The sequence below is a fragment of the Heteronotia binoei genome, chromosome 1 (genome assembly GCF_032191835.1).
Source record: "Heteronotia binoei isolate CCM8104 ecotype False Entrance Well chromosome 1, APGP_CSIRO_Hbin_v1, whole genome shotgun sequence".
NCBI classification, from domain to species: Eukaryota; Metazoa; Chordata; class Lepidosauria; order Squamata; family Gekkonidae; genus Heteronotia; species Heteronotia binoei.
Genome location: NC_083223.1, coordinates 197,095,084 through 197,360,472, shown reverse-complemented (window position 1 = coordinate 197,360,472; position 265,389 = coordinate 197,095,084). Strand labels below are relative to the sequence as shown.

The window sequence follows — 265,389 nt, the reverse complement described above, 5'->3', positions numbered from 1 at the left end:
CTGTCCATAGTAAACTCATTCTGGAGAAGGTGTCCTGTAGTGGAGGACAACAATGGGAAATTAAGGCTGCAATCTGACGCACAATTAGTTGAGAATTAGCCCTTTTGAAAGCGGTAGTCCTGCTACTCACAGGAAAAGTCGGGACAAAAATCCGAGGTTGGAGGCATGGGGTTTCACCTCGGTCACTTTATTGTAAGTTGTGTGCAGGCTGTTTGGATTTCTGGTCTGGGGTCGCATTCTGCTGATGCCTAACGACAGGTTTTCTAGTGAACACAACAGAGAGTTTTGCTTAATAGTTTAGAGTATAATTTTAAGAGAGTTTAAGGGTTTTTAATTATTTTTATCATTGCGAACAAGTTTGGAAAAGCTGTAACTTTCTTTTCCGTATTTCCAGCCTTCTCACACAAAAGACATCTTTCCAAGAGTTCTGGAAATTTCTGTCAAAGACGAGGGAGTGTTTGATGGGTGAAGGTCACTTTTTTGGTTCATCTGCCCCCTTTTTAATGTTAGGGGTATTTTAAATATCAATTTGTCTGTGATTGGTTAAAGTGGAACAGTCAATGCCACTTAAAATCATATAGTTCTCCAGGGGTGTCAAAACTCATTTCTTACAAGGGCAGGATCTGACATAAATGGGACTTTGTGGGGCTAGGCCATGGGTGTCATAAAATGTAATGCCAGATAGCAAAGATAGAAACTTAATAAAGGATATAGACAAGCACAAAGTTGTTTTTTTACTTAAAATACTAACATGCAGGGGTTTTTTTGAGCAGGAACGCAGTTCCGGCTGCCTTGGCATCAGGGGTGTGGCCTAATACGCAAATTAATCCCTACTAGGCTTTTTATACAAAAAAAGCCCTGCAAACATGCTTAAAATTCTTACAATGTTTTCTTTAAAATGGAAAGGTGGGGGAATAGTGGGATTTGGCAATGCAATTTTTAAAATAAAGCATCAAGAAAAAGCACAAGGATCACAGCAAAAACTAAAATATAAAATGCTCTGTGTCTAACAAAATATGAAATGGCTGGGTATTGCAAGCTTCTCCCCCCCCCCCCCCCCTTAGATTGGAAATTGCTCTCCAGTGTAAAATCCCCCTTTGGTCATGGCTTCCCAGGTTAGACTACTTACTGGGCACTAGTTCTCAGGTCCATTCAGCAGAAACAATCTGGCTCATAGCATGAATCTTTATTTGCAAGATCACTCAAGCAAGCAACCCTACAGCATCCCATTGCTCTCCTCTGCACCACTTCATTCTGTTTGCATCCTTTTTTGAAGTGAAGCCTCCAGAACTGCGTACAATACTCCGGGTGCAGCCTGGCCAATGCAATGTACAGCAGGACTATCTTGCGATTTGGGTGTTATGCCTCTGTCAGGGCCGGTGCTAGGCTTTCTGGAGTTCTAGGTGAGGCTACCAACTTGTGCCCCCCTCTCCAGTCTGGCTGTCAAGTGCTTCTCAGTGCACCTGTCCTCCACCCCTCCCCCGCTGTCCCCTGGTTCAAGCCCTGCAGAGTCCGGCCTTGAGAGGCTGTTGGGGCAGAAAGTAGGGTTGCCAGTCTCCAGGTGGAGGCAAGGGATCCCCCAGTTTGGAGGCCCTCCCACTGCTTCAGGGTCATCAGAAAACGGGATGGGGAGGGAAATGTCTACTGGGTACTCCCATTATTCCCTATGGAGACTGATTCCCATAGGGTATAATGGAAAATTGATCTGTGGTTATTGGGGAGAGGGCTATTTTTTGAGGTAGAATCACCAAACTTTCAGCATAGCATTGAATGCCTCTTCTCAAAACACCGACCAAGTTTGAAAAGGACAGGACCAGGGGGTCAAATTCTATGAGCCCAAAAAGAAAGTGCCCCTATCCTTCATTATTTCCAATGGAGGGAAGGCATTTAAAAGGTTGTGGTCCCTTTAAAAGTGATGGCCAGAACTCCCTTTGGAGTTCAATTATGCTTGTCACAGCCTTGCTGCTGGCTCCACCCCAAAGTCTTCTGGCTCCACCCCCAAAGTTCCCAGAATTTTCTTAAATTGGACTTGGCAACCCTAGCAGAAAGTGTTTCCAGGCCAATTTTCTGACAGAAACACGTCTAAGAAAAAGATGTTATTTTAACCCTTGATTGAGAGGAGACCAGTGGAGCATTACAACAGACACTAAATTTATTACTCTTCACACTTAAGAAACCTAATGATATAGACATCAGTCTCCAAGTCTGACATGTTTATTGTCTTTGCTGTTTTCCCCCAGTTCAACCCAGGCTTTCGTCTGTTAAAAACATTTTCACTATTTTGCATACTAATCCATTCCCACTCTCTATATGTAGGACTGCTAATTCCTTTCCATACTATTGTCTGACAAAGTGTGCCAGGCACACAAAAGCTTCCACTTTGAATAAAACTCTGTTGTTCTTAAAGGTGCCACTAATACACAGTTGTGCAGGAAAAGGAAACAAACTGGTCATCTGAAGTGGCACAAGAGCCCTAGTTTTAGCGATGAACACAGAGCTTCCTAAATCTCCTGCAAGGTACTCCAGTCAGCTCACCTTAAAAAAGCCTCTGCTCCTCTCTCTGTCCCTTTCAGCAACTCAACAGTGTATTGGTAAATAAAGCAAATGCTGCAAAATTGTCATAAGTGTTTAGTGCTCTCTTTTCTAGCATGAAACAAAGATGACAAAATATGAAGGGAAGAGGGGTAGTATTGCAAAAGCACTACTGCATGCACAAAGCAGTTGCAATGGAATCCTAGACGGAAAGGAAAAAAGGGAGTGAACAAAAAACTTAACCCAAATAATTGAATTAAGAACCTGGAAAGTTAAACAGATGCAAGGGACATGCTAGAGAAAACCCAATCCTTACTATTTCACCGTACAAGTATATGTCATGACTGAGACAGCTTTAGAAAGGGGAAAGTTTGCATCCTCTGAGAGTCCTTCTATTCCAGCAATTTTGCAATTTTTATATGGCAAGAAAAGTTTCAGCTTGTAGCACTGGCTCTGCATAAGTGGGGAGGGGAGATGTCTTCTGCCCAACATGACTGATTCTGCCCACCTTCCCTTTTAACAGCCACAGGCTTCAGGCTTTGCACTTGCAATATATTTCAGTGATCTCAGCCTTGGGATGATACTGAATTTCTCAGCTGTGTTATTTTGACCTATACGACATGCATACATAGCACAAACAAAGCTACAAAAACCAACCATGCAAGAGGAGAACTGAGCACCCTCGCTAGAAACCTCTGCCAGTGCCAGATCTGAAAGCCATTGGTGCAGGGTTGAAAGGGGGGGGGGGAGGGAGAGGAATAAGACAAGCCAGTTTTTCCTGCCCTATGCCTTTAAGAGCCTGGAAAATCCAACTGGTGAATATTCCTGCCCCCCTCCCTCAATCCTTTGGGAAACTGGGCTTTGCTCCTTTGAATACCTACCTACTCTTTCCCCCTCCCCCATGCTAACTGCGGCTCTGAATAAAACTTGGTTGGTCTTAAAGGTGCAACTTGACTCTTGCTTTATTCTATTGCTTCTGACAACACGGCTGCCCACCTCGATCTATCTGGCTCCCACTGAGAAGAGTGGGAGCAGCAGCTTCAAGCACCATACATGAGGGGAGGAGGAGGGGGGAAGAAAGAGAGAGAGAAGGAAGACAGGGGGCAACACTGACTGACAGAAAGAGAGGGAGGAAGGAAGGAAAACATGAAATGGAAGCCTGGGAAAACATGAAATGCCAGAGCATTTCAAGCTTCTCAAAGATCTGGGGCGAAAGCGCAGTGCTGTGATTCGTGGACCTCTATGCTTCACTATTTGTCTTGGGGGAGAGGAAGCAAAGCAGGGCATGGAAAATGGCGGGGAGGGATTGTCTGCTGGGAGAAGAAGCCTCCCTCGACCATCCTGCTAGGACTGGAGGGCAGGTGAGACTCCACTCGCTGCTGCATTGAGATGGGGAGCCCCGCTCAGCCCCTTCTCTGATGCTTCTGCCAGCTGCTCCAGAGGCTCCCAGGCAACATTGAAGGTTCAGAGGGAGCTAGCTGAGCTGCGGGTAGCAGCCAGTCTTTTTTCCTTTGCCCCAAATTGGGGCGAATGAAGAAGGATGCAGGCGGCTGCTGCCCAACCAGCTCCCTCTGAAGTGGGGGAAAAGGCTGGGCAAGGGACAAGACAGGAAGGGTCGGCGCAAGTGAGGAGGGGGTGGCCGCCCTTCACCCCCATGGTGAGGGAGCACGCTCAGCAGCTGCCTACCTCGCCGACTCCCATGCGCCGGCTCTGGCCTCTGTAGATATGCCCCAAGACTGCATTAGCCTTTTTTGTAATCGCATCGCACTGTTCATATTTAACCCATACCTCAAGATCTTGTTCACACATACTGCTGCCCAGAAGTGTATCCCCCATCCAATATGCATGTTGCTCATTTTTGTTACCCAGATGTAGAACTTGGCACTTATCCTTGTTAAATTGCATCTTGTTCACATCCATCCACTTTTCCAGCATGTTCAGATCTTGTTGAATTCTTCCCCTGTCTTCAGGTGTATTCACTTCTGCTCCTTCAAATTTGGTGTCATCTCCATTCTTCCAGGAAATAGTGGGCAAAATTGATCATTTCTCAAAAAGAAAGATCAGTAGATACCATGGTGGGTTTTTTAAAAAAAGTAAACTAAGCTATTGAAAGTGCTGTTAACCTGTTTCTGAAAAGGCATGTTTTAGCATTAATAGAAAAAAATATAAAGAACAAAATGAGATTCCAGTGGCACCTTTAAAACCAACAAACTTTTATTTAAAGTGTGAGCTTTCAAGCACACTTCTTCAGATAAAGAATATATATACCTTCTTCAAGTGGCCAAATTAAACTGCATGCATCAAAATGTTGCCTGCAGCTTTAAAATTTAGTTATATTCACAAAAGCCACAATGAATTGGTAATTCAAGCTACAGTGACCATTCAGAGAGCAGTTAATAATGGGTCTTTTGATAGAAATCCTGAATAGCAAACGTAGTTGATGCAGCCACGAATGAGAGTCATGCACTTGTGACCTTTCAATAGAGGTTATTATTAATTAACCCAAGAACATGGGGTCATTTTGCTCATTCTAAAGCAAACATAATAAAAACAGTTTAGGAGACAACTTTTTTTTTTTAATCCTTATAGCCTTGCAAATATACAAGAATGAAGAGGTGCAGAGGAGAGTAATGGAATGCTGTAGGCTGATCCTGCATTGAGCAGTGGGTTTGACTAGATCAGGGATGTTGAACTCATTTGTTAGGAGGGCTGGATCTGACACAAATGGGACTTTGTGGGGCTGGGCCATGTGTGTCATAAAATGTAATGTGAGGTAGCTTAGATATAGACTTTATAAAGTTTGTATCTAACTTAAAATACAAACATGCTTAAAACTGAAAGCACTGGTTTCTATATTATAAATATTAATTTTTCTTAGTTTTTTAAATAAATGAATAGAGTTGTTGGTATTTTTAGACTCTTTGAAGAAAGTGGTTAAAAGTATAAGATGGTTTATTTAGAACAGTCAGTATTTCTTTTAGTAGTGTTTGTTTGCATACGTGAAATATATAGAAAAAACTAGTGAGCATGAATCTTTCCTCAGTTGCCTCCTTTATTCTGGCCACCTTCAGCTGAAGATTGGTGACCTTGAAACAAAACTATTGTATTTATTAAAATGTTGTGAACCACCCTGAGCCCTGTTTGGGGGAGGGCAGTCTAGAAATCAAATAAATAAAACATATGGGGAGAGGGAAGGGTAGCAGATTGGTTTAATCCACCAGCAGAAGAGGGATAAAGAGACGTGTCCCCCCACCCCCCGCCCCTGCAGTTCCCTTCACTGCAATCTTTTGTGCTGGCATGTATGTTTATTAGGGTTCCACAACCATCAGCAGAGGGTTGCAAGGAAAGCATGTTTGAGAAAGGCAAAGAAGATGTGCTTCCACAAGAATTTTCTGTTTGCACTAATTAATACATTAATTTTTCTTTTCCTCAGTTTAGGGTTGCTAAAGCTCTAATCCTGAAGGAAGTACTCAAGAAAAATGACTCACTGGTTTCATCGAAACCCTTTGAAGGCTACAGCTCCTGTGTCTTTCAATTACTATGGAGTAGCCACTACTCCTGCTGCAACAAAGATATGCAAGTAAGTGGTGCTGGATGTTCACATTTCAAAATCCACAGTGATTCTTTACACAAAACATGCTTTTTTTTTTTACCTGTATAAAAGACACCAGTGCTGTTGATAGGGTTGCCAGGTCCAACTTAGGAAGTACCTGGGGACTTTGGGGATGGAGCCTGGAGACGTTCCCATCCCCCCCCCAAAAAAAAACAAAAAACAGCAGAGCAGTTCCCCTGAATACAGTTTTCATTTCCTCATCCTCTTTTTCCTTCAAAGGGTTCTCCAGCAGCTACACTTCCACAAAATGAAAGTAAAATCAATCATATCCCTATAAGTCCTTTGTCAGGCTTTGGTAGCATTTCCAAGAATGGCTTTATTAAGGGAAACACGCACTCACAAAGCGATGAAAATACACCTAAACAGTTTGCAAGCCCACACTTTTGTGATCTCACTGGGGCAATGGTATAAATCACTTTACCCATGGGAGTTGCTGAATGTAACAGTCTGCTATATTTCAATCAACTTCTTCAGACTAGCACAAGAAAACAAAAGAAAGGAAGGAGTAGTCTAGCAGGTGGAGTTTTCCTCCATCCCAAAATCAGATTCTAGTTAATTCTTTACATTCCATTTTACTTCTGAAACCAATGCAAAACAGAGAAACTGTGCTTTCTTCCTTTCTTACATGCTTCACATATTCACTGGGAAGAACCACATGGCTCTGCCTGCTTGCCCCCCCCCCACCACAATGTATCTTTCAACCTGCTGAGATTTAAAGGTGCAAGCTTCTTCTAAACCTGAGATTTAAAGGTGCAAGCTCCTTCTAAACCTGCTGAGATTTAAAGGGACATCATAGTTGTTGGGGCAGAGGCCCCCCCCCCAGCCAGTTGGCTGGTGGTAGGGAGGAGCCTGCAAAACCAAGGGATCCCCCATCCATACCTGGGGGCTGGCAAGTGTCAAGTCCTCAGCAGTTCAGCTGTCAACATCAGACCATTTTAGGAAATAGACTTTATTGAAATACTGACTTCCATAGGCAAGATGGTTATTGCAAAAAGTGATTATGGTGGGCTCTTGCCCTATACTTAGACTTTATCTTGACCGTTATGCATTTGAATACAACGGCACCAAGCAAGCAAGCTTTCCCTTGCAACGGAGAGCATTTCCCATACCCCCTTCTGCAGGTGTACACATAATCATCAGAAGACAGGCCCATGACCTTGACTGTCTGAGATCAGAGAAATCTGCTTCCATTGGTTACTACAGAGATAGCATTGCGTTGGCAGTAAGGCAGCTACAGGTCACAGCATAGAACTACATTCATGGCAAGAGGCACTCTTGACAGCAAGCCTAGCTGTTGAAATTCTAAAGTGTCTCTCTGAAAAATTAATGTGATTATTTTTGTTTTATACAGTGATTTAAGGTTATCAAGAACACGGCTCCTGGAGCTTTTTACAGATTTGAGTAGTACTCCAGAAATGATGAAAAATTCAACTGATACTTATTTTTCACTCTTGAAAGGTAAGTAAGCTGGCCAGTTTCTGTCATTGGTCAGTAGGTTCCCAAGAAACCTCTTAATCTCTGACCCTGGGACTTTAAAGCAAAGGTCGGAGTTTTTTTGCTCTACTTATAAAGAACACACAGTAAGTAAAATACAATGGAAATGTGCTTGACATAGGAACAGTATATAAGTCAGGTGTGGCCAAGCTGTGGCTTGGGAGCCACTTGCAGCTCTTTCATACATATTGTGTGACTCCCAGAGGTCAAGGAGGAACTTAATGCAGGCTTACTCTCAAGTAAGCGTGTTTAGTATTGGAACCTCAGCCTCTGATCGCTGACCCATAGCTAGACAACTATTTCCACCTTGTGTGAAGTGGGGAAGGAGGGGAAAATAGGCCACACCCCTCTTATGTAGCCAATGCTGCAAGAGCTTTCAGGGATCTTACAGGGCCTACTGTAAGCTCTTGGGGGACTGGCTACATTGAAGCTGTGTGGCCTAATATGCAAAGGAGTTCCTGGTGACATGTAGTTTCATACTGAATATGTCCCAGTTTGTCATAGCAATATGTGGTGGACAGCCTTGTTCCTTGAAGTGCTCTAGGCTGTATATTCTGTTAATCAAAAATAGTTAAGTGCAGCCTTGTAATGATCAAAAACTTATAATTATAACATAAATTCAATATTTTATGTGCCTTCCCTCCCCAGTTCTCTATGTCAGCACCTTGATAAGCCTGCTCTGCTGGCATTTTTCATTTGTCCTATATTTGTATGTCTGGCAGCTGTAACTTCTGAGCAAATACTTAGCTTGTGCTGCTGCCCTTAACCAGTGGAATTTTGTACATCATAATAAAAGAACTGCTTTTTTTTTTTCCAGAGTGATGTTGTTCTTTGGCTTTCCATTGCTTCAAGTACCACAGAATGCATTTAACTTAGTTTTTATATAGTTTTATTACTTCATTGATAACTCTATCTGCATTTTTCTCATTTTATTTTTAAAAACCATATTCTGAAGGGAGTAGTGGAGTTCTGAGACTATTTTGGTTATAGGGAAGATGTTATATTTAATATCAGGTAAACATAAATACTAGCAGTAATTCTTTTTCTTGTGCAAAATTGTATATCAAGGCTTAGTTTAGTGGCTCATGGAGGGCCACATTTGTATTACTATCAACCAAAAGAGCCACATTTACTTCCACCCCTTGTGTGAGGTCTACACCTCAGGGAGGCTTGCAGCTTCCTTGTTCTTTTGGTGGCAGCTGTTTCAAGGTAAAAACCACTTGCTGATCACGAGTCCGCTTTTCTGAAACATGGGGCATGATCCACATTGGGAACCTTTGCTCAAAAGAGCCACAGGTGGCATGTCAAAGAGCCAAATGTGGCTCTCAAACCATTGAGTGAATATCACAGGCTTTTAGAAACTTTTATAGCAAGAGAGGAACAAATGTTAAGAATTTTTTCATAATTATTATATAACTATAATAGCAAGATAGGAACAGATATTAACTTTAAGGATGATTTTGAAATTCTCTGTTTCACAGAGAAATTATTACAATATTTTTATTAACAGGGTTTATAGTTTCACTGGATGACTCTTCACAAGACAGCAAGCTGAGATACATTCAGAATTTTAAGTGGACAGATACCTTACAAGGACAAGTACCATGGTATGTGTGCAACATGTGCTCCAGTGCTTATAACAAGCCTTTTCAGACAGCAGTAGAGATACTAACCATGCAGTCTTATGCAGAGTTACTCCAGTCTAAGGCCATTTACTTCAGTGGGTTTAGAATGAAGCAACTCTTTGTAGAATTACAGCAGAAGCAAATTAAGAGATATCAAGGCAATTGGTATGGTGTTAGGCTGGCTATTTAATGTTCAACAGCCTTGATCTTCTTTCTCATTTTTTTTGTGTGAGCATAAATTAGCCTTTTGGTTTTGCTTCAGCAAACTAACCCACTGAAATTTGCTTTTCATAACATCAGATCTTACTGAGTTTAAATATTGCTCAGGAGCAAAAAAAATTATGCAGGTAGATTTTGTGCATGTTGACTCAAAGAGTGAGTTCAAGTGCAAATAGAACTGCAGCTGCTGTTACAGCTTTTCAGAACAGTCAGCCACAGCTCAGAGCTGTGAGAAAATATGGACTGGTCACATTAAGAGTCTACATAAACACTCCACTTGTTTTCATATTCTAATATTCTGGGTATCACTACGTTATCTTCCATATTTCTAGTCCTTATCTGCCTCTGAATGCTATTAATTCAAGGTTTCCTAAAGAGTTTCTTTATGATTTATGTAAAGTGACAGAGCAGTTCCTCCGTGGAACAGGCTTCACTGGGAGGTGATGGGCTCTCCTTTGGAAGTTTCAAGCAGTGGCTAGCAGGGTTGCCAATCCCCAGGTGGGGGCAGGGGATCCCCTGGTTTGTAGACCCTCCCCCCACTTCAGGGTCGTCAGAAAGCGGGGTGAGGGGAGGGAAATGTCTGCTGGGAATGCTATTATTCCCTATGGAGATTTATTCCCATAGAAAATCATGGAGAATTGATCCACAGGTATCTGGGCTCTGGGGGGGCTGTTTTTTGGGGTAGAGGCACCAAATTTTCAGCGTAGCATCCAGTGCCTCTCCCCAAAGTACCCCTCAAGTTTCAAAATGATTGGGCCAGGGGGTCCGATTCTATGAGCCCCAAAAGAAGGTGCCCCATCCTTCATTATTTCCTATGGAAGGAAGGAATTGAAAAGGTGTGCCGTCCCTTTAAATGTGATGGACAGAACTCCCTTTGGAGTTCAATTATGCTTGTCACAGCCTTGATCTTGGCTCCACCCCTAATGTCTCCTGGCTCCACCCCCAAAGTCCCCAGATATTTCTTGAATTGGACTTGGCAACCCTAGTGGCTAGATGGCCATCTGACAGCAATACTAATTCTGTGAACTTAAGCAGATCATGAGAGGGAGGGCAGGAAGGGCTGCACCAATGCGTAGTTCTTTTTTTTATACACCCAGGGAAATGCTAATTGTCTCTTTGGGGTTAGGAAGCAGTTTTTCTCCAGAGATTCTGGAGGGGTTTTGCCATCTTTTGGGCATGAAGCAGAGGTTACTGGGGGATGTGGGGGAAAGTTTTTGTGAATTTCCTGCATTGTGCAGGGGGTTGGACTAGATGAATCTGGAGGTCCCTTCCAACTCTATGATTCTGTGACTTGTAATCATGTAATAGATTTATCCAGAACATAAGATGTTTGTAAAAAATAAAGGGAAGCTCTCATATGTGAAGTATAAACTTGGATGAGCATGTACATTTGTTCTTGAGTTTGAACATTTTTTTGCATAAGAGAATTTCTTTTTTTGCGAAAATGTTGCAGCTGTTATATTCTCAGTGGTGTTAGCTTGGAGACTTTATAAAATCTGTAGTAACATGACTGACTTCTATACCTTCATTATCTGGGATGGTTGAGAAGGAGTTAATGGAGACTGGAGTGTTATGCTTCAGCCTTTTTTAGTTCTGACTAAAAACAAAGCAAGAATTGTTTCTGATGAGACAATTGTTGTTTTCAAGCTCTTGAACATCTATGTGAAGAGCGTGGATTTGAACACTTTTGGGTTTGCTCATGTGATACGGAATAGGGCTGTGAAGGGGAGTACAACAAACACAAGCGGTTTTGTTTTGTAATGCTCTAAAAGATAATACTGAATATTTGCAGTATGTTGTACTTTATAAAAAGAAATGTTATTTGTGGTGGAGAAAACCATATGAATAGCTTGTTCTCCCTCCCCTTTTTAGTGCCCAACAAGATGCTGTATTTGAGCTTGTTTCCATGGGATTTAATGTGGCTTTGTGGTACACTAAATATGCATCCAGGCTGGCTGGGAAAGAGGAGTAAGTATCATCAATTCAGTAAGCACTATTTTATTACTAAGAGCTGAATCCTACCATTTTGCTCAGCTAAGGGCAGAATTTTCCTTCCACTGAAGAGGCTCTTCCTCTGGCAGACAGCTTGGCATCCTGTTGCCATGCAACAAAACCAGCATCTCAGAACTCTTACTAAAAGCTTAAGAATTTCAGCATACTTGGGTCCTCAGGGAAATACAACTCTGAGGGACTTCCAGAAAAGGCCCAAGGACTGAGCATGTTCTAGGATGCAAAAACAGGTGAACAGAGAAGAAGGGACGGGAGGGGGTGCTACTTCACTCAAGCCCTTAAAGCTTATACTATTAGAGGAGATCAAGGATGGGGAGACATTTCCCCATGACTTGTTTCCCCCCATAGTTCCTTGTGGGCCCCAAATTGCAATCTTCTAAATAGTGCTAACAACCAACCTATGCCGATGAGAGTGCCAAAACCTATTTAAAATTTGTCATGCTTTAGTCTACATATGATTGTAGTCTAAGTCTCCAAAAGCCTTGATGGCTGTTAAGCTCATGTCCCACCAGCATATCTGCTGAGAGCAAAGTCATGGAATGCAGATTTCTTAGCCTTGGAGGGGGGGTTGTGCCATCCTGTGACCTTAAAACAGGGTAAGATAGCAGTGGCTTTTAAAAAAATCTTTAAATGAGAATCCTGGCTAATTTGGTGATATTAAATTTGAGTAAATCTGTGAGGTGCTTACTTTCTGTCAGGCAGTTGTATTAATAAGCTACCAATCCTTTAGCATAACAGAAGATGAAGCGAAAGATGTCCACCGAAGTTTGAAAATGGCAGCTGGGATTTTTAAACACTTAAAGGTAGGATGCTTTTCATTTTTAAATGCTGCTGCTTAATGGCATTGGCCTCTGTGAAGACTTTGTGTTTCCTTTTTCCTCTGTGTTCTGTGCAGCTCTCTTCATGCTCTTAGTGTGCTTTAAGCATGGGCAGGTGGTTTTGTTGTGAAGGGTTTGTTTTTCCTTCTTAGCAGATTCATATCAATAAATTTTAAAAGGGTACAAGTCAATAGAGGATACTGAGAGTGTTTCAAATTTTTCTGTACCTGCACAGCCTTCATGGAATGGCATCACTGTTCTGCATGTGGTGGAAATTGGTTGTTTGAAATACATTTATTGTCAAATGAGGCAGGAGGCATACATAACTTTGATCCACAAGGAGTGGAATGATCCAATGCTACCACAATCATATAGACATATATTGTTGTTAAATGTGGATTGCAAGCTTCTTGCTTTAGTAATGGCAGAGCAATTTAAGAAATGTGTAACAAAAATAATTCATCAAGACCAAACAGGCTTTGTCCCAAAGAGATATATGAAAGATGATTTTCATTTTATAATCAATGCAATGGAATTTGTGAAAAATAAAAAAGAGAAAGTGGCTTCTATGTTTTTGGACTCTGAAAAAGCCTTTGATAATGTGTCTTGGACTTTTATGCTAAAAGTACTACAGCATCTAAACTGTGGACCCAGGTTCTTGAGTTGGATTCAAGGCATTTACCTGAAACAAAATGCAAAAATCCTAATAAATGGCATGTTAACCGATGGATTTCAGAAAGAAAAGGGGGCAGGATGCCATTGTTATTCATTCTTGCAATGGAAACATTTGCTTCTAGAATCAGACAAGAGCAAAACATCATGGGACAGAGTTGATAGAGAAGAACTTAGCCGCCCTGAGCCACTTGTTGGGAAGGGCGGGATATAAGTCATAAAATAAATAAATAAATAAATAAATAGATTAAAGAGTTATGCATATGATGTAGTACTGACAATTTTAAATCCGCAAGAGATTACGCAATCTGTTTTTGGATGTATAGAGAAATTTGGTTCTTTTTCAGGATTTAAAGTAATAGGAAAAAGACTAAAATAATTCGAAAGTTTTTATTAAAAAAAGAAGATAATATTAAATTAGTCACAGGTTGGGATCTTGTTTCCAATTCAGTCAAATATTTGGGCATAAACATGTCCAGAGAAAAATAAACACTTTTTCAAGATTATTATGAAATAATCTGGAAGAAAATTCAAATGGATTTGAAGAGATGGTCAAATTTAAACTTGTCGTGGGAAAATGTCTGCAATAATAATGAACATGCTCCCAAGGATTAATTTTTTATTTCAGATGCTTCCAGTTGAGATACATGACAGGTTTCTAAAAGACTGGCAAAGACAAACCCATTTATATGGAATGGCTAGAAACCAAGGCTAGAAACCAAAGTTTTATGAGATGGGGGGAGGGGGAGAGGAGGATTAGCAGTCCCTAATATCAGATGTACTAACAAGCAGCCTGCCTAGTCTAGACCTCTGACTGGATTAAAAATCTGAATTCAAGACTGATGAAATTGGAAGCTTCAGATTTGTCCAAAGGGTTGCATAGACACCTCTGGATTAAAACAACTGGGAAAACAAGTGGAAAAATCAAGAGGTGTAATGGTCATGTTAGAGACAATTTACTAAAAAAAATGGTGGTCACAAGAATAAGCTCCTCAATATCACCTTTAATGTTACCACTAGATGCTTATCATGAGAAGTTTGAGAGGAAAAGTAATGACTTTATGACATATCAAGATATGATTAACGAACATGGGAAAATTAAATCCTGGCATGATATTAATGAAGAAGGAAAAAAGTTACAATGTTTAACACATCTACATCAAAGAAGATGATGAAGATGATGGTCAAGAAGGAGATAGACCAGGAAATAGGACTAAATTTGAAAATATGATATTGAGGGGAAAAGTTAATCTTTTAGGACACATTTATAAAGCTTTACTATAATACAACAGAAACTGGACAAGTTAAGACATGCATGGTGAAATGGTCGCAAAATGTCAGGAAGCAGATTTCATTTCAGCAGTGGGAAAAACAATATGCTGTTATGGCAAAACTAACAAATTTCATTAATCAAAGACAGACGAAGTTGAAAATAATTAGCGAGTTTTGTATGATTACTATAACCTATCCTTGTAGTCATGCAGTTGAATGGTTTATTATTATATAACAGTCTCAGTATGAAATATTAACAATGATATCTTTTGTACAGTCTTTATCATAAACTGTTATGTTAAAAGTTACATACAAATTTCTATAAGGGGATTCATGTTTTATCATATAATTGATAAGATAGGATAAATGATAATATATTATGAGAAAATGGTAGAATAAGTTGAGTAGGTTGATATAGGTTTTTAAGCTATTGTGTCACATATTTCTCCTAAACAATACACATACTTGAATGAAGGCTTCTTCTTTGTATTTTCAAAAACTGCCCTTTATATTGTGTTTTGGTACCTTTTACTCATTTCCCTCACCCCCCCTTCTTTGTTTTGTATCACCTTAAATAGTTAAAAAAAATTGCAAAAAGAGAGAGAGAGCGCGCCAGCCAGCCAGCATGGTGTAATGGTTAAGAATGTTAAACTAGGATCTAGGAGACCCAGGTGCGAATCCGCATTCTGCCATGGAAGCTTGCTGGGTGATCTTGGACCTTACGCTAACCTATCTCACAGGGCTGTTGTGAGGATAAAATGGAGGAGAGAATGTTGTAGGCTACTTGGGGGAGGGATGTGGAGTACATATGACATAAGTAAATAAATTGTATATAAGATTGAGTAAGCTTCTTTCTCTCTGACATGCTAGATTTCCCTGCACAGGAGATCTTGATGGAGAAGTTTATTCAAATTGAATGCCCATTGGACTGGACTGGAAGCCTCAAAGGCGCCTGGTCTGGTGTACCCAGTGGTAGCAGTCAGGAAATGCTCACCTAAACAAATTGAGTATGCAACAATGGCAAAAACCAACTTCTTTTTATCTATATTCTATCTTTTCTTCAGTATCATAAATGTATTGCCTGATTCTATCTCGTAATCATTTTCCACTTTAACAATTCAGTCCTAGTCTTCAGCTATATAGTAAAAAAATACATTCAATTTCCCTTGAAATTCTAAATTTGATCTATTAGGCAAATAAGATGTTAGTTTTTGCCATTGTCATATACTCAATTTGTCTAGACTATATATAAATAAATATAGACTAGACTATATATAGTCTAGACCAGCGGTCATTTTGTAGAAAAATAGGTGGTGGAGCTCATCCAGGGATTATTATGCAGCTGCACATACTATTCAGTGGACAAGGAGGTGGAACTCTCAGAAGGAGGAGGTGGAACTCTTAGAAAGGTTCAGGAGCTGAGCTCCTGTGAGCTCCCACTGAATCTGAGGCCTGGTCTAGACTATATATAAATAAATCCTATGCAATAAAGTATGTTCTGTTTCACAGCTGTTAGACAATAATTCATGGTCATCGACTTTATCTATTATATCTAACTACATTTTTTTATGTGTCTAGGTCTGTGCTTATGTTTGTGTACATGAAAGATTATTTTTAATGTATAACTGTAGTAACGTATTGTGTGTGTGTCTTTATTGTTTGTGAACTGGTCCGTTTCTGTTTTCATCTGTGCCCATCCCTAGTTAAATATATTAGTATTTGCAGTATCCAGCCGTGAGCTTTTGCTTCAGGAACAAGTGAGCATTTTTATATATATATATTTTAAAAGCTCCTCATAGGGCTTCGAGGCTCCAAAATGGCAGGTTGTCTCCAGATCACTCTCCTCAATGTACCCACCTAGTTTAGTCCACATTGGACTTCGGGGGGCTGAGTTACAGACCCCCTAAAAAGGTCATTCAGTGCAATGCTTTTCAACGGGATGTCACCTCCACTGGTTCAGGAGTGACAAAAACTGACCTGGGTGAGCTAGAGGCCTTCAACTCACATAGTTCCTTACTGGGGTGACCCTCCACATGCCCCACAGGTTACATACATATCAGATTTGGGGAGATCCAAGTAACATACCACCAAGCAAGGTGCCTCCAGGAAACTGTTTTGTCGGGAGTTGTCCTGTGCCATTTTGAGACACTACACTGTGGACCTGGTTAAGCTACAGGCATCAGACTTCCAGAGTATCTCCCCAGGGACCACCCACATGGCTGCAGGTGGCTGTGTCTTCCTGGGACCAGCCACCCAGCTCTGGCAAAATGATGACTGATTGGAGCTAAGGCCTCCATCCTACCTGGGAAGATGACAGGGACAACCAAGCCTGGCAACTGGGACTCACTGCATAGCTGTGGGAGGGGGCACTGGTGGACTAGCTAAGGGAATGTGTGGGAATATGTGGCAGAGGAGAAAGGATGCTTTTTTGGAGGAACAGAAAGGGTACCCCACAGCCGGGGAGAGGGCAGTTAGCCAAGCCCCCCAGAAATCTGTAGATAGTTTGGGTACCTGAGTGGGAGAGGAGAGAGGAAACCCCCCAGGCAGAGACTCAGGCAATGTAGGAGGAAATGGGGTGCTTTTTGGAGGAGCAGAAAGGGGACCCCACAGCCAGGGAAGAGGGCAGTTAGCCAAGCCCCCCAGAAATCTGTAGGTAGTTTGGGTGCCTGAGTGGGAGATGAGAGAGGATACCCCCCAGGCAGAGACTCAAGCAATGCAGGAACAACAACAACAACAAATTTTATTTGTATCCCGCCCTCCCCGCCGGAGCAGGCTCAGGGCGGCTAACAACATAGTTCAGGAAAGAAATGGGGTGCTTTTTGGAGGAGCAGAAAGGGGACCCCACAGCCAGCATGCAGAGAAAGGGCAGTTTTCAGAACCCACAAAAGTGAATAGTCCACCCCCAAATCAAATCAAAAACACGTTTTGAAAGGAAAAAAATCTATCCATGTTTCCCACTCTCATAGCAAAGAAAAAGGCGGTGGGGGTGGGGGGGGGGAATGTAGCTCTGAATGCAAGGAAAAGAGAAGGGTGATGCTTTTACTCTGGCAGTTTGTATAGAGGCCAGGAGACTAGATTCAACAGGTTTCTCCACCCAACCCAGTAATCTCCCCCCCCCAGTCCATCAAAAGATATTCTTTCACGTGCAAGGAGAACAAGACTTCCAAAAACCAGACACAGAGGACAGGAATGCGCCTCCAGTGATTATATACATTCCCCCCTCCCCATCCTGAGGAAGTCAGATCAATGCCTATCACTGGAAATCAGACTTGCCTGTCAGCTTCAGACTGTCACTATTGGTCCCTCAATGGCTGGAAATATCTCACCCATACCCACTTTTTGGTGCGAACTCCATGGGTGGATTTTCTTTGCCGAGAGTGCACAAGAGGTTCCGAACCAGACAGAAAGTTCAGAGACTTCCTGGTCCAAACATGTGACTTTCAAACCAAACTGTGAACCTCGAACAAGGTGAAGTCTGGGCCAGATTTTATTTGGTGTTCGGATCTGTGCCCGTCCCTATTTTTAACTACACATGAAAAATCACTTATCAAAAATACTATATCCAAAATACAATTTCAGTGCACACACAGTCGCAAAAACAAATCCTAACCCGAATAAAACAGTCATTGCATAATGCTGCTCCACTTGAAAGGTGTGCGTCTCTCCATATTTAAAGAGCAAGCGCTCTATTTTGGCTCCTGCACTCAAGTGGAATTCAGTGCAGTAAGATGAAATTTTCTTGTAGATGACTGGTATATTCCAGATGTCCAAAACTGGAAGTCCAAGTGCAATGGTAGACTGGTAAACGAACCATTTCTCAGAATGCCTCGTCCAAAAGCGTCAGCAGTGTTTGACTCGAAAAGTAACTGTGTTTGTATCACTTGTTAGTCCCAATATTACATTTATGGCTGATGAAACATCCTGGGAAACGGAGCCAAAATAGAGCGCTTGCTCTTTAAATACAGAGACACGCACCTTTCAAGTGGAACAGCGTTATGCAATGACTGTTTTATTCAGGTCAGGATTTTTTTTTTGCGACTGTGTGTGCACTGAAATTGTATTTTGGAAATGGTATTTTTGATAAGTGATTTTTCATATGTGGTTAAATATATTACTATTTGCAGTATCCAGCCGTGAGCTTTTGTGTTTGCATTCCCGGTTCGTTTACATGGCTTCCTCTTTTGCTCACCTGTTCCTGAAGGCATAGAAGCACTGTATGGTGCTATAACTTTTTTTGTTATTTTATTTAAAGGTTATAGTCACAAAACTGAAAGAAGCTATTAAATCAGTTTTATCTTTCAAAAGACCATTTAAAATTTGACTGCTCTTTGTTCAGGAGAGTCACATCCCTAAATTGATCACTCCAGTAGAGAAGGGACGAGATTTAGAGGCTCGGCTTATAGACGCCTACATCATCCAGTGCCAAGCTGAAGCACAAGAAGGTATTCACATTCTTTATCAGCTTCTCTGTAGCTAATTATGTTTTAGGGTAGAATGTGATTTGCAGCAAATGTTTTTCCTTCAGCTTTATACTTCCCAGTACAACAGAAACATCCATCTATTGTTTCACGGAATTTGAAGAACTGAGAAATGATGAGATTTCTCTAATTAAAAGTCTCTCTCTAGCCTCAGGGTCTTCCTCTCTAGTCAAGAAACATTTCAATTCAATGCAGCTATATTCAGATTTAAAAAAAAATAAAATCAGTTATGTTCAGAGTATGACTAAATTAGAATGGCTGATTTATATTTAAGCTGTTCAGTGTGTAGTTGGAGTTGGTGTTTAAAATGACATTTGTTTTTGTCTTAGTGACAATTGCCCGAGCTATTGAGCTGAAACACAATCCTGGTCTAATAGCTGCTCTGGCATTTGAAACAGCCAATTTCTACCAAAAAGCAGGTATGTTACTAGCACTGATGACTTTGGAGTTTGGTAGTTACTTCCTAGAATCTTAAACATAGAAGAAACACCATGGACAGTAGGCAGGTTCCACAGCTGAGAGAAAGCTGGGTTTGTGTTGACACTGGTGCTTTCTCATCATGTTGGAAGCCTATTTCAAAGGTGAAACATAATTAACTTTGCTTAGAACCAAATGTAAATTGAGGACATTGCTCTTTTGTGGGTAGTATCCTAGTATAGTTGTGGTTAAGCATCTCACAGCAATCCATATTCAAGGCAAAGAACACAGTAAGGTTAAATTGGGGACTCATATCCAATTACTCTGTTGTTACCATGAAAATAAGACAAATAAAATGGTTATTGGAATTCTAATCACAAGATTAATGAAGAAACTACTTGTAATAATAATGCTGTCTTCTCATTCCAGATCAAACACTGTCAAGTCTGGATCCAGCATACACAATTAAGTGGCGAAAATACCTTCATTTGAAGTGCTGTTTCTATATGGCCTATGTAAGTCTTGGAAAGTATTTTCAAAGAACTATTGAATACCCATCAGCCCTCTGGGTCTTATTTTTAACTATTCTTTCCTGGAAGCTTATTTTTTAGATGGGTTTTATGTTGCAAAATTCTTCTTTTGGGAGGGGAGGGGACTTACCCTTTATCTGTAACAGTACCAAAGCGATGGGTGATGTTGCCACCTCTGTTCCCCTCACCTTTCTTACACTTGCCTGCTTTTTTACCCATTGAAACAAGCAGAATTTTAATTTCCCCCCACAACTTGCCAGAAGTATTTAACACATACTTTTCTACTCCAGGCTTACTGCTACCATGGCCAAACCCTGCTGGCTAGTGATAAATGTGGAGACGCAATACGATCTCTGCAAGAAGCAGAAAAATGTAAGTACTTTGTTTATCAGCTCCCACCTCAAAGAAAAGATCAAAATTTTGCTGGATTTCCACACATTCCATGTGGGCATTTGAAGATTTAAACGCAAATGGTCAGGAAAATCCTATAGTGTAGTCCTATGCAGAGTTACTCCAGTCTAAGCCTGTTGGTTTCAGTGGGCTTGTATTGAATTAATTTTTCACTGGATTACACCACAATAATCTAAAATCAGATTTAAAAGATCCTTGGTAACTCCATGGATTGATGGGGCAAGTTTTCCTATGGCAGGGAGACCACCACTGTTTGCCATGTTGAAAATAGTGAAAGTACCCTCATTCTGCTAATGAACAATGTGGAAATATTTTCCCAGGTATATGTTGATGTTAAACTAGCAACACTGCTTGACAGGTGTGTGCACAGATAATAGGATACAGAAGTTGTATAACACATAAATATTTTCATAATGTGTGTCTCTAATATTCAATAGGCACTTAAACCTTAGTGCTAGATTTAGTGAAAGGTGTATGCAAGAGGATAGCTAAAAATTCCTTCTACTGTCTTATCTGCTGTTTTCTTCTTCAGTTTTTTCCAAGGCGGAAGCATTGTGCAAAGAATATGGTGAAACCAAAGGACCTGGAACTACAGCTAAGCCTTCTGGCCATCTCTTTTTTAGGAAACTTGGAACTCTGGTGAAAAACACCTTGGACAAATGCCAGCGAGAAAATGGATTCATGTGAGTGTACTTTTATATGTGTCATTAAATTACTGTATTTAGCCAAATCTCAAGTGTTCTTAATGAAGTATGTGGTCTTGCTGAGTTCATTTGGGATTAGTTACCCCTGCGGAAGTAAATGCATGTGTAGAGTCCATTTTGCTGACAGTCATTTTATATATCTGGGGTACAGCAATATTGACACAAGCTAGGAGCAGACTGTATTCTTTCCCAGCTTCTCTGTTTTGGCAGGAGTGCCCAGGGCAGAGTTAGTGCTTTGTCCATTGCCTAAATAGGACAGCATCAGTGATGAAACAAGCAGCACAGGGATCCTTGGGAGGCTTCGATCCTAAATGCTTCTCAAGAGAGAAACTGTGGGGGTTGGTATAACTGTCAGCATCCCCTCTGATTCCATTCCAACTAGCATCCACTTGTTTTTTGTATGGACATTGTATTTGATATTCTTCACTGGGTTTTTTTCTTCCTGTCTTGTAAAAGGCTCTTTTACACAGTCTTGAATCTGTGCATTGCTGCGCTGATTTCTTTAGAAAAACAAGAGCCAGGGGTTGCATTGCTCACCATGCCTGATCCAGCGTCAGCACCAGATCGCTAATCCTGACCATTTTCTTCTTTGACTTGCTTATGAAGCTGGATGGGGAAATTTCTGAATGTGTTGTGAATGAAATGTGCATAAACTTTATTTTCTGTCTTTATGCAGTAACAGAGTATCGAGAGAGAGCACCATCTGGTTTATGCAGTCAGTGCTAAATCAAAAGTAAAATAGAGGGGGCTGTGCCTCACAAAAGCTCAGTCTTTTAAACCAGACTGTTCTCCTCTGTTATGTAGACTAGGAACCTTTAGCCAACATTGCCTTTGTCTTATGAATGTTCTGTACAACTGTATGCATAGACGAATGAACCTGGCTATATTTATGAAAATAATATGAAAATTGAGAGGGGTATGCAGTTAAATTATGCAAATAGTCTGTGGCATCAGTTATTCCCAGGAACAGCTGAGAGACTGCTAACCTGCCAGTTTCTTTTTCTTTTAGTTATTTCCAGAAGATCCCTCCAGAGGCTCCTCAGTTGGAGCTAAAGGCAAACTATGGTCTTGTTGAGCCTATTCCTTATGAGTTCCCTGCTGTGCATGCACACTGGACACTAGAATCCCTTGCTGCATTTGATCTCACCAAGAGGCCAAAGGAGGATAGTGTAAGACCAGTAACTTTTACTGTTGTCTCGTGATGTTTTGTTTCTACATGATCTCTCTTCCCTGCTCAGTAGAAGAATGGTGCTGCTAGAAAGAGGATCAAATAATCTTTTAAAGACTTTGGAAGATTTGTATATTGGGTATCTTTGTCTACTGTTCAAAGAGGTCTGAATGCCAAGCTTTGAAAACATGGCTTAGTTAAGACTGTTAGATACTTTGTGCAGTGTGTAGCTGCATCTTCATAGCAAATGATATAAACATTTGGTCTCTTTTGCACCATTTCTTGCAAAGGAAAATGTGACATAGCTAACTGTTTTCTTGGTTCTGAATGCTGTGTTTTAAACCCTTTCTGATAATCCAGTGACATGGTAACTTTAAATTCATTTCCTGCTTTTCTCTCATTATTTCCAGGCTAAACCGAAGCCAGAGGAAGAAGTAAAACCTGTGAAAGAGCCAGATATAAAACCTCAAAAAGACACTGGGTGCCAGATTTCTTAAGCCCCACAAGTGCATTGAATACCTCTTGTGAGCTGCATTTAGTGAACTCTGGGGTTTCATTGTTCACCCCCTTTGCTGATTCTTTTGGACGCCTTCATCCTCAAAAAGAGCACACTGCTTTTCATGTTTCACAACTATCATTCTGGATTGAGTGTATGTGGTTTCTTTTCATAAATGTTGGAAATGGTGAGATTAAAACTGAGTGGAAAATATTTGCTTCAGTTCCTTGAGGGTGAGTTAGATGTCTAAACAAGAGGGAAGTCTGAGAAAGCCTTGGATGATGCAGTGTAAAAAACCTGACTAAAATACATAAAGCACAGACACCAGAGATGTACTTCAAGAGTATGGAGACTTATGCTATCAGGCTAATAAACAATGTAAAGAAATCATAGCAAAAGAGAGTATAAGGACTTTCAGGTAGTGTTTTATCTTTAGGATCTTTGACAGAAGCATTTTGGTTTGTATCCAACAACTGTTTTCTCCAATTGGAAGGATGTTTCTGCCAGCAGAAGGGGTGGAGACAATTTCTACTAATTCCCCACCACCACCATCGCACACACATACATCGTGCCTAGGCCACTTCCTAGGGTCCCTGTGGACTACAGCAGGAAGTGGAGAGGGAAATCTGGTTCTCATTGGATTGCAAGCTCTTATTCTAGGAATGTTTGAGAGAAAGAGAACATGATTATATAGAAGGATCTGTTGAGAGTCATTCATCCAGTTGATCACAAGAGTATAGCAGAAGTAAAACTTGTCTGGAAGGACCATTATTTAAATCTATACCATCTTGGATAAGCAGTAAGTTGTTCTGTTGTCTAAAGAAATGTTCCTTCAGAGTCTAAAAAAATGCCCTGTTGAGAGGATTTACAGGTGCTATCGTACATGTAATAAATATAAAGAGAAGTAAAAAGGGGACAGATTACACTAAAGAGCAATGTAAAGAAGTCAGTATGATATATGGAGAGGATGAAGGGAAAGTACGTAATATCAGCTGCAGGATATAAACACCCTGTGAGATGACTGTTGGTATAATGTGTTTGTGACATGGCAGTAGATACTATAAATAATAGAGACTAAAGGTAATGTAATAGATTTATGTAAATCCAGGAAAAGAAACACCAAAAGTTTTGACTTTAAAAATGAAAGGTCTGTAAGAGATGGTTACATGGAAAAGCAGGAGCAGAGCATTCTTCTTAAGGGGGTATGAAGGATGGTGTAACTCTTGAGAAAGCAAACGCAGATTCACTGATGTATAAAAATGTGTTGGATTGTGGAACACGCCACCCTTAGCTGAGTGGGGTGGAAGGACACAACATTGGCATAAGGCTGACAGAGGAGCCTCTTGTATTGGCAAGACACACCTTGTACAAACAAACTTGATGCTTGTAGCTGAGCAGAATGGCAGGACACAGCCCACTGAAACCTAATCATAGAAAGCTCTGAAATGAAATATAAACAACTGTTTCGGAACAGAATATCCTGTAGTGCAAATGAAATTTAGTGCATAATTGGGTTAGTTAATGCTCTAGTCTGTCTTTGATAAACTGGATTTGTATATGTGTTCGATGACTTACTCTCTACTTCTGGCCTGTTGTCTGGAATTGCATTTGGTGAGAGTGTGAGCAGCCATGGTATTAAATTGGCTGGCGGTCAGGAGCCTTAAAGGGCATTTATCAGAATGTCATATTGTTAAAATTTGCTGTAACTGGCATGCAAGTCCAGCTCTTCGCTAGAATTAAAATTATCCAGATGTTTTGGGCACTCTCACTTTGTCTCATTTTCTCTTACCAAAATTCAGTAAAGGAATAACGTGGAGCTGCTTTGGTGCATAGAAAATCTTTACGAAAAAAAATCATGTAGATATCTGTACAGTGCTCAGCTGGATACTGGCAGAGTTGATCACAGAACGTTTCAGTGGTTTAAGAAACCTTGGAATATGTGTTACTAAAGAATTTATGTACTACTTGTATATAGTTTAGTAACAAAGGATCTATTTTGCCTAGTATGCCCTTAACCAGTCACTACATTGCAGTGATCATGTAAATAACTCTTGTGCAGATTTAGCAGAGAAACTAATTCTGTAGTCCAACCAGCCAGTTCTCCTGCATCAACATATTTTCAGAACTCAGTCCCACTTATTCCAGTGTGACTTGTAAGTAACTGAACATAGGACTGTGACCTTAATAATGTATTTTGCCTCATATTTCAAGGCTCATTTTTTCTTTCCTTCCCCCCTCCCCTCACTGCACTGTTTTCCACATTCATTTGATGTCTTCCAAGTTCAGTCACCCAGCATCCCCAGTCAATACTTGAGAGGTTTGTCTGGAGTTGCTTCCTGTTCTGTTCAGACCCCTTGCTCTTTGGTATGAGTCTTGTCAGCTACTGTGCCAAGCGCTACACATGGTCATAGCTGTGTTCCATGCTGAGCTGGTGGTGGTGGAAAGTGCCATTAAGTTGCAACCAGCTTACAGCAACCCCTCATGGGGTTTTGAACCAAGATACATTTAGAGGCCATTTTCCATTGTCTGCCTCTGCATAGCAACCCTGGACTTTCTGGACTCCCTTCCAAGTACTAACTGGGACTGCTGACCCTGCTTAGCTTCTGAGATCTGATGAAACTGGGCAAGCCTGGGCCATCCAGGTCACACTGTGCTATTCTAGGATGTACTGAGTAGCCTTTAGATCTTGTCAGGTCTTCTGTAACTGTCCCAACTAGCATCTCTGGTTTTATGCCTTGCTGTTGTGAAGCTTTCCACTCTCTTCCCATCTCTTCTTAATAGACATCTTTGTGCTTAGAGTACTGTGTTGCTTCTGGTGACACATTCCAACGCGGTAAGGACTTTATGGCCATTGGAGGAATAGATGTGATGTGATATTATGGGTTTAACATCTGTGTCTCACTGGCTACAACTTTAAATTATTCAGCATAATTTTTCTGGATTTCTGCTCCCTGCTGTCAGATGAAAATACAGTTGGGCAAAATGTAGGTTTTCTATATATGTGCTTTCACTATTCAGCTCATTAGCTCAGAATTAATTTTTTTTTCAAAATTCCTGTAGTAACAGTGGCAATATATAGAGAAAAATTCTTTATTTGTTGTTGCTATTTCCTAATGTAGCGGCCCCGTGGCGCAGAGTGGTAAAGCTACAGTACTGCAGTCCTAAGCTCTGCTCACGACTGGAGTTTGATCCTAGTGGAAGCTGGGTTCAGGTAGCCGGCTCATGGTTAACTCAGCCTTCCATCCTTCAGAGGTCGGTAAAATGAGTACCCAGCTTGCTGGGGGGAAAGTGTAGATGACTGGGGAAGGCAATGGCAAACCACCCTGTAAAAAAGTCTACCGTGAAAATGCGTGATGTGACGTCACCCCAGAGTTGAAAACAACTGGTGCTTGCACAGGGGACACCTTTACCTTTTTATTTCCTAATACAGACCCCTTGAAAGGCCTAGGAGCACCAGATTTTATAGAACTGCTGAACTGAAGTAGGTGTTGCAGACCTGATCAGTAACTTGGATAGGAGACCACTGAGAGCCTATTATGAGAGCAAGGTAGACTTATAACTTGTTTTCTAAAAAAAGGAGAGTCTGGCTCAGAGAACTAGCACTTTTGTGTTTTCTGCATCTTGAGTATTTTTCAAACACATGAGTGATGAATACAACTACTCTGAAATCGTTCCTGCCTTGTACAATAGCATGATGCTTACTTGCCCTGAACTACAGGAGGAGACATCCCTTTGTATTAAATCTGCCCTGTGGAAGTAAGCACAACTTCCTGATAACTTTTTTAAACACTTGGGTGGCCATTGAGCTAAACAGCAATATAGAATAAGTTTACATGAAGTGAAATTGTATTTAAATGCTTTGGTTTCTCAAGTCTTCACCAGTAATTTGAATTTTGAGTGATACGTGGTTTCTTTCTCTCAAACAGGGCATGATCTTTTTTCTTTATTTTTTTGTCCAAGGAATACACATTCTCTTTCATCATTGTGATTTCCCTGCCTGCCACCTCAAGAGATTTTATCATGCTACTCACTATCAGTATGCCTTCCTTAAGTTAAATACTTGTCCTTCAGTGTACATCTTCAGTATACTTGCATCGTGCATTCATAGAAGAGCTTGCTTGGGACTTCAGTGATTCAGCACAAGGATAAAATGCTGTTGTACTGTGATGGAAGCTAGACATGTTTCTATCTTACTTGAATAGTGAGACACTTTTTCTCATGATTTCATAATTTAAAATGTAATAAGGATTAACATATGGCATTGTAAACCATTTACACTGACAATGCTGTGTACACAATACTAGCACATTTTCAGCACATAGGCTATAAGGAGTTTTCTTCCTCAGCAAATAGTGAATCTGCTTTGGTTTCACAGTGGGCCTGGATAAGGTATATTGCCTCTTCTGGGTACCTTTGGGGAACTTCGTGGCTCTGATATCAGAGATGGGCTGGGAATGCAGTTGAGTGCACAGAAGATTTAAATCTTTTGCAAACCATTTATGGTAATCTATTTTTTAAAATACTGTCTACATGTCATGGCCTTTGAATTGTGGGGATGAAGCTTACTGACCATGCACACAGCACACTTTCTATTTGTGGTGTGTAGGTTGTAGACATTTTGGCATACATAAAGGTTTTTCTTACAATTTCCTTTACTTTGCCTCAGACAGTATAATTAGCCAGCAGTTGTCATTGACAAGCATGCAGTTCCCTATATCTGCCTCCCACAAATCTGTGGTTTATTTTTCAATAAAAATCCCTGACATACTAGCTATATACCAAGGCTCCATTTAGCATGCACCAACCCAAAAGAAGAATGCTGCTCTGGCTTCACACTGGCTTCAGTGTGAAGTTTTCATATGCATCCAAATATATAATTCATGTATGTATTCAGTGAAAATACCTGCTTGTGTGTTTCTATGACAGTTTTTGATGTCCACAAGGCAAGCAGCTGAATTTCAGTATATTACTGTAAAGGCAACTTTGCACTTTAGAATCTTCGTTTTGCTTTTCAAGTACTGTATAATCCTGCAAATATTGCCCATTACTGGGTTATTCTGATAAAGGCAATGTCTATTAAAATGATAAAATGGTATAAGTGTTGTCCTGTCTTCTGTGAACTGCTGTGATAATTTGCCCTGGCTCAAGCAAAACTGGATTATTTTTGTCTAAAAATGAGCCAAAATTATTTGCTGGGCCATCTTTTGATGATCAGCCAATAAAGGAACACTTTTAATTTCCCAAGGATTTTGTACAGTAGAAAGTTTGTAAGCATCTCACTACCATCTAGGAGTAGAGAGAACACCCTTCAAAACTTTGATTCTGTTCAGAGCAGCCTGAGGCTATAACTATGACCAGTTCAGTAGGTATTGATGCCTATTACAGGATAATGTGCTGGGCTTTGAGACACATCTGTATTTTTTCAGTGGCACATATGATATGCTCACATTGAGTTGGTTTTTCTGATTACATACACTTGTGTGTTTTATGTTGTCCTTCTAGCCATTCCAATGTTATGTGCTTGAGTGATAGATTTTAATTATAAACCACTTTGGCTGCTTCTGTTGGTTATAAAGTAAAGTGTCATATTTTGTTATTATTCTTGTCATTTTTTCCTATTTAAAATGTCACACCTTAATGTGAGCCAAAAAAGAACTACATTACAATATTAAAAGAGATGACCTATGTTTTATATATGGTGAACTTAATCTAATTCAGTGTGTCATGACATAATGCTATAGAGATGGTGAAGGAGGTGAAAGGCTATAGAAGGGAGGCACTTGGAAATCTAGAAAGCTGAAGCTGGGTGTCCACTGAATCTGAATTATTATTCAGCAGCATTTTCTGTCGTAAAATAATTATCTGCCATCATTAGAGGACAGTCAAAACAAAGGACTGCAGTGTGGGGAATATAAATAAAAAATACACCGTTCCAGGCGCAACAAGAGACAATTTAGTAACAGCCAATCATTTGTTTACAAATATACAACATACAAATCCCAAATATAAAGTATGGACTACAGTGGGTAGATTCAGTGTAGTTTCAAATCATCTTCCGGTCCGACATTGAATCCAAAAAATTTATAATCCTGTTTGTTGCTAGCTCTTTGAAGTGGGACCAAACAACTCCAAAGAGCTTACACTCTTAATAATTGTTATCACTTTTGGAATGGGGCCAAACCAGACTCCAAGGAACTTACGGTCTTATTGGCAATAACTTGTGTTTATATGGAATCAGCACAAACATTTACCAGTAGCCAAAGCCTAAATAATTATTCAGGGGAAAATTCTCCATTAGACGACAGGCTTGCTGTGTTCCATGAGTAAATGCAAAAATGAAATCTTCCTATGAATAATCTAAACAAAAGACATGGAGACCCAGACCTGCCCCAGCGTCATATCATAATATGGCCATAGAATGACACCTAAGAACATCCATGATAGCCTAACTACTCTGGTTTTTGAGAACTTAAATGTCCCCATTGTAGGTGACATCCTTGCTCAACATCAGTATTCCTTCTAAGCTAAATTAGCGTGAGCCAGCTCACAGATTTTAAACTTCCAACTCACACATTTTTGGCTTAGCTCAGGAAGGATGACCCCAGAAGACAATAATTCATGCAGTAGCTCATAACTTTAATGTCAGTAGCTTCCAAAGTAGAATTTTTGTTCACAAGGCTCTGCATTTTAGAGGGAACATCGCTCAACATTTCTGAAAATACAGATTGGAGTTTTCGGAGTTCACACTATCCCTACCTGAAGGAGCCAATCTTGCTTGCTTAAATTGTTGATGCCATGTCATTCTGTGAAGCTTTGTGGAATGTTTTCATAAACTTTTAACTTAAAAGAGGAAGTAGAATCAACTAGGAAGACAAAGAGCTTGAAATGATGCCAAAGAGTCTACTGTATTTTTTTTATATCAATGCTTGTTCCTTAAAACTTGCCACTGATTTTTGTAGATATATATGCTTTTCCAATGAAAGAAACAGGATACAATACTTCAGATTTTTCTTTTTGTTCTGTAGGAGAATGATGCTATAAATGGATTCTCCCCCTTTTTGGTGGACTAAAGACTGATGATGGAGGTAACTAGATAGCCTCCTAGGTCTTGGCCTGATCAGGGCTGATGCTAAGCTTTCTGGAGCCCAAGGCGAGTCACCCACTAGTGCCCCCCATTATTAAAAAAATATATAGGGAAAATGAAGAGCACCAAACTTTAAACTTTTCACATTTTTAATTTACTGATTTTTAATTTTAATTTTTTTAAAAAATGTGGTAAATTATAAAAAATTGTGAGAATAAGTGCTTGCCGGCCACGCGAGGAAGGAGGGTAGCAGGAACAGGACAAGGTGGGACGCCAAGTCACACATTGGGGAGAGGGGGTGTGGCTTGGCTTTGTTGAGGTAGATGAAGCTTTGGTGGTGGAAGAGGATGAAGCAACAGTGGTCAGGAGCCAGAGTCATGCATTGGGGAGGGGGTGCCCAGCAGCACCCCCTGTCATGAGCCCTGACGAGGAGGAGCTGGAAGGGTTAACAGACCTGGAAGAGTTGCCAGCCAGTTCCTCAGCTGAACAAACAGCAGCTGGCCCATCAATCACTCTCCAGGCACCAGTGTCAGCTGTTGACGATCAATCTCCTCCAAGCTCTTCTTCTCCCATTCAAGAGTTCGAAGCAGGCTCCAGAAAGAACTTTCAGAGTGAAGACGAGGCACGCCAATGCTTCAGATCTCTCAGCTCTGAGTTCTAGCAGAGTCACTGCCACCCAGGGAGCAGGCTGATTGAGACTCTCATATAGCTCCCACCCAGGACCTGGTAACTTTGTAGAAGCAACAAGTCTATTCTCTGGCTTGCATCCACGCTCCTTCCTGATTCCTGATCCTGACCTGCTTGATTTCCTTGGCAAACTGACCTTTTGGCTTTTGGACATTGACTTCTGATTCCGGTCTGTGATTCTGCATTGGTGACTTGGCTCCTGCTTGACTTCCTGGACTTTGACCTTGGACTGGCTTTGGACTCCTGCCTGCCTGCACCCTGAGAACATGACACCCCAAGGCCAGGTGGTACCCTAGATGAGTGCCTACTTTGCCTACTCCCACGCATCCCCCAAAGGGATGTCTGTGACAATTGCAACCAGACTCTAGATGAAGGACAGCAGCCGATCCACCTGGAAGTAGTCAGCTTGTCTGATGGGGGTGGGGGTCTGAGAGAGTTATGACTTACCCAAGGTCACTCCAGCAGTTGCATGCAAAGGAGTAGGGAATCAAACCCATTTCTCCCAAATAGGAGTCTGTGCACTTAATCACTACACCAAACTGGCAGCACCTTTCTGAAGACTTAACACATAACAAATTTTTATTTTATTTACAATGTGCCTTTCTCACTGGGATTCAAGGTGGATTACACAGAGTAAGTCAATACAATCAACAGGATGGGATATCTAATAAATAATGCAATAGGATAGCAAAGCATAAGAATGTGACAAATTATACAAAAACTACACAATAGGATCCTATTGACAGCAAAAGGTCGCACAAGCTATACCTAGTAGTATAGAACACAGTCCCTAACCCTCTACTCAAATAACCTTCAGGTCTATTCTGTTACAGTACAGTCCTATTATCTGTGTAATAGTTTGTAGAAAGCAGGGAGAGTGGAAGTCTTCCTGATCTCATCAGGATTTTCTATGGCAGCTTGTCCTTGTACTATGACTCTTACCTGGGAGAACCGGGTTTGATTCCCCACTCCTCCACTTGCACCTGCCGGAATGGCCTTGGGTTAGACATAGCTCTGGCAGAGGTTGTCCTTGAAAGGGCAGCTGCTGTGAGAGCCCTCTCAGCCCCACCCACCTCACAGGGTGTCTGTTGTGGGGGGAGAAGATATAGGAGACTGTAAGCCTCTTTGATTCAGAGAGAACGGTGGGGTATAAATCTGCAATTCTTCTTCTTCTTCTTATGATGGAGTTATGTGAGGATATTTCTGGAAGATACAACTCTTAGTGCCTGCTTTTTTCCTAACCTACCCTCCGCATTAAATTCTTGCACTGTGTCTGTGGATGTGCTTGGCAGCTTGCAATACAGATGGGGCCTAAGAGTAGCACTTGTGTAGAAAAGCGGTTGAGCAGCTAGTAGATAGGACTGGGAAACAGTTGGAAATTTTAGGGGTGGAGCCGAAGAAGGGTGGATTTGGGGAGGGGAGGGTCTTCAATGAGGTATAATGGCATAGAGTACATCTCCCAAAGTGGCACTTTTCCCCAGATGAATTTATGTTTGTTGCCTGGATATTAATTGTAATCCCATGAGAAAATCTAAGAACGGCCTTGCTGGATCAGACCAATGGTCCATCTAGTGAAGCATCCTGTCTCACACAGTAGCCAACCAGTTCCTCTGGAAGGCCTAGAGGCCAAGACCTTCCCCTGATGTTGCCTCCTGGCTCTGGAATTCAGAGGTTTAATGCCTCTGAATGTGGAGGCTCCCCTCAGTCACCATGGCTAGTAATCATTGATAGACTTATCCTCAGGGGTTTTTTGGTAGAAAAAGCCCAACAGGAACTCATTGCATATTAGGCCACACTAGGGTGACCATAATGTCTGAAGGCCAGCCAGGGACACATTGGGGGGGGGAGGTAGGGGTGTGCGCGCGCGAAGCGCGTGTGCGCCACCGGAAACAGGAAGTGACGTCACTTCCGGTGACGGCATGCCACCACAGGAAACAGGAAGTGACATCACTTCCTGTGACATCATTTCCCCGCGTCACCTGCCGGAAATGGGAAGTGACATCACTTCCTGTGACATCATTTTCCCCCAAATGACATCATTTCCCCCAAATGCCACTGCCGGAAACAGGAAGTGACTTCACAGCACTTCCTGTGACATCCCCAAAAATCCCCCAAATATCACCGCCGGAAACAATTTTGTTCTGAAATCCTGTATATACTTCATCAGTATATGGGATAAGGCACTTTCTCAACTGTGCTGCATAATGCAGCCTATTTATTTTGTCCTGTTTGCTCTGTTGGCTCTATCTGCGCCACCTTCATCACTTTCGGGGTGTGGATCCCCCAGTGGGGTGCTCTCCCGACTCCCTCCGCCGGCTGTTTCTGATAGCCCTGCGCCCCCTCTTTCATTTGATATGTGTCCCGTGCGGGTGCCACCCTCCCGCCGGGAGATGCCGCAAAATGAGCCCCCTTGAGGCTTATGGCGGCAGGGCTCGGGGGAAGCGAGCTAGACTGCTGTTCTTTTGAGGGGTTATAGAGTGTTTCGAGCCCGTCCCTGTGGCATCAGTCCCATCGTTGTGGGGCCCAGGGGGCCGGCGCAGCGGCACGCCGAAGCAGCCTGTCACTAATAACACAGGTCGAGATGCAGGACAGGAACCCGGAAGTGACCGACAGGCTGCTTCAGCGTGCCGCTGCGCCGGCCCCCTGGGCCCCACAACGATGGGACCGATGCCACAGGGACGGGCTCGAAACACTCTATAACCCCTCAAAAGAACAGCAGTCTAGCTCGCTTCCCCCGAGCCCTGCCGCCATAAGCCTCAAGGGGGCTCATTTTGCGGCATCTCCCGGGGGGAGGGTGGCACTCGCACGGGACACATATCAAATGAAAGAGGGGGCGCAGGGCTATCAGAAACAGCCGGCGGAGGGAGTCACGAGACCACCCCACTGGGGGATCCACACCCCGAAAGTGATGAAGGTGGCGCAGACAGAGCCAACAGAGCCAACAGGACAAAATAAATAGGCTGCATTATGCAGCACAGTTGAGAAAGTGCCTTATCCCATATACTGATGAAGTAAATACAGGATCTGAGAACAAAATTGCACCAGAAGACACAAACACAAAAGCTCCCTTACACTGAATCAGTGCTTGGGTCCACCAAAGTCAGTATTATCTACTCCAGTCACAAACACAAAGCTCCCTTACACTGAATCAGTGCTTGGGTCCACCAAAGTCAGTATTGTCACATAAGAACATAAGAGAAGCCCTGTTGGATCAGGCCAGTGGCCCATCCAGTCCAACACTCTGCGTCACATAAGAACATAAGAGAAGCCCTGTTGCATCAGGCCAGTGGCCCCTCCAGTCCAACACTCTGTGTAACATAAGAATGTAAGAGAAGCCCTGTTGCATCAGGCCAGTGGCCCCTCCAGTCCAACACTCTGTGCCACATAAAAATATAAGAGAAGCCCTGTTGCATCAGACCAATGGCCCCTCCAGTCCAACACTCTGTGCCACATAAAAATATAAGAGAAGCCCTGTTGCATCAGACCAATGGCTCATCCACTCCACCACTCTGGTCACATAAGAACATAAGAGAAGCCCTGTTAGATCAGGCCAGTGGCCCCTCCAGTCCAACACTCTGTGTCACATAAGAACATAAGAGAAGCCCTGTTGGATCAGGCCAGTGGCCCCTCCAGTCCAACACTCTGTGCCACATAAAAATATAAGAGAAGCCCTGTTGCATCAGACCAATGGCTCATCCACTCCACCACTCTGGTCACATAAGAACATAAGAGAAGCCCTGTTAGATCAGGCCAGTGGGCCCCTCCAGTCCAACACTCTGTGTCACATAAGAACATAAGAGAAGCCCTGTTGGATCAGGCCAGTGGCCCCTCCAGTCCAACACTCTGTGTCACATAAAAATATAAGAGAAGCCCTGTTGCATCAGGCCAGTGGCCCCTCAGTCCAACACTCTGTGTCACATAAGAACATAAGGAGGGAAGGGAAGGGAAGGGAAGGGAAGGGAAGGGAAGGGAAGGGAAGGGAAGGGAAGGGAAGGGAAGGGAAGGGGAGGGAGGGAGGGAGGGAGGGAGGGAGGAAGAAGGAAGGAAGGAAGGAAGGAAGGAAGGAAGGAGGAAGGAAGGAAGGAAGGAAGGAAGGAAGGAAGGAAGGAAGGAAGGAAGGAAGGAAGGAAGGAAGGAAGGAAGGAAGGAAGGAAGGAAGGGGGAGGGAGGGAGGGAGGGAAGGAAGGAAGGAAGGGGGGAGGGAGGGAGGGAAGGAAGGAAGGAAGAAAGGAAGGAAGGAGGAGGGAGGGAAGGAAGGAAGGAAGGGAAGGGAGTGAGGGAAGGAAGGGAGGGAAGGAAGAAAGGAAGGAAGGGAGGAGGGAGGGAGGGAGGGAAGAGGGAGGGAAGGAAGGAAGGAAGGAAGGAAGGAAGGAAGGAAGGAAGGAAGGAAGGAAGAAGAAGGAAGGGAGGGAGGGAGGGAGGGAGGGAGGGAGGAGGGAGGGAAGAAAGGAAGGCCGCCCCCCGCCCCCCGCTTTCGGCCCCCTTACCTGATTCCAGGGCGGCATCCATCGGCGGCGGCGGCGGCCTCGCGGCGAGGCAGGGAGGGAGCTGCCGGCGCTGGCCTCTGGAGGCCTCCAGGGACCAGCGCCGGCTGCTCCGCGGCTTCCCCGCGGCCTCCGCTGGTCCCTGGAGGCCCTCCAGGGACCAGCGGAGGCCGCGGGGGAGGCCTTCGCTGGCCGGCGCTGGTCCCGGAAAGCCTTCCAGAGGCTCTGGAAGGCCTTCCGGGACCAGCGCCGGGTGCCCCGCGGCCTCCCCGCGGCCTCCGCTCCTGGTCCCCTGGAGGGCCCTCCAGAGACTCTGGAGGGCCTCCAGGGACCAGCGGAGGCCGGGGCCGGGAAGCCTTCGCTGGCCGGCGCTGGTCCCGGAAGGCCTTCCAGAGGCTCTGGAAGGCCTTCCGGGACCAGCGCCAGGTGCCCCGCGGCCTCCCCGCGGCCTCCGCTGGTCCCTGGAGGCCCTCCAGAGTCTCTGGAGGGCCTCCAGGGACCAGCGGAGGGCCGCGGGGAAGCCTTCGCTGGCCGGCGCTGGTCCCGGAAGGCCTTCCAGAGGCTCTGGAAGGCCTTCCGGGACCAGCGCCGGGTGCCCCCGCGGCCTCCCCGCGGCCTCCGCTGGTCACTGGAGGCCCTCCAGAGACTCTGGAGGGCCTCCAGGGACCAGCGGAGGCCGCGGGGAAGCCTTCGCTGGCCGGCGCTGGTCCCGGAAGGCCTTCCAGAGGCTCTGGAAGGCCTTCCGGGACCAGCGCCGCGTGCCCCGCGGCCTCCGCTGGTCCCTGGAGGCCCTCCAGAGTCTCTGGAGGGCCTCCAGGGACCAGCGGAGGCCGCGGGGAAGCCTTCGCTGGCCGGCGCTGGTCCCGGAAGGCCTTCCAGAGGCTCTGGAAGGCCTTCCGGGACCAGCGTCGGGTGCCCCGCGGCCTCCCCGCGGCCTCCGCTGGTCCCTGGAGGCCCTCCAGAGTCTCTGGAGGGCCTCCAGGGACCAGCGGAGGCCGCGGGGAAGCCTTCGCTGGCCGGCGCTGGTCCCGGAAGGCCTTCCAGAGGCTCTGGAAGGCCTTCCGGGACCAGCGCCGGGTGCCCCGCGGCCTCCCCGCGGCCTCCGCTGGTCCCTGGAGGCCCTCCAGAGACTCTGGAGGGCCTCCAGGGACCAGCGGAGGCCGCGGGGAAGCCTTCGCTGGCCAGCGCTGGTCCCGGAAGGCCTTCCAGAGGCTCTGGAAGGCCTTCGCTGGCCAGCGCCGGGTGCCCCGCGGCCTCCCCGCGGCCTCCGCTGGTCCCTGGAGGCCCTCCAGAGTCTCTGGAGGGCCTCCAGGGACCAGCGGAGGCCGCGGGGAAGCCTTCGCTGGCCGGCGCTGGTCCCGGAAGGCCTTCCAGAGGCTCTGGAAGGCCTTCCGGGACCAGCGCCGGGTGCCCCGCGGCCTCCCCGCGGCCTCCGCTGGTCACTGGAGGCCCTCCAGAGACTCTGGAGGGCCTCCAGGGACCAGCGGAGGCCGCGGGGAAGCCTTCGCTGGCCGGCGCTGGTCCCGAAAGGCCTTCCAGAGGCTCTGGAAGGCCTTCCGGGACCAGCGCCGGGTGCCCCGCGGCCTCCCCGCGGCCTCCGCTGGTCCCTGGAGGCCCTCCAGAGACTCTGGAGGGCCTCCAGGGACCAGCAGAGGCCGCGGGGAAGCCTTCGCTGGCCGGCGCTGGTCCCGGAAGGCCTTCCAGAGGCTCTGGAGGGCTTCCAGCGACCAGCGGAGGCCACGGAGAGGCCTCCACCACGCTCCCTCCCTCACTCGCCGCCTTCCCCGCCGGCGCCCGCGGCCCACCGGCTCCGGGGCTGCCTAAACCGGGACCTTTAATGGTCCCGGTATAGGCAGCCCGGGAGCCGGGATTGAGTGGCCAGAACCGGGAATGTCCCGGGAGACCGGGACGGTCTGGCCACCCTAGGCCACACCCCCTGTGATCACCATTGTTTCATGTAATTTTGTAGAAAAAACTAGTGGGGACTCTATTCTTATATTTTGGGAGAGGGAGAAAAAAATCTTTTTGTCAATTGTCTCCATCCCATGCATAAATTTATAAACCACTATAATGTCTCCTCTTGTCTCTTTTCTAAACTGAACAGTCCCAGATTCTTCAGCCTTTCCTCACAGGGAAGATGCTCTAACCCGCTAATCATTTTAAGAACATAAGAAGATAAGAGAAGCCATGTTAGATCAGGCCAATGGCCCATCCAGTCCAACATTCTGTGTCACACAGCGGCCAAATATATATATATATATACACACACACACACACACACACACACACACACACACTGTGGCTAATAGCCACTGATGGACCTCTGCTCCATATTTTTATCTAACCCCTTCTTGAAGGTGGCTATGCTTGTGGACGCCCTCTGTACTTTTCCCATTTTGGTTGCCCTCTGTACTTTTCCCATCTCTGCTGTCTTTTTTTGAGCCTATGGTGACCAGATCGGTACACAGTATTCCAAATGAGGCTGCACCATAGAACTATACAAGGACATTATAATATCTGCCATTTTATTCTAAATCCCTTTCTCAATAATCCTTAACATAGAGTTTGCTTTTTTCACTGCTGCAACACACTGGGTTGACACTTTCTTTGAGCTATTGACTATGATCGCAAGATCTTTTTCCCTCAGTCTCAGCAAGTTCAGATCCCATAGGACTATTTTTGAAGCTGGAATCTTTTGTCCCATTTTGTATCACCTTGCACTTACTAACACTGAATTTTATTTGCCATATTGTCACCCACTCACCCAGTTTGTAGAGATCCTTCTGGAGTTATTCACTGTCAGCTTTGATTTTCACCATCCTCAGTGCTCCTGAGAGATCTCTAGCCACCATTTGCAGGTTGGCAACTCTATTGGCAAGGAAGACCCTGGTTCAAATCTTGCTTGACATGAGCTCAATAGGTGACCTTAGGTAAGCTGTTATCTCTCAGTCATAGCAAGAAGCTAAGGAATCTTGTAAAGGTGGGAATTTCTGTAAGTGTAGCTTGCTTTTCCCTGTGAGGCCTGTCTCCTACAAATCTTTCTCTGTTAACTAACTGTAGTTTTGCATCTGCTTACCCCATCTACAGTCTGAAAAATGACAGCCCATTTTACAGAGCTGCTATAGGTACTGTGAGGAACATATATGTTGTGCAGTCTATAATAATGCCAAGTATTCATTTTGCTGGATTGACTCGGTGAGAATGACAAGTGCAAACTTTTGATGTAATTATGTGGTCCTTATGCTGGAGGATTCACTATGAGAACTTTTCAGAAAAATAAATTCTAATTTTTAAAATTCAGCCCTGTTAAGTTCCACGTAGCGATTACTTACAGTTCCTGGTGTCATTGCACGCAACTACCACTAGATGGTATAGTGTCTTGAGTCACAGAGCTTTTGTGTGCCAAGGTGTGGCTGTTTCTAGCTCTCTGGTTCGACGGGAAACGAGTAAATATACACCTACGACTTTTAACCTTGTTAAACAGAAAAGCCTTTTTAAAAGCCATTATTTTTTGGCGAAGGGCGGTGGCAAAATAATGAAAGTATTCCCTCTCAAACTGGAACTTATTGATTTCAAATAGAAATTGTCGATATTATAACTGATCCTTGCCCTCACCCTTTCCGTAACCTTTGCAACAATTTAGAAACCCTGCCCCCAATTTAAACACAGCCAGTCCTTCTCAGACAGCAGTATCCTGAAGTATTATTGTGCTCCTTTTTTCCACTGACCAGCCTCTTGGTTTCAGCAGCTAATGCTCCCAAAAGGTCTCTGCGCTGCTCTCAAGTTACTTTTGTTGTTTTCCTCCTGAGCAACTTTTTAATCAGATTTTTCTTTCTGTGATGGAAGATAGCCAAGAGATTTTAAAGGTGAGTTAATGGATTTTTTTTTGCATAGAATGTTAATACTTTTGCTAGAATTAATGCCCTGTTTAGAGTGGAGGAGAAAAATCTTAGAACCTTTACCATTTTGGAGTTATCTACCCAAATGAATGGGTTTTCTGATTTTTTTATTTAAAAAATGCTGTACTTTAGTTGTGTTCTGGCACATATAAAAATACAATGCATTTATGCATACCATTTTGAACTACTGCACTGCTTTTAAAAATCATACATTTACTTCCTCCTATACTGTACAATTTAGCTACATGTTTTAGTCTTCCAAAATGGCTTGAGGACATCTTGGGGGGGGGGGAGGTGAAGGCTAAACCTGGGTGTAGTCACTCCTGTGACTACTGAGAAGCAAACTTGCTGCTGTCTTTGTAGCCCCACTTGTAGTTTTGTTTTTAAGTGTGAAGGAATATTGGCATCTGGCAGGTGTACACACACACACAGATCTAATGAGTGTGGCACCAACTCATATAAAGTGAAGCAGAAGACTGGCATGGTTTCTTCTTGCTGTTTTGGTTGTTGTGGACTCCATTCTGTCTTGTATGCATAATGCAGGACATTCTCACTAATGTGAGAAGTGCTTTCAGGCCAAAATAAGCAGCTGAGGAGGTGTGAAATATCTATGCCATTGCTTTTCTTGTGTTCCCCAGTGGCACATGAGGTCCCATCCTGGGGGAACCACTTTGCTGAGTGTATACTGTGGACATTGGAATTGCTAGGGAAACCCAAGATAAGGTGGTGTAGTAATTCCTTTGGGCACCCAGGTACATCATGTAAATTCACAACTAAATATTATTTCATAAGGATGCCAGCCTCCAGGTGGGACCTGGGGACCCCCTGGGATAACAGCTAATCTCCAGACTACAGAGATCAGCTCCCCTGGAGAAAATGGATGCTTTGAAGGGTGGACTGTATGGCATTGTACCCCCTGAGGTCCCTGTTCTGCCCAGGCCTCATCCACAAATCTCTAGTTTTCCAACCTGAGTCTGGCAACCCTATTCCCCCGCCATTAGCTGGGGGAGACCTGGCAACCCTGTTTCTAGAATAGAGTTTATCTGTGTCTATGTAAGAATGATAGAACATGACCAATGCATTCAGAATAACCAAGATTTTTCCACTCTTCAAATGTCATAGTATGGTGATTGTAGGGATTTCCCCCTTATCCTTCAAATAATCATAATTTAACAGAAAAGCAATTGTGCAGAATCATGCCAATCTGTGTATGGAAGGTATAATTCTCCTGCATTCTTGTACTTTGGTGCAGCCCTTTCTGATCCTTGGCATGATCTGTCCTGGGACTGCAGTCCTTAGGAGAGCCAGTTTGGTGTAGTGGTTAAGTGTGTGGACTCTTATCTGGGAGAACCGGGTTTGATTCCCCACTCCTCCACTTGCACCTGCTAGCATGGCCTTGGGTCAGCCATAGCTCTGGCAGAGGTTGTCCTTGAAAGGGCAGCTGCTGTGAGAGCCCTCTCCAGCCCCACCCACCTCACAGGGTGTCTGTTGTGGGGGAGGAAGGTAAAGGAGATTGTGAGCCGCTCTGAGACTCTTCGGAGTGGAGGGCGGGATATAAATCCAATATCTTCTTCTTCTTCTTCTCTCATGGAAGAAGTGTGCAGGTGGGGAGGGGGGCGCTGGAGTGAGGAGGGACCTCATTCCTCCATCCTGTTCTGCACGCACTGCTCTGCTGAGAGGAGGTGGCAGCTTCATCCCATCATGCTTCCTCACTCCAGTTTGCTGAGCATCTCAGCTGTTCATTTGCATGGACTGTGCAACCTCAGGAGTAATTTTTCCAGAGAGAAAGCAGCAGTAATGGAGAGGAACATGGGAAAAATGTGTTTGTTCTGTACACTGATGCTATTGTACTGCCTAATATTTCTTGTCTTTGCTGGAGATAGATAAAGATGGGTAGCTGTGTTAATCTGTCTATAGCAGTAGAAAAGAGTAAGAGTAGCATCTTAAAGACTAATAACATTTGTGGCAAGGTATGAGATTTTTTGAGTCACTGAGTGAATCACAAGCTCATGCGCTAACACAAATTTTGTTAATTTTTAAGGTGCTACTGGACTCTTACTCTTTTCTACTGCTCATTTTTGCTGTAAGGACTTTGTAGTTATTTATACAAGTCCTGTAACCACCTCTGAATATCTCCTGCCTGGAAAACCCTATGGCATTGCCATAAATCAGCTGTAACTTGACTGCACTTTCCACCACCAACTTTGCAAAAAACCCTTTAAACCGTATCCTTCTCTTGCAGAAATACAAATTGGGGGCATGATCCTCATTCTGTACGGAAGACAGACATGGAAGATGGTGCTGCTAAGCATTCCTTTCTTCTCTCTGTTGGCAAATGAGAGACCAGGGACACCTTGTTTACAGACTTAAGAGGCGATAAGAGTCAAATGGGGAAACAACTTTCACTGATACCCAGGGCTTTTTTTGAGCAGGAACGCAGCTCTGGCTGGCATAGTGTCAGGAGCTGTGGCCTAATATGCAAATGAGTTTCTACTGGTTTTTCCTACAACCCCCCCCGCGCAAAACAATGATGATGTCAGCGGGAGTGGCCTAATATGCAAATGAGTTCCTGCTGGGTTTTCCCGCCAAAAACCCTGCAAAAAAAACAATGACGATGTCAGAGGGAGTGGCCTAATATGCAAATGAGTTCCTGCTGGGTTTTTTTCTACCAAAAAAGCTCTGCTGATACCCATCAGCCAGTATACCCCAATGCTGACATAGAGATGGTAATTTCTTCCACAGTGATTTTTTTTATCACATACAAGCAGAGTGATCATTTTAATTTCCAGGCACTAATCCATAATAGCCATTAGAAGTATTGCTATCATCTACAAATTTGTTCATAAAACCTGGGACATGAAACTATCTGTCTGGGAGGCATCAGCATATATCAAAGAATTGTGAGCTAGCCTGCTCCCCGCTACTGTAAGTCACTGTGTCCCTTGAAATGCTGCTCCTGAGGTTCATGGGGACACCCCCCCAATGGAACAACACTTGGTACAGTATATGGATCTACCGTAGGAGGGGGGAAATCAGTAGAAATCACATTTGTAGACCCGTCCTATGTCTCACTTGATGGTTTTCTCCATTTGATGTTTTTCTCCAGAAATCTCCATTTGTAGACCTGTCCTTCTATTTGATGTTTTTCTCCAGAAATATCCATTTGTAGACCCGTCCTTCTGTGTCTCACTTGATGTTTTTTATTTAATGAACAGGCAGAAAAAGGTGGCAGCCAACAGGATGGAAATAGAAGTTCAAAAGAAAAGACTCCAAAAAGGATCATATATTTTGCAAGTGGTGAAACTCTGGAAGAATTCAGCTCAGAAGAGGAAGACCAAGAGGAGGTCATCCATGAACCCTTTGACACTGTGAGAAATAGCAGAAGGGCTACTTCACCAGTGAGAGGGAATGAACATGTATTATGTGCCCCCTTCATGAGAAGTGTGGGAAAAGGATAACCACTATTTAATTCTGCGTGTTTGGGAACTTGTGGTGTGATTGGAGAGTGAGTGACACTTCTGATGAGCACCTAAAATGACTGTTGTTATAGCTTTAACAACCATCCCCCCATCCCTGCTAGTCCAGTTCTGTGACAGAAGGGAGAATGCAAGAGGGCAGGAGATCCTAGTGTAAGAACTACCAGCCAACTATTGGGAAGCAGGTCCAGGAAGCTGGCTGCAAAAAAGAGCCAGCTGACCCATACAAGGTCCCTTCAGAGTTCTGCCAGCTCTTCCTCTCCTCCTTCCAAAAGCAGTGCCCAGAAGGTCAGGCCAGAAGCAGTGGGTTGAAATTAAATCGAAAGTGTTCTCGGCTAAACAGTAGGAAGAATGTCCTGACAGAGCAGTTCCTCAGTGGAACATGCTTCCTCAGGAGGTGTTGGGCTCTCCTTCCTTGGAGGTTTTTAAACAGAGGCTAGATGGCTATCTGACAGCAATGCTGATACTGTGAATTTGGAAGATCATGAGAAAGAGGACAGGAAGGGTTGCATCAGTGCTTAGTTCTTGTGGCCCTTTCTTACACGCCCAGGGAAATGCTGATTGCTGCAATTTTTCTCCAGGCCAGTTTGGCAAGGGATCCTGGAGTTTTCGCCATCTTCTGGTCATGGAGCATGGATCACTGGGTGTCAGGGTGGTAGGGGGAGGTATTTTTGAATTTCCTGCATTATGCAGGGGGTTGGACTAGATGACCCTGGACGTTTCTTCCAACTCTATGATTTTATGCTCTTCGTGTGTGTGTGTGCATGTGCAGCCAGTGTAGCTGCCTCTGCTGCTAATCAAAGGCTAGGTATCTTTAAGAGATTGGGTTTTATGGTGCCTGGTCAGTTATTAAAGGTCAGTTTGTCTGGCAACAGATGGCTGACTCAGGGCGGCATCAAGCTGGCCTGGAAGTAAGCCTGGGAACCTCCAGATGGCACATGACCCACCCCTGGAACAGGGACGGGCTGCATGCACTCTGGAGGAGCTTCCAGAGAGCTTGTGTGCCTCTTGGCCACTCCCCAGGTGTTTCCTGGCCATGCAGATGGCCGGGGAAGTGCCTCAGAGTCACCTCAGAATTTAGTGGCTTTCTGAGGCAGCTTCAGTCCGACCCCAGACAAGCTGTGTGTGGAATGGGGACAGCAGGCAGATGTGCATGTGTGTACGCGCTTTTTTGATCGGCATGCTTCCTGTCCACAGGGCAGCTCAAACCGCCCATCTGTTATCACCCTTTATGTAGCAAAATACACTATCATCCTGTGGATAATTGCTTGGAGTAGTAACTAGCCTCTGAAGATAGCTCTTGTTGGTCTAGAGGTCAACAGTGGCATGAGAATGTCCAGACAGTGGCACTGTAGTGTTGCAATGTTTTATTAAATCAGGTCATGTAGAAAAATGTTCATTTTGCACCTGTTGTAAGGCTCAAGGTGCCCTATAGCCATTGTTCATAGATAAAGTAGGCCTCTACCCCAACAAAGCAGGAAAAAGGAGATATTAATTTTAATGGGAAAATTTGTTTCTTATCTTTCTATAATTTTTCTGTATATTTGAAAAATTAGATTTCACCAGAAATCACCATTTGATTACAGGTCATATATACCTGTGATCTGCCTTGTTCTCTTTGCAAGACAGAAATCTGGTTTCCCTGTTGTTGATATGCTGTTATTATGGCTGCGTTTCTCTGAGTTGTGAACTCTGTCTCATTTTTTTATAGGCCAGTCTCTCTTGGGGTGCTTACCTGCAATTTTGGGCACTTCAAGTTGCAGCAGTTTCTTTTTTTAGTAAGTATGTGTATGGTTTTGGCTCTTTTGCAGCAGTGGCTAGTTTGGTAGGATAAGAACAATTAGCATGTAATTGGCAAGGAGTGAAGACATACTCCGAGTTCTTTGGTAGTGGAAACTGGCTTAGTCTTCTTTCCTGGTGAGAAATTGTTTTCTTCCTCCTCCACCAGCCAAAAATTGAAAGGTTGATTTCCCTCTTCAGAAATCAGCCAAGCACAGGAAGGTACATAACAGCATCCCTTGGCATATATGGACAAGGTAGCCCACTCCAGCTCTGTTTTTTCTCCATATGACTGTTAATGAGCTGGAAATTCACTTGAGCTCTGCTCAGATAGTATCATAGAATCATAGAGTTGGAAGGGGCCATACTGGCCATCTAGTCCAACTTTAATGCAGGATCAACCTAGAGTATCCCTGACCAGCGTTCATCCAGCTGCTCCTTAAGGATTGCCAGTGAGGGGGAGCTCACCACTTTCCTAAGTAGCTGATTCCACTGTCAGACGACTCTTACCGTAAAAAGGTTTTTCCTTCCCACCTTTAATTTAAAACCATTATTATGTGTCCTCTCCTTTGCCGTCAACAGGAACAGCTCCCTGTCCTCCTCTAAGTGACAGTCCTTAAAATACTTAATAGAGAGCAATCATGTCCCCCTCAGTATCCTAAGAACATAAGAGAAGCCATGTTGGATCAGGCCAAAGGCCCATCCAATCCAACACTCTGTGTCACACTGTGGCCAAAAAATCCAGGTGCCATCAGGAGATCCATCAGTGGGGCCAGGACACTAGAAGCCCTTACACTGTTGCCCCTCCCAAGCACCAATACAGAGCATCACTTGCCCCAGACAGAGAGTTACAATGATATGCTGTGGCTAATAGCCACTGATGGACCTCTGCTCCATATGCTTATCCAATCCCCTCTTGAAGCTGGCTATGCTTGCAGCCGCTGCCACCTCCTGTGGCAGTGAATTCCATTTGTTAATCACCCTTTGGGTGAAAAAGTACTTCCTTTTATCTGTTCTAACCCGACTGCTCAGCAATTTCATTGAGTGCCCACAAGTTCTTGTATTGTGAGAAAGGGAGAAAAGTACTTCTTTCTCTATCTTCTCTGTCCCATGCATAATCTTGTAAACCTCTATCATGTCACCCCTCAGTTGACATTTCTCCAAGCTGAAGAGCCCCAAGTATTTTAACCTTTCTTCATAGGGAAAGTGTTCCAACCCTTTAATCATTCTAGTTGCCGTTTTCTGGACTTCTCCCAATGCTATAATATCATTTTAGAGCTGCAGTGACCAGAATTGTACACAGTACTCCAAATGAAGCTGCACCATTGTTTTATACAGGACATTATGGTACTGGCTGATTTGTTTTCAGTTCCCTTCCTAATAATTCCCAGCATAGCATTGGCCTTTTTTATGCATAGCATGCCCTCTACATGGGGCTGCCTCTGTACCGAATCCGGAAGCTGCAGCTAGTGCAGAACGCGGTGGCTAGATTGCTGTTGGGGCTCCCAATGTGGGGGCACATACAGCCTGGGCTGCGCGAACTGCACTGGCTGCCAGTTGTATACCGGATTCGTTACAAAGTGCTGGTTATTACCTTTAAAGCCCTATATGGCCGAGGACCTGCCTACCTTAGGGACCGTCTCTCCCCATATGAACCCCAGAGAGCACTGAGGTCAGCCGGGAAAAACCTGTTGAACATTCCCGGGCCGAAAGAGGTGAAGAGGTGAAGCACCCACAACCGAGCTTTCTCTACTATGGCTCCACGCCTATGGAACCAACTTCCAGAGGAAACGCGGGCCCTATGGGACCTTGAACAGTTCCGCAGGGCCTGCAAGACTATCCTCTTCCGATTGGCCTTCACTGATTAAGAGGGAAACTGCTAAAGAACTCGCCATCGTAAACGTAAATGTAATCATAGCACTAGTATATTTTATTAATTTTATCAATTTTAGAATTTTAATCAGAATTTTAATTAAACTGTCAATGTAGTTTTATTCAATATTTGTATGACCAATGTATGAAATTATGTTGTTAGCCGCCCTGAGCCTGCTCCAGCGGGGAGGGCGGGATATAAATAAAAGTTGTTGTTCTTGTTGTTTATTGCAGTTAGACACTGTCTCGACATTTTCAGCGAGTTATCTGCCACAACCCCAAGATCTCTCTCCTGGCCAGTCTTCTTCCAGACTGAACATTCCCAAGTCCCTCAGACTTTTTTCATAGGGCTTGGTTTCCAGGCCCCTGATCATCGTCGTCACTCTCCTCTGTACCTGCTCCATTCTGTTCACATCCTTCTTGAAGTGAGGCCTCCAGAACTGCACACAGTACTCCAGGTGTGGCCAGACCAAATGTAGTGAACAGCGGAACTATGACATCTTGCGATCTGGAAGTTATGCCTCTGTTGATACACCCCATGATGACATTTGCCTTTTTTGTCACTGCATCGCACTGGCTGCTCATATTTAACTTATGGTCCACCCGTACCCCAAGATCTCATTCACACACACTGCTACCCAGAAGTGTATCCCCCATCCAGCAGTATGTGTGTTTCTCATTTTTGTTTCTGAGATGTAGAGGCACTTATCCTTGTTAAATTGCATCTTGTTCACTTCCATCCACTTTCCCAGCATGTTCAGATTTCTGAGATGTAGAGGCACTTATCCTTGTTAAATTGCATCTTGTTCACTTCCATCCACTTTCCCAGCATGTTCAGATTTCGTTGAATTTTAACTCTGTCTTCCAGTGTATTCACTTCTGCTCCCAATTTGGTGTCATCTGCAAATTTAATTAGTAGCCTTTCCACACCCTCATCCAGATAATTGATAAAAATATTGAAAAGAACAGGGCCCAAAACTGAGCCCTGTGGCACCCTGCTGGACACCTCCCTTCATTCAGATGTAATGCCATTGACAACTACTCTTTGAGTGTGGTTCTCCAACCAGTTCCCTGTCCACCTAACTATCCTGGAGTCCAGTCCACAGCTCTCTAATTTACCCATCAGAACATCATAGGGAACCCTGTCAAAAGCTTTACTGAAATCTAGGTAAACAACATCAACACTATTCCCTTGATCCAGTAAGCTCATCACTCTATCAAAGGAAATTAGGTTGGTCTGGCAGGACCTGTTAGGGACAAATCTGTGTTAACTTTCCCAGATCACCAAGTTGTCCTTTAGGTGCTCACAGATTGATCCCTTTAAAATCTGCTCCAGTATCTTCCCTGGGACAGAGGTCAGACTGACTGGCCTCTAGTTTCCTGGGTCATTCCTCCTCCCTTTTTTGAAAATTGGGATAATATCTGCCCACTGCCAGTCTTGTGACAGATCTCCTGTCCTCCAAGAGGTCTGGAAGATGACTGACAAATGCTGTGCAAGCTCTTTGGGAAGTTCTTTGAGCACTCTTGGGTGCATAACATCTGACCCAGGGGATTTGTACACATTCAATGCAGCCAGGTGCTTCTCAACTACCGCTCTGTCCATGTTAACCAGCAGCCTGGATACCGTGCCTGTTATACTTGCTGTAGCAATGAAAAGGCCCAGATGATTCCCTGCTGTTAGGTGCTTCTTTATACTTAAAATTTGGGGCTCTAATTGCTTTCTTTCTCCTTCCAGCCTGTGAATTTCTTGGTGGGAAATTAGCTACATTATTTGGACTTGATCAACCCAAATATCAATATGCAATAGACGAACACTACAGAGCTCAGAGAATGGTAAGCACCATATAGTCTGGTGTGGAGTAAAAGCCTAAGGCATTTCATTTGTAATCAAGATGTTTTGGGTTGATTTGATTTTCAAGAGTTAATTATGAGCTCAGTTTCACACACAATGTAGATAACTAAGCCTCCAAGGAAGGGGGTGAACAGTGGCTAAACAAACAATAAAAATTATTTTCTTTTTCACCTTTGACTGTCTTGAGAGCTTGTTCTCTGTGGTTCAAGGAAGAAAATAGGCGATTTGCCACCCTCTGATAGTGTGCAGAATCTGCCTTCAGAGGGAGCTGCTGTTCTTTGCTTCATAACATTAACAGGTTACTAGAAAATGTTCTCATATCCTTGTTTCATGTTGTGTCTATAAGGCCTGTCGGATAAGTTGGCAAAGGAATTTCTCTACCTGCTGGCAGGTCTGGCTCAACTCTTTTTGTTGCCCCAAGCACGGCGCAGAAGGAGATGCACTCCCACCAATCATGCCAGTTTCCCAGCCCTGTCTGAAGTTGGACTTCATTGTGACGTTCATTTGTATGCATTGTAGTTGTCTACTCCAAGTCTAGGCATTCTATCCCTTCTCTGTGAAAGCAATCTTGCTTTCCCCCTCCTATGTTGTGATTTTGGGATCTGGTTACTGTGAATGGGACAATCTTGTACACTTGGTCAGCAGCATGAGGGCGGCAGGAGTCAGAGCCGTTGACAAAAGAATGGTAATGTAGACAATAATATCCTTGGTGGACTTGCTTGTTAGGAAATTACCCTGCCCAAGCACCCATCAGGTGCCAGAAGGAGGAGGTCGATGTATGCTTGTAAAGCTTTTTTTAAAATACAAGTTTTGATTCTGTGTATGTGTGTGCATGTGCACTATTCCATTACACTGGCTCCATATTGCTTTTGGAACTGAATCTCCTGGACCAAAATAGGAGGGTACACAACTGGGATACCATTTCGGATATATGTACCTGATTTGGACACAAGGCAATGTCATATGAGGCCTATATAGAACCTCTTTGCCTTGAGTTACTGATATTTATCAGAACATAATTTTCACTTGGTTCTGTATTGATAAACATTAGTATTGCAATAACTGAGCCTATGTAGAACATTTATGCTTGACCACTGAAGAAGGCCGGCAGGCTGAAACATGTGTTGTACAATTTGAAATTCTTATTGAGGCTATATTTGGACCTATAACTTTAAAACTAATTTGTAATAAATACATGTTGTATATTTATTGATTTTAACATTGGGCCTCCTAATTTGTATCCATTTAACCTTTCTAACCCAATACACTGGACCAGTTGACACTTATTCAGCTGTTATTATGAATACTTCTGTGTCTAGAGTTGGGCTATGTAGTCCAAACCTGTTCAGTGCAGAAAATCCAAAGCTAGAGTATTGCATACCTGATTACTGCTTATTTTGTGAGTTGACTCCAGCACAAGGACCCTGTAAAGTCCATACAAGGATCTCTCATCTTCCTGGCTCTCTAAGAACATAAGAGAAGCCATGTTGGATCAGGCCAACGGCCCATCCAGTCCAACACTCTGTGTCACACAGTGGCAAAAATTTTTTATATATACACACACACTGTGGCTAATAGCCACCGATGGACCTGTGCTCCATATTTTTATCTAAACCCCTCTTGAAGGTGGCTATACTTGTGGCCGCCACCACCTCCTGTGGCAGTGAATTCCACATGTTAATCACCCTTTGGGTGAAGAAGTACTTCCTTTTATCCGTTTTAACCTGTCTGCTCAGCAATTTCATGGAATGCCCACGAGTTCTTGTATTGTGAGAAAGGGAGAAAAGGACTTCTTTCTCTACTTTCTCCATCCCATGCATTATCTTGTAAACCTCTATCATGTCACCCTGCAGTCGACATTTCTCCAAGCTAAAGAGTCCCAAGCGTTTCAACCTTTCTTCATAGGGATAGTGCTCCAGCCCTTTAATCATTCTAGTTGCCCTTCTCTGGACTTTCTCCAATGCTATAATATCCTTTTTGAGGTGCGGCGACCAGAACTGCACACAGTACTCCAAATGAGACCGCACCATCGATTTATACAGGGGCATTATGATACTGGCTGATTTGTTTTCAATTCCCTTCCTAATAATTCCCAGCATGGCGTTGGCCTTTTTTATTGCAAACGCACACTGTCTTGACATTTTCAGTGAGTTATCTACCACGACCCCAAGATCTCTCTCGGTCAGTCTCTGCCAGTTCACACCCCATCAACTTATATTTGTAGCTGGGATTCTTGGCCCCAATGTGCATTACTTTGCACTTGGCCACATTGAACCGCATCTGCCACGTTGATGCCCACTCACCCAGCCTCAACAGATCCCTTTGGAGTTCCTCACAATCCTCTCTGGTTCTCACCACCCTGAACAATTTAGTGTCATCCGCAAACTTGGCCACTTCACTGCTCACTCCCAACTCTAAATCATTTATGAACAAGTTATGGAAAGAGCGGACAAATCATTTTTCACCCTCCCTCATAACACTCAAACTTTAGGTCAGCAAATCCAGCTGTCTGGCAGTAGTTTATTACAGGGAGAAGGATTTATTCACACACACACAATGCATAATTAACTGGCAGTATTATGTGTTATGAGGGAGGGTGAAAAATGATTTGTCCGCTCTTTCCATTTCAGATTCAAAAATCCTTTGTAATGTACCATTTGTAGGATATAAAAGCGGCAAAAAGGAAAAAGGTCTGCTTCAAGCCTTGGAATGACCATTGAAAAACTCAACCCCAAATATTTACTGCAGTCCTATCAGGAAGTTATTGCGGGCCAGTTATTCCACTTAACTGTTTAATAGTGATGGCTCACAGCCCAGAGTGCTCATCCTATTGAATTACCTCCATTAAACCTCTGTGTAGTCTTTCCCTGGCAAACCTTCACTGAATTAAGAACAAAATTACCTCGGCCACATTGCTGCATTAAGCAACCTGTTATTGATGGCCATAATAAGTGGTTATTTTGTTGGAGGTTAAGGTGATCAAAGGCAGTCCTGGTATTTTCTTGTGAGGCAGCTGAGCAACAAGAAGCATGTGGCTGGAATGCAGTCAGTTTGGAATAGGGGAATTTGTGAAGAGTAAAGATAAACCTTTGTGGCTGTGAAGTTCTAAGGAATTAATGAAGGAGGCTCCTTTGAAATCTGACTACATAGAAACCTTGAAGAAATTGTAGCACTCACTCACTAAGACAAATGTCTCATAATTATGCTGCTGCACTGAAGGGCTTCCAACAATTGGCTTATGACCCTTGATCATTTCTCACAAACAGTAGATACGGTTGTATACCAGTCTCTGGAATCTACAACTTCAGATCTGCAATGAGAATGAGAGTCATCTGATGGAAGAAGTCCCTGCACATAGAATACTGGCAGTCAAAAGGGAAAGGTTCTTGTTTAATCTTCCCCAAAATGCTAGTGTTTGATGTGTAGGATTTTCTTTCTTATAGGGGAACATTTCATCATGTAATCTTTCACATGGTGTCAACCATGGTCCAGTTTTACTACTTTACCTCATGTTTATGAGAATTATACCCTTACTGCAGAAACCTAGAACAGCCTTTCAGTTACACTGTTAACCATTCAAAGAACTTTTGTCACTTCTGTATCATTTGTAAACATTTGGCACATATGACAATAATCTAAATTCTCACTTTCACTCTAGGAAGACAAAATATGCCATAGCTATAGCTGTCAGGACAAAATCATAAGAAAATCCAAGCTTATAGAATTTTTAAGTTCTTCATCAACCTGTATAGTGTGCATTCACCTTCAATTAATATAAATTTGGAAGATGACTTTGGAGTTTTTATAACTATGAAACATGTCCCTAATCACATTGGTTTTAATAGTTTTTAATTGAAATTTGTACTGAGGCTCAATAATTTGTATTGAGGCTTAAGCAGGAGTTCAGCAAATTGAATTGGGAATGTAAATAAATACCAGTAGTTCAGAATAAGTGCAGAATAAGAATTCATCTGAAGAGTTTTGTATTTGCCTTGTCAGTCTCTGTACTGCGTATTAACCAAGCAATGTATAAAATGACCTATTTATGCTGTCAGTTTGTATATTTGCTCCATGTTCATGTGGTTTTCATGCAACATCATCATCACCATCATCAAGTTGCAACCAACTTATGGTGACCCCTCTCGTGGGGTTTCTAAAGCAAGAGATGAGCGGAGGTGGTTTGCTGCTGCCTTACCTCTGCATAGCAACTCTGTTTTTTCTTGAGGGTCTGCCATTCAAATACTGACCATGGCTGACCCTGTTTAGCTCCCAAACAAACTTTGGCTGGTCGGCTTGTTCAGTCTTTATGGTATTTATACACAGTCATGCTATTTATGCATTCTCATTAATCTCAACATATACAAACAACTGCAGTTATCTGCTCTGTCTAATGTAATTTAAGGAATCTTATGAATGAATGAGAAATTCTTGCATGTCAGGATCACAAGCCACTCTCAAGTCATTATCTGAGTAGCTTTGGGTTTTGTTTTATTTTTAAATAGTAGTATTCACCATTTGCCATCTGGAATATGTTTCAGGAAAGTGAAAGTGATGAAGATGGTGAAGATGTGCTAGAGATGGAGAGAGCTGTTCCACTGGATGAAAAACAGCACCTGGAAATGCAGAATATAGAATATGGGTCCCTTTGTAGCAAAAATATATCCACATTTTGTCAGAGAAACACATTTGCAAATGTCATTGAATGTGAAGAAGGTAGACTGGCAGATCAAAAATTTAACCCAGTCCCAGGAAAATAATAGCAGCGTTGTGAGTCACTGCATTTCCCCTGCCAGCAATGTCTGCTCAATGGAGGAGGGGGGAATTGTTAGGTACGTAGGAAGTGACGTCAGGATGACTTTAAAACAGTGGTTCTCAAACTTTGTTTGAAGCTTAGTGAGGATTGCTCATTGAGAAGATAAGCAATAGCAGATGATCTTTCCTAAAAGACCATATCTCCTTACTACTGTCTGCAAAATGTTGTGTAGCTGTTAAGACATGTAAATTTCTGGCAGGTGTCTATTGTGTAGAGCAAGACAATGAAAGCGAATTTTAACAGCGTCAAAGCTTGAGTCTTATGGGTGATACATCACTTCTTCACTTCATTTCCATTCTATAAGGAGGAATCAGAGTAAAGCAACAACCTGGCATCCATGGGAATAACGTTTTACCTAGTGAGTGGTATGAACTGTATGTTAGGAATGCCCTCTCACATTCCAAGAGGGGAAGAAATTCCCACAAGGCTCTTAAATACAGTCAAGGCTAAACTACCATAATGCAGCGTATGTTAACAGCATCTGGTGTGATAATTTTCTGCCTTTTTATACTTCAGTTCCACAGTATTCATATTCTCTGTAGAGTTGGTCAAAGATGTGTGTGGTACAGTGTTGCAGTGTGTGGTACAATCACCTCTAGTCCTGGATTTTATTTATTTAAAACATTTATATCCTGCTTTATCACCTCAGTCAGACTCAGGGCAACTAACAACAGAACACCATGTTGCAAGGATATAAAACAACTGTCCAGTTTCCAATATTTTAAAATGCACAGATTAAAAACACAGAGCATTTTTCAAAATGCAGATTACAGATTAGAAACAGCACAGAATTAAAAAGAATTTAGGTACCTGCCGTATTTTATTCTTCAGCATACTATACCTCTCAAACATTTAAGCAATTGCGGAGGGGATATTCTGTCTTGGGTAGAGATAGAAGATTCCAGTGATTTTACATGAGGAGGTCAAGATTCCTGGATTTGTCCTAATTCACACAGATTTTGTATTGTAAAATTAATTTTAGATTGTAAACCTGAAATAGAGTTCTTTGTATATTTGCAAATATACTTTCTGCAGTACCTAAAAAGTGTAGAGTCTTCTTAAACTATATAGACTATAGTTTAATTAACATGACATAAAGCATAACATAACATAGGGCAGAAGGTTCACAGGAGTAGTTTAGGGACATGTTTGCTCAGCCAGACAGAGCTTAGAAGTTGTTCATGAACAATAATTTATAATCTCTAAACATCTTTCAGAAAGGAAACTGTTTTTAATCCCATCTTTTTAAAAACTATTTTTTTTTCTTATTGATTTGTCTTTTGCTGTTTGTAGGTCTTTGATTCTCTGCACTTTGTTTTTTCTCCTGATTTTTGTCTCCATATTTTCTGCCTTTACTGATAAATGTATATAGGAAGGCTTTTTAAAATACACACACAACTATGCAATTCTGGGTGACTGTGAAGAGCTCACTGGAGTAAATGTGATATTTAACATATAGACTGGAACACCCCAGCTGACAAATCCCCAGAACATTGCCTCTAAGATTATCTAGACTTTCAGCTCAAATAGATACATGACATTATTTTGGATGTCATGCAGAGATTGTGCTGCTGTGAAACAAATTAAACAAGGCAAGCCCCTTCCAACTGCAACCTGCACATACTTACTTGGATGCATGTCCCATCAGACATGGTGGGACTTACTTTTGAGTATATATACACAAGATCAAGATGTAACCCCTATCTTATGCATACTGACTTGGAAGTCTCATTATAATCAGTAGGTTTTACTTCAATATGATTGTACATCTGATAAGGGTGTAGGGTTTTGTTTTCAAGAGCACACATCTCTGTTTCATCAATATGGAATAGCTAGAATATGGTTAGGTTCAGGAAATAATGGCTTGCTCTCAATAACACAAATTTAGTTCTGTTTAATCTGAATTAGCTGAAAACAGCATTTGGTTCAGTGTCCATTTTCAACATTTTAAAAAACTTAATCTTCACTAATTAGCACATCCTGGTTTTGTACCCTTGCAGTGCAATCCTATGCAGAGCCACTCCAGTCTAAACCTATTGAAATCAGTGGGTTTAGAGTACAGTAATTCTGCATAAGATTGCACTGTCAGTTATTAAAATGAACTGCAAGCACTATCCAGTTTGGTGTAGTGGTTAAGTATGCAGACTTCTGGAAGAACCAGGTTTGATTCCCCACTCCTCCACTCACAGCTGCTGGAATGGCCTTGAGTCAGTCATAGCTCTCAGAGAGCTGTCCTTGAAAGGGCAGCTGCTGTGAGAGCCCTCTCAGTCCCACCTACCTCACAAGGTGTCTGTTGTGGGGGAAGAAGGTAAAGGAGATTGTAAACCACTCTTTGAGATTCAGAGTGAAGGGTGGGATATAAATCCAATATCTTCTTCAAATGGGGAAGCCTGAATAGTCTTCAACTACACATTGTGAGCAAATGCTGTTTAAAGAATGTTGAGGGATAACTGTACTCACAAACCTGTGGGAGTTGAGGCTTTCCATCATGATCTCCAAGCAACTGTTTTTCCCTTCCTCTCTGACTTTTTTTTGCAGTGAATGCATGGCCTGAAGAAGTCTTCTGGGCAACTTGAAAGTATGCTCACTAGGGACACTAACCACCAAGCAGGACCTGGAGATCTGGTATTTACAATCAATCTCCAAACTAAATACATCAGTTTCACAGGAGAAAATGGCAGCTTGGGAGTGCAGAATCTATGGCTTTATACCCTACTGAGGTCCCTCCCCTCCCTAAGCCCTCCCTCCCCAGATTCTACCCCAAATCTCCCAGAATTACCCAAGCAAGCCAGATTTGGGAACCCTGTTTCATGACATTTCAGCGGGTCTGGGTAAAAGTCGGATCTAAACAGATTCTCATGAATTTATATGATTTTTACATTGAAACAAAATCAAATCACCATCATGCAGTAGAACAAGTCGTAGACTATAGGTTGCATCCCAAAAATCACGCCTTCACGGATTTGTGGCGACACACCAGCACAAAGACATGCTTTCAAATCACGGATCCTCATGAATTCATATGATTTTTTTTTATTAAAATGATAAAAAAAACCACCATCATGCTATAGACCTTGTCTTAGTCTATAAACAGCAACGCAGATATCAGGCCTCCAAAAATTTGTGGCATCATATTAGTGGAAAAACATGATTCCAAAGCATGCATACTGATGGATCCTAATGATTTTTGTTTTGGATGCCCCCAGGCTTAACATTAAATCATATATCATGTCCATGGGCAGAGTCTGCACCACAGAAATCGTGGATCCACAGCTTTGTGGCAGCACCATGGACCAAAAACTTGGTTTTAAACCACAGATCCTCATGATTTTTGCTTTGGATCCCCCCAAGCTCACCATCCAATCACATATCATGTCCATGGGCAGAGTTTGCACCACAGAAATCATAAATCCACAGCTTCAGGGCGGCACCATGGAGCCAAAACATGGCTTTGAAGCATGGATCCTCATGATTTTGACTTCAGGCCACCCCAGTCTCACCATCCTATCACATATTCTGTCCATGGGCTGAGCTTCCACCCCAGAAATCACAGATCCACAGCTTCGTGGCAGCACCATATAGCCAAAACATGGTTTTGAAGCATGGATCCTCAAGGATCCTCATGATTTTTGCTCACCATCCAATCACATATCATGTCCATGGGCAGAGCTTGCACCACTGAAATCATGGTTTCACGGTTTCGTGGAAGTACCGTGGACCAAAAACTTGGTTTTGGACCACGGATCCTCATGATTTTTGCTTTGGGGCACCCAAGCTCACCATCCAAACACAGAGCTTGCACCACGGAAATCATGGATCCCCAGCTTCGTGGCAGCACCATGGACCAAAAACTTGGTTTTGAACCACGGATCCTCATGGATTCTCATAATTTTTTGCTTTAGATCCCCCCAAGCTCACCATCCAATCATATATCATGTCCATGGGCAAAGTTTGCACCGCAGAAATCGTGGATCCACGGCTTCGTGGCACCACCATGGATCCAAAACATGGTTTTGATGCACGGATCCTCATGGATTCTCTTATGAGAAGACAGGAGTCTTGGAAAACATGACCAGTTTCACAATAGATCTTTATTCCTGGTTTAGCCCTGTCCCCAAGCTAATATTCTACACTAAAATAATAGAATCATAAGAGTTGGTTTATCTGATTCTATGATTCTAGTGTAGAATGTCAGTTTGGGGACAGGGCTAAGCCAGGGTTAAAGGTCTACTGCAAAACTGGTCTATGACATTGCTAGGAAATGGTGGAGGCAGTAGAAGAGACCCAACATGAGTTGTACTGATTCAGTTGAGGACAAGGCCGGCAGTTTGCAAGACCCAAATATGTCTGTTAAAGATAGTACAATTCGAGGGACATCAATTCGTAGGGTTGTCAGCTGTTAGAAACAACTTGATGGCCTTTCACACACACACTCACACACACAGTCCCATTGAGAGACCCATAAGACATGTGTCTGCTGAAGTTTATAGTAAAATATAAATTTCTTAATCTTCTGAAGCACATTACTGCAGCTCAATTTTGCAGCAGCATACTAACTTAGAATCACAGAGTTGGAAGGGGTCATAGACTCCATCTGGTTCAGCCCCCCCCCCCCCCCCAACACACACTTAATGCAGGATCAGTCTAGAGCATCCACAACAAGTGTTTTTCTGGCTGCTGCTTAAAGACTGTCAATGACGGGGGAGCTCACCACCTCCCTCAGTTGCTAACTCCACTATTGGACAACTGTTATCGATAAAAAATTTGTCCTAATGTCCAGGCCTTGGATTCAGCAGGAACTCACAGGAATGCAGCTCCTGAAGCTTTCTGACAGTTCCACCTTCTCCTTCCCATTTTGTCCATTGAATAGTAGGTGCAGTTGCATAACAATCCCTGGATGAGCTCCACCACCTTTTTTTCTACAAAATGACCCCTGCTAATGTCCATCCAGTACCTTGAAAACCTTATATACCCCGCAGATGTGCAAGACGACCTGAGCTGTGGGCTGAGTGCCGGGAAACGCCAGCAGCGGCTGGGCGGAGTGTCAGAGCAGCTTGGAGATTGTTTGGTGGAGTGGCGGCTTCCAGGGTGGGGCGACCGGGAGGCCCACGATTGAGAGGCTCCACTGTGGGGCCGGGCGGCATGTGGAGGCCTGGTGTGCTTGATTGTGGGGGCTGTTGGACTACGAACATGACCCCAAGACGGCTGCGGAATTCACAGGCAGCTGCGAGGCGCCTGTTACCAGCTGGGTGCCTGAAGGGCTTAACTGCATGGCTGGGGGAACGCTTCCACTCCTCTGGGTCTCCTAAGCTGTGCAGGGGGCCGTCTGGGGTTCGGACAGCACTACCACACTTTAAGAACAACTGCACTTTGAGAACACTTTGCACTTTCAGAACACCTTGCACCTTAAGCATTGCAGTGTTTTATCCAGCACCATTTTAACTCTAACCTATTCATACGAGAGGCTTACTCCTATTCATACGAGAGGCATACGAGAGGCTTACTCCTTCCGGGCTCTCCCGGCCCCAGAGATTAATGGCATTGAATGTGCCGGTCTGGTGTGGGGTTGGCGTACCGTCCGCCTAATGCACCAGCTGATGTCTTACTGTCCCTGATGGAGGCCGTAACAGGCTGGGCATTGGAGTACCCAAGGCTTTTGATCCTGGGTGACTTCAATGTCCATGCCGATGATGCGACCTCCAGTCAGGCAATGGACCTAGTGTCATCCATGGTGACATTAGGACCCTCCAACTTGTTACAACGCCCACTCACCACGCGGGGCACATGCTAGATTTGATCTTTGCTGTGGGAGTTTTAGTGGACAGTATTACTGCCGAAGCAGTGCCATGGTCGGATCACTATGCCCTCAAGGCTCATGTGGATGTCCCACCCCAAGCCTGTTTAGGCAGTGAGCATATTGTAGCTCGCTTATTAAAGCTTGCCAGAGGGAGCTCAGATATCCTATACGGGATATCATAAATATATCCCTTGTGGAAGCCTCTTAAAGAGGCTGTGGTCCACCCTCTCCTGAAAAAAATCGACATTAGACCTGGCTGAATTGGCACATTACCAGCTGGTCTCGAATTTACCCTTTTTGGGTAAAACTATTGAGAGGGCAGTAGCACTACAGTTACAGAGCTTTCTGGATGACACTTCTGTCCTAGACCCCCACCAGTCCGACTTCCGCCCAGGTCATGGGACGGAGACAGTGCTGGTTGCCCTTGTGGATGACCTCCAGCGGCATCTGGATCGAGGCGGCTCGGCGGCACTGATGTTGTTGGACCTATCAGCAGCGTTTGATATGGTCGACCATCAGTTGCTGACCCGCCGTCTTGCCGACGCAGGGATTCAGGGGTTGGCCTTGCAATGGCTTTCCTCTTTCCTTGATGGTCGGGGATAGAGGGTGGCGATTAGGGGTGAGTTGTCCCGGAGACACGCACTTGACTGCGGGGTGCCTCAGGGGGTAGTGGTCTCCCCGATGTTGTTCAACATCTACATGCACCCCCTTGCCCTGATCGCCCAGAGGTATGGGTTGAGTTGCCACCAGTATGCTGATGACACCCAGCTCTATCTACTGATTGATGGACGGCCTGACTGTGTCCCAGAAAATTTGGGCCTGGCGCTACAAGCTGTGGCTGGATGGCTTAGGCTGAGTAGAGTGAGGCTTAACCCAGCAAAGACAGAGGTCTTTTGCTTGAGTCATGGTGGTCCAGGAAGGGAAATTCCCCTACCGGCCTTTGATGGTGTGCCACTGGCAATGGCGCACAAGGTCAAGAGCTTGGGGTGCTGCTGGAGCCTGCCTTGATAATGGAGGCCCAGATAGCAGCCACTGCTAAATCTGCATTTTTCCATCTTAGGCGGGCAAGGCAGTTGGTCCCCTTCCTGAAGCATGGCGACCTGGCAACAGTGATCCATGCAACAGTCACCTCGAGGCTGGACTACTGTAATGCCCTCTACATGGGGCTGCCCTTGTGTCGAACCCGGAAGTTGTAGCTAGTGCAGAATGCGGCCACCCGGCTGCTATTGGGGCTTCCCAGGTGGGAGCACATTCAGCCGGGACTACGGGAACTGCACTGGCTGCCAATAGTATACCGGGTTTGTTACAAGGTGCTGGCTATTACCTTTAAAGCCCTATGGCTTTAAAGCCTATATGGCCTAGGACCTGCCTACCTTAGAGACCGTCTCTCCCCACATGTTCCCCAGAGAGTACTTAGATCGGGATCACAAAACCTATTAGTAATCCCCGGACTGAAGGAGGCCCAATTAAAATCAACTAGAGACAGGGCCTTCTCAATTGTAGTCCCCTGCTGGTGGAACCAACTGTCAGATGAAGTGAGGGCCTTGCGGAACCTTGTACAGTTCCACAAGGCCTGCAAGACTGTCCTCTTCTGGCTGGCATTCAATTGGCACCGGCTGGCACCGGTACTTAAGAGAAGTGGAAGAAGGCTGTAGCCATTAGAATAGCACCAACTCAATAGTTTGTTTTTTCTGTTTTAATCATTGTATATCTATTTTATTACCAAATATGTAATTTTAATACCTATTAATTTAATTGTTTCTGGGATTTTATGCTGTAAGCTGCCCTGAGCCTGCTTCGGCGGGGAGGGTGGGATATAAATAAAATAAAATTTAAAAAAGTATATTAAACCCTTAGGGTTTGTAGAGTCTTTCGGGATCAAGTGCCGTGTTCTACTGGAGAAAGTTTTCCTTCCAGACGTTTCGTTCTCAGCTGCAGAGAACATCCTCAGTGGCGTTGCAGCCGGAGCAGGCGCTCAGACCTTCTTGGCTGCTGTGCATTGAGTGGGGCCAGGGCTGCTGGAGAGCTGCTATTTCTAGGCTGGAGGGGGTGTGGTGAAAGGGCAATTGGTTTGTGGATGTGCCCATCTTTGATATATTAAACCCTGATTGTGAGTCTGTTCCTCTTCTGCCAACAGGAACAGCTCCACGCCCTCCTCTAAGTAACAGCCTTTGAAATAAAGAGAGAGCAATCATGTCCCCACCCCCCTACCCCGGCCTTCTCTTCTCCAGACTGAACATTCCCAAATGTTCAGACTTTCCTCAGAAGGAATTGTCTCTGTAGCATAGATCCCAGTGGGGAGCCATATGAACATATATGAAGCTGCCTTATACTGAATCAGACCTTTGGTCCATCAAAGTCAGTTATTGTCTTCTCAGACTGGCAACGGCTCTCCAGGGTCTCAAACTGAGGTTTTTCGCACCTATTTGCCTGGACCCTTTTTTGGAGATGCCGGGGATTGAACCTGGGACCTTCTGCTTCCCAAGCAGATGCTCTACCATTGAGCCACCGTCCTTCCCCTTCCTTCAGCCATGTTTTCTGAAGCAGCGGAACAAAGTTTATGTCCAGTATCATTTCTGAGTCTGTCACGGTTTTATTCCTGGTATAAGCTTTCATGTGCATACACACTCAAAGATGTCATGGGAGTCAAACTGTGACATACCATGTGCATTCCATAGCTTCACCGCAAAAGGAAGTCCTGTCCAGCAATACTTTGGAGTTCCTTGAGAATGTCAACAGGCATGTGCATGAAGGTGAGCTGGTAGACATTATGTGCCTGGACTTCCAGAGGGGTTTTTGGTGAAGAACCTCACCAGGCAACTGAATAGCCCTACTAAGTCATGGGATGAAAGACTGGGCCCTCAGATGGATCACAGATTGGTCAAGCAACAGCAAGCAGGGAGCTAGAACAAATTGGCATTTATCTCACTGGTGGGGCCCATACAAGGCTTAGAACCACTATTATTTCACTTAGTCAGATGTAAGCAGGAGTTAGTGGTGAGCTGTGTAGTTGCCACATTTGCAAATTATGCCAGGATGGTAAAAACTGAGGCTGGTTGTGCAGTAGTACCTTGACAAGGTATCAGCTTAGTGTGAAGCTTCTGTGAACAAAGCTGAATTCATGCTGGAGATCTTGGGACAGAAGATTAAAACAAAATTGTCACAGTTGTCATGCCCCTGTAAAGTTGTATAGCGTGGTTCTATTCGGAACAGTGTGTGCAGTTTTGGGTGTGTTATCTCTAAAATGACATGATGTAGCTGGAGAAATTGCAGAAGAGGCAATTTTCTTTCTGTCTGGGAAGGTCGTTACCTTCCATGGAATGTGCAGCTTAGGGAGGGATGCACAATAATGGAGAAAGCAGACACATTCCTTGCAAGCCATACTAGCCAAATCAAACCTGTTGACCGTACAGAGCCAGCGTGTGGGAGCAGGTGGGGTAGGTGGCTGCCTAGGGCACCATCCTGCCTGGGGCACTGCTGGACGCCCCCTCTCTCCCCTGATGAGCCAGCCCGGGGCTTGCACACTGCATTCCTCAAGAGGAGCGTAGCACGCAAGCGTCAGCTCTCCCTGCCCCTGATCAGGCTTCCTGCAATGCAAGAAGCCTGAGAGGGGACAGGGCTTGTACCTCATCCCCTGGCCTGCTTGATGACATCACTTTTTTCATAGCCCAAAGGAGCTGTGGGGGGCGCTGCACAGGGGTCTGTCTTGAGCGGCAGAACTGCTAGTGCCGGCCCTGACCGTACATCTGGAAGTTGGCAAACAGAGTGATTAAGGGGTTGGAGCACTTTTCCTCTGAGAAGAAGATAAAGATCATAGATGTGTACCCCAACCTTCTCTGTGAATCTGAGTCTCAGAGCGGCTCACAATCTCCTTGACCTTCCTCCCCCACAAAAGATGCCCTGTGAGGTGGGTGGGGCTGAGAGCTTTCACAGCAGCTGCCCTTTCAAGGACAACCTATGCGAGAGCTATGGCTGACCCAATGCAAAAACCTTTAAGTTCAAAAAAGATCCGTGCTTCAAAACCATGTTTTGGCTCCTTGGTGCCACCACAAAGCTGTGGATCCGTGATTTCTGTGGTGCAAGCTCTGCCCATGGAAATGATATGTGACTGGATGGTAAGCTTGGGGTGGCCAAAACAAAAATCATGAGGATCCATGAGAATCCGTGCTTCAAAACCATGTTTTGGCACCGTGGTTCTGCCATGAAGCTGTGGATCTGTGATTTCTAGGCTGCAAGCTCAGCCCATGGACATGACATGATTTGATGGTGAGCATAGGGAGATCAATGCAGAACTAATGAGGATCCATGAGGAACCGTGCTTCAAAACCATGTTTTGGCTCTACAGTGTTGCCACGAAGCTGTGGATCCGTGATTTTTGTGGTTCCAGCTCTGCCCATGGACATGATATGTAATTAGATGGTGAGCTTGGGGTGGCCCAAAGCCAAAATCATGAGGATCTGTGCATCAAAACCAAGTTTTTGGTCCATGGTGCTGCCACGAAGCTGTGGATCCACAATTTCTGTGGTGCAAACTCTGCCCATGGACATGGTGAGCTTGGGGGGATCCAAAGCAAAAATCATGAGGATCCTTGAGGATCTGTGGTTCAAAACCAAGTTTTTGGTCCATGACGCTGCCACGAAGCCGTGGATCCATGATTTCTGTGGTGCAAGCTCTGCCCATGGACATGATATGTGTTTGGATGGTAAGCTTGGGGGGATCCAAAGCAAGAATCATGAAGATGCATGCTTTGGAAACATGTTTTCCCACTGTTGTGGCTCCATGAATTTGTAGAGGCATTTTTCTGGTGCTGCGTATAGTCTAAGACAGGATCTACAACATGATGGTGGTTTGATTTCATTTCAGCATAAAAATCATATGAATTCATGAGGATCCGTGCTTTGGTACCGTTTTTGCACTGGTGAGGCGCCATGAATCTGTGGAGACGTGATTTTTGTGGTCCTGCCTATAGTCTGACAGGATCTCTAGAACAACAGCAGTTTTATTTCATTTCAATGTAAAAATCATATGAATTCATGAAGATCCGTGTAGATCCGACTTTTACCTTTTCCCCAATTCAGCAGGTCTTAATAATAAAAAAATGTTCACTGCAGCTACTCATAGAAAGGTAATCTAAAGATATACAACTAATTCAGTCTATTCAGCTGTCTTTAATCTTAATATTCAAACACACAGCTGAAGCAAAATAAAACCTATCAACTTAATGGGAAGATTTCAAATATAACCAACCCTTGAAGCTATAATTTACAAATAAATAAAAGTTCCCAACACATTTAGTTTTGAAATCAACGCAATCCAAAAAGGTGATCAACTGCCAAATGGGTTTTGACTCCCATCTTCACCAGCAGCTATTTATACAGCACACAGACTTCAATTAATCTTCAAATTACATTCATGAAAAATCATATTTCACCCACAGATTTTTTTTAAAGGATCAAATTATGCTTTAAAGTATTGGGACCTCCAGGCTAAATAAGAAATCTTGTGAACCTGTTACGAAAATATTTTTAAATTATCCTATACATTTCTTCTCAGGTTCAAAAGGAAAACAAAATGCACTTTCAATGGGCTCTTCATGCATTTGATGAAACAAGCCCTGGTTCATCAAAGCTTATGCCATTCTAAATATGTGAGTCTTTAAGGAGTTCTTTAAGTAGTTAGGAGACATTCCTTATTTTGACTGCAGCACATATAAATATATATTTTAAAGTAGGTATTGGAATGAGAGCAACTTTTAAAATGAAATAATTTTTTAATGATCCATCTCCACTCCCAAAAAAAAGTAAAAGGAAGTTCACCCACAATACATGAAGGCTAAAAAATCTGGCTTCACTGCTGAAGATATGTACACAGTACACACACTTGTACACACCAAAAACACAAGCATCTAGCCAGATTCGACCATGTGTCCAACTATTTCCAGCACTCCGTTTGCAATAATGGCCTGATGTATTTAGAACGCGACAGGCGTAAAATAAACGAAACAAATTCCCTCCTCAAAGGGGATGCTGTTTTGGAGCGTGGGAGCTCCATGCAGTCAATCTAGCCAATCACGCGTTGCTAGACTTTTCCTCTAGATGTGCCTATTCAAATACGCACCTTTTTAAAGGGTGGCTTTTTTTTTTTAAAGGGACAAGAGACCGACTTTCTAACGCTCCTCGGAGTGTAGAGCACTCTCTTACCGATCCCCGCCTATCAGTAGCGGCAATAGAAAGCCGGACTGCACCACGCTCAAGATGGCGGAGCAGTTTAGCCACGCTCAAGATGGGGGGGGGGGGGTGTCTCATAACCGCCCCTCCCTCTTTCCCTTCGATTCTCCCTCTTCTCCACGTCTAGCCACTTTCCCGGCAGTGACTTCCGGAGCCCGTCCCATAGTAACTGCGCTACGTTTGGGGACGCTAGCAGGGCCACTCACTTCCTGCCCCACAGCCATAACGGGCCGACACAGAGCACGGCGAGGCAGAAAAGTGAGGAGAAGCAGCAAGGAAGAGAAAGCTGAGTTCCACACGCCCCCCACAGGAGGGTCAGGCAGGTACCGACTTCTCCCCGCTTTCGTTGGGGCCCCAGGCACGAATTGGTGCCCCGCTTCCTTCAGGGGGCCAAGAGCGAGCGGAGTTGAGAGACGCCGGATGCCCCCGCCCCCAGGTGTTGGGACAGGTCGGGAACCGCTCTTTCCCTGCCGGACCTGGAGGAGGCCCAGCCTTCCTTGTGCGTAAAGCCCAGACGCTCCCAGTACAGTTGCTGGACTGGAACTGGATCTCCATTATGCTTTTTCTGGGGCTCATTTAAATGCAAAGTAGGACTGTTTGAGAAGCGTAAGGATGGCGGGAGTCCCCAGTGGGTATTATTTTTAATAATATTAAAGTAAAGGTTGATTAATTTAGTAGCGACACCAGTAGGTCTCTCTCTTCTTTTCTTGTCCGGTAGCTCAAACATCTTCTTTTTTAACTAAGTGTGGCAAGTACAATTTAGAAGAATTTCTTAACTTACAGCAGCTGTTTTTCAAAGCGTATAGGATTTTCCAGCCTTTACTCCCTTTGCAAGGCATGCAGTGTTAGTTGGACAGCCTGCTTGCAACAGGTCTTTTAATCTCTTACTCTTTTTCGGGATCGCAGGGACTATGCTAACCAATCTGATGCTTTACTGATCAATTTAGTTGCAACTTTAGGTCCTAAAAGTCTTCCTAACATTTTATGTGCGCTAGCAAAGAAAGCTACTCTAGTGGAGTGTGTTTTTGAAAAGGGAATTGTACTTTGGCATCCTCAAGGCAGCTCAAATTGGGTGCTGTAGTGCACATTTTGGAGTGCAGGAAATTATTCAGGTTAAGTCTGGTACTTTTTGACCCAGGGCAGACTTGAGCTGACCTAGTGGAAGTTCCACTACATATTCTGTGGAGCCGGTGCTGTGTGGATTGTCTAGACTTGAAACAAGGGTTGTGGAGGCAGGGTATTGGAAGTAATGAAATGCTGGTTCACAGTCACAGTCTTTTAGGACAGGGCTAGACATCTCTGATTTCCAAGATTCATCTGGAAAGGTCTGGCACTTTGTTACAGAGAAATGGGAAATGTGCCATTGATGGCTCACTCTGTGCCTCAAGGGAGATGCTCTTACTTAGTTATTAACTTCTGAGTCCGTGATGAAAGATTAGGTATTAAAACCCTTCCAGGTTGTTATATCTTTTATATGTATAAATACATAATCTTCTTAAAAGTGCTGTTATACCTAAAGAGCACAGGTCAGTTGAAATGGTTTAGACAACTGAAGGGTTAGAGGAACACCATGGTTTTGTCTAGCCTAGTGGTCTTCAACCTTTCCAGGACATCATTAACAGATGTTTGCCCAACAGTCTCTAAGGAGGGGACTTTCTGAGATAGCTACGGTTGTTTCAAAATAAACATTAGTATAAGAAGGTGTTTTATACTGCTTTGGGGGGTTTTCCTGTCAAACTTCAGCCAATTTGTGGTGACCGCTCAGGGTTTTCATGGCAAGAGATATTCAGAGGTGGTTTGCCACTGCCAACCTCTGCATAACAACCCTGGACATCCTTGGTGGTCTCCCATTCAAGCATTAATCCGGGCTGACCTTGCTTAACTTCCAAGAACTGATGAGATTTGGATGACTCAGGCTAGCCCAGTCATGTTGTCTATCATACTTAAAAAATTATTTAAGTGTTTAGGAAATGATAGCCTAACTCAGACATCCCTTGGTCTTAGGACTAACCAATCAGGAAAATTCACCATTTTCGCTTTCTACTTAGCCTGTCCCTATCCCTTGCTATTTATTCCTTGTTCCCTCTCACTACATCTGTCATTCTTCTCATGAGCCACTGCGCAACCCCTGGACGTGTGCATTTGTGCCTTAAGGCTTTTTCTTATGTTGCAGTTTCATTGGAATTAATTGCTTTCTAAAAATAATTTTTCTGCTTACCTAGCTAGTGGGTGTCTTGGCTAACATTGCCCTCCTCTGCATAGCAACCCTGGACTTCTTTGTGGTCTCCCATCTAAATACTGACTAGAGCCAACCCTATTTAGCTTCCAGGGTCTATTGAGACTGAGCTAGCCAGCCCTGACTTGGATAGCTCAGGCATGCCCAGTCTTGTCAGATCTTGGAAGTTGAGTAGGGCCAACCTTGACAAGTATTTGGATGGGAGACCTCGGAATACTAAGGTGGGAAGGCAGAGGCAGGCTATCAAGCCACTTCTCTGAATGTCCTCCATGCCCCAGTAGGAGTCACCAAAGGTCACCATGGTTTCCAGGCATGGACACACACACACACATACAAAATGCAAAAGAGAGGGAGGTTGGGTTAGCCTTGGCTATGAAGGTCAGAGCACTGCTTCGTCTGACTCACTATTATTTCCTTAGACTGGCAGTACCTGTCCAGGGCTTTATTTGCAGATACTGCTACCAGAGATCTCTGAACTAGAAGAAACATGGAACCTTCTGTGTACAAAGTGGTTGCTTTAGGTTCCTACCCTGTAGAGTCCTAATAGCATTTTTGATTGATATTCTGATGTGCTTAACAAAGATCTGCTGTATCAGAATATTTACATTCTTGTGCTAAGTATGTATTCAAAGCAGGGAGAGCTTTCTTAACTTTAGCCATAACATTTATGCAACGATACTACTGCTTGTCCTCAGCTGTTCAGATTTAATATGGGCATCTTCTAAAGTTCTTAATCTTCAATGGAAACAAAGGCTGTGAATGTTTTTCTGTTTTTTGGTTAGTTTGTTTCAGGTGCAAAAACATTCTTTTTTTTTAGGGAGGGTGGTCTACAACAAGGATTACATTTCTGACATATTAAATGTCAGTGTTGTCTCCCAAATCACCAAGGCTTAAGGTTTATGTCTATTGGTAGGGTTAGAACATGGACATCTGTCCCTTTGAAACAATGCATCTGGATCCTTTAACACAATAATGCTATCATAAAGAATTATTAAATTGAGTCTTCTTGCCCATTTCTGTTTCCCAGTAGGCATTCCACAAGACTATGCTGTGTGTTTCCCAAGCTGAACATCTTTACAGTTTAAAAGTATTTTAATTTATGGACATAATAACTATTATCTATTACTTGGAACGTCTCCCAGTTGGTTACCCATTTGTTCCTGGCAGTCACTTAAGGGATGTACGTTTGTGGAGTCTTGCCAGCTCATCTGGAGAAGGAAAACCCATACACTTAACTTCTTCTTTGAAAAAGAAGACTTTGTAGCTAGTGAGATACAGGTAATCTTCTTATATTCAAGTGATCTGAAATAGCATTAGACTGTCAGTTAAAGAAGACTGAAGGTGATAGTCTTAGAATAAATAACATGAAAGCTTTTTTATATACATCCTCTATTTGAGATGTACAGACTGCCAGGCATGCACAGCATAGACTGCATTTTAAAAGGGTTGCTGGAAAAAAAAACAAATTCCAATTGACTACCGACTTCCAAAGATTTATATTTTACAGCATTAGGTATTATTTTTCTCTGTAATATAAGCCATCTTTTTAATATTATGCACAGTATTCTTTGAAAAGATGAGCCTCAGAAATCTGGCTAGTTGAAAGAAAAATCTTTGGGCTGACAAATCTGAAATGTTCTAATTTTTTGTGATGTTTTGATTCAGGTAGTTACCAGTGAATTTAAGTCTGATAAAGCCAGGTAGTTTGGAAGGGTTAATTTGTTGAATAATGTAGACATGCATAACTTGTCCACTGGGATATAGCTGTGGATTCAGTACTCCTTGGATTCCTTCAGACAAGTTAGAACATAAGAACATAAGAGAAGCCATGTTGGATCAGGCCAATGGTCCATCCAGTCCAACACTCTGTGTCACACAGTGGCCAATATATGTGTGTGTGTATACACACACACACACATATACATACATACACACAGACACATATATATGTATACACACACACATACTGTGGCTAAGTTAGTTTTGGTAACAACAAATGTCAGACAACAAATGAGGAAAAATGCAAATAGACCAAATTCTGTAATGATGGGTAGGGTGTTGCTGAGCCCCATGACTAAGTGATCTTTTCCATTTGTAAAATTGAAGAGCGATATTGAAATTAAATTTCAGCTCGAAGAAAGCCATATCCTCTTTCCTTTGCTTCTCTAACTCCAGTAAGATACAAAGGTTATTTGTAAAACCAATGGAAATACATCAGCATAGTGTAGTGATTTGAGTGTCCAGTTAGGATCTGAGAGAGCCAGGTTCAAATCCTCATTCTGCCATTGGAACTTTGCTGGGTTATCTTGGGCCAGTCACATACTCTCAGCCTAACCTGTCTCACCGGTGTGTTGTGTCGATAAAATGGAGGAGAGGATGATGACACAAGCCTCTTAGGATCCCCATCAGGGAGAAAGGTGGGGTATAAATGAAATAAATGTGTTCTAAATATTCCAAACTGCCTGTTCATATTGCCCATTATTCTGTCTGGGATCTTTTGCACATGTTTAGAGCTTGTGGCCAATCTTATTCCGAAGAACTGCGGCAATTTAGCATTGCTTGCTTATTCAGAAAACCTCTAACCATATAAAATGAAAACCAATATTAAAATCCCACAATTATTCTTGAATACTAAAAGCCAACTCAGATTTTTTAAAAAAAATCTTAATAGTATTTCTGGATGATGCTCACATATTGGGTTTGATGAGCCTCATCGAGGAAACTGAAAAACAGCATTCATGAACTGTGGCAGAGAGTGCCTTTGTGGTTGTGAAAAACCCTTTCTGGTTAAAAGGTTAGTTACTTTTATAATGTAAAATTCACTTGAGAGTTTGTTCATTATATATTTAGTATTGTAGACATCTTGAAAGGTTAAAAATATTTTTGGATAAATATGAGAGAGCATAAACCCCAAACTTGAGAGGCTATAGAGGCTTGAGAGCTATAAGTTGTCATTTTTGTGCTAGGGTCCCCCCCCCCCCCCCCTTTGTTAGTAGTGTTACAAGTATCGTGATCAACTTCTAATGTTGGTTTCTCACCCAGGCTTTTCACTGTACTGATGGCATGCTGTAGTTCCCTGTTAAAAACTATGCAATATAAGTTTTGTAATTTGTCTTTCAGGCTCAATTGCTTTGATATCTGTTAAATATCAGAAAAAGCAAGCTACACAAGTTCTAAATGTATCCCTGTTTAGCTTTTTAATTGAATAGCTGGTATCTACCCTGTCAGGTCTTCCCACATAGACATGGTTGCTTTTTTAAAAGTTATACTCTTCGTTGAGGACTTACTTAATACTATAAACATGTTTATGGACTGTTTTAAATTATCATAATTTCTTTTAATATAATAGATTTATTCAGAATAACCCTGAAAATCTGCAGCAAAGTTTCAGTAGTATTTTTGTGTGGACAGCAGTTGAAGTGTTATTATTAGTCTGTATTTTCAAAAACTTTGACAAATAATTCTTCTCAATTAAGGTTGTTGTTTTTTGTTTTACTGTGAATTTATTTGGATGTAGAAAGTTCAGCTTGGGAGGGCTAAGAGAGTAAAACAGATTAACTATGACTAAAGTCACACGCCTCTGTTTCAACTGGAATGTTATAGAGAATGGTATTTCTCAAATAACAGTTGTGCTTCGGGGTAGTGGCAGATTTGAAGGTGTGAATGAAAAAACTTAATTGGAAGCCATTTATTTCACAACCATAAATTACTGTTTGCTGCATGAGTGTGCATCTAAGTGCATGGGTATGCTTACTAGTCTGCTCAAAGCAATCTACAGCACAAAATTCCAAGATTTTGTTGTGTATTTAAACCATGCTGCAGGAGAAGCTGGCCTCAGGATCTACATGCTGCAGGGAGGTCTCTCCCTGCTGCAAACAGACCTAGCTGGGATGGCTTCACCTTCAGCATGGTTTAAACTGCTGCAGGAGAAGATAGCCCCAGGAGAACCTGTGTGCTATGAGGAGATCTTTCCCTACTGCATGCAGATCCTGGTTGGGATGGCTTTTCCTGCAGCATGGTTTAAATCATGTTTCAGGAGAAGGTGACCCCAGAATCTACTGTGTTGTGAGTAGCAGATTGCTCCCTGCAACACAGCAGTTTCTAGGGCTGGTTTTTTCTGCGGCCCCGTTTAAACTGGGCTGCTTGAGAAGCTAGCTGCAAACCAAGTTGGTGGGAACAGTCTGCTCCCGCCTGGAACAGCTGATCCTTGGGCTGTCTTTTGCAGTCCCTTTAAACTTTAAAGAGATTGCAGTAGAAGCCTGACAAACAGCTGAGAGGCAAAAGCAATCTGCTTCTGCCTCTTGGCTGTTTTCAGATCTACCAGCAACCCCCAAATATATCTGAGATTTTCTCAGGATGGTTCTTCCCCCCCCACCCCAGAAACCCTGGATGCATTTGGGAAGCCAAAATATAATGGCGTTTTTTGGGTATATATTTGGCTTGGGTAGATCTGAATGTACACCCCTAATAGTAAACCTGGTATTCTTTGGTGGTCTCCTATTCAAAGACTAACCTTTGAGGAGGTGAGCAAACATATGGACAAGGGTGATCCAGTAGATGTGGTTTACCTAGACTTCCAGAAAGCTTTTGATAGTTCCGCATCAAAGGCTCCTAAATAAACTCAGCAATCATGAGATCAGAGGACAAGTCCTCTTGTGGATTAAAAACTGGCTAATTAACAGGAAACAGAATGAGTATAAATGGGCAGTTTTCACAGTGGATAGGGGTAAGCAGTGGGATATCGCAGGGCTCAGTACTAGGTCCGGTGCTTTTTAACTTGTTCAATAATGATTTGGAGATGGAAGTAAGCAGTGAAGTGGCTAAGTTTGCGTATGACACTTAAGTTGTTCAGGGTGGTGAGAATCAGGGAGGACTGTGAGGCACTTCAGAGGGATCTGTTGAGGCTGGGTGAGTGGGTATCAATGTGGCAAATGAGGTTCAACATGGTCAAATGCAAAGTAATGCACATTGGAGCCAAAAATCCTAACTATAAATACACGTCGATGGGGCCCAAACTGGTAGTAACTGATCAGGAGAGAGATCTTGGAGTCGTGGGAGATAACTCACTGAAGATGTCAAGTCAGTGTGTGATAGCAATAGAAAAGGCAAATGCTATGCTGGGGATTATTAGGAATGAGTTTGAAAACAAATCAGCTAGTATCATAATGCCCCTGTATAAATCCATGGGGTGGCCTTATTTGAAATACTGTGTACAGTTCTGAGCACCTCAAAAAAAGTTGTTATAACTCTGGAAAAGGTGCAAAAAGGGGCAACTAAAATGATTAAGAGAATGGAGCACCTTCCCTATGATGAAGTTTAAAGAGGTTAGAGATCTTTATATTGTAGAAATGATGATTGAGATGATAGAGATTTACAAAATTATGCATAAGATAGAGAAGGTAGAAAAAAAAAGTACTTTTCTCCCTTTCTCACAATACAAGAACTCATGAGCACTCAATGAAACTAATGAACAGTAGACTCAGAATAGATAAAAGTGCTTCTTCACCCAAAGAATAATTAATTAACATGTGGAATTCACTGATGCAGGAAGTGGTGGCATATACAACCATCAACAGCTTCAAGAAGGGACTGGATAAATGTATGGAGTTGAGGTCAAGGTATAAATTGAGCACTCTGTCTGGGGCAGTGATACTCTATTCCAGGTGCTTGTGAGCAACAGTTGGAGGGCTTCTGGTGTTCTGGCTGTACTGATGGACCTCCTGATGGCACCTGGTTTTTGGCCGCTGTGTGACACAGAGTGCTGGATGGGATGGACCATTGGCCTCATCCAAAAATGTCTTTTCTTATGTTCTTAACCAGGGCAGATACTACTTAGCTCTTGAGATCTGACAAGGTAAGGCTAGGCTAGGCTATCCAGGGCAAGGCAGGCTTCTGTTTTAGTCCTTTTTAAAGTGTACCTTTGTTCTAAAATAGCTTTTTTGAGTATTAAAAGTGCTGATGAATATATTATCGTCTGTATTTTAGGTATTGAGAAACCATCTGCAGAGCCAGTTTGGTGTAGGGGTTAAGTGTGCAGCCTCTAATCTGGGAGAACCAGGTTTGATTTCCCACTCCCCCGCATGCTCCTGCTGGTGTGATGTTGGGTCAGCCACTGTTCTTGCAGAGCTGTTATCTCAAGAGCAGTTCTCTGAAAGCTCTTTCAGCCCCACCTATCTCACAAGGGTGTCTGTTGTGGGGATAGGAAGGGAAAGGAGGTTGTAAGATGCTCTGAGACTCCACTTGAAGGGTGGTGTATAAATCCATTCTTCTCTCTCCTCTCCTCTTCTCCTTAAATGATTTAGTGGAACCATTTTATGACTGAAGTCCTGCGTATTTCAATCAAGACAAGAATTGTAATATTGCAAAAAAAGGTAATAATATACTTTTCTGAACATAAGAAGATAAGAGAAGCCATGTTGGATCAGGCCAATGGCCCATCCAGTCCAACACTGTATCACACGGTGGCCAATATATATATACACACACACACAGAGTGGCTAATAGCCACTGATGGACCTTTGCTCCATATTTTTATCCAATCCCCTCTTGAAGCTGGCTATGCTTGTAGCTGCCACCACTTCCTGTGGCAGTGAATTCCACATGTTAATCACCCTTTGCGTGAAGAAGTACTTCCTTTTATCCGTTCTAACCAGACTGCTCAGCAATTTCATCAAATGCCCATGAGTTCTTGTATTGTGAGAAAGGGAGAAAAGGACTTCTTTCTCTACTTTCTCCATCCCATGCATAATCTTGTAAACCTCTGTCATGTCACCCCGCAGTTGATGTTTCTTCAAGCTAAAGAGCCCCAAGCGTTTTAACCTTTCTTCATAGGGAAAGTGTTCCAAACCTTTAATTATTCTAGTTGCCCTTTTCTGCACTTTTTCCAATGCTATAATATCCTTTTTGAGGTGCGATGACCAGAATTGCACACAGTACTCCAAATGAGACCGCACCATCGATTTATACAGGGGCATTATGATACTGGCTGATTTGTTTTCAATTCCCAGCATGGTGTTGGCCTTTTTAATTGCAATTGCACACTGTCTTGACATTGGCTGTTTAAATCCGGGATGTCTAACTCATTTGTTATGAGGGCCGGATCTGACATAAATGAGACTTTGTTGGGCTGGGCCATATGTATACCTATTTAATATTAGGTAGCAGAGATGTAAACTTTATAAAGGACACAGACAAACACAATTAACCTCTAAATAAAAATTAAAATAAAACATGCTTAAAACATTAGCACTCATTAGTCTTAAGGTGTTTTCTTTGCATTTCTCCCATGGGATCCAGCGAACTGGGCAAAGGAAGCTCTGGCTCTTTCTTCCTTCCCCAGGGGATCAGGAGGGGTGGTGCCTCAGCCAATAGGCTTGGCTCAGTAGCTCTGCTGTGCGATTGAGAGAGCCTGGCAAAGCAAGCCCTGCCTCCCCCAGGGAAGAGCCTCAGCCAATGGAGAAAATAGAGGTTTTGCTCTGTAGCTCCTGTGCAGTTGAAGAAGACAAGAAGACGACATTGGATTTATATTCCGCCCTCCACAGAGTCTCAAAGCGGCTCACAATCTCCTTTACCTTCTCACAGCAGCTGCCCTTTCAAGGACAACCTCTGCAAGAGCTATGGCTAACCCAAGGCCATTCCAGCAGGTGCAAGTGGAGGAGTGGGGAATCAAACCCGGTTCTCCCAGATAAGAGTCCACGCACTTAACCACTACACCAAACTGGCTCTCCAGTTTGTAAGCTGTTATGCAGAAGGAAGCAAGAGAGAGGGAGAAGGAAGAGAGGGGCAGCCAGTTGCTTGGGAGCCTGATTCGGTCCCTGAGCCACATGTCTGACACCCCTGGTTTAAATGGTATCATTATACTAGTGAATTCCTTTTTGTGATGAGAATGTGTATAAAAACACAGATGTAGCTGACTCTTTGAATAATGAACAGAGTTTCTCTTTTTAATTGTTCTGTTGCTTATAGACTATGTTGATCAAAGTAATGAATCGCTATCTTCCTATATGTATCCATTCTTATCTCCTACATCTACTATACTTTCTACCTCAGCTCTTGTTCTATGTACCTACCAAAGCCTCTCCAGTTTAATTATATATCTACCATGGTCCTTCCATGTAGTTGTACATGTGCATATGTGCTCTCTTGCTTCTGGATGCAACACATTACTTGCTGCTCTCTTTGTTTGAATTCAGATGTTATATTTAATCATGATTAAGAAAAAAATGTTATTGTGACATGTGAATGCAGACACGTGAGTTAAGCAGAGCTAGTAAGACCCAGGTGGGGAGCCTTACCACTTTAATCAACACACCTGCATTGACTCTAACTTTTGTTCTATGGGTAATTAGAGTTGTTCAGTTGAGATACTTGTTGTGAGAAGGGAATGAGGAGGACAAGCATGTCAGTAGCTATGCAAAATAATAAATGGACACCAGTGGCATTAAAAATAGCAGTATTCAGAAACCAGCAGGTGAATGTTTTAATCTTCCATAGTGTTCTGTTACTGATTTAAAAGTCACTGTTTTGCTGCAAAAGAATTTAAAAGGAAAATACAATGGAAAATGCTGAATTAGCATTCATCTCCATGCAGGTCTCAACAAGGACCTGGCGCTATAGGTGCTAATAGTTGAGCACGTCTTACCCCTTATAGATGCTAATTAGTTCAGCTGTATGTCTGCACTATTAAATTAGGTTTGTTTATTATGTTTTATCCTGCACTAGACTTTCGTATGATAATCCTACTTTGCATTTCTGTCAACAGTTGGGAGTGGTCCTCTATTGCACCGTTTTTCATTTAAAACTGGCCTGATTTTGTACCATAACTGTCTGATACTTCTTTCTGTTTTCTCCCATGTTAAAATGGCTGACCACTTCCTAGAATTAATGAAGTAAGCACTGACTCGTGAAAGTGTGTGATGGGATAAATATTTGTCTTTAAGGTGCCACTGGACTTTTGCTTTGTTCGCCTTCTTTTACTTTTTCTGATGGTACTAAGACTTGATGTCTTTGTGTTTTGTTGTAAAAGGGTAGCTGAGTGCTCATATCTGTGGGGGAGAAGGGGGATAGCCTGTTATGGTATAATGCAGTGATAAAATAGTAAGCTGGGAATTCTTAGTTCAAATATTCCTTCAGTGACCCTAAGTAAGCAACAGCTGTTTTCAGGCTCCCCTTCCCCATTAACAATATGGGACCAATGCAAATGTACTGTAAACATTGTGGGAAGCATCACTGTGATGACTGTGAAGTCCTTTAACTACTGTTATTATTAATAATATTGTGCTGTCAGTGTACATGGTGCTTTGCAAAGTCTTCTTGTATTCTATCCGGAGGAGCTCTTACAATGTAACATCTATTTTATATTGATATCTGTGTTCAGATTTTGTGGGTCAACAGCCATTATATTAGAGTTACACTAGACACTATTTGCTTGGGAAAATGCATCCATTTGCTGATAGATTTAGATAGAAATAACAGTGCATTTCTTGTCTTTTCTTTAATGATAGTAATGAGTGAGTATCAAGTTATCATAATGCACTATTTTCTTTTGAGTAGGAAAGAAAAGCAGCAGAGCTTGAGTAAAGAAATGAGGAATTACTATGTGTGCAGATCAGCATTGTAAAATATTGAGAGAGTTTTGCTTGAGACTTCCAAGAATTGTAAATGAGGTATAGTTAAATTGCAAAGACAAGATTTTGTCAGATCAGCAGTACTGTCATTAAATAAAAATAAATATATGCTCAGAGTCTTATTATTTTAAACAATGGAGTTCTCAAATTCTGCTGTAGTTACTCAGACGATGTCTGTAGAACAGTGTGTGTACTAGTTTTGTGCCACAGAGTCTTATTCCATTGAAAGGTTAATGTAGATGTTTAGCAACTTACTGTCTGGTCCTAAAAGTCTGTACTTGGAAGTAATTCTTTCTTCCTAGTAAATATTCATAAGAATATGGCTGTGTGGTTTGTGGAACCAGTCTTCTGTGAGAGGCTGCTGTATCTGCAAAACTTGTTCCTGCTTGCTTTCTAATGTGTTACATTGACTGCAGACAAGCCTTCACATCATGTGTGCTTCTTTGTCCCAAACAGCTCTTAAAATATAGGTTTTCCCTTTGGCATATGTTCGCACCTGAACATTGTTTTGCCTGCACTGGTTTTATAGATTGAAAGCTTCCCCCCACCAAATTTTTTTTTCTAACTTAAAGCAGTATTTTTACAATGTCTATTATTTATGACCCTTAGTTTTTGCATTCTCGAAGTGACTACAGCAAAATATATAAAGAACAGTATTTTTCAAACCAATGTATCCCAGGCAATATTCATCCTTTACTGTTTTTATCGTTTGGTTTCATGGTTTTGATTTTGGATTTTTAATTTCAAGGTAGAAACCACATGCATTCTCAAGTGGCACCAAATTGAAGCTATGTTAATGTTGGTTTGCTGGGTTTTAGAAATGTAAGACTTTGCTGGCATTTTTGGTTGGGTAGAAGCCACCTTAAAATATCTGAAGAGTAAGAACATTGACCTTGATGAACTGCTCTGACATACATGGATATTCATTCTCCCATTTGTTTTCTACTGTCTTTCATCTGTATAGGGAATGTAATGAGATATGACATTAATACTAGGTTTTTTTTCAGAAGCAGAAGTACAATACGAATTATATTAAAAAAGAATATTCATAACATAAAGAGCATCTGGACTATGCTCACTTGATATTGTAGAAAAACTATACTATTCATGCTTTGAATGGATTAATGGATTTTTCGTCTAGGAGAACAATTGGGGACTGCTCTAGTTGCACTCTTTTGCATAATAGTAACTTTATAAATTTTGTTAAGACCTTTAATAATTTGTTGTAACGTTTTTTGGAGGGGGGGTGGAATGATCAACCAATTGAACTAAACATAGTCATTTTATATAACATTTATATTTTTAAGATTGCCTTTTGGTTCAGAAGAAATAATTTGTAATTAGGTATGTCATGACTTCCCTCTTAATTTATGTGTAATGCTGCCACCAGGAACTTAATTCCAAACACTTTATTTAATGTTCTCAACTGAATTAAGTGCCACGCTGTAAGGCTTCTTTGTTGGACTATGTGGTCCTGAGGATGAGACTCTTATATTTTAAAATCACAGGACTCCATAATAATATAAAACAAAATAAATCTTTATTTGTGCAATAAGTGTATTGGTATCAAGATGTTTACAGCTTAATTCTTCAATGAATAATGATAACTTCTGACTGAGGTGCCACTCTTTCACTGCACATACCCCTCCCCTCTCAAATCTTCCTTTCTCTTATTATTTTCTGACCACTTCTGTCTCTCACACTCCTATAATACTCTGACAATATTAGGTTTTGGCTCTCTCTCTCTAGTCCTAATATACCCTTTAAGTATTTCTACTTTTTTCCTATAGAATCTTAATGCTTTTCACAGCACTATATGGGATTCTAATCAGAAGACTGCTTCTCTGACTCTGTAGACTGCTGACTGACCAGAACTGACAGTTAATTGCTGCCACTCTGCTGAGAGTTCATTGCTGATCTCTCCCCCCCTCCCCCCCATACTTCTTAGGTCTGCCCACACTCTCTCTGTCAACAACCAATAGGCTTGCCAATCCCCAGGTCCAAGCGGGAATCCTCCAGTTTTGTAGACTCCTTCCCACCCCTAGTCAGTTGGCTGATAGGATTCTAATCAGAAGACTGCTTCTCAGACTCTGTAGACTGCTGACCCACCCCCGCAACCACCATGTGCCTTTCTACTTCAGAATGCTAGAAGTTTGGAAAGGCTTGCTTTTTGGATGGTGTGTCTGTGCCTTTAAATGTGTAAGGGCCAGGCTGAATGGGGGCGGAGTGAGCTGTCAGAACAACATGGCTGCTCTCAGTTAGCTGTGAAGCTTCCAGACCCTCCGTTTGTTTTATAATCTTTTAATAAGTCCTTTTCATAGTAAAAGGTAAGCTAGAACTTTTGGTTTCCCTGTGTTAGTCTGAAGAACTTGGAACTTCAGCAGCTTGTGAGTAAATTGCCCCAGTGAGACCACACAAGTGTGGGATTATAAACTGTTTATTTTGGCTGTGTGTGTGTGTGAGAGAGAGTGTGTACATGGATGTGCAGCTGCTTGGGATGAGGGCATGAAGACTGTATTCAGGGGAACTGCTCTGCAGTATTTACTTAATTAGGGAATGTGAAAGTCTCCTAGTTCCACCCCCAAAGTCCCCAGATATTTTCTGAATTAGATTTGGCACCCCACCAACCAATCACCTCATTCACTCATTCCCCCTCTTTCACCTTCCTTTCTCTACTGCAACTTACCAACAATTAAAGGGACACACATACGTATATAAGTTCAAATCATTACAAGGTATATTAGATCAAGATGGGTAGCCATGTTTGTCTGTAGCAGTAGAAAGGAGTAACCGTCTAGTAGCATATTAAAGACTAACAGAAGTGAGTAGTGACTCATGAAAACTCATACCCTACCACAAATTTTGTTAGTTTTTAAGGTGCTACTGGTCTCTTATTCTTTTCTACTGGGAATGTGAGGCCTCCGGTACATGGAGTTCATTAATCTAACAATGCTGTTACTAGATTCCTAGAGACCTCTGATTATGGTGATTCGGCAAGCTTTGTATGAGTCCTGTTTTCTTTCAGGTCCCCCTTCTATTTGATTTATAACCTCCACTAGCTATTTAGGTCTTGGTGGGTTTCAGCCTTATAAAACTGCACGCTAAAATCTAAACAGTAGCTATGAAGTCTTCCTTTTAAAAATACACAATTTAAACCTGTTACTTATCTTGTAGCCTTTAAATGCTAGCTTAAACAAAGATTACCTTCAGAAGTTATTTGGGCTCTTGGGAACTCCAGAAAGAAGAAAATTGAATTCCCTATCATGGTGGCAACTGAGGCCTACATCTTACAAGCATTAAGATAACATGGTATGCCTTGTACTGAAACTCCTGCCTGCACTTGAGGATTCATGGGATGGTAAACTTGCCCACAAGAGTGTAAAAAGATCCCTGGTATGGAAAACTAAGTTAGAATCCTCCTTTCTGACATACTAGTTTTCTATCTACAGGAAATATTTTTATATGGAGGAGAGCTGAGGTCTGTATTTTAAAGTTGTATATTCCAGGTAGGCTTGCCAACCCCCAGGTCCCAGTGGAGGTTCTCCCGCTTTCCCAGGCTCCTTCCCACTCCCAGTCAGCCGGCCGGCGGGGGGAAGCCCTGCCCCCACAGCCCCCATGTGCCTTTCCAGCTCCGGAGGCTTCAGACTCTACTTTCAGACTCCACTCGGAAAGGCTTCCTCTTGGGATGGTGCGTGTGCATCTTTAAGGCTGAAGGGGGGTGGGGGAGCAGGCAGAATAATATGGCTGTGAAAGCAGCCCAGATCCTCCATTGGTTGCACAATTTTTGCAGAGGTCATTTGCAGCCCAGACCCTTCGTCGGTCGCACAGTCTTTTCAGAGGTCAGTTGCTCTGTGTTACTTTGAAGAAGTTGGAAGTTCAGCAACTCATGAGTAGAGATGCCAATCCCCAGGTGGGAGCAGGCCCTCCCCCGCTTCAGAGTCATCAGAAAGGGGGGGATGTCTGCTTCACTTCATTATTCCCTATGGAGATCGATTCCCATAGGGAATAATGGAGAATTGATCTGGGCATATCCGGGGCTCTGAAGGGGCTGTTTTTTGAGGTAGAGGCACCAAATTTTCAGCATAGCATTTAATGATTCTCCTCAAAATGCGCTCCAGGTTTCAAAAAGGCTGGACCAGGGAGTCCAATTCTATGAGCCCCAAAAGAAGGTGCCCCTATTCTTCATTATTTCTAATGTAGGGAAGGCATTTAAAAGGTGTGTGGGTTCCTTTAAATGTGATGGCCAGAACTCCCTTTGGAGTTCAATTGTGCTTGTCACAACTTTGCTTATGTCTCCACCCCCAATGTTTCCTGGCTTCACCCCCAAAGTCCCCAGATATTTCTTGAATTGGACTTGGCAACCCTAATTCCAGGCGTCTTACTACCTTATCTGATATTTGTAAAAACTAAGCCAGAAACTCTCTGTGCCCGTTTTTAGACATGCTGTGATGATGGTATTGTTTAGAATGGACTGTTATGTTCTTAAGAGCATCAGTCGAGATGCAGATGCACAGAAGAAGAGGTGCAGAGTTCAAATTCTTCAGAACTTTGTAATAGGAAAAAAAAAAAATACCCTCATGACACACAATACTATAGAAGCATTTTTTAATAAATGCATAGAATTCCAAGGGCTGTTTCTAAAGTATTGTGAATAAACCTCTGCCCATGAAATGGAAATCTCTTACCCTCTTGCACTCATTGTACCCAAGGAATAGCACTAGGTGCAGTGTGGATTCCTGCAATGATGGTGTTTGGAAATCAGCAAAAATAACTCTTCTCTCTCCTGCACCAGTTGGCAGAAATTCCTATTTGCTAGTGCAAACAGATGTTGTCATCTCAGATTTTTTAACTGGAACCATTTTTACAGAAAGCTGAAATTCAAAGGACGATTAGTAGAGGAAGAATGAGGTTGGATGAAAAGTGGTGATAAACTATTGGAAACAAACTTTTAAGCATATATAGGGTGCTATTTTTAATGCTACACTTAAACACTAATCTAGAAATCATGTTTTTGTTTTAATTAATTTCAAATAGTTTGGTAAAAATTCTAAATCTCTGTAAACAAATTTTAAAATTATAAGTCTTCCTTCACAAACAGTATTAGACATAGCTCTAAAAGACATTTTGGATGGAAATGTACGAGAACAAAATAAAACCCATAATGGATGTCTTCGTTGTCTTAGATCATATGCCAAAAGTGCACTGCTTTGTATCTTCACCAGCTGCTTAGAATAATGTGCCATTCCTAAAATGTTATGGAAGGCAGAAATTGATTGCAGTAACTAAACCTGGCAAACCTCTGTATGACTCAGAAATTGATTGCAGGATTTTGTTTGGTGTGCGTTTTTTCTGTGACATCTCTGGTTGATCTACTTCAACCCTAAAAACAGACATCTAGGTGAGTACTAGCACTTTGGCATGGGCCTAATGCATTTTTATTCTGGCCTTCCAGATAGTTCAAGATGACATTCATGGTTCCCTGTCCTCAATTTTATCCTTCCAACAGTCATGTGAATTAAGTCAGCCTGAGGGAGTATGACTGGCTCAAGCTTATCCTGCTAGTGCCATCGTAAGCATATATTTGAACGCAGGTCTTTCCTCTCTCAATCCCACATTCTAACCACTGTACCACTCTGATGAATCAACAATCCCATTGGGTATATCTAAAATCTTGGTTGATCCTAAGGAAGCTCTTTGATCCTAGCATTCGTTGTTGGAAGCAGTGTTTGTTGTTCAGTCACACAGTCAAGTCTGACTCTGCGACTCCATGAACCACATTACCCCAGGCCCTTCTAACTTCCACACCCTCCTAAGTTCACACAAATTCATGTTCACTGAATCGGTAACACTGTCTAACCATCTCATCCTTCGCCATCCCCTTCTTCTTTTACCTTCAGTCTTGAAATACAAGAAAGCGAAGTGGCTGTCTGATGAGGCTTTACAAATAACTGAGGAAGGAAGGAAAACAAAAAGCAAAGGCGAAACCCGCCTCACGAAATCTGGACCGGGCACTACAGGCTGTGGCTGGGTGGCTCAAGCAGAGCGGGCTGAGGCTAAATCCGGCGAAGACAGAGGTCCTTTGCTTGGGTCGTCGGGGTCTGGGAAGAGAAATACCCCTTCCGGTTTTTGACGATGTGCCGCTGATTGCGACGCATAGAGTCAGGAGCCTGGGGGTACTTCTGGAGCCTTCCTTAACAATGGAGGCCCAGATAGCAGCCACTGCCAAGTCCGCATTTTTCTATCTTAGGCGGGCAAGGCAGTTGGCTCCCTTCCTGGAGTGCGACGATCTAGCAACGGTGATCCATGCTACGGTCACCCCGAGGTTGGACTACTGCAATGCCCTCTACATGGGGCTGCCTCTGTGCCGAACCCGGAAATTGCAGCTGGTGAAGAACGCCGCCGCCCGGTTGTTATTAGGGCTCCCAAGGTGGGAGCACATTCAGCCGGGACTTCGGGCTCTGCACTGGCTGCCAATATGTTACCGAGTCCGGTACAAGGTGCTGGTTATTACCTTTAAAGCCCTATATGGCCTTGGACCTGCCTACTTGAGGGACCGTCTCTTCCCACACGTTCCCCAGCGAGCACTAAGATCAGGAACCCAAAACCTCCTGGTTGTTCCCGGGCCAAAGGAAGCCCGTTTGAAAGTTACAAGGGATAGGGCCTTCTCCGTAATGGCTCCATCTTGGTGGAACCAGCTGCCGGAAGAGGTAAGGGCCCTGCGGGACCTTACCCAATTCCGCAGGGCCTGTAAGACATCCCTCTTCCGGCTGGCCCACAACTAATCGGCACTGAGCATTGAACACCGAATACTGAACATGGAACACTGAACTTGAAACTGATGAGTGTAGCTTTAGGACCGCTGTATGATTTAATGTTCATGTATATTACAAATGTTTAGATTTTTAACTATACATTATGAAATGTCAATTTTAATGTTTAATTTTATATTTTATGTTAGTTTTATATGTTGTAAGCCGCCCTGAGCCACCTAGTGGGAAGGACGGGATATAAATCTTAAAATAAATAAATAAATAAAAGGAAAGATTTACCCAACTGAATGCAGATTTCCAGAGAACAGCAAGGAGAGATAAAGAGGCCTTCCTAAATGAGCATTGCCAAGTAATAGAGGAAAACAATAGAATAGGAAGGACTAGAGATCTATTCAAGAAAACTGGAGAACCCAAGGGAATGTTTTACGAAAAGCTGGCAATGATAAAGGACAGTAGGGACCTAACAGAAGCAGAAGAGATTAGGAAGAGGTGGCTATGACTGCCCTGCACCCCTTAAGGCGACTTATGGTGACCCCAGCCCCTCCTGACGACTTTGTTTCTTTCTTCTGGTTTTGCCTCATGACTACTGAGTAAAGGGGGTGGGTATAATAAGGATTTCTAGTCTCTTCAGGGTTCTCTTTTATTTTCAGATAGACGGATAACTATGTATGTAGTGGACCACTGCTGATTTACTGCTGATTCCCAAATACTCAGGCACCAGAGAACTTAACAGTTAACCACAGATTTTTATTTACACACAGTCTTCAGCTGGCGGCGGGGGGGGGGGGGAGGGATGTATTTACATAGGCTATTTTGTATCTTGGATGAATAACAGTTGCTAAACAGTTCAGGCTTTACAATATAGAGTTTCACTGAGGTATCTCAGGGTCCACAGTTCTTATATTCTTCAAACTCTAATTAGGTTAGCCTCTTGGGCTTTATGTGTCTGGTCTCTTGAGTTGACTAGTGTGTCTGCTCCCAGCCCTCCTGACTCCCTCAGACCCACATCCCTCCCTCAACAACCTTGTTAGTTCTTAAGAGTAGTGTAAATATTTCTGTGACCACTCAGGTCTTTCACTGTGACACTCGATTGTCACTCTCAGCCACCTGGCTGTCTCCACAGAGCTAACAGCGAGCTTCACTTCACCAGAAGTCTCTTCACAGCTCTCTGTATCAGCTGTCTCTTCAGCTCTCCTGCTGACCATATACTGCCCATCTGATGGTTGCTGACAGTTGACTCTCCAGCCATTATCTGTCACTCACTCATCCTAAGAGTTCCAAGCACTCCGACCCCCACCCTCAGATCACATGACTCAGACTCCCTGAATCCTTAGCTTTTCTATTAACCCTTCCAATTCCGTCACAGTGGCAAGAATACACAAGAGAACTATACAAGAAGGATCTCAATGTCCTTGACAATCATGATGGTGTAATTGCTGAACTTGAGTCAGACATCCTGGAGTGCGAAGTCTAATGGGCCTTAGAAAACATTACTAACAACAAAGCGGAATGACATCCCAGCTGAGCTATTCAATGTCCTAAAATATGATGCTGTTAAAGTGCTGCACTCGATATGCCAGCAAACTGGAAAACAAAACAGTGGCCACAGGATTGGAAAAGGTCAGTTTGTATTCCAATCCCAAAGAAGGGCAATGCAAAAGAATGTTCAAACTGTTGCACAATTGCATTCATTTCACATGCTCAAGATTTTACAAGCTAGGCTTCAGCAGTATGTGGGTAGAGAACTATCAGAAGTACAAGCTGGGTTTCAAAGAGGTAGAGGAACTAGAGATCAAATTGCCAATATTTTCTGGATTATGGAGAAAGCACGGGAGTATCAGAAAAACATCTACTTCTGCTTCATTGACAATGCTAAAGCCTTTGATTGTGTGGATCACAATAAACTGTGGCAAGTTCTTAAAGAGATGGTGTGGTGCCCAGGGGTCCCTCCAGCCTCCTCCCCGCTCCTTGTGAGGAGGCCAGCCTAAGGACTTACTGCCAGGGTACATATATCTAATAACAGGGGAGGCCAAGCTCTTCCACCTTCCCCCAGGTTGCTGCCATCAGACTGGTTTGTTTTACAGCGCCCAATCCACCCTGAAGTCCCCTAAGGGATGGACAGTCTCCAACTAACCAAAAGATGTTTAAGGCAATCACCTTCTCTTAAGTAGGGCTAATAGGCACTGGTACCTTGCAAGCCACTGACACAAAAAAAGGTTTAAACAAAGTTTATTTTAACAGTGCAGGTAATCCCCCAACACAATGTAATAAAAATAACGAAACTTAAAGCTAACTAGTACCTCAACCCTTAAGTTGATAGTAGGAAGCTAAAACATTCCAGAGTCCCTCAGGCACTCCCTCCTGGGATGGTCTGGCCATGTCCACCTTGGTTCCAAAATATTCTGGCCTACCCTCAGGCCACTGCCACTGCTTGCCTCAGCAAGTCGTCAGAAGGCACAGACTAAGAGAAAAACTCTCCTTTTCTAACCCACCAGCCTCTAATTGGCCCTCAGGGATTGATACCCTGCAGCTGGTGGCTCCACCCTGTGGCTTACAGCAGAAGGGAAGGGATCCTGTGAAACGTAAGTCATGTTAAAACTTACCCCTGGCACCACAGATAGGAGTACCAGAGCACCTCACATGTATTGGAATTCTGAGTATTTATATTGCATGTCTAATCATTGTCTAAGTTCAGTCATTATAGGGTTAAATATGTTTACCAGTTCGTATTGTTTAGCTGACTCAGGAAGGGATATCTGGTTCACTGCCAATGAGATGAGAGCTGATGGAATGTTAAGGGGAGGGTTGGAAACGACGGTTAAAAAAGTGGTTGGCAGCTTCGGATCTGTGGGGAGCTGATGGAGTACCAAGCTTGTTAGCTATAGAGTAAGGATGTAGTCTAAAGCATTATTATTTTCATCCCAATGTCCGTATCCCTTTAGAAATAAAAAAAATATGTATTTTCAATACTAAAGATCTCTCAATTTCTTTTGCGATCCAGTGGTCCATTGAACTGTCTGGGAAATTTTAAACAAGTTCTCTCACAAAACTTCTCGACATGTCTCCTGAGAAACCTTTATAAGGGTTAAGAAGTGACAGTTAGAACTGGATATGGAACAACTGATTGGTGTAGAATAGGAAAAGGAGTATGACAAGGATGCATAATCACCCTGCTTATTTAATTTATATGTAGAATACATTATGCGAAAAGCTGGCCTGGATGAAGTGTTTGTGCTGAACACTAAAAGGCTTTCTTCAATTATTCATTTTTGCTTTTAAAAAAAACCCTCTTGAACTATCATATGGCTCCCTGGAATATTTTTGTATCTGTTGAATATGTTAATTTGTTCTGTCAGATCAGTATTTTCCAGAAAAATCCAGCATACTTAATGCTGGTGGAATGCTGGTATTACAAGAGAGCAGTAGTTTCTGATATTACAAGATGGCCGTCTTATTGGTTTCCTAGAAGAATGAGTTCAGAATGTTCAAATGATGTCATTTTTGTTAACCATTGTAACTAGGGTTTTTTTTGAGCAGGAACACACAGGAATCTAGTTTCAGCTGGCTTGGCATCAGGGGGTATGGCCCAATATGCAAATGAGTTCCTACTGGACTTTTTCTACAAAAAAAGCCTTGCTCTTATCTGAAGACGGACAGGGCACTGTTCAGCACAGCCTTGACAAGAATGTGGATTTTGCCTTATAGAAGGCACATGAAGCCATGGCAGTGGCAATCAAAGCTTCTACAGCGGCATCCGTCATATCAAGAGCTGTGATTATTTGAGCCAGGAAAATATCGCAGTTACTGCCAGAGTCCAACAAACATCATAAAAAGGCTTCTTTCAGCATTCTCAAAACAGTCTCCCTCATCACAGATGCCATATTAGACTCTTATTATTTTTTCTTCTAGAGCGATGTCATCAGTTACTGCAGCAAGAAGGATCCTCTGGCTCCAGGCATGGCCAGTGGATTTTCATTTCAAAGCCATCATCAAAGCATATCCTTTTCAGGGAGACAGGCTATTTGAAGATTGTTTGGACAAGGTCCTTGTGGAAACAAGGGATAAGAAGAAAGTTTTGCCTAAGACATTGAGGTGTTTGGATAGAAGGCAGTATAGTGGGGCCTTTTTCACACTCAACACATTTAATCAAAATTTAGGCAAGACCAAAGAAGGCCTCCTAGAGACAGGCAAGACCCTTCTACAGGAGGGTCTGTCCAGATTCTCTAGACAACTTGCTCCTTGATCTGAAAAGCCAAATCTGGACAAGAAAACAGCTCAATATACAATGCCAAAAGCATCCTGGTTGAAGGATGTGTTCTTCTGTTCCAGGAAACCTGGGTCCAATTGCAAGCAGATCTCTGGTCCATCGAAGCACTCACCAAGGGTTTATGTGATAAAATTTTCCAGCCTCCACCAGAATGCTTCATACAGTCACCAGTTTCCAAAAGACCAGAAAATGACAAGAGGATTAGTCAGGCAATTCAACTCTCCCCCCCCCCCCATGAATGCCATCTAGACAGTCCTATTTCCACACAAGGGGTCAGGAGTTTACTCCATATACTTTACAGTGTCAAAGAGAAATGGAGATTGGAGGGCCATCCTGGACCTAAAATTCAAAAATAAATTTGTCAAGACGAGGCACTTTCGGATGGAATCACTACACTCCATAATGGAATCCCTGCATCCAGGAGAGTTTCTCATCTCCATCGACCTCACAGAGGTGAATCTATGTTACTATTCTCCCAGTTCACAGGAAATGCCTCTACCTCTGCTTCAGGGAACTCTACTTCCAATTCAGAGTGCTTCCATTTGGCATCTCTATGACCCCAAGGGTATTTTCCAAGATACTAATTGCTCCATTTGTCAGGTTGAGACAGCAAGGTATTCATATCCATCCATATCTAGATGACCTGATCAAATCCAGCACCAGAAACAATGCCCAACTAGATATAGCGTTGACTATATAGCTCCTTCAAGATCATGGATTCATAGTCAACCTACAAAAGAGATCCCTTTCTCCCTCTCAAGAACTGGAACATCTGGGGGTTGTCAGACACCTCCATCAACCAGTTCCTACCTCAAAACAAAGCACAAAGAATAGTGGAACTTCATAATCAAGGCTAGGTCTATGCCCCTCATGACGTTGGCCAAGCTACAAGGCCTCATGATATTGTATATAGACACAATTCAAGAATGCATGCACGCAAGAAAGTTGTGACAGCTGTTATGACCAATATCAAGATCATACAGAGAACAAATCTGCTCCTTCAAACAGGTATCCAGGTGAGCCAAGGCTGTTGTGGGTCAAACCATCCAATCTGCTACAAAGCAAACATACTAGAAGCGAAAGGTACTGCAGTTTTTCACTGATTCCAGCTTCTCAAGATGAGGAGTAACATTAGATGACAATCCAATCCAAGGAATTTGGTCAAGAGCAGAATCCAAAATGAACATCACCCTCCTGGAGCTGAGAGACATATGGCTAGTGTTAAGACATTTTCACCAACAAATTCAACACAGACATGTTCTCATGAGAATGGACAGTATTTTGGCAAAGACCTACATCGTCAAGCAGGAGGGGTTGAGGTCTTCCAGTATCCACAAAGAAGCCCTGAAAATCCTAATTTGGGCTGAAAGGAATTTATTGATTACAGCAGAACACATAAAAGAGTCTTCCAACAACAAAGCAGATTGGCTCAAATAGACCCTTGGATACTTACTACAATCGTGGTCTTGGAGCTTGCAGCGTAGCTGCTAGGCTGCTTGGAGCTGTTTGCCCTCCAGGGCGGGAGAGTTGGTCTGCACCCTGTTTGGGCGCGCTTTGCAGGGGGCGGGGTTTAGCCGCGTCAACGGCTAGCTCCCCGTCCCTTTCCTCAATCCCTCGGCGATCGGGTATGGGGCGTGGTGTGTGCCTCGCCTTTTGAGGCATGTTTATTTCATGCCGCGTCCTTGTTAGCCTTTTTTGGGGCGCTTAGAGTGAGTGAGCTGGTAGCTCAGTCTAGAAACGATGTTTCTGGTAGGGCTTTGCAGTTGAGGGACCTGTTGTTGTTGGGGCCTAAGGCGGTCATTACTGTCCGTCGCTCGAAGACGGATCAGCTGCAGCGGGGTACTGTGCTCGAGCTGGGTAGTTGTTCAGAGCTTGAGTTGTGTCCAGTTAATGCGTTGGCTGCTTATTTGGCAGTGCGCGGGCCCAAGGACGGATTTTTGTTTATACACATGGATGGTAAGCCATTAACGAAACACCAGTTCTGGGCGGTTACGTCCAGGGTGTTGGGTGAGTTAGGGTTATCAGGGGTGCGGTTTGGTACCCACTCCTTTAGAATTGGGGCGGCCTCGACAGCGGCTGCCATGGGGTTTCCTTCCACCTCTATTCAGAGGTTGGGGCATTGGCATTCTTCAGCCTATAAGGCATACATACGCCCCTTTTTCGGGCAGTGAGCACTTTGGATAATGAGTTGGTTCTGTTTGTGTTTAATGGTTTTTTCTCTTTTTAGATGCTGCTGTTCCTGGCCAGAGGAGCCGGTGCCGAGTTCTCATCTGCGGCCATAGCTACATGTTTTGGGCTGCTCTTTAAGCACGGAGAACTGCGGTCGGCTCTCAGCTGGGACTCAGCCAGCATGCGGTTATCGAATGGCAGGGGCGCCGGGGCCTCCAGTGGCCAGGCTTGCTGCCGTTGTTATTCAAGGGTAGAGCGGGTCCTCCTCCACAGGTCTTAATTGTTCACCTGGGAGGTAATGATCTGGGGTTATTGAAGGGTAAGGCCTTGGTGTGGCAAGCCCGGGATGACTTCCAGCGCATCAGGGAGCGATGGCTGGAGACCACGATAGTCTGGTCAGCCATGCTGCCCCGCCAAGTGTGGCGTCATGCTGTGGACCCTGCAGCCTTAGAAAGAGCTAGGTATAAAGCCAATAAAGAAATTAAAAAATTACTCGAGAAGGGTTTGGACCACTATTTACCCCATCCGGATATTTCGGTGAGATGTCCTGACCTCTACAGAGGGGATGGGGTACATCTCTCGGAAAAGGGTAATGTGCTTTTTCTGAGAGATTTGCAGCAAGGGTTGCGGGTGGCTTTGGGCCTCCCGGTGGGTGCTAAGCCCTAAGTAGAGACTTGGCCTTATTAGTGGCAGGTTTTAGGGGTTTAGGACACTATGCGGCTAGGGGAGGACTGTGAAGCATCCCCCCCTTTGGGGGAAATTTGGGGTCTGGCATGATCGGCCTTGGGGTTTGGAGACCCGGGTTGGAGAATGCAGACTGTCCAGGAGGCTCGGCTAGAGGGTGCCTTTCTGCCGAGACGTGCGTTTGGGTTTGGGCCCTCTGGTGCGGGCCTCCCTGCTGGGCCTGCCTGGAGGGAGCTGAGCAGCTCAGCTCCGGAAGGGGGGCTGGGTCCTCGCCCGTTAATGGCAGGGGAGCGGTCGCGGTGACCCCTAGCCCTGGCCAGGCCGCTGGTGGGGTACCCTTGCTGTTCATGTTGTAAGTTAACAAAGTGGCCCAATTTCAATCCAATGCATTGTGTCTGACTCGTTATTCTGACCTTGGTGGGCAGTCGTGGTCTTGCAGCCTGCAGCGTAGCTGCTAGGCTGCTTGGAGCTGTTTGCCCTCCAGGGCGGGAGAGTTGGTCTGCGCCCTGTTTGGGCGTGCTTTGCAGGGGGCGGGGTTTAGCCGCGTCAACGGCTAGCTCCCCGTCCCTTTCCTCAGTCCCTCGGCGATCGGCCCTCCCACCCGCCCTGTCTGCTATGTGGGCATTGCTGGTTGCCTCATTCGGGGAGCCGGGTAGGAATTTTTTATGCCCCAGCTGATTGGCTGGTGCTGGGGTGTGTTTTTCGCCTACCCTGCATAGCAGTGCAGTGGATTGTGGAATTGGCTTTGGGAAGGTGCCTTTAAATAGGCGGTCACTTTAGTTGGCAGGTTTTAGGGGTTTAGGACACTATGCGGCTAGGGGAGGACTGTGAAGCATCCCCCCCTTTGGGGGAAATTTGGGGTCTGGCATGATCGGCCTTGGGGTTTGGAGACCCGAGTTGGAGAATGCAGACTGTCCAGGAGGCTCGGCTAGATGGTGCCTTTCTGTCGAGACGTGCGTCTGGGTTTGGGCCCTCTGGTGCGGGCCTCCCTTCTGGGCCTGCCTGGAGGGAGCTGAGCAGCTCAGCTCCGGAAGGGGGGCTGGGTCCTCGCCCGTTAATGGCAGGGAAGCAGTTGCGGTGACCCCTAGCCCTGGCCAGGCCGCTGGTGGGGTACCCTTGCTGTTCATGTTGTAAGTTAATAAAGTGGCCCAATTTCAATCCAATGCATTGTGTCCGACTCGTTATTCCGACCTTGGTGGGCAAAGAGTCCTTCTCCTTTGAGGCAAAGAGGATATCTTATACCTCCTAAAGTCATAATCAAGAAAGACATTACAACAGGTTTTTTGTTTTTGTCTCAGCCTTTGTTCACTCATATTGCTCATGTATCTGCTATTTTTCTCCTACTGTAGAGGTAATAGCTTAGTCAAAACTGCTAGTGGAGTTCCCAAACTGGAGAGGGTGACTCCCATGAGACTGAGGACAGGAAGCTGAAAATTAGTTCCAGCTTCCCTTGATTGGACAGTGGGAATCACCCTATCAATATATCCTCCTTTCCTTGTTTTAAATTTTTATTAAATTTCAGTATAAAGGGGAAGGAATGGTGTAGGGATACAGAAGCAAAAAAGGGGAGGGTAATGGGGGGAAAAACAAAACAAAGAGAAAAAGAGAAGCAGTAAAAAAAAACTGTTACATTTCTACCTTCCAAACTTGATCCTAAATTCTTTCTACGTGCAAGTCTTAAATGTTAACCCAACCCAACCATTACATTCTACAGTCTTATTATTTTATTATATATTTTACTAATTATTACTTATAATGTAAATCTATACTATTCATATTTAATATCCACACACGAGAAAAGCAAAGAAACCAATCACAAAATAAAACCCAATAGATTATTTTAACCATGTTAGGGATAAGTACTAACTTTAACCATACTAACAATAATCATAAGGAGAGAAGATGAATATAATCTCTTTATCCTTAACACTACCTTAATTGTTCCAACAGAGAAAACATAAAAATAAAAATAACAAAGGACCAAAATAAAACCTAACAGATATTACTTTATCTGTTTCAATATCAACAGAATCTATTACTAAAAAGAAAGAAAAATAAAAAATAACCAAGAGCAGATCTTTAAAGTTTTTAAATACCTGTGTCATCTACCTGATTGTAAATCGACCCAAATTAATTATTTGTCTAGATTAAGTATTTAAATATTTAACTTCATTAAACTTTTAGGAGACTCATATTGCTCTAAAAAACACACAGATTTAATAACCAGTGACAATCTCATTTCCCATGCTTATTATTTTTGCCTAGATAAAAAATCATACAATCTCTATAACCTTCTCTCTATTAACTTGCTCCATTTAACTTTATAAGAAAAAAGAAGAATCCCTAAATAAAAACGGCTTTCTTTCTCTCATTTATCTTATCCGTGGAAAATATTATATATCTCTATAACCCACTCTCTATTAAATTGATTAGTTTTAAGAGTCTGAAATCCATAAGAAAAAGTAACAAACAGGAAAAAAGCATTCAGATTCAAAATCATGCGTCTCTAAAAATCGCGCTTGTCAATTCAAAATTGTGAGTTTGGGGGTGCTACTCTGTTGGGCACCCTGGAGTGACACAGAGCTAGGCAGTGATTTTTTTAGCCTAGAGAAGGTATCCTGAGCGACAGGATTATGTGTCTGAACCAAGAGGTTTCCCAAACTCTGATCGAAAGGTGTTATGGAATCCTCGTGGGTATATCCTGGTTGATGGTTGATACTATTTAATACTTCAAAGTGTGTGTGTGTGTATCCCAGAGAATAGGCCATGACCATAAATCTGTTTTCCAGAGAAATGTTTACACTTTAAGGAAGTTTGGCCCAGGAAAGAGGCTATAAAGGACAGACGTAGGTGTTTTGCAGAGAACTGCTGGAATGCCGAGAATGCTGAGATACTTACCAGGGGTGGAGGGGAGGAGCAGATTGCACATTCTGTTTCTGCAACCTCCAGAAACCTTGTTTTGGCAAGTTTTGGCAAGTTCCCATGATCATATGTGTGTCCCCTTCAGGACTTACCCATAGACCCAGGAGTAATGCTTTGGGAGACCCTGATGTAGTTCAAAGGCGGGGGTGCCTGTAAATGTGGGTGTAACAGTCTGCCCTCCGATGCAGGGCATAACAGTCGGGTTACAATTCCATCATCTACAACTTGAATTATTAATTCTGGACTATTCTGAAATTCTTATTAAGAGGGTTTTTTTGTGTCAGCTATTAGTCATTCAAAAATGGCATGGGATAGGCTTCTTGAAGTGATTTAAGAATTGTGTTGTGGAACCAGGATGACTTGCTTGCCTTTCAGTTGCAATTCAGAGCAGTCATTTGTCATCCATTTTTGCGCTCGTGCCTTCCTCCTCAGCACAGGCTCAGTCATTTATAATGTCAGTTATGCAAATGGAAAAATGATATCCTGGTGCAGCTTTGTTGTTTTCTGAACCTTTTGGTGTGTGTTTCACTTCGGTATATAATGCAAGCATCTAGTAACTGACATTTTTGTAGCTTTTTTAAAAATTACTTTTTAATACAAATAAATTCTAAATCATATCACTTTGTGGGGTCTCATTTTGTCTTTCACCAGTCTAGCTAGTTGATTTTACAAGTATTACCCTGGGTCAGAAAAGACACAGGGTTTGCGTGATAACTGTTTCCCTGTGTCCAGTTCTAGGAATAGCGAGGTGATAGACTATTTCTAGCTTTTTTTTTTAAAGGCTTGTACCATCAACATGTTGAAGACTGAGTTGCTAAGTTGCAATTTTGTTAAATAGTTGGTGTAATTGCATCTGAAGCATTGTGACAGAGAGCTAACTAGTATTTAGACTTGAAGGCAGCCTTTTTAGACCAGAGTTTTATGGCAATAATGTTATCTGTCATAGCTTCACACTTTCAGTTGTTTTGTTTTAATTACTGGCTATACTTTGATGTGTTTTCAGCAGCTGTCACTGATTGTACAACTCAAACGCTCCTAGTGTTGGTTAGAAACAGGTGGAACACATTGTAAACATTTTGAAATATGAAATTAATTAAGTTGTCATAACAGGTAATGGCATTTCCCTCAACTGTAAACCTAGAACAATTCGTATTTAATTTTAAGTCTTTCACCAGGATTTAGGTAGACTGAATCTCTTTTTAGTGATCATAATGCTCTTTTAAACTTCATGTAGAGCAGCGGTGGCCAACGGTAGCTCTCCAGATGTTTTTTGCCTACAACTCCCATCAGCCCCAGCCATTGGCCATGCTGACTGGGGCTGATGGAAGTTGTAGGCAAAAAACATCTGGAGAGCTACTGTTGGCCACCCCTGATGTAGAGTGTAGATATTTGTGTTGAAGAATATGTGCCTAATTAATTGGATATTACATTTATAATCTGTGGCTTGACACAGTTCTATTTTAGGACGTAAACATTTCTACCTGTATTAAACTTCTCTCTTAACTACCCACATCTCTGCATAATGTAGTGTTGGCTTTGTATTTATTTGAGTAAATGGAAGTTTGTTGAGACATTTCTGTTTTAAGTGAAATCCTGAATGCATTACATGAGCTAAAACAAATTCAGACATTTGGTTTTCATTAGCTTTGTAACTGAAACAAAAACATATTTAATCCCAAAGTATTTGAAGTTAATGTGCAACTTTGCTTGGAAGGTACTTAAACTGTGGTATCAGTTGCAAGTAGGCTACATGCCAGAGTTTAAGAACTGTCACTACGCAAGATGTTAAATTGCTTTTAATGTGCACGAGATTCTGTGGTGTGGTATGAAGAGATTTGGGTGAAGTGTAAGGAAAGCTTGGGAACCAAAGTAAACACTAACCCCACCCCTAGCCCGTGCTGATAATAGATTGTTCTCCATTTCACTTAAGCCACCATTTCGTAGTTGCTTATGCAAGGTTCCTTATGACTGCAGGATAAACCAACTAGCCTACTTGGACAGACTGAAGCATCTAAGAACAAGGGCTGTTAGCCAGCTGCAATATGTTTGTTGATAAATCATAAGAGTTTTAATTCAGTTTGCATATCAGTAAGGGCCTGGATCCAAAGATACTTCAATAAAGGGGAGTCTGTGATTTCAGTGCATGACTGTCATACAGCATTCTGTGCTGTTTGCAAGAGATCTCCAGCTTGCAGGAGCAGGTGCAGGTGCACGTGACACAGGGAGCTGCTGCAGCAGAAAGCAGATGGTGGGAAAGATGTATTGTGCTTGCAGCTCATTACTGCTAAGCTAATAGTTTGAAGAGAAAAGCATATTTTCCTGGGGGGTTTTGGATAATGGATGTGTCAGAGTAGGTGCCATTTTGAGAGAAGCATATTTCTTGCTTGCACTGTCAGAAGAAGATGGAATCTGCAGTTTTATAAACAACTGAATTAAAATCAGTTGTTTTTTTTAAAAAAATCTCTTCTACCTGGAGCAGTGATTTAATTGATTAAAAGGTTTCATTCAGATGTGTCAAACATAATGGCCGTGCAGGTCTGGTGTCCATCCCGCAAGCAACTGACTCTCTCCAGCTTTGTCCCTTTGGGCTGCTGCTGTGTTGTCAAGCCTCTCTTCCTTCCAGTGGCTGAGATCTTCTCTTTCTCCTTTGGGAAGGAAGGGAGAGGGGAAGGAAAGAGAGAGAGTATGTGCATGCACCACAGAAAACATTCCTCACTTGTTCTCTCCTGCTTCATCCTCTGGGGTGGCTGCTGTGTCACCAGGCCTCTCTTCCCTCCATTGGTTGAGACCTCCTTTTCCTTTGGGAAGGGAGGGAGAAAGGGGAAAGGAAAGAGAGAGAGTGCTTGAGAAAGCGATGGAGTCCCATGGCACCTTTAAGACCAACAAAGTTTCATTCCAGTATAAGCTTCGTGTGCATGCACACTTCTTCAGAGAAAGGGAGATTCTTCTGACAAGCACAATTTACCTTAAGATTGCCCACTCTGCTGTTTACTTTGAGATCTGATCACACACACGTTAAAAAAGGAAGGGAGCAGGAGAGAGATGCATCTGGGATAAGTTCCCCCTTTCCGGTTCTAACAGATGAAAAGTAAAAGAAACCTAACAGTACAGCTTGCAATCTTTATTAGTGGAAGGGAGCAAGAGTCCAGTAGCACCTTAATGACTAACATCATAACACAAGTAATGTCAAAATTCCTTTGTAAAAGAACTGCTACTCTTAGGTCAGCAACTGAATGTCTTGGAAGGTTAAAATGTTCCCCCCACTGATTTTTGGGTGTTGTGCTTTCTCAACTCCAAAGGGATCTGTTGAGGCTGGGTGAGTGGGTGTCAACGTGGCAGATGCGGTTCAATGTGGCCAAGTGCAAAGTAATGCACATTGGGGCCAAGAATCCCAGCTACAAATACAAGTTGATGGGGTGTGAACTGGCAGAGACAGACCAAGAGAGAGATCTTGGGGTCATGGTAGATAATTCACTGAAAATGTCAAGACAGTGTGCGTTTGCAATAAAAAAGGCCAACGCCATGCTGGGAATTATTAGGAAGGGAATTGAAAACAAATCAGCCAGTATCATAATGCCTCTGTATAAATCGATGGTGCGGTCTCATTTGGAGTACTGTGTGCAGTTCTGGTCTGTGTGCAGGATATTATAGCATTGGAGAAAGTTCAGAAAAGGGCAACTAAAATGATTAAAGGGCTGGAACACCTTCCCTATGAAGAAAGGTTGAAACGCTTAGGGCTCTTTAGCTTGGAGAAACGTCGACTGAGGGGTGACATGATAGAAGTTTACAAGATAATGCATGGGATGGAGAAAGTAGAGAAAGAAGTACTTTTCTCCCTTTCTCACAATACAAGAACTCGTGGGCATACGATGAAATTGCTGAGCAGACAGGTTAAAACGGATAAAAGGAAGTACTTCTTCACCCAAAGGGTGATTAACATGTGGAATTCACTGCCACAGGAGGTGGTGGCGTCCACAAGCATAGCCACCTTCAAGAAGGGGTTAGATAAAAATATGGAGCAGAGGTCCATCAGTGGCTATTAGCCACAGTGTGTGTGTGTGTGTGTGTATATATATATATATATATATATATATTTGGCCGCTGTGTGACACAGAATGTTGGACTGGATGGGCCATTGGCCTGATCTAACATGGCTTCTCTTATGTTCTTATGTTCTGATAGGAGTAGAAAGAGTAAGAGTCCATTAGCACCCTAGAGACTAACAACATTTGTGGTAGGATATGAACTCTCATAAGTCACTGCTCACATCTTCAGACTTATGTTCATTTATTCTTTGCATCCTCCTGGGCTGAATCCTCCTGTACCAAATAGAGACCTAGGTTTCCTGCCTTTTACCAATGCAGATATCTCCATGCCTACTACCCCTCTGCATATCACACCTAATCCAATCAAGCCTGCTATTGCCATTCAGCATCTGAAATCACGTTTATAAAGCTTGCTATCTCCGGTATTTTGTGTTACATTTTATGGCACACATGGCCTGGCCAGACATAGTGACATTTATGTCAGATCTGGCCCTCATAACAAATGAGTTTGACACCTCTGGTTTAGTTGATCATTAATCAACTAAATGCTGAGAAAGCTGTGCCTGGAATGCTTAGGGTAAGTGTGGTTGGCTGAAGAATAATGGGGCGAAAGTGTATAATGAGGAAAATGGTAATAGGGGAAGCCAAGCAAGATATGGGATGGTCCAGTGATAGGGAAATGGAGTAGAAAGACTAGATGATTAGGAAGCATAGGACTGGAGGATTGTTGTCAGGGAGATTAATTGTTGTTCATTCATCCAGTTGATTGTACTGATTTACATTATGTAATCTCCTTCAAGTCTCTGTGAGAAAGGCCTACTATAACATAAAATAAATAGGAGTAACTGTGTTGACCAGATGCTTTATGATTCAGTAGACTTTTATGCCGTGTAGAGAAAAATTGTAGCCTGAGCTGCTTGAAACTGACCACAGTAACTTTTTATTGCATGGAACCATGCATATGAAGAACAATATTACAAGATAATTACTGGCTAATTTAGCTAAACTGGTTCTCCAGTGGTCTGTTATGCAGGAAAGGAGCAGGGTTTTTCAAATATCAGTGTCTGGTGGGCTTTGGAAAACCATGACAAACATAATTTTTATGTCTACTACACCTTATGATTTTAAATATATGTGTGTTAATTACAAAGCTTTGATTATAATTGGTGGGCAAAAATAGTTCTTCTCTCCTGCATGACCTTTCATTATTTTCATGCATGCTTGAGCCGTTCTTTAGTTTTCATTTGCTTGCTTCTTTCCTTTGAACTGTAATGTGCTTAGTAATTTTCAGGAATGTGAAAGACTTAAGAATACACGTATAGTTGTGTCTATTTAAAACAGCAAATCAGACATGACAGCCTTTAAATGTTTATAATATTAATGTTTTTCTTTTTCTTTAAGAAATCAAATTAAGAATCTCCAAGTCCAGCTTCTCTTCTAACTTGAGTGTGCCAGTTAAAATAGGGAAGTTTCATATGTGCATCTAAACTTTAAGACTGAAGTGGCAGAGTATGGAGGTCTTTATTCAGCTGAATGTTCTTCATCTGATCCACTCTTTCTTAACAGATTTTTCCACCCCCAATCTCTTAACCTTCCTCATAGTCAAGAGAAGAATAAAATAGGGAGGGGAAGAATAAAATAATATGGTTGAGCTCTTCTAGTGGGATGTATACAGAATAGTGATTCTCTCGTCAGACAGATCTGGAAAGTCACTCCAGCCCCCTTCCAGAAGGGCAAGCTTGTTTATATTCTCAGGTCTTTGCCAGTATTACGTATTATTCCAGGGGACATGACGTCTGATGGTAAAGCACTCTCAGTTGCCTTTTGTCATTTTATAGTTTAATGCTATACAGATCTTGATCTTATTTGGAAACTTCCTGACAACTTTCTGTTGTACTGTGTATAGATGATTATTTTGCTAGATTGACTTTCCTGTAAGAGTTGTGCTGTCACTAGTAGCAGTTTAACTGTGTGTGTTGTGTTAAGTGCTGTCAAGTTGCTTCTGACTTAGATGACCCTATGAATCAATGTCCTCCAAAACATCCAGTCATTAACCCGGGTCTTGCAAGCTCATGTTGGATCTTGCTCTTTTCCTGCTGCCTTCAACTTTTCCCAACATTATTGTCTTTTCCAATGACTCTTGTCTTAATGAGATCAGATAGCCTCAGTTTAGTCATTTTAGCTTCTATGGATAGTTCAGACTTGGTTTTATGTAGAACCCAGATATTTTATCTGTATGCCTTTAATATAAAACCAATGAAATACACTCTCATTTTGGAGAAAGATTCAACAGTGAAGTTGTTTGTTTTTAAGGCAATGTTCAAATATTACCTGGGGAAAGTAGCTCTGATTTTTTAAAGACTGCATGAGAATAAATATACTGTAGCAGACAAATGCTCTATCATTTACAGGAGCAAAATAACAAAGCAATATAATATTGTGTAAGCATGGGGACAGGGGATTGGTTATCAGCAGTACCATCTAGTATACAGTCTTCACTAAACAAAGCAACGTGTCTGGTGTGCTAGTACTGGGGGTCAGATGATAGGGGGTTTTTTAGTTACCAGGGCTTTTGGTTTTCATTCTGGCAGAGTAACTTAACCAGCAGTATAGGCAATGTTCCCTCTAAGCCAGGGGTGTGAAACATGCAGCCCAGGGGCTGAATCATGCCCCTGGAAGGCTCCTATCAGGCCCATGAGCAAGTCTGCTTCTTTCTCCCTCTCTTTTGCTTCCTTCAGTTATCAGAGGCTGTTTAAAAAATACTACAAAAGTGCTAATCGTTTTAGCATGTTTTAGTTAATTTTTGTAAAAAAAAAACTTTAATAGTGTTTGTCTATGTCCTTTATAAAGTTTATTTCTCCACTACCTGGCATTACATTTTATGACAAACATGGCCCAGCCCAACATTTATGTCAGTTCCAACCCTCATAACAAATGAGTTTGACACCCCTTCTCTAAGCTGTGGTATCTTGTGAGCAAAAATTCTACTTTGTGAGCTACTGGGGTTAAAGTTATGAGCAACTGCATAAATTAGTTTGTGAGACAGAGACTAAAAAACTATTAGTTAGCTCACTCTAACTCAGTTTAGAGGGAACACTGAGTATAGGTATGATTGGAAGAACTTGCCTGTAATTGGTACACTCTGACCCTGCAAAAGTTAGTTTCTGAATGAAGCCTAATGGTCTTTCCCCCCTCAATCTCTGAATACTTCTACTTTGCAGGGAATTAATTAATGTTTGTGTGCTGGACTCCTTAGTATATAGAGCTCCTAGAAGGGGGGCCCTGACTTACCCATGGAACCCATTTGCAGTCCTGTGTGGATGGGGAGAGTCAGCAGGGTGGCATCTTGCAGGCCACATCCTGCAGGGTGGGATGGGTGGCTTGGGGGCCAGGTGGCAGCAACAGTGGGAGAATCTGGCCTTCACCTTCCCAGGTGAGCCTGTGGTGGGAGATGAGCCGGAGGAGGGGCCACCAGAGGGAAAGCATGCTGCGTTGCCCAGCCAGCTCACGTGGCTGTTTAGGATCGCTTGCCCACCCATCACTCCCTATGAGTTAATGCTTGAGAGGGAAAATGTATGTGGGGGAGTGTAACCTCAAGAGGATACATGGGTAATATTCTGTTCAAGGTGTTTTTTGGCTTTATTTATTTATTTATTTTATGATTTGTATCCCGCCCTTCCCACAAAGATGGCTCAGGGCGGCTCACAACAGATAATAAAACAAAATTTAAATTAACATTTACATATATAAACAGTTAAAATAGTCAAAACATTTAAAACCTTAAAACATCAAGTCTTAAACAGTATAAATAGCAAGAGTCTAGTAAGCTACATTTGTTTCCCATCTCAGTTAGGTGTAAGCTACCCGGAAGAGGGTTGTCTTACAGGCCCTGCGGAACTGAATAAGGTCCCGCAGGGCCCTCACCTCCTCCGGCAGCTGGTTCCACCATGTAGGAGCCATAACAGAAAAGGCCCTGTCTCTAGTTGATTTAAGGCGGACTTCTTTTGGCCCAGGGATAGCGAGAAGGTTTTGAGTTCCCGACCTCAGTACTCTCTGGGGAACATGTGGGGAGAGACGGTCCTTCAGGTAGGCAGGTCCCAGGCCATATAGGGCTTTAAAGGTAATAACCAGCACCTTGTACCGGACTCGGTATGTTATTGGGAGCCAGTGCAAAGCCCGAAGACCCGGCCGAATGTGCCCCCATCTTGGGAGGCCCAATAACAGCTGGGCCGCGGCGTTCTGCACCAGCTGCAATTTCCGAGTTCGGCACAGGGGCAGCCCCATGTAGAGGGCATTGCAGTAGTCCAACCTCAAGGTGACCGTAGCATGGATCACTGTTGCTAGGTCGTCGTGATCCAGGAAGGGAGCCAACTGCCTTGCCCGCCTAAGATGAAAAAACGCGGACTTGGCAGTGGCTGCTATCTGAGCCTCCATCTTTAGGGAAGGCTCCAATAGTACCCCCAGGCTCTTGACCCTATCCGCCGCCATCAGCAGCGCGCCGTCAAAAGCTGGCAAGGGGATTCCCCGCCCCCCGGTCCCCGACGACCCAAGCAAAGGACCTCTGTCTTCGCAGGGGTCTGTCACAATCTTTGGGCAGTATCAGCATGGGGGCAGATCCAATTTTAGGAAAACTGGCCTGCATGCCCATTTTTGCGGCATAAGGGGATCCCATTAAGGGATCTTGGGGTGAGAACTTTCAAGGGGCATGCCTAGCTCAGGAGCTGCCAATGGGTTATCCTCATGCTGAAGTGGCAGGGGAGACCACTTAGTGGTGATTATCCTTGTGGAATCTGACAGCCTGCCGTCCCATGGTTCTCCCCACCCCTGCAGGTGGGATGGGGAGGGGGTGCATCAACTGGCAGGCAGGTCAGTAGATGCCAGGATCTGATGGACCCATGGTGTGCCAAAGGCTTCTTACAGCTGTAACCACCAAGCTGTGGCCATTTTTGTTCCAAAACATTGTGTTTTGTGTTATTAGCAAGTTGTTGTAAAGGTGTTGCCCTCTCCCCTGCAAATTCCCTGCCAAACAAATGAAACTAACATGTTCAGACTAAGCTTCAATTATGCATTACTAGTTAGGGCACAGTTTATTTTGCTAAAATTCAAGAGATGGAAAAGCCCTCTTCTGTGACACAAAGAATACTAGCACTAAGCATATGGCAAACTGAAAACTGGTGGTCTTTCTGAAGAGCAAATTAGCCTGCTTCTTAAAATGTACTATGGAAAAAAAATGTGTTCTTGTCTAAAGAGAATAACATTTTCCACACTTTGATGTCATTAGCATTAGGTAGTGTTCTAAACTTAAGAGCCTGTTTCAGTTCACAAATTAGGACTCTTCCACCAAAGCCTGAACAAACTGGAAAAACTGTTCATTTCTCTCCTTTTGAATAAAAACCTAATTCAGACATCTCACTGGGTAGTGTGCATTTGTTGCTCTTTTATTCCAAGCATATTGTGCAAAAATTCAGGATATGATTCCTTCAATTTATAATTCCTGTAACATTTATGGCTTGCTGTTTTCCCACCTGGTAATGGTAATCTTTTTATTTTATGTTGGGCATTGTTTATTTTTTAAGTAGGATGTGTTAGCACAGTGTTCTATAGTTTTTTGGTATGTTTCTTCACTGCTGGAGTGTTCATCCAATGCTAACTACAGCAGAAAAGTTGTGCCTTCCTCTCTGCACTTTTGAATAGATCATTGTTGCTAGGAAAGCTGTTTTTTAAAAAGCAAAGCCTATAGTTCCTTACTGATAAGTCTTCCTTTAGTACTTATTGTGTTCATCCATTCAGTTAAAAAACCCTCCACATTTTTACACCATTGTGTAAGAAGAGATATATTACAGTTTCTAGTCAGGGACTAATATGAGTGAAGTGCTAAGGATAAACTTCTTCATTGTCTGGAAAGACCCTAGCAAATGGTCTGCACAGTAGAGTGATACTGTAGCTGTCACTAAAAGAAGAAAGAGGGTGAAACTGTCTATCAGTATTCTCATTTATTTCAGATGATTACAGTTAAGAACTTGCATCCAATAAACAAAAATAGAGTTTGCCACTCAAGATAATGTGAAAGTTTTAGATCTTTAGTTCTCTGTAGTGTCATATTCCAGTTCAACATGAAAAGTCTAGTCTATGGAATACTTTGAATGCAAAATTAACAAACTTTTAGGGATTTAATTTCTCTCTTAATGTACTTTTTTTTAGAGTAGATTACCCAATTCCACTTTCACCTTCACTTTTCATAGACAAAATAATTTAATTAAACTCGTGCAGTTATTGGCATTTGAGTTGAAATTTCTGATAACTTACTGCAAGTGATCTTTTTAATAGTATGAATAATCTGGAAGGGAGACAGTAAGGTTTTTTTTGCCCTCATTTGTTGAATTTTCAATGACCTGGATCTATCACTTAGTAGTAATGGACAATGAAGTGTAATTTTTTAAAAAAAGATAAAGAGGAATGCACCCCGCCCCTGCGTTGAAAGTTGGCGTCTCTCTCATGTACCCTAATTCAGTGTGTCCCCATTTGTGGAAATTTTCTTGGTATGCAGCAATTAATTTTTCATTTGTCTCATTCAAGTAGTTATACTATGCAAGGTAACTGCCATTCAAGAATTAATTATGCAAGCAGTCAACAGTTTCTCATGAGCTAGAAAGGGAAACCAAACAGCTACCTTGTCAACAAAGTCTCAACCACAAAGTCAACAAAATTACACACACTATTATACAAATTATTCAGAATTATTCAAAAACTATATCCACAGTATGCATTACAGATACAAAAATTGTGCAAACAGGGAAACAAATCACAATTGCATAGAATAGAACAAATGATCCAAAAGTATCCACATAGGTAAGTCTTTCACAGTTGCACCAAATCAACTTTATTTAGGATAGATATCTTTTGTTCCAGAAAATTTAATGTGGAGGAATCCAAAGCAGAAAAAGTCCACCACACTCGGCTTAAGTTTAACTTGGTTTCAACCTTAAGTTTAACTTGGTTTCAACCTAAATGGACAAACCAGTATTCCACAACTTGTTTCACCAGAGCTTTTTCCAAGCTATTTCCAAGTTGAAACTTTTTGTGAACAAGAATTATTCCTTATGAATTTGAGCAGACTTCGGAGGATGGTGGAAGACAGGAGAGTCTGCCGTGACTTGGTCCATGGGGCTGCAAACAGTTGGACTCGACTGTGTGACTGAACAACAAAGAACACGCAAGACACTATATGCTTCCCAGTGGCTACAAACTTCATGACTGGTAGCTGCAGTTAAATAACAAGCCTTTGTGGTGACAGCAGGAAATAAAGGAGGAGGGATAGAATGTGTCTCATGCAAAATGACTTCAAAATTTCTTTCCTACCCCTGCCCATTGTTACTTTTACAGAGTAAATGCCATGCATATATACATATTAGGGGAGGGACGGTGGCTCAGTGGTAGAGCATCTGCTTGGTAAGCAGAAGGTCCCAGGTTCAATCCCTGGCATCTCCAAAAAAGGGTCCAGGCAAATAGGTGTGAAAATCCTCAGCTTGAGACCCTGGAGAGCCGCTGCCAGTCTGAGAAGGCAATACTGACTTTGATGGACCAAGGGTCTGATTCAGTATAAGGCAACTTCATATGTTCATATTTTGTGGTATTTCTTTACTGCTTTGTAAAAAGCAATTTAAGTATTGTACTTCTAAAAAGATGCATCCATACTGCCTTTTATCAGTAACTGCTTAAAATTAAGCTATGTATAAAATGTGAGGTATTCAGCTCTTTCTTGCTTATGAAGGTAAACTCAGAGAACTTCCCTGGGTTATGTATGTATTCATAGTGAAGAAGCTAGGGCCCTAGTCTCCTTGTGTTCCCAATAAGGTAAGTAGACCTTTTGCAAGGAGAGCCACATATGCACGAAGGGTATTAAAAGAGGGATTGTATATATATATATTTTTAAAGAATAAAAATAAAAAGCAGTTATGAAGGCAGAATGCCAGCAGTGGGTTGGAGGCTGTCCAGTGTTTTGCACTGAGTGTCACATATATGACTGTCTGTTTACTGCACAGATGTCTTGGGGGTGTGATCGGTTCATGGAGCTCCTGCTTCTCAGGGAACGAGTGCGCACCTTTGAGGCCAAGGCTGACCTGGAGAAGCAGAGACAGCCAGTTAAGCACTTGGAGAAGACTCTCAGGGACTTGTTAGATGTGTCCCACTCTGAAAACGGCAGACCTGCCACTATCAGGGGTCATGGGGGTCAAAAGGCAACAGGGTACCGTGCTGAGGGACCTCTTCTTCAGTTTTTATTTATTTATTTTATTTGATTTATATCCCGCCCTACCCCACCGAGGTGGGCTCAGGGTGGCTTACAACATAAAAACCAACAAAATCAATTTAAATACATTAATAATACATTAATAATTATAATTATACAATAAAATACATATAAAACACATAAAAACACATAAAACTAAAAACACATAAAACATAAAGTTGATGAATAGGTATCCTTTTGCACCAAGGAACTACCCCTGGACAGGGAGGGAGGAGCTGTCTTGGTAGTTGGTGATTTGATCCTTAGGCAGATAGACAGATGGGTGGCAAACCCATGTACTGACTGTATGGTGACTTGCCTGCCTGGTGTGAAGGTAGCGGACATTACACGTGTTCTATATAGGCTGGTTGGCAGTGCTGGGGAGGAGCCAGTGGTCATGGTATGTTGGCACCATTGATGTGGGGAAATAGAGTTGTGAGGTCCTGGAGGAAAAATTTTGACTGCTAGGCAGGAGACTCAAGGCCAGGACCTCCAAGGTAGCCTTCTCAGAAGTGTTATCTGTTCCATGTGCAGGGCCAGAGAGACAGGCACAAATTAGGAATCTCAATGTGTGGATGAGATGATCGTGTGGGAAGGAAGGGTTCAAGCTTGTTAGACACTGGAATGCTTTTTGGAACAAATGGGGGGCTGTACAAAAGAAATGTCTCCACTTGTCCCACAAAGGAACCAGACTGCTGGCACTTAAAATAAAAAAGGTGGCAGAGCAGTTTTTAAATTGAATCTTGGGGGAAAGCCAACAGGAGATGAAATGCCTCTGGTTTGGGATGACTCATCTCAAAGAGATGAAGGGTTAGCTGTTAATTTTCTACGGGGCAATGGATTCAAGTTGTCCATATGGACTGGCTGGCAAAGTCTCGAGGCAGCAGGAGAAAGCTTGTGGGCTTAACGTGCCTGGGAAATTATAGATGTTTATATACAAATGCTAGAAGTGTCTGAGGTAAAATTGGGAAGTGTAGTGATTTTGTTCCACTAAATCACTAGTCAAAGGTTCTTGGCCTATATGCTTAAAGTAGGGTCAAGAGACCTGTCATTTCATAAGAACATAAGAGAAGACATGTTGGATCAGGCCAATGGCCCATCCAGTCCAACACTCTGTGTCACACAGTGGCCCAAAAAATTGTGTGTGTGTGTACACACACACTGTGGCTAATAGCCATTGATGGACCTCTGCTCCATATTTTTATCTAACCCCCTCTTGAAGCTGGCTATGCTTGTAGCCGTCACCACCTTCTGTGGCAGTGAATTCCACATGTTAATCACCTTTTGGGTGAAGAAGTACTTCCTTTTATCCATTTTAACCCGACTGCTCAGCAATTCCATAGAATGCCCACAAGTTCTTGTATTGGGAGAAAAGTACTTCTTTCTCTACTTTCTCCATCCCATGCATAATCTTGTAAACCTCTATCATGTCACCTCGCAGTCGACTTTTCTCCAAGCTAAAGAGCCCCAAGCGTTTTAACCTTTCTTCATAGGGAAAGTGTTACAACCCTTTAATCATTCTAGTTGCCCTTTTCTGGACTTTTTCCAATGCTATAATACCCTTTCTGATAAGTAAAACAATTTTTATTATTCAGCAACATTAATCAGTTATCATCCAAAAATAAACATCAAAAAATATTGCATCACATTTCCCATCTCCCTCCCCCCTTTCTGTGACTTCCCCGGTGCATTCGACTTAAAATATATAACAAAAATAAAAGGTAAGATTAACCTTTTAAGAACATATTAAAAAAAGAATTAAAAAGACAAAAACTTATGACTATAATAAAATACAAATAAGAACAACATTACTTATTACTATTATTATCTATCTTGGTTAATAGTCCATTTATAATATTGCTATACTTAATTCTTAGTGTTATCTATCCTAATTATATTCCATTAAACCCAATCCATATATGCAAAAACACTGTATATTTCCATAATTCTACTTTACCTATAGTTAACACTGCATTAAAAAAAATTAACCATTATTAAAAATCACCAAATGTCCTTTCACCTTCCACTGTTTTTCAACATACTTTTGAAATTTCTCCCATTCCTTGTTATATTTATCTATATCAAGTTCTTTTAATGTTCTAGTCAGCTTGTCCATTTCGCTTCAATGCATAACTTTCATAATTCAGTCCCATTTTTCTGGTAATTTATTTTGCTTCCACAACTGCGCATATAATGTCTGTGCAGCTGAAAGCATGTACCAAAGTAATGTTCTGTCTTGTTTCGGAAAATTTTCCATTTGTAATCCCAACAAAAAAGATTTCAGGTGCTCTCTTTACATTGTAACTCAAAATCTTTGAAATTTCTTGCTGAATCATTTGTCAAAATTGTATAGCCTTTTCGCAAGTCCACCGCATGTGATAGAAAGATCCTTCATGTTTTTTACATTTCCAACATCGATCAGACATCTGGTTATTTATTTTTGAAAGTTTCTTAGGAGTCATACCATCTGTATAACATTTTAAAACAATTTTCTTTAATATTATTACATGTCGATATTTTCATAGAGTTCTTCCATAAATATTCCCATTGTTCCATCTGCATGTCTTTATTTATGTTAATTGCCCACTTTATCATTTGAGATTTAATCACTTCTTCCTCTGTAGATCAATAATAATTTATATACTTTCAAAATCATTTTTTCATTATCGCCAAACATCATTCTTTCCAGTTCAGTTTGATCCTGTCTTATTCTTTCATTTCTAATATCCTGTTCAAGCAGACTTTTATTTCGTTACAATTGAAACCAATTATACTTATAGTCCAATTCTTCCACTGATTTTAATTCCACCTTGCCACCTTGTATTTTTAGCGATTGTTTGTATGTTATCCATTTTTCTTCCTTAATATCAGAATATAACTTATTACTTCTGTCAGTACAGTCCAAAGCGGTTTCCTCTCATCACCATATTTCCTGTATTTCAGCCAAGTTTTTAACAAATTACTTCTTATATAATGATGTGAGAAGAAACCATCCATCTTACTTTTCCCATAACACAGATACGCATGCCAACCAAAAATATTTCCATGACCTTCTAATGTTAATAATTTTTTATTTAATAACATTATCCATTCCTTTTTCCACACCAAACAAACTTCATCATGGTATAATTTTAAATCCAGCACTTGAAAACCTCTCCTTTCTTTTGCATCAGTCAAGATCTTCATTTTAATTCTTGGTTTCTTGCCGGCCCATATAAATTCTGAAAGTTTCCTCTGCCATTTATTAAATTGTGTATCTTTTTTCACTATTGGAATTGTTTGGAATAAGAACATGATTCTTGGTAATACATTCATCTTAATTGCCAGTATTCTACCCAGTATAGACAGGTTCAGCCTATTCCATTTTAATAAATCTCCATCAATTTTCCGCAAAAGCTTTTCATAATTATTTTTATATAAATCAATATTTTTTATTGTGATATCTACTCCTAAATACTTTACTTTGGAAACCACTTCACATTTTGTTAGGCTTTGTAATTTTGCCTGTTTACTCTTTGACATATTTTTACACAAAATTTTTGACTTTTCTTTGTTCACATAAAAACCTGCCAGTTCACCATATTCTTTAATTTTTTGAAGCAGCAACGGTGTAACTTGAGTTGGGTTTTCATTTATAAACATTGCATCATCTGCAAACACTCTGTATTAATAAGAAAAACCTTTCAATTTTAGACGCTTCGGCAGCATATATACTAAAATTGGAACGATACAGAGAAGATTAGCATGGCTCCTGTGCTATAATATACTTTTTGAGGTGCGCTGACCAGAATTGTACACAGTATTCCAAATGACACCGCACCATCGATTTATACAGGGGCATTATAATACTGGCTGATTTGTTTTCAATTGCCTTCCTAATAATTCCCAGCATGGCGTTGGCCTTTTTTATTGCATTCGCACACTGTCTTGACATTTTCAGTGACTTATCCACCATGACCCTAAGATCTCTCTCTTGGTCAGTCTCTGCCAGTTCACACCCCATCGACTTGTATTTGTAGCTGAGATTTTTGGCCCCAATGTGCATTACTTGGAACCTCATTACATTGAACCTCATCTGCCACGTTGACGTCTACTCACCCAGCCTCAACAGATCCCTTTGGAGTGCCTCACAATCCTCTCTGGTTCTCACCACCCTGAACAATTTAGTGTAATCTGCAAACTTGGCCACTTCACTGCTCACTCCCAACTCCAAATCATTTACGAACAAGTTAAAGAGCATGGGACCCAGTACTGAGTCCTGCGGCACCCCACTGCTTACCGTCCTCCACTGTGAAGACTGCCCATTTATACTTACTCTCTGCTTCCTATTCGTTAGCCAGTTTTTGATCCACAAGAGGACCTGTCCTTTTACTCCATGACTCTCGAGTTTACTGAGGAGCCTTTGATTAGAAACTTTTATCAAAAGCTTTCTGGAAGTCAAGGTAAACAACTTCTATTGTGTCTCCTTTGTCCACATGTTTGTTCACTCCCTCAAAGAAATGTAACAGGTTAGTGAGGCAAGATCTTCCTTTACAGAACACATGCTGAGTCTTCCTCAATAACTCGTGTTCATCAATGTGCCTACTCATTCTGTCCTTGATAATGATTTCTACCAACTTTCCCGGTATTGAAGTCAGACTGACTGGACTGTAATTTCCTGGAACTCCTCTGGAACCCTTTTTAAAGATGGGGGTGACATTTGGTACCTTCCAGTCCTCAGGAACGGAGGCAGATTTCAATGAAAGATTACATATTTTTGTCAGGAGATCCACAAGTTCAACTTTGAGTTCTTTCAGAACTCTTGGATATATGCAACCTGGACCTGGTGACTTATTAGTTTTTAATTTTTCTATCAGTTGTAAGACCTCCTCTCTTGTCACCTCAATCTGACTCAGGTCTTTCAACACCCCTTCCAAAATAAGTTGTTCTGGAGCAGGCAAACACTTCTCATCTTCCACAGTGAAGACGGAGGCAAAAAATGCATTCAGCTTCTCAGCCATTTTCCTATCCTCCTTCAGTAATCCTTTGACCCCTTGGTCATCCAAGGGCCCCACTGCCTCCCTGGCTGGTTTCCTGCTTCTAATATATTTGAAGAAATGTTCATTGTTGGTCTTTATGTTTTTTGCAATATGCTCATAGTCCCTTTTTGCCTGCCTGATCACAGTCTTGCATTTGATTTTCCATTGTCTGTGTTCCCTTTTATTAATCTCACTTGGACTAGCTTTCCACTGCTTAAAGGAGTCCTTCTTACCTTTTACAGCTTCCATTATTTTGTTTGTTAACCATGCAGGCCTTTTCTTATGCCTGTTTGTGCCTTTCCTAACTTGTGGTATATATTTTATCTGAGCTTCTAGGATTGTAGTTTTAAATAGCCTCCAAACTTCCCCAAGGGTTTTGACTGTATTTACCTTTCCTTTCAGTTTCCTCTTCACATGCCTCCTCATCTTAGAGAATTCACCCCTTTTAAAGTTAAACATGGTTGTGCCGGTCTTTTGGGGCAACTCTGTATTTATACAAATGGTGAAATCAATAACGTTATGGTCACTGCTCCCAAGCGGTGCGATCACTTTTACATCTCTCACCAAGTCTTGGGCATTACTTAGGATCAAGTCCAGGATCGCCCACCCCGTTAGGTTCAGAGACCATCTGCTCCATAGCACAGTCATTGAGAGCATCTAGAAACTCAATCTCTTTCTCTCAACCTGAACACATATTGACCCAATCAATCTGCGGGTAATTAAAATCACCTATTACGACACAGTTTTTATGCTTAGCCGCTATTTTTAATCTTTCCATCATATTATAATCATCCTCTATCTTTTGATTTGGTGGGCGATAACAAACTCCCATAGTTAAATTTCTTTTTGGGCCCTCTATTTCAACCCAAAGCATTTCTAGAAGGGAATCTAATTCTTTGACCTCAGTCTTACTGGACTGTATACCCTCTGTGACATACAGAGCCACCCCACCTCCAACCCTTCCCTCCCTATCCTTCCGATATAACTTATATTCAGGTATCACCGTGTCCCACTGATTCTCCTCATTCCACCAAGTTTCTGAAATTCCCACAATGTCTATGTTTTCCCCCAACACTAAACATTCCAACTCAACAATTTTACTTTGAACACTTCTAGCATTTGTATACAAACATCTATAATTTCCCAGGCAAATTAGGCCCTCAGCCTTCCTCCTGCCGACTCGAGACTGGCAGACACTCCATACTTTCAAACTTGTAAAATTAGGCCTCTTGCCTCAAGTCTTAAGTGTTTGCAGAGATAAGGGCTTGGTATTTGGCCTGCCACAAACAGATTCAGGTGGGAGTTAGCACTAGCTAAGAGCTATCTCCCAGTTAAGAACATTCCACCCAGCTGTGGGGTAAGAATCAAGGCCATCTAAGATCAAACCCTTTTCTAGCTATTAACTCTGGGGTGACATCATCATGCTTGTTCCCGGTTGGTTGTCTTGGATCCACCAAGCGTAAAGTTTTGGCTACCTAAAGAGATGTTGAGTCTGATCCCACTCAGGCTTCCTTGTGGGTTGCTGTGCTGCAAGTCTGACTCCACTGAGGCTTCCTTGCGGGTTGTTATGCTGGGAGTCTGAACTTGTGGACTGCTTGCTTTGTCTTCATGTTATCCTGCTGTGCGTAGCTGAAAGCTAAGAAACTTTTGTGCAACGTCCTTATGCCTTCTGACTACGTTTGAGCAAATATGACAACTGTTTAGTTATGCTGGATAAGCTTAGGTTCTTTTATTTTCTTTCCTTGCCACAAGCATGTTTCTATGTTGAATGCACACAATAAAATAAATGTTTATGGTTATACTTCATGTAGTCTGTTGCTTTAAAGTTGGTTCAAAGCCTAATCTAGTGCCTAGGCTGCTCACTTCCTTTAAAAGTGATAATCTGTATTTTACTGCAAGCCAACCTTGCAGGCTCTTATAGTTTCCTGGTAAGGGCTGGAGATTTCACCTGACCTCCTGCCTAGGGTTTTGTTCTCGGGTGTGGTGGCAGTCTACTACTAGGGACTGGGATTCTGGGGCCTAGAATGAGTTTTGGAGTCCTTAAGCCTTGTCCAAAAGTATAAAGACTTGGAAGCATGGTTTGTGCTCCAAGACAGGGAGTTGGAAGCCTTAGCATTGGGCAGGAAATATAGAGATTGTGGGTGTTTCAGAAACTTGGTGTGATGAGAAGAATCAGTGGGACACGGTGATTCTTGGATATAAATAATATAGGAAGGATAGGGAGGGAAGGGTTGAAGGTGGGGTAGCTTTGTATGTTAGAGAGGATATACAGTCCAGTAAGACTGAGAAGGTAAGAGAATTAGATTTGCTTCTGGAAATGCTGTGGATTGAAATAGTGGACCCAAAAGGAAGCTTAACTCTGGGAGTTTGTTATCGCCCACAAGATCAAAAGGTAGAGGATGATTATAAAATGAAAAAATTAAAGATAGCAGCTAAATGAGAGGGGATTGGATAAGCATATGGGCTGTCAGAGGTCCATCAGTGGCTATTAGCCACAGCGTATTGTTGGAACTCTCTGTCTGGGGCAGTGATGCTCTGTATTCTTGGTGCTTGGGAGGGCACAGTGGGAGGGCTTCTAGTGTTCTGCCCCCACTGATGGCACTTCGGTTTTTTGGCCACTGTGTGACACAGAGTGTTGGACTGGATGGGCCATTGGTCTGATCCAACATGGCTTCTCTTATGTTCTTTTGTAAAAACTGTGTCACAATAGGTGATTTTAATTACCCCACACAGTGATTGGGTCAATATGGTTCAAGTCAGGAAAAAGAGATTGAGTTTCTAGGCACTCTCAATGACTGTGCTATGGAGCAGATGGTCACAGAACCTACTGGGGGGAGGTGTTCTTGGACTTGGTCCTAAATAATGCCCAAGACCTGGTGAGAGATGTAAAAGTGACTGTTTGGGAACAGTGACCATAAAGTTGTTTGATTTCACTATTTGTATAAATAGGGAGTTGTCCCAAATGACCAACACAAGCACTTTGAACTTTAAAAGGAGTAACTTCTCTGAGATGAGGAGGCATGTGAAGAGGAAACTGAAAGGAAAGATAAGAAGGGTCAAAACAGTTCTAGAGGGTCAGATATATACTGCAAGTCAGGAAAGGCACAAATAGGTATAGAAAAAGGCCTGCATGGTTAAGAAACAAAGTAATGGAAGCTGTAAAAGGTAAGAAGGATTCCTTTAAGCAGTGGAAAGCTAGTCCAAGGAAGGTTAATAAAAGGGAACACAGGCTGTGGCAAATCAAATGCAAGTCTGTGATCAGGCAGGCAAAAAAGGACTCTGAGGAGCATATTGCAAAAAACATAAAGACCAACAATAATTTTTTTTCAAATATATCAGAAGCAGGAAGCCAGCCAGGGAGGCAGCAAGGCCCTTGGATGACCAAGGGATAAAAGGATTACTGAAGGAGGATAGGGAAATGGCTTAGAAGCTGAATTCCTTTTTTGCCTCCATCTTCACTGTGGAAGATGAGCAGTGCTTGCCCACTCCAGAACTGCTAATTTTAGGAGGGATGTTGCAAGACTTGAGTTATATTGCTGTAACGAGAAAGGAGGTCCTATGAATGATAGACAATTTAAAAACTGATAAATCACCAGGTCTGGATGGCATACATTCAAGAGCTCTGAAAGAACTCAAATGTGAACGTGTGGATCTCCTGACAAAAATATGTAATCTTTCATTAAAGTCTGCCTGTATTCCCTAGGACTGGAAGGTTGCTAATGTCACCCCCATCTTTAAAAAGGATTCCAGAGGAGATCCAGGAATTACAGGCCAGTGAGTCTGATGTTGGTGGAAACCATTATTAAAGAGAGAATTGGTAGACACATTGATGAACAAAAGCTGTTGAGGAAGACTCAGCATGGATTCTGTAAGGGAAGCTCTTGTCTCACCAACCTGTTCTTTAAGATGGTGAACAAACAGGTGGACAAGGGGGACCCGATAGATGTTGTTTACCTTGACATCCAGAAAGCTTTTGATAAAGTTCCTCATCAAAGGCTCCTAAGTAAGCTCAATAGTCATGGGGTAAAAGGACAAATGCTCTTGTGGAAATGGCTAATAAATAGGAAACAGAGAGTGAGTAAAAATGGGCAATTTTCGCAGTGGAGGGTGGTAAACCGTGGCTCAGAACTGGATCCGATGCTTTTTAACTTGTTCATTAATGATTTGGAATTGGGAGTAAGCAGCAAAGTGACTAAGTTTGCAGATGACACTAAATTGTTCAGGGTGGTGAGAACCAAGGAGGATTATGAGGCACTCCAAAGGGATTTAAATTAAATTAAATCTGTCGAGGATGGGCGAGTGGGCATCAACGTGGCAAATGAGGTTCAATGTGACCAAGTGCAAAGTAATGTGCATTGGGGCCAAAAATCCTAACTATAAATGCACGTTGATGGGGTCTGATCTGGCAGAGACTGACCAAGAGAGAGATCTTGGAGTCATGGTAGATAACTCTCTGAAAATGTTGAGACAGTGCATGACTGCAATTAAAAAAGCCAACGCTATGCTGGGAATTATTAGGAAGGGAATTGAAGACAATTCAGCCAGTATCATAATGCCCCTGTATAAATCAATGGTGAGACCTCATTTGAAGTACTGTGTACAATTCTGGTCACCACACATAAAAAAAGAGAATATACCATTGGAAGAAGTCCAGAAAAGGGCAACTAGAATGATTAAAAGGTTGGAACACTTCCTCTATGAAGAAAGGTAAAAACACTTGGGTCTCTTTAGCTTGGAGAAACGTCGACTGAGGGGTGACATGATAGAGGTTTACAAGATTATGCATGGGATAGAGAAGGTAGAGAAAGAAGTACTTTCCCCCCTTTCTAACAATACAAGAACTCGTGGACATTCAATGAAATTGCTGAGCAGTTGGGTTAGAACAGATAAAAGGAAGTACTTCTTCACCCAAAGGGTGATTAATACATGGAATTACCTGCCACAGGAGGTGGTGGCAGCTACAGGCATAGATGGCTTCAAGAGGGGATTGGATAAACATATAGAGCAGAGGTCCATCAGTGGCTATTAGCCACAGTGTATTGATAGGAATCCTCTGTCTAGTGCAGTGATGCTTTGTAATGTTGGTGCTTGGGGGGCAACACTGGGAGGGCTTCCAGTTTCCCGGCCTCACTTGTGGACCTCCTGATGGCACCTGGTTTTTTTGGCCCCTGTGTGACAGCCATTGTGTGACACAGAGTGTTCAACTGATCCAACATGGCTTCCCTTATGTTCTGATACAACATGGCTTCCCTTCCCATCTTCTTCAGTCCCACATATGGGTAATCCGCCAGGATCGGGCCCGACCTCGGAGAATTCAAAGCAATCTTGAGCGTTAATTTTAGCGCGCCTTCCCGTCGTCCCGGGGAGGAGGCATCGCCTGCGCATGCCTGGATGAGGGGGAGGCGCCTAACCCACTCAGTTTCTTCTTTACCGCCGTCCGGAACACACCTACCTCTATGAGTCTCCTGTTTTCTTCACTGCAATCTGATCCTTCTTGAATCATCTCTGCGCCCGGCTATGTCGCACGCGGCGCCTCAGACCTTGCCACCATCCCTAACTTCGAAGGGAATGGCGCAGCTGGCAGCTTCCGTGGCCCTGGTTCCCAGTAAGCCTAAGTCTGGAAAACACTCCAAAAAGTCAGACGACACCAAAAAACGTCACCGTTCAGATTCGACTTCTAAGGACTCGACTAACCGGAAAGCTCCTAAGAAAACTAAGACGAGCCATAAGCCATCCAACCCAACCTCCTTGGTAAGGCTCTCTACCTTGGAGGAGGTCGGAGGAGGTCGACAGAATTCTTGGCACTGCACGATCCACGACTTGTGACCTGGACCCATGCCCCTCCTGGCTAGTTAAGGCCTGCCAGGAGGAATTAAGATATCCTATACGGGATATTATAAATCGATCCCTTTCAGAGGGTGCTTTTCCAACACCCCTGAAAGAGGCATTGGTCCGCCCTCTCCTGAAAAAACCGTCATCAGACCCGGCCGAATTGGCACACTACTGGCCGGTCTCAAATTTGCCCTTTTTGGGCAAAATTATCGAGAGGGCTGTGGCGGTGCAGTTACAGGAATTTCTGGAGGACGCTTCCGTCTTAGACCCATGCCAGTCCGGCTTCCGCCCGGGCCATGGGACGGAAACAGTCCTGGTCGCCCTCATGGATGACCTCCGACGACAACTGGATCGAGGCGGCTCGGCGGTACTGCTGTTGCTAGACCTATCGGCTGCGTTCGATATGGTCGACCATCGGCTGCTGACCCGCCGCCTCGCCGACGCAGGAATTCGGGGGCTAGCCTTATAGTGGCTCTCCTCCTTTCTTGACGGTCGGGGACAAAGGGTGGCAATTGGGGGGGAGCTGTCTCAGAGGCACCCACTTCATTGTGGAGTGCTTCAGGGAGCAGTTCTCTCCCCAATGTTGTTTAATATCTTTATGCGCCCCCTTGCCCAGATTGCACGGAGGTATGGGCTGGGTTGTCATCAATACGCAGATGACACCCAGCTCTATCTATTGATGGACGGCCGGGCTGGTGATGTCTCTATAAATTTGGACCGGGCATTACAAGCCGTGGCTGACTGGCTCAGGCTGAGCGGGCTGAAGTTGAATCCGGCGAAGACTGAGGTCCTTTGCGTGGGCCGCGGCGGACCGGGAGGGGAGATTACCCTACCGGCCTTTGACGGTGCGCCACTGGTACCAGTGCGCAAAGTCAAGAGCCTGGGAGTGCTACTGGAATCCTCTCTATCAATGGAGGCCCAGATAGCCGCCACTGCTAGATCCGCCTTCTTCCATCTCAAGAGGGCGAGGCAGCTGGCTCCCTTCTTGGAGCGCACCGACCTAGCAACTGTGATCCACGCAACGGTCACTTCGAGATTAGACTACTGCAATGCCCTCTACATGGGGCTGCCCTTATACCGAACACGGAGGCTTCAGGTAGTCCAGAATGCGGCGGCCAGGCTGCTGGAGGGACTACCACGGTGGGAACCTGCGCGGCCTGGGCTGCGGGATCTGCATTGGCTGCCGGTTGTGTACCGTGTTCGCTATAAAGTGCTGGTTATTACCTTTAAAGCCCTATATGGCCGAGGACCTGCCTACCTAAAGGACCGCCTCTTCCCATATGTGCCCCAGAGAGCACTGAGATCCAGCTCTCAGAACTTACTAACAATCCCTGGGCCAAGAGAAGCTAGGTTGAAGGCTACTAGGGAGCAGGCCTTCTCAGTGATAGCCCCTCGTTGGTGGAACGACCTTCCAGAGATGGTGCGAGCCCTGCGGGACCTGAACCAATTCCGCAGGGCTTGCAAAACATTTCTTTTCCAGCTGGCTTTCGAGATAGAACCTGATTAATCCGACGTGTGGACATCTAGCCATCTTGTGGATATTATGATTACAGTATTTTAGCACCGATTTTATGTATTTTATCTATTTTAAATAATCACTATGTAATTGATATATTTAAAATTGTTTATATTGTTTTAGATGAATCATGGGATCCCCATGTCTGTTAGCCGCCCTGAGCCCGCCTTGGCGGGGGAGGGCGGGATATAAAAATAAAGTTTATTATTATTATTACCTCGAATCCGACGGCCGGCTCCAGCACCTCGATTCCGACAACGCCAACTTAGAAATTGACCTCGATTCCGACAACGCCAACTTCGAAATTGACTCGAGATCGTTTGCATCCACTCCAGATCGCCTTCGGTCCACGAATCTATCCGAACAGATACTTGAGGTCGACTCCCCGACCTCGACCAGAAGCCAGCGCCTCAATGCTCTAGACGCACGCTCCTTCCGGGAAGTCTCCTTACCACCATTATCAGCACACTCCCTTGTAAGGGAACCATCAACTCCGAAGGAACTGCCAGTCCGTATTCGAACAAAGAGGTCCCGAAGTGGTCATAGGGAGCGCTACTACTACTATTCCCCATCAAGGTCCAGGTCACCATCCCCTCGTGGGTACCGAAGACACCGAAGATCGCCGTCTTCAGGTTCCTATTGGCACACCAAACCTAGGTACCGAGACGACTTGCGACGCCACGAATCTCCTCAATACCGAGACCGTACACACAGAGAGGACCGTGTTCGATACCGCGACACACCTCCATGCAGGGATCACTCTCACTACGAAGATCGCCCTCGGTACCGAGGGGACCCCGGTCACCATACTTCTAAGCCTAACCATACTTCTAAGCCTTTCTCCAGCCAGATCGACCTCCATTGGCCCCACCAAACCACAGCCTTCGCTGACGGAGCGAGCTACCAAACCTTTGGACTTGGAATCCCATGAAGAATCCGAGGCAGAGCACTCTGACTCCTCACACTCTTCAACTTCAGGTCTCCACTCTCCAGCATCTGACATAGCCAAGCAAACAGACCTATCTCCTTCAGAGGGACGAAAATCCTACTTGGATCTTTTATCCAATATGGCGAACTCCCTCAATGTCAAACTAACCGCTGATGCACCCAGAGTCTCAGACGTAGTATATGACCTGGTACATGCGGATTTGCCTGCAGGCTCCTCCTTCCCGATGCTCCCAGTCCACCTTGAAACCCTGAAGGAAGCATGGGACAAGCCAGCCTCAGTACCACCGACTTCAAAACGGGTCAAATCACGCTACAAGGTTCATGCCCCTGAGTCCAAATTTCTCTTTAACTACCCTGCACCGAACTCCATGATAGTGCACTCCTCATCTAAATCGAAGCAGACTAGACACCCTGTGCCTCCAGAGAGGGAGGGCAAGAAACTGGATACGATTGGGAGAAAAATATACTCTCTTACTACTGCTACCACAAAGATCCATAACTACATGGCGTATTTCTCTGCCTATGCCTTCAACCTAACAACTTATTTAAACACCTTGGTTCCTTCTCTACCTGAAGCAACGCAAAACCAGCCTCTCACGCCCTGCAAGAACTCGCAGGAGTCAGCAAACAGCAAATTAACACGGCACGCCATGCAGCCCAATGCTCCTCCAGAACCCTTGCATCTGCAGTAGCCTTGCACCGACATGCATGGCTTAGGTCTTCATCTCTACAGCCGGACATAAAGTTCAAGATAGAAGACTTACCCTTTGATGGGCTAGGCCTATTCAACGCCACTACAGATGACATTCTAACAAACGTGGATGATAGCAGAAAGAGAGCCAAGAGATTGGGGGTTACACAACCACAACCTCAAGCCAACCGACAAAGAAACTGGAGGCCGAATTACTACAAACCTACCAGATCCCCGCGACAGGCTGAATCTTGGAGACGTAAGCCCTCTCAGCCCAAACAACCTTTTCAACAGAGAGCACGTCCTCAAACGTCAAAAAAGACCACTCCAACTACAAAGCAGTCTCTTTGACTCCCTTACCCTCTGCAGACGTCCAGAGCACTGCCCAGACATCAGACTTCAGCCATTTTACCCCATGTGGGAGTCCATAACATCAGACTCATGGGTCCTGGCGATCATCCACAGGGGTTACTCCATAGAGTTCAACTCAACCCCAAAACTTCACAGGTTCTTAACCACTCCAGTATCCGCACCTCTTCAAACAGAAATTGCGACCTTGCTGGACAAGGGAGCTATAGAACCAGTTCCACCACAGTACCATCATACAGGGTTTTACTCCTCTTACTTTCTGGTACCCAAAAGAGACGGGGGATTGTGCCCCATTTTAGATCTTCGAAAACTCAATCTTCACATCTGCCACAAAAAGTTTCGCATGGTCACCCTTCAATCTATCCTACCTCTCATTCCAGAGCAGGCCTGGATGGCATCTGTAGATCTACAAGATGCCTATTTTCACATCACCATCAACCACCATCACAGAAGATTCCTCAGGTTTGCAATCGGAGATCAACACTTCCAGTTCCGCGCTCTCCCCTTTGGTCTCTCAACGGCACCAAGTGTATTCACCAAATGCATGGCTGTGGTGGCCGCAGCACTGCGACAACAAAAAATATCCATCTACCCCTACATAGACGACTGGTTGATCGTCGCCCAAACAAAGGAACAACTCCAACTGGACATCTCGACTACCCTTTCCCTCCTAGCTATCCTAGGACTTCAAGTCAATCCATCAAAATCCAAGCTAACCGCTACTCAAACAATACAGTTCATAGGAGCGCACCTGTCAACGATTTCCCAGAAGGCCTACCTGCCACCAGACAGAGTGAAGCATATCCAATCCCTGGCCAACAAAATCATAATGCACCGCTCCCAAACGGCACTCATCTACCAAAGGATGTTAGGCCTCATGGTGGCTACCACCTCGGTACTTTGCTTTGCCAAACTCCACATGCGCCCTCTCCAATTGTGGTTTGTCTGAACATTCCACCCTCAGAGACAACACCAATGCACGGTACTAACTCTTCCGTCCCACATTATCTCATCCCTGAGATGGTGGACAATAGAACGTCATCTTTGTGTGGGAATGCCATTCATGCAGGCACCCCCCTCTGTGATCATTACCACCGACGCCTCCAAGTGGGGATGGGGAGCCCACTTAGGAATGCTCACAGTCCAGGGACAATGGATGGACTATGAAAGCTCCCACCATATCAATTGCCTAGAATTCCTAGCGGTCCACAGAGCTTTGAGATCCTTCCTACCATCTCTTCGAGGCCATCATGTCCAAGTCACTTCCGACAATGTGGCCACTGTCTTCTACATCAATCGACAGGGAGGCACTGCATCTACCCGGCTATGCAAGCGAGTCCTGGCACTATGGCACTGGAGCATCAGCCAGGGTATCTTCCTAACAGCAGTACATTTACCAGGGGTTCAGAATGTCCAAGCAGATGCGTTGAGCCGCCACTTAATCAACGACCACGAATGGACCATCAACAGGCATTACATAGAACCCATATTCCAGAACTTTGGTACCCCGAAGATAGATGTATTTGCGTCCCCAAGCAATGCCCAGTGCACCCGCTTCTACACGCGAGGCCCTCCATCTCCACTGTCTCCGGGGGATGCTTTCCTCCAAACTTGGAAGGGACCGCTCCATTACCTTTTTCCTCCAATACCACTCATCACCAGAGTGCTACAAAAAATACAAATGGACCGCACCAATTGCATCCTGATCACACCCTGGTGGCTGCGCCAAACCTGGTTCACTGCTCTCCTTCTCCTGTCCAACAACACTTTCCTGCGGCTTCCACAAGTTCAGGACTTGATTTCCCAACAGGGGGGCAAGGTCCTACACCACAACCCAGCACTTCTGAGACTGACAGCCTGGAAAATCAGTTTTTGAACTTTCCTCCAGAAGTCCGGCATGTCCTGGTGAATGCTAGGAAATCTACTACCAGAAAATCCTATTCCTTTAAATGGAAACGCTTTTCCAGTTATGGATCCCAGCATAACTTTAATCCTAACCTTGCCAGCATCACCCAAATACTGACATACTTTAGCCCTCTCCAATGCCGGACTTTCGTACTCCTCCTTGAAGGTCCACCTAGCGGCTATTTCTGCCTTTCACCCTCATATTGAGGGCTCCACAGTTTTTTCTCACCATGCTACTAAGGCTTTCCTGAAGGGAGTTCTTCACCTTCACCCTCCAATCCGGAAAGTCCTCCCTACTTGGAGTCTCTCTCTTGTCCTAAGTCAACTAATGAAACCGCCTTTCGAACCTATGGCATCCATTCCTCTACATCTTCTCACTTGGAAAACAGCCTTACTAATAGCACTCACCACGGGCAAGAGAGCTAGTGATATCTGTGCCTTTAGAGCAGACCCACCTTATACAATCTTCCATCACAACAGGGTAGTGCTACGTCCCGACCCTGCATTCCTGCCTAAGGTTGTCTCAGTGTTTCATTTAGGGAAACCCTCCACTCTACTGGCTTTCTTTCAACACTCTGCAGACGCAGGCCAACGGGCTCTACACAATCTGGATGTTCATAGAGCCCTCGCCTTTTACATTGAAAGGACACGTCAGTTCCGTAAGGACGTGAGTCTCTTCATAACTTACGCAACCCACAATCAAGGTAGGAAAATTTCAACTCAGAGATTTTCAAAGTGGATTGTGGCTGCCATCACCTTATGTTATGAACTGGCGAAACAGCCAATACCAGAATAGATACGAGCTCACTCTACTAGAGCCATTGCAACCTCATCAGCCTTTTGCAAGGGCATTCCAGTGGAGGACATTTGCGCTGCTGCGGTCTGGTCCTCTCCGTCCACTTTCGCCTCGCACTACTCCCTTGACGTTCGTGCTCGGCGTGACTCGTCCTTCGGGCAGGCTGTGCTGCAATCCATCTTTGACTGATTTCTCCTTGACACTCAACTGTGAGTACAATCTTCTTATCTTGATTTAATTAATCATGCTTCTGCTTACAGATCCAGCACCCTCCTCCTGATGGAATAGCTTGCCAATCACCCATATGTGGGACTGCACAGAGACCACGAAGAAGATGGACAGGTTTCTTACCTGTAACTGGTGATCTTCGAGTGGTCATCTGTGCAGTCACACATACCCACCCAGCCTTCCCCGCTGCTGGATGCTTCTCATCTCTTGAACTGGTCCACTTACACGGCGGTGGGAAGAAACTGAGTGGGTTAGGCGCCTCCCCCTCGTCCAGGCATGCGCAGGCAATGCCTCCTCCCCGGGATTGCTTTGAATTCTCCGAGGTCGGGCCCGATCCTGGCGGATTACCCATATGTGTGACTGCACAGATGACCACTCGAAGATCACCAGTTACAGGTAAGAAACCTGTCCTTCTTGCATGCTTGATCTGTATTCTCCGTAACTGGATTAGGTTCTTCAGTCAGTATAATATCACTATGTTTTTAGAGTTGATTCTTCAGTTAGGTTTGAGTCCAGTAAAAGTTTTTTTCTTCAGTTTTCCATCAATACCATGGTATCATCTTTTCAAAATGTTGTTTCTTTGCCTCCCCCCCTCCATTTAATTATTTCATCTCTAGCTATTAGCTTTTGCTTTTAGATCAGTGGTTTTTAGACTTTGGGCAGGCCTCCCTGGGGCTTGCGCGTGAGGCATCAGCAAAAGGAATGGGTTCCTGGAAGGGGGATGAATCCTGTGTAGGCAGTCAGATACTTGCCTGCTATCGTAGAGATCTAGCTTTGCTGCCTTTGCTGAGGGAGAGAACTGATATGATTTCAGCTTGTGAACATGATTAATTTCTTTACTAAAATCATGGTAAGCTATTAATCTAATTAAAGGTATGTACACACATGCGTGTGAATACACACACAAGCACCATATTTTCTGGGATTTTTCTGAGCTTTGTAGCAAGATCTGTCTTGTCTAACCATGGTTACAGTCTTTGGATCTAGATATCCACAGATGAAGCCATGAAGAGAATTACATATATTTATTTGATGTAGTATATTTATTATGACTATGTTTAGCAAAAAAGTATGTGCCCCATGTTATTTTGAGAGCCAGTTTGGTGTAGTGGTTAAGTGTGCGGACTTTTATCTGGAAGAACTGGATTTGATTCCCCACTCCTCCACTTACAGCTGCTGGAATGACCTTGGGTCAGCCATACCTCTCACAGGAGTTGTCCTTGAAAGGGCAGCAGCTGTAAGAGCTCTCTCAGTCCCACCTATCTCACAGAGTGTCTGTTGTGGGGGCGGGGAGGGGGGGAGATAAAGGAGATTGTGACCACTCTGAGATTCAGGGTATAGGGTGGGATATAAATCCAATATCATCATCATCATCTTTTATTTTTAATTTATGCCCAGTGTATGCTGGTCCCTATTTGTCTGTATTTTGCAAGCAGATGAAGGACAAAGGTTGGAGTTCTGAGAAGTAGACCTTGTATGTAGGTAGATCAAAGGGTTTCCAAGAAGACTGGTTCAATTTTTACCATAAGTAAGAAATGTTGGTTATGTCTTTGTTTTTTTTTAATCTTTTTTCCTTAATGCTTTAAAGTTCTTTTCCATGTTAGCAGCTGGGTTAGCTGTTATATTAAGATGAATGAAAAGTGCTAGTAAAACAGGTTCAGTGGATTTTTTATTTTGATCAGTTTCCATTGTAGAATGCAGCCTCTAAAGAACTTTGAAAGGTCACAATAGCATTTACATGCAACTGCTGGAAGACTTAAAATTTATTACTGTAGAGAATAAATACAATTTTAAACATTTCTCTGGACTTCTACCCATTGTTCCCAAAGATAGTATTATCAGGGTTTTGATTCTTAAATGAGGTTAAATCAGTTACTTGGTTTTCATCAGTTATTAGTCTCCTCCAAAGACTGACAGGAGAGCAAACTTTATAAGGCCTTGTTTATTATATTATATGAACTTGGTTTGTAACTAAAGTCCCAAAGCAGTGTATAGAAATTAAAAAGAAGCCATAATGAATTACATTACAAATATTCCATGGGGAGGGGAGTCTCAGCTGAAGTGGATTTGGGAGTGATGGAGAAGTACCAGTTTGCTTCTTCCTTTCCCTCTTATGGCCACACTGATGGCTGTTTGAAGTTTGAAGGGGTGAAGTTCAAAGCTGGAGCTGAGCCCAGGCTTAATGGAGTTGTGGCAGCTGCTTGCCTTCCCTTTGATGGTCTGTGTCTGTATTTCATACTTATATCTTTTTTCACATTTGAAAGTTACCAAATTGTATTGTGTAATTTAGGTAGGAGATTCTCAAATTTATTACAAACTGTGGGAAAGCTGTACATATGTGGCAGATACAACTGCTGCATGGAAAATTAAGCTGAATCTAACACATGTTTCTTAGAGCATTGTGAACATGGGTATATGCATTATGTTTGTGTATCTTTATTAACACCTGTGTCTATGTGTCTGGGACCATTGATTAGATCAGTATTCTCAGACTAAACTGGCATACTTTGTGTTTTGCTACAGGGGAAATAGCAGTTAATGTGTAGTGTAAGCCAAAATGCCCTCAAAATGAGGTTGGGGAATTGTCAGGTGGGCACCTGGCTCACTCAGGATCTTTTTATCTGTGTATACAGGATTCCACGTCCAGAAAAGTAATGCTTAAAATATTGGGGACTCTAATTAAGTAAAACAATTATAATTTATTAGGAAAAATATAGGCTTCCATACAAGATAAAATACTCATCAAAACACACATTCAGTCCTAGGATAGATAGATAGGGGAACACATGGGTAAACAAACAGGGTGATATTTACCGATCGTAGTCTTCAAGGAAGGCTCCAATGGCAACGAGCAAGGAAGTGGGAGAAGGGACCTGAAACTTGGCCTTAGAATCGGGGATGGATCTATGCAGCAGAAGTTGGGATACTGATAGAAGCACACCTGTGGCTAGCTAGTCCACAGATTATAAGGACTCTCTTGAGCCCTTAGGGGATGGGAGGTACGAGGGAGGAGAAAGGTGGTCAACTGGTGCATGACCTCACGAAAAGGGGAGGTTTCGCAGTGACCATAAGGGCGGGACTACTGCAACAACCAATAGAAAGTTCATTGGTGGCACCTAATTGGGTGCTTGCTCTTGACCAATGGACTTGCCTGGATTCTGGATACCTGAGTGAACTTTCAGGTTGAAATGGGCCAGGGGGAGGCTCCAAAATGACAGTTGGTGAGAAGAATAGATTACTTGGGTGGGGGGAGATGCTTAGGACTATTAGACTTATCTAGAAGGGTGACAATAGAGGGTCAAATCATGGCCTAGGTAACACCCAGTTTATAAAAAGGAACTTGGCTCTGGCTGAAGATGGTCTTCCTCTTCTTCTGGGCACCAGTCTTTTTCTTGAGTTTCGTCAAACAAAGAAAGTGGCGGCTGGACGATTAACCACTCCGGGGTGGGTAGGTTGCTTGCAGGCATAGGTGACATCTGGTGTGTATGTGAGCCGTCCGCTTTGCTGGAATGGAATGGAATCAAGCCTGGTATGAAGATGGCTGCATGTGGTGTTAGCCCTCCACGGTGGATTCCATGGTCAGGGCTTCAAAACCATTCGCCTGGATAGCTCCTGGCAGCGCAGTCTCTTCCACTCCATGGCTGAGATGGACGTCATACGGAACGACGGGAAGTCTTCCGTTCTCCTGGTGGGCACTCTTGTACCGGTCTAGAGTGCCTTTGTAGTGTTATGTCTGCTAGTACTGCATAAGTCCCTTTTGCCCCTGGATAGGTTTACCCACATTCTCTGGCCAGACGTGTGTGAGTCACTTCTCCAGGTGCTCTGGCAACCAAGCTGGTGATCACGATGTTCTGTAAGGGGGTTTTTCCTCACAGTAGACCTGATCTTATTCCCATTTTCATGAATTGTCTCGATGTGCTATGTATCTAAGGCCCTGTTACTTTGTTTCTGAGTTCATTATCAGACTTGATTGCCTTGGTAGTCTTGTATCCTAAAATCATTTTCTACATGCTATAAGAGCATTGGTAAAAATATTGGATTTGGTCCTTATTTAGAAATAACGGTTTTAAAAATATACTGGTTCTGAGTTAAATTTCACCTATAAGTTATGACAGTTTTTGGCCATCCAATATGTTGTAAATTCCATATCTGAAAATGTGAGAGCATCCATGCTGGATTAAGTCACTGATCCATCTAGTCCAGCATCCTACCGAAAAGGCATTTAAAGTAAAATAACCAGTATTTTAATGCCCTTGCATAGATCATTGGAACAGTTGCATTTGGAATACTATATGTATTTCTAGTTCTTTCATACCAAAAAAGATGTAATGCAATTTACTGTGAATTTATAGTGTGATTACAATTTTAAGAACTTACTAGTTGAGTACTTTAAAGGCAAAACAAGCAAACTATTTCTTATACTTTGAAAGTAAGGCCTTGCCTATAAAACCATGGCTTCTGAAAAGTATGTAGTGTGTTTTAAAGCAACCAGTAACTCTCCTGATGTATCTTAATGTATTTATACTTTAATCTGCACACATTTAATGCACAGAAACCTACTTCAGCTGTTTAAGCAGACAGTGGCTTTGGAAATGTATGTTCAGGCATTCAAGTCTTTTGACATTTAAGTGGCTATGTCTGAAACTGATTAAGCCATGGAGAGGATTTATGATACAGCTTGTCAGCTAAGTCAATATCTTCTTGAATTATGCTGAAATATTTTCATATGGATGTAACACTTGCTAAAAAGAATTTATTAGGGCATGATTTAAAGTTAGTTTGTACTTAGCATAGGCAATGATTTTGTGCTGTAAAAATTTCAGTGGGTGTCCTAATCTCTCTAGTTTGGCGTTCATCATGAATACATTAATGTTTCCATGCTGTAGAGAATTCTCATGTGCAGTGATGTTTGCTGTAGTGCTTAAAACGTAAAATTAGTTGATGCATTAATCTTTTTGGAATTTAATGTAAAAATCTTTCTAACAAGAATATGTTGAATCTCCAAGTCTTCATAAAGTGAGTATAATGTGTGTTCTGTTTACTGAGTATGACATCTATGGATGTAGTATGTTCAAGAAAAGAATTGTTTATATAGAATAGAGAAACCCTTAGTGTATGAACCTTTCCGTTCAGTTTCTAAAGATACTGCAAATGATAATATATTAGAAAATATGAAAGAGGCTGAAGAATGGTTAGGTGAGTGATCCTGGGCATATCTGTGGTCTACCACCACACTTCCTGGAATTTGAAGTTTAAAGCAAATACTAAAAAACAAAAACAAAAAACCCTGCAGCACTTTTAAGTTTGCTGCTCTGAGAGCAATGGAATACAATCCAGTAGCAACTTTAATTCTGAAAAGAGCACTTGCTAATGCACAGATGGTGTGTGCATAAGCATAAAAGCGATGAGAGATGAATAGGCTTGGATACATTTCTGCCCTGTTACTCTCAGTAATGCATTTGAACTGTGTACATGGACTCAGAATTTATAGATCTTGGTCATGGCAGCCCTTCCTCAAATCAGGTCCTTGCTAAACCTCCTTGTAGTGTTTTGATTTCCTATTTGTGAAAGGTATTTTGTCCCAACACGGGTCTTGCCCGTTCCACTTTATTCTCCTGTAGCATCAGGTGCTATGTTTCCTAACTGGCAGAAGTGCATGCACTATTTTTAAATGCCCTCCATTCTTTGACAATAAATTTGCTACAGTAGGCAAGGTTGCTTATTCACCTCTGTTTGCAGCAACATGAAAAATTTGTGGAGTATCTATTTGAACAAAAATGCCAAGGAGTTTATTTCAAAGTTGATCTATATGAGCTTTCCTGGAATAAGTATACTGTTCCTTGATTATAGTACCAAGTTAGGTGTTCTACCTTATATTTTCATGCTGAGCAAGCCAGGAACAAAAGCACATGCAGAATTATCACCTTATGTAAGGAGCTCTATTTTACTGTGAGGTTTCTTTTTTGGGGGGAGGGGTGGGGTTGCAGTTGTCTGCTGAAAGCCCACACTGTTAAACTGCTCTGAAAAACCATGCATCAGTCTGACCCGGCAAAACATGACAGTCCTGTTACTTATTGAAATATTTATCTCTCTCCTTTCTCCAGAGATTCAAAGTGGCTAACTAGTGTAAAATGGTGAATGTATGTCAGAAATATATATAAAATCAAAATACTGCCAAGACAGTTACAGGCTGAAAAAGTTTGTATATTCAGACCAGTGAGAGCAGAACCAGCTAATGGCCCTCTGAAATACAAAGACTTTGCATGTTTGTCTGAAATACAGTGGTGATAATCTCTGGACTTTCCTCAGCAAACTGTTCCATAGTCCTGATATACACCTAGAGAAACATCCGTAAGAAGGCAATGTATGTAACAGCTGGCCAGAGAAGAGCAGTTGGCACATGGGTTCATACAAAGAGATGAGATCCCTCAAATATGTGTCTCATCTTGTGAAAGGAAAGAACCAGTGCCTTAAACTGAGCCAGGAAGAAAAATTGCAGCCAATGGAGCAGTTTCAAAAAAGGTGTATCAAGTTCACAGGAGCCTGTCACTGTTAGAAGATGGGCAGCTGCAGTTTGCCTTAATTGAAATTTCCAAGTTGTCTTCAAGAGTACTGCCGTATAATGTTCTACAAAAGTCCAATCTAAAAGTTAATGTAACATGAATCAATGTGGCTAGGTTGGAACAGTGCAAGTATGGAGCCAATTATTTGAGGAATGTAGTTTGCAAGAAGGTGTTTTTAGCAACAGCACCAATCTACTTCTCTGTTAGCAAGGCCTGTGTCCAAGAACTCTCCCAAAATTATAAGAAACAGGTGATTATATAAAACATAGTGATTTCAGGTTTTCACGGCTGGTAACATCATTAGGGTTTGTAGAATCTTTCGGGATCAAGTGCCGTGTTCTACTGGAGAAAGTTTTCCTTCCAGACGTTTCGTTCTCAGCTGCGGAGAACATCCTCAGTGGCGTTGCAGCCGGAGCAGGCGCTCAGACCTTCTTGACTGCTGTGCATAGAGACCTTCTTGGCTCAATGCACAGCAGCCAAGAAGGTCTGAGCGCCTGCTCCGGCTGCAACGCCACTGAGGATGTTCTCCGCAGCTGAGAACGCAACGTCTGGAAGGAAAACTTTCTCCAGTAGAACACGGCACTTGATCCCGAAAGATTCTACAAACCCTAATAAAACATAGTGATCCATCATATTTGTGGTGGCCTGTGGCTTTGAAGAAATAAATTTATATCTCAGAAATCATCAGCTGCCATACCAACTCTTGAGTACAGACATGTTTAGATACAGATTGATTGAAACTAAAAATGGTAAGTATTCAAATCTCAGAACCAATGCTCTTTCTTTTACTAGTTTTCTTTAGGTAATTTAGTTAGAAAGCTCTCTGACTTTAATTATCAGTTTACACTGCCATGCGAGCAAAGCATCTCCTAAATCCAGTTCTTTCCTTGAAGGCGTGAGAATTTCTCTGCTGCTTGAGATTTGTGCAAATCATCTGCACTACAAAGGAATTGCATCCCAGTCCATTTTCGTAATCTGGGAAGGGCAAATATTTAGAAACACTCTGTGTAACAATAGCAAAAAGAGATGTAAATTAAAGTTTTTGGGACCTTGCTCTGGGCTGTGTGTGGTTTAAAGCTGGGGAAGGGAAGAAGGATCCTCTTTAATACATGCTCTTTAATGCAGTTGTTTAAAGGGGGGATTATTTCACACCCCAATTAAAGGAAAAAATGAGGGTTTGCCTTAAAATAAACTTCATTTTGCTAAATTGCATAGCATCCTGATGTTACAGTATGAAGCAAAATCTTCTGTGAGGTGCAGATAAGTTGAAAAATTAACCATTTAAAAGTTACCACTTTAATATAAAATAAACACTAGAAGGCCAAGGCTCCAAACTCAAAACATAGGAAACTTAATGGCCTCACTTTCAGTCTCTAAGAGGCAGCTGAGGATAGTTTTGTTTAGGACTGCACTTGGTTAAGTTTAGTAGCAGTCCTGAGTTGTGCTTTCAGTTTTGGGTTTTTATGTTTTTTTAATGTATTATCTATGTTGTAAGCCACCTTGAGCTCCATAATGAAGAAAGTTGACTAGTGTTTTCAACAAATAAAATAAATAAATAGAAATAGGTCAAGATAAATATTTTAGGGCTAAGAAAAAGTGCCTTTTGTGATCCTGCTGCCCATAGAGCCTAAAATGACTGAGATCCTCTGCTGCTTGTTGCCTCCTTTTAATCTTTTGCCTTTTCTTCTGGGCTCCAATAGAGGGGAAGAGAAAAGGAGCACCTGTATCTCTGCTAAAGCTTGCAATACTCCCAAGCCCAGGCTGAGTGAATGGAAGCAACAAAGAGCAGAATTTTGCCTCCCTGTGATCTCACCTTCTACCAGGAACAACTAGGGGAAGGAATAAATCCCAGTGGCAATTCCTACTTCCTCCTCCTAGAAGTTGATATTAAAGACAGGTCTAGTCAGGAGCAAAACATGTGAACAGCTAGTCAACATATTTTATTCCTTACCAGAGAAGATCTTGGAGTATCTCAAGATCTTGCCTATGGATACTCCAGCAGCAGCCCACCATCATCAACAGGAATTAGCCTTACTGAGTAGGAAGAAGGTCTCGAGGACCACAGCAATAACTTGGTGAAATTTTGTAATTATGGGGGATATCTTTGGTAGGTATTCTTTATCTCAGTTAATTTTGCTTACTAGGACTTCAGTTTCACATTATGGCACTATAGTTTTGAATCTGGTCTTGGGAATTGCGGGGGCCACCTTATGGTGGACTTTGTCATCTGAATCTTCCTTGTTATAGGATAAAATTGAATGTCCTACCTTCCTCAAGAACACTAATCTGTGTAAAATTTTTGCCGTCTTCACCATCATAGCATTACCTTTGAATTGTTTCTAATAAATGGTTCACTTTGACACAAGTCTTCAGCCACTTGTATACCCATTTTTTACTTCTTGGACTTCTACTCTAAAGAGGAGGATGCCTCTACTGATCAATGTATTATAGAAAAGAAAACAGTTGTGGGGAAAGCTGTAGGTTTTGAAGGGGCATGTCCAATGAAGACAGTGTTTGCATCAATGTTCCAGATGAAATAACACTTGAAGGGGAAACTCTTCTGTTTAGAGAGTGATAATTACATATGTGTGCTTTGCAGGTCTGACTCATGGTTAAGACTTGGCTGTCCAAGATGGGACCAAGAGACATTTTTTAATGTCTTAGAGGAAGAAGAGGGATTCATCTGAAGGAAAATGTGAAGCTTGTTAGTGGGTGTGTTGTTGATTTTTAGTACTTTGTCTGAGGTAACAGCAATCAAATGTTATTTTGTTATGTTAATTTATTTAAATCACTTTCATTAAGCTTTCTGAACTAGTTTAACAATATTTTAACTACTTCAATCACAAAATGTAGAAACATTATAAAATATAGACCACTTTTTGAGCCTATAGTTGGGCTGTATTCCAGAGAATAAAACAGAACTCCAGTGGCACATTAAAAACTAGCAGCATTGATTCCAACATGAACTTTCATGAGTGAGAACTCACTTCTTCAGAAACTATGAAGAATGTTTTTTACATATTTATAAGAAAAATTATGGGATGGAAAAAGGGAAGAGGAGGAGAAGCTTGGTATAAATCTTGTCAGGAATCTTTTATGTGCGCTTTCTTTGTAAGCAACTGGAATGGATTAGGTTGTAACACATAATTAATGAGGAGAGAGGTGAGGATTGTTCTGGTAAAATTGGCTGTTTCTGTTGTTAAATCATCCCAGGTTAGCTTTCATTTCCCCTTCACTTCATGACATAGATGTTTTTGGCCTGGTTTCCATACAGGAGTGCCTAGTACTCCATTTGGTGTTAAAGAAGCACCTGCTGTCTCTGATAAAACATGTTGCTTGATGAACAACAGTTTGATTTCATTTTGAGTAACATGACGTGTTTGTAGACTGTATAGCAACAGGTAAGCACCATTTATGTATGTTATCGTCTTCAGCACCGGCCCAAGGATGTGTGGCGCCCCCAGCAGGCACACCCTGCCCCCCTGCTGCCCCCGTGGCGCTGCAACGCAGCGCTCCATCACAACCCCCCCGGGTGCCATGAGGTGAGGCGGCGGGACCCCCTTCCCTTTGCTCTCTGCCCCCACATTCACAGCGCGCTGCACCTGGGCTCTGCTCACCCCGACGCGGCATGCATCTTATCTTTAGAAGGACGGCGCTGAAGTAAAGGCTTCTCCCCCCTCATTTCCGAAACTGGAACGGAGGGGGAGCCAAGCCTTCTCCAGTGCTGTCTTTCTAAAGATAAAATGTATGCTGTTTCAGGGCCAGCAGGGCCCAGGTGCAGTGCACTGTGATCACGGCAGCAAAAGGAAAGGAGGGGCAGCGGGCGGAGGAGGCAGGCAAACCAGGCACATGCCTGGGGCACTTGGAGGGGGTGAGCCCAATTTGGTGCCCCTACCCTCCCGGCGCCCTAGGCAACCTAGTTTGCCTAGTTTGCCAATGCTGCTAGTTTGCGAGCCGGCCCTGATGGTCTTCCAGATAGTTAAAAGTCAGCCTACAACTACTATATGATCTTCTTCGTGGTCTCTGTGCTTCACACTCATGGGATAGTGCGCCTGCGCCGATCCCCGAATCGGTATCTGAAAAACCCGGGATTTTTTCGCGCTCGGCGCCAATGGGCATGCGCAGGCGTCCCAATGCGCATGCCCACCGGCGCCCGCGCGGAGGATCCCGCCAGTTCCTTTCTGACCGCTGCGCTAGAGAGGTTCCCTTTCTGTTTCTCCGGTCGGTGAGAGCACTTTTCTCTCGTTTTAGCCCGTTTATCTTTGTAAATAGTTAGTCTTTAGTATTAGTTAGTGATAGTTAAAAAAAAAAAAGCGTTCTTCGTTTTCCGGCGGACTGCCCCTTGGGGTATTCCGCGTTCGCTTTTCCCCCGCCTTTCTCTCAGGCGTTTCTGAGTAGAAAGAAGTTGTGTTCGCGCGACTGCTTATGGAAAGTCGCTGGGGGTTTTTCAAGCGCTGCCGTGCTTGCGGGAAGAAGATTGCCCCTCCGGACGGCCATTCTCTGTGCCTGCTGTGTTTGGGAGAGTCGCACAGAGTAGAGTCGTGCCCGCACTGTCTTTGGTTCTCGAAACAGACCAGGAAGAACCGTGCGGCTCGATTATCGGCATCGTTGACCGAATCGGTGCTTCGACCTCATCGACCGATGGAGGGATCGGCACCGAAATCGACTGACACCCCGGCACAGGAGCTCGCATCGGCCGATGCCGCTCCGATCCCGACTGTAGAACTGCTGGAAGACCGTGGCTCCACAAAACGTTCCCGCGAGGGCTCGGTGGATACGCCCGCTAAGAAACGCCGTGGGGACTCGGGGACCCGAGTTCCGAAAAAGGCGAAGTCAAAGGAGAAGCGGAAGCGACCCCGCACTCCTTCCCCGTCGGGGGGCGCATCGACATCGGCAAACCCACCGAAAACGATTCGGGTTTCCCCGCGCCGAAGCCCAGCGACCCAGCAACGCCTGTCGGCGTCGGAGCAGGAGCCGGAGATTGACCTCACCCAACGGTCTTCGTCTTCGGGCTCACGTCGACGGTCGATCAGCGATTCGGCGTCGGAAGTGGATGCTTCGGCACCGGTCATAGACCCGCCATTCAAGCCCCGACTCAGGCGAGATCCACCCTATACCCCGCAACGCTTCCCGATACCACCATGGGAGCAGCGTCGGTGGCAGCCTCCCTACTCCCGGTATGAATCCTACCATTGGTACCCGGAGGACTACCAAGACTGGGAGCAAGCTTCGGAGTTCTCTTCGGTGTCGAAGGTCTCGCATCGTTCCCGGAAGGCATCGGCGTCGGCGTCGGTTCCTCCGGATCGACAGCTAGTTCCGGTCGAAGCCCCTCGGAGACTACAACCGCTTCAACTGCCACCGCGAGAGTCGACCCCGAGGCTCTCAGAACACTCCACCCAACGTGACTCTTCGTCATCGGAGTCGGATAGTGAAGCTCAGGACTTGGAGCCCTCACCAGGTTCCCAGACGGCGGAGGACCTCCCGATTTCGCCGTCGGAGGATCTGAAGTCCTATGGGGACCTCGTGAGACGTATTGCTGCCACCCTCAGACTGCCTGTGACCCAGCTGGAACCCGTAGTGGACGACAACGTGTTCGATATAATGCAGAGGAACACGTCCACTGCGGTGGTCCTCCCGGTTACTAAGGTGATTCTTCAGGCCGTCAAAGAACCCTGGAAGAAGCCTTCTTCGACACCGGTCTCTTCTAAACGCCTGGACCACATGTACAAGGTCCAGGAGGCAGGTGCCGAATTTTTGTTTACCCACCCACGTCCGAACTCAGTGGTGGTCTCCTCCTCCTCGAAGGCAAGGAAGGTTCACTCCTCCCCACCGGACAAAGAAGAGAGGAAGATCGACGGAATGGGCCGCAAGGTCTACTCAGCTGGGGCATTCGGCATAAAAATATCTAATTATGCAGCCTGCATGGCTAGGTATCAGTATGCCGTGTTGGAACAACTTGCCCCGTTCCTCTCTTCTCTAAGCGAGGACAAAAAGGCCGCTGCAACCAAGCTGCAGAAAGAGGGTCTCGCTGTGGCCAGACAACAACTGGCTGCAGCGAAACACATGGTGGAAGCCTCAGCCAAACAGATCATCTCTGCAGTCTGCATTAGGCGTCACTCCTGGCTTCGGTCCACGGCACTCCACCAAGACACAAAAACCTTCATTGAGGACCTGCCTTTTGAGGGTGATGGACTCTTCAGCACCACAACCGACTCGGCGCTGCAAGAGTTCGATAAGAGCGTCAAGACCTCTAAGAACTTGGGCGTCCAATCCACTCCCAAAACTTCTAGGTCCAAGCAGTGGCCTAAGCCCTGGACCAAGAAACCCTACCAAAGGTTCTCCCCTGAACAATGGCGTCCCCGGCCTGCACAGCCTGAACGACCCTCCTACTCTGGTAACGGCAGGAAACGTTACGGGACCCAGCCCTCCAGCAAGTCTAAGGGGGCCCGTCCCCAGAAGCAGGGGGTTTGACTTCCTACAAGCACGCGTCATCGCTCCCACTGTTGGCTCTTCCATCCGCCTACGCCCTTTCCTGCCTGCCTGGGAGTTGATCTCCACAGACAGGTGGGCGCTGTCCATCGTGAAAGAGGGCTACAAAATAGAGTTTGTTCAGACCCCAGACCTGTCCGTGGTAGTTACCACTCCCCCTTCCCCACCTCTGCTGGCGGAGGTGAACAACCTCCTACAGAAACAAGCCATAGAGGTAGTTTCGCCGGAGGCCAGGAGGCTTCTACTCCCGCTACTTCCTGGTCCCCAAACGGGACGGGGGCTTGAGGCCTATCATGGACCTTCGGAGTCTGAACAAATTCATTCTGTACCAGAAGTTCAGAATGGCCACCCTGCAAACTATCCTGCCTCTCATCAATCAGGGAGACTGGATGGCGACCCTGGACCTCAAGGATGCCTACTTCCATGTCAGCATCCACCCTGCGTTCAGGCGTTTCCTAAGGTTTGCAGTGGGTGCTCGGCATTTCCAGTTCAGGGCCCTGTCGTTTGGACTGTCTACCGCTCCTCGGGTGTTCACGAAGCTGATGAGTGTGGTGGCTGCCCACCTTCGTCTTCAGGGAGTTGTTGTCTTCCCATACATCGACGACTGGCTTCTTGTAGCGAAGTCGAAGGAGAGTTTAACAATGCACATTGCCATCACTCTGCGTCTGCTCGACACCCTGGGTTTGCAGGTCAACCTGGAGAAGTCCCATCTTACTCCATCCAGGACAGTTCAATTCATAGGGGCCCTATTGGATACAGATCGACACCGAGCATTCCTTCCTCCACAGAGAGCAAAGGACATCATCAATCTGGTACAGCTTCTTCGAAGGCGGCAGTGGGGCACGGCTCAGCAGCTCCAGCGGATGCTGGGGCTGATGGCTGCGACGACAAGCGTGCTACGTTTCGCAAGACTGCGAATGAGAGGACTGCAACTATGGTTCTTACGCCTTTTTCGTCCTCTCAGAGACTCGCCTCGAAAGAAGTTTTCCATCCCTCTTGGGACTATCCAATCTCTGCAATGGTGGGGATCGGAGAGCAACATCTGTCAAGGGGCTCCCTTTCATCTACCAACCCCTACCGTGACTATCGCTACCGATGCTTCCATGTGGGGGTGGGGAGCTCACCTGGAAGATCTGTGTGTGGGGGGCCAGTGGCCTCCGGAACTGAGTCGGCGCCATATAAATTACTTGGAACTGCTGGCAGTTCACTTCGCCCTTCGCTCCTTCCGCCCTCTGCTAGCAGGGAAGACTGTGGCACTGCTTACAGACAACACCACTGCCCTGTGTTATATAAACAGACAGGGGGGGACGGTGTCCCGCAGGCTGTGCTCGCTAGCGATGGATCTCTGGATGGAGTGCCTCCAGTGGGACATTTTTCTGAAGGCAACACATCTGCCGGGGGTCCTCAACATTCAGGCGGACTCTCTCAGCAGGGGTGCTGCTCTCCCACACGAATGGGAGCTGCAATGGCGGTTCCTGGAGCCGGTGTTCCAGCGTTGGGGGTACCCACAGCTAGACGTCTTCGCCACAGCGGAGAACAAGAAGTGCCCCTTGTTCTGTGCCAGGGGAGGTGCGGATCCAGCCTCGCTGGGAGACGGACTCCTACTTCCGTGGGGGGGCTGGTTCCTTTATATGTTCCCACCCTTGCCTCTGCTGACGAGGGTAGTCCACAAGCTAGTGCAGGAGAAGCCACGTTGCATCCTGGTGACTCCGTGGTGGCCCCGTCAGAGCTGGTTCCCGATCCTGCTCCAGCAGTCGGGGGGGGGGGTCTTTTACCAGTTCCCAAAAGATCCGGACCTGTTGTCGGCCCAGGGCGGGCACGTACTCCATCACAACGTGCCTCACCTGAAGCTGACGGCGTGGTTCATCGACCAGTAGGGTTTTTCACCAGGGTCCAGCAAGTCCTCCAAAGCAGCAGGAAGCCTTCCACTCGTGCCTCTTACGAGAGGAAGTGGAAGAAGTTTAGTAACTTTGTGGCTGACTCCCCTACACCTCCTGACTCTGTCGGGCTGTCGGCAATTTTTGACTTTCTTTTAGCCTTGGTGGATGAGGGGCTGGTATTCTCTTCCATCAAGGTTTATTTGGCAGCTATCTCTGCTTTCCATGTTTCAGTAGAGGGTTACTCTGTTTTTGCTCACCCTCATTCCAAGAGGTTTATGAAGGGGCTGTTTCGCCTTCACCCCCCTTCTAGATCCCCTCCACAGTTGTGGGACTTGACTCTGGTTCTGGACAAGTTGACTCGTCGTCCCTTTGAGCCCATGGCAACATGTTCCTTACAACTTTTGTCTTGCATTTTTAGTTGCCATCACCTCGGCACGTCGTGCGGGGGAGTTCACGGCGATTTTTTTTAATTTTTATTTATTTGGGATTTATATCCCGCCCTTCCCACGGATGGCTCAGGGCGATGCGCTGTGACTACCCCTACCTTGCCTTCAGGGAAGCGGGGGTCTCCTTAGCTCCAGACATCACTTTTCTCCCCAAGGTGGTTTCCCAATTTCACCTGAACTTAGAAGTTTGGTTACCCACGTTTTACCCTAGCCCTTCCTCGGATGAGGAACGTAGGTTGCATGCGCTAGACGTCAAGCGTGCCCTTCTGTTTTATTTGGATCGTTCACGGGGTTTTCGTAAGGATAACCAGCTTTTTGTTTCCTACTCTGCCCCCAAGTTAGGGTCCAAGATTTCGTCTCAGAGACTTTCCAAGTGGCTTACTGAGACAATTAAACTTTGTTATTTGCTGGCTAAGAGGCCTTTACCTGGACCTGTTCGTGGACACTCCACAAGGGCGATGGCCACGTCGGTGGCGTTCCTGAAAGGTGTGTCCCTTTCTGATGTCTGCAAGGCGGCTACCTGGTCTTCTCCGCATGCCTTCATGAAGCACTACGCGCTGGACGTGCGTGCTCAACAGAGGACTCGGTTGGGAGCTGCGGTGCTGCAAGCTGTGTCTTCAGGTTGACCGTCTTCCCGCCTCCAGGTATGCTTTGCTTGCTAGTCTCCCATGAGTGTGAAGCACAGAGACCACAAAGAAGATAGACAGGTTGCTTACCTGTAACTGTAGATCTTCGAGTGGTCATCTGTGCATTCACACTACCCGCCCTCCTTCCCCACTGCTGACGGTCTCCCTCCAGTAAGAGGCTTTCAGCGGTCAGGAAGGAACTGACGGGATCCTCCGCGCGGGCGCCGGTGGGCATGCGCATTGGGACGCCTGCGCATGCCCATTGGCGCCGAGCGCGAAAAAATCCCGGGCTTTTCAGATACCGATTCGGGGATTGGCGCAGGCGCACTATCCCATGAGTGTGAATGCACAGATGACCACTCGAAGATCTACAGTTACAGGTAAGCAACCTGTCTTTTTCTGATGAGGTAGCTGACTGATACACTGACAACAGAGCTGACTGGCTGGAAAATAGCATTACTTTGGTCAGTGCAACATATTAATCAGGAATCATGGTTTGGACTTGGAGAATCAGAGCCAAAGTAAATGGCTGTTCCTTGTATTGTGATTCTAGACCTAGAGAGGTGTATAGGCTCCAGGGAAACCTGTATCAGAGTAGCTATAGGGCTTACATTTCCCAGGATCCCTTCTGTCCCTCAGATTAGGTGGGCAGATGTTTAGAAGGGAAAACTTGCCCAGTGAAGAACAGAGGGGTGGGACCTGGGAGGAAGGAAATAAAAGGCCAAGCTACAGAGCAGAAAGCGTTCTCTCTGGAGATGCTGCAATCAGAAGAGTTCTCTCTGAAAAGGCTGCAGAAGGAGGGTTCCATCACCCAAGGGGTGGTGAATCTGTTGGCATTAGAGGAAGGGAATGTTTCGTAGGGAACATCTGGGCTGTTATTTCCTTTGCATCACCTTTACTGTTTCTAGCTTTCACTGTTGCACTAATAATTAAAACCACTTGTTGTTTTGAGCACTTATTGTTATACTGCTTGAGTCCTCACGTCTGTTTGCCTACTCCCAAGCACCAGCCCTGCTTGCTTATTGTATGTAAGTGAATTTCCCTCTTGTGCCATTAGAGGAATTAACAGATATTTTTAAAATGCAGTTACAAAAGTTGCATAGAAAATATTTACACTTATCATTACAGCAGCAAGAAATTTGTCTTTTGTGCAATGGCAAACTCTTTGCTTAAAACAGGATTTATATCGTGTTGGCATCTTCATCTAGTAGAATGGAAAGTCATTTTTCATTAGTTAAATTTACAGTGGCAGTTTTAAATTTTGAGGAAGCTGTAGTGACCTCTAAAAAGTAATATGTTGAACCCGTCACTAATAATTCAGCTCTTTAGCTAATAGCACTAAGTTTAATCCAGAAATTACGAGCTAGGCCCCTTTCCCCCAAGGAAGAATTTCTTACCATCTTGAATAGCAAGAGTATGTGTACAGTGTATTTAAACTAGGTTTAGTAGGTTTGTACTTTTTGAAAAGGAGTTAAGCTTTCTTTAAGCTCCAGAGTCTTTATACTTCAATGTAAAATTATATAGAATGGTATCCTTGATTTCTTAATTTGATGTTCCTGATGCTGAAACTATACACACATCTGCATGAATCCTTTTGAATATCAGTGTGTCATCACAAAACTTCAGTTAGTTGAAGGGATTACTTTGGCATATATTTTTATATCCTGTTTTCATGTGTTTTCTTTCTAAGTAATCCTGTAGGTTTTATGGACTTTGAGGCAAAGTGAGGCTAGAGAGAGACTGTTGCAGAATGAGGGCTTGCATCAGGTGTTATCTAGAATCTCTTTGTGAGAGAAATATTGCAGCAGTTGGCATGGAGTTAATTGGAAGGGTAATCTGGTGTATGGAATGTCTGGCCCATTTCCCTTTATTTTTTGACCTGTGTAGCATGTGTCTTTGAAAGAGTCAGCCAGGGAGTTCATTTCATGCTGCTGAAAGGGAGGGGGCAGAAGTAGGTTTAAGAGGAAGTTCCCATGCTATGCAGCATTTAGGGACCATTTTTTCATGACTATAGCATGCCCTGCAAACTAAATAAGCCTGTTCTGTCAAGTAATATTTAATATTCTGTAAACAGTGCTAAGTGTTAAATACCTGAAACATTATTTAATGTAAATGTTTTTATTCATAATTTAGTAGTAAATTGATTTAGCTTTATTAAATAAACTTATGGGTGGAAGTGAGGTGTTGATAAATTTTCCTGTGTACTGTGGAGGTAATCTGCAGTTGCCTCAGGGCTATGCTAGCATCCTGTGTTTCTGCTGCACATAACCCCCTTTAATAAGCAAGTGTTGGAGATTTTCTTTCTTCTGGTTTAACTGTAAATTGCCTCCCCTCCCCACACACAGCTAAGATTCTTTCCTGTGCTAAACATAGAGAACCCCGGAAAACGTGCTCTGAAATGAACATACTTGAAGTCTTTCTTTCTGGCTTCCTGATACTGATTATTTTTAAGGGAGGAGTGGAGGAAAATGCTCTCAGGTTATTTTATGATGTCCTCCCCCCCCCCCAATAATTAAGTCATAACCAAATGATTGAGAGACTTGCTAGCAAAAGCAGATTATGAACACTTATTTATAGAGCTTTCTGATAAGACATGAAATTGACACCTATAGAGGCAAATAAAATGCTAATTTGAACAAACAGCAACTGTACTCAAATGCAAGATTAGTTTTTTTCATAGGTATGCCATCAGAAAAGAGGCCATTGTCTTAGATTCACACACAAGTTACAGTTATGTCCAATGATTTTTTTGTGCATAATATTTTGAGGAGGTTGTCTTTCTTCCAAGTAAATATGGTATCTGCATACTGCTGTTAAATGTTTTAAAACATTTACTACAAATTCATTGAACTAGTATATTTCAATAGTTAGTAGCTCATAATTAGAGATAGCAGGATTCATTTAGCACACAGTATGCAAAATCAATATGTCCCAGAGAAATTTAACACATACGTCTGAAAGCAATTGATGGTTTGCATTCTAAAGACTTCATCATTGATTTATCCACATGTGGGAGAAATTCCCAGGCCCCTGTCTTTTGGCCAAGTGACAACTAGAAAAGATTGTCTCTACACTGGAAGATCTGTGTTTGGGCAGTGCTCTCAAAACTAAGCAGTCTAGTGAATAAACATTTAAATTTGTGCTCAAATAACATTTTCTCTTGCCTTGTCTGCTTCAGCCCTCATTAGCGTGTCAGCAAATCTCAGATCAAATAAACCCTTCTGTATGAGCTGTTGCGGTGTCCAGTTTACTCAAACCACTTGGACCTCTTTTGTCAAGAAGGGAAACCCTAGTCTGGTACTTATTCCCCTCAGCAGGAAATATGGCAGTATTCAGTAGGTGCTCAATAAAGGCAAGAGAAAATGCTCTTTTGAGCAGCATTTGAAGTTTTGTACTCTACTTTCTGGAAATTGCTTGGAAAAATAATCCCAGGTGACTAGAGCTCTTGGTGTGTTACAGTTCTCACAAACTTAAATACGTACCTCCCAGGTTGTAGCCAAGGTTATTTTTTCAAAAAAAGAAATATTTGTAAGAATGACATATGTTATTTAATTTAATTTATTCTTACCTTAACAGTCACGACCTTCCACTGCTTATGTCCATGGGGAAAAAACTCTAATGTCTTGTTGTGAACTTCTGCAATTAGCCATAGTTGAGATTTTTGAGACTTTTTCATAACTGTTACTCCTATTGGTTTGTTCAAACAGAACTTCTAGAGCCAGGTTTTAGGGTGAAATGACTAATGATCATTTATTTCATTTTGGGCTTCGCCTTCACTATCTCACAGTTAGTATCAAGAGAATATCCCCTCACCTTATTTCCAACTGCATTGATCATAAATGGGCAGATGATGTTTTAATAGATTTGACAATGTAACGATTACATATCAAGATGGTAGGATTTTTTTTTAAGCGCCAGCCTTGACCACTTTATGATGTGCTATATTTGGCTGTTTGCATCATTTATGTTTATGGATGATGGGCCCTCTTATATCATTTCTCTCCTTGCTGCTTGTAAAAGCAAAAAAATCCAGCCTGGGGTTTTGCATGTACTTGTTGGAATAAGTTTCCTATTGTAATTCATAGTGGAAAGCCAACACCTGTGATAATGGAATGCATATGACTATGTAACTTTGTATAAATGTTAGTTCAGCTGCACTTCAGTGTTACTCGTTCATTACTGTGCACATTTGTAGGATCATGCAATATACTTGAAGTTAGAAACAGGTGTGCTAAATGGTGCTCTAGAAAATCAGACTCTTACAAGTCATAACATAATTGATTTTTTGTATCCAGTCTGACAAATTTTGATCAAAGTATGCTTATGACGTTGTTTGAAATAGGCAACAGACTTTTGTACAGGCACTTCGAGTGTGATGCTGGGAGAGCCAAACTGATCTCATATATGCTCTATTTTGATTTATCAAAATCCTACAATTTGAATATATATTTCATATTTAGTTGTCATAATCCTGTGATTAGTATGAAGACTTGTAGTAATTTAAAAAGGTAAAACTAGTCCCCTGTGCAAGCACCAGTCGTTTCCAACTCTGGGGTGGCGTTGCTTTCACAACGTTTTCATGGCAGACTTTTTATGGGGTGGTTTGCCATTGCCTTCCCCAGTCATCTACACTTTCCCCCCAGCAAGCTGGGTACTCATTTTACCGACCTCAGAAGGATGGAAAGCTGAGTCAACCTGAAGTCGGCTACCTGAACCAGCTTTCGCTGGGATCAAACTCAGGTCGTGAGCAGAGGGCTTTGACTGCAATACTGCAGCTTTACCACTCTGCACCATGGGGCATTTAACTTAATTACGTGGTAAATATAACAACAGTGGTGATCCAAGTAGCCCAGCACACAGGTAAATATCAATATAAGGTTTGAGTGTATCTGAACAATCGACTAAAATTTTTGAAGGTGTTATTTAATAGCATGCAAATATAAAGCATTGACATAGGTCTCGTTGGCCCAGTCTGCCCTTTCCACTTCTGTGTGATGCATACATGCCATTCTGGCAACCTTTGGCTGACGCGTGAAGCATTGTATGCACATAGCACCTTTCCTGGCAATTGTGCCTCTGTATGAAATGCCTGGGTTCCAAGTTCCACATAGTGTGTGTATGTGGTGCCACAGTCTAGAGCCAGTTTAGCAGGAGGAACGACAATAGTGATGCAGTTTTATTGGTTGTACTTTTTCCACTTCCCATAATATCCTGTGATCTAGAAAAATATATGGTGCCAGTGTCTTAAGGGTATAAACAGTGCTATAACTGTATCAAATTATGCAAATATCTAATATCAGAAACTCAGCAATGTACAAAGAAAGAATGGCTAAGAAAGGTTGTTAATCGGGTTCCCAAGAGGAAATTTATATTGTAGCTTATGAATATATGCATCATATGAGTGTATTGGAATCATTACAGAGATGAGTGTTGTAATATAATGGATTGTTTTTAACTTTTCTATTGTAACTTTGCTTATATGTGTTATTGGTGTATATATATTCCTGTTTGTGCCTCTATAGAATTACCCTTGGGTGGAATAAGACTTACCTGAGGAAGGGCTACTCCCTGAAACTCGCTTAACATTCTCGTAGTGTGAAGTCATATTTGGATTTGGATGCTATTATATGTGACGGTAGAAGGGAAAGTGGCTCCCTTAAGAGGCTGCGCACTCCAGGTGCAGGTGGTGGAGATTTAAGCACACGGGAGGAGGAGGCCGGTGGGTGAAAGAAAGGAGGCTGAGCTGTAGAATGCGATGTGGCTGAAATAAAGGTTACTGCAAACGAACGGAGGCTCCGGACTGCGTCTTTCCGACACTATACAACGCACCTGCTTCATTAGGACATCTACTCATTTAGAAAGCATTTGAAAAGCAAGTCTCCTTTGATTGGACTGGATTATCAATAGATTGTTCTATTATTATTCTTTGGACTTTGTACATTGCTGCGTTTCTGATATTAGATATTTGCATAATTTGATAGAGTTATAGCATTGTTTGTACACAGTTTTTATTTTTTATTTGAATTATCCTTTACTATGTGCCCCTTTCTTGTTTTTGAGTAGTGTCTAAGGCTGTGTTTCCCAACCTTTTCAACATAGCGGTACCCTTGACCTTGCTCTTCATATCTCTTTGAGGAAAACACCTATTTTAAAAAAATTGATTTACTTTCTAGTTACGTGAGAGACTTAATAGTTTTTTGCTGTTAAGTTTGTTTATTCATTAATTAATGATGTGAAAATGAATATAATCTAAACTAATTAAATTAAGACAGTATAATGTGATATTTTAAAATTCTTCAAAGCACACAACAGATGCAAGTCCCAACAGTAATGTTAAGAAACTGTTCTGAATGCAATTTTTAAATGTCCACCAAATGTCATCCACCAAACTGCAACACAAAAATTTTCAGTGTCAGAACTGATGTTAGCCTGGAATGCGCAACTTGTGAATGTAAACTTTTGTATTCTAAAAGCACACTTCATCAGACAGTGGTATAGGTTCATTCAAATATGACTGGCAGCAGAAGAAAGCACATTTTTAAGTGAATGGTTCTTCTAGTCAGTGTAGTCTTTACATTCAAAGTTCCAATGTGAGTTCTTAAAATCAATGAGTAGCATGTAGGAAAAAACATTCTAACAGTGCAATCCTAAATGGAGTTTCCTCCTAAATTCATCAATGTCAGTGGGTGTGTGACTCTACCTACTTAACACAGTATGGTTAGCCCTTGATTGGGTGCGCTACAACTTTGCAGCGATTCATCCAAGAGTGGCTACTCCAAAATAAGCCTCTTTAGAAAACATGTCTAAATACTCTGTGCTATTCTTTCAGATCATTAAAAGTAAATACGAACTGAGGAGGTAACCTGCCTAGGAGAGTTGTGCTGCAACTTAGTGCGACTCGTGGGAGGATCTCCCCCCCCCCCACCTGTGAGGGAGGGGGTCTATTTTGCACCAGTTCAGCATCCACCATTTTAGGTGCCTTAGAGAAGAGGGGCAGAGCTCTTGCCATCGCCAATGAGGCTGCCCACATAGCACCCACTCTCTGCCTAGCCTCCCTGTCCCCTCGACTCACTTATCTCCCAGTAGTCCCAGCTCTGTGCACTTGCCTTGCCTCGCTGCCTCCCTCTCCCTCTGTGCAAGTGGAATCGTGCATAGCAGCCTCAAGAGCCCTGGCCCCCAAGGCCCGCGCAGCCTACTTTCCCCCGCACGTCTTCCTTGTGGCATGGCATGTTGCTGAACTTGCTGCTTATCAATCTGCTGTCAACTCAGTACTAGGTCTGGCTGTGACACCCAGCCATCAGTCCGAGGGGCAGAGGAGGAGGAAAGCAGCTGGGTGATCTGCTTTGTGCCTTGGTGAAAAAGGGGCAGAGGTGTCGGCATTGGCAGCAGTAGCAGCAGGTGACACGTCCTGCTTGTTGCTGATTGGCACAGCGTGCACAAAAAGCAGGACACCGAGGAGGTGGTGCCAGGCATAGCCTCCTTGTGCGGGCATATAGCAGTGCTGCCAGCCTTGTTTGCGTGCATTTTTTGGAGTCGCCCTGCACCTGGCCAGCCTGGTTGGAGGGAGGTGGGGGGTTGAATGGCATCATTGTACATCTACATCTTGCGGTACCCCTGGGAAGTGTTCAGGATACCCTAGGGTACCATGGTAACCTGGTTGGGAATCACTGGTCTAAGGTATAACATTTTAGAAGAATCAGTTATACCGGCTTTACTGCCTTAGTCCTCTGAATCCCTGAAAAATGAAGGATTGCATAAATTGGCAAATGAATAGGCAAATTATACTGTACATTATTTAATTTTAGTAATTCCTGCAAATATGTAGAATATAATAACTTTATATGTATGAATAATGTTAATAGGCTCATAAGTAGTATTCTTAAGGTTGGCACTGGACCCATTCTCATACCTCATAATGAGCCACTAGGCCTTTTAAGTTGCCAGAAAGGAAAGACCCATGTGACTTGACTGTAGTGAAGCCACACATTCCTTTTCTTACAACCAGCTGACAATATGAAGTGAAATGGAGATCAGTCAGATAGGTTTTATGGTTTGATTGAAACTCTACAGGTGTATGCATCGTGTTTCTTTTTGAACTCGAGGATATATTATCTCTGAAAACTTAAATTAAAGCATGTCTGGTGAAGTCTGCTTCCATTGTTTGGAATTCTTTTTTGGTTCTTTTTCATACCTGGCATCATTGCTTGTCTTGATTTTTTTTATCATTGTCATGCATATTTGTTTTAGGGGAAGAGAATAATCTTATGAGAGAATATTCTGTGGTGATTAATGTTTATGGAAATGATCGTCAAGTTAGTAGCTTGTAGATACTTGAATAATCTGTGGCTAGACTGCTGATTGAGGCTAGCTGTCAGGAGCATGCAACCTCAATATTACAGCAATTACATTGGGTATCAATCCACTCCTGAGCCCAGTTTAATATGTTGATTTTGACCCTTAAAGCCCTACATTGCCTGGGACCAGTGATGACAGTAAAAAGGTATTAGTTCGCTGCCATAATTGTATCTGCACATAATTATCCAGCTGAGGTGTTTTTTGTGGTCCAGAGGCTTTTAGATCATAGCCCCAGGGAATTGGTTACTGACCACAATGTGACCCAATTGCTACTTACTTGGCAGAGAAAATCACCCAGATCCACTCTGGATTAGATGCTGGTGTGGATAATGTACCTTAGGCACCTTCTTGTCTGATTTTATGGATACCTTTCAGCTTGTGGAGCCTGAGGATGTGGATGAGATCTTGGAGAGGTGAGACCTACTGCATGTGCTCTCAGCCCTTGTCCTTCCTGGCTAATAAAAACTGCTGGGTTGGGGGGGGGGGCGGGGTTGGGTGATCGGGTAAGGAGTTGTAAATGCTTCTTTGAAGATGGGGGTTGTACCACCTGTGTTCAAACAGGCACTAATTAGAGCTGTTTTGGAAAAACTTTGCCATACTATAGATCCAAATAGGCAGCCGTGTTGGTCTGAAGTAGTAGAACAAAATAGGAGTCAATTGTACCTTTAAGACCAACATAGTTTTATTCAGAACGTAAGCTTTTGTGTGCATGCTCACTTCTTCAGAAGAGGAATGAGGTACAGTAAGCAGAGACACATATAGCTGGTAGGGTTTGGAATGCCAAGTGGTACAAAGTTAAAAACCAATAGCAGAATAGCAAAATTAACAAATTCAGAAAATCTTTGATCTGTGTTGCATTAGCATGGGGAATCATAAAACAGTAACATGTCAGAATGTGAAAATGCTTGTTAAATATTCCATTGCTAATAAACCTGGGTCAAAAAGAAGGCATTTCTTTCCCAGAAGTTTTTCCTGTCCAACTAATTTACCTTTTAACATGTAACATAAATATATACATTCTAGTTTGCCATTAGGAAAAATTACATTAAAATATAGTGGAAGATGGGTTTAGTATATGTAATGAGATAAACCCCACCAAACCCCACCAGTTATATGTGTCTCTGCTTACTGTACCTCATTCCTCGTCTGAAGAAGTGTGCATGCACACGAAAGCTTACATTATGAATAAAACTACATTGGTCTTAAAGGTGCAATTGACTCCTATTTTGCCATACTATGTTGGAGAACTTCCATTTTTGGGAAAGCTGCTTGAGTGGGTGGTTGCTTTTCAGCTTCAGGGGCTCTTGGAAAAAACTGATTTTCTGGACTGTCTCTGTCTGAGTTCGGGATGGGATCTGGAACAAAACTTCAGTCACCTTGGCTAATGGCCTCTACTGAGAACTAGCCAGGGGGAATGTGACTTTCCTTGTTCAGCTGGATCTCTCAGCAGCCTTTGAAAAGATTGACTGTAGTATCTTGCCTCATGAGCCACCTCTTGGCACTGGGACTGAAGGGCACTGTATTTCAGTAGTTGAGCCCTATGGGGGGAAGGGTGGATTCAACAGGTGGTGCTGGGGGATTTCTGCTTAGCCCCAAGACCATCGACCTGTGAGCTTCTTCAGGGTTCAGTTTTGTCTCCCATGTTAATATCTATGTAAAGCCGCTGGAAGAAGTCATCAGGAGGTTTGGGCACTGGTGTCACCAATATGTAGATGATATTCAGCTCTACCTTTCTTTCCCACCTAATTCAAGGGATGCTGTTGATGTTCTGAGCCGGTGCTTGAAGTCAGTAATGGGCTAAATGAGGGTGAACAAGCTAAAACTTAATCCTGACAAGATAGTTTATCTGGATTAGTAGAAAGACAGAAGAGGGACTTCATATTTCTCCTGTCTTAGATAGGGTTATACCCAAGGTCCATAGCCAGAAAATTTTAAACGAGGGAATAAAATTTTAGGTGCCGGAGGGGGGGGGGGGCATGAGGCCCATCACAAATTATGTATTTTTTTTTTAAAAAAAATTAAAATCTGAGCAGCCGGCATGAGAGACCGGGTGCAGTGTCAGAACTGAGGAGATTAGTGCTGCCACCACCAGGCCCACCACTGCCATGGCTGCCTCTCGCATTGCTGCCCAGCCTGGGGGGCCATTCCTTGCCACCACCACCCACAGGCCTTCCTCGCCACTCCTGCTGTTGCCACTGCCACTGCTCCTGTAGAAGGAGAGCCTTGGTTGTCCCTGTGGCTGCCCCAGCCCTCTCCTCACATTGCCCCTCACCTCAGTTTTCCCTTCCCTTCCCTTCCCAGCCCAGCCAGCCCTCCCCAAGCACATGTGAAGTGGCAGTCCTGCCAAAGCCTGACAGGAAGCACCAGCAAGAGCTAGCCCAGGGAAGCACAACAAAGTGGAAGAGGTGATGGCGACGGGACCAGGGCGAAGCAGTCAATGCTGTACCTACTGATGCTCAGGATGACCCCTGCTGCACACCAGCCATGGGAAGCTCAGGAACTCAGGGGGCTATCCACTCCCGTCACCTGCCCTGCATGATAGAGGCCCTGCCCCAGCCGTGCTTCTGCTGCAGAATGTCACTCTGCAGAGCAGGTAGGATGCCAAGGGTGCTGCTGCTGGAAGGTGGGGGGTGCCAGCTCTGTCCAACTTTTCCCCAAGCTGAGCCCTCTCACTTACCTGCCTGCCACTCCCAAGCTGAACTCTGCCCTCTCGCTCTCATCCTCCCCTTCACTTGCAGATTAAGGCAGCAGGCCCTCCAGTGGAGGGGCATAATAATATCACTATCATCATATGGCATTGTGTGTAGTATAGACAGGAGAACTGAAGATTATCAGGCAGTCTTAAATTCTAAGTCTTTTAGCATTATGCACCACTAGGTGGCAAGCTCTGAGAACTGTGACTAACCCAAAATCACCCCGCTGGTTCATTTCTGCACTGGTGGAAAAGTGCAGAAATGAACCTGGTTCTCCAGATTAGAGTGTGCCACTCTTAACAGCTACACTACACTGGCTCTTAGTGTTGGGCTACAATCTGGGTAAACCCAGGTTTGAATCCCTTCTCTGCCACAGAAGCTTGCCAGGTGACCTTCGGCTCAGTCACTCTCAACCTAACCTACTGCACAGAGTTATGAGGATAAAATAGAGGAGAATAGAATGATATAAACTGCTTTGGGTCTTCATTGGGGAGAAAGGTGGCATACAGATAAAGTAAACAAATAAAATACTAGCTGCTACCCTTGAAGGTTGTTCAGAGGCTGCAGCTAGTGCAGAATGCTATGGCTAAACAGTGATTGAGCAGGCTGTTCTCACATTCTTTGTTTGCAGTGTGGTGAAAAATCCCTGAACATGACCAATCAGATTATGCATCTAAATTGCTGGCTACAGATCAAGTCTCTGGAGAGGCAACATATAAACCTTATATATCCTTTTTAGTGTTTAGAATTTTCAGGGAAAATGTAAGGGCTCTGATCCCACAGAATTTCCATTGACAAAAAGGACTTTCTGTGAAAGCAGTAGACTTTCTTCATCTACCCTGCCCCCACTGCAGCCTACAGTGCTCCCTGAAATACTGCTCCTGGGGACAGTGGACCCTCCAGGAACAGGCATGAAGAGGGAAGTCACAGGTCTGCAGTGTGAAGGGGTAATGAGTGAAAACTTCCCAGTCTTCTATTCACAATACCCCTCTGCAGGATACAACTCAAGGCCATTTAAATTAATCCAGTATCTAGTAAATTGGATTTCTTCTTTTAAAGTTATAATTAAGAGAAGCATTTCTACAGCTCCTGTTGAAATAAGGAGACACAAAATATTAATATGTTATCTTCATCTCCTAACTTTCCAGCCTTGCACAGTGATCAAGCTCATACCAGCTGTTACCTTTAAGTCCTTGCCCCTTGAGGTTAAATGGGAGAGAAACTCAGCTATCCTATAAGAGAAAAAGGGAGGGCTGGAAATTCCAGCCCCCATCAAGCTTAAATCAAGGCAGTCTGCTTGTGCTGTGTCACTCCTCTCTGCAGCACCGCAGAGCAACCAGCGTTTTTGTTTCTGCTGATTTGAGTAGCTAGCCAACAGCATTTGTCTTCGGGAAGATTTCCTGAAAATATTACATGCATATCTCTGAGTTTTCTTCAGTTCCCTTTAAGGTAATACTTTAATTCAGTGTTTTGTTCTTTGTTAACTGTGGAGAAAGTTTTAAAGAAGAAGTAGGCTTCATTTTCATTGGTGCATTCTGCTTTACACTTTTGATACAACTTAAAAGCCATACACTTCAGAATAATTTAGATGAGTTAATGTATACAATAAGATTTTTGCCATTTCTTGTGCCAGTATGTTTAACTTGCATAGAATTGTTGGTTTAGAATGAGACTGCTGTGGAAGAAAGATTTAGGATGCTTAAAGAAGTATGGCAAAACTTGACTAAGTTCTATGGTATATAAATCTGCTTATTGGTCAATGTATCTTACTGTTCATAAGAATCATTCTGTTTTTAATCAGTGTGAGTCAAATATTTGCTTGAATGGTCATTTTAGATAATTAATGTCAAGTATTGGCAATATTGGAAGGCAAGAGACATTAAATGTAAACTTGGTTTTTATATTACATTTAGTTGGAGACATACAAGTCATTTTCTCAGAAGATAAATATTTGAATTGCAGTGAATGCCATCTAAAGCTTAATTGTTACTTCTTTTTTATACACTGAAATTGTATTGTACTAATCTTAGTTCTTCATACTAATTGTATACAGATGTGTTAAGGTATTCCAAATACAGCTTCACTTTGAAAAGTATGCACATGCTGTTTAGTATAAAATGTTTAACCAGTTGGTTTGTAGCTCAGCTGTCTGACAATTAGAAATTGTGTGAATTTATTTCAGATACGTGACTTTTACCAGTGTAATATGCTGGAAGATAAATTTATAGTGCATGCTATCCCATGTTTTCAAGCTTCTCATCATGTAGTAATCAAGTGTGCATGGTGAAGTGTTTTTTTTAAACAGTAATGAGTATATTCTATGAGGATTTGCCACTGACATTAATTTAAATGTTGACCTTCCCTGTTTGAATAATTTATTGCAAATCTCTCTGAAATTTTCAGGAAAACTAGTTTCTTTCAAGTGAAAAAGTATCATTTGACCCCCCCAGTGCATGTGTAGAGAATTATTTAAGCATAGGTTGTAAAATAATGAAAGCTACCATTTATGTAGTAATGGAAAATTGTGACATATTAAACTGTGTAAATAAGATTTAGGATAATATGTAACTTAAATTGTAGGTTTTATAGCTTGTCTTTTTAAATTGTGCTGGGACAATTGCAATTTTCCTTGTTTGTTTGATGCAGAATATCTTACAGAATTTCTTGTCTTGTTGATACAGAGTTTTAGTCTGAATTATTATTTAAATTATTATGACTGATGCCATTTGCTGAACTTAGGGGCTTGGGTAAATACCCATCACTCAAATTATGTAATAATTTGAACCAGTGATGTAGCCACTGGTGTGTAATTTGAGCCAGTGGTTGGACTAGTATGTGTTTGACTAGGATCAGGGTTGTAGCTATAAATATAAGTATATTATAAATACAAGTTGATGGAGTGTGAACTGGCGTAGACTGACCGAGAAAGATCTTGGGGTTATGGTAGATAACGCATTGAAAATTTCGAGACATTGTGCAACTGCAATAAAAAAGGCCAATACAATGCTGGGAATGATTAGGAGGAGAATTGAAAACAAATCAGCCAGTATCATAATGCCTCTGTGTAAATCGATGGTGCGGCATCATTTGGAGTACTGTGTACAATTCTGGTCACCACATCTCAAAAAAGATATTATAGCATTGGGAAAAGTTCAGAAAAGGGCAACTAGAATGATTAAACGGTTGGAACACTTTCCCTGTGAAGAAAGGTTAAAACGCTTGAGGCTCTTTAGCTTGGTGAAACGTCGACTGAGGGATAACATGATAGAGGTTTACAAGATTATGCATGGGATAGAGAAGGAAGAGAAAGAAGTACTTTTCTCTCTTTCTCACAATGTAAGAACTTGTGGACACTCAATGAAATTGCCGAGCAGTAGGTTTAGAATGCATAAAAGGAAGTACTTCTTCACCCAAAGGGTGAGGAACACGTGGAATTAACTGCCACAGGAGATGGTTGCTGTTACAAGCATAGCCAGCTTCAAGAGGGGATTGGAGCAGAGATCCATCAGTGACTATTATGGAGCAGAGGTCCATCAGTGACTATTAGCCACAGTGTATTAATGGAACTCTGTCTGGTGCAGTGAAACTCTATATTCTTGGTGCTTGGAGGGGAGCAACAGTGGGAGAGCTTCTAGTGTCCTGGACCCACTGATGGACCTCCTGATGGCACCTGGTTTTTTGGACTGTGTTGGACTGGATGGGCCATTGGCCTGATTCAGCATGGCTTCTCTTATGTTCTTAGCTAGATGGGGGCAGCACAGGCAGCCCTCCTATCAGTTTTGCTGTGTTTCCACACAGGTTTTTTTTCCCCTTGGAAAAAGAGGTGCCAGAACTCTCGAGGGAAATGAAGGAAAAGCCCATGGGTGCCCCTCATGAACTTTTGGTTCCAGAACTCCATTCCACCTTATTTCCCCAGGAAAAAAACCCTGCCCCCAACCCCAGTCTCTCTTTATTTATAAATTTTGGTGGGTTCACTCACTGTCCACCTTGCCTCCTCATCTTTAGTGCAGCATGTAGCAGGGCACAGAGGCTGCAGCTGAGCTCCTTCAGGAAAGAGGAAGAAGAGAGAAAGGAGGAGAGAGTTGGAGGGAGAAGGGGAGTTTTTTAGCCTGGGTCCAAGGCTTGCTGACCAGCCATGTGGTCTCATCAGCTCTTCCTGATTATTCCTTTTGAAAGGAAGGGAGAGAGGCTTTGAGAAGCTGGCTGCAGAAGCAGGAGACCTAGTGAGTCCGCCCTCTGCAGTCTGACAGCAGGTGTGTGCAAGTTTCTGTTTCTTTGCTTAATGGAAACTGTGTCAGGTGCTAATGAAGCTGTGTGATGTACTTTTAATTCTTAGACACCCCTTTTGGACAATTCTTCAAGCCTATGATAGCTGCCTTAATTGAATCAATGCTGCTAATTACCACACAATTAAATTAGGACCTCTCATCTGGCAGCACCCCATCCAGTGCCCCGGTGCTCCCCAGAAAAATTCTTAGCTACTGGCCTAACTAGGATATGGGAGATCCAGGTTCGAATCACTGCTGTGTCATGGATGCTTGCTGGATGACCTTACGTCAGTCTCATGTGATGGGCCAGTCTCATCTTGTTCTCAGCCTAACCTATCTCACAGGGTTTTTGTGAGGATAAAATGGAGGTGAGTATGATGTGGGTCTCCATTGGGGAGAAAGGTGGGATATAAATGAAGTAAATAAATAAAATAAATTACAAAAAAATAATAATAGTACAATACAGTAATTTTATTACAGTTCGTAACAGCACAAAACAGTCTATGTCAGGGACCAAATAACAAAATACAACCATAATAAAACAAAAAATTGGATACAAATGTATAAACAGATTAAGACTGAAACATTTACAATACCTTACAGTCCATATCAGTCCATATGTATACAAATTCTATAAGCTGCTGCTAAAAATTTGGCACACACCAACATGACCTGAGGGTTAGAGTCTAAGAGAAGCATATTACTTATTGCACTATACAAGAGACCTGAGAGTCTTTCCTGTTGGGTTGATTTTGAGTCCAATAATAGTAATATTTATCTACTTTTTTTTGGAGCTGTACAAGATTTTACCCTAAATAGCAATTGGCAGTTGTATAATAAAGCCCCTACTGGATAACTTTGTGTGCTGAGGTTGCAGGAGGAAAAAAGTAATCAGTTGTTTACCTACATTTATTACTCACCTTTCTCACTGAGACTCAAGGCAGATTTATAAATTTAAAACACAATCCAGTTGGAAAGCAGTAAACACCAATAAACAATGTAATAGGACTAGGATAACAGAATTAGAAAATAGTGTGAACAGAAAACTGCCTCAGGCATAACATACCATACCATAACAATGTACACAGTGGATTACAAAGGTGGAAGATAGTACAGTAGCAGCAAGATGATACATGCAATAAACATTGCTACAGACTACAATCCTGAGTGAACATTGTTATATAGCCATTCATCTTTGGATTCCATTTCTGCTAGGTAATTTAACCTGTTAATAGAATTTTTGTAAGACTATTAATTTCATCTCCACAACTGTCCTTATTCTCATTAGTCATTCCTTCTCTGTTATTGCCAGCAATGAGTTAATATGTGTTCTCAAATCTAATCCATTCTATGTCTGTTCTTCGTGTAATTTTTACAACCCTGGTATAGTGATCTCTGGAAACTCTGTCAGAGGCACTGCATTTCCTGATGGAGCTTTCTGCACAGGAAATGAAATAATAATTTCTTGAGGTCCAGAGAGACGCATCAAGTCACTTGGATTATGGATTTGCAATAACATTAGAAGTAGATGTTTAAGAGATTTGTTTTGTAGCTTAGGTGTTACATTGTGACTGCTCAATTTGGCTAACAAATATGTAAAGAAATACCAGCAAATTATTCCCTTGTTCATGTTAACACAAACTTCATGACCAGTGTCTAAATACTCTGTGCTATAAGCCTTCTGATAGAAACTTAAGAATGTAAAATTAATCAGTGGCATTTATAATAGCTAGTTGCCCTGATCCAGAGAATGCTGTCTTTGTTATTTTGATTCCTCATTGCTAATGCTCCTTTTTAAATATTTTTGCACACTTTTAATAAATTCTTGTTAATCACATTTGTGGTGTTGGTTCTTTAGGTGGCTTCAGTCTTAATTCTAGTTCCTAGACCCAGTGCTCACCTACTAGATTAATTATTTTCGTAGAATCATAGAGTTGGAAGGGACCTCCAGGGTCTTCTAGTCTAACCCCCTGCATAATGCAGGAAACTCACAAATACCTCTCCCTAAATTCACAGGATTCTCATTGCTGTCAGATGGCCATCTAGCCTCTGTTTAAAAACCTCCAAGGAAGGAGAGCCCACCACCTCCTGAGGAAGCCTGTTCCACTGAGGAACCACTCTGTCAGGAATTTCTTCCTAATGTTGAGCCGGAAACTCTTTTGATTTAATTTCAACCCATTGGTTCTGGTCCTACCTTCTGGGGCCAATCCCAAAACATCCTCTATATGACAGCCTTTCAAGTACTTGAAGATGGTGATCATATCACCTCTCAGCCACCTCCTCTCCAGGCTAAACATGCCCAGCTCCTTCAACCTTTCTTCATGGGACTTGGTCTCCAGACCCCTCACCATCTTTGTCGCCCTCCTCTGGACCCGTTCCAACTTGCCTATATCCTTCTTAAAATGTGGTGCCCAAAACTGAACACAATAGTCCAGGTGAGGTCTTACCAGAGCAGAGTGAAGTGACACCATCACTTCATGTGATCTGGACACTATACTTCTGTTGATACAGCCCAAAATGGCATTTGCCTTTTTAGCCACCACATCACACTGTTGACTCATGTTCAGTGTATGGTCCACTAAGACTCCTAGATCCTTTTCGCATATACTACTGCTAAGACTCCCCCATCCTATAACCATGCATTGGATTTTTCCTACCTAAATGCAGAACTTTACATTTATCCTGTTAAAATTCATTTTATTGGTTTCAGCCCAGTTTTCCAGCCTGTCGAGGTCATCCTGTTTCTGTCTTCTACTGTATTTGCAACCCCTCCCAATTTAGTATGATCTGCAAATTTAATAAGCAGACCTCAGATTCAGTGGGAGCTCACAGGAGCACAGCTCCTGAACCTTTCTGAGAATTCCACCTCCTCCTTCTGAGAGTTCTACCTCCTTGTCCATTGAATAGTATTGCAGCTACATAACTATCCCTGGATGAGCTCGACCACCTATTTTCCTCTATTCCTTCTTCCAAATCATTTATAAAGATGTTGAAGAAGAAGATATTGGATTTATATCCCGCCCTCCACTCCGAAGAGTCTCAGAGCGGCTCACAATCTCCTTTACCTTCCTCCCCCACAACAGACACCCTGTGAGGTGGGTGGGGCTGGAGAGGGTTCTCACAGCAGCTGCCCTTTCAAGGACAACCTCTGCCAGAGCTACGGCTGACCCAAGGCCATGCTAGCAGGTGCAAGTGGAGGAGTGGGGAATCAAACCCGGTTCTCCCAGATAAGAGTCCACACACTTAACCACTACACCAAACTGGTCCCAGGACAGATCCTTGAGGAACCATTCACAAGCACTCTTTGGGTGTGATCTGTCAGGCAGTTACAGATCAACCTAACAGAAACAGGATCCAAACCACATTCCACCAACTTGTCAACAAGGATAGTATGTGGAACCTTATCAAAAGCCTTACTGAAATCAAGATAAACTATGTATACTTTTTGGAAACTCATTCTGCAAGTGGCCTACCTTGCAGGGTTGACTTTTTTGTTTGGTCTCAGAAGGGTTAGAAGTGTACCCCTTGGCTTCTCTGGCTGTTGGGATTGTTGAAGGGGCTGGTGGCAGCTACTAAGACTGGTGGTCATGAGGGCTGACATGCCCAAGGTTTTGTAATTTTGTATTCTGCAGGCTCTTACCAAAGACCCCTAGGACTAGGAGTCTCTGACAGGGTTCACCTTCCCCCTGCAGATAGACAACGTGATTATGGGGCAGAGTCAACCTTTCTGCCTTGCCTGGGGCCTGGGAGCCATCTGCACAGTTGTGGGTGGCTGTATGTCCCTGATCCCACCCTCCCTCTGTGGACAGACAATGTGATTATGGGGCAAGGCCAACCATGGCCCATAATCACATTGCCAGCAGGCAGACTGAAAAGCTAATCTTGCAGATGGGGGAATCAGGTCAGGAACATATATGACAACCCAGTACAACAGCATGGATCCACAGTGTTGTACCTGGCCGTGGGTGAGCTCTGCTTTGAAAACACCCCAGGAGGAAATTGGCCATGTCCCATAATCACATTGCCCACAGGCAGACAGAAAGGCCATGGTGGCTCCAGACGGAGGGCCTGTTGGATCTGCAACAATATGGCTACCCAGTATAACAATGTGGATTCACAGTTGGGTAACTGGACTCAGATGGGCCATGATGATTCTCAAACACCCTGGGAAGATTTAGCTGTGCCCTGTGATTACCTTGCCATTGGGCAGAATGAAAGACCATACAGAAAACCACACTGGAACATAAGGCTAGACTGTCCAATGGTGTGGATTCATCACCTGGACTTAGGTGGGCTCTGTTTTCAAAATACCCAAGAAGGATGGTCCCATGCTGGTGGACAGGAGTCACCTTGCCAGCAGGGCGGAGTTGTGGTCTGGGTGAAGAAAAGCAGTTATGAAAAAGTTGACAAGTTGCCCTGGAAACTTGGACTCTGTAGGCCTGCTGTGCCCAGCACTTGCCCTGCCTCTGGTATCACCCTGGCTGCAGTGCGCTTGAAAGGGTATAGCTCTTGATTCCTGAAGCAAAGGGACACATCATGGACCTTTGATATGCAAAGTTGTTTCAAATCAGCATCCTGGTACACAAGCCCAACCCTGGCCCCACGGCCGACCAACCATAAGTTACTCTTCAAAAACACCACTGGAACCTCAATGGCATCAGTGACCAAACCCAACTGCAACCAGCCCTCCCATGCCCAGGAAGGATCTGCCAAGATGCCAAATGCAAGTAGTGGGGCAATTGACACAGGCAATATGCTGTGCCCTGGAATCTGTGGAAGTCCCCCAGGTTACCCAAACCTTATGTGATGTCGACGGGTTGGAACTGTGACCTGGGAAGGAAGACATTTGCCCTGGGAACTAGGCCTACTATGTCTGCCTGGCTCTCCTGGAATCACCCTGCCAGCGCTATGGGAGAAAGCAGATAGCTCTGCAAAAATCTTTCCTAGGTGGGCTTGGCCACAGAATTCCCACCCCATGGTCACTCCACTATCATGTGCCTTCCCCCAAAAAACTAGAACTACACAACATTACTATCTGTCTCAGGGAATGCAGTCAGCTGCCGGTGTCCCATTGCCTCAACAGATCTGCCTCCCAAGCACAGGTTACATGGGCTAATTTACGCAGGCTGCTTCCAGTGCCTGGGATCACTGGAAGTCCCCTAAATTAGCCTGAACAAGGGATGCAACAACTTCAAGTCACATCTGACAAATACTATGAGGTAGTGCTATAAGGAGGATGTTGCTTCGGGAGGTACTAGAGTAGGAGGTAGAGTAGAGTAGGAGAGGAGGTATCCCTCGGAGGAAGTTTCAGGTTGGCAGCCTCCAGTCAGCCGAAGTTAAAGCTGCCTTCCAGGCAAAACTCCAGTCAAGAATTGAGGACCTCAGTTGCCCCACAGACCCTTCTCCAGAAGCACTCTGGGAACACCTAAAAACTACCGTCCTGCAGATCTCTGAAGAAGTCCTCGGGTTCTCCACAAGGAAGAACAAGGACTGGTTTGATGAGAACAATCAAGAGATCCAAGAATTACTGGCAAAAAAGAGATCTGCCTACCAAGCACATCTTGCTCAGCCCTCCTGTCCTGGGAAAAAAGCAACCTTTCGCGCTGCATGTAGCAACCTCCAGCGCAAGCTTCGAGACATTCAGAACGAGTGGTGGACCAAGCTTGCAGAGAGAACCCAGCTGTGTGCAGACACTGGTGATTTAAGAGGGTTCTACGAAGCCCTGAAGGCAGTATATGGTCCATCATATCAGGCTCAGAGTCCCTTGCATAGTGCAGACGGCCAAGTGCTCCTCACAGACAAGGCATCCATACTGAACCGGTGGTCAGAGTATTTTCAGGTTCTCTTCAGTGCCAACCGCGTAGTTCAAGATTCAGCAATCCACCTCACCCCACTTCAACCGGTGAAAACAGAGTTGGATGAGATCCCCACCCTAGAAGAGACTGTTAAAGCCATCAAGCAACTGAAAAGTGGCAAGGCAGCAGGAGTTGATGGAATTCCACCAGAGATCTGGAAGCATGGGGGCACAGTACTACATAGCTCACTTCACAAAGTACTTGTCACCTGCTGGGAACAAGGCAAATTACCACAGGACTTTCGCGATGCAATCATCATCACCCTATACAAGAACAAAGGGGAAAAGTCAGACTGCTCCAACTACTGGGGGATAACCCTGCTCTCCATCGCAGGCAAAATCCTTGCCAGAATACTCCTGAACAGACTGGTGCCCACCATTGCAGAAGAACTCCTCCCAGAGAGCCAGTGCGGCTTCAGAGCTAACAGGAGCACCACCGACATGGTATTTGTTCTCAGGCAGCTCCAAGAGAAATGCAGGGAACAGAACAAGGGTCTGTATGTGACTTTTGTCGACCTTACCAAAGCTTTCGATACCGTTAGCAGGAAAGGCCTGTGGCAAATCTTGGAACGTTTAGGATGTCCCCCAAGGTTCCTCAGCATGATCATCCAGCTACACGAAGACCAGCGAGGCCAAGTCAGACACTGCAACGACCTCTCGGAGCCCTTCCCAATAGGCACAGGTGTAAAGCAAGGCTGCGTTCTCGCGCCAACTCTCTTTACGATCTTCTTTAGCATGATGCTTCAAAGAGCCGCAGTAGATCTAGATGAGGACGATGGTGTCTACATCCGCTATCGCACCGATGGCAGCCTGTTCAACCTGAGGCGACTAAAGGCACACTCCAAGACAATGGAAAAACTCATCCGAGAGCTACTGTTTGCTGATGATGCTGCACTCGTCTCCCACTCGGTATCAGCTCTGCAGCATATGACGTCCTGCTTTGCAGAGGCTGCCAAGCTATTCGGCCTAGAAGTTAGTCTGAAGAAGACAGAAGTTCTCCACCGGCCTGCACCCCAGGAAGATTATCACCCTCCCTGCATCACTGTGGGTGAATCAGTTCTGAAGACAGTCCAGCAGTTCAGCTACCTGGGGTGCATCATCTCCTCAGATGCCAAGATCGACAAGGAGATTGACAACAGGCTGGCAAAGGCAAACCGTGCATTTGGCCGACTGCACAAAAGAGTGTGGAGCAACAAGCATCTGAAAAAAGGCACAAAGATCAATGTTTACAAAGCGGTTGTGATGACAACCCTCATCTATGGCTCCGAATCGTGGGTTTTATACCGTCATCACCTGCGACTCCTTGAGCGCTTTCATCAGCGCTGCCTTCGCACCATCCTCAACATCCACTGGAGTGACTTTGTGACCAACACTGAAGTCCTCAAGCGGGCAGAGGTTACCAGCATCGAGGCACTGCTGCTGAAGACGCAGCTGCGCTGGGCAGGGCATATTTCTAGGATGGAAAACCACCGCCTTCCCAAGATTGCCCTGTATGGCGAACTCTCCACCGGCCATCGAAATAGAGGGGCACCAAAGAAGAGGTACAAGGACTCCTTGAAGAAATCCCTTAGCACCTGTCACATCAACCATCACCAGTGGTCTGACCTAGCCTCAGATCGCAAAGCATGGAGGCACACCATCCACCAGGCTGTCTCTTCCTTTGAGAACACACGCATAGCTGGTCTTGAGGACAAAAGGAGATTGAGGAAGAATCGCACTGCTACAGGACCAACCCTAAATCAGACTTTTCCCTGCAGCCGCTGTGGCCGGACCTGCCTGTCCCACATTGGTCTTGTCAGCCACCAGCGAGCCTGCAGCAAACGTGGACTATTGCACCCTTCTTAAATCTTCGTTCACGAAGCCAAGCCGAGAGACTAGAGTTCTTCTGGTTGAAGTTGATGTTTTGGATTGGCTGCCTCTTGCCCAGCAGAGGCAGCCATCCTCCTGCCCATGCACCAGGGGCATGACCCATAGACCACATGCTGGGATTACCAGAGAAGAGAAGCTATGGGTGGCACATGGGACAATGACTGGAAACCATGATCTTACTCTTCCAGGTCCAGAGCAAGGTGGCCCAGCAGGGGGAGGTTGACCTTCAGACAGGCCCAGATGGGAGTGGTGGGGGCTGTGGATGTCTCCCAAGTGGGATGACACCCACTTGCTCTGCTTGTTAGTAGGAGGTCAGGGAAAGAATTTGATAGCCTAGCTAGTAAGGTCTGGCCATGTGACACTTTTGCGTGCCCAGTACTCAAGGGGGTCAGGATTGACGGGCTCAGGGGACTCCATGAGGTATTCCCTGACCATGACTTTGATGGAATCCTCCACCTAACACCCCCCAGCACTGGTCCTGAGCTCCCACTTTACTCTCACTCTGACATCCTGCACCACACTCTTGCAATCATGGCATAGGTGGATTTCCACCAAGTGGCCACATCCTAAGCGAGCCAGTGTTTGTGTTCCTCCCCCTCCCCTGCCTCTCATCCCATCCCCCACTTAGTGCTCCCCAGTCCTAGGTCATCCCTCACCACCAGGAGCAGCGTGCATGCCCAGCAAATGATGTTTCTCAAGCATGTATCTCTCACAGCTACCAGCATATTGGCACTGGCATCCATGATGTGTCTACCATCCAACCACTCCCTTAGGCTACTCTATATACAATTGCAGCAGTGTTTGCCACCATGTGGTCTGCATCCATTCCCTATACATGGAGGAGAATAATCTTGTAGCCAGATGACAGTAGGCCTCTCCCCTCCCAGGGTGTGACCACAGTCCTTTCCTCTGGTTCTTAACAGTGGGCAATGGGAGGGAGGTAGCCATGGTGATGTCTGCTCTAGAGGTCCACTGTTAAGTGGATGGTTCAGGTTTGCACTTTGGAGAGCCTGGCCTTAATAAGCTCCACCATGGAGTGGTGCGTGGAGGGCAACACTCAGTGGCTCATGGTCCTCCTGGAGGGGATGATGTACCAGGCAGTCACATGTTGCATCAGCTGGTGAAAGGCTGCATCCTCCACCAGGGAGAACAGTTGGCCATCCATGGCAATCACCTTGCCAATTAGGTGAGTGATTGTTTCCTGAGCCCTCCCACTTTTCCCCAGCACTGGCAGTGTTCCTGTGAGCATGACCTCTTGGAGAGTGGCTTGCCTTATAGTGCTAAGCATTGTGCCCAGAGCAGCCTGCTTTTCCACCTGCCTTTCCCTGCTGAGTGGGAGTGGGCCTCTTCCACCTGCCACTAGTGGATGGCACTCCTTCCTCTGGCAGCAGCAAACTGGGATGTGCCCTTTGCAAGTGCGTCCAGAAAACAGTGGTGGCAAAGTGTTGTGGATCTGAACACTTCTAGACACAGGCATGGCACTCCTGCCACTCCACCATGCACGGGTCACGTATCAGGGTGCTGAAGTATTTCCATGCGATGAAGTGGAACCATGTCCCCACACCCATGGTTGAAGCATGTGGAAGGCAAAGGTGCTTCCTGGCATTGGGTTGGGGAGTGCTAGATGAGAGCATACCTATGGAAGCAGTAGCAGCAGGGAGTTGGAAATCTTGGGATGTGGAAGGGAAGGATGCATTACTGCTATCATTATCTTCCCTTCTGAATACAGTTTTATGCTACAGTTTAGGCAGCAATGCCAAACTCTCAAGAGCCACGTGGATGGAACAGGGAAGTGGGCACCAAGACCTCCAGTGATGTGCTTGGGGACATCCTCTAGTGGGAGGGAGACTGCTTGTTTCCCATGACCAGTTAGCACAGGGGAAAGTGATCACATCCTCTCACAGCCACGAGCGTGACCCCTTCCAGTTTGGTGTAGTGATTAGGAGTGCAGACTCTAATCTGGGAGAACTGGGTTTGATTCCCCACATCTCCACATGCAGCCAGCTGGGTGACTTTGGGTCAGTCACAGTTCTTGAACTTTGACATGTGAAGACAATTCACATGATCAGGTATGATGCTTCTACTGTTGTGGAGTTTCTTTGGCAGAAATTTTTTAAAAATGAAAAATAGCTTCATTAGCATGAAGAGGCTGTATAGCTGAAAGCTTTCTCTAGCAACGAATAGGAATGAAGTCAGACTGCATCATAGCATGAGCTGAATTGCAGGCTTAAGGTAGGAGGGTATTTTTGTTTAAAGCTAGACCTTTTTCTTTCCCAAGAGTCTTGGAATTCTATATATCAAATTGTTAAATAAGCCAGTTCGCTGACTCCCAAGTATTCTAAAGATTTAAATGCTGTGTGCTATAAAGCAATTTAAACCACATTTCCAATACATCATTCTTACCTGATTTTGCACTTTTCATTTTGAACAGTAAGTAGCAGCAATCCAGATGAATTTTCTTGAACCAGTGTTATTTCAAACTTGCTCTCCCCTTTAGATAAAAACAACTTTTAGAGCAATAAAAAGTGTCACCTGGACCCAGAGTAATGGGTAAAGTTTATCTGCAACTAAAATTAACATTCACTTGAGTGAACACAAAATCCAACACATGTTTGAATGTAGTACAACATTACAGTTCTTCCTGAAGACTTGAACTCCAGAGGGCAGCTGTCTGCAAAGAAAACAGTGCTCAGTGTTGTGGCAAAGAACAAGCAGGATTGTTAATGGAAACTGTTCATATGTAGAGTTTCTGTGTTGCTTGATTAGACGAGTTTTTCCCTAAATTATCTGAATGCTACCTGGTGCCCATTTAGGCCCGTTTAAGCCATTAACAGGTCTGAATTCTTCATTTAAACAGAAAGTCTCCAGCCTTTGTAGCCACAGGGATATTAGTGAAATATCCCAGAGTGGCATAGACTATAGGACTGGGATCTAGGAGGCCAGGTTCAAATCCCCACTCCACTGTGGAAGCTTTCTGGGTAACTTTAGGCCAGTCACCCTCAGCCTAACCTACTTCACAGGGTGATTGTGAGGACAAAATGGAGGAGAGGAGAAAGATGGAGTTTAAATGAAGTAAATAAATAAACTTGGGCATGTCTGTAAGATCATTCTTCAGCAGGCTGGCTAGCTTCTTTCTATAAACCACTCGCATTGATAAGGTACATATTAGAAGGAGGACAGAAAATATGTCAAATATAAAATGACATGCATGGGTATAGAAAGTACAAGAGATGGTAAGGCATGTAGCCCTGAAAGAGTTTGTTTTGTCCCCATTGTGGCTTAGCTTTAGGGGAGCTGAAATGGCAGATCTTCAATAGCTGAATTCCAGTTCAAGCTGTTAACCAATTACTTGCATAGTATTTGCAGCCATATCATTTTCTATATTGTATTGAATACGCAGGGGAAATTGTTGATTCCTGTGCAGTGTTCTCATTGGTGTACTTGAGCTTCTTGTTCAGAAGGTAATTCTTCAGCATGTCATGATGCCCATTAACATAGTGCACAACAGGTTCAGGGGTTAGCATGTGTTCAGAAAATGTTTTGTTATGGACTATATACCTACTAATATGACTTCTTGTAGTAGCATCACTGAAGCTGCTTTGTGCTCCATGAGAAAATCAAGCTATTTCAGTTTTAGAATATTTCAGATGTCTTTTCAGACAACTAGATTTGCAAACATTTATACTTTTTCTTGTTCTGTGAGGTTTAAATGGGCCGTGCTGGTTTGGGTGCATGGAGGGATCTAAGATGATGTTAAGCAAGAGTGCAAAGTGGTCACTTGAGCAAAATATTTTTGCCTAGAAAATGTTGTAAAATTAGAATGAGTTGTTTGGTATTTGCTTTCGAAAGAGCCTGGGTATAATCTAGAACAGCACTTATTCTCCCCCCCCCCCCTACTTTATTCAACACTTATTGTTCCTCCTCCCCCCCCCCCCCATAGCTTTAGGCTAAAGACTTATTACTGCAAACTGAAGTGACTGTGAGAAGCAGCACTCTGCGTTGCTATGGGCAACATTCCATTGTGCAAAGCACCTTCTGCTCATTTTTATGATGAACCAATTAAATAGTTTGGCTAGTTGGAATATTTGAACCACTCAGCTCACTTGGTAGTGGTAAAGGAAGAAAGGTGATGTTGCAAAGTCCTTAGGAAGTGAAAATAATCAATTTGAGTCTCAACAAACTGTTAATTAATGCCAAGTTTTAATATTGCATGCGTTCAAGAGAGGTTGAAACAATAATGGCACTTGCATTAATAATTAGTCTCCAATTATGTACATGTAAAATAGATAATTCCTCAAGACTTTCTCTACCATATTCTTAAAAGCCCAAGCTTCCATCACATTTTAAGATCACACTATCAAAAGAGGAATATGCAGATGGAGGATGGCTCAGTTCTTAATGGTTCTCCTTGCATTTTGTGGAACAAAGAAAGTGGGCTATAGTCTTTTTTACCTGTAACAATGGGGTGACCCTATGCAGTGGGGGTTTCAGTAGCTTATCATTTAGTCTTATATGGAAAAGTGTCTAATTTGCAGTGTGAGACAGGACAGGCTGCCCACTCAGATGTTGTAAACTACACAGAGATAATTGTCACTCAGTCATCATATAGTACAACAATTCATGTAAGTACGTTATGAATTGATACTAGAAATCGGGTGCTTGCAAATCTTCATAGATTTCATCCTGTCATCCATCTGGGTGATTTCCTGTGTTATACCAATGCTACGCCAATGAGGGCTTTAAACTAAATTATATGGGGGAGCGAGACAATAATTCAAAGCCTCGCATGATGCCAGAAACTGAGGATAAGAACATTAAAGATTTGCAAAGAGCGGCACATACACTAGGTAATGTTAACTTGCAGGCTTGTACAGAAACTAAACCCTCGGGATGCATAAAATGTGTATTCCGATGACTCTACACTAATGCACAGAGTATGGGAAACAAACAGGAGAAACTGGAAGTCCTAATAAAGTAAGGAGACTATGACATAATAGGCCTTACTGAAACTTGGTGGGATGACACAACTGGAATATTAGGATTCAGGGGTACAACTTAGGCAAATGAGAAAGGGCGGAGGTATAGCAGTATATGCAAAGGAGGTATATACTTGTGAGGAAATATGTGAATCTGAGCATGGCAGCTCAGTTGAGAGAGTTTGGGTAAAAATAAAAGGAGTAAGAAATAACAGTGATATTATTGTGGGGGTCTGCTATAGACCACCAAGCCAGGCAGAGGACTTGGATCAGATACTTCTACAGCAGATTTCTAAGTTCTCCAAGAGAAGGGATACAGTGATCATGGGAGATTTCAATTACCTGGACATCTGTTGGAAGTCCAACTCTGCTAAAAATGAAAAGTCAAATAGATTCCTGACTTGTCTTGCTGACAACTTCCTTTTCCAGAAAGTGAAGAAGGAAACAAGGGGGTCTGCTATCTTGGATTTGATTCTCACCAACAAGGAAGAATTGATTGAAGAAGTGGAAATAGTGGGCACCCTGGGCAGTAGTGACCATGTGATTTTGGAATTTACAGTCTTAGGGAAGGGGAAAGCTATATGTAGTCAGACTTATAGGTTGGACTTCAGAAAGGCAAACTTTGATAAACTTAGAACTATGCTGGGTAAAATCCCATTGTCAGAGATACTTAAGAGGAAGGGTGTTCAGGAGGGGTGGGAGTTTCTTAAAAGCGAAATACTGAAAGCACAATCACAGACGATTCCTATGAGAAGAAAAAATGGGAAAAGCCTAAAGAAGCTGAAGTGGCTCCATAAACAGCTCTCTAAAGACTTGAGAAATAAAAAAGACTCCTTTAGGAATTGGAAGGAGGGCCTTATAACCAAGGATGAATATAAACAAATCACCAGTGCTTGTAGAGAAAAAGTTAGGAAAGCTAAAGCTCAGTATGAGCTTAGGCTGCCCAAAGATGCTAAAAACAACAAAAAAGGGTTCTTATGTTCAGAGTAAGAAAAAGAGCAAGGACATGGTAGGCCCATTGTGAGGGCAAGAAAGTGAAATTGTAACAGGTAATGAAGAGACGGCGGAACTGCTGAATTCCTACTTTTCCTCAGTCTTCTCTTCTGAGGGAAATGGTGCTCAACATGGCAAAAACAGAACATATAAGGAGGGTATGAAGTTCCAACCTAGGATCAGCTTAGGGGTAGTACATAAACACCTAGTTTCTTTAAATGAAATTAAGTCCTCAGGACCAGATGAATTGCATTCAAGGGTTCTAAAAGAGCTTGCGGATGTAATTTCTGAGCCTCTGTTTATTATTTTTAAGAATTCTTGGAGAACAGGAGAGGTGCCGGAAGATTGGAGGCAGGCGAATGTTGTCCCCATCTTCAAGAAGGGGAAAAAAGATGATCCGAGTAACTACCAACCCGTCAGCTTGACCTCTATACCTGGAAAAGTTTTAGAACAAATCATCAAACAGTCGGTCCGGGAACATTTAGAAATAATGAATGTGATTACTAAGAGCCAGCATTGTTTTCTCAAGAACAAGTCATGTTAGACTAACCTGATCTCTTTTTTTGAGAAAGTGACTACCTTGCTGGATCAGGAATGCTGTAGACATTATTTATCTTGATTTCAGTAAGGCTTTTGATAAAGTTCCACATACTATCCTTGTTGGCAAGTTGGTAAAATGTGATTTGGATCCTTTTACCGTTAGGTGGATCTGTAATTGGTTGACAGATTGCACCCAAAGAGTGCTTGTGAATGGTTGCTCATCCTCTTAGAGAGGACTGACAAGTGGAGTATCTCAAGGATCTGTCCTGGGACCTGTATTGTTCACCATCTTTATCAATGATTTGGATGAAGGAATAGAGGGAATGCTTATTAAATTTGCAGATGATACTAAATTGGGAGGGGTTGTAAACACAGAAAAAGACAGAAACAGGATACAGGATGACCTTGACAGGCTGGAAAACTGGGCTAAAATCAATAAAATGAATTTTAACAGGGATAAATGTAAAGTTCTGCATTTAGGTAGGAAAAATCCAATGCATGGTTATAGGATGGGGGAGACTTGTCTTAGAGTAGTATTTGCGAAAAGGATCTAGGGGTCTTAGTGGATCATACATTGAACATATCAACAGTGTGATGCGATGGCTAAAAAGGCAAATGCAATTTTGGGCTGTATCAACAGAGCTATAGTGTCCAGATCACGTGATGTGATGGTATTGCTTTACTCTGCTCTGGTAAGATCTCACCTGGAGTATTGTGTTCAGTTTTGGGCACCACATTTTAAGAAGGATATAGACAAGCTGGAACGGGTCCAGGGGAGGGTGACGAAGATTGTGAGGGGTCTGGAGACCAAGTCCTATGAGGAAAGGTTGACGGAACTGGGGATGTTTAGCCTGGAGAAGAGGCGGCTGAGAGGTGATATGATCACCATCAAGTACTTGAAGGGTTGTCATATAGAGGATGGTGTGGAATTGTTTTCTGTGGCCCAAAAAGGTAGGACCAGAGCCAGTGGGTTGAAATTAATTCAAAAGAGTTTCCGGCTCAACATTAGGAAGAACTTCCTGACTGTTACAGCGATTCCTCAGTGGAACAGGCTTCCTCGGGAGGTGGTGGGCTCTCCTTCCTTGGAGGTTTTTAAACTGTGGCTAAATGGCCATCTGACAACAATGAAGATCCTGTGAATTTAGGGGGAAGTGTTTGTGAGTTTCCTGCATTGTGCAGAGGGTTGGACTAGATGTCTCTAGAGGTCCCTTCCAACTCTATGATTCTATGATTCCTATGTTATACCAAATAACTACTTAATATTTGAAGGTGGCTCACTACTCTAAGTATCAGAAAATTGATAGCACATATATGCTGCCCCATGGAGAATGCTGATCTGTTCAACAACCAGAATTGCTGCTGGTTGGCATTATTTATTTTTGCATGGGGGAGAATGAAGGGCATTTGTGAGAGGAAGTAGAAATGGCAGACTAAAATGGAAAAAAGTCTGACTATGAAAACACTATCATGGTTACAGATGAGAGGTTTCGTTTCAGTTTACAGGTATGGATGTCTAAATACAAACAGTGTACTGAATATAATTTTCCAAATTAGTAAATATATGAAACGAATGTTTAAGAAACATAGTTTATCATATAATATTGTAATGGCTTTACTCAATTTTACATCAGTATGGTTTTATGTTTATAGAAATTAATCAGTTTAGACCTCTATTTAGGTGTGTTTCTAATGTAAAACAGTTGTTGAAATCAGCTTTTTATTTATTTATTTATGTTAATTTATAGTCCGCCCTTTCCTGCAAGCGGGCTTGGGGCAAATAACAACAAAAGTTAAAACAATTAAAAACTACAGGCTAAATAAAACTGTAAAATACAATAAAACAAATAACACGTATGTCACAGGCGGTGGTTTCCATTGGGTGCATTCTGTATATCAGTACAGCAGTTGGCCCAGAGATGGAATTTCTTGTTGATCTAAATAGTTTTTGAAATAATTTTGTCCTGAATTAGCCTACCCTATACCATAAACTTCAAGGTAATCTGTGTATAAACATAAAGATATTTGGCAGCACCATTAGGAATCTCTGCAGTATACTGCTATTACTTGCACCATCTCTTAGTGAAAGTCAACTTATTTTCCTCTTCATAAAACCATAACAGAGAAGTATAGGAATAACCAATGATACTAATTTTTTTCTGTGGAAGATCAGTTTTTAGATCATATACTTCTCCTCCTTATGTTAAGACCTTGGGTTCCTTTTGACTTTAGGCTAAAACTTCTTTCGGCTTTTACATTTTTGACCTCCATTGGCCACTCAGCACACAGGAAAACTTTTATCTTTATAGTGCTTTTTTTCTAGTTAAGACCATTTTTCTGGTACAAAACCACATTTGCCTTGCCTTTGATTTCTGCTGCTTGGGAGTAGTTTACTCAGATGACAATGCTGATCTTGCAAGGAAGTAACAGTGAAAGGTTAGAAGGGAAAATTCTCGTCCCAGTAAATGTCCAGGGACTAGTTCAGTACATTTTCATTGAAAAATCACAATTTTGATTAGAGGAAGGAGCCCGTAGCAGGGTCCATGGTATCCTCTAAAAATATCCTCATGTTCCAAGTCCTGTGTGTGCTTTTAGTATTGTTCATTCTAGTACAAAGTCTCTTATCCAGCTCCACCAAAGCTCTTAGTTAGGGGTGTGCGCTCAGTATATACAGGGGAGTAGACTCACTGGCCCGCTCTTAGTCAGAAACCTCTGGCTTTCCTTATCCCTTTTATGCCTTCCTTTTGCTTCACCTTGCTTGGAAGCAGGAGAAGGTAAAACTGAGGGGTTTAAAAGCAAGCTGCAAAGAGGAGTCAACTCAGGATTGGCTGGGGCAGCGTGGAGCTGGCTGGGGTTGGCTCCTCTTCACAGCTAGGGTATTGGGGGGGGGGAGCCATTTAAAGGGGACATCTCTTTAAATGGCTTTCACAAGCCAAGCTGTGCAAGTGAATCGAAATGGCCAGTGAGCTTGGTGGCTGGCTGTTTCAGAGTTCATATGGTGCTGCTCAGCTTGCAAATGCCATTTAAAGAGATGTTCCATTTAAAGGGATGTTCCCTTTAAATGCCTTTGCAAGCTGTGTGGTTGACCAGCACTTCTATTTATGGATCATTATTATGCCCTATGTGGACCATTCCCCTTAGGATATAGTGGAACTGAATACATTCAGTGATCCTGATTATTTCCTGAATCTCAATATTGATATTTTCAGGTTCTATATATTCAAACCTGAAAAATACTGACTTTTTTTGTGCACACCCCTACTCTTAATTGCTAGTTACAGCCCCTCCCAAACTATTCTCTATAGTTCCTCATTATTTAAGGTTTCTGTCTTGCTTTCCAAAATTCTCTTGTGTGCCAGACTTGCTGTTTCTCCTACTAGCCTAAATACTTTTTGAATCTCTTCTGCTGTTCAGTCTTCTATTGTCCAAAGGCTGCCATTAGGGATGGGCACAGACCCGAACACCGACCAAATCTGGCCCAGACTTTACCTTGTTCGAGGTTCGGAGAGTTCGGTTCGAAAGTCACATGTTCAGACCAGGAAGTCTCCAAACTTTCTGCCCGGTTCGGAACCTCTTGTGCACTCTTGGCAAAGAAACTCCACCCATGGAGTTTCCTGCTGAAAAGTGGGTATGGGTGGGATATTTCCAGCCATCGAGGGACCAATAGGGACAGTCTGAAGCTGACAGGCAAGTCTGATTTCCAATGACAGGCATCAATCTGACTTCCTCAGGATTGGGGGGGGGGATGTATATAAAAACTGAAAGAATTGTATCTTTTGAATATTATGATTAATTTTTCTTTATTCCCCCCCCACACCTTTGCAGTATTGCAGGCCATCGAGATTCTGGAGTATGGCTACAATCAATGGGAACAATGATTTTGCAGTTCTGAGCAATGGCACCATTCCATCCAGTGTCACTAGTTCTGATATCCTTACAACCAGTGATTGTAATGCTGCAGTCCCAAATCTCCCATCTAAGGAAACCACAAGAAGAAAAGTGAGTGAAAATGGGTGCCTTCAGCTTAATGGCATACTAAAAGCATCATTTTTGTCTGTAGATGAGCAAAGAACCCCACAGGTGGTATCACAGTGTTGCCATTCTTGCCCATATCATCATCCACTAAATAACCATAGTAGTCAACAAGAATGTCTTTCACTGAATGGCAGTGCAGCAGCATCTCCATTGACTTCATGCTGTTTAAACCCTCATACTGAATATTCAGCTTCTGCTTGTCAAAAACGCACACCCTTATATCAGCCTGCCTGCCGTCTTCAGTCCTCTCCATCTTTCTGCCTACATCATCAGTGGCCTGAACATTTTCAGCACCAGCCTGTGCCACAACATATCACCCTTATAAGGTAAGTCAATTATATCTTCTGTAATGTCTAAACTGATATCTTCTGTAATGTCTAAACTGAAAGCTGATATCAGTTTAGATGTGTTTTGTTTTGCTTCACAGTATAGATTAATTTAAAGCAAACCATGATGAGCAAAATATTCATTTCTAAGGGCATGCAAACTGGTAGCTCAAGAGCACATAATGTAATAATGACATAACTACAGAAGTTTCGATATTTAAAATGTATACAGGTCTGGCTATTTAAAATGTACACTGGTCTTGGCATCTCCAAAACTGCTAGTCTTACTGATGACTTATGAACTTGGACTATCTTATCTGATGAGGTACATGGATGAAACAAGTGTTGCTGAGCGGTATATGTGATTCCAAACCATCCAGTCTGTTCAACCATGATGAAACTTACCTCCTTGTTTGAAGTCAAATAGAATTGTAACGTACATAACTGGAATTGTTAGATTCAAGTCCAGTAGCACCATGGAGTTTTGATTCTCAAAAGTGTAAACTCTGGAAATCTTGTTGGTCTTTAAATGCTACTGGAACCAGTTGAGCTCTTCTACTTCAGACCAACATGGCTACTCACTATGTTGCCATGTAGTTGCAAGTGGTGCTAACTGGTAGAGATTACCTTCCATTGCAAAAGAATTTCTAATCTAGAGGCCATAAATTGTTGGGGTAAGTGATGATACGAAATCTTCCTTTTGCATTGATGGGGCAAATCTAGTGAAGCCCACAAATTTATGATCGATTTCAGTTCGGAAATACATTTGTGGGTTCCAGAATTGTGACATGGGTTTATCAATTGGCTTCTACCTCCCCATACCTGATCTAAACCACCCTTTAGATTTTAAACATTACTTTATATTAAGAGATGATATTGTGTAGCATAACTTGTAATCACTACCTAGTTTTCAGTTATGCTGTTCAAAGCAGCTAATTAGAAGTCCTCAAGAACCATAGTACAACTTAAAATAACATAAAACAATAAAACAGTACAGTCACACTATTCAGAAATGAAAATGGTAACAGCAGCAGTGGAGATACTTTAAAGCTATTTGGAAAAAAGTCTTCCCATCCTTCTCCCTTTATGCCAGCAAGGACTAAGTGGTGGGCCTTCCTTGAAGGAGTTTCACAGTATTGGTACCCTGCCCTTTGCTTCAAGGTTAGAGTGCTCTAAGTGGTTGGTCTTTACCTGCACCTGAATTCTGAACTGTATGGCAATCTTCAGAGACAGCTAACACACCATTTAGGCTTATACCTCAAAGGCCCTGACTACTCAAAAGCTGTCTTTAAAAATGCTGGGGTGGTAGAGAAATACAATTCTTTTGTTGCCACCACCAGTTTTGTGGAGTAGGCTGAAAGCTGAACCCTAGCTTGTTTTCAGTTGAATTCATCAATAGCATTCAGCTGTCAATAATGGAGCTTTTGCTGCTGTTGTTTCAGTGTTCTAACTCGTCACTGAATCAAGGAGCTAGCCAGCATCCACTGGTTTCAGAAAGGTATCTAGGCATGTTACCTGTCTTTTTAAGTTCTTTATTCCTTAAGCAGGCAAGGTTTAAACAAGACTGCAAAATAAGCTATTGGGTAAAATTCCCCAGAAGAACCTGTAGGGATTCATCAATCTCGGTGGATGAGACTGAGGGAGATTTTGTCTTCCCCATCTCCCACCACCAAGTGTCAGCATCTTTGAGTTAAAACCCAGCCTGTTCATTAGAAGGGGCTAACATTAAGTTTCCTCCTACTCTTACTGTCTTCTTGCCCTGAGCAGAGCATCAAATTGAAGGTATTCCTTGCTATATTTATTGGCAGTTTATAACTTGAGACAAGCCCATGGTTGCATGAAGGCCATGAATTCATGAGCCACACTCAACAAGATAGCCTTGGCATTGATAGGGAAGTTTCTCAGTACAATCAGTTTGGAAGTCCGCAACACCATACTTAAGACACCTTGTCCAGCTCTGGCAAGCAGACTGTTGTATAGACAGTGCACCAGCAGAATTTTTATTTCAAGAACCCAGTATCAGATGCACACATTTGAAACTCAGGAATGGCTCAGCATGGTAATGTTATCATAGGATATTGAAACTGAAGTATAGTATACTGAAATATTGTATTTGATGTAGCAAATGTGATTAATACATTTTGCACATCACATTGGCTGCGAACAAAGAGTGAGCTGGATAGCTGACCAAGGAAAGGACTGGTTGCCATTCTGTATATAGTTCCTCACAAATGACTGAAATTAAAGTTAATTCCAATTGCTGGTTAGCAGTTGCTCAACAAATAAGAGTATTTGGCCACAGTATTGCTTTAGCCACAGTGTTAAAATATAAGATTGTTATGAGAAGCCATGGAGCTGTTTTAGCAATCTCTCTAATGTACAGAATTTATTTGCGCTACTTTACTTTGCTAACAGCTGAGTCAAACTAGATACAGTTAGATCACAGTATTTACATAGCTGACCTGCCTGAGAATTTATATATTTCAACTGAGTTTTGATAGCCGATGATCTTCAGTAAAATTCTTTAAAAATTATCTTCAGTTGTACTCTTTTTTACCTCCCATGTTGAATGTGTGTATCTTGTAGAGCCCCAAGTCATGATGTAGTGGTGGTAACTGAGTCCACTTTGCCTCAGATTGCCCCCACACTTGCCAGTGATGCTTGTTTTCCACAGGACTGCACCACAAAGTCTGGACTTGTGGATAAGCATCGTAGTTGGGGTGGGATGGAATGTGTCAGTGTATACATAGCACATAGAGCAGTCTGGGAAGATCATGAACAGCATGGTATTCAGGAAATGTTTAAATGTGTAGGGGAGTATTTCATGCCTTCTGCCTAGAAAGCATGGACTTTTGTTAAGTGTGTTTAATTGAAGGAGAGGCATGAAGCAATCTGGAGCAAATTGGGCTAGATTAACAGGTGTTAGGCCTGAACCATCCGAGAATGTCTTGAGTCAGTTGTTGAGAATGCAGTTCAAAAAACCACTGAGTGTGTGAAACAACCCTAACTGGAAGTCATCCAGTGCTGTACTTGTTATGACAGAGTAATATTAAATGCAGGTGTTGTCCCCCTCCCTTTTTTTTGTAAGGCACATTAATTAAATCTAGTGTGTAATCAAACCAGCTTTCATTACTGTTCTGCAACTGCATATGCCCACATTGTTAACTTTAATTGGGAACTGGAAGAAAGTGGTCCTATTACAGGAGAAGGAACACAGTCCTAAATTCAAGTAGAATTTTACACTTGGCAAATATCCAAACATACAACATAGCAGGTTGAAGCATGTTTTTCAAGCCTGTGGAGCTTAACATTTCTAAGTGACCTAACATTAAAAGAACAAAGCATTGATTCTTACCATAAATTTATTAGCAAGTTATGCTTTATTTAATTGTAGTTGGTTTCAGTAGTATGTGCAGCTTAATTATGACACTCTCTTAACTTTGGTGTAGGTTTTTTTGTTATATTTTGGGAGTTGAAGGGGAAAAGTCTGTCAGAGTAACAGATTTTATTTACAACTTGTAAATATCTCCTTTTAAATCAATATTATTATATCCTTATCTTTCCCCCACATTTGTGAACAGTGTTGCTGCTATACTGTTCATAGCTGCCAGGACAACTATTCAAAATACTGATACCCTTTAGAGGCTATAAGGAAAGAAGTCAGGTCACCTATGGCATAAAGTATGGCATTGCCATATCCAGTTTTAATGTATTAGTTACCTCTGTCACTGATTAATACTACTTTGGGGGTCTCCAGCCCTTTTCAGCTGATGGGCACCTTTGAAATTCTGACACAGGATGGTTGGTACAACCACAAGATGGCTGCCACAAGAGACAGAGCAAACGATAAAATGTCAGGAATGAATTTATGTGTAACTCTTATAGCAGCTCATCAGCAGGTCAGGCGGAAACTCTGTTTAATAGGATGCCTTTTAAATTGGACATATTGTTTTTTAAAAAAATCTTATACACAGGATACCTTAGCAGGGGTGTCACTTTAGCAGGGGTGAGATGGATCTGGCCTATAAAGGACTCAAATTTATCCCCCAAGCAACTTCTTTCTTCAACTTCCTTTCCCAGAGCTGCTACATCAGCAGCACCATAGCTTTCCATTTTTCCCAACTCCCTCAGAGCTTCTTTGCTTCTTGCCTCACTCCCCCCCCCCCACTCTCACACACTCATACACATAGGCACACAGAGAGCTCAGTGACTGCTTCCTTCGTTGTGTGGGAGAAATATAAAGACAAGCCTCTGTCTTTCTTATACGTGTGCACACACAGAGAGAGCTTCTGCTTCCTTCTCTGGGGCTGTTCCTCCTCTTTTGGGGGAGGGAAGGAGAGTCCCATGGCAGCTTCAAGACCAACATTTTATTCCACGTATAAGCTTTTATGTGCAAGCACACTTCTGGTTTCTAATGTCAGCCTTATATCCATTTATTCTTTGAATCCTCCTGGATGGAATTGATACCTAGGTTTCCTGTCTCATTACCAATGCTGGTATCTCCACATCTACTACCCCTCTGCTTATCACACCTAATCCAGTCAAGCCTGCTATTGTCATTCACCTGCTATTGCCATTTGAGACTTGAAATCACCTTTATAAAGTTTATATCTCTGGTACTTTGTGTACATTTTATGGCATGCATGGGCCAGCCCAACAAAGTGACATTTATGTCAGATCTGTCCCTTGTAACAAATTAGTTTGAAACCTCTGCCTTGCAGTCATTCAGTTCTGCAGTGGCAGCTGCTCCTGAAGCACTTAAAAAAAATTTGCACAGCCCATCAGAGAAGCCCCACCAAAAACACAGGGAAGGTGGTAGGTACTATGTTGGACCTCTGCACTACCCTAGGGCAAAATTGAATGTTGGTTTTATCAGTGTAGAAATTTCAACTGCTGGTGCATGCAGGCTAATGGTGGATCAAACATATGTGTTCACCACTTGCTGACAACATCAAATAGTAACTTGGCTGTTTGAACAAGCTATAGCATACGTTATTCCACAGTCAATACTTTTAAATCACCTTAAACATCCTTTTTGTTTGAGTCAATTTACACATTCAGTTGCCAGTGATATGCATGCATGTATGAGCCAGCACTAAGTGAGAGAAGCCAATAGGTAGAACATATTATATTATTGCTAAGTCAACTAAATTTTATTTGGAGATTGATTTATCATTAATTGTGGAACATTGAGAGCAATTAATTGAGTCCCTGACATTATGTTCCATCCATCTCTGCTCAAGCATGGAGGTGACTTTACAGCATCATCTTTGAAGTGGGGCAGTTCGCTGTGTAGATTTATCTCCCATGTTCCCAAAACAGAGAGATATGGTGTGATCTACCATTCCAAATTACATTATGTTGGTTTCTTATCTCACTGCATATTCTAACATCATTCAGCTCTGACATTTATATTCTCACCAATCCCCCCAGAAGGGCCATACTACTTTATTTTACTTTATATTATTTTTATTTGGAATAATAGATTAGAATAGTAGAGGGGTGGCCAATGGTAGCTATCCAGATGTTTTTGCCTACAACTCCCATCAGCCCCAGCCAGCATGGCCAATGGCTGGGGCTGATGGGAGTTGTAGGCAGAAAACATCTGGAGAGCTACCATTGGCCACCCCTGGTCAATAGTAGATTTTAATGTAACTTAGTAATGTAATAGTAGAATGTAATGTTCTTTTAATAGTTGTGTTAACACTTGCACATGCTGTCTAAAGGACTTTGGTGATCAAGTCTTCATGTAAAACAAGTTATTTCCTGTAAAGCTATTTAATAAAGCAAGAGAGTCTTTCAGCAAAATAAACTGATAAAGCAGTCTCTTGTGGAATGTGTTCTTGAGTCCTTACTGAAGATCACACACATGGGATGTCCACAAATTGCATCCTTTTCAAATTGGAAAATACTCTTTGGAATCAAAGTGATAGTTTCTGTATTCTAATGGAATATTTCCAATATTTTACCCCCATTGCACTCTATTTGCGATTTTTGTTATAATGAGTAATCAGATATATTAGATAAAAATTAGATATATTAGATTTTAAAAATCTTTTAGCTATATTAGATTTTAAAAAACCTTTTAGCTATATTAGATTTAAAAAATCATATTAGATTAAAAAAAGACTGTAAACCTAATGAAACCTTGAAGAGGTTTGGATCTGAAGGTGCTGTTATGTTGGTACAACAGCAAGTCCTCCAGTGGGACGGCTTTTCTGGCTGTGGAGGGAGATTTTAGCTAATTTTCTCTCCTGTGGCTGTCTACTTCCCACATTATATTTTTAGACATGCTAGGAACATGACTTGAGGTGCAGAAGGCTGTGCGGAGAGGAAAGGAGAGGATGTAGCCTTCCTCTAGTGTGACAATCTCGCACTGCTTAAGATCCAAGCCATAATCCCAATGCTGTTATATCCCTTCAGTTTAAGTGTATTTGCTCCTACACTCATAGTAGTTTATCTTGGCAGCTACTCTAGAATTAAAGTTCTCTACTGCTTTACTGCTGTCTCATCAAAGATTTCCAACTGAGTAGTATGGACAATGCAAAGTGCTTTAGTGCCTCTGTACTGGCTTGCAGGTTTTGAGGATCAGGTGCCAGAAGTCAGGCAAACAGAGTTCTTCAGTACAAGGTCAGGGATCCAGAAGTCAGGCAAAGCAAGACTTTCAGTCCAAAGTCAGGGGTCCAGAAGCCAGGCAATGCAGAGTTGGTGTCTTATCATACGTATTGCATCTATACCTAACAGCCTCTCTTGGTTGGCTTTATAGCCCCACTCCTAAGGGTCATGCTTGCTTAGAAGCCGTCTTGCAGCTACTCATCTGCATTATCAGCAAGCAGCTGGCATCGGGCCAGGAGGCATGCATTTTGTAATCATGTCTGTAGCTCTGTTTTCAGCCTTCATCTGAGGAGCTCTAAGTTTGTAGGTGATACTGGTGGGCTGGGAATGGCCAACTTGAGTTTTACCTGCTGAATCAGGACTGGAGGGTGTAAGTGCTCTGTACTAGCTGTTGGCTGTGAATCCTGACAAGCCTGCAGCTCATTTTCCTGCTAGTCAGCTTCTGTTAACTTAAGTCTAGCTGCACAAGGCTCCTCTTCTCCTGAGGAGTCCTTACTGTTGCTGAGCCCTGGCTCTTACTTCAACATATTTTATGACTGTCATGACTGTCTCTTACTTCTACATATTTTAAAGAAGGAAGCCAATTCATTAATGATATCCATCAATGCTGTTGTTCCTCTTCTCCCTCCCCCAACCAGTATACAAAAGTAGATTCCACAGAAGATTTCCACTGGCAGAAGCGGGGGGGGGGGAGATTTTTCTCCATGTATCCCTTCTACATCAGAACTCTGTTTCTCCAGTTATTCTGAAGGTCCCCTTTCCCCTAGAAACACCATTTTGTGGGCATTTGGGGTTTCGGCAATGGGAAGGTCAGCAAGGTCAGTAATCTTTGTCAGGGGAAATTTTCAGCAGGATCCAAGCCAAACTCTCTGGTATCTGAAGCTGCTTCAAAGTAACAATTTCTGCTTCAGAAATTACTCATATATGAGTTCTCTGTTACACTTTAGCCTGCCTGAGCCTGGCTATTGTATGAGTTACAGTCAACATTTAGTGGGGTTGCTAAGACTTTTATTAATCTATGAAAAGATACCAATATTGATTATTATTCTGCATGTTCTCAACATGAACAGAATATGACTACTACTTATTTAAACTTTGCCTCATTGTTGTCAAGCGTGCTATTTTCTATAACGTAATTTTCTTTCAGACAAAGAGCAGGTCACCAGCTCTCTTCTGCTCCCCCCTTATTTACAACCATTGGGCAAGTAATAAATCCATCTGGCCCAAGGATGTTTATGCTATAGCCTGGCTGGTAGTACTTTCAAGTCGCCTCTTCCACAGGTTCACACAGACAGCTCTTATCTGCTTCCAGAATAGTGTGAGAATGGGAGATAACCTAATAACCTAAACTCCTTAGTAATAAAATAGATAGTTGTTTAGCAACCTTTGAACCCGTGACTCAATTATGCATCTGTATGTTAACCTTTGAAGATATCCTATATAGCAACTGTGTAACGGTGTATACATCATTACTCCCAAGGCTTGTGTCCTTGGTATAGCTCCTGAGTTTCTAACAATAAAACAGCTTTGATTTAAAACAAAAAACTGCTTAGTGAGAAATATTGACGCTTGACAATTGCCTTAGATTATATGATACTTTACTAGACTGCATTGAAAACCTCTGCAAACTTAATGCTAGACAGTAAAACATGATAAACAGGCCACATTTGCTTCATGTAATAAAACAGCACATTAAATAACTACCCCCCCAAGAACTTATAATGATAATTAAGGTGTACTCTTTCTTTAAATTTTTGCCATTTCAAAAAAGACTCCTTAATTCTTGCTTTGGTTGCAATTCCACAATCCTGGAGCACTGATGTCTTCTGACCTTTAGAATCTGGCATTTGTAAATGGTAGCAAAAAAAAGTATTAAACTAATTTCCCATGCCCTGTATCCCTCACATTCCAGCAAAAGCAGAATAGTTAGTACTTAACCTAATGATCTGTTAGTCCTTTGAACGGTGGTGAGATAATAAGAATGGGGGTGCCCTATGCAAGATAGCTGGAATGATATTCCTCTGTTAAATATGACAAGTGCTGCTTAAAACAGTTTTGAAACTTGCAACAAACCATATAGAACTATGTTCAAAATGAGACTCGGTGATGAAAAAGCAAAGATGGTTTTAGTGAGATGAATGAATGACTTCCTTCCAGGGTCTCAAGCAAGAAGACTCTTCTTAACAAGACACTAGACAGTCTGAAAAAAGACCAGATTCAGTAAGAGTCTCTCTGCTTTTCAGCACTCTTGATGTGTGTAGAAGTGCTAGACATTTTTATTTTTCTGAAGTTTCTATATTGGAGGATGGACTTCAGAATCAGTGTTTTTGGAAGTATGTGTGTATATGTACACACTTCCTCATAAACACTCAATATACAGTATGTCACAGAAGTGAGTACATCCCCTCACATTTTGTAAATATTTAAGTTGATCTTTTCATGTGACAACACTGAAAAATGACACTTGGCTACAATGTAAAGTAGTGAGTCTACAGCTTGTATAACAGTGTAAATGTGCTGTCCCCTCAAAATTATGCAACACACAGCCATTAATGTCTAAACTGCTGGCAACAAAAGTGAGTACACCCCTAAGTAATAATGTCCAAATGGGGCCCAAAGTGTCAATATTTTGTGTGACCACCATTATTTTCCAGCATTGCTTTAACCCTCCTGGGTTAAAGCTTCACACGTTGCCACCGGGTCCGGATGGCATACATCCGAGAGTTCTGAAAGAACTCAAAGTTGAACTTGTGGATCTTCTAACAAAAATCTGTAATCTTTCATTGAAATCTGCCTCCGTTCCTGAGGACTGGAAGGTAGCAAATGTCACCCCCATCTTTAAAAAGGGTTCCAGAGGAGATCCGGGAAATTACAGGCCAGTCAGTCTGACTTCAATACCGGGAAAGTTGGTAGAAACCATTATCAAGGACAGAATGAGTAGGCACATTGATGAACACGGGTTATTGAGGAAGACTCAGCATGGGTTCTGCAAGGGAAGATCTTGCCTCACTAACCTGTTACATTTCTTTGAGGGGGTGAACAAACATGTGGACAAAGGAGACCCGATAGATGTTGTTTACCTTGACTTCCAGAAAGCTTTTGATAAAGTTCCTCATCAAAGGCTCCTTAGAAAGCTTGAGAGTCATGGAGTAAAAGGACAGGTCCTCTTGTGGATCAAAAACTGGCTGAGTAATAGGAAGCAGAGAGTGAGTATAAATGGGCAGTCTTCGCAGTGGAGGACGGTAAGCAGTGGGGTGCCGCAGGGCTCGGTACTGGGTCCCATCCTCTTTAACTTGTTCATAAATGATTTAGAGTTGGGAGTGAGCAGTGAAGTGGCCAAATTTGCGGATGACACTAAATTGTTCAGGGTGGTGAGAACCAGAGAGGATTGTGAGGAACTCCAAAGGGATCTGTTGAGGCTGGGTGAGTGGGCATCAACGTGGCAGATGTGGTTCAATGTGGCCAAGTGCAAAGTAATGCACATTGGGGCCAAGAATCCCAGCTACAAATACAAGTTGATGGGGTGTGAACTGGCAGAGACAGACCAAGAGAGAGATCTTGGGGTCATGGTAGATAATTCACTGAAAATGTCAAGACAGTGTGCGTTTGCAATAAAAAAGGCCAACGCCATGCTGGGAATTATTAGGAAGGGAATTGAAAACAAATCAGCCAGTATCATAATGCCTCTGTATAAATCGATGGTGCGGTCTCATTTGGAGTACTGTGTGCAGTTCTGGTCGCCGCACCTCAAAAAGGATATTATAGCATTGGAGAAAGTTCAGAAAAGGGCAACTAAAATGATTAAAGGGCTGGAACACCTTCCCCATGAAGAAAGGTTGAAACGCTTAGGGCTCTTTAGCTTGGAGAAACGTCGACTGAGGGGTGACATGATAGAAGTTTACAAGATAATGCATGGGATGGAGAAAGTAGAGAAAGAAGTACTTTTCTCCCTTTCTCACAATACAAGAACTCGTGGGCATTCGATGAAATTGCTGAGCAGACAGGTTAAAACGGATAAAAGGAAGTACTTTTTCACCCAAAGGGTGATTAACATGTGGAATTCACTGCCACAGGAGGTGGTGGCGTCCACAAGCATAGCCACCTTCAAGAAGGGGTTAGATAAAAATATGGAGCAGAGGTCCATCAGTGGCTATTAGCCACAGTGTGTGTGTGTGTGTGTGTGTGTGTGTGTGTGTGTGTGTGTGTGTGTATATATATATATATATATATATATATATATATATATATATATTTGGCCGCTGTGTGACACAGAATGTTGGACTGGATGGGCCATTGGCCTGATCTAACATGGCTTCTCTTATGTTCTTATGTTCTTATGTTCTTCACTGGAGTCCTCTTCCACTCCTCCATGACGACGTCCCGTAGCTGGTGGATGTTAGAGATCTTGCACACCTCCACCTTCTGTTTCAGGATGCCCCATAGATGCTCAATAGGGCTTAAGTCTTGAGACATACTTGGCCAGTCCATCACCATTACCCCCAGCTTCTTTAGCAAGACAGTGGTCATTTTGGAGGTGTGTTTGGGGTCGTTATCATGTTGGAATACTGCCCTGCAGCCCAGTCTCCAAAGGGAGGGGATCATGCTCTGTTTCAGTATGTCATAGTACATGTTGGCATTCATGATTCCCTCAATGAACTGTAGCTCCCCAGTGCCGGCAGCACTCATGCAGCCCCAGACCATGACATTCCCACCACCATGCTTGACTGTAGACAAGACACATTTGTCTTTGTACTCCTCACCCGGTTGCCGCCACACACGCTTGACACCATCTGAACCAAATAAGTTTATCTTGGTCTCATCAGACCACAGGACATGGTTCCAGAAATCCATGTCTTTAGTCTGTTTGTCTACAGCAAACCATTTGCGGGCTTTCTTGTGCATCATCTTTAGAAGAGGCTTCCTTCTGGGACAACAGCCCTGCAGACCAATTTGATGCAGCGTGTGGCATATGGTCTGAGCACTGACAGGCTGACCCCCCACCCCTTCAACCTCTGTAGCAATGCTGGTAGCACTCATAAGTCTATTTCCCAAAGCCAGCCTCTGGATATGACGCTGAACACAGGCACTCAACTTCTTTGGTCGACCATGGCGAGGCCTGTTCTGAGTGGAACCTGTCCTGTTAAACCGCTGTATGGTCTTGGCCACCATGCTGCAGTTCAGTTTCAGGGTCTTGGCAATCTTCTTATAGCCTTGGCCATCTTTATGTAGAGCAACAATTTGTTTTTTCAGATTCTCAGAGAGTTCATTGCCATGAGGTGCCATGTGGAACTTCCAGTGACCAGTATGAGGGAGTGAGAGCGATAACCTGCTCCCCCTTCACACCTGATACCTTGTACCACTAACGAGTCACATGACACCAGGGAGGGAAAATGGCTACTTGGGCTACTACTTTACATTGGCTACTACTTTACATTGTAGCCATGTGTCATTTCTTCAGTGTTGTCACATGAAAAGATCAACTTAAATATTTACAAAATGTGAGGGGATGCACTCACTTCTGTGATATACTGTATATCAGTAATTTTGGAAGCTATATTAATTTCTCAGCTAAGCATAACTATAGTGCTGAAGAGACGACGATGCAGGAGTCATCGTCGTCTCTTCAGACTCTGGCAAGACTTATGGGTCGCCTGATCTCAAACCTCGAGGCACTGCAGTGAGGTCATTATCATACCAGACAGTTACAGATGTTTCTACGCCCCTATCAACTCCAGATTGTGGAGAGGCATCCCATGTCACTGATGGTGCCATGGTCGTCAAGGAGAGTCTTCTGTGGTGGACCAAGACCGCCAACCTGCGTCAGGGGAGAATCTACTTCACGGAGAGAGTGTTACAGCTATTTTCAGACGCCAGCCTCTCAGGTTGGGGGGCGACCCTCAACGAGATCCCCACGCAGGGTCAGTGGACAACCAAGGAGTCGGGCCTTCCGATCAACCTCCTGGAACTCCGGGCCATTAGCTTGGCTCTGCTGCACTTTCAAGTCCAGGTGTCTGGACAGCATGTTCTTGTTCGAACATACAATATAGTAGCAAAAGCATACCTAAACAATCAAGGGGGGTCCAAGTCTAATTCTCTCCACAAGGAGGCCGGGAAGCTGTTCGAGTGGGCGGAGATTCACCTGAAGTCAGTAAGGGCGGAACATATCAAAGGGTCTTACAATGTCAAGGCAGACTGGCTCAGTCGGGAGAACATTCACTCGGGGGGAGTGGTCTCTCAACGAGAACTTTTTCCTAAAGATAGTGGAACGCTTTTGCCTACCGATGTTGGATCTCTTTGCGTCCTATCAGAATCACCAACTTCCTCGGTTCTTCACAAGGTACTACCACAATCAGGCGGAGGCCACGGACGCTCTAACATCTCCCTGGCCACAAGACCTTCTGTATGCCTTTCCTCCAATCCCGGTCATTCTGAGGGTTCTCAGAAAAATCAGTCTGTTGGGGGCCAAGGTCATCCTGGTTGCGCCCTGGTGGCCTCGTCGTCCCTGGTTCTCATCAATTCAACAGATGTCAATAGATGTCATTTCATCTACCAACCTGGCCGGACATGCTATTGCAAGGCCCGGTGTGGCACCCTCATCCAGAATGGCTGAGATTTACCGCGTGGAGGTTGAGAGGAAATCATTGTTAAACTTGGGGTACACAAGTGAAGTGACGAATACCATCCTAGCTTCCAGAAAGGAATCCACTACTCGGCTTTATAACGTGTCATGGAAAGCTTTTCACAGGTGGTGCCGGAGAAAGAGTGTAGACCCACTACATCCCACTGTTCCTAGAATTCTTCAATTCCTTCAGGACGGTCTTCAGTCGGGACTGAAGCCAGCTACCCTCAAGCGCCAGGTTGCAGCCTTGTCTTCAGTACTCCCAACAAGTGGGCAGTGTAAATCCGACATCGCATCCTCATATCCGTCGTTTTCTTAGAGGGGCTTCTATGAGTCCTCCACCACAATCTCATTGCTTTCCTACCTGGCAGCTGAATCCAGTGCTCTCAGCTTTAACAAATCCTCCTTTTGAGCCCTTAATGTCTGTGCCTTTAAAGATGATGCGCATGAAAACTATCTTCCTGGTGGCGATAACATCGGTCAGAAGGGTCTCCGAAATTGGAGCTTTGTCGATTAAGCGAGAGTTATGCGTGTTCCACAAGGACAAAGTCATTCTTTATCCAGATCCTACTTTTCAACCAAAGGTCTCGTCTAGGTTCCACCAAAGCCAAGAAATCAATTTACCATCCTTTTTCCCGGATCCTAAGCATCCAAAGGAGCGCACGTGGCATACTCTGGACATGCATAGGGCACTTAAGGTTTACCTGATTAGAACTGAACCTATTCGTAAGTCAGATTCCATGTTCATTAACATAGCAGCGCCCAGATTGGGTCAGAAAATGTCCAAGTCGGCTATTAGTTACGCCATTAAGCAGTGTATAACGGAAGCGTACAAGGCGCTACATCTCAAGGTACCATCAGGGCTCATGGCACATTCGACCAGAAGTGCAGCCACCAATGCAGCCTTTAATAAGAATGCCTCTGTCGAGGAAGTGTGCAAAGCAGCGACGTGGTCGTCTATTTCCACCTTTATTTGCCACTACAAGCTGAATGCATACGCGTCGGCAGATGCAGCCTTTGGTAGATGAATCCTGCAACATGTGCAGCCTTTGGTAGATGAATCCTGCAACATGTGCTGCCTGAGTAGGGCGACCCCACCCTGATTAACATACTGCTCTGGGAGCACCCAAGATGTCCTCTGCCTCTTAAGGAGAATGACCCTTGGCACTTACCATGAGGGGTCCTTCTCCTAAGAGGACAGGAGGACATCTTGCCCTCCCTTCTCTCGCCCTACCTTGGGCAGTCTGTTTTGTCTGTATCTCGTCTATCAACTTTCGTCTGAGGTGTTTTTCTATGCTACTATCTGTTGCCTGTTGGCCTGTTTTTCCCCATAAAGGTTTGTTTTTGTCGGTCTTTCAGTCTAATGCCATTGTTACTGACCGACTGTTAGTTTTTTACATTAGGAGTTTTTTAGGTACGATATTCTTCTTACTGCTGCTCGGAGTCACCCAAACTGAGAGAGGGGTGGTTCCCACAGCCACAGGAAGAGAAAGATTTTAAGATTCCTGCCTCCCTGATTGGACAGTGGGAAACACCCAAGATGTCCTCCTGTCCTCTTAGGAGAAGGACCCCTCACGGTAAGTGCCAAGGGTCATTCTCCACTTTCCTCTCTCTGGAGTTCTGAATTCCAATTCCCTGCTCAGCCATGGGCCAATCACGCGCTCTATTTCATACTACCATACCTCACGAGGTTGTTGTGAGGATAAAAATAGAGGAAGGGAAAAATTGTTTATGTCCCCCCCCCACCTGTCCCCACCTCTCCAATTCCTTAGATGGGCAGGGTAAGATGTGACAGATAGATCTAGGGTTGCCAACCCGCAGGTGGGGCTCAGAGTCCTCTAAGAATTATGACTGACCTTCTGACTAAAGAGATCAGATCCCCTGGAGGAAATGGCAACTTCAGTGGGTGGGCTTGATAACATCACATCCCTGCTGAGGCCCCTCTCTTCCCCAGACTCTGCCCCTCCCCCAATTCTCCAAGAATTTTATAGCCTAGAGTTGGTCACTCTGGACCTAGCCATTGTCCTGAGACGTCATGCTGAACTTGTTAACAAAAAAATTGGGAAAGACCTGTAATAAGTGAGTAATCAATAATCAACACAGTAAATTTATTTAAAATGCTCCCTTGCCTCCTGTCTCTATGAGATTAACTCAGTACACAGCTACGCACCCTTGCAGTTCTGGATTCTCTGCTTTAGAAAGATGCTTTATGTTTCTCTGTGTGTCCATCTTCTTTCCTCAAAGGGATCAGTTGCCTCCCAGCTGTGGTGTCCATTTCGGATCTTCTTCATGGTCTCTGTGCAGTCCCACACATGGGTTTTCCATTAGGACGAACCCTACCTCGGAGATTTTAAAAGCTAGCCTAGGCGTTATTTTTGGCGCGCGTTCCCTTCCGCTCTGGGGAGCAGGCATCCACTGTGCGCTCCACTGTGGCGCTCCACCCACCCAGTTTCTTTCCGACCGCTGCCCGGGATAGTCCTACCTCGCTGCGTTCCTTCATCTTCCTCAGCTTACGAGTCTTCGCTTCTTCAACCTTGCTTCTTCAACTCTGTTTTTTTTCCTTCTTCGTCTCCTCATTCTTCTACCTGGTATCGTATAAAAATATATATATTTTTCCCGCTTCTATCGCCTCACTCCCTTCCTTCTCTTACCCCCCTCCCCCCCTCTCCTCCTCGGCTTATGGAAGGAAGAGACGCGAAAATAACCTTTAAAAGGTGCATGCATTGCAGAGCTAAAATCCCTACCTCAGACGGCCATTCGCTCTGCCTTTTCTGTTTAGGGGAAGGCCATAAAACCGACGCCTGCACCCATTGTCTTCAATTTGGAAAACAGGTGAGAAAAAACAGGGCCGCGGACTTAAAAGTCACCTGTTAGAGTCTGCGCTTCGCCCAGATATGTCGCATTCCTCCAGTCTTCCAAAATCGCCACCCTCCCTAACTCCTCAAGGGGATGGCGCGAAACCGGCAGTTTCAGTGTCCTCGGCTCCCAATAAGCCTAAGTCCGGGAAACATACCAAGAAGTCTCATGATTCCAAGAGGAAACATTCGGACTCATCCTCATCCAAGTCCCACAAGGACCCAAAGGACCCGAAAAAGGCTTCGGATTCGACCCACTCCGAACCAAGAGCGCACGAATCGGAGACTTCTACTGCCACTCCACTCCAGACAGAGAGGATGGAGAAAATTATACCAATCCACTCTCGCTCGCCTTCCATTCATGAGACCATGCCAGAAGCTTTTCTCACTGACGAACCCATGGAACTTTCGACTCAGATGCAAGAACATCAGATCGACCCACGCTCCTTCCGCGACATGTCGGCTCCCAAAAAAATTGACAAGTACTACTTCCTCTCCGCACCGCCTGGCCCCTCGCCAAAGAGAGCAATGCACCCATCGGTACCGTGAAAGATCCTCCAGCATAGAGAGAGAAAGATATCTACGCACTTGGTACCGTGAAAGGTCTCCAAGCCGAGGAAGGGACCGCTACCGCTATTATAGTCGATCCCGATCTCCGTCCAGATCACCACGAAGTCACTACTACATGACTTCAAGATCCCCATCAATAGACTACCGTCGTCATCAATACTACAGCCACCATTATCCTCGGTACCGTACCGAACGATATCAAGAGCACCGTGAGGATACCTCCGCCTACCAGGGGGCTGAAACAACTCAACGCCCTACAAAGCCTGCCTTGCCGGCTCCGTCAACATCGACTTCTAAGCCCCGGACTTCCTGTTTGGCTGGAAGACAGGCTGCAGCTCCCTAACAGAGGGGGATTTTATTGTCACTGTTCAGGGTATAAAAGACCCCTGAAAAGGTCTATGCCCATTAACCCTAGGCAAGGGTTAATCCAAGACGACGTTTTATTTTTCCCTTTAGCTGTTGATATCGAACTGGAGGGGTCAGGGAACTGTCTCCTTCAGTTCTTGGTGTCCGGCGATACGAGACTTGTCAACCATTATCTGCAGTGATTCCAAAGTCATTAATTTGACTCAAGCCTGTCGGAATCCAAACACTCTAGACGGACTGACTTTAATTGCAAGAAAACGTGAGCCGGGGGAGTTGAGAACATCTAAAAGGTACATTCATCATTTTTATCTTCACTCTGAGAGACTTTGAATATAGTTTAAACACTAAGTGGATTATAAACAGACGAAGGCAAAGCATAATTGAATGAAAAAAAAAACTTTTACCTTGTTAAGCTGAGATCTGTGGCTTTGGAAGTGAACAACAGCAAAAGAACTTTAAGATAAGAGTGAAAGTTGGCAGTCCGAGGCTGGTGACGCAGAAGAAAGAAAAGAGATTTGCCGTGTATATATGCCCATAAACTGTGGAACTTTGAATGAACTGAGCTGAGTGGAGGCATAGTAGGAAAAGAATTCAGCCTGTGAAAATTGAATGCTGCAAAAATAATTGCCTTCAAAGATATTTGGAGAAAAGACATATTGTTTTGGGTTTTTGTGGTTACGGTTTCTTCATGTAGCTCAAAAAACTGTGAGACTTAGACACGAGATTAGACCAAGCTGTAACAGGAATTGAAACTAAAAGGGGCTGGACAATAATTCAGAGCCTATAAGGATTACAAAAGCTGTGACATCCGACCTTTGAACCAGGAAGGAATTGAGTCCAAGACCAAGAAAGACTAAGAAAGACCTCTCTGGACTGGAACTGTACCATAGAGAAATAATGATTGCCATTTTAAAAGGGAGAAAAACTGTCAAAATTGTTAAAATTCAATATCTTTGCTCAGGAAGAAGGGAGGAAAATGAAATTAGTCTCATCTGAAAGAACTGCCTCTAAGCTATTGGACTGGATGCTAAACTTTATGTGGGGATTTTTTTAAGGTTTGGTGATTTTTTATATGTCAGTAGAAAGAATAACACGTGCAAGAGCCCAATCATTTGATAAGACGCAGTCCCAATTTGATGCTCTGGAGGCAAAAATGTTAAAAGCAATGGATAAATTGCATTTGGCAATGAAAAAAGATTTTAAAAAAGAAGTTGGAGATCTTAGGAAAGAGATAGAGGGTTTTAAGGAAGAGACTCAAAATAAAGTGAAGGAGGTAGAGATGAAAGTGGATACACAGGCCTCTGCCTTGCTAAAATTTCAAGAAAAGGTCATAATACACGATTGTAAGTTGATGGAATCACAAGTTCATCTGAGAGGGGTACCTGAAAAGGAAGAGGCAGATTTAAAAGGCTATATGGTGAATATCATCACTGAGTACATAGAAGAAGACCCTGACAAATTTAAGAGTATGTTGGAGGGTGCCTATAGAGTCAACTCAGTTTATGCGAAAAATAAAGGCCTGCCAAGAGACATTGTCATAAGATTAAGATCAAAAGAGGTGGCAGAGAAGATTTTGAGCAAAGGGTACCAAAAAGCCTGGGCAATAGAAGGGAGCAGAGTTAAAATAATGAAAGAGCTACCAAGACAAGTGATCAGTGATAGGAAAAAATACAAGAGGCTAACTGACCAGCTACATGCAGAGGGCACAAGATATAGATGGATAATACCGGAGGGTCTTGGATTTGAACAAAATGGCAAGAGGATTACAATAAGAAGTGAACAAGAGATGCATAGCTTTTTTGAAGAAAATAAAGAACCAACATCATAATGGAGTACAAATTACTATCTTGGAATATAAACGGACTAAATTCACCACAGAAAAGAAGGAGAACATTTCATTGGTTTAAAAAGCAAAAACGTAATATAGTTTGTTTACAGGAAGTTCATATACAACGCAAAGACAGTAAATTTTTGTGGAATAGAAATTTGGGGTTGGAATTTTTTTCACTAGCAGAGCAAAAGAAAAGAGGGGTGGTCTTTTACATCAAAGAACAACTTGAGCCAAAATTAATCTTTAAAGATAAAGAAGGAAGATATATTGCTGTTGAGGTGACGATAGAGGCGAAAAAAACGTTACTACTAGGACTTTATGCACCCAATGGAGCGAAAGACAAATTTTTTAAAGACATAAATCGACAAATGGATGAAGAGACGTATGATCAGGTATTGATGATGGGCGATTTCAATGGGACAATACAAAATAATCTTGACAGATCAAGTTCAAAGAAGAATGATAAAGAAGGGAAGCTGCCCAATTCTTTCTTTGAGTTGATTAAACAGGAAAATCTAGAAGACATTTGGAGAAAGTTCAACCCTGATGTAAGAGACTATACATTTTTCTCAGCAAGGCATAATTCTTTTTCCAGAATTGACATGTTATGGGGTTCCCAAGGCTTGGGCCTCATAACAAAAAAAATTGAGATTCTTCCAAAGGTTTGGGCGGACCATAATTCAATATGCTGGTCTACAAAATTGCAAAGGAAATCAAGAAGATGGAGAATTAATGAGGATTTACTACAAAATAAAGACATTGTGTCATTCTTAGAAAAGGAGACTGCAGCGTTCTTCCAAATAAATGAAACGGAGGATATGGAATTTCAAACAGTATGGGACACTTATAAAGCAGTAATGAGGGGTATATTAATTACATTGAATAATAAAGACAAAAGAGCAAGAGAAGAAAGGCTGTCAGCACTGCAAAATGAAATAAATAAAAAAGAAAAGGACTTGAAAAAAAGACCAGGGAAGAAAAAATTAATAAAAGAAATTACGATATTACAATCCCAAGTTAAACATTTGCTGAATAAAGAATTAGAATGGAATTTAAAAAATTTGAAACAGAAATCGTTTGAAAGTGCGAACAAACCTGGTAAATATTTGGTCTGGCAACTAAAAAAAAAGAAAGAAAATAAGACTATAAATAAAATCATGGCAAATGGGAAAACAATAGTGGATCAAGAAGGAATTAAAAGAGAATTCTTTAAATACTATGCAAATTTATTCAAAGGTGTGAACATAAGTAAAGAAAAAATGGAAGAGTATCTATGAAACATTCAGGTGGCACCTTTGACGGAATATATGAAAAAGACATTAAATGATCCAATAGAGAAAATTGAAGTAGAAGTAGCAATAAAAGCAATGCAAGAGGGTAAAGCTCCAGGGCCAGATGGATTTACATCAAAATTTTACAAATCTCTTAGGCAAATGGATTATTGGAAAGCTCCTCCAACAAAACAACTGTTCAACCAACGGCAACGGTCTCAACCGCCTAAGAAGACTGCATCGACAACCAAACAGTCTCTTTGACTTTCCAAACCTATCACCACACCATTACCACCCTACTGCCCCCAGACTTCTACCATTTTACTACGCATGGAAATCAATAACAACAGACAATTGGGTCTTGAACATCATCCTCAGAGGTTACTCAATAGAGTTCGATTCTCCACCCAAGAAACACCACTTCATCTCAACCCCTCCGTCCCTCCCTCTCCAAGAAGAAATTACCGCTTTGCTGGCCAAAGCGGCCATAGAACCAGTCCCAGCTCAATACCATCACACAGGGTTCTATTCCCGATACTTCCTGGTCCCGAAAAGGGATGGAGGGCAGTGCCCGATATTAGACCTACGCGCGCTCAACAAATTCATCCGACACAAAAAATTCCGCATGATTACCCTGCAGTCTATCCTGCCTCTAATCCCCAAGAACGCATGGATGGCCCTCATCGACCTTCAAGATGCATACTTCCACCTTACAATCCACCACTGTCACAGAAGATTCCTGAGATTTGCTGTAGGGAACAATCACTACCAGTTCCATGCACTTCCATTCGGTCTGTCCACGGCACCCAGGATCTTCACAAAATGCATGGCTGTGGTCACTGCATCTCTACGTCAGCAGGGAATCGCAATATACCCATATATAGATGACTGGCTGATTGTGGGAACTTCAAGAATTCAACTAGAAGAGAACATTTTGACAACTTTGAAACTTCTGTCAGATCTCGGCCTCCAAGTGAACGAGCAGAAATCCAACCTGACTCCTACACAAGATATACAATTCATAGGAGCACGTCTCTGTACCATAGATCACAAGGCCTACCTCCCCACAGACAGGATAGCCAATATCCAGACACTGGCTACAAGTATAATCCTGCAACCAAAACAAACAGCCTTCACGTTTCAACGGATGCTAGGGCTCATCGCAGCCACTACATCGGTTCTACCGCATGCAAGACTTCGCTTGAGACCTCTGCAACTATGGTTTGTACAGACATTCCATCCTCAGCATCAGTCGCAACAAACCCTCTTCACAGTTCCACAACATATACTGCCACCACTGGACTGGTGGACGGTACAAGACCACTTACTCACAGGAATGCCATTCCTGCGGAAAAATCCATCAGCAATCGTCACTACAGATGCTTCGAGGTGGGGCTGGGGAGCCCATTTCGATGCACTGACAGTCCAAGGACAGTGGACGACATATGAAAAGTCTCTCCACATCAACTGCCTAGAACTTTTGGTGGTACACAGAGCCCTGAAGTCCTTCTTACCATCCCTCCACGGTCGTCATATTCAGGTAACATCAGACAATGCGGCGACCGTGTTTTACATAAACAGACAAGGAGGGACTGCATCCACTCGCCTCTGCAAGAAGGCTCTGCACCTCTGGTACTGGAGCATAGCGCACCATATCCACCTTACAGCGGTGCACCTACCGGGCATTCAAAACACCCGAGCAGACGCTCTGAGCAGATGTTTGGTCAATGACCACGAGTGGTCCCTTCACAAATCATACCTCCGACCGGTGTTTCAAAAGTTCGGGACACCTCTCATCGATGTCTTCGCCTCACCAGACAATGCGCAGTGTGCTCTATTTTATATGAGAGGTCCGCCCTCAAACCAATCTGCGGGAGATGCCTTCATCCAACAACGGACAGGTCCACTGCACTTCCTCTTCCCACCTATCCCGTTGATAATGAGGACACTCCAGAATATTCAATTAGACAACACAAATTGCATCCTGGTTACACCATGGTGGCCACGCCAGCCATGGTTCACAACACTCCTCTTCCTCTCGAACAGCACATTCCATCGATTCCCTCGGGTGCGGGACATCCTCTCACAGCAGAATGGCAAGGTCCTACATCACGACCCGGACCGCCTCCGGCTAACAGCATGGAGGATCAATTTTCCGGATTCCCTGAGGGAGTAAGACATGTCCTGCTAAATGCAAGAAAGCCATCGACCAGAAAATCCTATACTATGAAGTGGAAAAGATTTACCATGTATGCAGCCAACCACAACTTTCAACCTCTATCTTCTTCAATATCACAGATCTTATCCTACACACTATCACTTTCTGAGAATGGACTTACCTATTCATCCCTCAAGGTGCATTTAGCAGCTATCTCAGCCTTCCACCCTAACATAGAGGGCCGCACTGTGTTCTCCCATCCTACTGCAAAATCCTTTTTAAAGGGAATCCTGCACCTCCATCCACCGTTACGTCAACTATACCCCACTTGGAGCTTGTCCTTGGTGTTAAGTCAACTAATGAGACCTCCCTTCGAGCCCATGGCATCGATACCATTACATCTCTTATCATGGAAGACAACAATGTTAGTAGCACTCGCATCTGGCAAGAGAGCCAGTGACATTTGTGCGTTCCGAGCTGATGCTCCCTACACCGTTTTCCACCACGACAGAGTGGTCCTGCGACCAGACCCTACTTTCCTTCCAAAGGTGGTATTTCCATTCCACTTGCAGAGAACGACTACACTACCTTCCTTTTTTCAGGACCCTACAGATAGAGGCCAAAAAGCCCTTCATTGCCTGGACGTCCGAAGAGCTCTTGCATATTACATAGACAGAACCACTGCATTCCGCAAGGACTCGAGACTCTTTGTTGCTTATGGACTCCGCAAGAGAGGGCAAAAGATATCTACTCAAAGACTCTCAAAGTGGCTGGTTGCTACCATTGCGTTGTGCTACAGGCTCGCAAAACAACTGGTCCCAGAGCATCTACGAGCTCACTCTACGAGAGCTTTGTCCACATCTTCGGCCTTTGCCAGGGGTGTACCCATGGAAGACATCTGCGCTGCCACAGTTTGGTCCTCCACGTCAACTTTCGCCATGCACTACGCTATGGACGTCCGTGCACGGCGAGACGCATCCTTTGGTCAGGCTGTACTTCGCTCAGTCTTCGACTGAAGCTAAAGCTTCACCTCCAGTAAGTGCCACCTTACCACGTTGTCTGATACCTATCTTGACTGATATGCATTAACCTATGCAGCTTTCTTTTTAGCACCAGCACCCACCACCGTGCAGTTCAGCTTATCAGTCACCCATGTGTGGGACTGCACAGAGACCACAAAGAAGATAAACAGGTTGCTTACCTGTAACTGATGATCTTTGAGTGGTCATCTGTGCAGTCACACACGCCCGCCCAGCCATCCCCGCTGCTGGCTACTCTTCTTAAACAACATCTCCTTACCTACTGTCAGCGGCGGGAAAGAAACTGGGTGGGTGGAGCGCCTTCCCCCCGCTCCAGGCATGCGCAGTGGATGCCTGCTCCCCAGAGCGGAAGGGAACGCGCGCCAAAAATAACGCCTAGGCTAGCTTTTAAAATCTCCGAGGTAGGGTTCGTCCTGACGGAAAACCCATATGTGTGACTGCACAGATGACCACTCGAAGATCATCAGTTACAGGTAAGCAACCTGGGTTTTTTTGGCCCCACCGCCGGCTGCTTGAAGAATCACTGGGTCAGGCAGCCTTGATGTTTGCAGTTCGTCAGCCCAAGGGTTGGGCAAGGGACCATCCCCCACGCCCTGTGAGGGAAAAGAAATGCAAGTGCATAATGTTGAAAACTCTGTTTCACAGATGGGAGCGTGGAGGGGGGGAGTGTTTCTTCCCTCTTTCTCTCTGCTTAAACCAGTGTGACCACTGTGTTTGGGGAGAGGCCTCAGCTGAATATAATACCATAGAGTCTACCGTCCAAAGCAGTTATTTTCCCCAGGGGGAGAGATATCTGTTGTCTGGAGATCAGTTGTGTTACTAGGAGATTTTCAGGCTAAGGTTGGCTACCTTAGGCCTGGCAGCACCCTCTGGGTGACTTGATGCCACTTGACTGACTAGCATGACATAATGTGGCCTGGTTGCTTGCTCCTGTTCAGCAGCAACCCCCCATGACAGCCAGTGTGACATAACTGTTAGTGCTTTAGAGCAGGGTCTGCCAGACTCAGGTTCTTGCTGTGGAAGCTTTCTGGGTGATTTTGGACCAGTCACAGACTTTCAGCCTAACCTACCTCACAGAATTGTTGTGCAGATCAAAAGGGGGAGAGGAGAATGATACAAAACGCTTTGGTCCTCACTGTGGAGAAAGACTGTCCTTTTCCTAGATAGAGGCTGCAGGGAAGGAGGTAGAAAGCTGAAGTCAGAGGGGTAGATAAAGGTAAGTTGATGGTTGTCTGGGAAGGGGATTTCCCAGGTTGGGAAATTCCTGGAGATTTGAGGGGTGGAGCCTGGAGAGGGTTTGAGGAGAGATGGGACCTCAGACAGGTACAATGCCATAGATTCCACACTCCAAACCAGCTGTTTCCTTCTGGGGAATAATAGTTGCCAGTGTCTAGGTGAGGGCTGGAGATCACTTGGAATTACAACTGCTCTCCAGATGGCAGAGATCACTTACCCTGGAGAAAATGGCTGCTTTGCATGGTGGACTCTGTGTCATTATACCCTGCTGAGGTCGCTTCCCTCCTGCTTTGGTCCACACTATGGAGAAAGACTACTTTTTTACGTAGAGGTTGCAGGGAAGGAGATGGAAAGCTGAAGTCAGATCAGTTCTCTTACAGAAAACAGCCACCTTGAGGTCTGTGGTATACCATAACACAACCATGCCAGCCCCCCCACCTTCCCCCCCAGCTCACAACATAAGCACAAACTTATGCTAAACACCAGAAGGCTGAATACAACAAGAAAATGTGGCAACAACACACTGCAGACAAAAGGAATGCTGAGCTTCAGTGTCTGCATGATCATCATCATGCTGTGACGCCGCAGCAAATTGACACTGAGTGACCAAGACTGGAGCACTTGTCCAAAGCCTTTTTCTAGAGCCTGTTGTATTTTCTTCCACAGTGGCCTTATTCCTAGTTTTTCAATAAAAGTTTACCAAATGTATTTGACTTCTGTAATATAGCCAGGGGTCATTTTGTAAGAAAATAGGTGGTGGAGCTAATCCAGGGATTGTTATGCAGCTGCAGTACTATTCAATGGACAAGGAGGTGGAACTCTCAGAAGGAGGAGGTGGAACTCTAAGAAAGGTTCAAGAGCTGTGCTCCTGTGAGCTCCCACTGAATCTGAGGCCTGACTATAGCCCAGGCTAGCCCAGTCTCCCCAGATCTTGGAAGCTAGGCAGGGTCAGCCCTGGTCAGTATTTGGATGGGAGATCACGAAGAAACGCTATGCAGAGGCAGGCAATTGCAAACCACCTCTGAACATCTCTTGCCTTGAAAACTCCAAGTCAGCTGTGACTTGATGGCAAGAAAAACATATATATCAAAAGGGTGTTGTGAGGTAAAATTCTTGTAATTTAACACAATGTAATATATGTGGGCAGCCTTCCAAACAGCAGTAGTTATTGTTCTTATTATAACCAAGGAAATTTTTACACTAGTTATTAATCTTTGTGCATCTGCAGTATACACCAAATTTTTATTAAGTGACCTCATGGACTGTTCAGTGGTATGAAGGTGTGAGTTAAAATTGCTAAAACAAAGTTGCAACCAATGTTAAGCCGATTGAATTTTATTTGTTACACTATTGTCTACATACCCAGTTTGGAGAGATTCTCTTTGAGTTCTTCATAATTTGCTTTGACTCACAGCTTCTGAATAACTTGTTATCATCTGCAAATCTGGACACATCTCTACTCACCCTAGTTCCATATGAATTATGACCAAATTAAATAACAGTTATTAAATTAAATAACACTTATTCCAATACAGTATTGGACTGGGTACATCACATTTCTGCAGAACATGTCTTCCCCACCTGCTGCAGTCCACAATGCTACTCCTGGGGTTCGAGGAGAATCCAAGGAATAGTAAGAGGGTGAAGTTGGCAGAAAATTGCAGTACTGTCTATGGAAATCTTCCACTGGATCTCATCCATTGGTTTCTGTAGGACTTCAGTGTATACTTCCCTCAGTTGCCCATAAGTCCAAATGTATACCTTTCAAATCACTTTATCTACCTGTTCGTTCATTCGTCTCTGAAGTCTTCATATCTTCTTTTAGCAATCCTTTGTCATCCAGTGGTCTCTCTGGATCTTCATATAATTTAATTCTTACTGTTGGTTGTAATGGTTTGGATCTAGCAGAAGGGTTTGCTGAAGGGGCTGGCAGAGTGGATGTTTCCTTACCTTCCCAAAGCAGCCTGCTGTTTGTCTCAAAATTCCTCTTTGAGGATCAGGAAAGGCTCACAAGCAAAAGGGCACTGGAATAATGAGGGGGAATCAGGTAAAATCACTTTTCCTTTCCACTGATGTAAACAATGTGTGAAGGGTGGGGGGGGAGAAAGAGGCAATTTGACTTGTTCTTTACAGGATAAGCTGTAAGCTGATTTCTAAAATTTTATGTTTATTCCTTAGTAGCTGGTTTTATACAAAGTTTTAGAATTTTGGTGATGTCATGAAAAGACAAGACTCACTGGAAAAAGACAATAATGCTAGGAAAAGAGGAAGATTCAACATGAAATGAACTCATAAATGAAAGCCATGGTCTTCAGTTTGTAAGACCCAGGCAAGGCTGTTAATGAAAGGATATTTTGGAGCCTTTAATTCATAGGTTTGCTGTAAGTCAGAAATGACCTGACAGTACATAACACACATGCAGTTTCCGAATAATCTTTCCGAAAAAGAGAGGCAACAATTGCAGCTTCATAGTTTACTGTTCTCGAATAGTAGCTCCATCTTTGATCTATATCAGCAATGTTAATTTTGAAAGGAGAGAAGGATTTAAACATAATTCATGGTATGTTTAAAAATATTTTAAAAAACCATTGAACTCATACAAAAAGGTGTGCAGTCTCAGCCTGTATTCTGCATTTTACTTCCTCCATGCTCTTAAGCTTCTACTGTGTTGCACAAAATGATAAAATCTTTTCAGTCTGAAAAGGTTAAAGGTCACACCTGCTATCAAATTGTTTTGTTTCTCAAAGCCTTCACAAAAAACCCTGTGTATGAAAATGAATTTCTACACTGTATCCAGTATGTTGCAGCTGTTTATGACATCTTTATTGTGTTGGTTGGTTCGTTAGAAATATTATCCCTTTTGGACATTCGCCAAAAAAAATCCTAGTAATGCCCTAAAACATAGAAACGCATAGCAAAATAGATCCTTTCCGCTGTCTTGACAGATGTTTATATGCACAATTTTATGCTTCAGCTTAATTTGCTGAAGAGAGCACTACCCAAACTGTGAAGATTGTAGAGTTGGGGGAACAGGCCCTCTATAGGGCAGGATAGAAAGTAATAAATAAATAAATCTCTAACCTTCATGAAAGAATAGTACCCCAATTTAACCATATGTTGTTGCATACAAATAATCTAAAAGTACATTCTAAAAAGCATGTAGGACAAGTCAATATGATAGATTCTGGTGGGCAGCCATGCTGATCTGAAGCAACAGGACAAAATTTGAGTCCATTGGCACCTTTAAGAGCAACAGAATTTATTCAAAGTATAAGCTTTTGTGTGCACACACACTGCTTTAGATACATTGAAATGGAAGTTACCAGTTCATATATATAGGTAGAGGATGATCAGCAAATTAGTATAAGCATAAAAAGTTGTTTAGCAGATGCAAAGACCAAACTGAAATAGCAAGCTTGGTTTACATGGTCACCATTTGTTTGGGTTTAATTCTGGGGGAGATATGGTGAAGGAAGTAAATATATCAAAATTGGAAATTGATGTGCATATATACCCTTCCTAATGCTGGAATGTTGGCAGTAATTAGCTGAGACCCTGGTGTTGTGTTCCATCTGTCTCCTCTCAAGCATGAAGGTAACAGCATCCTTTTCTTTAAGGTGGGGTGATTGGTCATGCAGTGTTATGTCTCCTCTGTACCCAGACTAGAGAAATACGTTCCAATCTACCATTTCAAATTACATTACGTTCTACTACTCATTACATTATAATCACTATTCCAGTTAGCATTCCACAATTAAGAAGGGTACATTTGCACATCAATCATATTATCATATAAAGTAATCTTGTTATTTCAGTTTGGTCCTTGCGTCTGTTAAACGACCTTTATCATGCTTATGCTGGTAACTTCCATTTCAATGTATCTGAAGAAGTGTGCGTGCACATGAAAGCTTACACCTTGAATAAAACTTCATTGGTCTTAAAGGTGCCACCGAAATCAATATGTCACATAAACTGTTAACTGGAACAATAGTGAACCACTATTCCCGTGTGCCTTGCAGAAGATACAGCTGGAAGTATATCTTCAGCATTTCATCACAGGGAAGTGTTTAGGATTGGGAAAGACACCTAATTTTTATTTATTTTTATATATATATATATATATAAAAAAAACCATCTTGAAAGAAAACACTCGTTTGATTGTGGAGGTCAGTGCTATTTTTTAATATCTTGTCCCTTTTGATTTCAGAAGTGGTATTGTCGCCTGTCAGATTTTTTTTTTTATCCTGTTTCAGTACCAGAAATACAGTGCCTTCAAGTTATCCTCTTTTTAAAAATGCTCAGTAGCATACAATCACACAGAAGCACCTTTTAGAACTAACCTCCACTGTAAAGCAAAGCTCCTGTTTTACCTGAAGCTGTGGCTTAAGTTACTACTGAACATCTGTTTGTTATGTTTGTCATGTCTATGTATTTGGTGTTTTCCAAAGGATTTGCAGGTTCCCCAGGAGGCCATGATTGCACTTTTCTAAAGCTGAAAGTACAGCTTTAGCTGCTTTATTCTAAATATAAGCATGAACATTTTTTTTCCTGAGGGAAGCAAAGATGAGCCACTGCTCTTGGTCCATCTCTTGTTTAGAACTAAAATAACATTAATAATTCTTACCTAAGGAACCAGATAAGGAGCTTTTGTGTTCTATTTTAGCCTTTAAAAATAACCTTGCACAGGAAGTGCATAGAATGATAAAAAAAATAATAATAATTTAGGAGCAAGGATTTTTAATGTCCCATGAGTTTCTCCTGACAACCAGTCAACTAATAATTTTAAAGAGTGGTCTGTAAATTGGCCTCTGAAAAACCAGTTGGGAGAACTTTGCAGCATTTCTTCTGGGAAATGGGAAGAGTGTTTTTATCTTCTTTTTATTTTGACTTGGTTTTGTAAATTCCTTGTCACATATGATTTACTTACATTAATATGCTAGCACAGTGCAGAATTATGAAGATTAACTTTCATTATTTTAACCAATTGAGAGCTGTTCTACAGATTAATATTTGGCAAGCATACTGAGGAATAAATATGTTACTTTAAATTGTTCTGTTTGATTTTTCAGGCCAGTCAGAACATTTACATTGCCCAAAAGGTAAGATGTCCTCTTTTGTTTGAATTCTTCAGTTTTCTTTTGAGGTTTTATGCAGGGTTACCTTTTGTGTCCAATGGTGCAAATTAGGGATGCTGTAACATTAAAGTACAATCTGCATTTGAACTTAACATATTTGAAATGCACATTTATCTCTCGAGTCAAGCTTCCATTGTGATCACCTTGATAATTTGATGACAGTTTAAAATTAGTAATATTGCGAGCAGTTTGGCATCTACTTAATGGCAGTGTACAGCAAAATGGCTTGCCAGGTAGCTGCTGATTATGGTGCTTATTTGCTATGCTCAAATCTTCATGGGACATTTTTAAAAACAACTAATAGGTTGGATGTGCTGCTTTTCTGCTTGTACATCTGGCAGCATTTCTTTTTCCTTTGCTCTTCACAACCAAGATCCTCTTTATGTTTTATATTTCCCAAAGGTTAGACATTCTGCATCTTAAAAAGCCCTGGTCAATTTCATTTCAAATTCCAGTGGGAGCTATACTCAGCATAGTTCGGAGACTAGAAACTTGAAATGAAATTACCTGCTGAGGTCTGGATCTCCAGAAAATATGGGACCAAAAGGATAAAAGAAAAACAATCTGGATGTTGAAAGTTAATCCTTAAGTGACGGTCACCTTGTTTGATTTTCCCTCCATTTGGGCATAAAATTGTTTATCTTTACAGAATGTTTGTTTGGTATTTAGGGCAGGTGGGTGCAGAAGTAGTGGAGGACAACATGGCCACGGCAAAACACTGAGACCTCCCATATAGGCAAATATTTATGAGCCACTTGGAAATGTATGAAATAAAATACAAAACACCTTTATATTTGATTTAATAAAATTCTTCCAGCTATCTTTGTCTTAGATGCTTCTTAGATTTTAGAGTGGATGGAGATTGCAATAGGCAGGAAAACCCTCCCATTTGTAACTTTGCCCACTTTGCATGGACTCTACTTTGCAAGGTATAATTGAATATCGCATCATCTTCCTTAATTAACAAAAAATTGTTGCAAGACTTAAGTATAAAAAAATTAGAATTAATATGTTTGTTAGAGCAATATTTTGGTGCCAACAGCAATATGTTTGCTGTTTGCCTAATTAGTTTGTCAATAAACCAAGTAATATTTGCAAATAAATTCAACCTGACAAATGTGTTTAGATCTGTTGAGCATATAAGAATTCATATAGACAAAAATAATCAACTTTGCCATACAGGCAGACTGAAGTATATTTCAACCTCATGCTAGGCCTAATGATTTGGCTAGTACCTGTGTCAGTCTCCCATTTTTCTTATCTAACACTTTGAAACTACAGTCAGCTTGACTTCAGGTTCTCAGAGAGAGAAGCTCCCATGATTTTTACTAGGCCTCAGCCTGAATCAGTATTTCTGAATAGACGAGAGCCTTCTAGGCAAGCCAGTCTCTTGACAAACACAATCAATACCTTCGTCTTTTCATCAAGTCTTGCATTCCATATCTTAATCAAGGTTTTTTTGTTTTGTTTTGTTGCAGTTGGTTGGTTTTTTCCTTAAGTTGCAGTGTCCAAAATGATATGTGTGATTTTCTAACGCTTAACTAATGCAGAGTAATGGACTGTGTCATCAAAGACTGAGCCCCAAATGTCATTTGCATGTTTTGTAATATAATCATATCAAAGTCTCAAAGACCTTCACAGTAGGGCTTAAATCTAGCTGTAAGGTTTTGCCCAAGTTCAATCTCGAGGCACCTTAAGTTTGTCCAAAAGAAGCTTTAATGATGAGGCTTGAAGCAAACATTAATGGCATGCATCGCAAGACCAGGTCTTGCCAGATTAAAGTGACTTGACAGACCTTTAACACTTATAGGTTACAACATAATAGCTCTCCTTTTGCCGTGCATGCTAAAAGTCTTTTGAATTAATATAAAGTCCTTTCCTATTCCTCAGTGTTACTTCCTGACAAGGTCACATTCTAAATACTCTTCCCATTTCAGTTGGTTTCTGTCAATGTTACCCAGGGAGACTAGATTAGTGTTGTCTCCCCATGCTCTTCTTCCACCTGCAGTCCTAGAATATCCCACAGCACACAGAGCACTAAAAAAATCACAGAAATCAATGGGGTTATTATTCATGGATACAGTATGGAGTTAGTACATTATATAAATGCAATGGCAACAACATGATGATAATGGATCATTAATGAGCAAGGATAATAATACCAGCAAAACAAATGGTAGTACCATCTCAAGCTATATTTGTCAGGGACTTGTTCCTGACATTAGCCACTTGTAAATTATAACATTGCATGGAATTTATTTATGGTATTTAATTTAGAAGCATCCTGACCAGACCTGAGGGAGAAAAGCATATTGTATACTTAACCTAGTTAGTACAAGATTTTTATTCATCATGGCATTGTTTTTCTAATCTTTAAGTGCCAGGATAGTGTGGGGAAGATACAGCAATTACCTGTGAGCCAAAGAAATCTATTTTAGTGACCATAGATTGCAAAAAGCTGCAGCATCCATACAGAGATCAACCTTGGAATTAGACATTTTTGTACCTCTTTGTTAAACATTTGGAACAAACATTCATAAATTTATGTAGAAGTTCCTTTATAACAATACCCTGAAGAAAACTGCATGGGGAAAAAATTGGTTAAAGACTAAGGTCTGTTTTTCTAAAAGGATAACAAAATGAGGCACTTAAAGATAATGCTAAAGTGACCCAATTTATTCTTTTCTCTCCTGAAGACCCTTTTCTTGTCATTGCTATTTTTCATTTGTTTCAGCTATGCAGCCCTGATAGCCGATTGGCCTGTGGTGGTTTTAGGCATGTGTACTGTGCTAATTGTGGTGTGTGCATTAGTTGGAATATTAGTACCAGACCTGCCAGACTTCTCTGATCCATTATTGGTAAGTAAACGTTATCCATTTTCCATTATGCCATTTTCCAGCAATAATGAGGAGAGTTTTAAGGAGTTGTCAGTGAATATACTATATAGCTTTCAGATATAGTAGTGCCCAGCTCTAGACTGAAAATCCAAACATTTATGGTTTATAGTTAAGTCCAGGTGTTCTTTCAGATATGTCTAAATGGCTGCTGAATCTTTTCAGCAATAACAGAAATTGAGAAGGCCTTCTTCCAGCAACCTCTGAAAATAATTTTCACTTCTAATTCTAGTAACAGCAAAGTTATTGATTTGTTGTAATATGGGTATAGAGCATTAGAGTGCAACACCATCACTGTTCTGAAGTGTTAACTTTTCAATAAAAAATGGAAATCTTTTCTTCTAAAGTTGAGCAGTTGCATTCATTTAAAAGCACAATACCCAAAACAATTGTTGTAATCTTCTGTTTTTTCCAGGCATCACTAGAATATTGTCTTTCCTTTAGCTTTAGAGTTCTTTGCTCATTCAGTCCAAAGAGACTATAAAGAATACAGCAACAGTACTATAAGGCTTAGAATGCAAAGCCCATGTGTCAGAAAAACTGAAGGAGGTCTGCATGCTTTAAAATGAAGCTTAAGGGAATGCTGCTTAGAACTATGTTGTGTTGCAACCCACCAACTCCCACTGCAATTAATTGGCAGACACAGATCTTTCCTGTGTTTGTTTTCCCCCAGCAGACACTTCTGAAATGCTGATTCCCATGTCATGGGACTGGCACAAGATAGAGGAAGGATATTTTACTTCTTCCTTCTCACTGCAGCCCTTCAACCTGTGTGGCTTTTTATGCTGTGGGTTGTGTGCCCTCCAACATAAACTTTTCCTGGATCATAAGGGACTTTTGAGGGTCATTCCTTCCTCTTCCATCAGCAAAGGTGCAATTTTCCCCTCTAACTGTAGTTCCATGATCTGCGCAGCAGTTTCTCCACATGGGTCCCATAACCCTGGGATTCATCCTCCAAATACAATAAAATATAAAAAAGAAATTAAAACTATAAATGCACAGTATTTAAAACATTCCAAACACTTAAACATTTTAGAACAAGATGGCAATGCTAGCATTCAGTCATGGGGGGGAAAGGTGCCAGGCAGAGGCAACAAACCATCACTGGCCTCAACTGTAGGCCTGGCAGAACATCTCTGCCTTATATGCCCTGCAGAACTTTAGCAGATCAGACAGGTCATGTATGTCACTCAGCAGAGAGTTCCACCAGGCTGGGTCCAGGGCAGAGAAGGCCCTAGTTGAGGCCAGCTGGATATCTTTTGGGCCTGGGACCACCAGAAGGTTCTTATCCACTGAACTTAATGCTCTTTGGGGGACATACCTGAAGAGGTGGTCCCAAAGGTACATGGATCCCTGACCATTAAGGACTTTAAAGGAAAGCACCAGAACTTTGTATCTGATCTGGTGCTCCACTGGCAACCAGTGCCGTTTACACGGCTCTGGATGTATATGTTCTCTCCATGGGGTTCCCGTAAGCACCCACACTACCACATTTTGTACCAGTTGGAACTTCCAGGTAGGTTTCAAGGATAACCCTAAGTAAAGTGTGTTACCGTAATCCAGCTTGAAGGTGACCATTGCATAGATTACTGTGGCAAGGTCAGCGTGAGATGGGGCCAGTTGTCTGACTTGGCACAGTTGGAAAAATGCTGACTAGACAATATTGGTGATATGGGCATCCATATATATTAGTGGGTGTCTAGTTGACATCCCTTTTCCAGAGCTACCCTCTCTTTCTCTGACCTTGAAGAAATTAGATCAGCCACTTCAAGACTGCCCTCTGGACTCCTCCGTTGATGAGGCAGTGGATCAAAAGATCACGGTCGACCATATAGAACACTGCTGTAAATTCTAACAGTATCAGCAGCACTGACTCATGTTGATCCAGCTTCCTATGAAGGTTGTCTGTGAGGCTGACCAACACTGTCTCCATCCCATGGCCAGGGCAGAAACCAGACTCAAATGGGTCCATTGCTGATGTTTTATCCAGGAATTCCTGGAGCTGCTCAGCAACCACAATTTCAGTTGCCTTACCCAGAACTGAAAAATTCAAGACTTGGCAGTAATTGGATGGATCAGTAGGATCCAGCTTTGGCTTTTTCAAGAGCAGAACATCCACATCCTCTTTCAGCCCCTCCAGGTAAACCCCTGCATCCAGGGACAGATTAACAGGCTACCCAAGTATACCTTCACTGCCAGCCTTCACCAGTCACAAAAGACGCAGGTCTAAGAGGCATGTGGTTGCCTTAACAGCACCCAGATCTCACTCGACATTGGCTTGGGAAAGCCATTGAACTGAATCCAAGGATGGCCAAGGAGCCTCCAGTTTACTTACTGTATTAATAGTGGCTAGGAGATCATGTTAGAGAGACAGGACTTTTTCTGCAAAAAAGCTTGCAAAAACCACAGAGCTGAGATACAGTTTCCTAACATTTTGGTTTTTCTCAGTAAAAGAAATTAGTAATCCAATTACCCTAAATAATTGTGCTGGGTATGAGCTCGCATAAGTGATGGAGGCTAAAAATACTCCTTCATAGCCTTCACCACCATCTCATAGGCTTTCATAAACATCCTGTAAGATGTTCTTGCCTCTTCATTGTTAGTTTGCCGCCACACTCGCTACTGCTGTCTCAGTTCCTATTTCATCCCCCTGAGTTCCATCGTGTACCAGAGGGACAATTTAGAGTGGGAGCTGAGAGGGTGTTGGGAGGGGGCAATCTTGTTGATGAAGTTATTATAAAACAGAACACTAGTAAAATGTGGTAAGTTTATAATCTTCGCATGATTTGTTTGATTGTAGTGAAGAGGTAGAAGAAAGTTATATTAGGGAATTAATTTGGAAAGATTTACAAGGTCATCCTGTCTAGTCCCCACCAATCCTATAATGATCACCCTATCCAAGCCTTATAATACGAAGATGCAGATAATCATCTTTGCCAAGTGAATTAGGCCCAGAAAACATTGCTGTGCCGTGCAGTAGTTCCTTCTGAAATGCTGTTTCAGCAGCGTTGCTGGCTGTTTCTGCTCCAGCACAGATCTTACTACTGAGCCAAGGTATATATAACTTCCATTAAAAGATCAGACAAAACCCTAAAGACAAATTACTGTTCCTTATCAAAGCTGTGGATGATCCAGTGTATAGTGATCCAGTTCTTCCTTGTGATCTCCACAGACTATTCTGCTTGTATGGAACTCTTAAGGTGGAAAAGGGACTAGGCTGCTGCTGAAAACACCAGATTCATAGAAATTCTTTCTGTCCATAATGGACAATAAGCTGCTTAATTCCAGGCTTTTGTTATGCTATGCATTTTCCTTCCCCCCCTTTCACATCAAGGGCAGGGTAATGAAGAATGCAAAAACATCAGAACACTAAATTGTGCTACATGTGAGGGGGGAAGGAATTTGACATGTGGCAGGGGCAACGGTCTGAGCAGCTGGGAAGCCATTCCACTTCTGTTTCCGTCCCCTGATGGAGCAGAATCACACCAGCATTGCCAAATACTAAGTCATTGTAGGACTTCCTCAGTGTTTTCAGCATGATTTCACTTAACTCTGTTCTTACTAATTAGTGATCACTGTATCTTACTAATTAGTGATCACTGTATCTTACTAATTAGTGATCACTGTAGCAATTTTCAAATAGGAATACTTAACTAAAACTGATGAGCAAAACAGTTATGTACTTAAGGTGGTGATTGTGCTAAATTTAAAACAAAATATGGTTTCCTTTCTATTCCTACTACTACACTGGACAAGGCTGTTGTTTTTGGTGGCAGTGGTATGTTGTAGATCTACTGTCATAATATTAAGCAATTATAAACTGATCCCGTTAGACTAGAGCATACACATTCTAATTAAACTTTTTGATTGACTTTCATTGTTTTCCTTCTGATAATGCATGAGGATAACATATGCTAAACAAGTTATATAAATGCTCTGTTTTAGGGTTTTGAACCAAGAGGGACTGCAATAGGGCAGAGGCTAGTCACATGGAATAATATGGTGAAAAACACAGGTTACAAAGCAACGTTAGCAAATTATCCTTTTAAATATGCAGATGAACAAGCTAAAAGGTAGGAATTTTCAATAATTTTCTTTCTGGCCATCGTCTTGCACTGATTATTTGTGTATCAGATAGCTGAGATGCTAAATGCTGCTAAACTTTCTTTATAAACTTGTCCTAATATTACAACAGAAATAGCTTTTCGCATTTAGCATCTTTCTCTTAATTAAAAATACTGTTCAGTGTTAATAAACATTTACTGTGATATAAACATTATTTTAGCAGGGAGTCATGTGAATTCTCATTTTCTTAAGGAATCTTCCTTTATCCAGGTATAAAAACTGAAAATGTATAATGGGACTGTATTAACCCCTCCTCTGAGGATAATGCACTACCCCCCCCCCATATATTGTCTGATTTTATATATAGTTTAGTTCACTTTTAATTATACAAGACAATATTGTAAAATCACTGGTTTATTTTTGATCCAGGTCTACTTAATAAATATCTGGGTTCTAATTTTTTATTATTTTATGGTACCTGTCTTCCCTTGTGAGTTTATTATTGAAACTAAAATTAAACTATTAAAAATGCATAGCTGTTGGCTTCAACACATTAACAGTAAATGTTCTTCCTAGTCATCGAGATGACAGATGGTCAGATGATCACTATGAAAGGGAGAGAAGGGAAGCGGACTGGAATTTCCACAAGGACAGCTTTTTCTGTGACATTCCAAGTGAGTTGGTGAAAGTTAAGGATCTGCAGAAAACAATGCTCTGAGTGCCAAAGCAATCCTATTTTTGTGAACATGTTTGTTTGAAGGTTTAATTAACTTCACGTTTTCTAGAAGTCATTGCTTTTGATTTCAGAGAATTGAGTGTTGTTGGCCATTATATTTTTAAATGTTTGTGGGGGGGGGGGTTAATTTAATTTAATGTAATTTAATTTTTCGACTTATACCCCACCCTATCCCACAAGTGGGCTCAAGTGAGGGGGGGGGTGAGATTCTGAAGCATAATGCCATCTGTGTGAAGTGATTCCTGGTGATCTATTAGCACTTCCTTGCTTGCTTCAAGTTAGGGTATGGTTAGGGTTAGGTTTCTTACTGCTTGAAGTAAACCAGTGATTGGGTGCTTCCATCTTCCAGATTTCACAAGCCTAAAGTGAACACTGGGGTCAGGCTTAGAAAGCAGGAATGGGTGGGCCACAAGGCTGAATGCTGGGTAGCTGCAAGCTCCTTCTCCCATCACCCCTCTACTTACAATGGAGGGAGCTGCTTCTGGAGCAGGCAGAAGTTCTCCAGGCTTTTAAAAGAAGACTTACAGGATATATACTTTGTTTACAACCAGAAAAAAATAATTGCTGGTAGAATAAATGGGAGAGTCATAATATTATCTATCCTCTCAGTCTCTGGATGGAAGGCAGCACGGTATAGCCCAATCTCATCACATCTTGGAAGCTAAGCAGGTCAGTACTTGGAAGGAAGACTCTCTGCAGAGGAAGGCAATGGCAAACCACCTCTGCTTCTCACTTGCCTTGAAAGCCACATGCTGGGGTTGCCCTAAGTTGGCTGTGACTTGAGGGAACTTTGCACACATACATACTATCTCTCGATAGCAGGAGGTTTGATGCTACTAAGTTTGAATTCCATGTAATGTCTGGCCCATGTTACAGGGATGTGGCAAGTGTGTATTTTAATATTCTAAAGTGCTCTTGACAATGTATTCTGCTGAATAAGGTGAACAGCTGTTGTTGGCAACAAGTTTCTGCACATTCATAAGGTACAAACGATGTTTTAAAAGCCTTTTTAGTTGGCTATAGCCATTGGCTATAATTCCATACTGAAAATAGGCCCTGATATTTTCAGTCATCATGACAAAACAGTATAAAATTCTGTCATATTGTCTACATACACACACATTTAAAATCTCAATTATTTTCAGGCGAACGCTATTCACGAGTGGTATTTACATCAACAGATGGCGAAAACCTGTGGCATTTACCCGCCATAAAATCAATGTGCAATGTAGATAATTTGAGGGTAAGTGACCATATTTCTCTTGATACGAAAAATATGTATTTAAAACTTTTGGCTAGTAAATGGTTTCTTGGCAGGCAGACATCAAAGAAGGCAAAATTGACTTTGCATTTTTAGTGATAGATGTATCTTAGCATTTCTCTGTGAATGATTCTTGAGCCTAATAATGCCATCTGTTTCTTTTCTCCAACATTTCCTGTCCTGAAGAATGGTTTTTTGGGGGGTGGGGTACCTAAATTGTCTGTGCTTTTTTGTTTTCTGAAACTAGTCTAGAAAGTGTGTCATTGTCCATTTTTAAATTCCTCTTAAAGACATTTTTCAGCATTATGTGGTATGCAATTCTTGGGCAATTGCTTTTGCTTTTGGCTCCTAAACTGTGGTAATCAGGATATCATACAAACATCTATACTGTAACTGTGTAAATCCCCCCCCCTCTAAAAAAATATCAATCCAGATCATGGTATTCTGAGAAAGCAAACTTTCTTCCTCTTCAGAACACAAAAGGGATGAAAGAAAACTCTTTACTCTTGACTTCTCTGGTTGGGAGAGAATATTTTCCATCACCAGAATAGTTCAGGCCTTTAAAAAAAAACTCCAGTAAGGACCCAAAATATTAAAAGCCTCTGGCGCTTCAGAAGTTTCTCTTGCATGCGTTAGAAGTTAACATTTCATATAGTCAGGGCCAGTTCGCCCACTAGGCAAACTAGGCGGTTGCCTAGGGTGCTGAGAGGGCGGTAAATTGGGCGGGATATAAATCCAATATCATCTTCTTCTCCAGTGCCTCAGGCAAGCGCTTAGTTTGCCTCCCTTCCCCCTCCCTGCCGCTGCCACTACCGTCACTAACTCCCACCGGGCTGCCCTCCAGCACTCCGCTCGCCTTACCATTGCGGCGGCAGTGCTCTGTTTGCTCCCTTCCCCCTGTTCACTGTGGCTAAAAGTAAGCTCTGCTGGCTTCATAGCCCATGCCTACGCATTTTGTCTCTTAACAAAACACACAGGTGCGGGCTGCAAAGCCAGCAGAGCTTACTTTTAGCCGCGGCGAGCAAGGGGGAGGGAGTGAGTGGAGCGCTGCCACAGCAGCAGCAGGCAGGCAAGTGGAGCACCGGGAGGGCGGGCAGGTGAGCACCGTGCTGGGGGGGGGCGGGCTTTGTCAGTTGCTGGAGTCACAGTTGTTGGTAATCTCAGAGGTATATGGCAGGCCGTTTAGGCTGTAATACAGGCAGGGCTATATAGAAGCAAGATTTTTGTGAGGTTTATTGGGTTACTGTGCCCCCTTCCCTCCAATTCAAGATAATACACAGGCTGAGAAAATAGGAATGGAGGACTGTTCCATTTAGTAGATGGCCCTTTGGACAGAAATTGTTGAAAGCTACAATTTCAAATGGATGCTTTCAGTTGCTTTGCAATATAGATTTTTGCTTTTGATGTTAGTTTCTGATTATCACTTTCTGTTGGCATCTGAAAAACTTAATTCAAGATTTTAAGGTTGGTTATAGTAAAATAGTTTTAAAATACAATTCTATATAAGCAGTGTTCCAGCACTTGTTCACTTTATTTGGTGTAAAATAAAAATATATTGAAGCCCTCAAACTTTAGAGCTGAGAATAGATATGTTCAATAGGCTTTTTATATCCATGGAACATTCCCTATCCCAAAGAGAAGCTGAACTTCCCTGGACTCCACTGCCAGGGGTCGCAGCCCCAAGACAGGTGATGTGATTTTTAGTCAGAGTCACAATGTCCCAGGAGTGCTGGTTTTGCTGAAGGCCATAAAGATTGGCAAGTCCTGTGATTGACTTGTACATGATGTTTAGATTGGTCTGGGCCGTGTGAGCAAAGGAGCAAGGAGAAAAATTGTCTGTGAGCCTCAGTAGCCTTACTCAGGTTAGCACAAACGAGCTAGTTGCCTTGGCAACTAGAGAGCTACCTCGGTGAGACTGGCCATAAATGTCTCCTATGGAATTTCAGTAGTTCCAGATGCATGCGCAGTTTGCTATCCTGTAGGAAAGTGGAAGGAAAGCAATTAAGGAGGAAGCAGTCAAATCTCAGTTCTGCTTCCCAAGGCTAGAGATGTGGGGTAACAGGGTGAAGGAATCCAGCACCCTTCCATTCCTGATACTGCCTGACCTCCCAAGCTGAGAGAAGTGATTAACAGAGAGCTTACATGGCTCTTCTATCTTGACTTTGTATTTGGTGATACAGAACTACTATCCAGATATTTAAATAGATGACTCCCTATAATAAGTGTTCTTAGTCATAGTATAATCTAAATAATAATATTGGGAAAACATAATTGTGTTTTTAACTACTTGGTTATTCAAACTGCATCTGTAAATGCTGCTGAAAGCATGTTAAGTTAGAAAATATCTCTGTCCAACTGCAAACCTCTGGCTCTTTGAACTGCTAAGAGAAAGATGTCTTCTGTGGCCTTTAATCTTTAAACTTTCTTTGTTGGCTGCTTTTCATATCTTTCTTTAATTGGGGGGGGGGGTTAGTCCCACTTCTATTCGTATTGAAGCAAATACTATTAAGTCAGTGGAAATAAATCCAACTGCTTTGGGGCTTAAATTTAAGCTTAAGGAAAATTTTATGATTTAGCATGTTTTCCACAGTTATTTTGGTTTCAATGGAAATACTTAGTATACATTTTCAACATGTCCATAGGAAAAAAAACATTCTAGGTTGGATTGCCATCTGTGTACCATTCAAACACAAATTGTCTTGGGCATGCTATATCAGCTTTAGCCATCTGGTTTTCTTGCACTTGAGCTTATATACTATAACTGTTCCACACAGCACCCTAAGAATCTTAATAGTATTGACATATGCTGAGTCACTGTAGGATCTGCCCCCTGTCTTAGAAATTACTAAAATGTATTAACCACAAGCTTTCACATTTTAGCTAATCTGAAAATTCCCTCTAGCATACTTCCTAATAAAGGCTTGAAAGTAAGGAGGGAGGGGCTGGCAGTTTTCAACCTCTGAGGCTTTATGAAAATTTATCAGAGGTTTATTAATGAAGAAATCAAAGATTAGGGTTTGTAGAATCTTTCGGGCTCAAGTGCCATGTTCTACTGGAGAAAGTTTTCCTTCCAGACGTTTCGTTCTCAGCTGCGGAGAACATCCTCAGTGGCGTTGCAGCCAGAGCAGGCGTTCTGACCTTCTTGGCTGCTGTGCATTGAGTGGGGCCAGGGCTGCTGGAGAGCTGCTATTTCCAGGCTGGAGGGGGTGTGGTGAAAGGGCAATTGGTTTGTGGATGTGCCCATTGTTTGGTGGGGCTTCCTGGAAGGGTAGTGATAAGGAAACTGGCTGTTGAATGTGACCATTGTTCTGTGTTAATTGCTGGGATGGTTGGAAGGGGTGTGAAGATAAGGAAAATGGTTGTTGAGTGTGCTGATTGTTCTGTGGAATGTGCAGGTTGTTCTGTCAAAGATTTTCTGCCATTACTAGTCTTGATCTGCAGTGTACATCCACAAGAAAGAATTAGGTTGGTTTTAAAGCACATGGGTACATAGTTCACCTAGGAAGGCCATGGGGAGGCTCAACAGCCTGCCTTGGATCCATTGAAGAATTTTTGCAGATGGAAGGATTTCCATGGAAGCATTCCTCTCCTCGCTTCAGCCCAATGTGCCTCCTGAAAAGCAGCTCTTAGGGAACAGGGAATCTCTAGGAGCAGCATTGGAAGAGGGGCATATTTGGCTGCATATGGGGTGTAGAAAAGTCTTGCTGTGTGCATAGAAATCCTATCAGTAAAAGTACTACAGTGGATCCACCTTAGTACTCTGCAAGGTACAAATTTTGTTGGCAGTGCATATACACTGTTTTCATTTGATATCTCAGAACAGTACATCTTGACCCAGTATGGACCGAGTGGCCTCTTTGTCAAATACCTCTTTTGGTCAAGCACCAAAGCAGAACCAAACCTTTGAATAGCAGTAATTCTAAAACAGTGGGTTTTATGTGATCTTTATCTGTAGGGATGGTTACTTTGGTAGCAAACATAGATGGCCTGCAATGTGCTGAAGGACAGCAAATGAAACTCAGTTTCTTTCTGAATTAGAATAAGCTCAGTGAACAATAAATGTTTCCTCCCAGCTTTCCTGACTGACTCAAAAGGCTTGCATATTGTATCCTCCTTGGATAAATTTGGACATGTGCCATAACAAATAGAGATGGCATTCCAGTGCTTCCTTTTATTTGTTAGGTTGTTCATTTTTTTCCTGAGTTTCTTTCTATGAGTGTTTTTATCTGGAAACAATCAAATGTGAATTATCCTGTTTTCATGGAATGGTAGGTTATTTTTGTGAGTTTTTTTTATAAAATTAAGGCCATAGTACTTTTTATAACAATCACATGAATGTCAAAATCCTGTTTTGTTCTATCAGAAGATTGTTCAGAATAAACCCAAGTAATTTCAGAATGAATGAAAAGCAAAATGCTTGAATGTCTGCATGAAATTTGCCTGTCTTTCAGCTGCTTAAGCATCTGTGTAACTGACTCAGTGAGACTAATAATACTGGAAATGTCCTTAAGCATATTCAGAATTAGACTTTTTTATGTGTTCAAAACAGGAAATTTGAAAAGAGAGTTCCAGGTGTACATTAAAAAGATTTAATTATGTGGCATTTCAGGACCAATTAATGGGGAGAATGGTTCTCCAAATATAGCTGTGTTGATCCACCCATAAGATCCATGCAAATATTCTACTTGCATAGGTTGGAGGACTTATAACCCTATATTGGCATTAGTATGTAAGATAGTATTGGGGGGTAGGAGGAAGATTCAACTCTTAATTGGATACTCTGACCATTTAGTGAAAGATGGATAGGGAATGGTTGCCACATGCAGCACCAGCTCTAGGGTGAATAGCACCCTAGGCAGGCACCCCCCCCCCGGCACTCCCCAGCATGCTCTGCTTGCCCCCCTGCCACCGCACTCCACTCGCTCGCTCCCCCAGCTCGCTGCAACTAAAACAGAGCCCTACCAGCTTCTCCCAGCCGATGCCTGCACATTTTGTTAAAAGATGGATGGAGGAGGTATCTCCCCCCTCCTTTCCAGAACAGGAAGTGAGGCGGGAGTGAAGCTTCCTCCATCCGTCTTTTAACAAACCATGCAGTCTGGGAGAAGCTGGTAGGGCTGTTTTAGTTGTGGCAAGCTTCTGAGGGGGGGGAGTGGAGCGTGGCAGTGGTGGGCTGGAGGGGGCTGGCAGCAGTGGCGGGGGGAAGGAGGCAAACTAGGCAGTTGTCTTGGGCACCAGAGGTGCAGAGCCCAATTCGGCATCCTCAGTGCCCTAGGCAACTGCCTAGTTTGCCTAGTGGGCAAGTCTGCTCTGGCCACATGCTTACTGCTGTTGCAGGATGTAATATATTGCATTTGCTTCACTAGCCAGAGCAGAGCACCTAGCCTGGTCTCTGTTCTCAGTGCAATGCAAAACTGGTGCAAGGAGATGATTTCCAGCCAGACGAGGAAATTAGGCTTTAAAAGCATTTGCTTTGTAGTGTTAGTACCAGGGCTTTTTTTTGAGCAGGAACCCACAGGAACGCAGTTCCGGCTGGCTTGGTGCCAGGGGGTGTGGCCTAATATGCAAATGAGGTCATGCTGAGCTTTTTCTACAAAAAGCCCTATATGAAACAATGGTGATGTCAGGGGGTGTGGCCTAATATGCATATGAGTTCCTGTTGGGCCTTTTCTACAAAGAAAGCCCTGCTTAGTACTATCCTATCGGCAGGATCTCTCAAGAGATAGATAGATAGATAGATAGATAGATAGATAGATAGATAGATAGATAGATAGATAGATAGATAGATAGATAGATAGATAGATAGATAGATAGATAGATAGATAGATAGATAATTTTATTTGTATCCCGCCCTCCCTGCCGGAGCAGGCTCAGGGTGGCTAACAGCATTATATAAAAACAAAGTTACCTCCAGCATTCAAATTTCTGACAAGTTTAAAATCAATCAATTAAATTAAATTAATAAAAGTGCTATTGCTATTCGTTTTTTTGTGGTGGCGGTTATCCTTAGCAGCTTCTTTCTTCAGCGAAGGCCAGTCGGAAGAGGAAAGTCTTGCAGGCCCTGCGGAATTGTTCAAGGTCCCTCAGGGCCCGCATTTCCTCTGGGAGTTGGTTCCATAGGCTCGGGGCTACAGAGGAGAAGGCCCGGTTGCGGGTGCATTGCAGCTTCACCTCTCTTGGTCCGGGGGTGGTCAGCAAGTTTTTTCCAGTTGACCTTAGTGCTCTCTGGGGTTCATATGGGGAGAGACGGTCCCTAAGGTAGACAGGTCCTCGACCATATAGGGCTTTAAAGGTAATGACCAGCACTTTGTAACGAACCCGGTATATAACTGGCAGCCAGTGCAGCTCGCGCAGCCCAGGCTGTATGTGCTCCCATTTAGGGAGCCCCAGCAACAGTCTGGCCGCTGTCATATCTTCCCCTCCCCAAGAGCCACAAAAATGGCAAGCCTAGCATATATAATGTTCCCTTTTCTTGATCTGCTTTAGGAGAGGTGAACTTAATTCTGGCACATGGACGCAGGTGCTTTTTTAGTACAATTAGCAGTGGGTTGCATACTTCCAGATTTGATCACTCTTCAATTTACCACAATGTCCAAATGCAGGTGCTTCTGTAAACTACAGTTTCTCCCCCTGGATCTCTAAACCTTGTTAAATCCCAGTTTAGCAGACTGTCTTGGGTGGAAAAACAAATTCCAGCTTGCCTGAGCATCTAAATTCAAACATCACAGCAAATTAGAGCTTAATCAAATATGAGAGTGTTCAGTGTGCACATGAAGAGAGAGGTAGTTAGAGCAGCAGAGGGAGCACACAAACGCAACAAACAAGCTTTGATGGTGTCAGGTGCTGACAAACCAGTTCCATTAATTTGTCATGATGCCTGAATGCAGCCACGTTTCAATTTCTCTCTGACTTTGCACTTTTGCTTTGAACTATAATTTTATTTGTCTCTTTCTCTTTTACAGATACGATCCCATTTTCAGTTTAGTGATCTCTGTCAGAGGACCACTGCTGCTTCTTGCTGTCCCAGCTGGACTCTTGGCAATTATATTGCTATTTTAAACAACAGATCATCCTGTCAAAAAATTGTAGAAAGAGATGTTTCTCATACTCTGAAGCTGCTCCGTACATGTGCCAAATACTATTACAATGGGACCCTGGGACCAGATTGCTGGGATATGGCAGCCAGGAGAAAGGACCAACTCAAGTGTACAAATGTGCCTCGTAAATGTACAAAGTACAACGCTGTTTACCAGATCCTCCACTACCTAGTAGACAAAGATTTTCTAAGCCCAAAGACTGTGGATTATGTTTTACCAGCTTTAAAGTACAGCATGCTTTTTTCACCTACAGAAAAAGGGGAGAGCATGATGAATATCTATTTGGATAACTTTGAGAACTGGAACTGTTCGGATGGAATAACCACCATCACAGGGATAGAGTTTGGAATAAAGCACAGCTTATTCCAAGATTACCTTTTAATGGATACCGTGTATCCTGCTATAGCCATTGTGATTGTTCTCTTAGTTATGTGCATATATACCAAGTCCATGTTTATCACACTGATGACCATGTTTGCCATAATAAGCTCCTTGATTGTTTCTTACTTTCTTTATCGGGTAGTATTTAATTTTGAGTTTTTCCCCTTTATGAATCTCACTGCACTGGTTATTCTTGTTGGTATTGGAGCAGATGATGCTTTTGTCTTGTGTGATGTCTGGAGCTATACAAAATATGACAAGTCTCATGCTGAAACTTCAGAGACTGTGAGCATAACTTTGCAACATGCTGCCCTTTCGATGTTTGTCACCAGTTTTACCACCGCTGCTGCCTTTTATGCCAATTATGTGAATAATATTACAGCAATCAGGTGCTTTGGTGTTTATGCTGGCACTGCCATATTGGTGAACTATGTTTTAATGGTAACGTGGTTACCTGCAGTTGTCGTGTTACACGAACGGTACCTACTCAATATATTTAGTTGTTTCAGAAAACCTCAGTCAAGAGTATATAACAACAAAAGCTGCTGGATGATGCTGTGCCAAATGTTCCACAAGGTTATTTTTGCTGGCTCAGAAGTGTCCAGAATATTTTTTGAAAAAGTATTGCCATGCATTGTTATCAAGTTTCGCTATGTTTGGTTGGTCTGGTTCTTAGCCTTAACAATTGGTGGAGCATATATTGTGTGTGTGAATCCAAAGATGAAGCTACCATCACTGGAGCTCTCAGAGTTTCAAGTGTTCAGGTCTTCTCACCCTTTTGAGCGTTATGATTCTGAATTCAAAAAGCTTTTTATGTTTGAACGTGTCCATCATGGGGAGGAGCTTCACATGCCCATCACTGTAATTTGGGGTGTCTCTCCTGAGGATAATGGGGACCCCTTAAATCCTAAAAGTAAAGGAATTCTAAAACTGGACAGTAGCTTTAATATTGCAAGCCCAGATTCTCAGCTCTGGATTTTAACATTCTGCCAAAAGCTAAGAAATCAAACCTTTTTTTATCAGACAGAAGAGCAAGACTTCACAAGCTGCTTCATTGAAACATTTAAGCAGTGGATGGAAAATCAGGACTGTGATGAGCCAGCTCTTTATCCATGCTGCAGCCACTGGAGTTTTCCTTACAAGCAGGACGTTTTTGAATTATGTATTAAGAGGGCCATAATGGAGCTTGAAAGAAGCACAGGGTACCATTTAGACAGCAAAACTCCAGGGCCTCGCTTTGACATAAATGACACCATTAGAGCAGTGGTACTAGAGTTTCAAAGTACCTACCTCTTCACCTTAGCTTATGACAAGATGCATCAGTTTTACAGAGAAGTAGATTCATGGATTTCAAATGAGCTGAGTACTGCTCCTGAAGGTCTAAGCAATGGTTGGTTTGTGAGTAATCTAGAGTTCTATGACCTCCAGGACAGTCTCTCTGATGGTACTTTGATTGCCATGGGTCTTTCCGTTGCCGTTGCATTTAGCGTAATGCTACTTACAACTTGGAATATAATAATAAGCCTTTATGCAATAGTTTCCATCGCAGGAACCATATTTGTCACCGTTGGGTCACTTGTTCTTCTAGGATGGGAGCTGAATGTATTAGAATCTGTCACCATATCTGTTGCTGTTGGCTTATCTGTAGATTTTGCTGTCCATTATGGAGTCGCATATCGCTTAGCTCCTGATCCTGACCGAGAAGGAAAAGTAATCTTCTCTCTAAGCCGCATGGGTTCAGCAATCGCTATGGCTGCACTGACAACATTTGTAGCTGGAGCAATGATGATGCCTTCTACAGTTCTAGCATACACTCAGCTTGGCATTTTCATGATGCTTATAATGTGCATTAGTTGGACATTTGCAACCTTCTTTTTCCAATGCATGTGCCGTTGCCTTGGACCCCAGGGTACTTTTGGCCAGATTCCTCTGCCTAAAAAGCTGCAGTGTAGTGCCTTTTCCCAGGCATTGTCAGGAGACAAAGGAGACAAGGAACGAGATCAAACTCATCCTGTTAACAAATACCACTTGGATTCCAGAGCTGAAAAAACAGATATGGAGCATGAGCATTATGAGTTAGAGCCTCTGGCATTGCATACTAACAATTGCACAATGTCAGAGAAAAGCACCTATGAAGAAACACACATCTGCTCTGACCTTTTCAGTGGAAGATCTTCAGATGCTCATGTTCTTCCCCAGTCAACATACAACAATGAACTGAACATAGGGCCTAAAAGTGAATCTGAGTCAGTCTTGATGTCTTCTGGAGAACAGAATACCTCTTGCCAGCTGCTGTCTCTAAATCAACAGTGTAATTGTTCACATAGTTATAAGCATGTGGGCATTAAATGGAGCCCACGTTCATGCCAACAGTTAAATGAAGCTTTCTGCTACCAATGCTCTCCTCCTCCTGGAAACCAAAGTTCTCTGATTCCTATAAATTATCATTCCTCTGATACTTATATGAACACTGTCCAGCATGTCCTCCACTGTAACTGTCTACAAGGCAGATTAAAAAGACCTCCAGTCCAGAATTCACTTCCCAGAAACATTTTTCTGCATTCAGCGCAACATTTTCAAGCCAAGAGTCTTTCAAACACAGAGGAGAATTTGAGAAATCTTCCAAAAGAAGCAAGTTCATCCCACTGTATTTGCAAAAGTGTTGGTTCACTAATGAAACCTTGCTGCGAAATGGAGAAAAGTATGCTTGATAATCAAAAAGGACTCTGTAATAACCACAGAGCCAAATGGGATGTAATGGTCACTGAAGTAAATGGGAATGAAAATGGGACTTCTGCATCAAAGCAGAACAAGAAAACTGAAACAAGGGGCATGCAGAACTTACCACAAGCAGCACCAGGCATAAAAGTTAGTCAGAATGAGTGGGAATCTGGAAACACTCTTGCAAGACAGGATGGTTATGAGTCTTGCTCTGATAATTCACAGTATTGTAACAGAACCAGAGCAACAAAGTGCAATTCTGTTGAGTGTCATATGCCAAACACTGAAGCCCATGTGCCTGCTCTGTTAGCACACCCAGAAATTTCCAATGAAAGTTTACTAATAAAAACACTATAATAAATCTTAATCTTGGCAGTTTTGTCTTTCTTTTAAAACAGCTTAAAATACTAAAACCAAGTCATGATATCTGGCTTTAAGCTGTTTGATTCATAACTATGATAGAGTCCATATAAACCTTACAAAGATCTCCATTTAGACTATATTTGTGTTGACAGTAGAGTCTTTTGTAGAAAAATGTTTGCAGGCATCATTTTCTACCGAGTTACAAGCATTTTCTATTGCATGGGTGAGCAGTTGCTTTCACCAAGGACTGATTTGTGCCACCAGGGTTTCTTAGCCTCCCTGGGATCAGCTGAAAGCATGAGACAGAGCAGAGTATGATTCACATATTGGTGACAACCCACCCCAATTCTTTGAATGACCTTACCCAGTGGTTTCATGTAAATGTTAAAGAGCATAGAGGGCAAGATGGAATGTTCCGGACCAAGGGGCTGACCAGTAGTCCCCCAACACCAACACCTGACACCTACTCTCCAAGTAAGTCCAGAATCACCACAGAATGGTGCCTCAATCCAAGTCCAGATAGGTAGTCCACAAGGATACATGATCCACAATCCCAGTCCAGATAGGTAGTCCACAAGGATACTGAATGCCACTGAGAGGTCCAATAGAATCAACACAGTCATACTTTCTCTTCCCAGGACAAATCTACTAGGGCAACAAAGGCTGTTTCAATCTCATAAAACTGGCCGAAATCCAGATTGAACAGGATCTAAACAATTTGCCTCATCCAAGAAAGCATGAAATTGTCTAGCTGATTGAAACATTTGAGTGGTCAATAATTCATGAGATTTCCTGTGTCCATGTTAGGCTTCTTTAGAAGTGGAGACACTACATCCTGTTTAAAGGAAGTGTTAACTACTTCTCAGTCCATAGCCAACTAGATGCACCCAAGTAGTTTCAAAGCAGGGCAAGAATGCAAAATATTTGGGTATCCATTCTAGAATCCAAATTATGCACAAGCCTTATCAAGTGAATGTGTGTGTGAAAAGCTGGGGTCCAGACAAGCTAGTTTGCAAATTGATTTGTATTTTGTGCCCTAAGACGATGCCTTACATTTTTCTACACCCAGCTTAGTGAAATTTTCATAAAATCAGATGTATGTGACTAGCCCTGTTTGTCATTTCATAATGTTTCATGTGAGAGGCAAACAGTGCAAAATTGACTTGTTTTAAAATAACTTTCTCAGTTTGGGGGGGAAGTCATAATTGAATTTACGTAAGGGATTACAATGTAATGTATTTTATAAAACAAAGTTAGCTGGGTCCTTGGCTGCTGAACAAAACATGTTATGAAGTTCTGTGATTATATCCAACTTTATTCTTAATGTTCTTGCCAAGGCATTCTGAAACTCAAACTCTGACAAGCAAATTATTTAATTAATGAGCAGCCATGTAAAAGAGAACTGCCCTTTAATAATAAATACAATTTCTGAAATTTATAAAGGCAAGCAGCTACAATACAAACTAAGACAACTCAGCTCTGCTCAGCAGCTTATTATTTAATAAAGAGCACACAAAGAAAGGAGAGGTGAAGGCAAGAATAAAATTATACATTACCTATATACATTCTATTAATTTTAAATTTTAACACCCCATCTTTCACCATTGTAAGCAAGATGGTTTACAATCAGAAGATAGGAACATAAAGCTATCCAATTGAATCTAAATTAAAAATACAATCAGTAGCCAAAATCTGTATATTAAACATCTGTTTCCATTTGAGACAATCAAATACGTCAAGCACTTTGGATTGCATCCACATGAACTAGGTGATCCAGCTTCAGACTTTGCCAGTGGTGGATGAGAAGACAATGGTAAAGAAAAGTGAGAGGCCTGGTGCCTGCTAATCTGATTCAAAGGACCTTCTTTTGTTATTCTCATAGGTGGGAATGAAAACAGTCAAGGTTTTGTGACAGGATCAAGTTTACAACACTCAAATCTACTAACTGCTTTTGTTATTAGATTGTGGTGCTGTAAACTCCATGGTTCACTTATATAATATTGATGCACATTAAATGGTAAAATTTTCAGCTTTTTCTCTCTCTCAATAAGGATACCTAATTCATTTGTTCAATGCTCATTAATGAACAGAAAGAAAACAGAAACAAAAATTGTTATTGTTAACACCTTTTATTAAACATTTAATAACATTGATATTCCCAAATAACAGCATTCTAAATTTAGGTCTATGTAGGATAATTTAATATAAAAAAAGGGGAAGTAGCCTGATGTTTTATTCTCCTTTCAGTACTTCCTACCCTCCACCCCAAATACAATTTTTAGCTCATCAGCAGACATCTGGCAAGACTTCCAAGCTTGTACTTTAGAATAGGGATATTAATTTAAAAATACATTTGGAGCACATCTCATTCTTCCAGATGGAAACTGAGCAGTTGATCCAAGAAAAATCAATGTGCGTGTGTGCATGCAAGTGTAGGTGTGAGTAAGAATCTCATATATAGCAAGCCTAAAAAGATTTTGCCTCAGTAAAAATGTCAAATAAATGTATTTTATTGTGGGAAGTATTTTGTTATTAGTTGTAAGAGGCATGTATGCAGTTCTCTGCATCCATCTTTCTATCTTCCACCTGCTTTGTTACTCATTTGCATTTTAGGCCATAGCTCTTACATCACCAGAAGTGACATCACCCATTCGATAGGTTACTTTCTGCATATTGATGCAGAACAGTACAGTGCCATCAGCTGCATTTCATGGATGTGTGTTCTTACCAGGCCTCATTTTGGGCTGGAGCTCACAGGAATGGAGTTCTGGAACCTCTACATTTTATTGTGCTCTTTCTGTCAAGCATGCAGTTTCAATGTCGAGGCGAAGTTGATACAAAACTAAGTTTATTGATAAACTGATACTTTCAGTGTAACAGATTTTTGAGAGTAATGCTGCAAATACATTGATACAATACTTTTAAGGCTTACTTCAAAAGGATTCCAAAGGGTGGGGGCGAGGGATAGCTCTCACACATAAACTATCATAAATGCCTACATTCTCATAGCATTATCAGGACTCTGTCCTTGCTTTCCCCAGATGTGTCGCACTCCCTAATAGGAATGTATGGGAAGGTGCTGATTACTTCTTCTCAAGTTAGTTTCGTTTCTCTCTACTTCTACTTTGCAAGCAATAAAGCAGGAAGGGGGAGGGGAAAGAATAACAGAGCTAACCGACCTTGGTCCTTCAAGATACTTCACAGACCAGTGTTATGGAGGACCCTAAAACAATCAATTATCAATGGAATTTTACCATGCTTGACACTTTCTTTCTAAACCTCTCCCCCACCAAATACTTGCTTCTGGGCTCCATTGTTCAGACCCCCTGGGATAATTTTACGTAATCTCTTAAGATTTAACAAACTTTCTAATATTTTTCCCCACAAAAAATGGGAAAATAAACAAAACATAGAAAGTAGACAGATGGAAATCTTCCTTATGCCACTGTGGCTACATAGGAGAAAGTAATTGAAAAAGTATGATGGGAGTCAGGTTTTATTATGACAATTATAATTTAAGAAGCATTTTATGGTAAATGCTAAGCTGATATAATTTAGCACACCTTCCAGTAATGTCAAGGGTGTGTGGTGTATGCAAATGAGCTGTGCTAATGAGCTCCAGCACCTCTTTTTCTGTGAAATGACCCTGGTTCTTACACAGCTGAGTGAGAGACCTGCCATTGCAAAGGCCCAGCTTCTGGAAGGCGGCACTTACGGGCAGCTCTGCCTCTCTTGCTCTCTTCACAAGCCCATTGGAGGCTGGAGGCAGCAGAGAGGATAGACCGCATGATCTGGGAGCATGTGGCTGCCTAGTGCTTTCCCTCTGCTGGAGACCTCTTTTTGAGCCAGAGCCCTGGCCAAGCCAGCCAGAACTGCATTCCTGTGTATTCCTGCTCAAAAAAAGCCCTGCAGATCTACTAAATGAGAAATGTCCCAAATACAGAAAATTGGCAACAAGTTGCAAGAAGGCTAATCTAGAGTCTATTCACTGATATTTTGTGCAGGGCCTTTTCCTGCATGGGGGAACATGTGATCATGAGGCAAGCCTATCTTCGTAGTCAATCCTGAAACTACTGCACCACCACCTCAGCTGTTGGTGAGAACCATAAACAGAACCAACCCTAATCAAAATCTGCTGAACAGATTATCAATTCCCTTTGCCAAACAGTAGCTGGACCAAGAAAGTCTTGCGATCTTTTCAAAATCTAGAGAGGGAGAGGTGACCTCTGACCCCACTACCCCAGGAAGGTCATTCCATGATTATGAGGGTACAGTGAAGAAAGTCATACCCCTGGTAGGTGATAGTCTCATCTCTTTGTGAGATAATGCAAAGCATCTCGCTCAGTATTGTTACTGTGACTGGCAGTGGCAGAGGCTCTCCGAATCCTGAAGCAGAGAGCTGTCTTTCTCAACACTGAGTTGTCATGTGAAACCATCCAGCAAAACAGTATTACATAACAATTCCTCTCTGGCTTTCTGTCTACAGGGGAGATTGTGGATCTTGCCCCAATGGCTATATAAGAAGATTCTTACATATACTGAGATAATTTCTCTTCTGGACAGCAACTTGATATCATTGAGTCTTCACCTGATGGATTAGTCGTGATCCACAGATTGATCACTCTGTAGTAGACTAGTGCCCCCTTCTCTTTTCTTTTGTCTTTTTAGATCAGCTGATATAGGGAGGAAAGGAAGAATTAGAAATAGAAAAACAGATGCAGAGAGGGGGAAAGGGAAATGGACAATCTGGTAAGAACATAACAGACTCAAGAGTGCAAAAGCTGAATGCAGCTGCTTTCAACACTAGAAAGCTTATATGTTGGCAGTTTTGGACAGGACCTGTGATTGTTGTTCACATCTGCTTACTTTCAGAATTTGCTACATTTCATTGTTCAGTCATCATAAATATCACTTGTGATTTTTATTATGGAGAAGATACTGAAAATGTTTTGCTTATAAGGCTGTGCAAGTGCTTTTGAAGCTCACTTGATAGTTTATTCCTGTGATGTTTTTCTCAGGCCTTTCCTCTGGTATCTCTTAGTCTCAAGCCTTCCTTTGAAACCTGCATGAAGCCTGTAGTGATATTTTCCAGTAGCATACCTATTTCATATATCACCTGAAACATGAGTTCTGAAGAGGCAGCTATAGATAGTGGATTGTAGCTAATAGGCTGGAGCTTGTGAAAAAGCTTACCAAAAGACTTAGTAGAGTGTATCTTTCCTTATGCCTTTTCCTTGCAACTGGATACTTGCCTTGAAAGTGTTCCCTGAAGTTGGTGACCCTGATGAACAGAATGTGCCACAGTACAAGGGACTGCAATGAGGAGAACACCTGAGCAACAACCCACTGGAGTCAATGAGTACTTTTCCACTGAAACCTCCTCCAATGGAGAAGATCGTTCCATGAAGAAGACTCACAGTGGAAAGGAGTTCTTAGATCCAACTTAGCAAGAGGGAGTCAGTCAGTAACTTTTTTCTTGCAGTAAATTCTTAAATGTCTTTGCGTGCTATGAATGATAACGGATAGCCATTCTCCATTTCTAGAAGTCTCAATGCAACATTTGCACTGTACAATTAAGCCGAAGTGTTTAGGAATGGTTTGCAATGGCCTGTGATCTTCAGAAGTGCAGATGGTTTTACCTACTCTCCTTTTCCATGACTTTGCCTATGAGCCAAAAGCTCCAGAGTAAGTTCATTAATGACATCATAATCACCTGCTTTTCATTAAACCAAATAATGATGGTAAAATGAATAAGTGGGTTTCTAATCCACTCAAATGCTCTTTTTTCCACTTCCCTCTTGTGGGTTAGGAGAAGCCATCTGCACAAGATAAACACTTTCTTATATTTTCTTAGGGGAACGAATTGCTTGCATTTTAAGAGATTTTATTTTAGCAACAGCTATATACAGCACGATGCATGAATCCTCTATTAAAGTTTAAAAATTCAATACATTGAGCATTAGCATCAATAAAAGCACAAAAAAGACTGGATTTAATCACATAATTTGGATTGCACTAAAGCAAGATGATACCTTGCCAAAGGGGAAAAATTCTTAATGAAGACAGTCTCTCAAGTATTGCATCATTGCTCCCATTATCTGCGGCTGAAAAGCACTACATGGAATGTGAACCAAGATATTTTAACTTCAAGATACATAAACCTCAAAGCAAGAATTTGACACAGCTCTGTGGGTGATCTGGACAGCTCAGGTCTACATCCTTCAGTTGAGTTGATAGCTCAATAAAAAGCTAAAGATCTGTGCTCCAGAGTCAGTTGTATCAGGGACTTGTCAGAGATACCAGTTAACTTTAGCATATTTTAAAAAACTGAATTCCTTCAACATCATTTCCTTAAAAGACAGTAAACCATGACCCCCCATTCACATCTTTAGGCAAGATGGGGAGGGTGTGACCTTAAGCAAGCCATCTCAGTTACAGCATTCTGAAATACAGGAAAACTGATATTGATTTGTCTTTACTGTTAAGAGTTACTGAGGAAATGGTTGAGGATCTGAAGGGCCATGTGCAGGGTATCAGCACTCCCCCATCCCACCATGGATCCTGCAAGTATGTGGACCTCTTGGAGTGGGGTTTGATAGGCAGGAGGGAATGGCACTCAGATTGCACTAAGATCCAGTGAGAAATATGTACGAGAGATGTGTTTAAATAATATTAATAGCAGACTTGGGGGCGGGGTTAAGTTGGAAAGGGACCATGGTGTTTGAAGGAGAGTATTAAATTGCATTTATGTCCTCCCCAAGCTGCTATTTGGCCTGAGAAGGGAAGAACTTATAACATCCTGTAGGGAAGTGCCTCATACACAAGCATTGTTCTCTCTGTATCCTGTATATGTGAAATTTTTGAACACTCCAAATTGCTACAAAAATCTAAACATTTTATTATGACATGAAATCTAAAAGGCAAGCAGGTGGCCTTCAAGGAACCACAAGAAGGGGCAGCAATTAGGAAATTCCATCCCACCCACTCCTCAAATCTCCCCCTCAAGGATCCTCTAAGCACTTAGGAAACTTGATTCTTTCTCCTTTAACAGGCACACATTGCCCTCAACATTCCATCCCTTCCAAAGCATTTTTAGCCCTCCTTGTGAGTTTTTAAAATGTTTCTGTTTTATTTTAACTTGCAAAGTCATTTTTTACACACCTGTCCCCTAAATATGTACAAGCCCCTACAATGACTGTAGATAGTCCATTTGTCACCCACGTGGATGACATGTCTGCATGTCTGGCCAGTTGATTTGTAATCTAATGATCTTATGTTTGAGTGGGATCAAAACAACATTTATCTGCATTTTTGTCAAGTGTCCCTCAAGGCATTTGTATCTAGTGATGAGACTATAGCAGTCTGCACGTTTATAAAACACAAATTGAAAAAAAGATCACTCCAGTTCCTCATGTGAAAGATTTTATTATTTGCTTATCATACACTCTGCTGTTTAAGAAAATTTGTCCCCCATGTAGTTTGCAGTTTAAAAAGGTAAAGCTAAGCCAATGGAATCACAGGGAGGGGAATCTTGGTAGGAGTTGGGTCCAGACAAAATGGAGGAGTGCCCGGCTTGCTGCCTCCACTCCCCCCACCTGGGCTCATGGCTACATGGGGAATGCCAAACCTCAGATATAAGTCCATTTAAATGCACCCAAGTCAATATGCTAGTCCGTAAGAAAAACAACCTGAAGTCCTTGCACAAGTGATCCAAATCCACTTTTGCGTTTCTTGCCTCTGTGTTTGAATGCAAAATCTATACCAAATAGCATACCCACTTGCTTTAAAACTGGCTCTGTATCTTTCATTTCTGTCCCTCACCATCATTCATAAGCATTGGTCCCATATTAAACAAAACTGACCCTGGTGCATTGTGATCTAAACTCCAGAAATAAACCCTGCTAGAGTTAATGTGGCAAATAAAGTCCAAGAGGATATGACTGTCAGACTACAGGATGTCCTGAGCTGAGGACTCAAAGGTGAAGGGGTCATTTGTAGGTTAGGTTAAATAAATCTGAATTCTTTTTTTTATAGTGATTTTTATAATTTTTATTGATTTTAACTACATAAGATACATAAAAGGGGGGAAAGGGCATTTATAGAGTGGGAAGAACAGAAACAGAAAAAAGTACGAATATATCAATTATAATTCTACCTCCAAATAAAATACCCAGATCATTCTACCTGCAAGTATGAAGTTCTCCATATATTTTACCATCCTTGTCTTTCATTATAGAAAATGTTTACTAAACTAATACTAGCAATATAAATCTAAACAATTCTTCTTGAACACAAATAAGTATATAAAAAAATTCAAAGCCATCTCAACACAAAGCTGTCTGATTTAGCTTAACCATGTTAAAAGCACAGACTAATTTGTTGGTTTAACAATATCCTTATTAAAATAAGCACATAAAAATAATATCTTTATCCTTAACAAATTAAAAAGATACAACATAATAATTTGTCTATCTCAGTATAAACAGTTTCTCCAAAGGAGCATATTAAAAACAAATCTACCAGATTACAAAATAATTGTGCTGTCTGCCTTTTTAACAATTAATCCAACTCTTATATCAATATGAGCAATTTCACCAAATAAACATACTAAGAATAAATCTGCTATGTAAAAATAAATGTGTTGTCTGCACTCTTTAGCACTGATCCAAATTAACTGTATATTTAACTAAAATTTTAACACCCTTCCTTCCTTAGGATCTCCCTTGGTCTTTTAAAATCACATAACAATTCATTATTAATAATTCCATATTTGTTTACCCACAAGAAAAACCAGAACTCAGGAATCCTTCCCAAAATTTAAAAACTTTTGGATTCCTTTAGTTTCTATATCCATATTACGTCAGAGAAAATCAACTTAGTGTAACCCAGACACCACACTTTGCCTTTTAAAATCACATGTCAGTTCTTATTGAGAGTTCCATATCCAACTATCCACAAAGAGGGAAAAAGTTCAAGAGTCCTTCTTCCTGAAAGATTTCCACATCTTAATTAACTGGCTGGGATGCACCTTCTCTCTTCTCAATGTGGCCTGCCCTCTCAATAATTGGAAGAAGAATTCTGTGCCATTTCTTCCTCTCAGCATGACTTCACTCAATCTTGATTTCCGGTCTTGTTTTGTAACTGCGCCATAAGGATCCATTTTGGTTTTCTTTTGTTCGTTTCGGAACGGATCACTTTCCCATTCTAATTCCGCAGACGTCACCAGAATCTCTTTAGCACTCAGCTCATGCAGATTTGAAAGTTCGCTAGCTTTCAGCATAAAAGCTCCCATTTGCTTTCTAATCAGCTGCATTAATGAGCCAAGATCCTGTTTCAGAGAAGTAATATTCCATAATATATCTTTTTTATAATACATTTCGCTTGGCAGTGCCATTTTTCTCTGTCAATAAACTCAGTCTCTTAATCCAAGTTGAAAAATAGCTTAAAGATCCTGTTAAATCGTCATTCCAAATCAGCTCCAGCTGAGATTTCAAATGTTATTTCAATTGCAGTCAGACAGCAGGGACAGATCTCTCTAGAATATATCTCATTTATGTTCAGATCATATTGCAGCCAAATAATAGTCTCTTTAACATATGTCCAATTATAATCCGGGTCGATTTAAGCATTTGTATTCAATCTAATTCAAGTAATTACCAATACCTAAGATTGCTCTTTGACTTTTCGAGGCCTCATTCGCAGGAGAAGTAGGCTTATAATCAGCCTCTATCCCTTCCTTTGAGCTAGCTGCTCGTTGTTATGTAAAACGACCCATTAGCCAGTGGTATTGAAAGCTCACTTACTTGCCAAGTAGAATTGCCACGCTAGAAGTAGAAAGGCGATGCATCAAAAGCTTACTGAAAGGAGCGAAAGAAAGCAGTCGGACATTCATCTTTTTGTGCTGCACCAGCTATCATGGCGGCAGAGCCTCAGGACATGCAAGAAGCACAGGAGCAGCTGCTGCTGTACCCCTAGCTTCCCGCAAAAGTCCAATGCCAAAGAAAAACCCCTCCAGGGTTTGCCTATGGGGGCGCCACATCTGTGACACCCCTCCAACCTCCTGATTCAAAGGTGCCACAGGAGGACGGTCTTCAGACACCCCTGAGGTCAAGATGACGTAACCCAGAAGTCTCAATAAATCTGAATTCTTTTTGTTTGCCTATAGCAGGAGTACTTGAAGACCAACACTTGAATCAACCTTTGTTTCTTTAGAATGTTTTCACATCAGATTAGTACAAAACACATGAAGTCAAGAATGAATTCCAAGATATATGCGGGATTATGTGCAGCATATCTTCCAATTTAGTGCTCACCTATGTATCTCCCTATGTGGAGGGTCTCCATGCCATCCCCAAGGAGTCACTGGCACTGGAGTCTTTCCTTCAGATTGAGGTGGCCCACAAGATGAGGATCTTTTAAATCTCACAACTGCTATCATGTGAAAGCTTTTCCAGCATCCTTCTTGTCTTGACCATTATTGTTTCATGGAGCCCTCTATTGAGAGCAAGCTTGGTGTAGTAGTTAAGAGAAGTAGACCCTAATCTGGAGAACTGGGTTTGATTCCCCACACATTCCCATGAAGCCTTCTGGGTGATCTTGGGCCAGTCATAGTTACCTTGGAACTCTCTCAGTACCTCCTACCACATAAGGTGCCTGTTGTGGGGAGAGGAAGAAGGAAGAACAATTGTAAGCTGCTTTGAGACTCCTTAAGGTAGAGAAAAATGGGGTATAGAAACCTAATCTTCTGTCTGCCGTCTTCTAGCAACAGCAGCCAGCACATATATATTTAGAACTTTTAAATGCTGTCTTTTTACCTGATTTGGATCCCCAGGGTGATGCAGATAAAAATATTAAAACATCTGAATGATTAAAAACAGCATTCAAGATTATAAAATAATTCCATAAAAACACATAAATAAATGACACCAGAAGCAGGGAAGACACCAGTCAATACCATTATTGGAAGTATGCCAGACTAAACAAAAAAGTCTTCACCTGCTGGCAAAAGACACTGATATAGAGAAGCAGACAAATCTCCCAGGGAGGAAGTTTCAGAGTTCTGGTGCCATGACTGAGAAGGCCATTTCTTGGGTTGCCACACATCCAGCTTCAGATAGCAGAGGCAACTGAAGCAGGGCCTCTGAAGATCCCAAGCTGTATAGGGCTTTAAAGGTCAATACTTATTCAAGGGCAGCTTCGTGTACAGCAAATTGTGGTAATTTAATGTAGATGTTCTCAGGGCATGCACCACAGTGGCAAGAACTTGTCTGCCTAGGAAGGACCACAGCTGACTCACTAACCAAAACTAGTTAACAACATGCCTAACCACTGCTACCAACAGGAAGTCCAGGTCCAGGAGCACCCCCAAAACTGCCTCCATGCACCTGTTCACAATTTCCATAGCCTCCCTGGAATCTGCTGGTAATGCAAGATAGAGTTGAGTGTCATATGCATATTACTGACAACTCAGCCCAAGTCTCCAGATGCCCTCTTCCATCAATGTTAAAAATGCATAGGGGACAAGATGGAATCATGGGGAATCCCACAGGACAGGTTTAGCAAAATAATCGCAGTGAGCTCTAAAGCAGTCCACCTCCTGCCGTTAACGAGAACTCAATAGACCCCTGACCACCTGGAAGAGTTCTGCAGGTCTACACTACATGGATGCAACAGTGGCCACCATCACAGAGTAGGCTTTAAAATGAGCTCTAGTCTGTACCTTGTTAGATTCATCCCAAGACTTTCTCCATTGTGACTTTAGATATCTCCCCTGTCTTTTCATCATCTGCACACCCTCAGTAAACCTAGGGGCTGCCCAGACTCTTAGACCTAAGAGATGCCACCTAGATGTAATTGTGTCAGTGGCCTGGGTCATTTCCCATTCTAGAGGTCAACCAGGGCATTAGCAGGAGTTCCAACCATATCAGCAGGAAAATCCCCTAATACCATCTGAAAACCTGCTGGATCCATCAGGCTACAGGGGTGGATCATCGATTCCCCTCCCTTTGCAGAGTCTAGGTACCTTTGCAAGTCTAAACACTATGAGAAGGGGACCATCTTCAATCCCCTCCTCCCTTCAGATCCCCTTCTGCCTCACCAAAGCAAAACACCAGATCAAGAGTGTGACCTGCACAGTGTGTGGAGTCTGTTATTATCTGAGACAGGCCTATGGTTGTCATGGAGACCATGAAATCCTGAGCTGCTCCCTACAAGGCAGCCTTAGCATGGATGTTGACATCCCTCAAGACTTCCAGTTCATCCAGAATTAATATTCATACATATATAGACACATTTCACACAATTTGGTGTGGTTAAGTGTTTGATTAACCAGGATGTGGTATATACCAGTCATTAAGGGTTGTTTCATAGTTTGTGGCTCTTAATTGAAATCTGCCTCCGTTCCTGAGGACTGGAAGGTAGCAAATGTCACCCCCATCTTTAAAAAAGGTTCCAGAGGAGATCTGGGAAATTACAGGCCAATCAGTCTGACTTCAATACTGGGAAAGTTGGTAGAAAGCATTATCAAGGACAGAATGAGTAGGCACATTGATGAACACAAGTTATTGAGGAATACTCAGCATGGGTTCTGTAAGGGAAGATCTTGCCTCACTAACCTGTTACAGTACTTTGAGGGGGTGAACAAACACGTGCACAAAGGGGACCCAATAGATGTTGTTTACGTTGACTTCCAGAAAGTTTTTGATAAAGTTCCTCATCAAAGGCTCCTTAGTAAGCTCGAGAGTCATGGAGTAAAAGAACAGGTCCTCTTGTGGATCAAAAACTGGCTAATTAATAGGAAGCAGAGAGTGTATATAAATGGGCAGTCTTCGCAGTGGAGGACAGTAAGCAGTGGGGTGCCGCAGGGCTTAGTACGGGGTCCCATGTTCTTTAACTTGTTCATTAATGATCTGGAGTTGGGAGTAAGCAGTGAAGTGGCCAAGTTTGCAGATGACACTAAATTGTTCAGGGTGGTGAGAACCAGAGAGGATTGTGAGGCACTCCAAAGGGATCTGTTGAGGCTGGGTGAGTGGGCGTCAACGTGGCAGATGAGGTTCAATGTGGCCAAGTGCAAAGTAATGCACATTGGGGCCAAGAATCCCAGCTACAAATACAAGTTGATGGGATGTGAACTGGCAGAGACTGAACAAGAGAGAGATTTTGGGGTCATGGTAGATAACTCACTGAAAATGTCAAGACAGTGTGCGTTTGCAATAAAAAAGGCCAACGCCATGCTGGGAATTATTAGGAAGGGAATTGAAAACAAATCAGCCAGTATCATAATGCTCCTGTATAAATCAATGGTGCGGTCTCATTTGGAATACTGTGTGCAATTCTGGTCACTGCACCTCAAAAAGGATATTATAGCATTGGAAAAAGTGCAGAAAAGGGCAATTAGAATGATTAAAGGTTTGGAACACTTTCCCAATGAAGAAAGGTTAAAACGCTTGGGGCTCTTTAGCTTGGAGAAACGTCGACTGCGGGGTGACATGATAGAGGTTTACAAGATAATGCATGGGATGGAGAAAGTAGAGAAAGAAGTCCTTTTCTCCCTTTCTCACAATACAAGAACTCGTGGGCATTCAACGAAATTGCTGAGCAGTCAGGTTAAAACGGATAAAAGGAAGTACTTCTTCACCCAAAGGGTGATTAACATGTGGAATTCACTGCCACAGGATGTGGCGGCGGCTACAAGCATAGCCACCTTTAAGAGGGGATTCATATATATATATATATATATATATATATATATATATATATATATATATATATATATATATATATATATATATATTTGTGTGTGTGTGTGTGTGTGTGTAACTGTATGTATGTATTGGCCACTGTGTGACACAGAGTGTTGGAGTGGATGGGCCATTGGCCTGATCCAACATGGCTTCTCTTATGTTCTTAATAATATTTTTCTTTCAATCTAACTAATGTACTCCAGTAACAATTCAGTGTGTATCTGTTTTTTTTAAAAAAGTATACCATTCTATAACTTTATAAGCAGTTTGCAAACTGAATGGTGTGATTATGGATACGTTCTTTAAACATTTAGTTGAAGTAGTCAGACTTGAATTTTCTGTATCCTTCATCCGTCTTATTTTCTTGAAGAATACGTGAAATTCTTTGCAAAGGGCGTCATTGATTATCACCTCATAGTTTGGTGTTTTGCAAACATTTTTTTTTTGGTAGGCATCAAGGATTTTGCAATTTCTGTGAAATCCTCTCAGGGCCGTGTAATATCAGTTGGCTGTGAAAAATCTCTGTTTATGAAAGAGTTGCATAAAAGTCCATTTTAGCACTTGAGGAAAAATGTACCATGAAATGCACAATCTATTGCCATGAAAAAGAATACAGCCCTAATTGCAAAGTGATGAAGCTTACCTCCTTTCCCTTGAGAAATTTAAGGCTCCAGCCTAACAGATCCAGCAGCTATTTATTTTCCTGACATTTTGGTCTGAATTTTCCCTTACTTTCTGGCCTTTGGTTTCTCTGGTGGTTTCACCAAGGACTATTAGGGACTCTAAGAGTGTTTTTATCATCATTGCTCCTCATTACACAAAATGAAGCTTTTGGCACTCTCCTTCCAGTTAGCTGGCAGTTGTTCTTGTCCATCATGGCACTTTCCTGGTCCACATTCCAAAACACTCACACACTGCAGTTCTTGCCAAAGGGAAAGGATACTCAGAAGACCTTTACTTTTCTGTGGCATCCCAGCTGAATGCAGATTTTAATTTTGCATTAATAACATTAAGGAGCATTGCTGTGTTGTGATGGTCAGCTGACCGTGGTAATGACTCCTGCAGCTCGTGCCGTCATGGAGGGTACTCTAAAATAATTATTGCGTGTAAAGAGCAGGACTCTCCTCATTCAACATTAATAAAAAATGCTGATGTGGATACCAGCTGGGTAGTGCTGCTTTCACACTTGCTCTGGTTTCACACTGTTATGATTTAGGATTAAGATTAGAAACCAGAGATGTATATCAGATGCTAGTCATTGCTCTTCCCATTCTCCTCTTTGCTGTGAATTCACTGTTACAAAATTCTAAAAGAAAGTGGAACTCAATCGAGAGAATTGTACCTTCCTATAATATATATGTAATATCTTTAACTCCTTTTTTTCCCAGTAAGATTTTCTGAGGATGAGAGATTGTTTGTGCTTTTAGTTGGCTTTGCACTCTAGTGCAGTGGCTCCCAACCTTTTTGGCACCAGGGACCGGTTTCATGGAAGACAATTTTTCCATGGACCGGTGTATGTGAGGGAGTCCTGCTGGGGTTTTTGCTCCTCCAGGCTGCCCCCCATGCTCCATTCCTGCCCCCCATGGGGGTCTTTAAATGAGGGGTAGGCAAAGACAGCTGCCGTGCTGCCCCTTCTGCCCACTTGGTACCCAGGTGGATGAAAGGTGGTGCTTTGGAGAGAGGCCACACTGCCTCTTTTGTCTGCCCAGGTCCCAGGCAGGTGAAAGGGGTGGTTCAGTGCCTCTGCCTCACTCCATGGCCTGGTTGCTAACAGGTCACGGACTGGGACCGGTCCACATCTTGGGGGTTCGGGACCCCTGCTCTAGTGGAGGATTAATTACTTTCCCATTGTGTTTGAGAAAGAACTGAAAAAAACTGAAAAAACTATGTATTTCTGTGTGTCTTCTGTTTACAGGAAATCACCTTGGCCTAAATTTGAAAAAGTGTATACTTCATAGCAAGAAGTGGCTGGGGACTTTAGCTTCAATTGCCAGCAGCTTGGAAAAGACATGGATAAAAGGAGGAGACTGATCCCAACTACACCCTGGTGGTCCTAACTCTAGCTCTTCTCCCAGTGTCATCCTAGGGTTTCTCCTGAAAGTATGCACATTTACAGCTGTTGATACACAGTGTAGTTAGGGCTGTTCATAAAAATGGGTGGGATTATACCAGGTTTTTGTGCAGAAGCCTCACCCAGTTGTATGTGTCTAGTAAAAAGGTAAAAGGTAAAGGTAGTCCCCTGTGCAAGCACCAGTCATTTTCAACTCTAGGGTGATGTCGCATCACAGCGTTTTCACAGCAGTCTTTTTACGGGGTGGTTTGCCATTGCCTTCCCCAGTCATCTACACTTTCCCCCCACCAAGCTGGGTACTCATTTTACTGACCTCGGAAGGATGGAAGGCTGAGTCAACCTTGAGCCGGCTACCTGAACCAGCTTCTGCTGGGATTGAACTCAGGTCATGAGCAGAGAGTTCGAACTGCAGTACTGCAGCTTTACCACTCTGTGCCACGGGGCCCCTATATGTCTAGTACTTCTGACCTATGTCCACTTCTCAAGGGCCAATTCATATTTCTCACACTAGAGGGTAATCACAGTAACTATATTACTGAAAAAATGGAGCAAGTCCATCGCCTGATACATTTCCAGCATGATCCTCTATTGACTGTACTGTTCCTCTTACTAGCTGAGATCATTGTAAATGTATAACACAAAAATCAGAGATGCAGCCAATGAAGGCTGTGTAAATACCCTGTTGTACCTAATTTGACACTACATCTCATGGAAAAGTGGGAATTGTTTTTGTTCCATCTGTTGAGGTTCAGCTTAAATAACTGAATTCAGCAATGTGGAGCTACACTCTTTGCCTCCTTTTAGTGCCAGAAACTATCTATTATGCAGTTGTATAATCTGGCTTTGTAGTTATGAAGTTGCCTTTGTAAAGGGAAGAGATAAAGAATGAGCCAAAGATGGAGTCATGATGCAGGATGACTGCTAACTGTATGGCAGCATTTACAGGTTTTCCTTTCTTCAGGTTCTGCTTCTTCTAGCTGCAGCATTTGTGAGGATTTGGCATAATTCTCTAATATGTTGTGTAAGCCTTATAATAATAGTGCTGTGGAGGAGTTGGGGCCTCCCAATTGCAAAATATTGACACGACCTCAGGAAATTATACATGTTGCTGCCAAAGTAAAGTTGTGCTCATTCAAAACACTGATCAAAGAACCTCAGTTCAAGTGAGGTAGGAAGTTGAAGCCTTTCCCCTAACCATTGTGGTTTAAGAATTCCTTGTACATGTTGCCAAAACTCAAATGTGTTTTAAAAAGCAATTCATGGAGTGCATCAAATCCCTATCGGATCTTTAGAACTTCGCTGCAATGCTCTCAGAGCACAACTCACATTAGCACCACTAGTTTGGTTTTCCTTCTGCCATCTTCTCCATCCCTCCTGGAAAGATCAACATCAAAGTTTAGTTATTTCTCTATTACTCAATAATAATTAAGTTGTTGGGAGAAAAACCATCTTTTGAAATCAGATTTGATGCTGAAAGAGTAGTGAAGATCTGAGCTGAGGCCATAACACTGGCAGAAGCGAAATGACTCATCTGTGAGTTATTGCAGTCACAGTGACTTGTTGACATTGGGCTGCAGTCTCTGCAAGTATCATGTTTAAATAGTGTATTGGATCTAGTTGTCATTTCCACTAGCAAAAAAGGGAGTAGGATGTCCATCCCCAAAAAAATGTATTTGGAGGATCACAGGATCTGCTTGAACAAAGCCAATGTGGAACAAGGGCTGTAAGCAAAGAAGAGAATTAGGTGAGACAAGTGAGGGACCTGCAAGGGTCCTGATTGCGGGTGGTGGGGTGGGGGAATCTAATTTTTCTTTCCAAGTTATTTCCACTTTCCATCTCCCAGATAACCTCCATATCCTTTCCCCTTTCCATGCTTCATCCTCTCCTTCCCTCCTACTGGCCCACCTTTGGTGTAGTAGTTAAGTGCACAGACTCCTATCTGGAAGAATTGGGTTTGATTCCCCACTCCTCCAAATACACCAAGCTGTCCTCAGCCTGCTTCGGTGGGGTAGGGCGGGATATAAATAGAATGAAATAAAATAAATAAAAATAAATAAACACCTGCTGATGTGACCTTGAGTCAGTCACAAGTTCTCACAGAGCTGTTCCTCTCAAGAGCAGTTTCTGTCAGAACTCTCTCATCTCCATCTACCTCACAGGGTGTCTGTTGTGGGGAGGGGAAGGGAAAAGAGATTAAAAGCCACTCTTCAGGTAGTAAACGGCAGGGTATAAAGCCAATCTCCTCCTCCTCTTCTTTTATTTACTTCATTTATACCCTGCATTTCTCCCCAGCGATGACACAAAGCCGCTCATATCATTCTCTCCTGTTTTATCCTCACAACAACCCTGTGAGGTGGGTTAGGCTGAGAGTTTGGTTGGCCTAAGGTCATCCCAACAAGCTTCCATGGCAGAACCTGAGTTTCCCAGAACCTGGTCTGAAATTTTAACCATTGGCTGTTATATTTCCATAATATATTTTTCACTCAACTATTTTATCCCACAAAGAGATTTGGAACTTGATTCTTAGTAGGAAGTTTTTGTCATATTAGATTTAATAGGCTCTACATTAAATAGTCTGAAAACAGTAGTCTGAATTATTAACAATGTAACTCTGGTTATTTCTTAAAAATTATTATTCTGTTTGACTAAAAAAAGCTTCCTTTCAGCTTTGTAGACTGAGCCAAATAAATGCATCTTTCCATGTGACAAAACTTCAGTTTGATAAAAGATTCACGTTTTACCCGTAGCTAACCTTTTGAAATTCCTCAGTGCCCAGGATGTCTAAAATGCACTTGAGCCTGTATGTATAAATCCTCAGCTATTCCAGAAATGTCAGCTGCAGCTACCACCCACTTGTGTTCCTTATAGGGCACTCTTATTTCCATTCTGCGCACAATGCTCCCCTTCAATAAAGACATTTTGTGTTGGCAGATAACCTTATGAAAAGCCTGTCCTTTCCAAAATGAGCTGCAGTCATGCCATTTAATTGGGTACTTCTAGCCATTTGGGCTGAACAAATCTGTTCTGTCCTAAAGAAGGAAGCAAAGACTTTGGAATGAAGTATATTGTCTAAAAAAGGCAACAAAAATAACAGCGTATGGTTGCACCCTTAAAGCAAAATGCTGAGTGAGATCAACCTGTAATTTGATCCACTACTCAAGTAAGAAACCTGTTCTCTGAGAGGTCCCTATTTAGGCATTTCCTCAGTAAATGATAATGAATCCAAATATTGTAAGTGTTATGCAAGAAATGTGGTTCCTTGTAGACTTCTAATTCGTTTTTTTAAAAATAGGCTGATTTTCAGAGAGCAAGACAGAGAAAGTTGAAGGTGGTATGAAAGATGCTTCCATTTCTAAGAGGTACACATATTTCTTTCATCCCATTGTTGCTTCTGGCATGTAGAGTTCCCAGTCTCCCACCAAGGGTGGGGTTTCCCCCAATTTCAGGGCCTCCAACCTGCTACCATGGAACTGGCCGGTGGGGGAGCCCTGTTGCTGAAGAGCACCAGTGCGCCATGACATGCCCAGCATGATGATATCACCCAGAAGTGACATTATCACACCAGGCATGTCACAGGGGATGCTCTAGCATTTGGAAAAAAAATCTATGATAATCATAGCGTTTCCCCCAAATTACTTGAGTATCTCCCACCACAACCAGGAAGAAGATTCTTCCTGCTAGAAAAGATCTGGCAACCCTAACTGCATGTTTCTGAAAGCAGTACAAAACCTCTTTGTCAGAAGTGACAATGGGTATAAGCAACTAGCTTCAAGTCCAGTAGCACCTTAGAGACTGACAAGATTTTTGAGGTATAAGCATTTGAGAGCCTTTGTCAGATACAGTGGGGTTGAGCACCCAAACTGGATAGTAACCTCTCTTTCCGATTTTCAAGTCTTAAAAAAATATCTCATATTTCTTAAGGCATACGATACCTCAAACCTTTCATAATTCATGGAATTTAAGCACCCAGAACTCTACACTAGAATGTGATGGTTGTATTTGCAATCGACATGTTCTGCAGCATGTTAAGTGTTTCCTATTTGTAATTCCTTATCTCTAGGCAATTCTTCCTAGTCCTAATTTAGGGCAAGCTTTCAGCAACACAGAAAGACCTGAGTCTCTAGTGAAGTAACAGATGCTAATTAAATCACAAGCTCAATCCTACACATCTTTTTACTTAGAATCAAATAAAAGGGATAGGACCAGGGCTTTTTTTTAGAAAAAGCCCAACAGGAACTCTTTTGCATATTAGGCCACACCCCATTCCTTGGAGAAGTGTTTTCTGGGCAAAAATTCTCAGAGTTTGGTTTAAAAAAAAAAAACTTCAAACAGTGATATAAAAACCACCCCAATGGTCAAATTTCAGTATAATTTTATACTACAAGCAGGTTTTTGGATACTGAAAGAAAATTGGTATATAACAAAAGGAGCTTTGACTCTCCAAAGCTTCTACCCTGAAAATCTTGTTGGACTCTAAGGTGCCGCCAGACTTAAATCTAGCTTGCCTACTGTGGGCCATCATGGCTACCCTCTGAAAGTGATAAATGGCTGTACTTTGGAGACATCATCCTCTACATACTATTTCCTAAGTGCGGCCCCCATCTGCAGATACCTAAATCCAGTACCACACTTGCACTAAGCAGGTGACCTCCCCCCCAGGTTTGCAGAGAAAAATCTGAAGTCTTAAAAAAAAAACCCAACCACACCCCACCTTGGTTAAATTCCCTCCAGAGTGAAACAGCACCTACATCTGGTGGTGGTTGTTGAAGCTAAGAGTGGTCCAGCATCAGTGGCTGTACAGCCCTGCTGTGAGGGTGCTGCCAGTGGTGTAACCCAAGGGGTCATGCTGGGCCCACTGGCAGCAGTGGTGCAGCCCAGGAGTCATGCTGAACTCAGTAAGAAAGGGGGAAATTCCCACCCACAAGTATTGCAGACCCACACTTGTTATATCTAATTATTATGGCCCCATCTGTGGATGCTTACCTTAAACAAAGGTAGGTTGGCTGGTAGGGTGGAAGAAGAGAAGAAAGGGGGAGAGAATATGGAGGCTTTCATGGAAGAGAAAGACAAGAAGTGAGAGAAAGGAAATGTGGTGCAGTCCACAAATCCAGGTCCGCCACTTCTTGTTTATTAAAAGTGCAGATGACAAGTGTCCAAAGAGGAAAAAGTTGAATCGCCACTTCTCTGCTCATTCTGCCAAAAAAAAAAAAGTTCCATTGGGGTAGGGATATACCTAACACCATGTATCCAAGTAGTGCATTCTGGTATGAATTCTGAGATCTAACATTCCAGTAGACTTCAGAATTTGTCTCAGTGATTTTGTTGTTGTTGATCAAGTCACTGGACCAGATTCTGCCTCTGCTCCATAGATCTTTATCCCTTGTCCAGCCTGCTCTCATCAAGTGTTAATCTCATCTTGTCTTTCAGTGTCCTCCATCTCTGTAAATTGGGATGAGAATGCCTGACTCACTAGGACTATGTTCCTGCTTGTAAAATAACTTGAGAGTCTTAATTACTATATAATTACTCATTATTATCATTCCAGTGCTGAATAAAGCTGCTTCAACAAAAGCAGCTGTGTCTACCATTTCAAAAGTACTTGAGCTAGAAATTGTTTCTTGGGATATTCAAGTAGCATTGTGCCATTAATGCTCTGCTTCTAGAGGCAATTGGGCTTAATCTGCTTTGATTTCTTTCCATTTCTGAGCATGTTACATCTATGGAAGACTGGAAGGCAGGTTGGGTAGGAAAGGAGAAAAAGCTTTCCATGAATAAGAGGAAGGGAAACATATGATGATGAATCTGGGGTGAGAGAGTGATCTGCAAAGCAAAACGGAGCAAAGGAGAGCACAGGATATTGGGAGGCTACCTGAGCAAAACTGAATCAAGGGATTAAAAACTGTGGAGCAAGAGAGGGAGGAGGAGGATGTGAAGGTAAGGTGGCAGGGGGAAGGCTGCAGAACAGAAGAAGTTAGCAAAAGTTAGTAGGACAGAAGTTGCCTGTCTTGAAGAGTGAGTGTTGTCTTGTGTAAGTGGTAAAAGAAGGTCTAAAGGGGAAAATGTAAATCTGTTCCTTTTCTACACTAGCAGAGAAATGAATCTCTGAAAGGTTCTTTTTTCCTGAAAATGTTTTCTTTGTTCTGTGAGTAAAAAGGGGGAAGCTTTAAGGTTATAAGGCTTTGAAGCCTCTACACTGTTGAAACTAGGGTCTTTTTCTATCAGACACTTCATAAACTCTGTGTGTGTGTGTGTGTGCCACAAAACTCCTGTTTTTTCTTCTACTCATGCACTCTGGCTCAAAATGAGGCACAAAAAAAAATCCCTTCTTCAAATATGTACAGGCTGAAGCATAGAGGTCTCTCTCTTTACTTGGTCTTGGGAAAGAGTATGATGTCTCTAGATGTAATATTTGTAAACAATTCACCCTGAAGGTCAAATATAACAGGGCCTCACATCTAAGGGCCATTCTATGAGAGAAAGCCCTGTATAGCTCATTAGGGTTGCCAAGTCCAATTCAAGAAATCTCTGGGGACTTTGGGGGTGGAGCCAGGAGACATTGGGGCAGAGCCAGGAGCAAGGGTGTGACAAGCATAATTGAACTCCAAGGGAGTTCTGGCCATCACATTTAAAGGGACAGCACACCTTTTTAAATGCCTTCCGTCCATAGGAAATAATGAAGGATAGGGGCACCTTCTTTTGGGGCTCATAGAATTAAACCCCCTTGTCCAATCGTTTTGAATCTTGGAGTGTATTTTGGGGAGATGCACTAGATGCTATACTGAAAATTTGGTGCCTCTACCTAAAAAAACCAGCCCCCCCCCAGAGCCCCCAATACCCTTGGATCAATTCCCCATTATTCCCTATGGGAATCGTTCTCAATACAGAATAATTGCCCAGGGGTGCGGCCACACCTCACATTAAAAGCGGGTGTGTAGCGCTCAAATTTGAACAGCTGAATATTGATTTGATGCAGGGCCGTTCAGACGAGCATCCAAGAATGCGACTCATTCTGTTGTTGAGCGATCACACATCCAAAACTATCACGCTCTTTTCTTGGAGCATGCGTGATCAGATGTTGATTTCTGGGAGGCGGGGGCCATTGAACATGCGCCCAACTGTTTGGAGGTGGGAAATCAAACAATGCTTCAGAGGCAGGGGGGCGGGGGAAGGGGGAAAATTTCTGGAATTAACATTGCAGATTCAAACTAGGGAACTGCCAGGAATTAATTTCCTAGAAATTGGCAGTGACAATGATATCTGGAAATCCTCCACATTGAAAAAAAAAATTTTTTTTTCCTGTTCTGAAGAGTGGGATAACGTTCCCCCCCCCCCCCCTCCGATCCTGTGTTGATTGGAGAAGCAGAAGCGTCACCTCAGATTCCCGGATGCAATACGCATGTCTGCTGGGGCTTTAAAAAAAAAAAAAAGGTGGGAGGGGCAGTAAATATTTCAAGGGGCAGCATCGCGCGTGAGCTGTCCAAACAGGAAAAAGCCGATTTTGTGCCGCTGTTTTGAAAAAGGGCCAGACTTTCTGCGCTGTCAAATTAATGCGGCACTGATCCGTAGCAAGTCGGAATGACCCTGGATGATGCTCGATTGCCAGATGTGGATGTCTGAACGAACACATTTAATCCGTCAGCGAGACGGAGCTGTGTCGCCACTAATGGTACGCCTGGCTGCACCCCAGTAGATATTTCCCTCCCCCCCGCGACCGCTTTCTGATGACACTAAGGCGGGGGGGGGAGGGCCTCCAAACCTGGGGATTGGCAACCCTCTCTCTCTCTCACACACACACACCGGTTGGTTCCTTCACAATGACATCTGAAAAGAACAGGGGCTACACTGCTCTCAACCTCTCTCTCTCACACACACACACACACACACACACTTAGTTCCTCTGAAACGAAAGTAAAACCAACCAAGGGACTGTATTGCTGACCCTTCCCGTGAAGTACTTTCTACTCAACTTTAAAGGCACACAGACACACACACATTTTGAAACGGACCTGTTTGCAGGTTTCTAAACCTGCCAGAGATCTAGAGACTAGAGCTGCATGGTGGCTGTGGGGATGGGAAGCCTAAGCTCAGTCTCTGAGGGCCAGGCTACCTCTAAGACTGCTAAGGCACACAAGTGGTTTGCAAGATCAGTCTCTGTTCTATTCATTTCAAAATTGGTTTTGACTCCAGTGAACTTATGATCAGTAAGAAGGAGTTTGCCTCTTTCCCTGTAACAAGAAGCTGTGTTCATGAGATACTACCAGTTTTGTGAGTGTGGCGCACCTTGTTTGCTTGTATTGTCTCTTTGCAGCTATTCGATTCCTCTTGAGGGGAAACATGGGTTGATGGGTAAGGCTAAATACTTTGGGGCACAGGTTTGGACTTGGTAGCCTGCTGGCTCCTTCTATCCCTCCCTATCATTTAAGATGTATTTTAAGGGTTTGCTGGAAACAAGCTGGGTTTAGCAAGTTGTCCAATTCCAATATTCTATTTTAGAAAAAGAGATGTCAGTACTATATGTTTCTGGACTGATCTTATGCATTTACAAGGCATCTTCAGTGCATTTTGAAAAATGCAGCTGTTTGCATGGTTTACCCACAGCCTGCTCAGATAATATTTTAAGCTACTGAGTAATGTGGCTTCAAAAGCAATGTTTTTTTTTTTACTCTTAATATCACATGGTGTTCACAGAAGCTCATTTTGAGGGATTCATTTTTTACTGTAATGTCAATTCTGTTTGTTCAGGAACTGCCCTTTAATTTGTTTTGATTTCTTTTAAATAGGTGGCAACATTTTTATTCTTGTTCCGTGAATACTCATGAATAGCACACAGAAAGTCTGTTCCACATTTAGAAGCTGCTAAAACCAAGGGTGACTTCTCTAAGCAAATTTGCCTACACTTGAGCCAATAATATTTATATAGGGCAAGCTTTTGCACTTATGTTCCATTGATTTCAGTAAGTGAAGCCAATCTCTCTGCCTGCAATAAATGATATTTTAAAGTATTTAACATTGGGAAATTCTGTCCATAGGTGCCTTCCTTAAGTGCCAAAGTGCATAATTTCCAATGGCACTCTCAATGGAGTTTTTCTTTAATTACTGTTATTATTTAGAATATGCACTATTATCCTTTCCTTATTTAACCTCAAAAGAGCCTACCAAATGAGTAATTATTAATATATGAAAGAACTGGAGAGCTGAAGTGATGAGAATAAGCTATCTAGGAGAATATGCCAGGTTTGTCTGTCCAGCATGGGTTTGGGCAGGACATTATTATTTGGTTTAGTCTTGAGAGTAATGTGTGTGGGAGGGATTGGTTTGTTCTGCCATGGGGCTTGCTAGCAGTTTAGAATGTTATGATCTACACGCACATACTAACAGTGTGAAACTGAGGTGGTGCTTGGGAAGGGGAGATGGAGCAGTGGAAGAAGATGTGAGGGTATTCAACCACAATACAATCCCTGTCCCATTCAGGGGGGTTGAGGGTGGAAGAACTCTGTTTCCCCCACTTTGACCTTGATATTTAGTGTTTGTAAATAAATATCATCTCTTTCAGACATGATCTGTTTAGGGATGATTATTTTGAACTGGCATGGATCTAATATGTATCTAATATGACCTTGCCTCTAATTCCAGCTGGATATATAAAACTTCATCAGCCCTGTACTGCAGAATGAGGAGATGTTGTGGCTATCCTCCTTCATGGGTCTTTCTGCTTTTGCAGATCCCCAGTGTAGACAGCAGCCAACTTTTAATGTGTAGTGTAGACAGCAGCCAAACTTCTCTTGGGTTCCAGGAACAGAATGGGAATACTATTTGTGCACCATCTGCCTAGTTCACAGACAGTTGCTCTGGCTGATCTGACAGAGTTAGTCTTGCTTATGGTATTCAAGCTCCCAAACATTATAGGGTTGGGGGACTTCAACATTAGGGTTGGAAAGTCCAATTCAAAATATATCTGGGGACTTCGGGGGTGGAGCCAGGAGACATTGGGGCGGAGCCAGGAGCAAGATGTGACAAACATAAATGAACTCCAAGGGAGTTCTGGCCATCACATTTAAAGGGACAGCACACCTTTTTAAATGCCTTCCTTCCATAGGAAATAATGAAGGATAGGGGCACCTTCTTTTGGGGCTCATAGAATTGGACCCCCTGGTCCAATCATTTTGAAACTTGGGGGGTAATTTGGGGAGAGGCACTAGATGCTATACTGAAAATTTGGTGCCTCTACCTCAAAAAACAGCTCCCCCAGAGTCCCCAATACCTCCAGATCAATTCCCTATTATACCCTATGAGAATCTATCTCCACATAGGGAATAATGAAGTGCCCAGAAGGAAGCAAGAGGGAGGGACGGTGGCTCAGTGGCAAGCAGAAGGTCCCAGGTTCAATCCCCGGCATCTCCAACTAAAAAGGGTTTCGGTAAATAGGTGTGGAAAACCTCAGCCTCATGGGCCTCATGTTTGACACCCCTGAGTTAAGAAGTTCTGATCTTGGAAATTAATGGATCTAATTGATTTCCAGATTGCCTTAGGGAATTTTGAGATCCTGAATAGTAACACAGTGAAAACCCTTGCTACCTCAAGATCACCCCCAGTGTACTCACCCTCCTCAAGTTGAATTGTGGTACTTTCATATACCAGGTTGCTGGGGGTGGGATATGAAGAGGTTTGGGAGACAACTAACATTGCTGGTGTAAAAATCATGCCAAATTAGGACAACATAGAGTCCATTGGCAGGACTGTGAGTTCCTGGTGGCAGCAAACTATTCCACTACCACTGCATCAGCTAATTTTTATCAAGAAACATTATGGCCTAGCATCATCTAAACCTGACACCCTTATACACACTAGTTTTGGAATTACCTGTGATAATTTGATTCAATTTCCCCCTTCAGGTCTATGTTTTTTATCTGGTCCAGCTTAGAACTCAGTTTGAAAGTAGACTAGATGCTGGAGATGTCAGCTATATCTGCTTGTCAGCATTCTATGGATAACGAGAACCCTTCAGTGAAAATTAATAATGTGTCCCTATAGCAATTAGCATTTTTTCACACTTAAAGGAAGTGCTTATCAGACTTCTTTAAAAAAACTTTAAAAAGAGAAACATGGGCAAATATTATAAACCAGTCCTCCCTTTTTGCACAAAGTGATTGAGCAAATGGTGGTAAAGCAACTGTAAGCACATCTGTATATCACAACTGAGAGTTCAAAGAGAACTGTGACTGGCTAGCAGGCTTTGTGTAGAGGAGTGGGAATTGAAACCTGGTTCTCAAAATTAAAGTCTGTCGCTCTTAACCACTACACTGTGGCTCCTATCTGGGACTAAGTGCTTGGTACATACAACTCGGGTACTGCAACAGTTGCCCTGGTTACCAATTTATTTCTGCACTAAATTCAAAGTTGTGCTTTTTACCTTTAAAGGCCTTAAGCTTGGAACCTTCATACTGTTCAACTATATCTCCTCATATACTTCCACATAAGCCAATAATATGGGGGGGGGGGCAGCCGCCAGGTGGGGCCTGGAGATCTTCTGGAATTACAGCTCATCTCCAGACTACACGGATCAGTTTCACTGGAGAAAATGGATGCTTTGGAGGGTGCACTCTATGACATTGAACTCCATTGAGATCTCTGTCCTCCCCAGGCTTCATCCCCAAATCTCCCTCCATCCCCCACCAGTGGCCAGGGGGACCTAGCAACCCTAGAATTGTTCTCCTCAGAGAACCTTCTCCTTGCAGTGCTTTCCCTTAGATCAGTCTATTTTATGACAGCTGCAACAAGCACATTTTCTGTGACACTATGGACTGCTCTACTAAAATGGGTTCAGTAGGCATGCTGTGAATTACTCCATGGTCCCCTAAGCACCCTCAGTTTGCTTTGGAAATTACATTGGGCTCTGCTTTTACAAGTCAGTCTTGTCTGTTTGCAATATGGCAGCAAAGGAATTCCAAGATGGCATATATGCACATGCTGTGCATGTTTAAACAGGTTGCTTACCTGTAACTGATGATCTTCAAGTGGTCACCTGTGCAGTCACACACTTGGTTTCGATGCCCTGCACGAATCCCACCTCAGTGATTTTCAAAGCAGCATCAGCGTTTCTTTCCCTTGGGTGGTCCCCTCCCCCCCGGCCCAGCCGGAACTGGTCAATGCACATGACCGGGTCTGGGGGGAAGAGACCGCCTCCCACTCAGTTTCTTCCAGCTGCTGCTGGCCAGTGCATCTGGAGTGGTTTGACAAATGAGCCAGCAGTGGGGAAGGCTGGGTGGGTCATGTGTGACTGCACAGGTGACCACTCAAAGATCATCAGTTACAGGTAAGCAACCTGTTTATCTTCTTCATGGTCCCTGTGCAGTCCCACACTTGGGTGAGTAGTGAGCTATGATGATGGCTGGCAGGTGCTAGCTAGTAGTGGAATCTGAAAGTAGAGGTTAGAGCATATCACTTGTGTGCTGTGTGCTCACCTGTTGTCCCAGTTGCGGTGACTTCAGGATGGACTGGAGGATGGAACGTCTAGGGAGTAGTGCCTCACGAATGTAGATTGAGAGGACTATGCGGCGGCAGTGCAGACATCTTCCAATGGGACCCCCTGCAGGAATGCTGATGAGGTGGTGACTGCCCTAGTGGAGTGTGCCCGAAGTGTGTCAAGTAAGGGCTGTTTTGCCAGTTCGTAGGACAGTTTTATGGTGTTCGTCACCCATTTTGATAGCTGTTGGCGGGAGATACGTTCGCCCTTTTGTGGTTTGCCATAGGCAATGAAGAGCCTTTGGTCCCACTGGAAGGGGCAGGTCCTGTCTACATAGAAGGCTAGGGCACGACGGACGTCCAGGGTGTGTAGTGTCCTTTGTAGTTGATTGACTGGTTCCTGAAAGAAGGTGGGTAGGACCGTCAGTTGAGAGAGGTGGAATGGTGAGACCACTTTAGGGAGGAATGCTGGGTCTGGCCTCAGGACTACCTTGTCTTTGTGAAATATAGTGTAAGGGGAGTCGCAGCAGAAAGCACATATCTCACTCGTCCTCTTTGCTGAGGTTATTGCGACCAGGAATGCAGTTTTCCATGAGAGTAGGTGAAGTGGTGAGGATGCTAGTGGCTGGAATGGTTTCCCATGAGCTGGGTAAGCACTAGGGATAGGCACTAGGGATAGGCTCCAGGTGGGAATGAACAGCTTCAGAGGGGGATTCAGGTGCATCAGGCCCTTTAGGAAGCCTTTTGATGTTGGGTGGGAGAATACTGTCCATGTATCCACCAAGGGGTGGGATGCCGAGATTGCAGACAGGTGCACTTTGATGGAGGAGACGCTGAGGTCAGAGTTGGACAGCGTTAGTAGATAGGATAGGATTATCGGTAGCGGGGCAAGTTTTGAGTTGCAGCCCTGCTGTTGTGAAAAGTTAGCGAATCGTTTCCACTTTGCAGAGTATGACTTCCGTGTGGATGGTTTTCCGGAGTTTAGGATTACCGGGCGGACTGCCTCAGGGAGGTCGGGGGGGTGTATCCTCCAGGTCGTTAAACAAAAGAAGGTCGGGTTATGGTATAGTACCGCACCATTCTGTTGCATCAGGAGGTCCCGTGCCTCCGGTAGGTGTCAGTAGGTGCTGTCGGAGGGGTGGAGTAGGCTTGGGAGCCATGGTTGGCATGGCCACAGGGGGTTATCAGGATGCAGTTCGTATTGTCTGTCATGATCTTCTGGATGGTGTGGTTGATTAGGGGGGTGGGCGGAAAGATGTAGAAGAGGGTTCCCATCCATGTGTGGGTGAAAGCATCCCCAAGGGAGCTCCTCGCTAAGGGAATTGAAAACAAATCAGCCAGTATCATAATGCCCCTGTATAAATCGATGGTGCGGTCTAATTTGGAGTACTGTGTGCAGTTCTGGTTGCCGCACCTCAAAAAGGATGATATAGCATTGGAAAAAGTCCAGAAAAGGGCAACTAGAATGATTAAAGGGCTGGAACACTTTCCCTATGAAGAAAGGTTGAAACGCTTGGGGCTCTTTAGCTTGGAGAAACGTCGACTGCGGGGTGACATGGTAAAGGTTTACAAGATAATGCATGGGATGGAGAAAGTAGAGAAAGAAGTACTTTTCTCCCTTTCTCACAATACAAGAACTTATGGGCATTCGATGAAATTGCTGAGCAGACAGGTTAAAACGGATAAAAGGAAGTACTTCTTCACGCAAAGGGTGATTAACATGTGGAATTCACTGCCACAGGAGGTGGTGGCGGCGGCCACAAGCATAGACACCTTCAAGAGGGGGTTAGATGAAAATATGGAGCAGAGGTCCATCAGTGGCTATTAGCCACAATGTGTGTGTGTGTGTGTGTATGTGTATGTGTGTGTGTGTATATATATATATATATATATATATATACACACACACACACACACACACACACACACATACACATACACACACAGTGGCCAAATATATATATATATATATATATTTGGCCACTGTGTGACACAGAGTGTTGGACTGGATGGGCCATTGGCCTGATATAACATGGCTTCTCTTATGTTCTTATGCTGAAGAAAAGGGGGCATTTCACGTTCTGAGGGCTCACGAAGGTGTCCACCTCGGGTTGGCACCATCATGAGAAGATGGGTTTTATGTAGGAGTCGTTGCGCTCCCATTCATGGTTGTCTTGTGTCGTTCTGCTGAGGGTGTCCGTGTGGGTGTTTTGTGACCCCGGGATGAGGTTGAATGCTCTGTTTGATGCACCATGTCCATAATTTTCGTGCTCTGCAGCAGAGTTTGTTGAATACAGTCCCACCTTGTTGGTTTATATAGTAGACCGTAGCCGTGTTGTCGGATAAGATGAGCACGTGGTAGTCTCTGAGGTGTAGTTGGAACGATTGAAGGGCACGGTGGACTGCCAGCATTTCTAAGCAATTGATGTGTAAGGTGCTTTCTGGAGGTGACCATGTGCCTTGGGCTGTCAGGTTTTCGTATTGCGCTCCCCTTCCTTGGAGGGATATGTCGGTGGTTATGGTGGCTGATGGGGGTGCCCGTTGAAAGGGCATTCCAGAGGTCAGATTGCGATTGTTCAGCCACCAGTGGAGAGATGAGCATATCGCTGGTGGAATCTGCAGCTGTGTGGATTGAGGTTGTATGTGCGGCCGGTAATTGCACATGAACCAAAACTGCAGGTTGCATATGGAGGCGTGCATAGGGTATTACGGAAGTCGTTGCTGCCATGTGCCCCAGGAGACATTGTATTGCTCGGGCTGGTTGGTTGGGGGATTCCAGGATTGCATGGGCCAGTGTCTTCAGAGTCTGTCTCCGGTCTTGAGGAAGGTACGCTCGGTAGTCTAGCGTGTCCAAGTGTGCCCCGATGAAGTGTAGGTTCTGCGTCGGCTGTAGTTGCGACTTTTCTAACTTCACCGAAAGGCCCAGTTTGGAGAGGAGTTCCCACGTAATGGTGATGTCCTGGGTCAACTGTGCTGGTGTTGGGGCTACTATTACCCAGTCATCTATGTATGGGAATATTTGAATGGATGGCTGGTGTAGTGCGGCTGCTATTACTGCTATGCACTTTGTGAAGACTCGTGGTGCCCTTTACAGGCCAAATGGCAGGACTCAATATTGGAAGTGCTCATTTCCAACTGTGAAGTGCAGGAATTTCCTGTGGTGTGGCCTGATGGAGATGTGGAAGTAGGCGTCTTGTAAGTCCAGGGACGCCAGCCAAGATTTGCGGGGTAGGAGTTGTAGGATTGTCTGGAGGGTGATTATTCGGAACTTCCTGAGCTTTATGTATTGGTTTATTCCCCGCAGGTCCATTACTGGGCGCTTTCCCCTGTCCCGCTTTGGGACGATGAAGTATCTGGAGTAGAACCCTTTTCCCCTTTGGGGGAAAGGTACTCGTTCTATTGCTCCTTTTGATAATAATATACACACCTCTTCTTGGAGTGTTGGGGAGGAAGGTGTGGGCATGAAATGGTGTTTGTGGGGGGTGCGTGTGAATTCGATCGCATAGCCCAGTTTCATGATGGTGAGTACCCAGGTGTCTGATGTTATGATCTCGCACTGGGATAGGGAGCCCGAGAGTCTGGTTCCTGGGTTTTTCAGTGCAGGTCCTGGTGTCGTAAGTGAAGAAGAAGATATTGGATTTATATCCCACCCTCCACTCCGAAGAGTCTCAGAGCGGCTCACAATCTCCTTTATCTCCCTCCCCCACAACAGACACCCTGTGAGGTGGGTGGGGCTGGAGAAGGCTCTCACAGCAGCTGCCCTTTCAAGGACAACCTCTGCCAGAGCTATGGCTGACCCAAGGCCATGCTAGCAGGTGCAAGTGGAGGAGTGGGGAATCAAACCCAGTTCTCCCAGATAAGAGTCCGCATACTTAACCACTACATCAAACTGGCTTTCCAGTGGTGTAGTGGAGTTGGAAGTTCCGGGAGGGCGGTTTGGTCAAAGCAATTGTTTGTTCTGAAGGGAGTGTTTGGCTAGCTGCTGTTTGGATTTTGTGGTGAAGGAAGATCTCCCAGTGTCATCCTGGCATGGTGGGTATGGCTTGCAGCATTGTGATGGTGTTCATTGCCGTGGCTTATAATGCTTGGATGGTCCAGGGGCATTTACCCCCAAGCGTCTTGCCTTTTTTCTGCCATCGTCTGCGGAGGAAAGTACTTGGTCCGTAATGGAGTGGAAGAGGCCCTCCCTGTCAAAGGGGAGGTCTTCGATCTTCTCTTTCAGGTCTGGTTGGAGTGTTGTGGTCCGGAGCCAAGCGTGGCATTGTAGAGCAACAGAGATTGCCATGGCTCTAGATGAACAGGAGACAGCATGTCTTAGAGAATTGATCTGTTGTTTTGACAGTCTAGATATCTCATTCATGATTGTGATGGCTTGGGGTTGCATTTGTTCTGGGAGCTGGGAGAGTAGGGGGTGAGTTTCTCTCACAGTGTGAAAGTGTAGGCAGCGAAGTAGGCCAGGTAGTTGTGGAAGCAAGACATTGTCGATATTGTGGCATAGAGTTTATGGCCTAGGGAGTCTAGTTTCCTTCCTTCCTCGTCTGGGGGTGCCGGTTGTCGTGCAGTCTTAGATTTTGAGGTGGATTGCACTATGACCAAATTCTGTGCCGGGTGGGTGGTGAGGAATTTGGCCTCCTCCGGCTGGATTTTGTAGAGGGCTCTCCAGTCTACAGAACATTGAGGGAGCTGACGCTGGTTTGTCCCATGTTTCTTTGAGGACAGCCAGGTGTACTGGTAGCATTGGCAGGGAGGATGTAGGGGGCAGGTCCGATTGCACCAGTTGGTACACCAGATCTGTGATCTGGGGGGCGTCCGTGTGCATAGGGATGCTCAGGATTTCTGCCATCCGTGTGATAAGCTCTAGGTAGGCTCTGGTACCCTCGGATGGTGATAAGGTGCCTGATGGAGCAATGTCTGGTGAGTGATCTGTTTGTGTCTCGTCTGGTTCAGAGGAGGACACCAAAAGGGATTGATCTGGCGATTTATCTGGCTGGCCAGGGAGTAGGTCATCTGGCATGTAGAATGGAGGGTCCTCTTGGGGTGGTTCCCAAGGGTCCTGTGGTGCACCTAGTGCTGCAGGGATTGGTAGATGTCATGGGGGTTGTCCAGTAGCAGTTTGGACAGTGGCTCTGAGTGCCTGTAGTCTGGCCTGGAGGTAGGAATCCAGGTAGTGTGTGTATTGTGCCCCTTGATGTGGTTAGGGGTATCGACGTCATATTCGGTGTCTACGTCCTGCATACTTGGGTGATGAGGACCGCGAGCTAGAGGATCTCAACCGATGAGTATGGTGTCTCCGGAGGCAGTCTCTTCCCCCCGAACCTCATCATGCGCAGTGACCATTTCCGGCCAGGCTGGGAGGAGGGGACCACCCAAGGGAAAGAAACGCTGACGCTGCTTTGAAAATCACCAAGGTGTGATTCGTGCAGGGCATTGAACCCAAGTGTAGGACTGCACAGGGACCATGAAGAAGATCCTGGAATACTTGCTGTAGGATAGCAGAGTCTTCAGAAGCTGCCTGATTATGTGGTCACACCAATGGCCCATCTTGCTCAGCCAGTCCAACTCTAATTGGTGTTAAATAGAGGACTTTACCAGGGGAGACCTCATGCCCTTGAAGGTGGCTATAAGCATGACCACTGATGCTGCTGCTGCCCAGTCAGAGACTGGGAACATGGATGTGAACCTCAAGCAGAAAGGAGTACAGTTAACTGAATTTCCTTTGGAGCAGGCATAATAGCTTGATTATAGAGCTCCCTAATCCTATGCATGAATTCAACAGGATGTAATTGAGTCACCACAGCTGGTTAAGACAACCATCTATCTTCTATAGCCATAATTTATGTCCCAAGTTTGAGTTTTAGGTGCTCCCACGTTCCAACAAGTCGAGAAACAAGAAGACATGCTGAAAGACAGTGGCTCTGCTAGCAGCTTTAACTACTCTTCCTGCTGGAATTTTTCTTTATTTTTTGTGCTCTGCCATCTGTGTCTGTGAGTACATCACATTTCCTGTATAATCAGTGTTCTACCAATTAGGATAAATTACTGTTTCATTACTGTTAAGTGAACTATTAAAATGCCATTCATGTCCTATGCTGACAAAGCAATGCCTGCACTCTCCCCTTTTTGAGTTTCATCTAATTCCAGAAGGCTGATGGAGGAGCATATTTAACAAGTGAGATTGCCAGTGTTTTGTGTATAAAAGGTTTTAAAATGGTTAGATCCATGCCAATTTCACCCTGGAGACAAACATTCAGAAATCTGCAAAAGATTATGCAAGAATGCCTGTCTTGGGAGCAAAATTGAGTTGATCTCGCCATGCAACATTACATTGGCTGGGGCCTTGTGATTCTTATGTGGAAAACAGCTCACAGAGTGACTTCCTACCCAGAAGCCAATCAGTTTCATCATGTCCTCCCCAATACACTTTGCTATGTTTAAACACAATAATTTAGGATTAAAAATTCTTCTATGCTCCTTCTAAGCATTCCACTAAAAAAAGCAAACAGCTGTTCCTTCCATTAATTGTTCACATAAACTAGTTGCACCATAACATAGAATATTAGCAATCTTGTGAATCATATCAGTTAACAGTTGAGTAGTCTGTATTCCTTTTTTTTACAAGTAGGTTTAGAAACTGCCTTAATTACTATCTTGATTGTTATCTGCCTAATCTGAGAGAAATCTTGTCAATTAATACCTAATTACCACTCCTTAGAAATGTTCCCTTTCTAATAAGGCATGTCATTTTAACTCTGGAGACAGTCATTCAGACTGCACTTGGCATTTCCTGAATATTTTTCTTCTTCCCCCAGCTTTTGAAAGGAGATGCTCTGAGTTGTAGAACCTGGATATCTTTATATTAGCACTGCACCCCAAAATAGATAAGCCTGCATTCCCATGTACACCTAATATTTATTTGTTCCCCATTTATCTCTCCAATATTGGAATCAAGGCAACATATATCATCACTCTCCACTTCCTCCATTTTATTCTTACAACAACCCTCCATGAGGTAGGCTAGACTGAGCAAGAATGACTGGCCCAAGGGAGCCTCCATGGCAGAGTGGGGATCCGAACATGGGTGTCCCAGGTCCTAGTCTAGCCACTACTACACCATCCTGACTCCCGTGGGAGGAAGCTCTACCAAAGTCACTGGGATTTCTTCCGTGTAATCATGGATAGGATCAGGCTGTGTTGTAGATATTTCCATACAACATTCCATACATAACAGAAGCCATGTTAGATCAGGCCAATGGCCCATCCAGTCCGACACAGAGTGTTGGACTGGATGGGCCATTGGCCTGATCTAACATGGCTTCTCTTATGTTCACACAGTGTACTAAAAATATAAAAATTCTATGGAGTGTTGATAGTCTCCGTTGTAAAGTTGTAGACTAAACTAAATACAAAGGAGGCACCACGTGCAATTGGTGTGCCCTTCCATTCATTAAGGAAAATGGAATAGAGGAACTGAGTCCTGACACTTGCCCCCACCTCACCTGGTGCATTCCAATGCTTGAAAGATTTCTCCACCAACCATCTCCACCATTAGAAGAGAGGTAGTCTAGGGGAAAATATGCCTCAGTGGGGTGTAGTGAAGTAAGGGAGATGTGATGGCAACATTGAGTTCTCCTCCATGCACACTCTGTTCCTGTTTTTGTTCTTTCAAAAGACACCCACCACCATTCTGCTTTACATATATATGGGAAGACAGGTGAATAAATGCACATGAATCCCTCTATCACACTAGTTGGACCATGTATTACTTTTGCTCATTTTTTTTCAGTTTTTGAAGAGCCTGTTCACACATTTGGTGGTTAAGAACATAAGAAGAATCCTGCTGGATCACACTGGTCCATCTAGTCCAGCATCCTGTCTTGCACAGTGGCCAGTCAGTTCCTTTGGGGGGCCACTAACAGGACATAGCATCTAAGGTCTTCCTCTGATGTTGCCTCCCGGCTCTGAAATTCAGAGGATTACTGCCTCTGAACGTGGGGGTTCCCTTAAGTCACCTGGGCCAGTAGTCACCAATAGATCTGCTCTCCATGAATCTGTCTAATCTCCTTTTAAAGCTGTCTGTGCCTGTGGTCATCACAACAACCTCTGGCAGAAAATTTCACAGTTTAATCCAGGGGTGTCAAACTCATTTGTTATAAGGGTCAGATCTGACATAAATGAGACCTTGTTGGGCCAGGTCATGTGTGTCATAAAATGTAATGCCAGGTAGCAGAGATGTAAACTTTATAAAGAGTACAGACAAACAAAATAAAACATGCTGAAAAAGATTAGCACTCTTGCAATATTTTATTTATTTAACAGTCTCTGTTAACTGACATCTCTTGCTCTGAATTGTTGCATCAAAATCTGGAGAAAATGTTGGCGCTGTACCAATCCTGAGTATGCTGTTTCAGTGTGTATCTACTTTTGATTTATTGACTGGCCAATGCTTTGAGCCTAAGACCCAGAGGCAAATATGAAATGGGTGGGCATTGCAAGCTTTTGTGCATAAGTTGCTTCACATGCTGGTCAAGAACATGTGAAGGTACCATGACACAGAGTGAGGACTATGTGTTTGTCTTCAAAACTATAGTATTCCCACAGAATAACTATAAATCCTGTACAATTGAGCATGCCTGGCAAAGCAAGCTGAGACACAGAAGAAAGAAAGAGAAGGAAGCAGACAATAGTGAGTTGCTTGCCTTGTGGGTCTGATAGAAGCCCTCCGGGGGACTGATCCAGCCCATGGCTGTATGTTTGACAGCCCTGGTTTATCTCTCTCTCTATAAAGTAGTATTTCCTTTTGTCTGTCCTGAATCTACTTCCACCCGCTCCATTGGATGCCACAAAGTTCTATGAAGTGGCTCTGCCTTGCTCCTTGACCTTTCAGGCACACCTGAAAAGTTAATAGGGAACCAGGCACAGTGGACTTTGTGATCGCCCATGGAAAAATACTAAGTTCAGTAAATATAATCTGGTCTCTGCTCTCTAGCACGTCGCAGGTCTTGACTAATCAGTTTTGTACATGTCAGCTATCCACCTCAGACAATGATTCATGATTATCTTGTATGACTCAATAAAAGGCTAGCAGGTCAGCTCATGATTGAGGCCTGAAGACAGACTGACCCTCGAATCGTTCTTTGCTACAGTTCTAGTATTTGAGAAGAGGGAGAAAACTTTTTCTTTGTCAACTCTCTCCACCCCATGCATAATTTTAAAAACCTCTATCATGTGCCTCCTTAGTTGTCTGTTTGCTAAAATGAAAAGTCCCAGACTGTTCAGCATTTCCTCATAGGGAAAGTGCTCTAACCCTTTAAACATCTTGGTTGCAGAGCTGGAAAAAATACAGAAAGGGGCAATGGTGACCAAAACTGTACGCACTATTACAAATCTCAGAGAGGCCTGAGAGGAACAGAACAGAGCAGAGCAGCTCTGATAAGCTGAGACAGCTGGAGAAGTTGCTAAGAATTTCTGCGTTTTGAAAGACTTCATTCTGAGGCTTGGGTGACTGCTGAAAAGGCTGAGTTGTGATAGCTGGGGAACTGCTGTACGTTTGGGTGAGTGGGCTAAAGGTGAAAGTGATTGATTGATTGATTGAGAGTAATTGTTGATGATTGCTTAGGAGTGGTCTGCTCCACCCTCTTTGCATTTTAAGCTGCGCCTTGCCAAAGGCTGAGCACATCTCAGAGAGGCCTGAGAAGAACAGAACAGAGCAGAGCAGCTCTGATAAGCTGAGACAGCTGGAGAAGTTGCTAAGAATTTCTGCGTTTTGAAAGACTTCATTCTGAGGCTTGGGTGACTGCTGAAAAGGCTGAGTTGTGATAGCTGGGGAACTGCTGTACGTTTGGGTGAGTGGGCTAAAGGTGAAAGTGATTGATTGATTGATTGATTGAGAGTAATTGTTGATGATTGCTTAGGAGTGGTCTGCTCCACCCTCTTTGCATTTTAAGCTGCGCCTTGCCAAAGGCTGAGCACATCTCAGAGAGGCCTGAGAGGAACAGAACAGAGCAGAGCAGCTCTGATAAGCTGAGACAGCTGGAGAAGTTGCTAAGAATTTCTGCGTTTTGAAAGACTTCATTCTGAGGCTTGGGTGACTGCTGAAAAGGCTGAGTTGTGATAGCTGGGGAACTGCTGTACGTTTGGGTGAGTGGGCTAAAGGTGAAAGTGATTGATTGATTGATTGAGAGTAATTGTTGATGATTGCTTAGGAGTGGTCTGCTCCACCCTCTTTGCATTTTAAGCTGCGCCTTGCCAAAGGCGCGAGCCGAAGGGCGAGAGCTAAAGGGCTCTTGGCCTGTGGCTCTTTGCCTGGGGGCTTCCTAAGGACCAGGAACCCAGATCCCTGATTTCCTTGTTCTCCCAATAAGGTAAGTTGACCTTACAGAAGGGGAGCCACGTAAACAACAGCATTTAAAGAGGACTGTATATTTAATATATATATCATGAAGGTAGAATGCCAGCAGGGGGGTGGGGGCTTTCCAGTGTTTTGCACTGAGTGTCACATGTATGACTATCTGCCCACAGGACAGAAGTCTTGGGTGTGTGCTCGATGCAAGGAGCTCCTGGTCCTCAGGGAACGAGTTCGTACCCTTGAGGCCGAGGTGACTGCCCTGGAGAAGCAGAGACGGTCAGTTAGGCAATTGGGGAAGACTCTTGGGGGCATATTAGATGAGCCCCACTCTGAATGTGGCAGCCCCGTTGCTGCCAGAGAGCGTGAGGGTCTAGAGGGAACAGGGCACCTTGCTGAGGATAAGGGGAATGCGCCCTCAGAAGGGACCTCTTCTTCGGTTGGTGAGCGGGTATCCTTTCGCGCCAAGGAACCATCCCTGGGCAGGGGGAGAGGGGGGGTCTTGGTAGTTGGTGATTCGATCCTTAGGCAAGTAGACAGCTGGGTGGCGAAACCGCGTATTGACCGTATGGTGACTTGCCTGCCTGGTGCGAAGGTAGCGGACATTAAGCGTGTAGTAGATAGGCTGATAGACAGTGCTGGGGAGGAGCCTGTGGTCATGGTGCATGTTGGCACCAACGATGTGGGGAAATGCAGTCGTGAGGTCCTGGAGGAGAAATTTAGGCTGCTAGGTGGGAGACTTAAGGCCAGGACCTCCAAGGTGGCCTTCTCGGAAGTGCTACCTGTTCCACGTGCAGGGCAGGAGAGACAGGCGCAAATTAGAAGTCTCAATGTGTGGATGAGACGATGGTGTAAGGAGGAAGGGTTTAAGTTTGTTAGGCACTGGGATGCTTTCTGGAACAAGCCGGAGCTGTACAAAAGAGACGGTCTCCACTTGTCTCCGGATGGAACCAGGCTGCTGGCGCTTAAAATCAAAAAGGTGGCAGAGCAGTTTTTAAACTAAATCTTGGGGGAAAGCCGACAGGAGATGGAATGTCTCTGGTTCGGGAGGACTCGTCTCAAAGAGATGAAGGGTTGGCTTCTATTTTTCTACCGAGTAACGGATCAGAGTTGTCCACTGTGATGGTGACAAACAGTATGGACTGTCTGCTAGAGTCTCGAGGCGGCAGGAGAGAGGTGGCGGGCCTAGCTTGCTTGGGAAATTATAGATGTTTGTATGCAAATGCTAGAAGTGTCCGAAGTAAAATTGGTGAATTGGAATGTTTAGTGTTGGGAGAAAACATAGACATTGTGGGAATTTCAGAAACTTGGTGGAATGAGGAGAATCAGTGGGACACGGTGATTCCTGGATATAAGTTATATCGGAAGGATAGGGAGGGAAGGGTTGGAGGTGGGGTGGCTCTGTATGTCAGAGAGGATATACGGTCCAGTAAGACTGAGGTCAGAGAATTAGATTCCCTTTTAGAAATGCTTTGGGTTGAAATAGAGGGCCCAAAAAAAAATTTAACTATGGGAGTTTGTTATCGCCCACCAAATCAAAAGAGAGAGGACGATTATAATATGATGGAGGGATTAAAGATAGCGGCTAAACGTAAAAACTGTGTCGTAATAGGTGATTTTAACTACCCGCAGATTGATTGGGTCAATATGTGTTCTGGTCGAGAGAAAGAGATTGAGTTTCTTGATGCTCTCAATGACTGTGCTATGGAGCAGATGGTCTCAGAACCTACCAGGGGTGGGGCGATCCTGGATCTGGTCCTAAGTAATGCCCAAGACTTGGTGAGAGACGTAAAAGTGATTGCGCCGCTTGGGAACAGTGACCATAATGTTATTGATTTCACCATTTGTATAAATAGGGAGCTGCCCAAAAAGACCGCCACAACCACATTTAACTTTAAAAGGGGTAAATTCTCTGAGATGAGGAGGCATGTGAGGAGGAAACTGAAAGGAAAGGTAAATACGGTCAAAACCCTTGGGGAAGCTTGGAGACTATTTAAAACTATAATCCTAGAAGCTCAGATAAAATACATACCACAAGTTAGGAAAGGCACAAACAGGTATAAGAAGAGGCCAGCATGGTTAACAAACAAAGTAATGGAAGCTGTAAAAGGTAAGAAGGACTCCTTTAAGCAGTGGAAAACCAGTCCAAGTGAGATTAATAAAAGGGAACACAGGCAGTGGCAAATCAAATGCAAGACTGTGATCAGGCAGGCAAAAAGGGACTATGAGGAGCATATTGCAAAAAACATGAAGACCAACAATAAAAATTTCTTCAAATATATTAGAAGTAGGAAACCAGCCAGGGAAGCAGTGGGGCCCTTGGATGACCATGGGGTAAAAGGATTACTGAAGGAGGATGGGGAAATGGCTGAGAAGCTGAATGCATTTTTTGCCTCCGTCTTCACCGTGGAAGATGAGAAGTGTTTGCCCGCCCCAGAACCACTAATATTGGAAGGGGTGTTGAAAGACCTGAGTCAGATTGAGGTGACAAAAGAGGAGGTCCTACAACTGATAGACAAATTAAAAACTAATAAGTCACCGGGTCCGGATGGCATACATCCGAGAGTTCTGAAAGAACTCAAAGTTGAACTTGTGGATCTTCTAACAAAAATCTGTAATCTTTCATTGAAATCTGCCTCCGTTCCTGAGGACTGGAAGGTAGCAAATGTCACCCCCATCTTTAAAAAGGGTTCCAGAGGAGATCCGGGAAATTACAGGCCAGTCAGTCTGACTTCAATACCGGGAAAGTTGGTAGAAACCATTATCAAGGACAGAATGAGTAGGCACATTGATGAACACGGGTTATTGAGGAAGACTCAGCATGGGTTCTGCAAGGGAAGATCTTGCCTCACTAACCTGTTACATTTCTTTGAGGGGGTGAACAAACATGTGGACAAAGGAGACCCGATAGATGTTGTTTACCTTGACTTCCAGAAAGCTTTTGATAAAGTTCCTCATCAAAGGCTCCTTAGAAAGCTTGAGAGTCATGGAGTAAAAGGACAGGTCCTCTTGTGGATCAAAAACTGGCTGAGTAATAGGAAGCAGAGAGTGAGTATAAATGGGCAGTCTTCGCAGTGGAGGACCGTAAGCAGTGGGGTGCCGCAGGGCTCGGTACTGGGTCCCATCCTCTTTAACTTGTTCATAAATGATTTAGAGTTGGGAGTGAGCAGTGAAGTGGCCAAATTTGCGGATGACACTAAATTGTTCAGGGTGGTGAGAACCAGAGAGGATTGTGAGGAACTCCAAAGGGATCTGTTGAGGCTGGGTGAGTGGGCGTCAACGTGGCAGATGCGGTTCAATGTGGCCAAGTGCAAAGTAATGCACATTGGGGCCAAGAATCCCAGCTACAAATACAAGTTGATGGGGTGTGAACTGGCAGAGACAGACCAAGAGAGAGATCTTGGGGTCATGGTAGATAATTCACTGAAAATGTCAAGACAGTGTGCGTTTGCAATAAAAAAGGCCAACGCCATGCTGGGAATTATTAGGAAGGGAATTGAAAACAAATCAGCCAGTATCATAATGCCTCTGTATAAATCGATGGTGCGGTCTCATTTGGAGTACTGTGTGCAGTCCTGGTCGCCGCACCTCAAAAAGGATATTATAGCATTGGAGAAAGTTCAGAAAAGGGCAACTAAAATGATTAAAGGGCTGGAACACCTTCCCTATGAAGAAAGGTTGAAACGCTTAGGGCTCTTTAGCTTGGAGAAACGTCGACTGAGGGGTGACATGATAGAAGTTTACAAGATAATGCATGGGATGGAGAAAGTAGAGAAAGAAGTACTTTTCTCCCTTTCTCACAATACAAGAACTCGTGGGCATTCGATGAAATTGCTGAGCAGACAGGTTAAAACGGATAAAAGGAAGTACTTTTTCACCCAAAGGGTGATTAACATGTGGAATTCACTGCCACAGGAGGTGGTGGCGTCCACAAGCATAGCCACCTTCAAGAAGGGGTTAGATAAAAATATGGAGCAGAGGTCCATCAGTGGCTATTAGCCACAGTGTGTGTGTGTGTGTGTGTGTGTGTGTGTGTGTGTATATATATATATATATATATATATATATATATATATATATATATATATATATATATATTTGGCCGCTGTGTGACACAGAATGTTGGACTGGATGGGCCATTGGCCTGATCTAACATGGCTTCTCTTATGTTCTTATGTTCTTAAATAAGGCTGCACCATAGATCTATATAGGACATTATAATATTGGCTGTTTTATATTCTGTTCCTTTTCTAATAATTCCTTATCCTCTTATCCCATGACTGCTAAATTTAGTTTGCCTTTTTCACAGCTGCAGAACACTGGGTTAACACTTTCACTGAGTTATCCACTATGACCTCAAGATCCTTTTCCCCTCTCAGTCTCAGCAAAATCAGTTCCCATTGGCCTCTACCTGAAGTTGGATTTTTTTTGTCCCAACATACATCACTGTACACTTACAAACATTGAACTTCATTTGCTGCATTTTTTGCCTGCTCACCCAGTTGGGGAGATCCTCCCAGATCTCTTCACAGTCAACCTTGGTTTTCAGTATTCTGAATAATTTTGTGTTATCTGCAAAATTGGCCACTACTCTACACTACACTACTCACTCCTAGTTCCAGATCATTTATGAAGAAATCAAACAGTACTGGCCCCAGCACTGATCCTTGTGGGACTCCACTTCTTACTCAGGCCTGTAGCCAGGATTTTTCATTTGGTGGGGCCCAAAGCCAGGATTTTTGTTTAGTGGGGCACATTTTTTGTGGGGGCGCTAATTATTATGTTTGAGTGTGTAACTTGGTTCCATTGCTTCAGAACGTTTCTTTTAACTAGCTTCTCAGGTCTGACACAGCAAGGCAGGTTTAATTTGGCTGCCTTTTACTGAACAGTAACATCAATACTAACATGTTAA

General features: G+C 43.1%; 3 protein-coding genes and 1 non-coding gene across 4 annotated transcripts; all 4 read left to right on the top strand.

Annotated features, from left to right (window-relative positions):
* The first annotated feature begins 5,940 nt into the window (after positions 1–5,940).
* BROX (BRO1 domain and CAAX motif containing) lies at positions 5,941–24,227 on the top strand. The gene is made up of 12 exons (XM_060246105.1): positions 5,941–6,112; positions 7,497–7,603; positions 9,150–9,246; positions 11,356–11,451; positions 12,224–12,296; positions 18,592–18,697; positions 19,063–19,152; positions 19,580–19,665; positions 19,971–20,052; positions 20,624–20,774; positions 21,805–21,964; positions 22,374–24,227. The coding sequence occupies exons 1-12, from the start codon at positions 6,012–6,014 to the stop codon at positions 22,458–22,460; spliced, it is 1,236 nt and encodes a 411-aa protein (XP_060102088.1). The 5' UTR covers positions 5,941–6,011; the 3' UTR covers positions 22,461–24,227.
* Positions 24,228–38,097: 13,870 nt separating this feature from the next.
* Positions 38,098–52,655, top strand: LOC132587225 (protein FAM177B-like). The gene is made up of 5 exons (XM_060259484.1): positions 38,098–38,580; positions 41,829–41,981; positions 43,801–43,867; positions 47,476–47,573; positions 52,131–52,655. The coding sequence occupies exons 1-5, from the start codon at positions 38,554–38,556 to the stop codon at positions 52,347–52,349; spliced, it is 564 nt and encodes a 187-aa protein (XP_060115467.1). The 5' UTR covers positions 38,098–38,553; the 3' UTR covers positions 52,350–52,655.
* An 11,887-nt stretch (positions 52,656–64,542) lies between these two features.
* On the top strand, positions 64,543–221,864 carry LOC132576853 (protein dispatched homolog 1-like). The gene is made up of 8 exons (XM_060246095.1): positions 64,543–64,752; positions 172,114–172,649; positions 202,280–202,309; positions 205,080–205,203; positions 209,185–209,312; positions 209,881–209,978; positions 211,186–211,283; positions 218,261–221,864. The coding sequence occupies exons 2-8, from the start codon at positions 172,141–172,143 to the stop codon at positions 221,852–221,854; spliced, it is 4,581 nt and encodes a 1,526-aa protein (XP_060102078.1). The 5' UTR covers positions 64,543–64,752; positions 172,114–172,140; the 3' UTR covers positions 221,855–221,864.
* On the top strand, positions 109,130–109,231 carry LOC132589297 (U6 spliceosomal RNA). The gene has a single exon (XR_009556575.1). It is a non-coding gene; the product is annotated as a U6 spliceosomal RNA (small nuclear RNA).
* Positions 221,865–265,389: the final 43,525 nt, after the last annotated feature.

Bases quoted from the DNA above. Each gene is read 5' to 3' on its own strand.
- BROX (XM_060246105.1), top strand. From the start codon at position 6,012: ATGACTCACTGGTTTCATCGAAACCCTTTGAAGGCTACAGCTCCTGTG. The intron at 11,452-12,223 runs GTAAGTATCATC...CCAATCCTTTAG, and splicing joins AGGCTGGCTGGGAAAGAGGA to CATAACAGAAGATGAAGCGA. The intron at 21,965-22,373 runs GTAAGACCAGTA...CATTATTTCCAG, and splicing joins AGAGGCCAAAGGAGGATAGT to GCTAAACCGAAGCCAGAGGA.
- LOC132587225 (XM_060259484.1), top strand. From the start codon at position 38,554: ATGGAAGATAGCCAAGAGATTTTAAAG. The intron at 38,581-41,828 runs GTGAGTTAATGG...TTTAATGAACAG, and splicing joins ATAGCCAAGAGATTTTAAAG to GCAGAAAAAGGTGGCAGCCA. The intron at 41,982-43,800 runs GTGAGAAATAGC...ATTTTTTTATAG, and splicing joins TCCATGAACCCTTTGACACT to GCCAGTCTCTCTTGGGGTGC.
- LOC132576853 (XM_060246095.1), top strand. From the start codon at position 172,141: ATGGCTACAATCAATGGGAACAATGATTTTGCAGTTCTGAGCAATGGC. The intron at 172,650-202,279 runs GTAAGTCAATTA...TTGATTTTTCAG, and splicing joins CAACATATCACCCTTATAAG to GCCAGTCAGAACATTTACAT. The intron at 202,310-205,079 runs GTAAGATGTCCT...CATTTGTTTCAG, and splicing joins ACATTTACATTGCCCAAAAG to CTATGCAGCCCTGATAGCCG.